The sequence below is a fragment of the Gopherus flavomarginatus genome, chromosome 23 (genome assembly GCF_025201925.1).
Source record: "Gopherus flavomarginatus isolate rGopFla2 chromosome 23, rGopFla2.mat.asm, whole genome shotgun sequence".
Taxonomy (NCBI): domain Eukaryota; kingdom Metazoa; phylum Chordata; order Testudines; family Testudinidae; genus Gopherus; species Gopherus flavomarginatus.
In genome coordinates this window covers 16,069,004-16,288,192 of record NC_066639.1, presented here as the reverse complement: position 1 = coordinate 16,288,192, position 219,189 = coordinate 16,069,004, and the positions used below count along the sequence as shown (strand labels likewise).

The 219,189-nt window shown below is 61.3% G+C and overlaps 17 protein-coding genes and 3 non-coding genes across 50 annotated transcripts in view; 6 read left to right on the top strand and 14 right to left on the bottom strand.

Annotated features, from left to right (window-relative positions):
• The first annotated feature begins 12,011 nt into the window (after nt 1–12,011).
• LOC127039574 (uncharacterized PE-PGRS family protein PE_PGRS54-like) lies at nt 12,012–13,713 on the top strand. Of its 12 annotated transcripts, none has more exons than XR_007771111.1 (4): nt 12,012–12,524; nt 12,587–12,649; nt 12,839–12,901; nt 13,028–13,713. XR_007771111.1 is itself a non-coding variant. In XM_050933329.1 (4 exons), exons 1-4 carry the CDS (start codon nt 12,041–12,043, stop codon nt 13,270–13,272), a joined length of 918 nt encoding a protein of 305 aa, XP_050789286.1. In that variant the 5' UTR covers nt 12,012–12,040; the 3' UTR covers nt 13,273–13,713. The 12 variants fall into 12 exon arrangements, 2 of the variants coding, with proteins under 2 accessions (XP_050789286.1, XP_050789285.1); XM_050933329.1 differs by having other exon boundaries at nt 12,965–13,713; XM_050933328.1 differs by having other exon boundaries at nt 12,839–12,964.
• Nucleotides 13,714–16,691: 2,978 nt separating this feature from the next.
• FXR2 (FMR1 autosomal homolog 2) lies at nt 16,692–23,001 on the top strand. Of its 2 annotated transcripts, none has more exons than XM_050933279.1 (15): nt 16,692–16,973; nt 17,072–17,143; nt 17,531–17,679; nt 18,014–18,107; nt 18,385–18,501; nt 18,755–18,943; nt 19,053–19,131; nt 19,565–19,674; nt 19,752–19,838; nt 20,343–20,556; nt 20,708–20,887; nt 21,255–21,455; nt 21,576–21,671; nt 21,985–22,091; nt 22,200–23,001. In XM_050933279.1, exons 1-15 carry the CDS (start codon nt 16,713–16,715, stop codon nt 22,278–22,280), a joined length of 2,037 nt encoding a protein of 678 aa, XP_050789236.1. In that variant the 5' UTR covers nt 16,692–16,712; the 3' UTR covers nt 22,281–23,001. The 2 variants fall into 2 exon arrangements, with proteins under 2 accessions (XP_050789236.1, XP_050789238.1); XM_050933281.1 differs by having other exon boundaries at nt 16,695–16,973; nt 18,773–18,943.
• Nucleotides 23,002–23,848: 847 nt separating this feature from the next.
• SOX15 (SRY-box transcription factor 15) lies at nt 23,849–161,667 on the top strand. Of its 9 annotated transcripts, none has more exons than XR_007771127.1 (3): nt 23,849–24,554; nt 39,083–39,202; nt 39,383–39,442. XR_007771127.1 is itself a non-coding variant. In XM_050933351.1 (2 exons), the coding sequence occupies exons 1-2, from the start codon at nt 23,921–23,923 to the stop codon at nt 26,052–26,054; spliced, it is 633 nt and encodes a 210-aa protein (XP_050789308.1). In that variant the 5' UTR covers nt 23,849–23,920; the 3' UTR covers nt 26,055–26,084. The 9 variants fall into 9 exon arrangements, 2 of the variants coding, with proteins under 2 accessions (XP_050789308.1, XP_050789310.1); XR_007771122.1 differs by lacking the exons at nt 39,083–39,202; nt 39,383–39,442 and adding exons at nt 37,858–37,917; nt 38,038–38,275 and having other exon boundaries at nt 23,849–24,734; XR_007771126.1 differs by lacking the exons at nt 39,083–39,202; nt 39,383–39,442 and adding an exon at nt 54,529–54,569 and having other exon boundaries at nt 23,849–24,614.
• Nucleotides 28,214–34,741, bottom strand: MPDU1 (mannose-P-dolichol utilization defect 1). Its single transcript, XM_050933346.1, has 7 exons — nt 34,287–34,741; nt 31,548–31,613; nt 30,514–30,646; nt 29,416–29,501; nt 29,200–29,318; nt 28,785–28,895; nt 28,214–28,557 (listed from the first exon to the last, which is right to left on the bottom strand). The coding sequence occupies exons 1-7, from the start codon at nt 34,372–34,374 to the stop codon at nt 28,429–28,431; spliced, it is 732 nt and encodes a 243-aa protein (XP_050789303.1). The 5' UTR covers nt 34,375–34,741; the 3' UTR covers nt 28,214–28,428.
• On the top strand, nt 36,044–36,913 carry LOC127039757 (putative nuclease HARBI1). The gene has a single exon (XM_050933614.1). It carries the CDS (start codon nt 36,044–36,046, stop codon nt 36,911–36,913), a length of 870 nt encoding a protein of 289 aa, XP_050789571.1.
• On the bottom strand, nt 39,537–89,445 carry CD68 (CD68 molecule). 2 transcript variants are annotated; one of them, XM_050933316.1, is made up of 7 exons: nt 89,418–89,445; nt 46,400–46,522; nt 43,727–44,298; nt 42,573–42,692; nt 42,055–42,127; nt 40,479–40,646; nt 39,537–40,273 (listed from the first exon to the last, which is right to left on the bottom strand). In XM_050933316.1, the coding sequence occupies exons 2-7, from the start codon at nt 46,449–46,451 to the stop codon at nt 40,134–40,136; spliced, it is 1,125 nt and encodes a 374-aa protein (XP_050789273.1). In that variant the 5' UTR covers nt 46,452–46,522; nt 89,418–89,445; the 3' UTR covers nt 39,537–40,133. The 2 variants fall into 2 exon arrangements, with proteins under 2 accessions (XP_050789273.1, XP_050789274.1); XM_050933317.1 differs by lacking the exon at nt 89,418–89,445 and adding an exon at nt 67,894–67,911.
• Nucleotides 47,566–58,140, bottom strand: EIF4A1 (eukaryotic translation initiation factor 4A1). Of its 3 annotated transcripts, none has more exons than XM_050933310.1 (11): nt 57,493–57,605; nt 56,177–56,225; nt 55,630–55,762; nt 55,187–55,326; nt 54,307–54,475; nt 53,921–54,030; nt 52,733–52,876; nt 52,224–52,361; nt 51,618–51,707; nt 51,090–51,220; nt 47,566–47,752 (listed from the first exon to the last, which is right to left on the bottom strand). In XM_050933310.1, the coding sequence occupies exons 1-11, from the start codon at nt 57,588–57,590 to the stop codon at nt 47,722–47,724; spliced, it is 1,233 nt and encodes a 410-aa protein (XP_050789267.1). In that variant the 5' UTR covers nt 57,591–57,605; the 3' UTR covers nt 47,566–47,721. The 3 variants fall into 3 exon arrangements, with proteins under 3 accessions (XP_050789267.1, XP_050789268.1, XP_050789266.1); XM_050933311.1 differs by lacking the exons at nt 47,566–47,752; nt 57,493–57,605 and adding exons at nt 50,404–50,721; nt 58,072–58,140 and having other exon boundaries at nt 51,141–51,220; XM_050933309.1 differs by lacking the exon at nt 47,566–47,752 and adding an exon at nt 50,404–50,721 and having other exon boundaries at nt 51,141–51,220.
• Nucleotides 51,960–52,097, bottom strand: LOC127039791 (small nucleolar RNA SNORA42/SNORA80 family). Its single transcript, XR_007771324.1, has one exon. It is a non-coding gene; the product is annotated as a small nucleolar RNA SNORA42/SNORA80 family (small nucleolar RNA).
• Nucleotides 54,099–54,225, bottom strand: LOC127039793 (small nucleolar RNA SNORD10). The gene has a single exon (XR_007771326.1). It is a non-coding gene; the product is annotated as a small nucleolar RNA SNORD10 (small nucleolar RNA).
• LOC127039792 (small nucleolar RNA SNORA48) lies at nt 54,630–54,771 on the bottom strand. Its single transcript, XR_007771325.1, has one exon. It is a non-coding gene; the product is annotated as a small nucleolar RNA SNORA48 (small nucleolar RNA).
• On the bottom strand, nt 64,789–76,252 carry SENP3 (SUMO specific peptidase 3). Its single transcript, XM_050933284.1, has 11 exons — nt 76,157–76,252; nt 69,682–70,547; nt 69,349–69,591; nt 68,645–68,756; nt 68,171–68,318; nt 67,759–67,806; nt 67,316–67,393; nt 66,592–66,729; nt 66,182–66,265; nt 65,954–66,004; nt 64,789–65,553 (listed from the first exon to the last, which is right to left on the bottom strand). The coding sequence occupies exons 2-11, from the start codon at nt 70,532–70,534 to the stop codon at nt 65,443–65,445; spliced, it is 1,866 nt and encodes a 621-aa protein (XP_050789241.1). The 5' UTR covers nt 70,535–70,547; nt 76,157–76,252; the 3' UTR covers nt 64,789–65,442.
• On the bottom strand, nt 82,990–86,638 carry LOC127039588 (thialysine N-epsilon-acetyltransferase-like). Its single transcript, XM_050933357.1, has 6 exons — nt 86,332–86,638; nt 85,391–85,442; nt 85,084–85,167; nt 84,344–84,445; nt 84,030–84,070; nt 82,990–83,441 (listed from the first exon to the last, which is right to left on the bottom strand). The coding sequence occupies exons 1-6, from the start codon at nt 86,392–86,394 to the stop codon at nt 83,262–83,264; spliced, it is 522 nt and encodes a 173-aa protein (XP_050789314.1). The 5' UTR covers nt 86,395–86,638; the 3' UTR covers nt 82,990–83,261.
• On the bottom strand, nt 88,201–90,748 carry LOC127039756 (thialysine N-epsilon-acetyltransferase-like). Its single transcript, XM_050933613.1, has 6 exons — nt 90,686–90,748; nt 90,290–90,341; nt 89,614–89,697; nt 88,991–89,092; nt 88,605–88,645; nt 88,201–88,377 (listed from the first exon to the last, which is right to left on the bottom strand). The coding sequence occupies exons 1-6, from the start codon at nt 90,746–90,748 to the stop codon at nt 88,201–88,203; spliced, it is 519 nt and encodes a 172-aa protein (XP_050789570.1).
• LOC127039755 (thialysine N-epsilon-acetyltransferase-like) lies at nt 94,456–97,787 on the bottom strand. Its single transcript, XM_050933612.1, has 6 exons — nt 97,719–97,787; nt 97,219–97,273; nt 96,870–96,953; nt 96,161–96,262; nt 95,151–95,191; nt 94,456–94,632 (listed from the first exon to the last, which is right to left on the bottom strand). Exons 1-6 carry the CDS (start codon nt 97,779–97,781, stop codon nt 94,456–94,458), a joined length of 522 nt encoding a protein of 173 aa, XP_050789569.1. The 5' UTR covers nt 97,782–97,787.
• CHRNB1 (cholinergic receptor nicotinic beta 1 subunit) lies at nt 101,440–111,003 on the bottom strand. Of its 3 annotated transcripts, none has more exons than XM_050933300.1 (11): nt 110,904–111,003; nt 109,693–109,832; nt 108,465–108,509; nt 107,854–107,963; nt 107,580–107,688; nt 106,392–106,539; nt 104,453–104,644; nt 103,495–103,718; nt 103,164–103,336; nt 102,506–102,653; nt 101,440–101,744 (listed from the first exon to the last, which is right to left on the bottom strand). In XM_050933300.1, the coding sequence occupies exons 1-11, from the start codon at nt 110,953–110,955 to the stop codon at nt 101,604–101,606; spliced, it is 1,482 nt and encodes a 493-aa protein (XP_050789257.1). In that variant the 5' UTR covers nt 110,956–111,003; the 3' UTR covers nt 101,440–101,603. The 3 variants fall into 3 exon arrangements, with proteins under 3 accessions (XP_050789257.1, XP_050789258.1, XP_050789260.1); XM_050933301.1 differs by having other exon boundaries at nt 106,392–106,512; XM_050933303.1 differs by having other exon boundaries at nt 110,908–110,959.
• FGF11 (fibroblast growth factor 11) lies at nt 117,726–140,079 on the bottom strand. Its single transcript, XM_050933349.1, has 6 exons — nt 139,807–140,079; nt 138,382–138,578; nt 121,113–121,223; nt 120,311–120,414; nt 118,022–118,220; nt 117,726–117,841 (listed from the first exon to the last, which is right to left on the bottom strand). Exons 2-6 carry the CDS (start codon nt 138,572–138,574, stop codon nt 117,726–117,728), a joined length of 723 nt encoding a protein of 240 aa, XP_050789306.1. The 5' UTR covers nt 138,575–138,578; nt 139,807–140,079.
• Nucleotides 157,112–172,585, bottom strand: NLGN2 (neuroligin 2). 2 transcript variants are annotated; one of them, XM_050933286.1, is made up of 6 exons: nt 172,246–172,585; nt 168,345–168,401; nt 162,355–162,504; nt 161,092–161,277; nt 158,940–159,729; nt 157,112–158,097 (listed from the first exon to the last, which is right to left on the bottom strand). In XM_050933286.1, exons 1-6 carry the CDS (start codon nt 172,364–172,366, stop codon nt 157,263–157,265), a joined length of 2,139 nt encoding a protein of 712 aa, XP_050789243.1. In that variant the 5' UTR covers nt 172,367–172,585; the 3' UTR covers nt 157,112–157,262. The 2 variants fall into 2 exon arrangements, with proteins under 2 accessions (XP_050789243.1, XP_050789244.1); XM_050933287.1 differs by lacking the exon at nt 168,345–168,401 and having other exon boundaries at nt 172,246–172,579.
• An 18,468-nt stretch (nt 172,586–191,053) lies between these two features.
• Nucleotides 191,054–193,517, top strand: TMEM256 (transmembrane protein 256). Of its 2 annotated transcripts, XM_050933369.1 has the most exons (4): nt 191,054–191,129; nt 191,664–191,701; nt 192,152–192,232; nt 192,719–192,950. In XM_050933369.1, exons 1-4 carry the CDS (start codon nt 191,054–191,056, stop codon nt 192,860–192,862), a joined length of 339 nt encoding a protein of 112 aa, XP_050789326.1. In that variant the 3' UTR covers nt 192,863–192,950. The 2 variants fall into 2 exon arrangements, with proteins under 2 accessions (XP_050789326.1, XP_050789325.1); XM_050933368.1 differs by lacking the exon at nt 191,664–191,701 and having other exon boundaries at nt 192,719–193,517.
• Nucleotides 193,518–195,072: 1,555 nt separating this feature from the next.
• Nucleotides 195,073–210,817, top strand: PLSCR3 (phospholipid scramblase 3). Of its 4 annotated transcripts, none has more exons than XM_050933331.1 (8): nt 195,073–195,137; nt 196,992–197,084; nt 204,001–204,239; nt 204,526–204,568; nt 207,055–207,275; nt 207,730–207,891; nt 208,335–208,496; nt 209,471–210,817. In XM_050933331.1, exons 2-8 carry the CDS (start codon nt 197,072–197,074, stop codon nt 209,531–209,533), a joined length of 903 nt encoding a protein of 300 aa, XP_050789288.1. In that variant the 5' UTR covers nt 195,073–195,137; nt 196,992–197,071; the 3' UTR covers nt 209,534–210,817. The 4 variants fall into 4 exon arrangements, with proteins under 4 accessions (XP_050789288.1, XP_050789289.1, XP_050789290.1 ...); XM_050933332.1 differs by having other exon boundaries at nt 195,081–195,137; nt 196,932–197,084; XM_050933333.1 differs by lacking the exon at nt 195,073–195,137 and adding an exon at nt 195,795–195,879.
• A 1,099-nt stretch (nt 210,818–211,916) lies between these two features.
• The window catches only part of TNK1 (tyrosine kinase non receptor 1), a 9,069-nt gene continuing 1,796 nt past the window's right edge, over nt 211,917–219,189 (bottom strand). The window contains exons 4-13 of the mRNA XM_050933278.1: nt 218,477–218,629; nt 217,995–218,263; nt 217,488–217,614; nt 216,985–217,131; nt 215,111–215,205; nt 214,341–214,541; nt 213,649–213,725; nt 213,022–213,374; nt 212,330–212,425; nt 211,917–212,150 (exon numbers count right to left, since the gene is read on the bottom strand). Coding sequence (XP_050789235.1) covers nt 212,028–212,150; nt 212,330–212,425; nt 213,022–213,374; nt 213,649–213,725; nt 214,341–214,541; nt 215,111–215,205; nt 216,985–217,131; nt 217,488–217,614; nt 217,995–218,263; nt 218,477–218,629 — 1,641 coding nt within the window. The 3' untranslated portion in view covers nt 211,917–212,027. The remainder of the gene's footprint in view (nt 212,151–212,329; nt 212,426–213,021; nt 213,375–213,648; nt 213,726–214,340; nt 214,542–215,110; nt 215,206–216,984; nt 217,132–217,487; nt 217,615–217,994; nt 218,264–218,476; nt 218,630–219,189) is intronic.

The following is a 219,189-nucleotide window of genomic DNA, read 5'->3' as shown; positions in this document are numbered from 1 at the left end:
AACCATAGAATATCAGGGTTGGAAGGGACCTCAGGAGGTATCTAGTCCAACCCCCTGCTCAAAACAGGACCAACCCCAACTAAATCATCCCAGCCAGGGCTTTGTCAAGCCTGACCTTAAAAACCTGTAAGGAAGGAGATTCCACCACCTCCCTAGGGAATCCATTCCACTGCTTCACCACCCTGCTAGTGAGATAGTGTTTCCTAATATCCAACCTAGACCTCCCCCCCTGCAACTTGAGACCATTGCTCCTTGTTCTGTCATCAGGTACCACTGAGAACAGTCTGGATCCATCCTCTTTGGACCCTCCTTCAGGTAGTTGAAAGCAGCTATCAAATCCCCCCTCACTCTTCTCTTCTGCAGACTAAACAATCCCAGTTCCCTCAGCCTCTCCTCGTAAGTCATGTGCTCCAGCCCCCCGAATCATTTTTGTTGCCCTCCGCTGTACTCTCTCCAATTTGTCCACATCCAGCTGGACCCAGTCTCCAGATGAGGCCTCACCAATGTCGAATAGAAGGGAACGATCACATCCCTCGATCTGCTGGCAATGCCCCTACTTATACAGCCCAGAATGCCATTAGCCTTCTTGGCGACAAGGGCACCCTGCTGACTCATATCCAGCTTCTCATCCACTGTAACCCCTAGGTCCTTTTCTTTGCTGTTGCGATTATGGATTCTCATGTTTTCTATATAAATGTCCAATCCTGGTAACTCTTGGCATCAGCAATATCGTGGCAGCGGCTTCCACCAGCTAAAGTTTTCCCCATTTCCTCCTGTGCCAGTCTCTTACCGTGAGACCGTCATGGTGACAGCTGGTCCAGAGTCCCAGTGCCGTCGTGTGTTCCCTTCATGCTCTCGGCTGTAATAACCTGTCCGGTCTCTTCCCAAAGCCATAGTGGTTCTCCCTGTCTGATCTCGTTCCACTGAAATTGCTGACGTGGCATAATGTGACTTAGGGTTATTAAACCAAGACTGGGGCCCCAAGATGCTAGGCGCTGTGTGTACACATACAAGACAATTTCTGCCCTGAAGAGCTCCCAGTCTCAATAGACTAGCTAGAGGGGTGATTATTTTCCCTGCTGCACACACGGGGAGCTGAGTCTCAGATTGGTATTCATGTTTTAATATATCAGGCTTTTCGTCGGTCAAAGCGCTTTACAGAGGAGGTGTCAGCATCATCCCTATTGTAAAGATGGGGAAACTGAGGCCCGGATAGGGTAAGCGCCTTGCCCAAGCTCACCCAGCCCATCAGCCCCACATCCAGGAACAGAACCCAGGTCTCCGGTGCTCTATCCGCCAGTCCAGTGTTTTAGCTACAAGCCCAACCTCGGTTCGTAGCCCCAGACTCCTCGGCTTGGACATGTGTTGACTCCTTTCTGACCCATCTTAACAGTAAATTTGCCCAAAAACTGACTACCAGGAAGTTCAACAGGGTTAGTGATGAAAGGTGGTCTCCAGCTGCAGCTCTTTTCGAACAGGTCATAGGGAACTGAATTATGAAACCTGTTAGGACAGTTGCTCTTTCCCGTATTCAGATTGTGAAGCAATGAATGCCTTAGAAAGCGTAACGCTGGGACAATATCGGGTGCAATTGACTCTACCCATCAATATTTCCTTTCCTGAGGTTAGCAGCTTGAAGCAAAATCTTTTGAAAAACATCTTGATTTTGGGCTCATAGTGACAGACCTAGCTTGTGTTAACTGCTGTACAAACGTCACAATGAATTTACAATCTGTTTTACATATTTTATTTTTATGGCCCTTCTACCCATAGTTCTTGACCACTTCACAGCTTTTGATATCGGGTAGGACTAGAATAAGATTAGTCCGCTAGATGAGTGTTAGTACCCGGTATTTTCTCCCTTTGAAGGCACTTGTACAATGTAACCATGTCGTCTCTTGATCTTTTTGGTAGGTTAAACAGCCTGAGGTCTTCACATTTCTCAGTATAAGGCATATTTTCCAGTCCTCTGATCATTTTTGTAACTCCTCTGTACCCTGTCCAGCTTTTTTCAACATTCTTTTTAGAAGAATGAGTGTCCATCGTATGAAAATCGGGGGGGGGCATCAAGAATTGAAGTGCCTGAAATTACCCATCATTTTGGCCCAAACCCCTTATCACTTCGATTGCAAATCTCAGTCCATTTTATGTCCGAACAGTTGCGAGGAAAAGACAGATTGTCCCTAGTCTGGCTAATGCTGCAGGTCATGTTTCATAATCGAGTAACTTGGAGAGGGGCTTGTCTTTCATTGAGGGCAGCAAAGCCAGGTTGGTTAATTTCATGGTTGATCCTAATCTGTTCCGTTAACAGATTCTCCTAGGTTAGCATTTTGCTGTTGTGTTGAAGCTTTAAATCGAGTTGAAGTTGAAATTTGCTTTAGCTTTAACAAATGTTTGTCATGTGTCTTTTGCAGCCCCAGACATTTGGATCTAAATTTTCCATTAAATTAGAACAAGATGTCAGTAATTTTAGCTCTTGGGGATGTGTTTCTTTCCTGTATTGGAAGAATGCAAGGATTGACCTGTTGTAGAAACCTGTACCTTCTCTCACGTCACCTACCTAGCTTTCTCTCAGGGCAAGTCATTCCGTCTCTGTGCCTCATTTGTCTGTTTGGGGATGCGCATCCTTTTCTCCCATCCTTTGTTTGCCTTGCCAATTTAGATGAGGTGGTCTTCAGGGCAAGACTGTTTCTTCCTGCACTGCATGTATGTACAGCTCCTAGCGCACCAAAGCCCTGGTCTTAGTTAGTGCTGCTGTAATATCATCCCTGGGAGTCTGCAGACTGTCTAAGATATCCAAACGGTTCTGTACCTCCATTTGACAGTTTTTAGGGGTCGACAAATGAAGAAAGGTTGGAAAACCATTGTGATACGCAGTCCGTTATTTGCTTCTAGGTGTGGATTGTGCAAAAAGAATAACTTTTAGGTGCTTCCTGCAACTGTCTTTAGCTTTCTTATACTTCCTTATGGTGTAAAAAAGGTAGATTTCGCATCAAACCCTCCACAAATTTCAAAGCACGGTCGACCTGTCTGTTTTTAATCTTTGGTCATATATTGTCCCTGGGAGTTAAGAATCAGTTGTGTTGGGGTTTTTTTCAGAGCAGACTTGCCAGCTTTATCTCATCTTCTAGCACTTCCTCATCAGCCATGAGTTGCCACAAGAATCTGCACATGCTCTCGATTTTTATTAACCAAGGTGCTTTTAAGGGGCACACTCTCCTCTCTGAAACTGGGGTTATGTTAAGCATCGACACATGGTCTCAGGAAGGAAATAACTTTTTCTTAGTGACATCTGGCAACGCTTTGAGCGGGTCCTTGGTTGTAGGAATTTGAGGATCGGTGCCGTCCTCAGGAAACAGCGAAGCAAAGACGCAAATTGGAGATCTGTGAATAGTACCAGACGTGCGGAAAAAGCGAGAGCAATGGGATGTTGCAGGACTGTAGTAACCTGATCTGGGCCAAAGGGGTGTGTGGTATTGTCTCCGCTTTGCCACAGGGCTAATTTTAGACCTGTCTTGCCCCATGGGAAAACGGTCGAAAGCCGACCGGTATCTGGCATCAGCGGGTCTGCAGATCAAAGGTGTAAAAAAGTCTTCATGGGCTAATTCTCTGCTTAGAAAGGGGGAAGGAAGCCTTTTTTTCCAGCTGACTTGCTGCTTCTGCCGTCCCTCCCTTTCACGCGTAGGGGATCTCTGATTCCCGGCTGACTTTCGAAGGATCTCTGGAGTCTTGCGAGTGAGAGTTGTTAAGATTTCCAAGGTTATTTCCCCATCCTGTACTTCACTGCCCAAGTCCCCTTTCGGTTTAAATAATAGCAGCCTGTCAGCGGTCACTTTTCCATCAAAATCCGGCCCCGACTGGTCCCTGTCCTCTGTAGAACATATTTGAAGACTCTTATCAGGTATTCACCCACCCGCCCCTCCAGTCTTCTTTTCTCAAGGCTTAAACATGCCCGGTTATTTTAACCTCAGCAAAGATCAAGGTTTCTAAACCCTTGATGGTTTATGGTGCTCTCCTCTGGACTCTCTCCACATCTTTCTTAAAGCTTGGGCACATAGAATTGGACACAGCACTGCAGCTGTGGCCCCTCCAGAGCGGGACAGCTATCTCCTGTGTCTTACGTGCGACACTCCGTTAAGACCCCCTCCCCAGAATGATGATCTTTTATTTGAACTGCTGTTGACTCATATTCCATCTGTGATCCCTTGGTCCACTTCCCCCTTCTCCACTGCACCAAATACTAACTGGATCACTTTTAGGGCCTCTTGCCATTTAGATTCGCAAAGCTACCACCGTGTCGTTGTCCCTGCTAGGTGCAGGTTTGCCCGCGGTGCGTCAACGTGCTCATGACGCTGTAATCAAGTCTTATGCTTCAGGTTTTCAGCATGTTGCCTCTGGGGTCAGGAAGGAATTGTTCTCCCCGAAGCATAATTGGCTAGACATATTCAGGGCTGGGTTTTTTGGCCTTCCTCTGCAGCATCAGAGATTGGCTACAACTGGAGACAGGACAGTGGATGGGGTGGGCCAGTGCTTAGAGGTGGTAAAGAAAGTCCTTTCTAGTGGCTTGACTGGTGTATTTTGCTCCTTTGCTCAGGGTCTCACGTTTAGGGTCAGGAAGGAACTTTCCCTCAGGTCAGATTGGCAGGGACTTTTTGTGAGGGGGGGTGGAGTTTGCCTTCTGGGGTCAACTGGGTATGGTTTGAGCATTGGCCTGCCAAACCCAGGGTTGTGAGTTCAATCCCTGAGGGGGCCATTTAGGGATCTGGGGCAAAAATCTGTCTGGGGATTGGTCCTGCTTTGAGCAGGGGGTTGGACTAGATGCCTCCTGAGGTCCCTTCCAACCCTGATCTTCTATGAGTCTATGATTCTAATCATTTTCCTGCCGTATCAGGGGCCGTGGGCACTGGTGGCATTTTGGCCTCTCCTGTTCTCTCACTGAGTTTAGTCTCCCGAGGACTGATATGCTTCGATTAAGCTAAAATTGGGCTCAAGGTTAGGAGTATGCAGGTGGGTTTCCGTGGCCTGCATTAGCTCATACAGCCTAACGCCCCTGCCTGGCCTTCAGCTCTGTTAAACTAGGACAATCCCTCTTTCTGTATGGTGACTGTAAGATCTCTGAGTGCAGAAGGCTCGTCAGTCCAACAGACTAAAGTAAAACAAGATCAGATAGCTGGAACCTGAAACTAGCCACATCCCAACTGGAAACAGGGCGCAGGTTTTTAGCCCATCAGGGTCATTACCCATTGGAGCAGCATCACAGGGGGGCTGGCGTACATGGGCCAGTCCCTGAGATCTCGCTGATCCAGTTTAGGAAGACTGCAAAGGTTGAGAAACACTAGACTTGCTGAGGTCCCTTCCAGCACTGCGTTTCTGTTTCTGTGGTGGATTTTGTCCATCTCTTGGAATTTTTAAATTGAAGTATAACTGGGTTCAAAAAAGAACTAGATCAGTTCGTGGAGGATGACTGTGAGCCAAGAAGGTCAGGGATGCAGCCCCACGCTCCCTAAACGTCCAACTTCCAGAAGCTGGGTTTGGACAACAAGGGATGGATCACTCGAAAATGCCCCCATTCTGTTCATTCCCTCTGAAGCGTCTGGCACTGTTCCCTGCCAGAAGACAGGATAATGGGCTAGATAGACCATTGGTCTGACCCCAGTATGGCCGTTCTTACGAGACGGAATAGCTTTCTAAAAGAGATGTTTTTAGTCCAACCACAAATGTGTTGGGATTGATGTAGGAATCGCTGGCTGAAATTCTCGGGCCTCTGTTGCACAGGAGGACAGACTGGAGAAAGATTAAGACCAGAAGGGATTGATCAAATGCTGACCGTGGCTAGACGGGTGGCGAGTGGAGGCTACCGGGCGTGAAGCACCAAGTTCTAGTTTGCCGTCCCGTCCTTTGGTCCATAATTTCCCCTGATGTCGCCTCACAGATTGTGAGCTGCACAACAGATCTTTGTGGCTACACGGGACCACTAGAGATAAAATACAGGAAGTCAGGCTATCTGGGGACTCCCGGACTGAGGCCAATAATTTGCGGTGCACTGAAGCATCTCTTCCCGAAAGACAGCCATCCGTTCTCGATACGAAGACCTCAGGAGGCGAAGAATCTACCCTCTGGGACTTTGTTCCGATGTTAATTGCCCTCACTGTTAAGAGTTTGTGCCCTTTTTTTAACTTGAATCTGTTTGGCCTTCGTTTCTGGCCGTTGGTGGTTGTTCTGCCTTTACAAAGCCCTTTAGCCTGGAGAAAATATCAGGTATTACGCACCGTGATCAAGTCACCTGTTTGATCTTGTCTTAAGTCTCACTTATTTTCCAGGTTTGGAATAATTTGTGTGGTTCTTTGCTGTCCAGCGTTCAACCTTTATTTTAAAAAGGTGGACACAAGAATTGGACGCAGTCTTGGTCTCTCCGAGTGACCCTGATCTTGCAGGGTTTGAAACTTGTCTGGTTAATAGCCAGTGGCATGAAACCGTTGCTTAGTTTATTTAATGGGCTCTCAAACCGGGGGTCCTGGTCACCTGGAGAAGGATGCAGGAGACTAAGCAGGACAATGTTCCCGTTCTCCATGGCTAGATGAGATGGGAAGCGCCTGAAACTTTCATGGATTATCCCAAAACTCTCTCCTGTTGCAACATAGGGTAGCTGCATGGGAAAGGCTGTTTATTTTAGACCCCAGCGGGTGCGTTGAAAAGCAGGGGGTGTGTGTGGGCTCCGAGTGGAAAGTGGAGATAAAATGTGCCACTTTGGAATGAGAGGAGAGCTGATTTGCTTCACGCTGAATGAATGATAAATGAGACCCCGTTTGCCAGTCAGTTGGCTAACTCGGGAATGAGACTGACTACGTATATAGCCTCAGTAGGCACAACTGCGTTTAAAGGGGACCAGCCTGCCTGCTTGAGACAAATATAGAACTGTTGCTCCTAGAGGATTTAATTACCATCTCTGGATTGGGGGCCAAATGTGTGGTGGGGGGGTGGGTAAGGGGGGTTGATCAGTTTCTCTGGTTAGATCAAAATTTGTAAAGCAAAACTCCCCCCAACTTAGCGTCGTCAGCAAATTTTATAAGCATCCTCTCCACGCGGTTATCCAAGACATTCATGACAATATTGGATGGTAACGGACTCAGCGCTAAATGCACCCCCCACCCCTGCCAAGTTCGGCAGCGAACCATTTGTAACTGCTCTTTGAGTGCGGTCGTTCAATCAGTTGTGCACCTTCCTTTAGACCACGCTTCCCTAGTTTGCTTTGGCTGCTGCCATGTGGGGCTGTGTCAAAAAGCCTTCCTAAAATCAAGGGATATGTCCTCTACAGCTCTCTCAGAACAGAGAGGCCCCCTGCCCCAAATTGTTTACAGCAGGGGTGGGCAAACTTTTTGTATGGTGGGCCATGGCTGCTCACAGAATTCGGGTTGGGGTGCGGGAGGGTGCTCCGGGCTGAGATCGAGGGATTCAGAGGGCAGGAGGGGGATCAGGGCTGGGGCAGAGGGTTGGGGTGCGGGCTGGGACTGAGGGGTTTGGAGAACGGGGAGAGAATCAGGGCTGGGGCAGGAGGTTGAGGCTCAGGGGTGCAGGCTCCAGGCAACACGTATCTCAAGCAGCTCCTATTAGCAGTGGCCATGTCCCCACTCCTGCTGCCCCATCTGCAGGCACCGCCCCTGCAGCTCCCATTGGCCACAGTTTCTGGCCAATGGAGCTGCGGGGGCAGCGTGCAGAGCAGAGGCCCCTGGGTGCTCCTGCACGTAGGAGCCGGAGGCGGGACCGTGCCGCAGCTTCTAGGAGCCTTGTGGAGCGGCTCCCGACCCTGCTCCCTGGCTGGAGCTCGAGGGCCGGCCTAAAATGGCTGGCAGGCCGAATCCGGCCAACGGGCTGTAGTTTGCCCACCCCTGGTTTACAGTGTGGGTGTTGAGACAACAGATGGATCCAGTCAAACGGGGGAGTACAAGGAAACAGGGAGACGATATTGAGTGTGAGGAGGGGTGCGGAGGAGGTTACGTTCGTTTTTTGGGGGGGATGCGTACAGAGAGCTCCATTGGAGAAAGCACAGAGGGGTGTGTTTGAAAGAGGTGGTTGGCTGATTGGAAGCGGGTGTCAGCATCTTGATAGCAGATGGCTTTCACGTGGGAAGATCCCATCTCTAATGCAGCTATCTCAGAGGTCCCTGGGGTAATATCGGCCTCTGTAATAACTCATCCAGGGAAATCATCGTTCTTGCTCGAGTCCCGCTTCCCTGATCTTCAGTGTTTGAACTCTGCCATCAGGGTTGTCTGATGCCCTGTTCAGAGTTAGTGCAGGAACTCCTGCGTTTGTTGGTGCTGCTCCGATTCACCGGTTGTTTTCCAGAACATAGGAGCATTGTTTCGACGGTTGGCATCTACTGCATGACTTCCAAAACTTCCATCTCGCAGATCATGCTTTACCGTTCCCAGCGGTGAATCCCCCTGGAAGACCAGCGAGTCAGAAAAGCACCTGGCGTGAAACGTGTCACGTTTGGGGCTCTGTATTAGAACAAAGCTATCTATGGGGTGGGGGAAACCGAGGCACAGACGGTTAAGTGGCTTTCCCAGAGTCAGAGCTGGGAATCTAACCCATACCGGAGTCTCAATCCAGAGCCTTAATCATAAACCCATTTGAGTGGGGTGGTGGGGGAGCGTTTAGTGGCCCAACTAGGATGAGGGCCCCATCCTACGTAACACAGAATATATTGTAATGCCTTTCTGGATATCGACGGTGGTGCCTTATCTGGAGATGACCTTGAAAAGGAGGTGGCAGAGTTAAAAGGGGTTCAGAGAAGGGCAGTAAAAATGATCGATAGCCCGGCTAACCTCTTGCGTGAAGAGGAATTAAGGCCGGAATGGCCCGTCAGCTCATTAGCCATCACCAGTCCCCGAATCCCGCTGTCACCCCTGTACTGAGCCGATGCCCTGGATTCGACTAAAGCGTAACAACCCTTGGGAGTCAAACTCTTGTCACAGGCAGAGAATAGGAGCTGACTGAGGTGACACCCGTGCCCAAGGCAGGGAATTAATTGATGTACCCACATTATCCTAGCAAAGAAGCTGCCCCCTGCAAGCTGAAGAGGAAGGTGAAAGCCCCCAAGGGTCCCTGTCAATCTAACCTGGGGGAAGATTCCTTCCCACCCCTGAAAATGGCAACCAGTCTGTTGTGGGATTGTTACCCGAGAAAAGGGGCGAGTTAAGAGAACCCACGTCTGCAGCATAATGCGTGGTAGAGCGGGAGTGAGGCCAAGAACATAGAGTCAGGGTTTTTAAGGCCAGGAGGGGTTTTATTCAGGAGCGCATCCCTGCTCCTGCCGCAGACGGGTCTCGAGGCTTTTCACGGCGTGCTAGCTCCGAACAGGCAGCTGTTGGCCGGGGTGGGCGGTGGTGTCGGGAGAGCGTCTCTCTCAGCACCTGTTCGTCCCGTCACCGGTTGGACTGGTGAGGCATTCTTGTCCCTGGCCTCAGACTCCAAATGCAGAACAAGATCGCCTGCCCTCCCACCCCCACTGCACCTCGCAGAGTCTCCTGGGAGATGCTGATGGCCGGGACTCTGATCACATAGCCCGTATCAGGAGTAGCTGGATGGGCTTCCTGGCCGAGGTCAGCAGGGGGTGAAGGGGATGCCCCCCGTTGGGCTGGGCACTTCACAGCTGCAGTGAAAGACAGTCCCTGCCCCGGAAGAACTAACAATCGAAATAGACAAAAGACTTTTCAGTGAGGAACTGAAGCCACGCACAGCGTCGGTGGCAGACCCCGGTTCCGAGCCCAATCCTGACAACACGTCCTGGGAATTCTAGCCAAAACTTTCAAGTGACTAGGAGATTTGGGGGGGGCGATTCTGTGGAAAGTCCAGCACATCCACCAAATCTTACCCAGCACTTCCTGAAAACCAGGGCACCCTGTGATGATGCGTCAAGCCGGGAGAGGAGGAAAACCACGTACGACAATCCAAAACCCTAATCGCTGTTTAGGGGAGGGAGGATGGTTATAAATGGAGCGCTGGATTGATACCATCTAGCTCTTAGATAGCACTTTTCCTTACTAGACTTCAAAGCTCTTTACAGGGGAGGTCAGGGTTGTCGTACCCGTTTTACATATGGGGAAACTGAGGCACAAGTGGTTTGCCCAAGTGGGTGAAAAGGGTAGCAGCATAGTTCCCCCACATTCCCCCTAGAGATCTGGGGGGCCCAGCAGCTGGGGCGTGTCTGCATGGATGAAGCAGCAGGTCTGCGATGCCTTCCCCCTCAACACCACACAGAGCTCCCTGCTGGGATGGGGTTGGCGGGGAGGAGGGGGGCAGTGCTGCAGGGTTTGGCATTGACACCCCATTGAAATGCATGGGACGGTTCCCCTTGCTGAGAGAGATTAGTTCAGGCTCTCTGCAGACTCAGGCAGCCTGGCTGAGTCAGTTATCCTTGGGGCAGTTCACCCTTCTCTGAGCTATAGTTTCAGGCAGATGTCGCTGTGTCCATTACACTCCGGACACATTTTCAGGTGTTTCTTCACAACCGTGAGAGCTAGAAACTTAATTTTGTTCAATAACAAAGCCCTAGATCCTGCTAAAATCACTTGACTCCAGGAACCAGGGCTCTAAACACACGGCTGTAATGCTGAGATCTTAATTCTGCGCATGGGTGGTGTGTGGCTGGCTACAGATACAGCAGATTCTGCTTATTAGCAACCCCTTGGGTGCCGGCAGAAAGTTGCAATTATCCACCGATCCCTGCTACTGCCCTGCCCACAGCCTCCCCATAATGAAGTCGTTAATATCCGGGTTTGCTGTCAAAGGGAATCTATTGCCCTGAGGATCTCATGCTTTCTTCCGTTCTCCCTCCGCAGGGTTTTGTGAAAGATGTGCACGAAGACTCGGTCACGATATCCTTCGAGAACAAGTAAGTCTCTGCCGGGGACCCCTGGCGGGAAGGTGCGGTCCTGGGCCTGGTCTCCGTTTGTCCTCGTTCCGAGCTTGGGCGTCTGGGGCAGCCTGGCCTGAGCTCCTGTAGGGGTGAGAACTGAGAGACGCCTCTGGCACACGTTGTCAGATCGAGGCCATTAACGTTCGCAGGTCCTAGTCCTACCACTCTGCGTCTCCTTTGAGCAATTGTCAGCCGTTTTCAGTGGCTGCTTCTCTGCCTCGAAAATGGTTAGGGTTAGGTCGAGTCGGTGGCAGACCCGGGGATAGAACCCAGGTGTCCTGGCCCCCCCAGTCTCTTTCTGTGACTACCCATTAGTCCCCCGTGCGCCTTCCAGAATTGGGGGATATTGTCCGGGGTTCCTGACTCCTGCACTAACCCACTAGGCCATTCTTTCCCAAACTAGGGGGGGGTGAAGAAATTCCAAGGGGGCCGTGTGGCTGTCGAGCCCTTGAGTTCCTGACCGGGAAGGCTAGCCCCTGGCCCCTCCCCTTCGGTCCCCCCTCCCCTGCAGCTACACTGCCGCGTGGGCGGCATGGCTTGCACTCGCCCACCTCCCAAGCTTTCCAGTAAGCCAATCCTGGCGCTCTGAGCGGCCTGGTAGGGGAGCAGGGAGAGGGAGGGTTGGATAAGGGGCAGGAGCTCCTGGGGGGCAGTTGGGGGACAGGGAGCTGCTGGATGGGGGCGGAGGTTCTGGGGGGCTGGTCAGGAGGCGAAGCGGTGGGGTTGGCTAGGCAGGGAGTCCCGGGGAGCCGGTCAGGGGGTGGGGCTGTAGATAGGGGTCAGGGCAGTCAGGAGACAGGGAGCAGGTGGGCTTGGATAGGGGGTGGGGTCCCGGGGGATCCTGGGAGGGGGAGGTCAGGGGACAAGGAGCAGGGAGGGTTGGATAGGGGGTGGGGTCAGGGGACAAGGAGCAGGGATGGGCGTGCGCGGGACGGGCGTGCCGCTTGTGGGGCAGGCTGGAGGTGCCCACTCATCCATTGGGATGGTTAGCGGGACGGGCGTGCGCAGGACGGGCGTGTGCAGGATGGGGCAGGCTGGAGGTGCCCACTCATCCATTGGGATGGTTAGCGGGAGGGGCATGCGCGGACGGGGCAGGCTGGAGGTGCCCACTCATCCATTGGGATGGGTAGCGGGACGGGCATGCGCGGGACGGGGCAGGCTGGAGGTGCCCACTCATCCATTGGGATGGTTAGCGGGACGGGCGTGCGCGGGACGGGGCAGGCTGGAGGTGCCCACTCATCCATTGGGATGGTTAGCGGGACGGGCGTGCGCGGGACGGGGCAGGCTGGAGGTGCCCACTCATCCATTGGGATGGTTAGCGGGACGGGCGTGCGTGGGACGGGGCAGGCTGGAGGTGCCCACTCATCCATTGGGATGGGTAGCGGGACGGGCGTGCGCGGGACGGGGCAGGCTGGAGGTGCCCACTCATCCATTGGGATGGGTAGCGGGACGGGCGTGCGCGGGACGGGGCAGGCTGGAGGTGTCCACTCATCCATTGGGATGGTTAGCGGGACGGGCGTGCGCGGGACGGGGCAGGCTGGAGGTGCCCACTCATCCATTGGGATGGGTAGCGGGACGGGCGTGCGCGGGACGGGGCAGGCTGGAGGTGCCCACTCATCTATTGGGATGGGTAGCGGGACGGGCGTGCGCGGACGGGGCAGGCTGGAGGTGCCCACTCATCCATTGGGACGGTTAGTGGGACGGGCGTGCGCGGGACGGGGCAGGCTGGAGGTGCCCACTCATCCATTGGGATGGTTAGCGGGACGGGCGTGTGCGGGACGGGGCAGGCTGGAGATGCCCACTCATCCATTGGGATGGTTAGCGGGACGGGCGTGCGCGGGACGGGGCAGGCTGGAGATGCCCACTCATCCATTGGGATGGTTAGCGGGACGGGCGTGCGCGGGACGTGGCAGGCTGGAGATGCCCACTCATCCATTGGGATGGTTAGCGGGACGGGCGTGCGCGGGACGGGGCAGGCTGGAGGTGCCCACTCATCCATTGGGATGGTTAGCGGGACGGGCGTGTGCGGGACGGGGCAGGCTGGAGGTGCCCACTCATCCATTGGGATGGTTAGCGGGACGGGCGTGTGTGGGACGGGGCAGGCTGGAGGTGCCCACTCATCCATTGGGATGGTTAGCGGGACGGGCGTGCGCGGGACGTGCGCGCCGCTTGTGGGACAGGCTGTTGCTTTTCTCGTGCAAGCGAATGGATTGCACCTTTCAGCCCTACGCCGTTCCGCGCTGGGAGGGCTGCTAGCGGGCGGCTGTAGGGCCGATGGGCACCTCACCCGAGCTGCTGGAGCCGCTGCAGGGGGGAAATGCCGGGATGCCACAGTCCCCGCTTCAGAGCCCTAAATAAAGCCCCTGCACTCAAGGATCTGCCACGGGGCCTTGAGGCCTAGCATCACTAGCAGGCTGCAGCCTTTCTAAATTTAGCTCCCGCTGTGTGTGGCATGCGACTGAAACGGACTCACTCGTAATAAGCCAGCCGCCCGCCCGCCCCCGGGAATGCCTCCAGATTGGCAGCTGTCACTCCACCGCATGGCGGGATTATGTGGGTCAATGGTAGGGCTGCGATCTCAGGGCCGCCTTGTGCGAAGCGCCGTCCCTACAGGTACCCAGCCGCTCCCCGGGGCGGCCCTGTTAAACGTTTCTCTTTCCGACCGGCCGGGTTCCTTCAGTTCGGCGTTTGTGTCTCCCGGCGGCAGCGACTAGCAGGAAGCAGCGTCATTAGGAGCGTGTTTGTTGGCAAACGTCTCTGTGCACGGTGGAAAAGGAAAGGCAGAAGGCCCGGTTTTTAAAATTTCAGAGCCCTTAAACGCAGCTTGGTAGGTAGTGCGAATACAGATGGCACAGCAGACAGGCCAACCCTGAGAAGCGGCCACCTCTAGGATGTGCCATCTGTTCCGCTGGTGCTGCGATGCGGCCACCTCTGGGGTGGACGTGGGTAGGGCAGGAAGCGAAGAATATTCTCCGCCCCAAACTGTGCAGGGGAGATGGGTGTTTAATCAGGAGTCCAGTTGCTCCGTTTCTATCTACTTTGCCTGGTGTGTGGCTCTTGACCCAGGGAACTGAAAATGTTTCTGAACCAGTAACAGGCTAAACGGGGTTTAAATCAGCTTACGCCACAAACAAACAGCTTTAAAAGCAGCTACCGGCCCCGGCTGTCTCTCTTAGCCGACGCAGAAGTAAAAGACACCGGTCCCTACACGGCGTCTGAGTGGATTTCCCTCTTTCAACAGCTGATCTCAGGCAATTGACCTTCCACCTTTTAAAGCTTCCAGGCGCTGCCTGTTGGCGTGAAGCTACCTGTCCCGGGTTGGGCAGGTGCAGGTTTTCCTTGAATTTCTGCGCTTGCCTGGCTGATTTCAGGCCATCGTGTTCACGCTGGGGCTCTATTTCGGATCGGCCAGTGAAAACGAGTAACGCTGGAGGACTGCCAGCTGGAGCGGCGTCCGGCGTGTCGGGAGACACGCTCTGCGGCCTGCCGCTCCGTGATCCGTAGTCAGGTTCTCCCGTTCAGACGGTGGTGTCATTAACCCTGCAAATCCCAGCCTCATTAACCTAGATGGGGAGATTACGGCATTGTCACCAGTTCCTAGAACCTGGCCACCGGGCTCCCTCTGCTTGGCTGGGGTTCTGTCTAAGCTGGGGAGGGGGCTGAGCCGCATAGATCCGAGCAGGCCACTGAGCGTCGAGCGCGCGCCGTTCCTCAAATGCCTCGGTTGGCTGCGGTGTCCTGATGGGGTTTCTAGCAGCGTTGCTGAGCAGGTGAAATTTCCCGGCCGAGACAGCTGTAGCTGCCCCGCCTCCCGACAGCTGTTCCCGGCTGACGGCCTCTGGTTTCCAACTCCCAAACACGCACACGCATCGCTCTGACCGGGGGCCCCAGACTGAGTCAGGCCAGGCCCCAGCGTTCAAGTACTGGGGGGAGGGCGAGCTCAGGGGTTTGAGCATTGGCCTGCCAAACCCAGGGTTGGGAGTTCAGTCCTTGAGGGGGCCATTTAGGGGTCTGGGGATTGCTGCTCCTTTGAGCAGGGGGTTGGCGTAGATACCTCCTGAGGTCCCTTCCAGCCCTGATCTTCTGTGATTCTATTGCTTGGCATTGCAGATGCAACCTCACGCTGGGAGTCCACCAAAAACATCCCACAAGCCGACTTTTGGTCCGGGGGCCGGTTTTGTTCAGCATCTTCATTAACGATCTGGAGGATGGGATTAATTGCTCCCTCAGCAAATTCGCGGCTGACACTAAGCTGGGGGGAGAGGTGGATACGCTAGAGGGTCGGGATAGGGTCCATGGTGACCTAGACAAATTGGAGGATTGGGCCAAAAGAAATCTGATGAGGTTCAACAAGGACAAGTGCGGAGTCCTGCACTTAGGACGGAAGGATCCCAGGCACCGCTACAGGCTGAGGACTGACTTACTAAGCGGCCGTTCTGCAGAAAAGGACCTGGGGGTTACAGTGGATGAGAAGTTGGATGAGTCAGCTGAGTGCCCTTGTTGCCAAGAAGGCTAACGACATATTGGGCTGTGTTAGGAGCGCTGCCAGCAGCTCGAGGGAAGTGATTATTCCCCTCTGTTCAGCACTGGTGAGGCCACACCTGGAGTATTGTGTCCATTTTTGGGCCCCCCACTACAGAAGGGATGTGGACAAATTGGAGAGAGTCCAGTAGAGGGTAGTGAAAATGATCAAGGGGGCTGGAGCACATGACTTATGAAGAGAGGCTGAGGGAACTGGGGTTATTTAGTCTGCAGAAGAGTGAGGGGGGATTTGATAGCTGCTTTCAGCTACCTGAAGTGGGGTTCCAAAGAGGATGGAGCTCGGCTGATCTCAATGGGGCCAGATGACAGAATAAGGAGTAGTGGTCTCAAGTTGCAGTGGGGCAGGTCTAGGTTGGATATTAGGAAACACTATTTCACTAGGAGGGTGGTGAAGCACTGGAATGGGTTCCCTAGGGAGGTGGTGGGATCTCCATCCTTAGAGGTTTTTAAGGCCCGGCTTAACAAAGCCCTGGCTGGGATGATTTAGTTGGGGTGGGTCCTGCTTTGAGCAGGGGGTTGGACTAGATCCCGCCTGAGGTCCCTTCCAACCCTGATCTTCTGTGAGCCGAAGTTCGGTGGACAGTCAAGTCTTCTCACCCTGCACCATGAACCAAGGGCTAGAGCGGCCATGTTTTGGGATGATGCTGAGATATTGGTGGTTGGACAGGGGCCCACGTAACGCAGTGTAGACGCCGGAGCCCCAGGTTGGGACAGTTCCTAAACCGGGGGGTTACAAATGCGTGTAGACAGCACCAGCCCTGGGAACCCAGATTCAGACTAGCGAGAAGCTGCAATGTCTTGTGCTGATGATACGTAGTGGCGTTCAACGCGTCTCCATCCGAAATATGTTGCCTGAGTCACAAAAAGCCCTGGGCTGCGTTGAGTACTGGAGTCCCGAGTCCGTGCCGGGAGCAGCTAATTGCAAACGTACATACATGAATCGTTAAAACAAACAGCGAGGCGGAGAGCCGAGGTGGCAGGGACGTTAAGCTGGGTTTAGCTGAAGGGAAAGTTTATCCCCACCCCGGGTTCGGTGCCCTCTTTCTGTTGCAAAATCCATCTCGTGGCCACGTGCCGGATGTCGTACTGTGGTAGTGTCTCGGTTTCGCAGCCTGTCTGAACACCGATCAGGAAGTGCTCACGATTGACGTAGGCAAGGATCCCAAAATTGCCGGGCGAGGGCAGAAGGGAGAGTTCTAGGGGGTCTTCTCACTTTCCAGAAGGGGGAACAATCCTTCCTTTGTGTGCGTAGATGGTAAACTCTCCAGGGCAGGGACTGTCTTCGGCCGCGTGGGTGCCCGGGGCCTGGGGCTGTCTCTTCAGCGTGATCAGGAACGTGCACCCATCTTGCCGTGTCTTATTCCCAGTCTCCCGGCGCCACCTACAGGCGAATCCGATCTCGGTCTTGTCTCCTAACAGCTGGCAGCCGGAGCGACAGATCCCCTTCGGCGACGTTCGGCTCCCCCCGCCCGCCGACTACAATAAAGAGATTACCGAAGGGGACGAAGTGGAGGTAGGGGGTGTGCTTTTTGGGGGGGGACGGCGGAGGGGTGCCACCGTGAGCCCGCTATCCTCACTGGCTCCCCGCTAACCATATCCCTGTCTCTTTAGGTTTATTCCCGAGCCAATGAGCACGAGCCGTGCGGCTGGTGGCTGGCGAGGGTCCGGATGATGAAAGGAGATGTAAGTTTCTGAGGATTTTTCTGCCACCCCCTAACCACTTGCATCTGTCCCAGAATCCTTTGTGCCAGCTCTTGGCGCTTCCTAGGCCCATTTTAAGCCGGCCCTCGAGCTCAAGTGTGGGGCTTGCCAGGGAGCAGGGTCGGGGGCCACTCCACGCGGCTCTCAGAAGCAGCGGCATGGCCGCCCTCCGGCTCCTACCTGTAAGTGCTTGGCCTCAGTCCTATCCAGTGGCAGTGAGGTCCACAGGCTAATTCCGACTGAAAACGACACGTTGCACCTGGTCGTCCCTTCTCTCCCCCACCCGGCTGTGTCTGAACGGCACAGCCCATTTCTCCTCCCCACCCCAAATCCTGGGCTCTCACCCGATCTCTCTGTCTCCCCCCTCAGTTTTACGTCATCGAATACGCAGCTTGCGACGCCACCTACAACGAAATCGTCACGCTGGAGCGGCTCCGGCCCGTCAACCCCAACAAAGTGGCCACCAAATCTAGCTTCTTCAAATACACCATCGCAGTGCCGGAGGACCTCAAGGAAGCGTGAGTGAGACGGGGATCCTGGAGCGGGGACCTCCGTGGCCTTGGACGGAAGAAAAGTCGCTAGCTTGGCTTTTCCTATGTGGCTTTTCCTATGCAGCCGGAGGGCAGCCCAGAGGCTCCTCTAACTTGGGGTGTGGCTGTGTGGGGAAACTGACCGATATCATCCTACCGTACTTACGCCTGTGAATAAGGAAAGTCCCAAACCACTGGCCAATCCAGTTCTGGACTCTGGAGATCTGGGTTCTACTCCCGGCTTTGCCACAGACCGGACAGATCATTTTGGGTAGGTTCTCGCTTCCCCAGTCTCTGCTCACCCCGTCCCCTCTCCGCTCAGGTGCTCCAACGAAAACGTGCATAAAGAATTCAAGAAGGCGGTGGGGGCAAACTGCATCTTCCTGAGCGTCGCCAGCAGCGAGCTCTTCATCCTGGTGAGTCGGAGGGGAGCCGGGCGGGGGGCGGCGCTCGTCGGAGATCGGAGTGGATTCAGGCTGCCCGGCTGGCTTGCCTTGCCCACGTCGTTGTTGAGGGTCAGGAGGGAACTGGCAGGGACCCTTGGGGTGGGGGGTTCTCCTCGACCCTGCTGCGGCCGTCTGGTCACTGCGGCTTCTGTAATCAGGGCTGGCTAGCCCCCCCCGAGTTCTGGCGGGAGGCGGGGGCTGGCCTGCCGATCTCTGACACGGCTCGTCTTCCTCCCCCTCTTCCCAGTCGACGAACGAATCCACGGTAAAGCGGGCGTCGCTCCTGGGCGACATGCATCTGCGTAGCATCCGCACCAAGCTCATGCTGATGTCGCGGAACGAGGAGGCCAACAAACACTTGGAGGTGAGGAACCCAGGCGTCCGGGCGACGGCCCGCACCCGAAGGGGGAGTGGGGGTAGGCGCCGCGGGGCAGTGCGCCTCTGGCCTTCTCGCCACCCGGGCACCATGGGGCGGGGAAAAGGGGGCTGTACACGGCCCGCCTAGGGCTTCCCCGATGATTGCCCGGCCGGTCGCCTGACCTGGGCTCCGTGGGGAGCGGGTTGGGGGGTCGGTGCTCCCCCCGGCCGCTCCGTTGACTCCCCGCTCTGCGTCCCAGCGCTCTTTCTCTCCCCAGACGAGTAAGCAGCTGGCCTCGGCGTTCCAGGAGGAGTTCACCGTCCGCGAAGACCTCATGGGGCTGGCCATCGGCACCCACGGCGCCAACATCCAGCAGGCCCGGAAGGTGCCAGGCGTCACCGCCATCGAGCTGGATGAGGAGACCTGCACCTTCCGCATCTACGGGGAGGTGAGGGCTGGGCAGGGCTCCAGGAGATGGTGGGGGGGCGGGGCTGGGAGCCAGGACTCCAGGGTTCTCTCCCCGGCTCCGTTACTTGACGGTTGTCTCCTCCCGGCAGACTCCCGAGGCGTGCAAGCAGGCCCGGACCTACCTGGAGTTCTCCGAAGACTCGGTGCAAGTCCCGAGAAACCTGGTCGGTAGGTGTCACCGCTGCGACCGGGCTCTGTAGCGACCCTCCGGGGGCCCGGCGTTCGTGGGGCCTCCCCCGGAGAACTGGGGTGACTTCCCTTGTGATGGGGACCCCGACACGTAACCGCGGCACTGCGCTGGAGCGGGATGTGGGCTACGAATGGGAGTGAACACGTGTGCCCCGAGAAGCTCAGGGTGCCAACCGGCGGAGGGCGCCGATGTCCAGTGGCGTCCGGGGGGGCCCCTTGCGTTCACCAGCACGACGTCCTGTAAGGCCTCGAACAAAAGCCGGTGTCGCACCGGCAGTCAGAGCACCTGTAAGGAGCCGGGGGAGGTGGTGGAAAAGCCCGGGGAGCTGGTGTGGGTCTGGTCAAAGCGGGGGACCCTGTCGCTTTGGGAGCTGGGGTTTCTGTGGGCTCACCTCTCCGCTCGCCCCGCCAGGCAAAGTGATCGGGAAGAACGGCAAAGTGATCCAGGAGATCGTGGACAAGTCGGGAGTGGTGCGGGTGCGGGTGGAAGGGGACAACGACAAGAAAAACCCCCGAGAGGAGGTAAGCCGGGGGGCAGCCGGCGGGGTGGGCGGCAGCCGGGGGGCGGCCGTGCCGTGACCGGATCTCCTGTCTCCTAGGGAATGGTCCCGTTCATCTTCGTCGGCACGCGGGAGAACATCAGCAACGCGCAGGCGCTCCTGGAATATCACCTCGCGTACCTCCAGGTAAATCCGGCTCTGCCGAGGACGGGCTCGGAACCGGCCGGCTGGCTCGCTCTGCCGGGGGGGGGGCGCACGCCTGCCAATCAGCTGGGGAGGGGGTCAATGTGGGTGTTGCGCGGGCGTGACCGTTAATCGGTTCCCCCACTTCCTGTGCTTTCCTGCACAGCCGGGTTGTCTGCCCCTCCCTTTTTCTGGGCTGTGTGCGCGCAACTGGCTTTTGTTTCCCCTTCCTGTTCTGAGGCTGCACTCCCCCCCCCCACCTGTCCTGAGGCTGCAATTGCTAATTGGTTCCCCCTGCTGCCTGCATGAGTGCAGCCATTAATTGGTTCCCTGCCCCGAAGTAACATGGGTGCTGCTGCTAATTGGTCCCCCCTTGCAGGGCATCACTAATTGGTTCCCCTGTTGCCCTGCATCCGTGCAGTTGCTAATTGGTCCCCCCCTTGCAGTGCAGTCACTAATTGGTTCCCCCTGCTTGGGTGCGACAGTTAATGGGTTCCCATTCTCCAGGAGGTGGAGCAGCTGCGCCTGGAGCGGCTGCAGATCGACGAGCAGCTGCGGCAGATCGGCATGGGCTTCCGCCCCCTCTCCAGCCGGGCCGACAAGGAGCGGGGCGGCTACGCCACGGACGACAGCACCTCCTCCTCCCTCCACGGCACGCGGACGTACGGGGGCAGCTACGGCGGGCGAGGCCGCGGGCGCCGGGGGCCCAACTCGGGCTACGGTAAAATCTCCCCTTCTTCATGGCGGGGGCGGGGTGACCGACGGGCCACACCCCAGAGGTGGCTGCATTTCCTGGTATATTGTGTGTCCTGCCCCTCCTACAGCTTTGGGGATCCCCCCAGCTCAGGCGCCCCCCTTCTCTGCCCTCCCAGGTACCAACTCAGACCTGTCCAATGCCTCGGAGACCGAGTCGGAGAAGAGGGACGACGGCGAGCGAGACCCGCGCCCCGAGGACAGCCGGAGGCGCCCGGGAGTGGGGCGAGGGCGAGGTCCTGCCCCGGCACCCCGAGGGGGCGGGAGCAGCAAGTACAACAGCTCCTCCATCAGTTCAGGTGACCAGGTGTTGCTGTTAAATAGCGGCTGTGCCCCACCCCAGAGGTGGCTGCATCTCAGCGCCGGGCAAGGGGTCCCTGTGTCACCAGCTGCCTCGCCCCAGAGGTGGCCGCATCTCAGCGCTGGGTCCCTGGGTAACCAGCCGCTGTGCCCCAGAAGTGGCCCCATCTCAGCGCCGGGCGAGGGGTGCCTGTGTAACCGGTTGCTGTGCCCTGCCCCAGAGGTGGCTGCATCTCAGTGGCATATAACCAGATGCCACATTCCAGCCTCTTAACTCAGAATGAAGGGGAGTCCGGTCGGGGGTGGGGCTGGGATCCCGGACGCCTGGGTTCTCCGTGCTGAAGTCTGTTTCTCCCCCCCGCCCAGTGCTCAAGGACCCGGACAGCAACCCCTACAGCCTGCTGGACAACACGGAGACGGACCAGACGGCCGACACCGACGGCAGCGAGTCGCAGCCTGTCAGCAATCGGCGGCGCCGCTCCCGCCGGCGCCGCACCGACGACGACGCCACCATGATGGACGGCGCTGCCGAGTCCGACACTATGTCCGTCAGCGAGAACGGCGTGGGTGAGCGGGGCGGGCTGGGAGCCCGGATGCCTGGGTTCTGTCCCCGGCTCCGGGAGGGGAATGGGGGCTGGGAGCCAGGACTCCTGGGTTCATCCTCATCTCTGCTCCCTGCTTTCCCAGAGGACGAATCGAAGCCTCAGAGACGCAACCGCAGCCGTCGCCGGCGTAACCGCGGTAACCGCATGGACGGCTCCATCAGCCGGGACCGGCAGCCAGGTACAAGGGGTCTGGCGGGTCCGGGCTCAGCTCTCGCTTCTGCTGCAGAATGATGGGGTGTGGCGGGGGCAGGAGCTGCCCTGGGACCCCTCCCTGCGCCGGGTGCTGGGATCAGGGTCACACGTTAGAGCAGCCCTGAGGCTGCTCTGGTTTAGCGCGGCGGCCAGCGTCACCCCGCTCCGGGCTCGCAGGGCTCCTGGGTCCCATCCCCACCCATTGGCGTTCTGTCCTTGCCGTGTGCGTGTCGGGGGGGGGGTGGCCGGGGGGGCTTCGGCAGCTGTCCCCAACCCAGCGCCCGCTCCCTCCTCTCCAGTGACCGTGGCCGATTACATCTCCCGGGCCGAGTCCCAGAGCCGCCAGCGGGCCCCGCAGAAGGAGCCCCGGGAAAAATCCACCGAAGACGACACACCGCGCCAAAAGGTAGGGGCGGAGCCGGCGGCGGGGGGCGGAGCCAGTGGGCGGAGCCTTGCCGGCTGGGGGCGGGGCTTCTCCCCCGCCCCTCTTGAGACCTCCTCCCTCCCCCTGCAGGCGGAGCCGTCCGGCAAGCTGGCCAAGCGCCCCTCGGAGAACGGCGAGGAGCCGGCCGCCATGGTGAACGGGCTGGCGTAAGCGCCGCGCCCGCCGCATCCCGCCTCGCCGACCCTCGCCCGCCCTGCTTGCGTCCTCGTTCAGCGCCCGCCCGCCGACCTCTCGTTAACGAACCGTTCCCTCAACGAGCTTGGCGGCAGCTTGCCAAAGACAGCCAAGCGCTCGCGGCTCCTAGGCGCCGACCAATCAAGAGACAGGCAACCGGATTCGTGCCGGGGCAGGGGGCACGGCTCCCCCCCCCTCCCCGGCATTAAAAAAAAAAAAAGTTAATTCTCTCTAATTGTGTCTGTTTTTGACGACTCCGTTCCAGCCAGGACAGGAAAACCGGAGCGAGGATTTTTTTGTGCCTTCTGAACGCGCCTCGCTCCCCTTCCTTTTTTTTTTTCGGTCCTTTTCCCTTCCGCCCAGTTCGGTCGTGCAACGATTTCGGCAAAGAGGGGGGGGCCGATGACGCGCTGTTTGTTCCTCCCCCCCCTTAAAAATCGGAAGGTACCACAGGCGGGAAGTGCGGGTTGGATTTTTGGTTCCAGGCAATACAACCACAGCAGGTATTTTTTTTCGTACACTGTGGCAGACCAAGGGGGGGCAGAGAGGGTAAAGCCGCGCGTGCCCCCCCTAGTGTCGCTTTGCCAGGAGGGGGGGATGCCGGGGGGGGGAAATCGAGCTGTGACGGTTGAGAGGTTATTTATTTTTCACTGTACAGTATTTAAAAGAGAATAAAGAACCAAACTCGTACGCAAAAGCTGCTGTGTCTTCCCCTCCCTGCCCCCCCGGGGAACGTGGCTGGGGGGGGCAGAAAATCACCCCCCCACAAACCCGCTCTCCTCACCCACCCACCCCCCGATCTTCAATAAAGCCACCGAAAAGAACCGTCGGCTCCGCGCCCTTCACTCGCCGTGGGGGGGGGGGGGGGGACACGCCAGGAAACCCTGGGGTCATGGGTTCATGCACGAATTAGCCCCCCCTTTAACACCCCCCCCATCAGCCTCCTTTGCTCGTTAGTGGGTTGGATTGGGCGGGCTTCTGTGGGGGAAGGGGGGCAGGTGGCTTTTCCACCCCGGGGGGCCAAGCTGGCTGGTTCCTTCACACAGTGCACCCCCGAAGCTGGGGGGCTGGTGCACCTCCCAGCTGTAGTGGGGGGGCAGGGGGCGGGCCTGTCTGCAGGTGGCAGGGGCCTACTGTGTTGTGGGGGGGGGACGGGGCTGGGACTGCAAGGCCATGAGCAGGTGTAATTCCCTGCACTGGCCACACGGGGGAGATGTCGCACTAGGCAGGGGCCTGTGGGAAGAGAATATTCATGGCGGACTCCTGGGGTCTCCCCCCGGCTCTGGGAGGGGAGTGGGGGCTGGTGGGTTACAGCAGGGGGGGCTGGGAGCCAGGACTCCTGGGTTCTCTCCCCGGCTCTGGGAGGGGAGTGGGGGGCTGGTGGGTCAGAGCATGGGGGGCTGGGAGCCAGGACTCCTGGGTTCTCTCCCCAGTGCTGGGAGGGGAGGGGGGGGCTGGGAGCCAGGACTCCTGGGTGCTGGAGCCAGGACACGTGTGGGGAGGAGCCCAGCGGTGGGGGGCGGGGCTAGGCTACCTGGCTGGCTCGGAGGCTCCACCCCCGGTGGGCGGGGCCCCAGCAGGGCTATATCTGGGTGCCCAGGTGCGGGTGGGCTCAGATGGGGCCCGGCATGGCCGAGGGGCAGGGCGCGGCGGGGGGCGACCCCCCGGACAAGGTGAAGCGCCCCATGAACGCCTTCATGGTGTGGTCCAGCGGGCAGCGCCGGCGCCTGGCCCAGGAGCACCCCAAGATGCACAACTCGGAGATCTCCAAGCGCCTGGGGGCCGCCTGGCGCCGGCTGCCCGAGGCCGAGAAACGCCCCTTCGTGGAGGAAGCCAAGCGGCTCCGGGCCCGGCACATGAGGGACTATCCCGACTACAAGTACCGGCCCAGGCGCAAGGGCCGGGCCCCCGCCAAGGAGCCGCCGGCCGGGAGCCCCCCGCAGCCGCCCGCGGCCCGGGCCTGGGGCTACGGCGAGCCCCTGGGCTACCAGCCGGCCCGTTACCCGCCGTGTCCGGCCGCCGCGGGATACGGGAATGCTGCTGCCACTGCAGGGTACAGGTGGGTCCTGCCCGCGCCTCCTGTTCCTGCCCCTGGGGTCCCTCCGGTGAACGGGGGACCCCCAACTGTGGCCCTGTACTGGGGAAATGGGGGTATATTAGCAAGGGGGGGGCTACATTCCCTCTTTCCCCCAGCCAGGCATAGCTGAAATTAGGGCCGCCTGAGGGGTCCATGTATAACCAACTCCAGAGGTGGCCGCATCCCAGCGCCGGGCAAGGGGTCCCCAGGTAACCGGCTGCCCCGCCCCAGAGGTGGGCGCATGTCAGCGCCGGGCGAGGGGTCCCTGGGTAACCGGCCGCCCTGCCCCAGAGGTGGGCGCATCTCAGCGCCGGGCGAGGGGTCCCTGGGTAACCAGCCGCCCCGCCCCAGAGGTGGGCGCATCTCAGCGCCGGGCGCTGGGGGGAACATACAGTAGGTTAGGACCAAGCAGGCACCAGACCCAGAATTTGCATGTGAACAAGGTGAGTCAATGCCAGCTGCTGAGGGCATGATGGGGCACTAGTCCCTGGGTATGTGAACCCAGGAGTCCTGGCTCCCAGCCCCCACTCCCCTCCCAGAGCCGGGGAGAGAACCCAGGAGTCCTGGCTCCCAGCCCCCCCTGCTCTGACCCACCAGCCCCCACTCCCCTCCCAGAGCCGGGGAGAGAACCCAGGAGTCCTGGCTCCCAGCCCCCCCTGCTCTGACCCACCAGCCCCCCCTCCCCTCCCAGAGCCGGGGCGAGAACCCAGGAGTCCTGGCTCCCAGCCCACCCTGCTTTAACCCACCAGCTCCCCCTCCCCTCCCCTCCCCGAGTCGGGGGGAGAACCCAGGAGTCCTGGCTCCGCCGTGTGCCAGGCTCTGCCCCCCTCCACCCCTGCCCCGGGCCCTAGGTCTTTGAGTCCCGGCCAGGGGCGGGGTGGGGCTGGGTGCCAGGCAGCATCCGCCCTGCACCTGGTATTTGCTGTGCCCTGAGCAAAGGGTCATGACCCGGCCAGGCCCCGTCCAATGACCCCGGGGAGCGTTGGGGGGCAGGAGCCAGTGCCCAGGGGAGGGGAAACTGAGGCACGAGTCATAGAACCCTGGAATCCTGACTCCCAGCATGCCCTGCTCTAACCACTCGGTCACCCACGAACAGAGAAGGGGAGGCAGGCAGGCGCCCAGGACTCCGGGGTTCCCAGGAGGGGAAGGTGGGTGCCAGGACGCCTGGGTTCCATCGCTGCCGGCGGGAGGTCAGGACAGGCTCCGGGGGAGCTGCTCACGCCCAGAACCGGATTAACAGGCCACCTGAGGAATGCGGCCCCGGCTCACCCAGCCCGGGATGGGGGGAGCTCTTCCTGCAGCTGCAGGGCGGGCCCCCGCCATACCGTCGCCCAGAGCCAGGAGAGAACCCAGGCGTCCTGGCTGGGGAGTGGGGGCTGGTGGTTAGAGCAGGGGGGGCTGGGAGCCAGGACTCCTGGGTTCTCTCCTCATTCTGCAGCTGTAATTATCCAGCTCGTTAACCCCCCTTCTCTTCCCCCCCCAGCGGCTTCTCCTACGGCCCCCCGGCCCTGACGCCCTACAAGCAAGACCCTGCCCCCCACCCGCCGGGGGTGCTGCCGGCCGATTTCCGCGACATGATGGCGGCCTACGGCCTGCAGGCCTGCGACATGGGCGAGGGCTTCCCCCTGCCGCCCTACGAGCCCCCCGGGCCGGTGCCGCTGACGCCCCTCTAGCCCGGGGGGGCCGGGACCGAGGGGGGTGGGGCCTTTTTATACAGAAAAAAGAAAAACCTCCAGGAGGAGCAAAGTTTGGGGGGGATGTTGTGGGGGGGCTCCCAGGGACTCCAGCCCCAGCGGGGGGGGCTGACGGGGCAGGGTGGTGGCTCCCCCCTTTGCCCCCCAACTCCCCCCTTCTCCCTCCCCCATGTTAAAGTCAGCCCCTCTATTAACCCTTTGCTGGCGGCTGTTCCCCCCCCCTCCCCCGCATCAGTTCACCCAGCATGGGAGTCGGAAAGGGGGGAGGGAGTTGGGGGCCTGGAGAAGTTGGGGGGCGGGGGGGACTGGGGGGGCTGTGTGTCTTAATGCTGTTTACCAACGTATTTTGTAAAGAGAATAAAGCTGGTTCCTAGAGGCGGCCCCCAGCCCAGAGGGTTACTGGGGGGGCAAGGGAGAGAGGAGATGCTGGGGGGGGGGGCAGGAAACAGATCGAACCTCCCCCCCTCCCAAAATCCTGCAGGGTTTGACAGCTGTTCCCCCCCCCCCCCCGCCGAGCAAGAAAGACTGAAAGGAGGAAATGAAAATGTCTCTCACTCCCCCCCCCCGCAACCCCTGCCCCCCAGCTCTGCCGGTGCCCCTCAGTCCCGACCCGCAGCCCCCTGCCCCCCAGCTCTGCTCCTCCTGCTCCCGCCCCACAGCCCCTGCCCCCCAGTTCTGCGGTGCCCCTCACTCCCGACCCACGGCCCCTGCCCCCCAGCTCTGCCGGTGCCCCTCACTCCCGACCCGCAGCCCCTGCCCCCCCAGCTCTGCCGGTGCCCCTCACTCCCGACCCGCAGCCCCTGCCCCCCAGCTCTGCCGGTGCCCCTCACTCCCGACCCGCAGCCCCTGCCCCCCAGCTCTGCCGGTGCCCCTCACTCCCGACCCGCAGCCCCCTGCCTCCCAGCTCTGCCGGTGCCCCTCACTCCCGACCCGCAGCCCCTGCCCCCCAGCTCTGCCGGTGCCCCTCACTCCCGACCCACAGCCCCTCAGGTCAGGAAAGGTCCCAGCTGCTCAGAGAGGAGCTGAAGAGTTAACCCAGCATGTGCCAGGGAATGTGTGGGGGGGAACAGGATGGGGGCCGTTGCCCTGGTAACCGTCTTCTGTCCTAGCTACAACACTGGTGCCTTTGCTGTCACCCCACCCAGTTGCCATGGTAACTAGGGAAGGGCCCGGCCCCCGCCTGTTCTGACACGAAGGGGTGAATCACCCAGGGAAACCTGCTGGCGGGGGAGACCCAGGGAAAAGCCCCCCCCCAACCAGGGCAAGAACCTGTCCCCCCAGCTCCCCCCGCTCCGACCCACCAGCCCCCACTGCCCTCCCAGAGCCGGGGAGAGAACCCAGGAGTCCTGGCTCCCAGCCCCCCCTGCTCTGCCCACCAGCCCCCACTCCTCTCCCAGAGCTGGACAGAGAACCCAGGAGTCCTGGCTCCCAGCCCCACCCACCTGCTCTAACCATGAGCCCCCACTCCCCTCCCAGAGCCGGGGAGAGAACCCAGGAGTCCTGGCTCCCAGCCCCCCCTGCTCTAACCACCAGCCCTCACTCCCCTCCCAGAGCCGGGGAGAGAACCCAGGAGTCCTGGCTCCCAGCCCCCCCTGCTCTGACCCACCAGCCCCCACTCCCCTCCCAGAGCCAGGAAGAGAACCCAGGAGTCCTGGCTCCCAGCCCCCCCTGCTCTGACCCACCAGCCCCCACTCCCCTCCCAGAGCCGGGGAGAGAACCCAGGAGTCCTGGCTCCCAGCCCCCCCTGCTCTGACCCACCAGCCCCCACTCCCCTCCCAGAGCCGGGGAGAGAACCCAGGAGTCCTGGCTCCCAGCCCCCGCTGCTCTGACCCACCAGCCCCCCCTCCCCTCCGAGCGCCGGGCAGGGTCCCCAGGCAGACACGGCTCCAGGCCGCTTCGGCTTTGCCCTGCCCTCGGTTGGGGATCCCGGTGCCTGGGGGCAGGGCAGGGAGGCAGGAGAACGGTGACTAATTGGCACAATCAACGCCACGCTCGTTAGCTGCCGGGGGGCAGGGGAGGAGGGGCTGGGGATTTCCATGCCTCCCACTCCATCCCAATTCCACCCTCCGTCCTTCCGGCCCTGCAGCAGGGAGTTCCAGAGATCCCGCCCACCCCCCTGGGACAGGCACAGCCGGGAGCTCCTGGCAAATCAGCATTTAATTACCTCACTGGATGGGGGGGTACAGGCTTCACCCCCCCAGCGGAGCCCAGCTGGGGAGGGGGGGCAGACCGAGGCTGAGTGGGTTCCCCTCCAGGGGGTGCCGGTGGAGCCAGACGGGGGCCGATACAGCTCAGACGGCAGCACGGGGGGGGGCTGGCCGCGGTCAGAGTCTGGGGGCGGGGGGGGTCCCCTCTATTCCCGCTTCTTCCTGGCCCCCGCCCCGGCCGGCACGTGCCAGTAATAGAGAAGCTGGGCCGCGATGACACCGTTGCAGACAGAGGAGACCACGTAGGTCACAGCCAGCAGGAGGTCGCCCGTCTCCTGGAGGGGGATAGACGGAGGGGGGTGAGGGCGCCCGGGGGGGCGGGCAATGGGGCAGAGGGTGTGACCCTCTAGGGGGTGCCGGCTCCCACTCAGCCCCAGGGGGGGACAGGCTGGCGTGGGGGGGCGGGGGCCTGTCCCCTCTCCCCAAGAGGATGACGGGACATGCCCCACGGGATTGTGGGAAGGAAAGCCCCCCCCCTACGCCCTGTGCCCCCCGGCGCTACCTGGACAGAGGTGAAGATCCGGGCCAGCGAGCCGGCCAGGAGCAGGAAGACGGTGACGGCCGACAGCTGCCCCGTGTGCCCGTTGCGGTAGTTGGTGGCCGCTTGGAGTAGCTGATGGGGGCGGGGGGAAGAGACGAGACCCCCCCAAATCAGCAGCTTGGACAGATTCTGCCCCCCCACCCCCGCCGTGGGCGCCCCCACCTAGCCAGGAGAAAAGCCACGCCTGCAGGGGGCGCTGTGCTGGCCCCTCGGCCACCCCCCTTTGGAATGAATCCTGCTGCGGGGGGGAGCCCCCCAAAAGACACACAGCCCCCACCCACTAGCCCCTGCCCCATTCCCTGCCCCCCCGAGCCAGCCAGTCCCTGCCCTGGGGCCAGGTGGGAGCCGGCGCCCCCCAGAGGGGGCAGCCCCTTACCCTGCTGATGACGATGGCGGGCATGTTGGTGGCTTGCAGGAGGGTGACCACGGGCTGGGGGGTCAGGGGGGAGAGCAGCAGGCAGAGCAGAGTGAAATACAGCACCAGGAAGGAGACACCTGGGGGGGAGGAGAGACGGGAGAAGGTTAACCCCCCCCCCGCAGGGATCCACCCGCCCCCCATGGCCCCAGTGGGGGGGGGCTGCGCCCCACTCACCCTGTGCCGTGCGTCCCCCGAAGTGCAGGGCCAGGAAGCCGATGGCGACGGTTTGCAGCATGAGGAAGAGCGCCTCGCCCCAAGCACTGCGGGTGGGGGGGAGAGAAAACACCGGGTCCGGTCACCCAAAAAACCCAGCCCCCCCTGAGCCAGCCAGCCCCCTGCGCGGCGCCCCAACGGAGTACCAGAGCCAGGGAGAGAACCCAGGAGTCCTGGCTCCCAGCCCCCCCTGCTCTAACCACCAGCCCCCACTCCCCTCCCAGAGCTGGGGAGAGAACCCAGGAGTCCTGACTCCCAGCCCCCCCTGCTCTAACCACTAGCCCCCACTCCCCTCCCAGAGCCGGGGAGAGAACCCAGGAGTCCTGGCTCCCAGCCCCCCCTGCTCTAACCACTAGCCCTCACTCCCCTCCAAGAGCCGGGGACAGAACCCAGGAGTCCTGGCTCCCAGCCCCCGCTGCTCTAACCCACCAGCCCCCACTCCCCTCCCAGAGCCAGGGAGAGAACCCAGGAGTCCTGGCTCCCAGCCCCCGCTGCTCTAACCCACCAGCCCCCACTCCCCTCCCAGAGCCGGGGAGAGAACCCAGGAGTCCTGGCTCCCAGCCCCCCCTGCTCTGACCCACCAGCCCCCACTCCCCTCCCAGAGCCGGAGACAGAACCCAGGAGTCCTGGCTCCCAGCCCCCCCTGCTCTGACCCACCAGCCCCTACTCCCCTCCCAGAGCCGGAGACAGAACCCAGGAGTCCTGGCTCCCAGCCCCCCCTGCTCTGACCCACCAGCCCCCACTCCCCTCCCAGAGCCGGAGACAGAACCCAGGAGTCCTGGCTCCCAGCCCCCCCTGCTCTAACCACTAGCCCTCACTCCCCTCCAAGAGCCGGGGACAGAACCCAGGAGTCCTGGCTCCCAGCCCCCCCTGCTCTAACCACCAGCCCCCACTCCCCTCCCAGAGCTGGGCAGAGAACCCAGGAGTCCTGGCTCCCAGCCCCCCCTGCTCTAACCACCAGCCCCCCACTCCCCTCCCAGAGCCAGGGAGAGAACCCAGGCGTCCGGGCTCCCACCCCAGGGCTCCCCCTGGAGGTGTGGGGGGGCGGCGCGGGCTCACCTGAAGGGGAAGCCATTGGCCAGGCTGTAGACCATGGTGCCCGTGATGGCCAGCAGCTCCAGCAGGATGGCCTGGAGACTGAGCCCCACGGCGCTCTTCGCCCCCAGAATCTTAAACACCTGGGGCAGCTTCACTGCGGGGAGACGGGGGGCACGTGAGGTGGGGGGCTGCCCCTCATCAGCACAGAACGGAGGGGCCATGTGGGAGCCGGCGCCCCCCAGAGGGGACAGGTCCCTGCCCCATTCCCACCCCCCTGAGCCAGCCAGTCCCTGCCCTGGGGCCGGGTGGGAGCCGGTGCCCCCTAGAGGGGACAGGCCCCTGCCCCATTCCCCGCCCCCCGAGCCAGCCAGTCCCCGCCCTGGGGCCGGGTGGGAGCCGGCGCCCCCTAGAGGGGACAGGCCCCTGCCCCATTCCCACCCCACTGAGCCAGCCAGTCCCAGCCCTGGGGCCGGGTGGGAGCCGGCGCCCCCTAGAGGGGACAGGCCCCTGCCCCATTCCCTGCCCCCCGGAGCCAGCCAGTCCCTGCCCTGGGGCCGGGTGGCAGCTGGCGCCCCCTAGAGGGGACAGGCCCCTGCCCCATTCCCTGCCCCCCTGAGCCAGCCAGTCCCTGCCCTGGGGCCGGGTGGGAGCCGACGCCCCCTAGAGGGGACAGGCCCCTGCCCCATTCCCCACCCCCCTGAGCCAGCCAGGCCCCGCCCTGGGGCCGGGTGGGAGCCGGCGCCCCCTAGAGGGGACAGGCCCCTGCCCCATTCCCTGCCCCCCTGAGCCAGCCAGTCCCTGCCCTGGGGCCGGGTGGGAGCTGGTGCCCCCTAGAGGGGACAGGCCCCTGCCCCATTCCCTGCCCCCCTGAGCCAGCCAGTCCCTGCCCTGGGGCCGGGTGGGAGCCGGCGCCCCCTAGAGGGGACAGGCCCCTGCCCCATTCCCCGCCCCCCTGAGCCAGCCAGTCCCTGCCCTGGGGCCGGGGGGAGCCGACGCCCCTAGAGGGGCCAGGCCCCTGCCCCATTCCCCGCTCAGCCAGGGAGCCGGATCCGTACCCATCAGCGACCCCGCGACGATGGCGAGTCCCAGCCCTTTGCTGATCAGGATCTTCAGGCAGGGAACTGGATGAAAACACAGAGGGAGAAGGGGAGGGTTCAACTCAGGCCCCAGCGACCCCTTCCCTGCCCCGGTGGAGTTTATGCCCCCCCAGCAAGCTCACATCCTCCCCACCTGGGTTCCCAGGGCTGGGATTTCACTGCTCCCCCCCACAACCAAGCCTACGGCCTCTTTGGGTGTCCTTAGCCGCCTGCCCCCTTTGCCCCTTCCCCGGCAGGCCCATGGCTGCTGTCTGCCCCCGGCCAGCGTCTGCTGCCCCCTGGATATCCCCGAGACCCAGACCGATGCTGACCCCATCCCTCGTTCTCCTAGCGCTGCCCCACATGGGCCAGGCTCCCCTGGGGTCCCATCTCGTGTGTTTCTCTGAGGATCACTGCCCCCCACTCCCTGGCCCTCTGCATTGTGGCTCCCCGGACCCCCCGAGTGACCCTGGTTCCCTGCGTGCTGGGCCCCCCACAGCTCCTTTCCACACACCCCTGCCCCCATGGCCTCAGCCCCCTGGGAGAGCTGGCCTCCCACCTCCTCAGTTCCCCGCCTTGGTCTCCACAGTAGCTACTGCCCTGCCCCAGTGAGCCCCCATCCTACCCCACCAACGCCCACCCAAGCCCCACTGATCCCCCACCCCACCGACACCCACCCAACCCCCATCGATCCCCCACCCCATCAACGCCCACCCAAGCCCCACTGATCCCCCACCCCACCGACACCCACCCAACCCCCATCGATCCCCCACCCCATCGACGCCCACCCAACCCCCATCGATCCCCCACCCCACCGACGCCCACCCAAGCCCCACTGATCCCCAACCCCACCGACGCCCACCCAACCCCCATCGATCCCCCACCCCACCGACACCCACCCAACCCCCATCGATCCCCCACCCCACCGACACCCACCCAACCCCCATCGATCCCCCACCCCACCGACGCCCACCCAACCGCTGCTGCTCCCCCACCCCACCGACGCCCACCCAACCCCCATTGATCCCCCACCCCACCGACGCCCACCCCACCAACGCTGCTCCCCCACCCCACTGACCGCCAACCAAGCCCCGCTGCTCCCCACAGCGCCCCATTCCCCTAACGTCCTAGGAGGGGATAACTGGCTCTGGGGATGAGGGGAAAACAGTGGACGTCTTATTCCTTGACTTTAGCAAATTTTTGATACGGTCTCCACAGTGTCCTGCCAGCAAATTACAGAAGTCTGGGCTGGATGGACTATAAGGTGGCTAGAAAGCTGGCTAGATCGTCGTGCTCACTGGCCAGTGATCAATGGCTCTATGTCTAGCTGGCAGCCGGTATCAAGCCGAGTGCCCAGGGGTCACTCCTGGGGCCGGTTTTGTTCAACATCTTCATTAACGAGCTGGAAGATGGGATTAATTGCTCCCTCAGCAAGTTTGTGGCTGACACTAAGCTGGGGGGAGAGGTGGATACGCTGGAGGGTCAGGATAGGGTCCAGGGTGACCTAGAGAAATTGGAGGATTGGGCCAAAAGAAATCTGATGAGGTTCAACAAGGACAAGTGCAGAGTCCTGCACTTAGGACGGAAGGATCCCAGGCACTGCTACAGACTGGGGGCCAACTGGCTAAGCGGCCGCTCTGCAGAAAAGGACCTGGGGGTTACAGTGGATGAGAAGCTGGATGATCAGCAGTGTGTCCTTGTCGCCAAAAAGGCTAACGGCATTCTGGGCTGTATAAGTAGGGGCATTGCCAGCAGATCGAGGGACGTGATCATTCCCCTCTATTCGACATTGGTGAGGCCTCATCTGGAGACTGGGTCCAGTTTTGGGCCCCACATTACAAGGATGTGGAAAAATTGGAGAGAGTCCAGCAGAGGGCAACAAAAATGATTAGGGGGCTGGAGCACATGATTTATGAGGAGAGGCTGAGGGAACTGGGATTGTTTAGTCTGCAGAAGAGAAGAGCGAGGGGGGATTTGATAGCTGCTTTCAGCTACCTGAAGGGGGATGCAAAGAGGATGGATCCAGACTGTTCTCAGTGGTACCTGATGACAGAACAAGGAGCAATGGTCTCAAGTTGCAGTGGGGGAGGTCTAGGTTGGATATTAGGAAACACTATTTCCCTAGGAGGGTGGTGAAGCACTGGGATGGGTTCCCTAGGGAGGTGGTGGGATCTCTACCCTCAGAGGTGTTTAAGGCCCGGCTGACACAGCCCTGGCTGGGATGATTGTGTTCGGGTGGGTCCTGCTCTGAGCAGGGGGTGGGACTCTGATTCTACCCCACTGACCCCCAACCAACCCCCACTGACTCCTGCCCCATACCCCTCCCACTGCTCTGTCCAGTTGCCCCAGCCAACTCTCACTGCCCCTCCCCGCCAAATGGGGGCGGAGGCAGGGATGTATCATCCCAGGGGAGTGGGCTAACAATGGGGCTCAGCCCTCCCCCAGGAATCTCATTTGTGGGGGCACTTCCGCCCCGCACCAACATGGCAGCCACACGCCTAACTTCCGCCCCACACAAACATGGCGACGGCACGCCACATGCGGCCACTTCCGCCCCGCAGCAAAATGGCAGCGGGCCGCCTTACTTCCGCCCCGCAGCAACATGGCTGGGACACACGGCACTTCCGCCCCACAGCCATGGAGCGCCGAGGGGCTGCTGCCTTGTGTTGCCATGGCGACCAGGGGCGTGTGGCTTAGGCGGCGGGGTCGCGCGCTCACCGTGCAGCAGGTTGAAGCGCAGGAACAGCTCGTCGTAGCAGCGCTCAGGCAGCAGGTGCGGGACCAGCAGCCCCTGCAGCGCCGCCATTTTGGGAAAGAGTGACACGCCCACACCGGCTTGGCCGGCGCTTCCGCCTCCATGTCGCCAGCGTCCCTACAGCGCAGGCGCGGTGGCGCCCGCGGCTCAAGTCACTGCGCACGCGCGTCCCGCCCGGGAACCTCCCTCAGTTCACACGCCTTGTGCGCATGCGCCGGCACTCCCGCCTTAGATTCCCGCCCCCGCAGCACACACAGCCCTGTTTCGCGCCCGCTCTGTGCAGCGCATGCGCAACGGAGGTGGGGAGACAAAGGGGAGGCGCGGGCAAAGCTAAGTCTGCGGCATGAGTCTGAGAGGGCGCGCATGCGCCCTGATCCGCAAGCGTCCCCATTTCCTCCATGCGCATGCGCCGTTCCCCATAACCCTCTCCTGTTTCTCCGCGCGCATGCGCCATGCCCCTCAACCCTCTGCTTTTCCTGCGCGCGCATGCGCCGTGCCCCTCAACCACCCCATTTCCTCCATGCACATGCGCCTTGCCCCTCAACGGCCTGCATTCTTCCGCGCGCATGCGCTGTTCCTCCACAAGAGCGCGCATTCCTCCCCGCGCACGCGCCCTTTCGCTCAACCCTCCGCGCCTTTTCCTCCCCGAGCATGCGCCCTGCTCAAGCGTCCCTATTTCCTCCACGCGCATGCGCCGTGCCCCTCAACCCTCTGCTTTTTTTTCCGCGCGCATGCGCCGTTCCCCTCAACCCTCTGCTTTTCCTGCGCGCGCATGCGCCGTGCCCCTCAACCACCCCATTTCCTCCATGCACATGCGCCTTGCCCCTCAACGGCCTGCATTCTTCCGCGCGCATGCGCGGTCCCCCCACAAGAGCGCGCATTCCTCCCCGCCCATGCGCCCTTTCGCCCAACCCTCCGCGCCTTTTCCTCCCCGCGCATGCGCCCTGCTCAAGCTTCCCCATTTCCTCCACGCGCATGCGCCGTGCCCCTCAACCCTCTGCTTTTCCTCCGCGCGCATGCGCGCCTTCCCATAACCGTCCCGATGTCCTCCATGTGCATGCGCCTTTCCCCTCAACCGCCTGCATCCTTCCGCGCGCATGCGCTGTCCCTGGCACAAGAGCGCGCATTCCTCCTCGCGCACGCGCCCTTTCGCTCAACCCTCCCCACCTTTTGCTCCCCGCGCATGCGCCCTCCCTTCCCACGCCTGGGCCCCCCCCTTCCCGCGCATGCGCCCTAGCGCGCCCCTCCCCCACCCCAGACTGCCTCCCTGCCTTGACCAAACTTTGGCCAACCCAAGATGGCCGCCCAGGCTCCGCCATCTTGCCCCCTGCCCGCCCTGAGCCGGGGGGCCGTGGCCCTCTGCCTGCTCTACTACCTGCGGCTGCAGCGGGGCCGCCGCCTGCGCGAGGCCGCCCGGCGCCACCGGGCCGCCCGCCGCCGCCGGGCCCGGGCCCGCTGGGGGCGCCGCTTCGCCCTGCTCTGGCTGGCGGGGACCCCGGCGTCCGGGCCCGGCCCCCGCCCCGCCGGCCCGCCGCCCCTGCCGCCGCCCGCCCGGGAGCGCCGGCTGTGGAGCAAGGCCCGCAGCTCGGCCTTCTGGGACACGGTGCGGGCCAAGGCCTTCGGGCCCGGCGAGTGGGCCGAGAACTTCCGCCTGGGCCCCGCCACCTTCGACTACCTCTGCGGGCGCCTGCGGGGAGCCATCCAGCGGCGGGACACCAACATGCGCCGGGCCATCCCCGCCGAGGTCCGCCTGGCCATGACCCTCTGGCGCCTGGGGGCCTGCACCGAGTACCGGGCCGTGGAGCAGCAGTTCGGCGTCTCCCGCTCCACCGTCTGCAAGATCCTCCGCGACGTCTGCGAGGCCGTGGTGGCCATCCTCACCCCGGCCTACGTGGCCGCCCCGGCCGGGCCCCGGGCCGCCGGCTTCCCCGCCCCGCCGCAGCTGGCCGGGGTGCTGGGGGCCCTGCACATCCCCATCCGGGCCCCCAACGAGAACGCCGCCGGGTACTTCAACCGCCGGGGCTGGCACTCGGTGGTGCTGCAGGCCGCCGTCGACGCCCGCGGCTGCTTCTGGGACGTCAACGTCGGCTGCCCGGGGAGGCAGACCGACGCCCAGGTGCTGCGGGCCTCCGAGCTCTACCAGCGCGCCCAGCGGGGGGAGCTCTTCCCCGGGGCGGCCCGGGAGGTGGCAGGCGTCCAGGTGCCCGTCTACCTGCTGGCCGGCCCGTCCTACCCGCTGCTGCCCTGGCTGATGAGGCCTTACCGGGCCGGGGAGCTCACGCCGGCCCAGAGGCGGTTTAACGAGTACGCCGCCGCCGCCCGCACCGTGGTGGGGGTGGCCTTCGGGCGCCTCAGGGGTCGCTGGCGCTGCCTGCAGAAACGCAACGACACCGACGTCTCTTTCCTGCCCACCCTGATCGCCGCCTGCTCCACCCTCCACAACGTCTGCGAGATGCACGGCGACGTCTTCCAGCCCCGCTGGATGGTGGAGGAGGAGGAGGAGGAGGAAGAGCCCTTCGAGGACGGAGAGGGAGAGGAGGGCGCCGCGGCTGAGATCCGTGAGGCGCTGGCTCTGACCCTGCGGGACTGAGGGAGAGAACTCAGGAGTCCTGGCTCACAGCCCCCCCTGCTCTAACCACCAGCCCCCACTCCCCTCCCAGAGCTGGGGAGAGAACCCAGGAGTCCTGGCTCACAGCCCCCCGCCGCTCTAACCACTAGCCCCCACTCCCCTCCCAGAGCCGGGGAGAGAACCCAGGAGTCCTGGCTCCCAGCCCTCCCTGCTCTAACCCACCAGCCCCCGCTCCTCTCCCAGAGCCGGGTAGAGAACCCAGGCATCCTGGCTCCTGGCCTTCCTGCTTAATCTGCTGAAGGTTCCTTCCCTCCCCAGCCACAACCTAGGGGTGGGGGTAGGGAGGCAGGTGAAATGAGTGTGCCAGGTGGGTGTGTGAGTAGGGTCTGGGTGTCAGAACTGGGGTGGCGGGGGGGACCTGGGACGTTGAAACCAGGTTGGGGAAGGGGCAGTTAAAGGGGGGGGAGGAGGAGGAGTATGGGGGGGTATTGGGAGGAACCGGATGCCTGGGTTCTCTGTAGCCGCAATAAACGAAAACTTCAACCCAAAGGAGCCCTGCTATAATTGTCCGCCAACACCTGACCCCTCTCTCTGCCCCACTCCCGCCCCATAGCTGCACAGTCAGCCCCATCCTGGCTCGTTCAGCTGCTCCGTCTGTCTGGCCGGCCTTCCGGACGGAAAGCAAGGAGGACATGCAGGCAAGGGCTGTATCTACGCATCCAGGGGTGGCTGCATCTCAGCACCAGGTGAGGGGTCCTCGTGTAACCAGCCGCCCCACCCCAGAAGTGGCTGCATCTCAGCGCCGGGCGAGGGGTCCCAGGGTAACTGGCCGCCCCGCCCCAGAGGTGGCTGCATCTCAGCGCCGGGCGAGGGGTCCCAGGGTAACTGGCCGCCCCGCCCCAGAGGTGGCTGCATCTCAGCGCCGGGCGAGGGGTCTCTGGGTAACTGGCCGCCCCGCCCCAGAGGTGGCTGCATCTCAGCACCGGGCGAGGGGTCTCTGGGTAACCGGCTGCCCTGCCCCAGAGGTGGCTGCATCTCAGCGCCGGGCGAGGGGTCTCTGGGTAACCGGCCGTCCCGCCCCAGAGGTGGCTGCATCTCAGCGCCAGGTGAGGGGTCCCTGGGTAACCAGCTGCCCTGCCCCAGAGGTGGCTGCATCTCAGCGCCGGGTGAGGGGTCCCTGGGTAACCAGCTGCCCTGCCCCAGAGGTGGCTGCATCTCAGCGCCGGGCAAGGGGTCTCTGGGTAACCGGCCGCCCCGCCCCAGAGGTGGCTGCATCTTTATAAATGCGGATGGAATAAAAGACTTGGGGGGCGGGGGTTGGGGTTGCTGCAGGACTCTTGAAATGGGGGCGTGGTTTAAAGGGCTGGGGGGTGGGCTCCATGGGGGTGGAGCTAAAGAGTGAACTCATGCAGGGGGCGTGGCTTAGTCATGGGAGTTAGAAGAAGGTGTGGCTCGTGAGGCAAGGGGCGTGGCTTGATTAGTGCCAAAGAAAGGGGCGTGGCCTGTGTGCTGCCCCTCTCCCCACCCCCCCCAATGATGTCAGCAGCCCCGTGACTCCCCCACTTCCCTTAGGAGCCGGGTGGGGCCGGTCCTGCATGTGGCTGAGTGAACAGGACCCTGCCGGGTCAGAGTGGGGCACATGGGGACTGGGCACCCCTGGGGGGCGGGATACAGCCAGGCTGCTGGGGTGCCCCCTGCGGCATCCCTGAGCACCACCCTTGGGCAAGCCCTGCCTGCGGGGAGAGCGCCCCCTGCTGAGCCCCCCTCCCAGGAGCACCCCAGTCCTGGTCCTAAGCTTATGTTTTAAATAGCCACCACCCCGCCCCAGAGGTGGGCGCATCTCAGCGCCGGGCGAGGGGTCCCTGGGTAACCGACCGCCCTGCCCCAGAGGTGGGCGCATCTCAGCGCCGGGCGAGGGGTCCCTGGGTAACCGACCGCCCTGCCCCAGAGGTGGCCACATCTCAGCGCCAGGCGAGGGGTCCCTGGGTAACCAGCCATCCCACCCCAGAGGTGGCCACATCTCAGCACCGGGCGAGGGGTCCCTGGGTAACTGGCCGCCCCGCCCCAGAGGTGGCTGCATCTCCGCGCCGGGCGAGATTTCCCTGGGTAACCGGCTGCCCCGCCCCAGAGGTGGCTGCATCTCAGCGCCAGGCGAGGGGTCCCTGGGTAACTGGCCACCCCGCCCCAGAGGTGGCTGCATCTCAGCACCGGGCGAGGGGTCCCTGGGTAACTGGCCGCCCTGCCCCAGAGGTGGCTGCATCTCCGCGCCGGGCGAGATTTCCCTGGGTAACCGGCTGCCCCGCCCCAGAGGTGGCTGCATCTCAGCGCCGGGCGAGATTTCCCTGGGTAACCGGCTGCCCTGCCCCAGAGGTGGCTGCATCTCAGCGCCGGGCAAGATTTCCCTGGGTAGCCGGCCGCCCCGCCCCAGAGGTGGCTGCATCTCAGCGCCGGGCGAGATTTCCCTGGGTAACCGGCCGCCCCGCCCCAGAGGTGGCTGCATCTCCTTAACTCCAGGAGACGTAATGCTCATTTATTATTGAACAGAATTGTTGGGGGGGGCTGGTTTTTGGGGCAGGGGGGCAGGTAACCCCATCGGGACGCTGCTGAGAGCTGGTGCATGGGCAGTAACTGAGACGTCCTCGTATTTACCAACAACTCCAATACTTTTTAATCAGTAAAATAAAATTTTTGGATCTCTGACCCTGTTCCCCACCCCCCGGAGCCAGCCAGTCCCCACCTGGGGCCAGTGGGAGCTGGTGCCCCCTAGAGGGGACAGGCCCCTGCCCCATTCCCCGCCCCCCTGAGCCAGCCAGTCCCTGCCCTGGGGCCGGGTGGGAGCTGGTGCCCCCTAGAGGGGACAGGCCCCTGCCCCATTCCCCGCCCCCCTGAGCCAGCCAGTCCCTGCCCTGGGGCCGGGTGGGAGCCGGCGCCCCCTAGAGGGGACAGGCCCCTGCCCCATTCCCCGCCCCCCTGAGCCAGCCAGTCCCTGCCCTGGGGCCGGGTGGGAGCCGGCGCCCCCTAGAGGGGACAGGCCCCTGCCCCATTCCCCGCCCCCCTGAGCCAGCCAGTCCCTGCCCTGGGGCTGGGTGGAGCCGGCGCCCCCTAGAGGGGACAGGCCCCTGCCCCATTCCCCGCCCCCCTGAGCCAGCCAGTCCCTGCCCTGGGGCCGGGTGGGAGCCGGCGCCCCCTAGAGGGGACAGGCCCCATCCCACCCCCCACCCCACCCCAGTGTCCCGGCCCCTCAGAGGGTCTGGTAGCCACCCCGGGCCTTGCGCCGGCCCAGCAGGTAGGCGATGACGATGATGAGGATCAGGACCAGCAGAACCACCCCGATGATGATGGGCACCAGCGAGCTGCGCCGCTCGTCTGGGCACAGCTCGGCTGCAAGAGAGGAGGGGCAGGGGGTGAGACGGGGGGCAGGTGGGGGGCAGGGGGAGATGAGAGGGCTATGGGGGGCAGGGCTCGGATGGGGGAAATGGGGTCAGGGGGAGCTAGGATTATGGGGCAGCAGAGGGGATTTGGGGTCGGAGGGGGAGCTGAGCGTGGGGCTTGCGGGGGGCAGGGGGGACCGAGGGGGGGCCGGTACCTTCTCCGAATTGGCCCCCGGGCAGGGCGAAGGCCTGGAGCCGCTCGTGCAGGGCGTCGAGGTGGAAGGCCGGGGCCAGGGCCAGGCTGCGGTTCTGGCACTGGTAGGAGTGGCCCAGCCGGGCTTCGAACTCCCGCAGGCTGGCATTGTGCACCCCGAAGTGCTGCCCTGGGGGGGACCAGGGGGGCAGAGATCAGAGCCAGCCCCCCGAATCGCCTGCCTCGCCAACCCCAACCCCCAACGTCACCCTGACCCCCCAAAGTCACCCTGAACCCCCAGTCAGCCCAAACCTTCCAATCCCCCAAAGTCACCCCGACCACCCGAACTCCCAACGTCACCCCGACCCCCCAAAGTCAGCCTGAACCCCATCACCCCAAACCTTCCAATCCCCCAAAGTCACCCCAACCACCCGAACCCCCGTCACCCCGACCCCCCAAAGTCACCCTGAACCCCCAGTCAGCCCAAACCTTCCAATCCCCCAAAGTCACCCCGACCACCCAAACCCTCAACGTCACCCTGACCCCCAAAGTCACCCTGAACCCCCAGTCAGCCCAAACCCTCCAATCCCCCAGTCACCCCGACCACCCTGACCCCCAAAGTCACCCTGAACCCCGTCACCCCAAACCCTCCAATCCCCCAAAGTCACCCCGACCACCCGAACCCCCAACGTCACCCTGACCCCCAAAGTCACCCTGAACCCCCAGTCACCCCAAACCTTCCAATCCCCCAAAGTCACCCCAACCATCCGAACCCCTAATGTCAGCCCAGCCCTCCCAAAGTCACCCTGAACCCCCAGTCACCCCAAACCTTCCAATCCCCCAGTCACCCCAACCACCCAAACCCCCAACGTCACCCCAGCCCTCCCAAAGTCACCCTGAACCCCCAGTCAGCCCAAACCCTCCAATCCCCCAGTCACCCCGACCACCCCAACCCCCAACATCACCCCAAACCCTCCAATCCCGCCAGTCCTCCAAAGTTGCTCCGACCACCCGAACCTCCAATGTCACCCTGACCCCCCCAAAGTCACCGCAAACCTCCAGTCACCCCGATCCCTCCAATCCCCCAAAGTCACCCCGACCACCCGAACCCCTAATGTCAACCCAGCCCTCCCAAAGTCACCCTGAACCCCCAGTCAGCCCATACCTTCCAATCCCCCAAAGTCAGCCCGACCACCCGAACCCCCAACGTCACCCCAAACCCTCCAATCCCACCAGTCCTCCAAAGTTGCTCTGACCACCCGAACCTCCAATGTGACCCTGAGCCCCCCAAAGTCACCGCAAACCCCCAGTCACCCCGAACCCTCCAATCCTCCAAAGTTGCCCCAACCACCTGAACCCCTAGTGTCACCCCAACTCCCCATCACTCTCGAGCCCCCAAAGTTACCCCAAACCTCCAGCACCCCAAAGTCACCCCCAATCCTCCCCAAAGTCACCTGAGACCCCAAAGTCACCCCAACACCCCGAAGTCATCCCACACCCCCAATGTCACTCTGGGCCCCCAAACACCCCAATGCCCCGAACTCTTTCCCCAACTCCCCCAAACCTTCCCCCCAATAGCCTCAAACCCCAGTTCTCACGTGGGACCCCAGGAAACTGGAGGCTCAGCTGGGCTTGGACCTCGTGCAGGTAGACGGTGTTTTGGGTTTTATTCTGGGGAGACACAAGGGACCGGAGACGTCGGCCCAGCATGGAGATGCAGCCACCTCTGGGGTGGAGCACAGCCGCTGTTTATACAACCCGCACCCCGCTCCCTGCCCCACAGCGCCGTCTAGCGCCGCCCTGGGGCCAGCCCTGCCTGCCAGGGGAGAGCGCCCCCTGCTGAGCCCCCTGCCCCGCTCCCTGCCCCACAGCGCCCCCTACCACCGTCCTGGGGCCAGCCCCCTGCCAGGGGAGAGCGCCCCCTGCTGAGCCCCCTGCCCCGCTCCCTGCCCCACAGCGCCCCCTAGGGCCTCCCTGGGGCCAGCCCTGCCTGCCAGGGGAGAGCGCCCCCTGCTGAGCCCCCTGCCCAGCTCCCTGCCCCACAGCGCCCCCTAGCGCTGCCCTGGGGCCAGCCCACTGCCAGGGGAGAGCGCCCCCTGCTGCCCCCTGCCGGTACCTTTACGAAGGTGAAATGCAGGAAGCCCTGGGCGAAGCTGAGCTCCATGGTGGCCGATTCGTCCGAGCAATTTCCTGACACCTTCGTCTGGTTCGGCTGGACGGAAAAAATTCCCCAGAGCTGGAAGAGAGAGAGGAGTCGGGTGAGCTGGTATCACCTTCACCCCCGAACCCCACGATCCTGGGGAGAGAACCCAGGAGTCCTGGCTCCAACCCCAACCCCGCTCTAACCACCAGCCCCCACTGCCCTCCCAGAGGTGGGGAGAGAACCCAGGAGTCCTGGCTCCCAGCCCCCCCTGCTCTGACCCACCAGCCCCCACTCCCCTCCCAGAGCCGGGGAGAGAACCCAGGAGTCCTGGCTCCCCCCCCCCCCGCTCTAACCACCAGCCCCTACTCCCCTCCCAGAGCCGGGGAGAGAACCCAGGAGTCCTGGCTCCCAGCCCCTCCTGCTCTAACCACCAGCCCTCACCCCGCTCCCAGAGCCAGGGAGAGAACCCAGGAGTCCTGGCTCCCAGCCCCCCTGCTCTGACCCACCAGCCCCCACTCCCCTCCCAGAGCCAGGGAGAGAACCCAGGAGTCCTGGCTCCCAGCCCCCGCTGCTCTAACCCACCAGCCCCCACTCCCCTCCCCTCCCAGAGCCGGGGAGAGAACCCAGGAGTCCTGGCTCCCAGCCCCCCCTGCTTTAACCCACCAGCCCCCACTCCCCTCCCAGAGCCGGGGAGAGAACCCAGGAGTCCTGGCTCCCAGCCCTCCTGCTCTAACCACCAGCCCCCACTCCCCTCCCAGAGCCGGGGAGAGAACCCAGGAGTCCTGGCTCCCAGCCCCCCCTGCTCTAACCACCAGCCCCCACTCCCCTCCCAGAGCCGGGGAGAGAACCCAGGAGTCCTGGCTCCCAGCCCCCCCTGCTCTAACCACCAGCCCCCACTCCCCTCCCAGAGCCAGGGAGAGAACCCAGGAGTCCTGGCTCCCAGGCCCCCCTGCTCTGACCCACCAGCCCCCACTGCGCTCCCAGAGCCAGGGAGAGAACCCAGGAGTCCTGGCTCCCAGCCCCACCTGCTCTGACCCACCAGCCCCCACTCCCCTCCCAGAGCCGGGGAGAGAACCCAGGAGTCCTGGCTCCCCCCCCTCTAACCACTAGCCTCCCTTACCCCATACCTGCGCTTTGGAGCGGTTCTCGTATCGGACCCAGATCTGGAGGCCCGACTGCACCCGGAGGCAGACGTCCGACCCGTTCCATACCGAATAGTTCCCGACCCCCACATCCGGGGGCACCGGCGGGGCCGCCGTGGTGAGGTGGGGGGTCGTGTGCACCGTGGTGTGGTTGGCCGGGCGGGTCGTGGTGTGGTTGGTCGGGTGAGTTGTCGTATGATTGGCTGGGTGGGTCGTGGTGTGGTTGGTTGGGTGGGTTGTCGTGTGATTGGCCGGGTGGGTCGTGGTGTGGGTGGTCGTGTGGGTTGTCGTGTGATTGGCCGGGTGGGTCGTGGTGTGGGTGGTCGTGTGGGTTGTCGTGTGATTGGCCGGGTGGGTCGTGGTGTGGTTGGTCGGGTGGGTCGTGGTGGGGGGCGTCGTGCGGTGGGTCGTGGTGGTGGTGGTTTTGGTGAAAGACGGCACGAGGGTGGCCGATTTCTTATGGCGGGGGCAGCTGTCACCGTCGCACGGGGCCTCGATCCCGGAGCCGGGCGTGGCTAGTTCCTGGGCCCCCTCGCCGGGCAGGGCGGAGATGCAGGCTAGAGGGGTGAGGATGACGGTGGAGAGGAACAATCAGATCCCCAAAGTAGACGCAGGGCACCAATACACTTCCCCTGACTAGCTGTGTCACTATAGCCATCATTAGGGTCCAGAGTAAACACACAAGTTGCTAACTTAGGAATTATAGAAAGCTAATTTCTCTCCTCCTACAGCCTCTGCCCTCTGCCCGCCACACCCATGTCGGTCCAGAATCAACACCCCCCCAAAAAATCCAGGTTCGATCCTCCATATTCCAAAGGATGTGGGCCCCGCAATGACATTGTACCCTCAAATCCTGCCCCCTAAGTGATCCTTTCTCAGCCGACACCAGCATCAGAGTTAACACCCCAATGAAGAAGAAACCCCCAACCCCAGCTCCCTGCAAAATCCTTCCTGCCTTGTTGTCCAGCCAGCCCAACCCAGTGCTCCTTTCCAATTGTGCCCTCAGTAGGTTTCAGAGTTAACGCTGCTGACAATTTTCTTCGGACCGACAAAAGGGACATTTCGGACACCTCTACAGATTGTGATGGTCTGAAAATGTCGAAATATCCTTTGCTGGCAGCCGTCTTCGGCCCGGGATATTAGTGCGACACGGCGGGTGAGATTATATCTCTTCGCGGATGACGGATTTATGGCTGTTTTGACATCCGCATTTTGAAACCAAGTAGCTTTTCTTGCTCATTTTTCACCCAACATTTCAGGATTTGGGAGGGGGGGAGGCGTGGAGGGGGCGAAATTAACGGGGAAACAAAAAAAAAGTCCCATTTTTTCCCACCCCAAACCAAGCAAATTCAGGCTTTCATGGCCAAGTTGGAGCACTATAAATCTTCAAATATTTCCACTGCCAGAATTGCGTAACGTTAACCTTTGGTTCAATGCAAAAATAAATACAAATTTCTCTGGGCTATGAGATTTTCGGAGATTTTCTGCCCCCCCCCCGCCCCCCGCCGCCCAAATCGTCTAAATTACAATTTTTTTTCTGTGCCAGATGTGGTGGGGGGGGAATATTTGGTTCCCCACCAAGATCTCAAGCAAAGCCCAAAGGCCCGGCCAATTTTCTGCCGACGGCTGAAAACAATAACATGGACATTCAATTTTTTTGGGGGGGGCTCGAGGGGGGGAGGGAGCTTAGCCCCCCCCCCCAATTTAGCCGCCTCCAGCAACCCGAACCCGTTCGGCTTTCGTGAGTGCCGACCCGGCAGGAAATGGCCCTGTTCTCACCCAAAGCTTTGGGGAAAATCGACGTCGTTTTAAAATGACCCCGGAGCAAAACAGACTCTTTTCCACAGGTAAACAAGGTTAAATGGAAGTTGGCGGGGGCCTGGAAGCCAGGACTCCTGGGTTCTCTCCCCGGCTCTGAAAGGGGAGTGGGGGCTGGGGGGTCGGAGCAGGGGGCCTGGGAGCCAGGACTCCTGGGTTCTCTCCCAGCTCTGGCAGGGGAGTGGGGGCTGGTGGTTAGAGCAAGGGGGGGCTGGGATCCAGGACTCCTGGGTTCTCTCCTCGGCTCTGGGAGGGGAGTGGAGGCTGGTGGGTTAGAGCAGCGGGGGCTGGGAGCCAGGACTCCTGGGTTCTCTCCTCGGCTCTGGGAGGGGAGTGGGGGCTGGTGGGTTAGAGCAGTGGGGGCTGGGAACCAGGACTCCTGGGTTCCCTGCCCGGCTCTGGGAGGGGAGTGGGGGCTGGTGGGTTAGAGCAGTGGGGGCTGGGAGCCAGGACTCCTGGGTTCCCTGCCCGGCTCTGGGAGGGGAGTGGGGGCTGGTGGTTAGAGCAGGGGCAGCTGGGAGCCAGGACTCCTGGGTTCTCTCCCTGGCTCTGGGAGGGGAGTGGGGGCTGGTGGGTTGGAGCAGGGGGGGCTGGGAGCCAGGACTCCTGGGTTCTCTCCCCGGCTCCGGGAGGGAAGTGGGGGCTGGTGGGTTAGAGCAGCGGGGGCTAGGAGCCAGGACTCCTGGGTTCCCTGCCCGGCACTGGGAGGGGAGTGGGGGCTGGTGGGTCAGAGCAGGGGGGCTGGGAGCCAGGACTCCTGGGTTCTCTCCTCAGCTCCGGGAGGGGAGTGGGGTGCGGTGAGTTAGTGGGATGCCACCTGTAGAGAAGAGCAGCACCTACCTGCCAGGCAGAGCAGCAGGGACAGAGGCCCCAGGGTGCCCAGGATCCCCATGCTGGATCGTCCGTCCGTCCACGAGTCCGTCCCTCGCTCCGAGTCTCCCTCCCAGCCCGTCCTGCGCTTCACTGATAAAATGAAGGAAATGAAACCAGTTCCCTTTCCAAGGTCGCTCACCCGACTCCAACAACACGCACAGATAATCAGTCCTCGAGGCCAAGATGCGCCTACTTCTGGGGCGGGGCGGCCTGTTACCCAGGGACCCCTCGCCCACCGCTGAGATGCAGCCACCTCTGGGGCAGGGCGGCCAGTTACCCAGGGTCCCCTCGCCTGGTGCTGAGATGCAGCCACCTCTGGGGCGGGGCGGCCGGTTACCCAGGGACCCCTCGCCCACCGCTGAGATGCGCCCACCTCTGGGGCGGGTTGGCCGGTTACCCAGGGACTCCTCGCCCGGCGCTGAGATGCAGCCACCTCTGGGGCGGGGTGACTGGTGACACAGGTCGTCCTGGGCCGTGGGGCTGGGTTTTATGGCTGGATGGGCCGTGGGCTGGGGCTGGGGGTGGCGGGATGCCGTGTATGATGGGCTTGTGGCTGTGACAGACTCCAGCTGCCTTGGTGCGCAGGCCGGGGGCAGATGATTCAGGTCTTTCAGTTCCCCATGAGGATCTGTGGACGACGCTGAGTCAGCCCCCAGGAAAGGCCTGTGACCTTCACGTGGTGGAACTGGGGGGGCTGGGAGCCAGGACTCCTGGGTTCTCTCCTCAGCTCGGGAAGGGGAGTGGGGGCTGGTGGGTCAGAGCAGGGGGGGCTGGGAGCCAGGACTCCTGGGTTTTCTCGTCAGCTCAGCGAAGGGAGTGGGGGCTGGTGGGTCAGAGCAGGGGGGCTGGGAGCCAGGACTCCTGGGTTCTCTCCCCGGCTCTGGGAAGGGAGTGGGGGCTGGTGGGTTAGAGCAGAGGGGACTGGGAGCCAGGACTCCTGGGTTCTCTCCTCAGCTCGGGGAGGGGAGTGGGGGCTGGTGGGTCAGAGCAGGGGGGCTGGGAGCCAGGACTCCTGGGTTCTCTCCCCGGCTCTGGGAAGGGAGTGGGGGCTGGTGGGTTAGAGCAGGGGGGGCTGGGAGCCAGGACTCCTGGGTTCTCTCCTCAGCTCGGGGAGGGGAGGGGAGTGGGGGCTGGTGGGTTAGAGCAGGGGGGGCTGGGAGCCAGGACTCCTGGGTTCTCTCCCCGGCTCTGGGAGGGGAGTGGGGGCTGGTGGGTCAGAGCAGGGGGGCTGGGAGCCAGGACTCCTGGGTTCTCTCCCTGGCTCTGGGAGGGCAGTGGGGGCTGGTGGGTCAGAGCAGGGGGGGCTGGGAGCCAGGACTCCTGGGTTCTCTCCCTGGCTCTGGGAGGGGAGTGGGGGCTGGTGGGTTAGAGCAGGGGGGCTGGGAGCCAGGACTCCTGGGTTCTCTCCCCGGCTCTGGGAGGGGAGTGGGGGCTGGTGGGTTAGAGCAGGGGGGCTGGGAGCCAGGACTCCTGGGTTCTCTCCTCAGCTCTGGGAGGGGAGTGGGGGCTGGTGGGTTAGAGCAGGGGGGGCTGGGAGCCAGGACTCCTGGGTTCTGTCCTCAGCTCGGGGAGGGGAGGGGAGTGGGGGCTGGTGGGTCAGAGCAGGGGGGCTGGGAGCCAGGACTCCTGGGTTCTCTCTCTGGCTCTGGGAGGGGAGTGGGGGCTGGTGGTTAGAGCAGGGGGGCTGGGAGCCAGGACTCCTGGGTTCTCTCCCTGGCTCTGGGAGGGCAGTGGGGGCTGGGGGGACACTTGCTGGCCTTTGCTTTCTTGTGGGAGAAACCAGGTGGTTTTAGGTACAAAGTGCAGGGCGGCAGGTACCCCCACCCCAGAACTGGCTGCAACCCCCCCCCCCGCCCCCAAACGACTTGCACCAGGGCCCAGCCCGCTCTGCTTCTGTCTCTCACCGGGGGTGCTGTGGAGGGAAGCAATTATGGGCTACCACCACCAGGGGGCAGCATCCCAGCCACGCTCGTGCTCCTCCTCAGCCCTGGGGAACTCTTCGCCACTACATCTCCTTGGTATCCTCCTGCCAGCTGATTAAACCTGACCCGAGACCTGCGGAACTCCCTGCTGCAAGGGGGGAGAGATTCATTAGGAAGCTCAGTTTAACAGGGACAGGTGGGGGGGCTACTAGCCACGCTGGGGAGCTGGGCTAGGCCCCAGCCATTCTGCTACACCCTCTGCTGTGGCAACAAGCGAGCAGGAGCCTGGACGCCTGGGTTCTATTGGCACTGTTCCCTTGGGGATTCGGGCTCGGACGCCTGGGTTCGCTGCTGGCGAGCTGGGGCTGGGCCCTGTGAACACTTGGGTCTCCGCGTGGGGGCTCTTACCCCTGACTGAGTAGCAGCATTGCGACAGCCTCGCACAACAGAAAGCCTGGCTGTTCACCCGAGGGACTCCCCGCCACAGGATTGCGCAGTTTAGCACCGAAGTTCTCAAAGGCTGGCACTGGTGACCCCCCCTTATAAATTAAAAACACCTTTTAGAAAGTGGGGTTCAGGATGGAGCCTGACAGCTCCCAACCCACCCCCTTGTAATAACCTCATTGCCCCCGAGGGGTCCCAACCCCCCCGTTTGAGAACCACGGGTCAAACTGAACACGGCAGCGGGGAACGGGCCCTACTATATGTGGGACCCTGTCCTTCCTCCCCTGCAGTTTGGGGGTACAGACAGCAACCATGTTTCCAGAGCCTCAGCACCCCCACAATCACCCCCTATTTTTTTTAAAAGCCCCAAGGGGCAGCTGCCCTTGTGAGTCGAAGAAGTGTGAACTCTTAGCCCCCCAGTGCAGCAGGGGGCACCTTGCCGGGAGAGGCTTCGCCATCCTTCCCTTCGTCAGGCCAGCAGCAGGGCAAATAGTTGGGATCCCACCGCTCCCACCAACACCCTCTGCTATTAGCCCCCCTTGCTTTTCCGGCCAGTAGATTGCAAGGCCCTCCCGCAAAAGGTGGTAGCAGCTCAATGTCTCAGTGGGGAAACTGAGGCAAGGAGGGGGGTGCACGAGAAAAAAACTGGCAGCCCAGGGCAGTAGGAACTACCCCCCATTGGCTCTTAAGGGGAACACTGTGGTAAGGGATTTCCCCCCCAGGAGGATCAGCTACGCAAGACTCTGGGATCCCACCGCTGCCACCAATGCCTCTGGGAGAGAGGATTAGCCATGCAAAGGGCTGCAGGAAACAGCAAGGACACCCCTCCTCCAGCCAACCGGGATTCAGGGGAGGGGCCGGCCAAACTGCCTTGAGCCCCCTGGGGGGGAGGGGACACCCCCCCTTTACAAACACAACCCAAAGCAGCTGCCATTTTGAAAGAAGATTTTTATTTGGTACGTTCGTTTCCTTTCAATAAATACTATACAAAAAAAAGTAAAAAAAGTGGCACACAATTTTGTTGGATGGGGGAAAAAAAATTGAGTGCAGGGGGGAGAAATTTCTAGCTTAATGTTTTGGGGGCAACTGATTTGGGGGGTCCCTCCCCCGACAGCTACCAACCCTGAGGTAGGTCCAACTTGCAAGCAGTTCGATTTAGCACCAGGATCAGGGTGGGGTAGCTTGGGGTGGGGGGGCTCGTTAAGAGATGGCCAGATTGTCGGGGGGCTGGGAAGAGCAGGACTCCTGGGTTCTACGCTGGAGCGGGGAGAGAACCTGGCGAATCCCAGGGAACATGTCTTAGCCGGTACAGGGGACAGGAGGAGCCAGGATGCCTGGGTCCCACCTGCCCCCCCCAATTAAAAGAGGGAAACCCTGGATTCTCTCCCCGTCTCCAGCCGATCACAGCCAGGACGCCTGGGTTCTGCGCTAGCTGTCGAGAACCCAGGCGTCCGGGCACCCCCTGTTCTAGGAACATGAAGGAAACGGGGGAGAGGGGGGGACCCCACAGGCCAGGACGCCCCGGGAGGCTTCGGCGCCTGGGTCCCCCGGCATGAGACAGCGAGAAGTGGACAGAGACAAGAGAAATGCCACGAAACACTAAAGTGGATTTTTTTTCACCTCCAAAAAGTGACATTTATTCAAAAGAACCAAAAAAAAAAAAAATTAAAGAAACCCAAAAAAAAAAAAAGAGGAAAATAATTAAAAAAAAAGTGTCCGGCGGCGGCACGTGCGAGCGGCTCGCGGGGGCAGCGCCCGGGGCGCCCACCGGGGGGCGCTCAGATGAGGTCGGCCACGTTCAAGGGCATCTCCTCGATGGAGGTGTTGTAGAAGGTCTCGATGTCGCGCAGGGTGCGCTTGTCCTCTTCCGTCACCATGTTGATGGCCACCCCCTTCCGGCCAAAGCGTCCCCCTCGGCCGATCCTGGGGGGGAGAAGGGGTGAGCGCAGGACGCCTGGGTTCTCTCCCTGGCTCTGGGAGGGCAGGGGGGGCTGGGAGCCAGGACGCCTGGGTTCTCTCCCCGGCTCTGGGAGGGCAGGGGGGGCTGGGAAGCCAGGACGCCTGGGTTCTCTCCCTGGCTCTGGGAGGGCAGGGGGGGCTGGGAGCCAGGACGCCTGGGTTCTCTCCCCGGCTCTGGGAGGGCAGGGGGGGCTGGGAGCCAGGACGCCTGGGTTCTCCCCCCGGCTCTGGGAGGGCAGAGGGGGCTGGGAGCCAGGATGCCTGGGTTCTCCCCAGCGCTGAGAGGGCAGGGGTGGCTGGTGGGTCAGAACAGGGGGGCTGGGAGCCAGGACGCCTGGGTTCTCCCCGGCGCTGGGAGGGCAGGGGGGGCTGCCCCCCGGTACCTGTGGATGTAGTTCTCGCGGTTGGTGGGCAGATCGTAGTTGATGACAAGCGACACCTGCTGCACGTCAATGCCACGGGCCTGGGGGGGGGGGAGAAGAACCAACCTTCAGGCCTCAGCCCCCATGTGTGGGGCAGCGCCCGTGCCCAGGCTGTGGGCTGCCGTTCCGTGGCCGAGGCCCAGGGGTGGGGCCGCCCGCCGCACGGAGCAGCCCCCCCTTGGTGTGCCAAGGAGCTACATTCCGCATACAGCACGGGGGGGCTGGGCGGAGAGGGAATCTCCTTGGGGGGAGCCCCCAGGACACCTGGGTTCACCCACACCCAAGATGGCCACTTGTCATGTGATGGCAGCCATTTTAAGAGGGGCCAGATCTTTCCAGCTGGCCCCCCAGGGCAGACCCAACCCCAGACCCCCATATCGGAGCCTCCCCCCAAATTAACACCCCGATCCACCCCCGCACAGCCCCCCCAAGTCTCACCAGCAAGTCAGTGGTGATGAGGACCCGGCTGGAGCCGGAGCGAAATTCCCGCATGATCACGTCCCGCTCCTTTTGGTCCATGTCTCCGTGCTGGGGGGGGCCAGAAGAGGGTTGTTAGGACTGTGGGTTAGCTACTAATGCATGATGCCATGGGGCGGGGGGTGTCTCACGCTGCATTCTCCCCCCGCCCCATATCTCTGGGGCAACCGCCTCCCAGAGACTCCTGCCCCTTCCGGCAGCCACCGAAGGGGGAAGGGACAGAACCCAGGAGTCCTGGCTCCCCAACTCCCGCCCCTGTGCTAAACCTGGCACACACAACTGGGGGACCCCCCCTTAAAAAACAGCTGTGCCCCCCATTTCAAGGACCGGGACCCACAGGCACTAGGGCGGCCATGGTTCAGGGGGGCCCAATTGCTCTTGCATGGAGCACACTATGGAGGGGCCATGGGGTGGACGCCCACCATAAATCCAGAGCCATGCAGCCCCTACTCCCCTCCCAGAGCCGGGGAGAGAACCCAGGAGTCCTGGCTCCCAGCCCCCACTGCTGTGACCCCCCAGCGCTGGGGAGAGAACCCAGGCGTCCTGGCTCCTCCCCGCCCCCCGTACCATGGCAGAGACGGTGAAGTCCCGAGCATGCATCTTCTCGGTGAGCCAGTCGACCTTTCGACGGGTGTTGATGAAGATCACGGCTTGGGTGATGGTCAGGGTCTCGTAGAGATCGCAGAGCGTGTCCAGCTTCCACTCCTGGGGGGCGGGGAGGACAGGACCCGTGGGGGTGAGGGCTAGGGCTGACAGCAGCCCCCCCCCCATGTGGGGGACCCCTGGAAAGTCAGCCCCCAACTCCAGCAGGGCCTCCAAAATCCAGCGCCGTGGGCAAAGCTCCCCTGCTCCCGAGACAGCACATGGAGCCCCCATTTCAGGGACCGGGACCCAGAGATATTGGGGCGGCCATGGTTCAGGGGGGCTGATTGCTCTTGCATGGGGTACACTACGGAGATGCCATGGAGAGACTCCTCCACAAATCCATGACCATGCGGCTGGGGTGGGAAGAGAACCCAGGAGTCCTGGCTCTCAACCCCCAACACTTCCCCCCCCCACAGATCTCCCCATCTCACCTCTCTCTCAACATTGATGTAGAACTGCCGGATGCCCTCCAGGGTCAGCTCCTCCTTCTTCACCAGGATGCGGATCGGGTCCCGCATGAACTTCTTGGTCACCTCCAGCACGTCCATGGGCATCGTGGCCGACAGGAGCACCACCTGGGGGGCGGAGGGGGGACAGTGAGAGGCACTGCTGCCAGCCTGCCCCACCCAGAGATCCCCTCTATTCTCACAGGTGCAGCATCTCCCCCTGGGTTCTAGACCCCTCTACTGGTGGTTCTAGCTCCCCATTAACTAGAGGGGTCTACAACCCAAGGGGCAGGTGCTACTCTACTGGTGGCTCCAGCTCCCCAGACTAGCCCGTACCCCCCTGGGTTCTAGACCCCTCCACCGGAGGTTCTAGCTCCCCATTAAGTAGCACCTGCCTCCTGGGTTCTAGACCCCTCTAGTCTACTGGTAGCTCCCGCTCCCCACTGACTACCTCCTGGGTTCCAGATCACTCAACTGGTGGCTCCAGCTCCCTGGGTTCTAGACCCCTCCACTGGAGGTTTAGCTCATTACTAGCGCCTGCCCCTTGGGTTCTTGACCCCTCCACTGGTGGCTCCAGCTAGCTCCCAATGACTAGCTCCTAGCCCTCTGGGCTCTAGATCCCTCCAATGGAGGTTATAGCTGCACATGAATTAGCTCCTGCCTGCTGGGTTCTAGACCCCTCTACTGGTAGCTACAGCACCCCACCAACTACCCCCAGATTCCAAATCCCTGCCCTACCCATCCCACAACTGACTTTCCCTTTGGGTTCTAGACCCCCCTTTACTGCCAGTTCTAATCCCTCATGGACCAGCCCGGCCTCTGGGTTCAGAGCCCCCGTCATTCCACTGCTCCTTGGGCTTAGCCCCGTCACAATTCCAGCTCCGTACGGTCTCATCCTACCCCCTCGGTTCTAGATCCCTGCAGCTGGATTCAACTCCCCATGGATAGCTGAGGTTCTAGTCCTACCACTTCATCTGGTCTTCCCGCTTCCGGAGACACCCTCCTCCTAATAACCTAGACCCCACACTTAACACCCTCCCCCTCTCCAGTTCTAGGCTCCCCATTCTCCACCCCTTGATTACGGAGGTCTCCTCCAGCGAGCCCAAAGCCCCCAGTTCTGGATCCAGCTCCTCCCAGACACCGGTTCTTGGTCTGCCCGGGTTCCAAGCGCACCTGGGTGTTCCCGCTCAGCTTCTGGAATATGTCGTAAATCTGATCCTTGAAGCCCCGGCTGAGCATCTCGTCGGCCTCGTCCAGCACAAACATCTTAATGAACTTGGGAGCTGCGGGGAGAGGCGGCTGTTAGCCTGATGGAGGGAGTAGCCGGCCGCCAGGGATCTAGTCAGACGCTGTTCTCAGTCGGATAGTTCTGATCAGACCCAGAAGCCCCTGTGCCAGGCCCGGACGGCAGAACGCCTAGCAGGGGGCACCAGGCAGCACTGGGATCAGCTGACACGCATGGGGAATCATCACCGAACAGATACAGGGTGTGGCCCACCCCCACCTGCCCAGGGGGCACCTGGAGAGGGGACCGCCCACCCCCCACCCACAAAACTTACACAGGTATCTCCTGTTCAGCATGTCGAAGACACGGCCCGGAGTCCCCACAATAATATGGGGGGCTTCCATCTGCAGCTTCTGCACCTCGGCCCGGACGTTGGTGCCCCCAATACAGGCGTGGCACGAGGCCCCCATGTAGTCCCCGAGGGCCATCACGACCTTCTGGATCTGCAGTGAGGAAGCGAGGGTGAGCGGCTGGAGAGCCAGGCTTCGCCCCAGAGGTGGCCGCATCTCAGCACCGGGTGAAGGGTCTCTGGGTAACCAGCCGCCCTGCCCCAGATTTGGCTGCGTCTCGGCGCTTGGCACCAAGGAGCCCTGACAGCCGTGTGCCCCCTGCATGAACCAGCGACAGCCACCGCCCAGGATACTGCGCTGGGATGAACGAGGGCTCGTTTCTCTCTCCCTGCTAGATTGAAGAGCCGCGCCACCAACCAGACGCCTCTTTGCCCAGGTAGCAAGGGAGGAAGCAGGTCTGATACCAGGTAACCACGTTCTTACACCACTGGGGAGGTTGGGAGCCAGGACACCTGGGTTCTCCCCGGCTCTGGGAGGGGAGTGGGGGCTGGTGGGTTGGAGCAGGGAGGGCTGGGAGCCAGGACTCCTGGGTTCTCTCCCCGGCTCTGGGAGGAGAGTGGAGGCTGGTGGGTTGGAGCAGGGGGGGACTGGGAGCCAGGACTCCTGGGTTCTCTCCCCAGCTCTGGGAGGAGAGTGGGGGCTGGTGGGTCGGAACAGGGGCAGGGGGGACTGGGAGCCAGGACTCCTGGCTCCTGTCTCCCTTGACATCTCAGCTAAGAAAGGAGCTGGGCAGGGATTGTTACCGGGCTGAGTCACCACTTTAAGCGAGGGGGGTGGGGCGCTGCTCTGCCGCAGCCAGCTCACCTGCTGGGCCAACTCACGGGTTGGGGCCAGCACCAAGGCCTGGGTCGCCTTGAGGTCCAGCTCGATCTGCTGGAGGATAGAGATGGCGAAGGTGGCCGTCTTCCCAGTGCCAGACTGAGCTTGTGCAATGACATCATAACCTGGGGGAAGACGAGACATCATCTGTCAGCCGCCCCGCCCCAGAGGTGGTCGCATCTCAGTTCCTGAGAAGCCCTGACAGCCGTGTGCCCCCAGCATGAACCAGCCACAACCACCGCCCAGGATCTTGTGCTGGGATGAACGAGGGCTCGTCGCTCTCCCCCCGTCGCTAAATTCAAGAGCCGCGACACCAACCGGACGCCTCTTTGTCCGTTCGCAGGGGAGGGGGAAGAGTCCGGCTGGGGTCACCGCCCCGGAACTCCACCCCGCCGGGATGTATCGCCCCTCCCCGGGGGCCGACTCACCCTTGATACAAGGAAGAATGGCTCGCTGCTGGATGGCGGAGGGCTTCTCAAACCCATAGGCGTAGATTCCCCGCAGCAGGGACTCCGACAGGTTCATGTCGTCAAAGCTGTCAACGATCTCATTCCAGTTGCTCTGAAAAGGGGGGACGCGGCGGGGAAAAAGGGTTAACACCCTCCATGTGTCCCCTTCTGCAGCCCTAAGCCCCTTGAGATGCCTGTCTGGACCCCCCCTGCCCCCCACCACACAAATCTCTTCTCAGCCTGCCCCCAACAGTAATCCTCTGGGTACCCCCACATCTCCAGTGACACCCCCACAGGCTGCTCTCCTCTCCCTGCAGGCCCCAGCCCCCTAATAAGCCCACCCACCCCCACCCTGCACCTCAAACCCCCACCACAGCCCACCCCCACTGCTCCCCACACATGCCCCATCCCCCCCATGAGCCCATTGAAACCCCCGCACCTCACAGCTGCTGCCCCGCCCCAAAAATCCCACACAACTCGGCCTCCTGTCCCTGACACCCCACCCCCAGCGCCAGCCCCTGCCCACCTCAATGATGCCATCGGGGTCCATTCCCTCGGGGCCATTGTCTCTAGATCTGGAAGGAGAAAGAAGCGGGGGGGGGGGGGGGTTAGACAAGGTTACCGAGAACCAGACAGCCCCCGCCACGGTCCCTGGCTGTCATTCGCCCGCTGGGCTGCTCCCCCCCAACCCCTCGTTAACCCCCCCCACGGCCGCCTGCCCACACACGTGTCCATTTAGAGATGCAATCAGGACCCCCTGGGCCCATCTCCCCCCCCCCAAAAACATTTCCTCTTCACCTGCTCTGCCTAAACAGCCAGGAGATCCCTCACCCCCCCCCCCGGGCCCTTCCCACCCCCAGGCCTGAGCCTTACGGGCTTCAGGGCCTCTTGCCTCAGCTACCGGGGGGGGGGGGGGGGGCCACAGTCCCACTCTTCTTACCTAGGCAGCTCCCCCCCCCGAGCCTGGGGTCCCCCCACACCTGCCACCCTGCCCCCCCATCTCCCTCCCTCCCCCCCCCCGAGCCTGGGGTCCCCCAACACCTGCCATCCTGCCCCCCATCCCCCTCATCCCCTCTCCCATCCCCCCCCGAGCCTGGGGTCCCCCACACCTGCCATCCTGCCCCCCATTTCCCCCCCATCACCCACCCTGCCCCTCCCCCCCAGGCCCCCCCACCCTGGGGTCCCCCTCAGCTCCCCCTCCCCCACCCTGGAGTCCCCCAACACCTGCCACCCTGCCCCCCCATCTCCCTCCCTCCCCCCCATCCCCCCCCCGAGCCTGGGGTCCCCCTCAGCTCCCCCTCCCCCACCCTGGAGTCCCCCAACACCTGCCACCCTGCCCCTCCCCCACTGTCGCCCCCACCCTGGGGTCCCCCAAGGGGAGCACCGCCCCTCCCCCACGTCAGGCGGGGGCCGGAAGTGCCCCCCCCGCGGCCTCGCTCCGACCTCCCCCTCCCCCTCCCCCCCCCCGCCGGGCCCGGCCCAGGCCGCTCCACGTGCTCAGGCCCCTCGCGTCCCTTCCCCCCACCCCACCCCGCGCGCCGGAAGTCCCGCCCCCTCGCCCTGCCCATTGGCGGGACGGCCGGCGTGACGTCACGGCCGCGGTGCCCGGATGCCGAGCGGCAGGACAATGGAGGAGGCCCGGCGGGGTCGGCTCTGCCCCCCCCCCCCGCGGGAAAGAGATGGATTCGCCCATTTGCTACCCCCCCCCACAGCCCCGCGGATGGCTCCGCCCAGGAGAAACCAACCTGCATCCCCCCCCCCGCGGCCGGTGGTTCTGTCTTGTGCCCCCTACAATCCCCCCTCGGGTATAATGGACTCTTCCACCCTCCCCCCCCCGCAGGCCCAGATGGTTCCGTCCGGAGCCAGGCCGCATCCAGCTCTCCCACCGACACAAAATGGCGTCGCGTCCCCCTCCCTCGGGCGGGGATGGTTCCGTCCATCTCCCTGATCGGTGGCTCAAACGGCGCACCCTCCCCCTTATCAGGAATGGTCTCGCCCACCTTTCTACTCCCGCCCCCCCCCCGCCAGGCCCGGATGGCTCCGCTCGCATCTTCTAGAGAGAAGATTTAAATGGACTCGACCATCCCCCCCTCGAAAAATAAAGGAATGGAATGGTCCATCCGGGATGACACCTCCCCCTCCGCAAGAATGGACTCACCCTCCCCCCCACAAGCGGATGGTACCGCCCATAGAGCGCGTGTCCGTACGTGCGCGTGTGGGGGGGGGGGTCGATTGGCGGCCTAAACGCCGCTTTGCTATAATGGTCTCGCCCAGATCCCCCCCGCCGCGGGATGGTTCGGCCCATGGAACCCCCGCGAGCAGGGGGTGGAACGCCGCGGTGGTCGCGCCCACCGCAGGGGGGGGCAGAGAGCTGGGAAATGGTACGGCCCGGGGCGGCCTAGCCGGGCCGCGCGCACTCACCGGCTCTCCAGACTCGCAGACATCCTGGGCAGGATCCTGCCCCCAGCCGCCTCGCCCTGTCTTATAACCCGCCGGAGGCCCCGCCCTCGCCCCGCTCCCATTGGCCGCCCGCCCACCGGCCCCGCGCCCATTGGCTCCTTGCCCCACAGGGCCCGCCTCCCGGCCCCGCTCCCATTGGCCGCCGGCGCCCGGCTCCCGGCCGGTGACGTCGAAGCCGATTGAAAAGAGGCGTGTGACGTCAGGACGCCCTCCCCCCGTGGGATTGGGCGGCGGCCCCGCCCGCGAGCGGGGTGAGTCAGGCGCCAACACGCCGGGCGGCGATTGGCCGGAGCGCACGCCCGTCACGGCTCGGCGAGCCAATGGGCCGGCGTGCCGGCAGGAAGGGGCGGGGTGCGAGCCGGAAGTGAGGCCGGCGGGGGTCGCACACGTGGGTGGCCACAGGCTGCGGCCTCCCTTTGTGCGCGTCTCGCTCCCGGCGCTGTGACCCCTCCCGGCACCCGTACCCCAGCCCCCCCCCCGGTCCCCTCCTACAGCCCCCCCCATCTCGTCCCCCCAGCCCCTGGGCCCCCCCCACATTCCCTCTTACCACCCCCCCGAGCCACAGCCCCCACCCCCCGGATGTCCAGCCGCCCCTCCCCAGCCACAGCCCCCCCGATCCCCTCCCCCCAGCCCCTGGGTCCCCCCCACATTCCCTCTTACCACCCCCCCGAGCCACAGCCCCCACCCCCCGGATCTCCAGCCGCCCCTCCCCAGCCACAGCCCCCCCGATCCCCTCCCCCCAGCCCCTGGGTCCCCCCCCACATTCCCTCTTACCACCCCCCCGAGCCACAGCCCCCACCCCCCGGATCTCCAGCCGCCCCTCCCCAGCCACAGCCCCCCCGATCCCCTCCCCCCAGCCCCTGGGTCCCCCCCCACATTCCCTCTTACCACCCCCCCGAGCCACAGCCCCCACCCCCCGGATCTCCAGCCGCCCCTCCCCAGCCACAGCCCCCCCGATCCCCTCCCCCCAGCCCCTGGGTCCCCCCCCACATTCCCTCTTACCACCCCCCCGAGCCACAGCCCCCACCCCCCGGATCTCCAGCCGCCCCTCCCCAGCCACAGCCCCCCCGATCCCCTCCCCCCAGCCCCTGGGTCCCCCCCCACATTCCCTCTTACCACCCCCCCGAGCCACAGCCCCCACCCCCCGGATCTCCAGCCGCCCCTCCCCAGCCACAGCCCCCCCGATCCCCCCACACATTCCCTCTTACCACCCCCCCCGAGCCACAGCCCCCACCCCCCGGATCTCCAGCCGCCCCTCCCCAGCCGCAGCCCCCCCGATCCCCTCCCCCCAGCCCCCGGGGCCCCCCCACAGCCCCTCCTACCAGCACCCCCCAGCCACAGGATCCCCCCAGCCACAGCCCTGCCCCCATGGGATCCCCTCCTACCAGCCCCACCCCAGCCAGGGCCCCCCTATCAGCTGGGGCCAGCTTTGCTGAGAGCCTCCCCCATCTGTTCCCCACCCCACCCCAGCTTGTGACTGACCAGAGCGTGCCCCCCATTCCCCACCCTGGGTTTCCAGAGGCACCTCTGCCCGCCTGTTTCCCTCCTCCAACAGCTTCCCCCACCCTGGTCAGACTAGTCACACCCCCCACATCCAACTTGGCCCTGGGCCCAGTTGCTGGATGGCTCTGATGTCCAGGGTTGAGGGGGGATGTGTGTGTCTCGGGCTGTGGCCCTGCCCCAAACCTATTCAGCTCAGGGCGGGGAGGGGAGGCTGATGAGAGCAGGGTGCCTGGCGGGGCCATAGGCGCATGCGGGGCTCTGGGATTGTGGGCCCTGAGCCAGGCACCCTGGGCATGCATTGAGCACACCCGTTCTCAGCTCTTCGCCCTGCAGTGGCATCCGGCTCCCAGCAGCCCCCTGGTGTGTCCTCCCCCAGGGAAAAGGGAAATCGAGTTGAGATCAGTGACCTGCCTGCTGGCGTTTCTCATCCTGCTCCCGTTACCGGCTCACCGAGCAGCGACTCTCAGTTAGTGGCCCCCAGCAGAGAGGACCCGACAGCCTCAGGCCGGGGGAGTCGCCCTGGCTCATGGCTTTATAAATTAGGCCTGTGTCTTTGAATCCCTGGAGTGAGCTGCCCTTCCCCGAGCATTAACGGAGAACCCCTGGGCTCAGCGGCATCGTTGTGGCAGGGTGGGAAGGAGGGACCAGCTCTGGGTAATGTGTGGCCCCGAGCTGATGGATGAGAAGAACGACACAAGCGAGGCCCGGCCACCAGCCCCCCATCCCGGAAGCCGTCAGTTCACCTGCTGTATCCCCACAGACATGGCTGCCCACCCCAGCTGGGTTAGAAACTGGGGCCCTGGCTTGCCAGTGGATTCGGCACCGGCCGATTACCGTGGGCCACCCTCAGCGCTCCAGCTCCGGCCGGGGTGAGTCTATGGATGGATTATAATCGGGAGCTGCGTTGGCAGCCACCCACTGGCCAAACGTGCTCAGAGGCCCCCGGCGTCTGCTGGACGCCAAGGCAGAAAAGTCTGGGAAAGTGGATCACCGCTTGGGTGAAATATTTCCAAAGCCGGCGCATTTGTGTTTAGACGTTTCTGGCCCGTTTGGGTGAAAACCGCTGCGTCATGGCCCTTTGGGCGAGGTGATGCTGTTTTCGGATTGCCTGTTCTGGGCCGTTGAAATGTTACATGAGACACGAAAACCGCCTGACGTCTCCAGCCGCCCTCCGGCTCAGTGCCCAGGGCGGTAGTGCTGGCATGGGTCTAGCTGACAGGTGACCCCGGCGGTGCTGCAAACGGGGCGAGGCTGGTAAACGAAGAGTGGGCTGAATCGCTGGATGCCTGGGTTCTTTCCCTAGCTTTGGGAGGGGAGCAGGGGCTAATGGTTAGAGCAGGGCGGGGACCCACAGATATTTCTGCAGCACGCCTGCCTAGGCAGTCAGTGCCCATTTTGTGTAACTGATTATTCCTTACGAAGTGGGGTGCTCTGCATCGGTCCTGGTTGAGGTTCATCCTCTTTCCTTCAGACCATTTCTCCGCCTCGTTCTGAATTTTAAGCCCATCCTCCAAAGCACTTGCAACCCCTCCCAGCTTGCGTGGTGGCTGCAAACGAGAAGTGTTCTCTCTACGCCATTATCTAACTCATTGGTGAAGATACTGAACCCAGCACTGATCCCTGCAGGACCCCGCTCGTTAGATCCTTCCAACATGACTGTGAACTGCTGATACCTCCTCTCTGGAAACGGTTTTCCAACCGCTTCTGCGCCCACGTCACAGCAGCTCCGGCGAGGCTGCATTTCCCTTCTTTATGCGGTCACGTGAGCAAGTATCAAAAAGTCTTACTAATGTCAAGATAGACCCCGTCTACCGCCTCCACCCTCGTCCACAAGGCTTGTTACCCTGTCAAAGAAAGTCATCAGGTTGCTTTGCTGCGATTGGTTCTTGACAAATCAGAATAATAAACTATCAGAGGTGGAAGGGACCTCAGGAGGTATCTAGTCCAACCCCCTGCTCAAAGCAGGACTAACCCCAACTAAATCATCCCAGCCAGGGCTTTGTCAAGCCTGACCTTAAAAACCTCTAACTCCATGCTGACCATTACTGATCACTTTATCATCTGCTAGGTGTTGGCAAATTAACTCTTTGCTCTGTTATCTTTCCGGGTACTGAAGTTACATTGGCTGGTCTTTAATTCCCTGTGTAGTCCCTAGATTGGTCCTCTGGAATCGCTCCCGTCTTCCAGGACTTTTTGAAGATCCAAAAGGCCAGCTATCTCCTCAGTCAGCTCCTTGAGTGGTCTCAGATGGACTTACATTAGCAACAAGAAGAGTGTCAGGGCAAGTGTGGGACCCTTACTGAATGGGGGAGGCAACCTAGTGACACACGATGTGGAAAAAGCTGAAGAACTCAATGCTCTTTTTGCCTCGGTCTTCCCAGACAAGGTGAGTTCCCCGACTGCTGCACTGGGCAGCACAGTATGGGGAGGAGGTGAGCAGCCCTCAGTGGTGAAAGACCAGGTTAAGGACTATTTAGAAAAGCTGGACTTGCACAAGTCCATGGGTCTGGATCAAACACATCCAAGGGTGCGGAGGGAGTTGGCAGATGTGATGACAGAGCCGTTGGTCGTTATCTTTGAAAACTCACGGCGATCGGGCGAGGTCCAGGATGATTGGAAAAAGGCAAATGTAGTGCCCATCTTTAAAGAAGGCGGATCCAGGGAACTACAACCTCACCTCAGTCCCTGGAAAAATCATGGAGCAGGTCCTCAAGGAATCCATTTTGAAGCACCTGGCGGAGAGGAAAGGGATCAGGAATAGTCAACATGGATTCACCAAGGGCAAGTCATGCCTGACCAATCCGACTGCCTCTATGACGGGAAAACTGGCTCTGTGGATGTGATATATCTTGATCTCTCGCACAATATTCTTGCCAGCAAGTTAAAGAAGTACGGGCTGGATGAATGGACTATAAAGGTGGATAGAAAGCTGGTTAGATCGTCGGGCTCAACGGCTAATGATCAACGGCTCCATGTCTAGCTGGCAGCCGGTATCAAGCCGAGTGCCCCAGGGGTCGGTCCTGGGGCCAGTTTTGTTCAATATCTTCATTAACGATCTGGATGATGGGATTAATTGCTCCTTCAGCAAGTTCGTGGCTGACACTAAGCTGCAGGCAGAGTTAGATACGCTGGAGGATCGGGACAGGGTCCAGAGTGACCTAGACAAATTGGAGGATTGGGCCAAAAGAAACCTGATGAGGTTCAACAAGGACAAGTGCAGAGTCCTGCCCTTAGGACAGAAGAATCCCAAGCACCGCCACAGGCTGGGGACCAACTGGCTAAGTGGCAGTTCTGCAGAAAAGGACCTGGGGGTTACAGTGGACGAGAAGCTGGATATGAATCAGCAGGGTGCCCTTGTTGCCAAGAAGGCTAACGACATATTGGGCTGTGTTAGGAGCGCTGCCAGCAGCTTGAGGGAAGTGATTATTCCCCTCTGTTCGGCACTGCTGAGGTCACACCTGCAGTATTGCATCCAGTTTTGGGCCCCCACTACAGAAGGGATGTGGACAAATTGGAGAGAGTCCAGCGGAGGGTAGCAAAAATGATCAGGAGGCTGGAGCACATGACCTATGAGGAGAGGCTGAGGGAACTGGCGTTATTTAGTCTGCAGAAGAGTGAGGGGGGATTTGATAGCTGCCTTCAATTACCTGAAGGGGGGTTCCAAAGAGGATGGGTCTGGACTGTTCTCGGTGGTGGCAGATGACAGAACAAGGAGTAATGGTCTCAAGTTGCAGGGGGGGAGGTCTAGGTTGGATATTAGGAAACACTATTTCACTAGGCGGGTGGTGAAGCACTGGAATGGGTTCCCTAGGGAGGTGGTGGGATCTCCATCCTTAGAGGTTTCTAAGGTCAGGTTTGACAAAGCCCTGGCTGGGATGATTGAGTTGGGGTGGGCCCTGCTTTGAGCAGGGGGTTGGACTAGATCCGTCCTGAGGTCCCTTCCAACCCGGATATTGTATGATTTCATCAGGCCCTTGATGACGTGAAGACACCTAACACCGTGAGTCATTTTTAAGTTGTTCTTTCCCTATTCTAGCCTCTGCTCCTACCCTGTGTTCGCCACGTGGGACGTCCAATCACCGTGGAACTTTTTGGTGAAAAGAAAACAAACAAAAAGTCATTTAGCCCTTCCGTCATTTCAACATTTTCGGTTACCATTTCTCTCTCCTTGTTGAGTAACGGGCCTACCCCCTCCTTGGTCTTCCTCTTGCTTCAAATGGATTTGCCGAATGTTTCCTCATTACCCTTTATGGCTCTAGCTCGTTTGATCTCGTTTTGGGCCTACTTTTGTCCTTAGATAGTTGTTTATATTCATCCTTCATCATTTCACCTAGTTTCTAATCTCGTGTTTCGAATCCTTGAAGATCTCCCAGTTAAGCCAGGGTGGTCACCTGCCATACTGCTACAACAGTTTGCTTTTGTGCCCATCATAACATCTCCAAAAAACTGCCAACTCTCTCGAACCTGAACTTGCTTCCCGCAGGATCTTACCTTCCGCCTTCTTGAGTTCGCTGAAGTTTGCCGCCTTGAAATCCATTGTCTTCAATATGCGGTCTTCCATCCTACCCTTCCTTAGAATCACCAACTCGATCTCTTCTTCCACCTTCAAATTCTCAGACTGCTCCTCCCCGTTGGTTAAAATCAGCCCCGAGTTGCTTTCTCCACCTTCGGAACGAAAAAACTGGCTCCAGGGCAGTCCAAGAATTGGTCCGATCAGCCGTCCCCTGCCACATTATTTTCCCGACAGACGGCGCGATCGTCGAAATCCCCCACGGCCACCGAGTCCCGGCCCTCGGCGGAGTTTGTTAGTTGTTTAGAACTCTGAAGAAGTTCGACGCGGCCTTGGATTGGATTCGTTTTCCTTCGTGGTTTCAGGGGGTAGGGGTCCGTGCTGTGCTCAGCAACATGGGCACCCCAGTCTCGCAGGGGGTGGGTGTCTGCGTGGCACCTGACGCAATGGGGGACCCCGATCTCGTTCTGGGAGGCGGCGTGTCTGTGCAGCACCTGGCCCAAAATGGTGTCCCATTCCCCACCCTGGTGCCCTGCCCCTCCCCCCAGCGGACATTCTTCCTCCAACAGCCAACACGGGGAGAAAATTCACTCCGCTTCAAGGGGGTGACCCGGGGGGGAAAGGACACCCCTTCCCCGCACGACCCACATTTCAAACCCAGAGGATTCTCCAAAGAAAGGAAGTTTATTGCCCAGAACAATTCGCTGCCGCATTATATATATATATATAAAAAAAAAAAATGCTTGTTTCTCATTTCACAGCCCAGTGTATAAACTTGTCATCCCCCCCCGCCCCCCAACATACAACTTCACTAACACAAATAACCCCCGGGGAGAAGAAAAGGTGGGGGTAGAGATTCCAAACTCATCTCCCCGCCGCCCCCCTTCCCCGGGAAGAAATGGCTCCTCCCTCCTCCCCCCCGTAGTGACACCCCTCTGCCCCAAAGCCGATGTGTCCCCAAAATTCAGGGGTAGGGGGTGTATTTACCATGAGCCGCCCACCCCCACCCGCCCCAAAATGTAACAAGGGAAACTGGGTTTAAATATGAAAAAAATAATATAGAACCAGGGGGAAAGGGGGAGGCCCCCCCAAAGTAAAAAAAGTCCCCCAAAAGTCTGGTTGGCAGGGGGAGCTGGGATTAGCTGCTTCCCTCACCCTGGCTTGAACAGTTCCAATGCAACAGAGTTAATGCCCCTTCCCGCGGCCCGTCCTTCCGGGGTTCGGGGTGCGCCCCCCCACCCCCAAGAGCTGGGGGGGAGGAGGCGGTGTCCGCGTGGGCCCCAGCCGGAAGGGAAGAGGTGGGCGTGTGGGTGGGCGACTCACACGCTGAGTTTGCAGTGGCAAAGCTCCTTGTACATCTGGCGTCGTAGCTTCGGCATGTCCTGCTGGGTGAAGGTGAACGCCCGGCCCAGGGCCAGGAACTTGCAGTACTAGTGGGGGAGGCGGGCGGGAGAAGCAGAGTTACCCAGGGGCAGAGAGAAAAGCTTCCACCTCTAGGGGGCATCAGCTCCCACCCAGCCCCAGGGCGGGGACTGGCTGGCTCAGGGGGGCGGGGAATGGGGCAGGGGCCTGTCCCCTCTAGGGGGCGCCAGCTCCCATCTGGCCCCAGTCTTCGTGAGGGGAGATTGTCAGGTCTCAGCCCAGTTCCTGGCCCATCACCAGCGGGGTTGCAGTGAGGGGAAGATACTAACGGCATCCCTGCAGCCTCCGCTATGGGTGGGGATGGCAGGTTTGGGGGGGCTGTCACTGCGCACAGGGGGAGATCAGGGATATAGGCGGAGGGGGGGCAGTGCTCCCCCCGGCTCCTTCCCAGCCCCAGCTGCCGCTCACCTGCAGGACGAAGGCCCCACAGTCGCTGTCGTTGTTCTGCCTGGCCACGTTCTGGGGAGAGGGGAGAGGAGGGTCAGCCAGGTCCAGCAAACACCCCCCCCCTCCGTCCCCTCCAGCATGAGAACAGAGCTCTGCCATTGGCTCAGGAACCCTGCCCCCCCTGCTCTAGCCCACCAGCCCCCACACCCCTCCCAGAGCCGGGGAGAGAACCCAGGAGTCCTGACTCACCATCTTAAAGGAGCCCCTCCAGCCATCTCTGAAGTCCGGCCGATCCTTCTTGTCTGCTTCAGCCTGGAGGTACCTACAGATGTGCTGGGGGAGGGGGGGCAGAAGGAGCATAAAGGGGGTGACTCAAGGGGGGGAAGGGGCTCCATGACAGGACTGGTAGGAGTTCAGGGTGTGATGGGAGCCAGCACCCCCTAGAGGGGACAGGCCCCTGCCCCATTCCCCGTCCCCCGGAGCCAGCCAGTCCCTGCCCTGGGGCCGGGTGGGAGCCGGCGCCCCCTAGAGGGCACAAGCCCCTGCCCCATTCCCTGCCCCCCTGAGCCAGCCAGTCCCTGGCCTGGGGCCGGGTGGGAGCCGGCGCCCCCTAGAGGGCACAAGCCCCTGCCCCACTCCCCGTCCCCTTGCCCGGTTACCTTGGGGCAGCGGCGGTTGAGTGTTCGCTGCGAGTCGAAGTACGTGATGCTCTTCTGCTTCACGTCCACAGAGACGAGGGACCAGTGCACCTCCAGGTGGATGGGGATGAGCAGCAGGTCCTTGTTGAAGATGTCCACCTGCAGGGGGCGCCACACGCACTGAGCCAGCCGGCCACCTCCTCCCTGCCCCACAGCGCCCCCTAGCGCCAGCCCCACCTGCCGGGCCTTGCTGCCTCTGCCCAGCTCCCTGCCCCACACTGCCCCCTAGTGCTGCCCTGGGGCCATCCCTGCCTGCCAGGGGGAGCGCCCCCTGCTGAGCCCCTGCCCCGCTTCCTGCCCCACAGCTCCCCCAGCGCCACTCTGGGGCCAGCCCTGCCTGCCAGGGGAGAGCGCCCCCTGCTGAGCCCCCTGCCCTGCTCCCCAGCGCCCCCTAGTGCCGCCCTGGGGCCAGCCCTGCCTGCCAGGGGAAAGTGCCCCCTGCTGAGCTCCCCGCTCAGCTCCCTGCCCCACAGCACCCCCTAGCGCCACTCTGGGGCCAGCACCGCCTGCTAGGGGAGAGCGCCCCCTGCTGAGGCCCCAACCCCGCTCCCTGCCCCACAGCGCCCCCTAGTGCCGTCCTGGGGCCAGCCCAATGCCAGGGGAGAGCGCACCCTGCTGCCCCCTGCCCCACCGCGCCCCCTAGTGCCGCCGTGTGGCCAGCCCTGCACCTCCCCGACACACTCACATTTTTGGTCCAGCGTTTCACCCCCTCGTACCCCTTGGTTCGTAGCTTATCATAGAAAAAACTGTTGAAGAAATGGACCTGGGGGATGAAGGAGCCTCCGTTTAGATACCAACAGCCTCGGGCCGGGTCCTTCCACCAGGCCGGGTTGCTCCAGCCCCATGGCTCTACCCACCAGCCCCCACTCCACTTCCAGAGCCAAGGAGAGAACCCAGGAGTCCTGGCTCCCGGCCCCCCCTGCTCTAACCACCAGGTCGCAGTCCCCTCCCAGAGCCGGGGGTTCTCTGACTCATCTCGAGTCTCTGCTGAAGTGGTGGGGCAGGACTGATTTATACCAGTGGAAGTTACCGAGTAGGGCTGGGGGTCTGGAGGGAGGGATCCGTCCTAGTAGCGGTTCCCTAGAATGACACCTCGCCATCACGAAAGTAAAGGTAACGGGCTCTCACCTTGTCTGGCACCGTATCCATGACGAGGTCCCCATACATGTTCATGACCTGCACACGCAACAGTGAGAGAGGACAGAGGGTTAGGGGCACCACACCCCCCTCTGGACCTCTCACCCGGCGCTGAGATGCAGCCACCTCTGGGGTGGGGCGGCCGGTTACCCGGGGACCCCTCGCCCTGCACTGAGATGCAGCCACCTCTGGGGCGGGGCGGCTGGTTACCCGGGGACCCCTCGCCCTGCACTGAGATGCAGCCACCTCTGGGGCGGGGCGACTCATTACCCGGGGACCCCTCGCCCCGCACTGAGATGCAGCCACCTCTGGGGTGGGGCGGCCGGTTATCTAGGGACCCCTCGCCCGGCACTGAGATAGTACTGGCCCCCAAGCCCCCCAGTGGCCTTGCTGAGCGCCCCACCTGGTCATTGAGCCAGTTGGGGCCGTAAAGCGTCTGCAGGTCGTCCATGGTCAGCACGTGGCGCTTGTAATTCACCCGGAAGCCCCTCACCATGGCGTTGCCTGGCATGCGCTGGTAGGACTGGATCAGCTGCTGCACTGTGCCTTTCCTGCACGGAGGGGCGGGGAGTGAGGCAGGCCCAGGAATGGAACCCAGGAGTCCTGGCTCCCAGCACCCCCGCTCTAACCCACCAGCCCCTATTCTCCTCCCAGAGCCAGGGAAAGAACCCAGGAGTCCTGGCTCCCAGCCTCCTCTGTTCTAACCCACCAGCCCCCACTCCCTTCCCAGAGCCGGGGAGAGAACCCAGGAGTCCCACCTCCCAGCGCCCCCCTGCTCTAACCCACCAGCCCCCACTCCCCTCCCTGAGCCGGGGAGAGAACCCAGGAGTCCTTGCCCCCAGCCCTCCCCCACCCTGCTCTAACCCCTCCCAGGTACCTCTGTGGTGTGGAAAACTCTTGCTGGAAAATGTCTTCTAGCTTCTCCACCACCTCGTCCGTGCTGACGGGGATCAGGCTGCCGTAGGCCTGAAGGAACTCATCCAGAATACCTGGGGGGCGGGGTGGGGAAGAAGAGCGAGAGCAGCTGGATAGAACAGCTGAAGTGACAGTGTGAGGGGCTGAGATGCAGCTAACTCTGGGGTGGGGCGGCTGGTTATACATAGATGCTTTGCTCAGAGACTGTGATTCGTCTTAGCTTGCATACGAAAAGCAATGGGGTTTCCATCGCTGATCCTCATCAACACCCCTCCCGCAGGGCAGGCTGTCTGCCTGAGTTGGCAGGCAGCCTGAAACCCCGGGTGCGTCGTGTCCCCTGGATGAGCCAAGTGGGATGTTAACTCTGAGACCTAGCGATGACGCCTGGTTATCTCTGGGTCTTAGCTAAGCAGGGAAGCACTGAGGGTAGTGAAAGGGGAGGAAGCCAGAAAGCGGCACTGCCCAGCCGCACGTGGGGGGGCATGGCTGCGTCCTGTCCTAATCCCTCCCTTTCACACTCCCCCAAGGCTGCTGAACGAAGCCTGACACCTTGTGGCGGGAGGTCAAAGCTACACCTGTTTTGGCATGGCGGCTTCCTACACTAGCCCCTCCCCTACCTTCTCCCTTCCCCTTTATGGGGGGGACACCCACACCCTAGCGCCATACTTTGCACGCAAGTGACGTGTTCCTCCCGCAGGGGACTGTGTTGCGCCGCCTTCTCCCCGGGGGGTGCCTCTCGCTGGGGAGCGCCGGGCCCGTCCTTGGCCCGGAAGAACTCCTCGACCGCGTGGGCCGCGCCGATGCTGCACACGTTGCTGATGACGATGCTGGGGTCCGAGGAGGTGGTGGCCAGGCCGCCGAGGTCGCCGTCCAGGGAGGCGAAGCCGTTGGGCAAGGGGCCCGTGGGGCCTGGGCGGGAGAGGAGACACGGGGGTCATTACGCTGGCGGAGGGGGGGGACGGAGGAAGGGGTTCCCTATGGGCCCCCCCTCCTGCTTACCTGGGTCCCCGTCCAGCGTTGCCGCCTCTCTCCTGCTCCCGGGGGAGGACCGCTCTGCCAGGAGCCGGGCGCCGTCCTCCCCTCCCACCTCCATGGCGCCGTCCGCCCGCTGCAGCTGGGCGTACTGCGGGTACGAGGAGGAGCCGGGCGCCTCGCCCGTCAGCGCCCCCAGCAGGCTGAGCCGGGGGGGCGAGGGGGCAAAGGCGCCGCCCAGGTGGTAGTCCAATTGGGGTGAGGGGCGGGGCCGGAAGCGCAAGGGGCAGGGCCCCGGCTTGGCCCCGCCCTGGCAGTCCTCCTCCTCCTCCAGGGGGCAGCCTTTCAGGTCGTCGTCGGGCTGGGAGCCGGGCGAGAGGGAGGAGCGAGACTGCTTGGCGCTGCCCCGCCGGCGCCCCCGGCAGGCCAGCTTGCCCCACAGCTTCCAGGGGAAGGCCAAGGAGGAGCATTTGGAGTACAGCAGCATGCGGAGAGCCCGCCGGGCCCGCTGGCGCCGCCGCAGCTGGCAGCGCCGCCTGGTGGCCCCCGAGAGCGGCGGCCGCCCCTCGACCCCGCCGGCGAAAGGCCAGTCTGGGCCGCCGCTCCTGGCCACCTTCTCCCCGGCGGTTTTGCTCCGGGCCCAGCCCGAGACGCGAGGCAAGTCCCAGTCGCCGGCGGGGCCTTCCTCCTCGCTCGCGAAGCCCGGGGGTTGCTCTTTGGTGTAGGCCAGCCGGCGCCTGCCTTCGAAGCAGCCGCCATGCTTGGGGGCCGGGGGGGTGAGTTCCTCCCAGTCCTGGGACGCCAGGCGCAGCCTCTCCCGCTTGTGGGCCTCACGGAGGCCAGGGCCCCACAGCTTCCTGGCCTGGATGGTTTCCTTCATGGCTCCGACGTGCCTGCAGGGAGCGGGGGACACAGGTCAGGGCGGCTCCAGATGCCAGGGAGACCCTCGACTCACTGCACCACCCCCTTCCCGTGCCTCAGTTTCCCCCACTCTGCTGGGAACCGAGGGAGGATGGGTGACAATACAGCCCAGAATGGGAGAAAATAACTGTCAGCGTAACAGGGGACTCTTGATCTCAGCTGGGACCTGGCACAATGGGGGAACTCCGGTCAGGATCTGCCCAGACCGTGTGACTGGGGGGGGTACCTCGATGCCAGGGGGACCCCAATCCCAGTCAGACGGGGCCTGTGTCGCACTCAGCATAAGCGTCCGCCCAGTTTGAATTCCTAGGTGCTACCATCATGGACCCCCTTGAATCAGTTTAAGGCCGGTTTGGTCAAATTTGTTTTGCTCCTGGACGGGGAATCCATCAATCCTGGACCAATTTGGGAGCCTCCCCGTTTCTTCCGTCACCGTTTGTAGCTGTGTCACTCCTAGGATATGAGAGAGACGAGCTGGAGGAGGTCACACACCTATCGGTGACAGAGAGGAGCTCTTGGGAACCCAACGAGCGTCCGGGTGTACGCTCAAAATCCCGTCTCTTATTGGACCAATTTCCGCTGGCGAAAAATTCTCTCACCCCCCACTTGTCTCTATATTAAAATCACAATGTGTGGGTCTCTCTGAATCCTGCATCCCATTGTGGTGCCCACAACTTAAGGATGAGGGTGGTGAGGCACGGGAATGGGTTCCCTAGGGAGGTGGCGGAACCTCCATTCTTAGATGTTTTTAAGGACACAGCCCTGGCTGGGATGATATAGTTGGGGTGGGTCCTGCTTTGAGCAGGGGATTGGACTAGATCCCTCCTGAGGTCCCTTCCAACCCTGATATTCTATCTACCTGGGGGGACAAATACTGCATAACGGGCTCTTCCATCTGGCAGAGAAAAGTCTAACATGATCCAATGGCTGGAAGATGACGCGAGAGACATTCAGAGGGGGAAAGAGGCCTTCTGCTTGGAAAAGAGACGACAACAGGGGGGATGTGATTGAGGTCTCCACAAGCATGACTGATGTGGAGAAAGTAAATAAGGGAGTGTTGTTTACTCCTTCTCCTAACACAAGGACTAGGGGGTCACCAAATGCAACCAATAGGCAGCAGGTTTCAAACAAACCAAAGGACATATTTCCTCACCTGACACACTGTTAACCTGTGGAACTCCTCGCCAGGGGATGTTGTGAAGGCCAAGACTATAACAGGGTTCAAAAAAGAACTAGAGGAAGTTCACGGAGGAGAGGTCCATCAATGGCTATTAGCCAGAAGGGTGTCCCTAGCCTCGGTTTGCCAGAAGCTTGGAATGGGCGAAAGGGGGTGGATCACTTGACGATTCCCTGTTCTGTACGTGGGGCACGTGGCATTGGCCCCCGTTGGAAGACAGGATAGTGGGCCAGATGGACCTTTTGTCTGACCTAGTATGGCCGTTCTTATAAGAATAATTAAACGATGGCCCAACTGACCAAGGGTCAGTGACAGACAATCCACCACGACAACGTTTAAATCAAGATCGGAGGCTGGGAATTCAGAGGAGGGGGTCTGAAGACAGAGCTTCAGCAGTTTAAGAACAGGATTATCTGAAGGGGCTGCCCGATACGGCGGGGAATCTAGTCTCCATGGTGTAAGAGGGTCCCTTCTGGTTCTGTTGTGTGTCCGTGCAGTGCCGGAATCGACAGACCAGATCCGACCAGCCTCAGACACTTCAAACAAAAGCATAAATACCCTACAGATGGGGGATGAACGATCCTCTACAAAAGTCTCGTCTCGATCGCTGATAATTAGATTGGCTTAAATCCTGAAGCATGAAGTAGGTTTAACTGCCCTTGCAAAACTCGTTCGCATTCACTATCCTAACTTCCACAGAGATGGCCAATCCCTCTTTGAATCTGGTTACACTGTTGGCCTGAAGCAGAGAGTTCCACCGGTTAACCAGGGTTAGACAAGATGTGCAAATGAAAAGGTGGTGAATGCAAACCTGATCAAAGGAAATTCATTTCAGGGATTGTCCCCTTGCTCTTGTCTCAAGACAGACACAACAAAAGTTCCCAATATGTCTTCGTTATCCCAATATGTTTAGGCGTAGCAGAAGGTGATTTTCTTTTTTTATAATTCTGATGGATAATATCGATGTTTATTTTTCAGCCTTTCCCATGAGTTTTAGCCATTTACATTTTCACAGTTGTGCAAAACGATGGGTTACGTTTTAAAAAAAAAAATTTTTTTTTTAATCCATTTCAAATTTTCACAGCTGGGCAATAATTTGATGACAGTAAGTGTCGAGGTCCAAAAAAAGAAGGACTTACAACCATTTAAAACACGGATTGTCAACAGCACACGTCAAACCCGATTTAAAGATATTGGCTTTGTCGAATTCTAGCTGTCAAGCAGGATTTTCTTCCTTCGCCTAGCTGTAAATTTCAGCAATCCCCGATGAAAATATTTTCTCATCAGTTTGCATATGTACAGCGAAATCGACTTTTACTTAATCGTGCCGAGTCTAATTGTTTTATGGACTTTTAGCATCTCCCCTCTTATTGAACTCCTTTCGAAGAAGATTCTTTTTAGAAGATCACTTGATTACAGACCCGGGGAGAAACTTCCGGGGACTAAATTCTTTCACGTAGCAGAGAAAGGCAGATCAAGATTTTAAAGGCTGGGAGTTGAAGCCAGGCAAATTCTGATACCAAATTCACAGGCTATTTGCATGGTCATGGGATGTTAAAAATCATCAGTTGAATGATTTCAGCTCGTTAAATCTGAAGTGTCACGGTGTTGGAACTGTGGGGGTCCTGACCCAAAAAGGAGTCGGGGGGGGGGGAAAAGGGGGTTTGCAAGGTTATTGTAGGGGGGACGAGTCTTCATTTAGTCACTCTGATTTAAGGTTTCGCGTGCCAGTAATACATTTTAACGTTTTTAGAAGGTCTCTTTCTTTAAGTCTATAATCTATAACTAAACTATTGTTGTATGTAACGTAAATAAGGTTTTTAAAAGTTTAAGAAGTTTCATTTAAAATTAAATTTAAATGCAGAGCCTCCCGGACCGGTGGCCAGGACCCGGGCAGCATGAGTGCCACTGAAAATCAGCTCGCGTGCTGCCTTCGGCATGCGCGCCATAGGTTGCCTACCCCTGCTATAGAGTATAGGGTAAAAACCCACAAGAGACCAGATTTCACAGGGGGAGACCAGACTTCACGGTCCGTGACGCTTTTTTCGTGGCCATGAATTTGGTGGGGCCTTTACTATGGAGCCAATCCATAACAGTGAGGGGGGAGTCGCCATTGGAACAAAACTCCCCCACGGTGGATTTTCCATCGATTGAACTCTTCCAAGCCAGACCAGATGCCTTCCCGGAAGACGGTCCATACTCCAACACAAGCTAGCAGGTAACATTTAATGGGGATATACTGGGTTAGACTCTTAAGTTCCTTTGGGCCTTAAATCTAACAAGCTGAAAGCTATGCTGGTATAAAAACTTTTCTACGAACATAACTGTGTCACACTATGCTACGACCTACTATTACCAGTATAGCTTGTTTCACTCCAAGAGGGTGTTTTTAATATACGGTATCCTCCCGTTTCTCCAAAACCCTTTCATCCGAACCTCTGCATAACCCAAAGAAGGGGTTTGGAGAACGCGGAGGTTCAGATCATGAAGCAGAGACCCCTGGGCAGGACTGAAGACGACATCGCTGGCCACTGATTCAATTTCCCTGCCCTCTCGCTTACCCAAATAAATTTCGGGTCCCCAGGCATTTTGGATAATCGGGAGCATATAAAGTGGGGCTTTGCCAGAAAAGACGCGTCCAAAGCAGCAGCGCTTTGCCTAGTGTAGACACGACCTGCTGCTGAAATAGGAGGGTCCCTGTTCAGGAAGCTTTCCCCAGGTAGGCACAGCAAAGATGTGACCTGCCTGTCATGGAGGAAAGAGGCAATGGGGTGGGGGGAGGCACACAGAGCCATGGGCATGGGGGGAGATTAGGGGCCCTGGCATGGGAAAAGGCGGAACGGAGAGAGAATGGGGTGCCCTGGTATGGGGGTAAGAAGGGAATCGGGGTGCACACAGAACCACTGGCTTGCGGGAGGAAAACTGGAGACGCACAGAGCCTCTGGCATGGGGGAGATTGAGGGACCCCAGTATGGGGGCGGGGAGAGTGAGGGCACACAGAGCCCCTGGTGTGTGTGTGTGTGTGGGAAATGAGGGATCCTGCCACGGGGGAAGGGAGCAATGGGGGGGACGGGAAAGGCCACGCAGCTCAGGGCACGTCTACGCTGCAAGATTCAGCACCTCCTCCACGCTGGGCTGGGAGGCAGCAGCTTGGTTTTGAACTCAGGGGTCAAGCCTGGGCTTTCAGGGGCAGGGGGAGGTCAGCGAACCCGAGTTAAGCCCACACCGCAGCGTTGGCCGCACCCCTGGGTGCCGGCTGGATTCAGACACAGCCTAGGGAGGAAGTCGGGGGCCTGAGTCCAAACCCGTCAGGGTGTCGTGAGCGAAAGCCCCCGATGGCGGCGACGGGCTCCCTGGTGATCCGGGGAAGGGGTGCACCCGGGGGTGGGGGGGCCCACACCTCCTCCTCCCCTTGTCACAGCACCGGGGGAGCCTGTCCGTCCTGTGTGCTATGAAGAGAAGGGGGAGGCTGCTCTGGGGGCCACCCCGGCCAATCCCACTGAAGCCCCCCAGGGCCTGGGTATGTGTGAAGGGGGAAGGGAGGTGCCAGAGGGGAAAGTGTCTCAGACTCCAGGCAAATCTGCCGGGGCGGGGGGAAAGGGGGGCCTCGGCCCTGAGATCCCATCACCCCCCCCATCAGGAGAAGATCAAAGGGGAAGGGGGGAGACAAAGCCTCTAACCCCCCCCAGGAGCAGGGGGGGCCTTGGGGCAGGGAAATCCGAGGGGAGCGGACCCAGGTGGGAGCAGGGTCCGGGGGCCGTGGGGGGAAGAGCGGACCCGGGGAGGGACAGGCGGGGGGAGGGGCGGCGGACCGCAGTGAGAACAGGACCGGGAGGTATGGGGGAGGGGTGGCGGACCGCGGTGGGAACAGGACGGGGGGCGCTATGGGGGAGGGGCGGCGGACCGCGGTGGGAACAGGACGGGGGGCGCTATGGGGGAGGGGCGGCGGACCGCGGTGGGAACAGGACCGGGGGGGGGCTATGGGGGAGGGGCTGCGGACCGCAGTGAGAACAGGACCGGGGGGGGGGGGGGGGGGGGGGAGGGTATGGGGGAGGGGCGGCGGACCGCAGTGAGAACAGGACCGGGGAGTGTGGGGGAGGGGCGGCGGACCGCAGTGAGAACAGGGCCAGGAGCGGACCCGGGTGGGAACAGGACTGGGTGGGGGGGGGCGCTATGGGGGAGGGGCTGCGGACCGCGGTGGGAACAGGACCGGGGGGGGCTATGGGGGAGGGGCTGCGGACCGCAGTGAGAACAGGACCGGGGGGGGGGGCTATGGGGGAGGGGCGGCGGACCGCAGTGAGAACAGGGCCAGGAGCGGACCCGGGTGGGAACAGGGCCGGGGGGGGGTGGGGGCTGGGGGGGACGGACGGACCCGGGGGGGCGGGGCCGAGGCCGGTCACTCACCCCCCTCCCCGCAGAGCGGGGCCTCGCTCCGGCTCCCTGCGCCGCCGCCGCCTCCCCGGACCCAGGAGCCGCCGTCGCCGCCCAATGGCGTCATCAACCCGCGCGCCCGAAAAAAAAAGGGGAGGGGGCCGCGCGCGCCGCGTCACCGCCCGCCCCGCCCCCCGACGCACGGCACGTCCCTCGCGTCACCGCGCTGCCTCCCCGCCCCCTCCCGCTCTTGGGCGGGGCCACGCCTCGCTCCTGGAGCTCTTACGTCACGGCGACGGCGTGCGTCAGGCAGAGGGAGGGGGCGGGGCCTGATCCTCCCCGTGGGAGGGAGGGGCTGGGAGAGGGAGCCTGTGAGGCCGCGGGGCATTGTGGGACAGGCGGCCACCCCAGGGCATTGTGGGACACAGGCGGTTGCTCCATATGCCCCAGGTCATTGTGGGACACAGGTGGTTGCCCCAGTGCATCATGGGAGACAGGCATCGCCCCATGTGCCCCAGGGCATTGTGGGACAGGCGGCCACCCCAGGGCATTGTGGGACACAGGCGGTTGCCCCAGTGCATCATGGGACACAGGCATCGCCCCATGTGCCCCAGGGCATTGTGGGACAGGCGGCCACCCCAGGGCATTGTGGGACACAGGCGGTTGCCCCAGTGCATCATGGGACACAGGCATTGCCCTATGTGCCCCAGGGCATTGTGGGACACAGGTGGTTGCCCCAGTGCATCATGGGACACAGGCATCGCCCCATGTGCCCCAGGGCATTGTGGGACAGGCGGCCACCCCAGGGCATTGTGGGACACAGGCGGTTGCTCCATATGCCCCAGGGCATTGTGGGACACAGGCGGTTGCCCCAGTGCATCATGGGACACAGGCATCGCCCCATGTGCCCCAAGGCATTGTGGGACAGGTGGCCACCCCAGGGCATTGTGGGACACAGATGATCACCCCAGGGCATTGTGGGACAGGAGGCCACCCCATGTGCCCCAGGGCATTGTGGGATACAAGTGGTTGCGCCATATGCTCCAGCGCATTGTGGGACACAGGCGGTTGCCCCAGTGCATCATGGGACACAGGCAGTTGCCCCATATGCCCCAGGGCATTGTGGGACAGGAGGCCGCCCCATGGGCCCTGGGGCATTGTGGGACAGGAGGCCGCCTGACACGATGGGTTGGGGCACAAAGCCACCTCCTGTCACGGGGGGCTGGCAGAGCCCTGAACATTTTTCTGGCAAGGCAGCCCCCCACCCCAGTGCCTCGACGCGTCCTCTAACAGCGTAACAGCAGCACATGCTGTCACGTGCGGCAGCTGAGAGGGGTGACCCGATGACTCCCTTCTGGGACCTCCCCACACCCCGTACAAAACCCAATGGCCAAGCTGCAGCCAGGCTTGGAGACGAGGGCTGCCCTGCCTCCGCTTCCCCACCTACTGCTGCGAGGACTCGGCCTTCCACGGCGGTGGACGGGATTTGTTGGAGAAAGAGGCAACGCAGCTGCTGGAAAGGGAAATCACGCCTCACTGATCTATTAGAATTCTTTCAGGGGGTCAACGAACACGTGGATAGTGCATCTAGCAAACTTGGACTTTCCGAAAGCTTTTGACAAGGTCCCTCACTAAAGGCTCTTAAGCAAAGCAAGCAGTCATGGTATAAGAGGGAAGGTCGTCTCCTGGATCAAAAACTGGATAAAAGATAGGGAACAACGGGTAGGAATAACCAGTTAGTTTTCAGAATGGAGAGCGGTAAACCGCAGGGTCCCTCAAGGATCGATACTGGGACTGTGCTGGCTGGAGTATGGAATGGCTTCTGTACGAGGAGAGATTAAAAAGACAGGACTGTTTAGCTTGGAAAAGAGGACTGCTGGGAAGGAGATGATAGAGGTCTATCAAATCATACGTGGTGTGGAGAAGGTATATTTATTTCCCCTTTCACATAACCCGAGGACCGGGGGGACACCTGCTCAGGTTAGTAAGCAGCAGCTTCAAAACCAAACCAAAGGATGTTGTGAAGGCCAAAAGGATAACAGGGTTAGAAAAAGAATTAGATATGTTCCTGGAGGATAGGTCCATCATGTTAGCCAAGATGGTCGGAGGGACAACCCCATGCTCCGGGTGGCCCCGAACCTCTGGGATTGGACAACGGCAACTTTCCAATGGCCCAGCCTCTGTTCGGTTCCTTCCCTTGGAAGCACCTGGCACCGGCCCCCGTTGGAAGAGAGGACACTGGGCTGAGCAGACTGACCCACTATGGCCATTGTGATCTACCAGTCAAACCATTTTAGAGCCGTCAACCCCTTCCATGGTAGAATCCTTTACAGAGGTTAACGAAGGGATCTTCAACCCAGCCTCTTCCCTATAGCTGGACATCCATCTCCACCTTGCTAACAGGACTCTGATCTGCCCACAATCCAGTCCCCTCCCATCATGGGTTTGTTGGGTTTTTTTGAGGGGGAGGGATTCAGCTTTTTGTCCAAATCTGTTTCTTGTCCCCATTCAGGGTGTGAATTTCCCATAGACCTTCCACACCAGTTCCCAACCCGTTCCAAAGTGAACCCCCCAAAACAATCTATTGAAATCAGACATCGGAGCTAGTTTCTCCTCACTATTGCACAGAAAGACGGAAATCACACCCCTGGTTGCGGGGCCGAGTGGCCACGTCTTTTGACCACGAAGATGAGAGAGCCGTAACGACAGCTGCTGCCACCAGCAAAATCAATGCCAGCATCATCTCAGGCGGATCTTCACCACCTGCAAGAGGATAAAGAGGGATAGAACCAGACACAGTGGAGTCTTGGATCCATAGACCCTCATTATGGCCCAAGGCTCAGAAGGAGCAATTAAGCCCCTTTAAGGTGTGAGAGAGCAATAGAACGTGGGGGAGATGACTGCCCAAGGCAGTCTGCTGCTTGGAGATTGCCTTGGCGATTGCTGCAGCCTGTAATCAGAGGAAGCCAGGAGAAGGAATTTAATACCTAGCTCTTTTCATCTGTAGATCTCCAGGTGCTTTAGAGAAGGTCAGTATCATCTCCATTTTGCAGATGGGGAAATGGAGGCACGTAAAGGGACTTGGAAGATCTGGGTGACCTTTCACGTGTCCCCGTTCAGTGCTCTATTCACTAGCCCACACTGCCTTTTGGACACTCCAGGCCTGAAAGCCAGAGCACCAGTTGCTCTTTCTGTGTTCAGGGAAGCAGAACTTTGTAGATGGTTATAAACAAGGGTACAGCTGACTCATGTCACCTCTGTCTCCTCATAGAGGCAGCCCTGCGAGGCCCAGAATATCTGCTAGCCACTGCAGCCAGTAGGAGATTCTCAGCCGAATGCCCAAAGGAGCCACTGTGACCTCAGACATGATAACTTAAGCTGCCAAAATTCACCCACCAGGCACTCCAGCCAGATCTAGGAGAGCTAGTTGAAACCTCAGAAGTGTGTTTGAGAAATCCCAATATTTATATAGGACTGGAAAGGTCTCTTGGGTCATCCAGTCCAGGCGATGGCAGCATGGTCATCAATTTATCAAGTTCCATCTGAAGTCTCGTTAGGTTCCCCCTGCTCTCCTTGTTACTTCTATTAGGAGTTATTCTAGTACACCCACTCGGATTGTTGGAAACCTTCCAACTTAAGTTTATTCATGGATTTATTAGAGGACTCGGCCAGAAGAAACCTGATGAGGTTCAACAAGGACAAGTACAGAGTCCTGCACTTAGGACGGAAGAATCCCAGGCACCACTACAGACTAGGGACCGAATAGCCAGGAAGCAGTTCTGCAGAAAAGGACCTAGGGGTTACAGTGGACGAGAAACTGGATATGAGTCAGCAGGATGCCCTTGTTGCCAAAAAGGCTAACGGCATTTGGGGCTGTATAAGTAGGGGCATTGCCAGCAGATCGAGGGATGTGATCATTCCCCTCTATTCGACATTGGTGAGGCCTCATCTGGAGCACTGTGTCCAGTTTTGGGCCCCACACTACAAGGATGTGGAAAAATTGGAGGGAGTTCAGCGGAGGGCAACAAAAATGATCAGGGGGCTGGAGCACATGGCTTATGAGGAGAGGCTGAGGGAACTGGGATTGTTTAGTCTGCAGAAGAGAAGAGTGAGGGGGGATTTGATAGCTGCCTTCAGCTACCTGAAAGGAGGTTCCAAAGAGGATGGATCTAGACTGTTCTCAGTGGTACCTGATGACAGAACAAGGAGTAATGGTCTCAAGTTGCAGTGAGGGAGGTTTAGGTTGGATATTAGGAAAAACTTTTTCACTCAAAGGGTGGTGAAGCAGTGGAATGGGTTCCCTAGGGAGGTGGTGGAATCTCCTTCCTTAGAGGTTTTTAAGGTCAGGCTTGACAAAGCCCTGGCTGGGATGATTGTGTTGGGAATTGGTCCTGCTTTGAGCAGGGGATTGGACTAGATACCTCCTGAGGTCCCTTCCAACCCTGATATTCTATGATTCTGTGATGTTTTTGTTCCATTTTGGAACAAAAATGGAGAAGTTTTAAAGTTCCCCCGCAACACACAATGTCCAACATTTTTGTACTGGATCCTTGATTTTATAACACCACCCAGCGCCAGACACAAAAAATGTTCTGTTCTACTAAGGTAGAAATGGAACGTTTTGACCTTAATTGGACCCTCCTTGTGGGCTTATGTTGGAAGATGCCGTGGAAAACACATTGTATCTTAACAGGACTTGGAGAGATGTTCTGTTGGATGACTAAAGTGAGAGCTTTCGTCACAACTGGTCACACTTTCCGATGGCCACTTTGAGGACCCCAAGTGCTGGGAGAATTCACCCTGATTCGGTCCTTAGCATTGGCCAAGATGGCCACTATCCTTGAGGTCATGACACCTGTTAACTAACCCACGCAGAGGTTGTAACTCCTTGCCTGAAAGAACCAGGCGTTATAAAGCTATGGTGGACAGGGAACAAGAGAGGGTCCTTGGGAAATGTGGAGAGGCGTGCATGCGCCCCAGGATGTGTGGGAAGACAGAGGTCCACTGCTTGGGATCATAGATTAGGGTTGGAAGAGACCTCAGGACGCCATCTAGACCCACCCCCTGCTCAAAGCAGGACCAATCCCCAACTAAATCATCCCAGCCAGGGCTTTGTCAAGCCAGGCCTTAAACACCTCTAAGGATGGAGACTCCACCACCTCCCTAGGGAACCCATTCCAGGATCACAACCCCTGCGGAGCCGCCCTGCACTTGCCCAGCTCGATGGCTGGAGGTTTCACCGTCCAGGAGTACGGGGAAGAGATTCCATGGCCTACAATGGTCTGAGATGATTTACAGAGTTTTGCAGGCACAGTGGAAACTTTCTGCATGTGAAGTTTGTAGCTGAAACGAACCGCTCCGAGGAGCTAGCAGCTTCTCCCTGGAAGCTCAAAAAAATAATAATCAGAAGGCAAGTACCCCCGCCTCCAGTCTGTCAGCACTTCAGGATTTGGGGCCCTTGACTCACACTCTTCATACAGAAGGGCTGCTTCTGGAATGCGGTGAGGCCTGGAAAGATTGTCTGCTTGGAATGCCACCACTGGGTCCCCATCTGCGTAGGAAGGGGGGGGAAATATATATACAGCAGTTGTGCCAGCATCTAGCACCTTGCTGCTGTGCTCCTCTATAGGCTCTGCTCTTCTCTGTGGGTCCTTCTCTGTGTGCTCTTCACCACTCTATAGGCTCTTCACCTCTCTATAGGCTCTTCTCCATAGATCCTTCTCTTCTCTATGGTCCTTCTGTATGGGCTTTTCTCTATAGGTTCTTCTTCTCTACAGGTTCTTCTCTATAGGCCCTTCACCTCTCTATAGGTTCTTCTCTATGTGCTCTTCACCACTCCATAGGCTCTTTTTATCTATAGGCTCTTTTCTCTATAGGTTCTTCTCTACAGGCTCTTCACCTCTCTATGGGCTCTTCTCTCTATAGCTTCTTCTCTTTTCTATGGGTTCTTCTCTTCTCTATAGGCTCTTCTCCTCTCTATGGGTTCTTCTACAGTGCCCCTCCCCCCTTAGACATATACATTCTAAGGTCACAATCTGTGGTCATGTAGGGGCCATGGGACTTCCCTGGCCTGGGGCCATGGGTTCCCGCCTGGTTGATCCCAGGAGTAGCTGAGCTCCTTCCCGCAGGCCATTAAGCAACCAGGCCCCATAGTGGACACCTGATTGTCCTCTCCTGGAGAAAGAGGGACGTGCCTTGCAGGGGCTTGTTTTGCTAGGGTTTTATTTAATAATTACACTGGTAGATTTCTAGATTCCAAGGCCAGGACAGATTGTGATCTCCCCGGACAGACCTCTTGGAAGGAGGGTCAAATGGTTAGAAGGGGGAGGGGGGCTGGGAGCCAGGACTCCTGGGTTCTCTACCCAGCTCTGGGAGGGGAGCAGGGGCTGGTGGGTTAGAGCAGGGGGGGCTGGGAGCCAGGACTCCTGGGTTCTATCCCCGGCTTCCCCAGGAGCTCCTTTTCTCAGGAGCCACTAAGCACGGTCCTCATTCTGCAGATTTGAAGTCGGCCCCCGGGCCCTGGGCACAGAACATAAGGACTGTCTCATGACCAAGACCAGGGCGCTGCCCAGACCCACCCTGCCCCGACCGAGGTAGCCAAGCCCACAGAGCGATGATTTGGACACTGTGTGTCATACTCCCTCTACTGCAACTTCCCCATGGGCGATTCCCCTACTGTCCAATGGATATTTCAGCACAGGGGAGTTGCGCTCACTCGCTCCCTAATCCTGCCCTGGGAAACTGCCATGTCACCCCATAACCTGCAGCTTCCCATCTCCCCCCTGCCCATTGCTAGCTGAGTCTGCCCCCACCCCCAATTCCCACCTGCCATTCCTGGAGGAGAGTGATTTGGACACAGACAAATATTTGTTCCCCATGGTTTTATTCTAGAGGTCGGGGCTTGCTGGGAGACAGGATCCCAGTGGATCTAGAGACCCCCCCACAGCTGGGGGGCTTGGCCCTCCCACCATCCTCATTCCCACAGCCTTGCCTGACCCCGAAACCGCCCCCCAAGAAATCGATCAGCAGAAAGGCATTTTACAGGAGCATCTATGAAGGTTTGCAGCAGAGGAGTGGGATCCCGGACTCCTGGGTTCTCTCCCCGGCTCTGGGAGGGGAGTGGGGGCTGGGGGCCACGTCACTGTCCCAGCTGCCCCCGCGCTAGCTGCTTCAGGGCATCTCCTTCGAGGTGGAAGAAGTGCCAGCCCTCAGCAGCTGTGAGGTCCACCGCACCGTGGCCCTGGTAGAAGTCGATGGCCGCTCGATTCCAGTCCAGCACCACAAACTTCATCTGGGAGCATCTGTTCTCCACGCCGATCTGAGAAGGATCAATAGTGGGGGCTGGAAGCCAGGACTCCTGGGTTCTCTCCCCGGCTCTGGGAGGGGAGTGGGGGCTGGTGGGTTAGAGCAGGGGGGCTGGGAGCCAGGACTCCTGGGTTCTCTCCCCGGCTCTGGGAGGGGAGTGGGGGCTGGTGGGTTAGAGCAGGGGGGGCTGGGAGCCAGGACTCCTGGGTTCTCTCCTCGGCTCTGGGAGGGGAGTGGGGGCTGGTGGTCAGAGCAGGGGGGTTGGGAGTCAGGACTCCTGGGTTCTCTCCTCGGCTCTGGGAGGGGAGTGGGGGCTGGTGGTCAGAGCAGGTGGGGGTTGGGAGTCAGGACTCCTGGGTTCTCTCCTCGGCTCTGGGAGGGGAGTGGGGGCTGGTGGGTTAGAGCAGGGGTGCTGGGAGCCAGGACTCCTGGGTTCTCTCCTTGGCTCTGGGAGGGGAGTGGGGCCTAGTGGTTATTGCCATTGCCTCAGTTTCCCCCATGGTATAAGTGGGAACAATGATACTCCTAGGGGGCTGCCTTGCAATCTGAGAGCAAGGAAAGGAAGGGGCCAGAAAGGGGAAAGGGACCAACATCCTGTTACCTCTGCAATTTTACTCATAAGCTTCTTGCCAATGCCTTTACCTGTGTGGGGAGAGAAATGAGTAAGTTAACAGCAGGGTCTAGTGGTTAGAGCAGGGGGGGCTGGGAGCCAGGACTCCTGGGTTCTCTCCTCGGCTCTGGGAGGAGAGTAGGGGCTGGTGGTTAGAGCAGGGGGGGCTGGGAGCCAGGACTCCTGGGTTCTGCTCCACTTTTCCGCATCCTAGCACTTCCCCTGGGGTGACTGCCTTCCAGGCATCTCAGGGGCTGTCTCTGGTGGGGACCTCAAAATTATCCCATTCTCCCCCCGTTCTCTACCTCTGAACTCAGGCATGACGTACAGGTCTTCCATGTAGATGTTCCTGCCTTTCCAGGTACTGTAGGTGAAGAAATAGAGGCCGTACCCCACGACGGTGTGTCCTGGAGTGGGGAACAAAATCCAACAGCTGCCCCCACCTCAGCCCCCCCCCAAATTCCTGGTACTCTCCCAGCCCCCCTGAACTCTCCCTCTAGCCTCCGAGAAATCCCTTCTCCACCCGGCCCCCAATTCCCCATGTCCGAGCCCCCCAAATTCCCTTCCCTGCTCTCAGCCCCCCATTCTCCATCCCCAAAGCTCCTCAGGCACCCCCAAGTCTATCCCCTGCTGTGGGGGCTGGTGGGTCAGAGCAGGGGGGGCTGGGAGCTAGGACGCTTGGGTTCTCTTCCCGGCTCTGGGAGGGGAGTGGGGGCTGGTGGTTAGAGCAGGGGGGGCTGGGAACCAGGACTCCTGGGTTGTCTCTCTGGCTCTGAGAGGGGAGTGGGGGTTGGTGGGTCAGAGCAGTGGGGGCTGGGAGCCAGGACTCCTGGGTTCTCTCCCTGGCTGTAAATGTATCATGGAAAAGTGAGATTGCGGGGGGCTGGGTTCCCCCAATCTGCCCCGGGGCTGAGCTGGGGTAGGGCTGTGCTGGCTTCGGCCTCTTGGGGTCACCCAAATTATGACTGTGATGGGATTCTGGACCCCACGGGTGTCTGGGGGGGTACCCCCTGGGGCGTTGCTGGCAGGGGAGGGTGGGCATTACCGTCTCGACTCCGGTGCTCGGGTGGGACCTCCGCCACCAGACATCTGTAGAAAGGGTTGTTGGCGAAACCGTCTTCCCGGAGCACTGGGGAAAGATATTGGGGGGCAGGGGGAAACATGAGGGGAACGGGAGGAGAGAGAACCCCATTGTCACTCGCAGGCAGGACCCCCCACCTCCCTGAACTCCCCCTCCCAAATTGGGGCACCATCAAAGCCCACTCGCTCTCCCCTCCTCCTGCCCCGGAAGAGGGGGTGCACGCCCAGGTCCCCAGGGGAGAGAGAGGTATCGGGCAGGGGGAAGGGCTCACCTTGGTCGCTGATTTCTACCTGCTCCGGGAGCTTCTCAAACTCTGCCAGCTCCTGGGGGGCAGAAAGGGAACCCCCTGGATCAGCCCCCCCCAAATCTCCCCCCAAGTCCCCTCTCCGTCCCTGCCCCATAATTCCTCTCCCAGCCCCCAAAACCCTCCTTCCAGCCTCCAAGAAATCTCTTCACCCGGTGCTCTCGTTTCTCCCCAGCCCCAATTCCCCTCCTCCTAGACCTCCCATTTCTACCCAGCCCCCCAAATTCCCTTCCCTCTGCCCAGTCCCCCATTCTGCACATGCAAAGCCCCCCCACACGCCCCCCTTTTATCCCCAGCTCCAGGAGGGGAGTGGGGGCTGGTGGGTTAGAGCAGGGAGGGCTGGGAGCCAGGACTCCTGGGTTCTCTCCCCGGCTCTGGGAGGGGAGTGGGGGCTGGTGGGTTAGAGCAGGGAGGGCTGGGAGCCAGGACTCCTGGGTTCTCTCCCCGACTCTGGGAGGGGAGTAGGGGCTGGTGGGTTAGAGCAGGGGGGGCTGGGAGCCAGGACTCCTGGGTTCTCTCCCCGGCTCTGGGAGGGGAGTGGGGGCTGGTGGGTTAGAGCAGGGAGGGCTGGGAGCCAGGACTCCTGGGTTCTCTCCCCGACTCTGGGAGGGGAGTGGAGGCTGGGGGGTTAGAGCAGTGGGGCTGGGAGCCAGGACTCCTGGGTTCTCTCCCTGGCTCTGGGGGCTGGGAGCCAGGACGCCTGGGTTCTCTCCCCGGCTCTGGGAGGGGAGTGGGGGCTGGTGGTTAGAGCAGGGGGGCTGGGAGCCAGGACTCCTGGGTTCTCTCCCCGACTCTGGGAGGGGAGTGGAGGCTGGGGGGTTAGAGCAGTGGGGCTGGGAGCCAGGACTCCTGGGTTCTCTCCCCGGCTCTGGGGGCTGGGAGCCAGGACGCCTGGGTTCTCTCCTTACCTTTATCATCCGCACGACCTCCGCGCAGTCTTCAGCCCTGCAGGGCCGGAGCACACACTCCATTCCCCGTCCTGCGCCGATCGCCTGGGTTCAAAGTCAGGGCGGGAGGGAGCAGCACCCCGCCTCTCCCTACGGCTCAGCGGGGGGGGGGAGCCGCCGACTGCAGAGAATTTATTGTATTTCCCAGCATGCACTTGGCTCTGCCCCACACCCTATGCCCCGTCCTACTTTCCATGGGGCACAATCCCCCCGTGAACGAGGCCCTACCGCCCGCTTTCAACACGGAAATAGCTAATGGAACCCAGGAGTCCTGGATCCCAGCCCCCCCATCTCTAACCCACCGGCCCCCACTCTCCTCCCAGAGCCGGGGAGAGAACCCAGGAGTCCTGGCTCCCAGCCCCCTCTTGCTCTAACCACCAGCCCCCACTCCCCTCCCAGAGCCGGGGAGAGAACCCGGGAGTCCTGGCTCCCAGCCCCCCTGCTCTGACCCACCAGCCCCCACTCCCCTCCCAGAGCCGGGGAGAGAACCCAGGAGTCCTGGCTCCCAGCCCCCCCTGCTCTAACCCGCCAGCCCCCACTCCCCTCCCAGAGCCGGGGAGAGAACCCAGGAGTCCTGGCTCCCAGCCCCCCCTGCTCTAACCCGCCAGCCCCCACTCCCCTCCCAGAGCCGGGGAGAGAACCCAGGAGTCCTGGCTCCCAGCCCCCCTGCTCTGACCCACCAGCCCCCACTCCCCTCCCAGAGCCGGGGAGAGAACCCGGGAGTCCTGGCTCCCAGCCCCCCCTGCTCTGACCCACCAGCCCCCACTCCCCTCCCAGAGCCGGGGAGAGAACCCAGGAGTCCTGGCTCCCAGCCCCCCCTGCTCTGACCCACCAGCCCCCACTCTCCTCCCAGAGCCGGGGAGAGAACGCAGGAGTCCTGGCTCCCAGCCCCCCCTGCTCTGACCCACCAGCCCCCACTCCCCTCCCAGAGCCGGGGAGAGAACCCAGGAGTCCTGGCTCCCAGCCCCCCCTGCTCTGACCCACCAGCCCCCACTCCCCTCCCAGAGCCGGGGAGAGAACCCAGGAGTCCTGGCTCCCAGCCCCCCTGCTCTGACCCACCAGCCCCCACTCCCTTCCCAGAGCCGGGGAGAGAACCCAGGAGTCCTGGCTCCCAGCCCCCCTGCTCTGACCCACCAGCCCCCACTCCCTTCCCAGAGCCGGGGAGAGAACCCAGGAGTCCTGGCTCCCAGACCCCTCTGCTCTAACCACTAGCCCCCACTCCCAGCCAGGATAGAACCCAGGAGTCCTGGCTCCCAGCCCCCCCTGCTCTAACCCACGAGCCCCCACTCCCCCACCTCCTAAAGTGGCCCTGGAGGGGTGGAAAGATACAACCCCCCCCACCCCGAGGCACAGAGTCATGCACAAGGTAGTTGACACTGTTGTTTATTGACATGGATCCCGAGCGGCACGGGGTCCCTGCCCCAAGGAGCCCCCCAGTGGCAAGTCATGCCCTGTGGCACCCTCTAGGAGGCGCTGTCTCTCGCCAGCACGTCGAGCTGCATCCGGATCTGGGCCAAATTCCAGGTGGTGGCAGGATTGAACCCACAGGATGCCTGGGTTCTCTCCCTGGCTCTGGGAGGGGAGTGGGGGCAGGGATCCAGGACTCCTGGGTTCTCTCCCTGGCTCTGGGAGGGGAGTGGGAGCAGGGAGCCAGGACTCCTGGGTTCTCTCCCTGGCTCTGGGAGGGGAGTGGGGGCTGGTGGTTAGAGCGGGAGGGTGGGGGCTGGGGGCCAGGACTCCTGGGTTCTCCCCCCCGGCTCTGGGAGGGGAGTGGGGGCTGGGGGCCAGGACTCCTGGGTTAACTCCCCAGCTGCCTCCTGGCAGCAGCTCTTATTGTGTCGCCCGCTGTGCCATCTCCTGCACGGCCTGCCCCTCGATGTGCCAGATGACCCAGTTGTCGCTCGCCGTCACATCCACAGCCCCCAATTTCTTGTACAGCGCCGTGGCCGGATGGTTCCAGTTGGCCGACATGAATCTGAACTGTTTGCCGCCGTGGTCAAGCATGAGCTGCGGGAGGGACAGAGGGGCAGAGCTGTTTTACTGACTCACTCATCAGTGTGGGACCAGCAGCGTCCTATCTGCTCCAGTGCCAGAAAGCAAGGCTTGGCACCAGAGGAGTTACCTAGGGGGTCTGGCCCCATAGACTCTGACAGAGCAATAGGCCCATTGACCCCAGATCTGGCCCACACAGACCAGGAAGGGAGAGAGAGACTGATTTTCGGAGGTAATCTCACCTTGGCCACTTGGCTCAGTAAACTGGTGCCAATTCCTTTGCCTGCGGAGAAGAACATAAATCAATACAGAACTACCAACTTTACTCTCACCCAGCGCTGAGATGCAGCCACCTCTGGGGCAGGGGGGCTGCTTACACAAGGACCTCTCGCCCGGCGCTGACATGCGGCCACCTCTGGGGTGGGGCGGCTGGTTACCCAGGGACCCCTCGCCCGGCACACATGATATGTGAGTTCAAACCCTGACCCTGTGGGTCTTGCATAAAATCACGTGCCTTAATATTGTTTCTATGAAAGGCAGGACAGTCTAGCGATAGTGTCATGTCTGGGGAGAGCACCCCCTTCTGAGCCCTCCCTGCCCCACAGAGCCCCCTAGCGTGGCCCTCTACCTCTAAACTCCGGCATGACGTACAGATCCTCCCCAAAAATGATCCGCCCTGCCCAGGTGCAGTATCTGAAGTAATGGAACTGGTACCCGACGATGGTGTGCCCTGGAGAAACCAGCGTCAAAGGCAGAGAGAAGGGCACATCAGTCAGTGAAGATTCAGCCCCATATATGGCTTGTTACACGGTCACCTCTGGGGCGGGGCGGCCGGTTACCCAGGGACCCCTCGCCCGGCGCTGAGATGCGCCCACCTTTGGGGCAGGGTGGCCGGTTACCCAGGGACCCCTCACCCGGCGCTGAGATGCAGCCACCTCTGGGTTTGTGTGACTGGTAATCCAGGGACCCCTCGCCTGGTGCTGAGATGCAGCCACCTCTGGGGTGGGGCGGCCGGTTACACAGGGACCCCTCACCTGGCGCTGAGATGCAGCCACCTCTGGGGTGGGGCGGCCGGTTACACAGGGACCCCTCAGCCACCTCTGGGGTGTGGAGTCCAACACCGCACTCTGTGCAGAACAACGCCCCCTGCTGAGCCCCTCCCCCGTCTCCCTGCGGGTACGTCAGTCTCCCATCCAGACATTGCCCAGCCCCCTTCCTGCTTAGCTCCCCCCCAAAATTCCCATGTGTCACCGTCTTTGCTCCTCTGGTCAGGGGGAACTTCGGCTACCAGGCAGCCAAACTTGGGGTCCGTCCCGAAGCCGTCTTCCCTCAGCGCTGCAGGCAGAGAGAATAAACAGAACAGGCGGGGCTGGGAGCCAGGACTCCTGGGTTCTCTCCCTGGCTCTGGGAGGGGAGTGGGGGCTGGTGGGTCAGAGCAAGGGGGGCTGGTAGCCAGGACTCCTGGGTTCTCTCCCCGGCTCTGGGAGGGGAGTGGGGGCTGGTGGGTCAGAGCAAGGGGGGCTGGGAGCCAGGACTCCTGGGTTCTCTCCCCGGCTCTGGGAGGGCAGTGGGGGCTGGTGGGTTAGAGCAGGAGGGCTGGGGGCCAGAACTCCTGGGTTCTCTCTCTGGCTTTGGGAGGGGATTGGGGGCTGGTGAGTCAGAGCAGGGGGGGCTGGGAGCCAGGACTCCTGGGTTCTCTCCCCAGCTCTGGGAGGGGAGTGAGGGCTGGTGGTTAGAGCAGGGGGAGGCTGGGAGCCAGGACTCCTGGGTTCTCTCCCCGGAGCTGGGAGGGGAGTGGGCGGGGGGTGGGTTAGAGCAGGGGGAGGGTGGAATTTGGACAAGGAGTGGGGTGAAGAAACTCAGAGCTGCCCCCCAGCACTGAAATCCAACCCTGAATATTGCTCATGGTAGAGCCCCAGTAACTTACCTTCGGGGGTAGTTTTGACCTGATCCAAAGCCTTGTGAAATGTCGCCGCTTCCTGTTAAGAGATGACAGACCCCTGTATAACCAGCCGCCCTGCCCCAGAAGTGGCTGCATCTCAGCCCCGGGCGAGGGGTCCCTGTATAACCAGCCCCCCCCAGTAGTTGCTGCATCTCATCGTCCCTTGTTAACATGCCCACAGCTTTGCTACCCTGGGAATAGGGAACTTTGCAGCTGAATCCAGGACTCCTGGTTTCTACCCTGGCTTAGGGAGGAGGCATTAGCGATCAGAGGAGGGGGAGGCTGGGAGCCAGGACTCCTGGGTTCTATCACCACCATTGCTACCACCCCTGGGCAGTTCCATTCCCTCGGGGTGCGATTACGCTTCCCTCCGCTGCTCACCCGAATCAGCCGCATGACATCCTTGAGGTCCCTCAGAGCCCAGGGTCGGACGACGTAGCTCATGGCTGCAGGCCTCTCTTCTTCTCTCTCTCCCTTCTCGCCTTTGGACTCCTGCCCTTTGGGTCAGATATCCAGGAGGAGGAGGAGGAGGAGGAGGAGTCCTGGCCCCTCCGAGAGCCCTCGGTGGCTGTGGTTCCCTATGGAGCCAGGAGGGGGTGCCAAGTAGGAGGTAACCCCACAGCTAACGCCAACCAGACAGGATCCCACCGCTGGCACCAATCAGACTCGAAGGCACATTAGCCACGGCCCCTCTCCTTCTAAGCCAGCAAGGCAGGGTAGCCATGTAAAAGGGACCAGTGTCCCCAGCTCCAGGCACTCCTGGCCTGGAGACCAGAGTGCATCCGTGGGGACAGGGTGTGACAAGAGCAGGGAACTGAGCCCTCAGGGCAAAGATGGGGGTGCCCAGGAGAAGCTGGGTGCTGTACCAGTGAGGGAGGATGGATCCAGTAAGAGAGAGAGGGAGAGGTGTATTGGGAGGGATGGATAGAGGGGTTTGTGTATGGATGGACAGATGGATAGATAGGCGAGTGGCGTGTATGGGGATGGATAGGTAGGTAGGAGGAGGGATGGATGGATGGATGGATACGTGGATGGATGGAGGGATGGACAGACAGAGGTATGTGGATTTGGATGGACAGATAGGTAGAAGTGGATAGATGGATGGATGGGTAGATGGGTGGATGGAAAGATGGATAGAGATGCCTGGGGTTCGATGGACAGATTGAAGGCTGTACGGACGGATGAACGTGTGGGTGGATGAATGGATGGATGTACGGATGGATGGGTGGATAGCTGTGTATGGGGACGGATGGATGGATGGATGGATGGATGGATAGATGGTGTGTATGGGGATGGATGGGTGGATAGCTGTGTATGGGGACGGATGGATGGATGGATGGATGGATGGATGGATAGATGGTGTGTATGGGGATGGATGGGTGGATAGCTGTGTATGGGGACGGATGGATGGATGGATGGATGGATAGATGGTGTGTATGGGGATGGATGGGTGGATGGATGGATGGATAGCTGTGAATGGGGAGGGATGGCTAGAGGGGTGTGTGTATGGATGGATGGGTAGAAAGTAGAAGTGATGGATGGATGGGTAAATAGACGTGGATGGATGGATGGATGGGAAGATAGAGATGGATGGATGGATGGGAAGATAGAGATGGACGGATGGGTTGATGGATGTATGGACGGATAGATAGAGATGGATGGATGGGAAGATAGAGATGGATGGATGGATGGATGGGAAGATAGAGATGGACGGATGGGTTGATGGATGTATGGACGGATAGATAGAGATGGATGGATGGATGGATGGGAAGATAGAGATGGACGGATGGGTTGATGGATGTATGGACGGATAGATAGAGATGGATGGGAAGATGGATGGATGGATGGGAAGATAGAGATGGATGGATGGATGGGAAGATAGAGATGGATGGATGGGTTGATGGGAAGATGGATGGATGGATGGATGGGAAGATAGAGATGGATGGATATGGATGGATATGCGCAGATGGGTTGAGGGGGTGCTCGCTGGTGCCCTGGGCTAGCTCTGCCTGGTTTCAGACTCAGCCCTGCAGCAGGTGGGCTAATGCCAGGCTGCCCGCTGGGCACATGCGTGGGCTGGCTCGGGGCCACGGCATGTGGGGGAGTCAGGGTCCTGCACCCCCCACTTCTGCGATTCACTGAGACTCTCAGCCAGCCGGTAACACAGAAAGTTTATTAGCCAACAGGAACACAGTCCAGAACCGAGCTTGTAGGTACAGAGAACAGGACCCCTCAGTCAGGTCCATATTGGGGGGCAGGGAGCTTACACCCCAGCCCTGGGGCTCCCTCCATTTCCCCAGCCAGCTCCAAACTGAAACTCTCCAGCCCCTCCTCTGCCTTTCTCTCTGTCCCGGGCCAGGAGGTCACCTGGTCTCTTTGTTCTCCAACCCCTTCAGTTGGCACCTTGCAGGGGAGTGGCCCAGGCCATCAGTGGCCAGGAGACAGGGCATTGGCCATTCTCTGTGCAGACACCTTCACACTGGCCCTCTTGGGCTCTGCACCCCTTATCCCACCACCTAGACACTTGAGAACTGCATAGGGGAAACTGAGGCACCCACACAGTATTCAGAGAGAACATTAAGAACATTCCCACTTCATCACAGGGGGGGTTCTGCTCCGGGTGGTGGTGGTGGGGGAAACGATACAGATTCCAGCTCCCTCCCATCCCTGGTCGGACTCAATCCTCTGGCAAGGGGCCCCACACATGGGCAGAGAGGGACGGGCCCCCGGGCAGGGCAGGTGGCCCCTCAGGACACCTAATCACTAAGCTGGGGGTCAGGGTCCATCTCCGCTTGGCTGAGGAGCTGCCTCTCAGGGGGCATCGTGGGAGGGGATTTGTCAGGTCAGAGATTTTTCATCCCCCCCACCCACCAGTCGCTGATCACATGCTGGGGGAAAGGGACCCATGTGGGGCAAAGATCTCACTTGACGTGGGGTGCGGCAGACTGGAAAGGAAGGTAAAAATCAACCAACATGAAAACTAGGTGGTTTAATGGTTAAGGGCTGGGAATAGAGGGGCCAGGACTCCTGGGTTCTCTCCCCGGCTCTGGGAGGGGAGTGGGGGCTGGTGGGTTAGAGCAGAGGGGCTGGGAGCCAGGACTCCTGGGTTCTCTCCCTGGCTCTGGGAGGGCAGTGAGAGGGGAGCCAGAGCTGAAGAGAGAACCCAGGAGTTCTGGCTCCCAGTCCCATACGGCTCTAACCACTAGACTCCATTCCCCTCCCAGAGCTCAGGCCCTCATCACCCCAACACCTCGCCTGGGCTGTGTGGATTGGCCAATGGTGCTCTGGATTTGGCCAGAGACAACCCAGTAACTGCTGGCTTTCCCAGGGCAGGGATTCTCTTCTTCCCCCTGCCCCATGCCCGGCTTCCCCCTCAGTCGCTCCTGCTCTAACCCACCAGCCCCCACTCCCCTCCCAGAGCCGGGGAGAGAACCCAGGAGTCCTGGCTCCCAGGCCCCCCTGCTCTAACCACCAGTCCCCACTCCCCTCCCAGAGCCGGGGAGAGAACCCAGGAGTCCTGGCTCCCAGGCCCCCCTGCTCTAACCACCAGTCCCCACTCCCCTCCCAGAGCCGGGGAGAGAACCCAGGAGTCCTGGCTCCCAGGCCCCCCTGCTCTAACCACCAGTCCCCACTCCCCTCCCAGAGCCACGGAGAGAACCCAGGAGTCCTGGCTCCCAGCCTCCCTTGTTCTAACCCCTTGTTCTCTCCTCCCAGAGCCGAGGTGAGAACCCAGGAGTCCTGGCTCCCAGCCCCCCCTGCTCTAACCACCAGTCCCCACTCCCCTCCCAGAGCCACGGAGAGAACCCAGGAGTCCTGGCTCCCAGCCCCCCTGCTCTAACCCTCCAGCTCCCACTCCCCTCCCAGAACTGGGGCGGGAACCCAGGAGTCCTGACTACAATTCCCCATATCCATTAAACCATCTGTTTTTAGGGGCCCCCAGCAAGAATCACCCTGATTTTATCAGCCAGGCCCACATCCACCACCCAGTCATTTTTGGGGGGAGTTGAGGCATTGGGAAAACCAGCTCCCCGAGTCACAATTCCCTTCTCCCAGCCCACTGAGACACCCCCCCCAGATGATCTCTCCCCTCTGGGGAACCCCCTGGCCCCCCCAACCCATCTGGGCTTTGTCCTGTCCCCCTCCTGAGGCCCCTAAATTGTGCTCTGGGCTGCCAGTCTCCGCAGGGCGTCCTCTTCTAAGTGGAAGAGGCTCCAGCCCTCCTTGGCCGTCAGGTCCTCGCCTCCCCGGCGGGCCAGGAAGTCCTTTTCCTTCGCCTTCCAGTTGGCCACGTGCATGCGGAGCTGGCCACAGCCCTTGCTCACTGCTGCCTGCAGGAAGCAGCAAAGACAGAGGGGTTAGCCTCACTGCTGGGGGGGATCTCCGCTATCAGGGGGCAGTGTGGGGAATAGGACACATGGAGGAGCAGAGAAAGGGGTTAGACTCGCTGCGGCAGGGGGAATCTCCACTACCTGAGGGCAATGCAGGGCATAGGACACATGGAGTAACAGAGAGAGGGGTTAGAGCCACTGCTGTGGGGGGAATCTCTGCTACCAGGCAGCAGTGCAGGGCATAGGATACATGGCAAGGGGTGTGCGATGGCGGGGGTCAGAGAGCTGGGTGTCTCTCACACACACTGGCTAGTCACCCCAATCCTGGCCCATAACTGAAGTGATGAAGTGCCCAGGCCTCAGCCGATCCGGGTTAGGACTGGTCAGAGAGGTGGGGGGTGGTGGTGGTGACCCCAGCAAAGAAGGGTTGGCTCCCTAGGTCAGAGTTAAGAGGTTCAGGGTGGGGTGAGGGTGTTAGAGATAAGCATTTGCCCCCTCCCCCAGTGACAAAACCTCACCTGGGCAGCCTTCTCTATCAGCCGCTTCCCGATCCGCTGGCCTGTGGGAGCAACAGAAGTGAGGCCGGACGCCTGGGTTCTCTCCCCAGCTCTGGGAGGGGAGTGGGGGCTGGTGGTTAGAGCAGGAGGGGGCTGGGAGCCAGGACTCCTGGGTTCTCTCCCCAGCTCTGGGAAGGGAGTGGGGACTGGTGGGTTAGAGCAGGGTGTGCTGGGAGCCAGGACTCCTGGGTTCTCTTCCTGGCTCTGGGAGGGGAGTAGGGGCTGGTGGGTTAGAGCAGGGGGGCTGGGAGCCAGGACTGCTGGGTTCTCTCCCCGGCTCTGTGAGGGGAGTGAGGTCTGGTGGTTGGAGCAGGGGGGCTGGGAGCCAGGACTCCTGGGTTCTCTCCCTGGCTCTGGGAGGGGAGTGGGGGCTGGTGGTTAGAGCAGGGGGGCTGGGAGCCGGGACTCCTGGGTTCTCTCCCCGGCTCTGGGAGGGGAGTGGGGGCTGGTGGGTCAGAGCAGGGGGGACTGGGAGCCAGGACTCCTGGGTTCTCTCCCCGGCTCTGGGAGGGGAGTGGGGGCTGGTGGGTCAGAGCAGGGGGGACTGGGAGCCAGGACTCCTGGGTTCTCTCCCCAGCTCTGGGAGGGGAGTGGGGGCTGGTGGTTAGAGCAGGAGGGGGCTGGGAGCCAGGACTCCTGCGTTCTCTCCCTGGCTCTGGGAGGGGAGTGGGGGCTGGTGGGTCAGAGCAGGGGGGCTGGAAGCCAGGACTCCTGGGTTCTCTCCCTGGCTCTGGGAGGGGAGTGGGGGCTGGTGGGTCAGAGCAGGGGGGCTGGGAGCCAGGACTCCTGGGTTCTCTCCCCGGCTCTGGGAGGGGAGTGGGGGCTGGTGGGTTAGAGCAGGGGGGCTGGAAGCCAGGACTCCTGGGTTCTCTCCCTGGCTCTGGGAGGGGAGTGGGGGCTGGTGGGTTAGAGAAGGGGGGGCTGGGAGCCCGGACGCCTGGGTTCTCCCCCTGGGCTCGGCCCAGCCGTACCTCTGAACTGAGGCTGGACATACAGATTGTCTATGTAGAGGTTCCTGCCCTTCCAGGCGCTGTAGGTGTAGCTGAACAGGACGTAACCCATGGCACTGCCACCTGCCGGGGGAATGACAGAGCCTTGGGCTGGGGCAGGATCTGCCATCCTCACCCCAGGACCCACCCGCCTCCAGCCACAGCAGCCGGTAGCTGTACAGGGCCCATGACACACAGAGTATCGTCGGCATCCTAGCCAGTGTGGGGTCGAAACGCACACAGCAGCAAGGGGCAGTGTCACACAAGCACGTACGGACCAGCAGGGGGCAGCGTCGCACGAGCGTGCACAGACCAGCACGGTGCGGTGGTGCACAAGTGCGCACACCAATAGTGAGCAGCCTTACACTTGTGATTACACACCAGCAGGGGGCAGCACTGCATGTGCACACGCCAGTAGGGGGCAGGGTCGCCTGAGCGTGCGCACCAGCAGGGGGCGGCATCTCGCACACACACACCAGTAGGGGGCGGCCGCACACACCAGCAGGGGGCCTCGCACACGTGCACACACCAGCAGGGGGCGTCGTCACACAAGCACACACACCAGCAGGGGGCCTCGCACACATGCACACACCAGCAGGGGGCCTCGCACACGTGCACACACCAGCAGGGGGCAGCCTCGCACATGCGCACATCCCAACAGGGGCGGCGTCGCACCAGCGCACACACCTACCCTCCTTGTTCGTTTGCCCAGGGGGCAGCTCCGCCAGGTAGCACTCGTATTGGGGTCGCGCCCCGAACCCGTCTTCTCTCAGCGCTGGGCAGGGGAAGGAGAGACACTCGTCAGGGCCCAGAGTGCCCCCCCAGGGGTGTGGGAAAGGGGGGGCACCAGAGTGGTGCACTGGGGAGGGGGCACTGCTGAATGGGAGGGAACCAGAGCCATGGGGCAAGGGGTGTGCAGAGCCATAGACCCCCACCACCGCCCCTCACAGCTCAGACCCCCTATCCCTCCCCCTCTGCCCAGGACCCCTCCCCCTCTGCCCCCCATCCCTCCCTCCACCCCCTCCCCCGAAGGCTCTTACCTTCCAGAGTGACTTTCACATCAGTGGGGGGCATCTTGTAATCAATGGCAATGTTCTGCAAGAGACAGCCCCCACCTGAGTGCCCCAGAGCTGCTGCTGCCCCCTGGTCCCAGACCCCTGCCCCTGAGGGCCAGTCCCCTGTGACCCCCATCCTGAGTCTCTCCCTGCCCCAACCTCGGGAAGCCTGGGGTTCGCTCCCCGGCTTTGGGGAGGGAGTGGGGCCTAGTGGGTAGAGCAGGGAAGGGTGGGAGCCAGGACTCCTGGGTTCTCTCCCCGGCTCTGGGAGGGGAGTGGGGGCTGGTGGTTAGAGCAGGGGGGCTGGGAGCCAGGACTCCTGGGTTCTCTCCCTGGCGCTGGGAGCGGAGTGGGGGCTGATGGGTTAGAGCAGGAGGGGCTGGGAGCCAGGACTCCTGGGTTCTCTCCCCAGCTCCGGGAGGGGAGTGGGGGCTGGTGGGTCAGAGCAGGGGGGGAGCTGGGATCCAGGACCCCTCCCCCCTTACGTTGATAAACTGCATGAGGACTTTGCAGTCCTTCACCGTGCACGCTCGGATGATGCAGTTCATGGTGCCGGCTCCTTCCTCTGCCTCTTTTCCTTCCCGACCCTTGGACTCCTGCTGCCCCTTTAAGAGCAGCTGCCGGGGCGAGGTGGGGGCGGGGCTACACAGCAAGAGGGAGGAGTTGTGTCCCACCCCTGAATCAGTTGGCTCCAGAGCCAGGAGGGGGCGCCTGGCAGGAAGGCGCCATCCCACGGCTGCCACCAAAGAGAGGGGATCCCACTGCTGACACCAAGCAACCTCTGATTGCAAAGGAGCTTGGGGCCAGAGGGACGGTGACTCCATCTCCCCGCATAGAGAGTAACAGGGGACCTGGCGGGGCGGGGGGGACAGGTCTGCAGCCACAACTGGGTTTGGGATGGAGGAAATAGGGCTGGGTTTGAGGGTGGGACTGGCCTACACCGGGGGTTATGGGGAGCGAGGAAAATGGAGCCAGGGCTCCTGGGTCATGGGCTGAGGTCTGAGAGGGGAGTAGGGTGGGATTCAGGACTCCTGGGTTCACTCCCCAGCTGTGGGAGGGGAGGGGAGGGGGGTTTAGTAGTTCAGAGGGGAGCTGAAATTCAAAACACACAAGGGCCCAAGCTGGGGATGGAACCCAGGAGTCCTGGCTCCCAGACCCCATGCTCTAACCCACCAGCCCCCACTGCCCTCCCAGAGCTGGGAAGAGAACCCAGGAGTCCAGGCTCCCAGCCCCCCTGCTCTAACCCACCAGCCCCCACTTCCCTCCCAGAGCCGGGAAGAGAACCCAGGTGTCCGGGCTCCCAGCCCCCCTGCTCTAACCACCGGACCCCACTCCCCTCCCAGAGCCGGGGAGGGAACCAGAGCCGTAATTAACTATTTTTTGCGCCCCAGGCAAGAATATAAAATTGTGCCCTCCACCTAATTTCATAGTCGTTACTTTGTGAAAAAAGGGAGGACACGTCAGTAACAGGAACAATGACCATAGAAAGTTTATTTATTGGAATCACAAGACCCGTTTGAACCGGGAAGTCTTTGGGGGGGAAAAAAAAATTGTTTGAATGACCAACAATCAGAGCGTTTGGTTCTGCTCCCAGTTCAGTCCTGAGCTTTTGTGTTCGGACTAAGGACGCCTGTTCTCTAAGAAATCACCAGGAAATTCTGCCTGGCCCCCCATGCCAGCCCTGGGCTCTCACCTTCCCCCCGATGTCCCCCCCTGCCACCCCAGCCCTGGGCTCCCCCCCACCGGTGCTGACTCCACCCGCTCCCCCTCTGGCCTCCAGCTGGGTCGGGGTAAGTGGCAGGGCTCCTGGCCGCGCCTCGGCCCAGGCTCCCTCCAGCCGGGGCTCCCGCCTCCAGGACCATCGGGGACCCGGGAGGGCAGATCCGGGGGACCGCCCTGGCAGGGGGCTGAGGAGCTGGGGCGGGGCAGCCCCAGAGGGAGCGGAGCCCCGGAGAGCAGGATGTGGGCCCCACATGGCAGCGTCCCACCCTCTATGGCCCAGCTGCTTCTGGCCCCCCCGGCTGTGGCGCTGGGGGGCGTCCGCCCTGCGGCACCTGCAGGCGGGCCCCAGCCCAATGTCCCCCACTCAGAGCCTGCCCGGGCCAGCCACAAGGTGTGGGCGCTGCTCCCCCGTGGCACGAACCGCAGTGGCCCCAGGGTGCCCCCCCTGTGCACGACGCGCTGCTGCTGCCACGGGGCCGCCCGAGGGGGGCAAGTGGGGAAATTTGCCCCAGGCCCCCACAAGAGTTTTTCGGGGCCCCTGGAGCAGGGTCCTTGACTCGCTCTGGGGGCCCCAGAAAACTCTCGCAGGGCCCAGGCCCCCGGAGCGTCTTCCACTATGAGTTTTTGGCAGCAATTTGGTGGCGGGGGGGGGGTCCTTCCACTCCAGGACCTGTCGCCGAAGTGCTCCGAAGACCCGCAGTGGGGGAGGTCCTTGTGCCCCGGGACCCCCCATGGCCAAAGACCCCAGGCCCCCTGAATCCTCTGGGCAACTGGCTCGGGGCCCTGCAAGCGCACCAGGGCGAAGCCCAACCCGGGGAGCGGCCCCGATCACTTCAGCCCGTGCCCAGGGAAGGGGGCGCCTGAGCCGGTGGGTGGCAGGGGCTGGGCAGGAGCAGGAAATGCCCGAGGCAGCCCAGTCCGCGCCCCGAGCTCCCCGCCTCCCTGCGATCCGGCCCCCGAGCCGGGCCGGGAGCTGCTGCGCCGGGGTAGCGCTCGGGGCTGCTCAGTGCCGCCGTGGCGCTCCACAATCTGCACCAGACCGGCCTCTGGCTCCTATCAAAACCCTCCTGGCAGCCGGGCCGGGCTCGTCCCCTGCCAGCCCCGCGGTTCGGGCCAGTTCTGAGCCGCCAAGGACTAAACCCACCGGGCTACGCTGGAGGACGAAGCCACAGGGCACAAACTGGAGTTACTGGGTAGCGGCTCCCCTAGGGCTATGTCTACACTACAGCATAAAATAGAAATTACTAAAACCGGTTTTATAAAACCGATATTATAAAATCGATTTTATGCGTCCACACTAGGGCACATTAATTCGGTGGTGTGCATCCATGGTCCTAGGCTACCATCGATTTCCGGAGCGGTGCACTCTGGGTAGCTACCTTAAAGGAATGAGACCAATAACTTCAATTTCCGTCCACACTAACCCTAAATCGATATAGTAATATCGATTTTAGGGTTACTCCTCTCGTTGGGGAGGAGTACAGAAATCGATTTTAAGAGCCCTTAAAATCGATTTAAAGTGCCTTGTAGTGTGGATGGGTACAGCGTTAAGGATTTTACGCTGTTTAAATCGATTTAACTGTGTAGTGTGGAGTGTCTCGATTTTATAGGGCCGGTGCCGATGTTCGTGGCTTTTTCTCGTATAGGCTCCTGTTACCCCCCACCCCCTGTCCTGCTTGGTCACCATAGGCTCGCCCCGTTCCCGCCCTGGGCTGGTTCAGGCCGGAGGAGTCAGGTGGGGGCGGCCCTGGAATCGCTGCAGCCCAAGTCCCGGGGCACGCAGAAAGGGGTTGCCGGGGGCGGGGGGGCTGCAGGTATCCTGTTCTCCAGGCAGCCGCCCTCAGGGAGGCAACAAGCCCGACCCGGTTGGGGAGGGAGACAAGAAAAATCAGTCTTGTTCTGTGCCCCTCCGCTGTGCACGCCTGAGGCAAGTGGCTACCTCGGCACTGGAAAGGACCCAGGAGTCCTGGCTCCCAGCCCCCCCTGCTCTGACCCACCAGCCCCCACTCCCCTCCCAGAGCCAGGGAGAGAACCCAGGAGTCCTGGCTCCCAGCCCCCCCTGCTCTAACCCACCAGCCCCCACTCCCCTCCCAGAGCCGGGGAGAGAACCCAGGAGTCCTGGCTCCCAGCCCCCCCCTGCTCTCACCCACCAACCCCTGGTCCCCTTCCAGGGCCGGGGAGAGAACCCAGGAGTCCTGGCTCCTCGCACCACCAGCCCCCACTCCCCTTCCAGAGTCAGGGAGAGAACCCAGGAGTGCGGGGTCCCAGCCCCCCCTGCTCTAACTCACCAGCCCCCACTCCCCTCCGAGAGCTGGGGAGAGAACCCAGGAGTCCTGGCTCCCAGCCCCCCTGCTCTAACCCACCAGCCCCCACTCCCCTCCCAGAGCCGGGGAGAGAACCCAGGAGTCCGGGTTCTCAACTCCTCCTGCTCTAACCCATCAGACACCGGATTCAATGACACCGAAGGACCCGTTTTCACTGTGAACCAACCTGGGGGATTTATTCAGCCTCAGAAAACAAGCACCACCTCACAGCGCCCTCTGGAGGTCACGGACAGAACTGACTCCCACCAGCTCCCGGGGCGTCAATCCGAAGTCACTCCGCTGCCCCCCGGCGGGTTGTGAACACGATTGGGAGTGACTCCGGATTTACGGGAAGGGGTGCTCGGGGGGCAGGTTGTAGCTGGCGTCGAGGAAGATGGTGAGGGTCCCGACGCTGGTGAAGGTGATGAACGTCCAGAGGAAAAGACGGTCGACGACCATTGCCACATACTGCCAGTCCTCCTTGAGCTGGGGGGAGATGGGGGTCCCGGGGGAGTGACATGGGGGGGCTAATCCTTGCAGCCCCCTAACGCTCTGCCTAGTAGGTGCACCTAGTGACCCCCAACCTAGCCCCACTGACCCCCCATAAACCTCCCCACCACCCCCTAAGTCTGCCCATTGGCGGCCTATAACCCTGGCCTATCATAGCCCCTAACCCTGCCCCACTGACCACCATAAACCTTCCCACCACCACCACTAAGTCTTCCCTCTTGGCTGCCCCATAACCCTGCCCCATTGTGGCCCCAAACCTGCCCCACTGACCCCTATAAACCTTCCCACCACCACTAAGTCTGCCCCCTTGGCTGCCCCATAACCCTGCCCCATCATGGCCCCCAACCTTGCCCCACAGATCCCCTAAGACCCCCCTAAACTTGACCCACTGGCCTCTAACCCCGCCCCACCAGTCCCCTAGTCCTGCCTCACGCCCCCTTCACTTTGATGCCTTGGCCCCTAAACTTGCCCCACGGATCCCCTTAAACCTGCCCCATTGGCCCAAACCTGCTCCACCAACCCCTCAGCAATCTTCCCCACCCTTCAAGCCTGCCCCACTGACCCCCCCTTAACCCTGACCCATAGGGGCCACCATCCCTCCCAAACCAGCCCACTGTGCTCGGTGCTGGACAGACAGACAAGCTCCGATCCCAGGGACGGGGGGGGGGCAGGGGCGTGTTGGCTGGGGCCGGAGCCAGAGTCCATGGGTGATGGGCAGCCGGCCAGTCCCCACTCACCGTGTCGTAGTCCTCCTGGTCCTGCAGCTGCCGGGCGATGTAGGTGACGGCATCCATGGCGGACTTGAGGTCGGGCGGCAGGACGAGGCATTCGCTTGGCCCGTTGATGAACCGCCTCAGGTCCTGCGAGAAGGGGTCCTGGGAGAACCTGAAGAGATCACCGGGAAGAGGGCAGGAAGACCTCCACAGGGGCCCATGAGATGCGCCCACCTCTGGGACGGGGTGTCCGGTTACCCAGAGACCCCTCGCCCGGCGCTGAGATGCATCCACCTCTGGGGCGGGGTGGCTGGTTACCCAGAGACCCCTTGCAGCGCTCAGATGCGCCCACCTCTGGGGCAGGGCATGAGGGCTGCTTAACACCTGCATAGTCTTTTAGGCCAGGAAGAAAAGGGGAACCTCGCATCTGGCTGAAACTCCACGGGGGAATTCAGAGAGACGGAAGAAAATGCTGAAAACCTCTGCCCCCCAGTGCCCCCAACGCCGCCCTGGGGCCAGCCCTGCCTGCCAGGGGAGAGCACCCCCTGCTGAGCTCCTCGCCCAGCTCCCTGCCCCACAGCGCCCCCTAGTGCCGCCCTGGGGCCAGCCCCGCCTGCCAGGGGAGAGCGCCCCCTGCTGAGCCCCCACCCCGCTCCCTGCCCCACAGCGCCCCCCATCTGACCTGTTAGGCTTGGGGAAGAGGAAGTCACAGGTGGGCTTGCGGATGAAATACTCATCTGTGCCTCGGTTGCTCTTGACCCCCAGTTCCCGTCTGGGGGCCGGGGGCGGTTTCAGGATGGCCTCCGGTTTCGGCCGCTGCAGCCCCAGGTACCGTGGGAGCCGGTGAATGAAAATCTGCCCAGGAGAGAGAATCCAGGACCCCTCCATGAGCCCCCGCCCTGGGGCCGGCGCCCCCTAGAGGGGACAGGCCCCTGCCCCATTCCCTGCCCCCCTGAGCCAGCCAGTCCCTGCCCTGGGGCCGGGTGGGAGCCGGGGTGGAGGGGGCATGTTACCTGCCGGACCCAGAAGGGCATGTCATGCGTCTTGGGCGAGCGGTGGTGCAGGTTGAGGACCACCACGCTGAGGATGACGGAGAAGGTCACCAGGATCATGGTGAACATGAGATACTTGACGATGATGGGCACCGCCAGCGATGTCTCCGGCACCTTCTCCGCCATCAGTAGCAGGAAGACGGTGAGGGTGAGCAGGGCGAAGATAGACAGGGTCATCTTCTCCCCTGCACAGAGACCATGGAGGGGCATCAGCCGGGCCCGGGGACAACTGGGAGACCCGTGCCCATCTAGCCTGGCCTCTGGTCTCTTTCCATGAGAGGGGTTGTGGGGCCCATCTAACATGGCCTCTGGTCTCTCTCCTGGCACAGGGGATTCTGGTGCCCATCTAGCCTGGCCTCTGGTCTCTCCCCACAGAGAGGGGTTGTGGGGCCCACCTAACATGGCCTCTGGTCTCTCTCCTGGCACAGGGGATTCTGGTGCCCATCTAGCCTGGCCTCTGGTCTCTCCCCATTGAGAGGGGTTGTGGGGCCCATCTAACATGGTCTCTGGTCTCTCTCCTGGCACAGGGGATTCTGGTGCCCATCTAGCCTGGCCTCTGGTCTCTCCCCACGGAGAGGGGTTGTGGGGCCTATCTAACATGGCCTCTGGTCTCTCTCCTGGCACAGGGGATTCTGGTGCCCATCTAGCCTGGCCTCTGGTCTCTCCCCAGACACAGGGGATTCTGGTGCCCATCTAACATGGCCTCTGGTCTGCCAAGGTGCCCATCTAGGATGGACTCAGGTCTGCTCAGGGAGACCGGAGTCCTGGCACTGGATTCCTCACCCCCCCTGGAAAGTAGGCAGTTCCTGGGAGGAGAGGAAAACCTGGCACCGGATTCCTGCCCCCTGGAATGGGTCCAGCCCTTCCCTTGCCCCCCACTGCCCCAGGGGCAACCCATGCCCGTCTGCCCGGCACCCACCGGCGTCGGGGGGCAGGTAGAAGACGAAGATGGCCAGGATGGTGATGAGGATGCAGGGGATGATGACGTTGATGATGTAGAAGAGCGGTTTGCGTCGGATGATGAGATAGAAGGTCAGGTCCTCGTGTTGTGAATCCCCGGGTAGCGTGTTGCGCCGTGCCGGCTTGTGCCGGATCTCCCACTGCCCGTTGTCTGGAGGGCAAAGGAGAGGGTCAGGGGCAAAGAGGTGCCAATCCGGAGTCACCCCACTAGGAGTGGCAGGGGAGTGCGGTCCAGAGACCATTGGTGGCAGAAGTGGGATCACTACCGTGAATGTGCAGGGATTGGCTGTGTGATGCTGTGCAGGTTGTGTCTGTGTGTCAAGTAACTGTGTGTGTGTGTGTGTGCGGGTGTGCATAGCTGGCACTGTGTGTGTCATGTTGCATGTGTGTCACTCTGTGTGTGAGGTGGCTTTGTGCATGTGTCACTGTGTTTGTGGTGCGGCTGGGTGTCATTCTGCCTGTGTGGATTGTGGCTTTGCCTGTGTATCGCTCTGGGTGTGTTTTGTTGCGTGCATCATGGCTGTGTGTGTGCGTTGCTCTGGGTGTGTTGTGGTCCTGTGTGTGACACTGTGTGGGTGTGTGGAGCTGTATGTTGTGGTTGTGTGGTTGTTTCTGTGTGCATGTAGTGGTTGTCAGTGTATGTGTGTTGCTCTGTGTGTTGTGGTGGCATGTGAGATATGGCTGTGTGTGTGTACCTCTCTCTCTCTGTAGCTCTGTGTGTGTTGTGGTTGTGCATGCCTGGCTGTGTGTGTGTGTGACAGAGAGATGGCCATGTGTGTAGCTCTGTGCGTGTTTGAGATGATGGTGTGTTGTGTGCATGGCTTTGCATGTGTAGGTGTGTGTGTAACTCTATATGTGTGTGTCTTGTGGTTGTGTATGCATGGCTGTGTGTGTGTGTAGCTCTGTGTGTTGTGTGCATGTGTAGCTGTGAGTGTGTTTGTGTAGGTGTGTGTTTTGATTGTGCACTTGTAGCTTGTGTGTGTAGCTGTGTGTGTGTGTGTCTGTATAGCTCTGTGTGTTGTGATTGTGCATGTGTTGACTCTGTGATGTGTGTGAATGTGTAGCTCTGTGTGCATGTAGCTGTGTGCGTCTCTCTGTGTGTAGCTGTGTGTGTGTTGCTCTGTGTATGTGTGTTTCTCTGTGTGTAGCTGTGTGTGTCTCTGTGTGTAACTGTGTGCGTGTGTAGCTGTGTGTATGAGTGTAGCTCTGTGTGTGTCTCTATGTGTAGCTGTGTGTGTGTGTAGCTGTGAGTGCATGTAGCTGTGTGTCTTTGTGTGTAGCTGTGTGTTTATGTCTGTGTGTAGCTATGTGCGTGTGTAGCTCTGTGTGCGTCTGTGTGTAGCTGTGTGTGTGTACGTCTCTCTCTCTGTGTAGCTCTGTGTGTGTCAGTGTGTAGCTATGCATGAGTAGCTGTGTGTATCTGTCTGTCTGTGTGTGTGTAGATCTATATGTGCATAGCTGTGTGTGTATCTGTGTGTAGTTGTGTGTGAGTCTGCGTAGCTGTGTGTGTGTGTCTGTGTGTGTGTGTGTGTAGCTCTGTGTGTGTGTAGCTGTGTGTGTCTGTGTGTAGCTCTGTGTGTGTAGCTGTGAGTGCGGCTGTGTGTGTCTGTGTGTAGCTCTGTGTCTGTATGTGTGTGTGTAGCTCTGTGTGTGTAGCTGTGGGTGCGGCTGTGTGTGTGTGTAGCTGTGTGTGTATGTGTGTGTGTGTGTGTAGCTCTGTGTGTGTAGCTGTGAGTGCGGCTGTGTGTGTCTGTGTGTAGCTCTGTGTCTGTATGTGTGTGTGTGTGTCTGTGTGTAGCTGTGGGTGCGGCTGTGTGTGTCTTTGTGTAGCTATGTGTGTGTGTGTTTGTGTGTGTGTGTGTGTGTGTGTAGCTGTGGGTGCAGCGTGCCCGGCTCACCGATGAAGGTGTTGTCAAAGACGACGATCTCGCGCACCTCGCGCCCATCCTCGCCCAGCGGGTGCAGGAGGCCGAGCTCGGCGGCGCTGTAGGCGTACGACTGGAACACCATGCTGCAGTTCTGCCAGTCGAAGGGGAAGTAGGTCACCTGGGCAGGGGAGAGATGGCGTGGAGGCAGCGCCCCCTGCTGGACCCTCGGCACCTCGCCCCTGCTGGGCCCCCCTGCATGGCGCCCCCTGCTGGACCCTCAGCACTGCGCCCCCTGCTGGGCCCCCTGCATGGCGCCCCCTGCTGGACCCTCGGCACCGCGCCCCTGCTGGGCCCCCTGCATGGCGCCCCCTGCTGGACCCTCGGCACCGCGCCCCTGCTGGGCCCCCTGCATGGCGCCCCCTGCTGGACCCTCAGCACCGCACCTCCGCTAGGCTCCCCTGCATGGTGCCCTCTGCTGGGCCCCTCGGCACCGCGCCCCCTGCTGCGCTCCCTCTGCCCTCTCTGCACAGCGACCCCTGCTGGGACTCTGCAGCACCGCGCCCCTGCTGGAGCCCTCTGCCCCCTGCAGCATGGTGCCCCCTGCTGGACCTTCAGCACCGTGGCCCTACTGGGCCCCCCTGCATGGCGCCCCCTGCTGGACCCTCGGCACCGCACCCCTGCTAGGCCCCCTCCTCATGGCGCCCCCTACAGGACCCTTGGCACAGTGCCCCCTGCGGGCCCCCCCCCGCATGGCGCCCCCTGCTGGGCCCCTCGGCACCGCGCCCCCTGCTGCGCCCCCTCTGCCCCCTCTGCACGGCTCCCCCTGCTGGGGTCCTCTGAACAGCGCCCCCTGCTGGGCCCCTGCAGCACCTTGCGCCTGCTGGAGCCCTCTCCCCCCTGCAGCATGGCGCCCCCTGCTGGACCCCTCTGCCCCCTGTTGGGCCCCTCTCCCCCCTGCAGCACTGCCCCCCCTGCTGAGCCCCTCTGAACAGCACCCCCTGCTGGAGCCCTCGGTACGGCGCCCCCCTGCTGGGCCCCTGCAGCACCGCGCCCCCTGCTGGGCCCCTCTGCTCCCTGCAGCACCACACCCCCTGCTGGGCCCCTGCAGCACTGCCCCCCCACTGAGCCTCTCTGAACAGCGCCCCCTGCTGGGCTCCTCTTCCCCTGCAGCACCACGCCCCCGGCTGGGACCCCTCTGCAGCCCCGCGCCCAGCTCACCTGGATGCTGCAGCTGCTGCGGTAGAGAGCTGGGGGAAGCCAGCGAACGGTCCCAACGTGCGAGACCAAAACATTCACAGCCAAGGCGATGTCGAAATTCCCATCGTTACTGAAAGAAAGAAAGAAAGAAAGAAAGAAAGAAAGAAAGAAAGAAAGAAAGAAAGAGGGGGCGCCACTTGGGCAAAGGACTCCCCCTGTCCTAGTCGCACACCGTGCTCAGCTTGTGCTAGGGCCTCGGGCTGCCCCCCCAGCCCCGGCCCCCCGCCCGCCTCACTTGTTCATGAGGTAGATATCTGGGAGCCAGACTTTGTCAGACGAGGTCCGGATGGACGTGATGTCGTCGAAGTCGGACACGTTCCAGCTCAGGCGATAGTCCGTCCACTCCTGAGTGCGGCCGACGGGGAGGGGTGGACGGAGAGGGGAAAGAGACGGGGTGAGTGGGAAAGAAAGAAAGAAAGAAAGAAAGAAATAACTCCTCCCCCTGTGTTTGTCCTCCCAGCCACACCCCATCCTGTGAGGCCAGGCAGGGCTGTTTGCCCCATGGCACAAATGGGGAAACTGAGGCACGCAGTGATCTGCCTGCCGTCTGTGGCTGAGCTGGGAATGGACCAGCCCCCCGCCTGGCTCCTGTTATAAATAAGGAAGCAGAGCTGGGGCACCTTTCCTCATTGTCCCCCCTTTTATAACCCACAGAGCCCCCCCCCCCACAACACACAACTAGAAATCTACCCCTGCACTTCCCCCAGTAGCCATCAGGTGGAGCCAGCTACCTGCCCAGGTGTGAAGAGGCAGACTAGGGAACGCAGCCCCCCCCATCTGGGATGGGATATGTGGGGGGTAGTAGGCATGGAAATAGTTTGGGGTGGGTGGGGGGAAGGTACCCACCAGGTCCATATACACCTTCGTGGTCAGCTCCTCGTCTTTTTCGTTCTAGGGGAGTGGGAGTGAGAAAAGGTTAAAAAGTCATTCGGGGGATACCCCCTTCGCCTCCAGAATCCTACCCCCTCCCCAGTATTGGTACCTCCCCCCCCGTGTAACCCCCTTGAGAATGCCCCTCCTGGTGGGGGTATCTTGGGAGGACTAGGGCCCTTTTGGGGGGGACCGGCCAGTGGGGGTGGGTTTTTGGTGGGGGGACAGATGGGGCTGAGATGGACTACTGCTTGGTGTGCCAACCCCATGAACTTATCCAGTGTCCCCTCCCCCTCCAGCCCAATTTCCTCCCCCCGTTCCACGTACACTGCTATTTATAATGTGCCTGGGATGGGCTCCGTGACAGCTGCTGTCTCTGTCCGCGGGCCAAGGGGGCAGGCGAGAGGTCCTTAACCCTCTCCCTGCCAGAGTCGGAGATCCTGCTGCCTTCCCCTACCCCTCACGGGCGCTAGCTGCCTCAAGAAAGAAATCTAGAGCGAGAGGCCCAGGTGTCACAGCCGAAGCAACTGCGTTCTAGGTCGCTCTAGTGTGGCTTTGGGCCCTGGCCTGAAAGAAACTACCGGAAAGCTAATCTAGAACACAGTCGGTGCAGCACAGGAGCAGACGTGCATTAGGTTGCTCTAGAACATGGGCTAGAATAGCTCTGGAACGTCACTGGGGAGACCATCTAGGACACAGGGTCTTGTTCTAGGCTGCTCTAGATAGCACTGGGGGGCGGTGATTGGTCTAGGCTGCTGCCAAGGAGGTCACCTCAGAACACAGCACCCACTGGCTAGTATTGATCAGGAGTTGCTGTGTTCTAGGCCACTCTAGAACCCAGCCTGAAATAGCCTCGGTAACCAGTCTGGAACGTCATCAGGGAGGAAGCCTAGAGGACGGTCTTCTCTGGGCAGTGCGCATGGCCATGCCATACAGCTGAGCTAGAAAAGGTCCCCCCCCAAAAGCCAATCTAGATTGCAGTCCCTTTGGGCCATCAAGGACCAGGAGCTACAGGCACTAGACTGGTCTAGAACATGGTCTAGAACAATATGAGTGGCTCATCCACCATCCCATGTGTAAACTAATCTAGAACATGGTCTCTTTTTTGCCAGCAAAGGACCAGGAACTGTGGTCCAGGACAACCTAGAACCTGGTCTAGAACATTCCAGGGGGGTGTGACGGATCTAGAACTCTGGTTCCTCACCAAGCTGATGAGCTGCGAGAGCGACATGCCCACCCGGACGAACACCTTGTCTGTGAGGGTGCGGGCGGGGCGAACGTTGGGGTTGTAGTTCTCAAACAGCTTCTCCAGGAGACGCTCCTCGGTCTCCAAGCCGCCCGCCACTGCCGGGAGAGAGAAAATGTGTGTGTGTGTGTGTGTGTGTGTGTTTGTGTGTGTGTGTTTCCCCATCACACTCCCCTGCAGCCTGGTACTGCTCCATGGGACATAGCTAACTACTGAGCCGACTATCTATCCATCCATTCCCCCCTCCCCACACGTTCCCTCTATCCATCCCCACCCAGACACACCTTTATCTCTCCACCCATCCCTCCATCCCCCCACACCCGTCAATCTATCTGTCCCCACAGCCCCTCTGCCTATCCATCCCCACCCAGACACACCTCTGTCTCTATCCCTCTCTCCTCATCCATCCATCCCTCCCCACACGTTCCCGCTATTCATCCCCCCCCCCCGCCCGGGCACCTCTATGTCTCTATCCATCTTTCCATCCTTCCATCCATCTGGCTGGCTGTTCCCCCCCAGCCTTCAGTCTGTCTGTCCCCACACCCCTCTATCTATCCATCCCCATACAACCCCTAGGATCTATCTATCCATTCACTCCCACCCATACATCTATCTCCACACAACCTCTGTCTATCCATCCATGCCCCCCATTCATCCCCATCTCCCCATTCACCCATCCATCCATCCCCCCCACCCATTCATCCTCATCCACCCCTCCTCCCACCCATTCATCCCCCAACCCTCTCATTCATCCCCATCCACTCTCATCCATTCATCCCCAACCCTCCCATTCATCCCCATCTGTCCTTCTTCCCTATCTACCACATTCATCCCCATCCACCCCATTCATCCCAATCCATCCCACACACCCATTCTTTCCCCCACCCATTCATCCCCATCCATCCATCTCCCAACACTTCCATTCATCCCTATCCCCCCCATCCTTTCATCCCCCAACCCACCCATTCATCTCAATCCACCCCCACATCCCCTTTATCTATCCCTCTACCGCCCCCACATCTACATCAGATCTCTGTCCCCATATCTCGCCCCAGTGCCCATGGCTCTACCTGCTCTACCAGGGGCCCCATCTGTCCCTGCCTGGAGGGCCCCCTCTCTGGCCCCACACTCCACTCTCTAGCTGGGGCCTGGCTCGGGGCGGTGCTTACCCACTGTGGGGAGAAGCCAGAGGATCACCAGCACTGAGGGCGCCCGTGCCATGGCTGTGTCCGTGTGTCCGTCTGTCTCCTTGAGGCCCAGCTGCCACCCAGCCTGCCCGCCCCCCACCCGCCGCCCCATTGGTCCCACCAGCTGTCACTGGAGTGTGTGTGGGGGGGGTGGAGAGTTCCAGGTCAGGGGAGGGGGCCACGTTCCACAGCTGCCGTGGGAAATCTGGAGGCGCCACCTGTTCTGGACTGGGGGGCGGGGGCGGAGAAGCAGGGATCTTTAACCCTTTGGGACCCAGAGCCTGCTAGGGGAGGTGAAGGGTTCCGAGCAGGATTCAAACCCATGCGCCTCTGTAGAGGCCAGATAGATAGATAGATAGAGGGGGTGGATGGGGATAGATAGATGGATAGAGGGAGTGGACAGGGACAGATAGATAGATAGAGGGGGTGGATGGGGATAGATAGCTAGCTAGCTAGAGGGGGTGGATGGGGATAGATAGATTAGGTCAGATAGATAGATAGAGGGGGTGGATGGGGATAGATAGATAGAGGGGTAGATGGGGATAGATAGATAGATAGAGGGGTGGATGGGGATAGATAGATAGATAGAGGGGGTGGATGGGGATAGATAGATGGATAGAGGGAGTGGACAGGGACAGATAGATAGATAGAGGGGGTGGATGGGGATAGATAGCTAGCTAGCTAGAGGGGGTGGATGGGGATAGATAGATTAGGTCAGATAGATAGATAGAGGGGGTGGATGGGGATAGATAGATAGAGGGGTAGATGGGGATAGATAGATAGAGGAGGTGGACAGGGACAGATAGATAGATAGAGGGGGTGCATGGGGATAGATAGATATAGGGGGTAGAGGGGGATAGATAGATAGATAGAGGGAGTGCATGAGGATAGATAGATATAGGGGATGGATGGGGATAGATAGATAGAGGGGGTGCATGGGGATAGATGGAGAGTGGGGGGTGGGAGACAGGCAGAGGGGTGGATGGGGGGCTTTCAGGGGCTGATGCCATCTGGAGACAGGGAAAACCCGGAACCGGATTCCCCTGTGCCCTGGAATGGGCCCCGGGGCAGGTTATAGAATTTAACAGTGTCATCGTATATCTGGGGGGAAGTTTCCTCGGGAGGTATCTAGTCCAACCCCCTGCTCAAAGCAGGAGCAGTCCTGATTTTTACCCCAGTTCCCCAAATGGCCCCCTCAGGGACTGAACTCACAACCCTGGGTTTAGCAGGCCAATGCTCCAACCACTGTGGGGCTGAGGAAAACCCGGGGCTGGATCGTGTCCCCCCTCGCCGGCGAGATGGAAGGCCTGGAACTGGATCCCGGTGTGGCCTGGAATGGAGTTAAATGGTAGCCACTTCTCCGGGAGGCAGGTAAATCCTGGAGCTGAATCACAGCGCCCTCCTGGATCGGAGCTAGGGGGTAGCTGCTCCCTGCCCCTGGGAATGGGGTAAATCCCAGATCCAGAGCCCTGGAATGGAGCCAGAACTGCCCCTTATTCCCCTCCTGAAGACGGGGAAATCCCGGAGCCAGATCCCGGCTTGGAGTCCCACACGGCCCCTCCCCCTGGGACAGGGGTAAATCCTGGAGCCGGATCCCAGCTCAGAGTCCCACACAGCCCCTCCCCCTGGGACAGGGATAAATCCCAGAGCCAGTTCCCAGCTCAGAGTCCCACATAGCCCCTCCCTCTGGGACAGGGGTAAATCCTGGAGCCGGATCCCGGCTCGGAGTCCCACACGGCCCCTCCCCCTGGGACAGGGGTAAATCCTGGAGCCGGATCCCAGCTCAGAGTCCCACACAGCCCCTCCCCCTGGGACAGGGATAAATCCCAGAGCCAGATCCCAGCTCAGAGTCCCACATAGCCCCTCCCCCTGGGACAGGGGTAAATCCTGGAGCCGGATCCCGGCTCGGAGTCCCACACAGCCCCTACCTCTGGGACAGGGGTAAATCCCAGAGCCAGATCCCAGCTCAGAGTCCCACATAGCCCCTCCCCCTGGGACAGAGGTAAATCCTGGAGCCGGATCCCGGCTTGGAGTCCCACACAGCCCTTGCCCCCCGGACATGGGTAAATCCCAGAGCCAGATTCCAGCTTGGAGTCCCACACAGCCCCTCCCCGAGGACAGGGATAAATAGCGGAGCCAGATCCCAGCTCAGAGTCCCACATAGCCCCTCCCCCTGGGACGGGGTAAATCCTGGAGCCGGATCCCAGCTCAGAGTCCCACACAGCCCTTGCCGCCCGGACATGGGTAAATCCCGGAGCCAGATACCAGCTTGGAGTCCCACCCAGCCCCTCCCCGAGGACAGGGGTAAATAGCGGAGCCAGATCCCGGCTTGGAGTCCCACACAGCCCCTCCCCGAGGACAGGGGTAAATCCTGGAGCCGGATCCCGGCTTGGAGTCCCACACAGCCCCTCCCCCAGGGACAGGGGTAAATCCTGGAGCCGGATCCCGGCTTGGAGTCCCACACAGCCCCTCCCCCAGGGACAGGGGTAAATCCTGGAGCTGGATCCCGGCTTGGAGTCCCACACAGCCCCTCCCCCAGGGACAGGGGTAAATCCTGGAGCCGGATCCCGGCTTGGAGTCCCACACAGCCCCTCCCCCAGGGACAGGGGTATATCCCGGAGCCTGATCCCTGCTCGGAGTCCCACAGAGCCACATGGAGTCAGGTAGAATCATAGAAATGTGGTTTATTCCCTTGGTTGTGCAGGTCGGGGGGGCTGGCCCCATTGCACTGAGGGGGTTATTGCAGAGGGAGGGGCTGGCACCCATGCAGGGACCCCAGGGTGCAGGCCAAGGCCCTTATTGCTGTCTGTGCAGGGACAGTGTGGGGGAGGGGCAGGAAGAAGGAGGAGCTATAAAGGGGCGTGGCCGAAGAGGGGAGGGGCTGTAGGGGAGGGGCCAGGGGAAGTAGGGGGAGGGGCAAGCAGGAGCCAGAGAGGGAGTAGGGGGTAAGAAAGGAGGGGGTGGGGCAGTAAGCCAGACGGGGGGGAAGGGCCAGTGGGGGTGGGGAAGGGAATGAGGGGAGGCCTAGGGAGTATGGCCAGAGGAAAAGGGGGGGCCCAGGAGGGTCCCATGTTCCCCTCGCCCACCCGCTACACATGGTTGGGGGCAGGCTGGGGCCACGGGGTGGGGGGGTCAGAGCTGTACAGAGATATACACAGTGTCGGCTAGTTGTACAAAATACACACGTGAGAGAGAGAGGTACCCCCCGATCTCCGGAGCCCCCCAAGCCAGATTCTCTCCCGCCGTCATGCATGTGACCTGAGTCCTTCACCCCATGTGGCATGATCCGGGCGGGGCCAGCCCCAACCGCCAGGGGAGAGCGCCCCCTGCCGAGCCCCCTGCCCTGCTCCCTGCCCCACAGCGCCCCTTAGCACCACCCTGGGGCCAGCCCTGCCTGCCGGGGGAGAGCGCCCCCTGCTGAACCCCCCAGCCTCCTCCCTGCCCCACAGCGCCAGCCCCCACCTCCCACCCTGCCCCACAGCGCCCCCTAGCGCCAGCCCCTGCCCCACTCCCTACCCCACAGCGCCCCCTAGCGCCGCCCTGGGGCCAGCCCACTGCCAGGGGAGAGCGCCCCCTGCTGAGCCCCCTGCCCTGCTCCCTGCCCCCTAGTGCCTTCCTGGGGCCAGTCTCTGCCTGCCAGGGGAGAGCGCCCCCCTCCCCGACACCAGTGAAAAGAAGGTGGTAGAGGTCACTCTGTGTGTGTGTGTGTGTGTGTGTGTGTGTGAGAGAGAGTCTGTGTGTGTCTCTGTGTCAGTCTCTATGGGTGTGAGTCTGTGTGTGTGTGTGTGTGTGTGTGTGTGTGAGAGAGAGAGAGTCTGTGTGTGTCTGTGTGTCAGTCTCTGGGTGTGTGTGTGTGTCTCTGTGTGTGTGTGTGTGAGAGAGAGTCTGTGTCGGTCTCTGTGTGTGTGTGTGTGTGTGTGAGAGAGAGAGAGTCTCTGTGTGTCTCTGTGTCAGTCTCTATGGGTGTGAGTCTGTGTGTGTGTGTGAGAGAGAGAGTCTCTGTGTGTCTCTGTGTCAGTCTCTATGGGTGTGAGTCTGTCTGTGTGTGTGTGTGTGTGTGTGTCTGTATTTGCTGCCCCCTGCTGGCTGCTCCACTCCTCCTTCCCTCTCGCAGACTAGACGGACTCACAACCGCTCCTGTATGTCATGCCCCCCCATCGCCACTTTGTGGGCTCCCTGTAGACCCCCACTCCCCACGGACCTTCCACCCAGGCATCACGAGGGGCAATTCTCCCGGGAGGGGGGCAGAGGGGCTCCCTCCAATATTCCTGAGTTCTTCCAATCACCTGTTATTGCCTGTCATGGGGAGAGGGGAGGGGATGGGAGACCCCCCCTTCGCAGCTAGTTATGGCTCTTTCTTTGCCCCCTCCCGTCTGGGGGGCGCTGTTGGTATTTACCCTGGATATGGCTGGTGGCCAGACTGGCTAGCGGGGTGTAGCCAGATGATGCTCCTCCCGTCATGACTGGGAAAATATTGAACCAGGGAGAGAACCCAGGAGTCCTGGCTCCCAGCCCCCCTGCTCTGACCCACCAGCCCCCACTCCCCTCCCAGAGCCGGGGAGAGAACCCAGGAGTCCTGACTTTAGGAAGGGAATGGGGTGCACTGGGTTATAGCAGGAGTGGGGGATGGGTGGGCTGGGAGCCAGGACTCCTGGGTTCTCTCCCTGGCTCTGGGAGGGGACTGGGGGCTGGTGGGTTACAGCAGGGGGGGCTGGGAGCCAGGACTCCTGGGTTCTCTCCCCAGCTCTGGGAGGGCAGTGGAGGCTGGTGGGTTGGAGTGGGGGAGGTGGGCTGGGAGCCAGGACTCCTGGGTTCTCTCCCCGGCTCTGGGAGGCGGGCGACACATGGCAGAGGATCCGAGTCCGATAATTAAAAACCTAGGCCAATGCCTGGCCTAAGGGGAACAGAAAGTGGCTTTGACTCCCCCCATCCCCACATATTCCCCCCCCCGTCCGCCACTAAGCAATAAAATACAACAGGTGTCCATCAAGCATCGACCCTCCCCCCCCCGCAGCATGTCCCCCCCACCCCGCGCGATTGTTCTGGAGTCTGGATCCAGATTCCTCGTGACTGGCTCTGTCTCCTGTTGCTGCAGGGCTACGTCCTACAGTATTTGGCATGTTGGAGGGGAAGGGGCCGGCGGGAAAAGGGGGCGGAGTTCCCGGTCGCCCCTCACTTCCCCGCTCCCCCCGATTGGCTTCTCATTTCCATTGAAACGGCGAAGAAATCCGGAACGGCTGGCTCTCTTCCCCCCCCCTCCATGACAATGTCACCCCCTGGTGGTCAAAGAAGGTACAACGCCCCGGTGCGTGCCGCAGAAGGTGACGTCTAGGACACTCCCTCCTGCTGCGACAGCGTTGACACCTAGTGGGGCGAAAAGGTATCAACTATACGGTGGCAGAACCATCTCCCCCCCCCAGTGTGACAATGTCACCACTTGCTGGTGGGAAAGAGGAACACGCCGTCTTTCTATTGCAAGGGAAAGTGGCATATGTAATAGTCTCTCCCAACGTGACCGTGTCGCCGCTCGGTGGTCTCACACCAGGGGGCGACGGCCCAATGTCTCCGTCCTCCGCTGGAAGAGGGCAGGCTACCCAATTAATTTTTTTATTGCAAATGGAAGGTCTCGCCCAGAACGTCCTTTCCCGATGGGACCCAGCGGTCGAAAAGCGTATCGTCCGTTGGGTAATGGAAGGGGATGTTTCGAACAGTCTTTCCCAATGTCGCCCTCCGCTGGTGGGAAAAGGCATCGCACCCGTATTGCGACAATCAGATGCTTTCCCAGTGTCGCCCTCCGCTGGTGGGAAAAGGCATCACACCCGTATTGCGGCAATCAGACGCTTTCCCAGTGTCGCCCTCCACTGGTGGGAAAAGGCATCGCACCCTTATTGCTGCAATCAGACGTTTTCCCAATGTCACCCTCCGCTGGTGGGAAAAGGCATCACACCCGTATTGCGGCAATCAGATGTTTTCCCAATGTCGCCCTCCGCTGGTGGGAAAAGGCATCACACCCTTATTGCGGCAATCAGACGTTTTCCCAATGTCGCCCTCCGCTGGTGGGAAAAGGCATCACACCCGTATTGCTGCAATCAGACGCTTTCCCAGTGTCGCCCTCCACTGGTGGGAAAAGGCATCACACCCGTATTGCTGCAATCAGACGCTTTCCCAGTGTCGCCCTCCACTGGTGGGAAAAGGCATCACACCCGTATAGCGGCAATCAGACGTTTTCCCAATGTCGCCCTCCGCTGGTGGGAAAAGGCATCGCACCCATATTGCGGCAATCAGACGTTTTCCCAATGTCGCCCTCCTCTGGTGGGAAAAGGCATCACACCCGTATTGCGGCAATCAGACGTTTTCCCAGTGTCGCCCTCCTCTGGTGGGAAAAGGCATCACACCCTTATTGCTGCAATCAGACGTTTTCCCAGTGTCGCCCTCCGCTGATGGGAAAAGGCATCGCACCCTTATTGCTGCAAAGGAAGCTGGCATAGATCAGAACCTTTCCCAATGTCAGTTCCTTGTTGGCCCAACAAGGAATCATGCTCTCAGCTGGCATGGAAGACCGTATATATATATATATATATATATATATATATATATATACACACCCCAAATTATTTCTCCAGCAGGGCAACGTCGCCCTCCCAGTGGTGGCAAAGGGTATTACACCCTCGATGGCATTTTTTTTTCTGAGGTCCAGAGGTTGAATGTAGGTAGGCAGGTGTCCTGAGCAGAAGGGGCAGAGCGGGAACGTTTGAGGGAGGGGCGCTGCTGGAGCAGTGCCGACGCCCCTCCCCACCCTTGGGGTTACGTCGCCTTGTGGGGCTTGGCTGTCTCTTTGCTGGGGGCCCCGGCCTCGTCTGATTTCTGGGGCGCCGAGGGGTCCACCACGTTATGGAGCGACGGCTCGCGGTACATGGCCACTGTGGGGAGGGAGAGAGACATATACTGAGAAGGAGGAAGTGAGGGATAGAGCGGGATTAGCTGCTCCAGCCGCCCTACCACACAGAAAGACACCGGGGGTGGTGGTGGGGTGTCTCTATTTAAAATCCCCCATTGCTTCCCCTAGCCCCCACCCCATTGTTCCTGCTTCCCCCACTCACCTTCCAATAGCTTGGGCAGGAAATGGGCGGCGGCTTTGGTCTTCTTGACTCGGTTTCCCTTCATGGGCTGCCCTTCTTTGTTGATGCCCAGGTACCAGGAGCGGCCGGATTCGCGCTGGCGGTACAGGGTGGAGGAGTACGTGACGTAGTAGTTCTCAAAGACACACTCCTTGAACCGGCACTCGGCGGTGAAGTGAGCCTGGGAGAGGGAGGGAGGGAGAGAAATGGGGTGAGCGAGAAAGAAAGAAAGAGAGAGAGAACGATGTCTGTGGTGGGGGGGTGTAATGACCAACTGGGGGTCTTGTCTTTCAGCAGGGAGGTGATGGGTCTCAGAGCTGCACCTTGGCTCGGACGCCTGGGTTTCACCAGGGCCCCTGCTGACAGCCAGGGGAGAGCACCCCCTGCTGAGCCCCCTGCCCCACAGCACCCCTTAGCGCCACCCTGGGGCCAGCCCTGCCTGCCAGGGGAGAGCGCCCCCTGCTGAGCCCCCTGCCCCTCTCCCTGCCCCACAGCGCCACCCTGGGGCCAACCCTGCCTGCCGGGGGAGAGCGCCCCCTGCTGCCCTCGAAAGGAAGCTCTGAGCTACTCTGACCCCAGTTAACTTTGGGAAGACCCCGGCTAGTGGCATCATGGCCTGGGGCCAGGGTCCAAGTGTCCTGACTGCGTTGGGGTGTCTGGCCTGCAGCGAGGGGCGGGGTGTGTGGCTGCTGTGTGTGTGGGGGGGCTGGCTCGCGGGCAGTGAGATGAATATTCCACAGACCTGGGGGGTGGCCCATCAGGGAAACCATTAAGGGCGACCGGGTTTGAGGGGTGGTGAATTATTCAGTCCTTGTGTGTGAGAGACGCAGGAGAAAGGGGGGGTGATTTCAGAGAAAGAAAGACAGAAAGAAAGAGGTGTATGGGGAAAGGAGAAAGAATGGATGGATGGATGGATGGATGGGAAGGGATCTATGGGGCTGGATTGATAATTAGGTAGATGGGGTGGGCTGACTAGAAGGGTTAGGTGGGGATGGATGTTATTTTCCCTGTCAGTGTCACGTTCACCATTATTTTCACTATCAGCACCACATTCACCATGATTTTCACTACCAGGGCCACGTTGACTATTATTTCCACTATCATCACCACGTTCACAGTTATTTTCTCTGTCAGCACAACGATCACGATTATTTGCACAATCAACACCATGTTCACTGTTATTTTCACTATCAGTGCCACATTCACAGTTATTTTCACTGTCAGCACCAGGTTCGCTGTAATTTTCACTATCAGTGCCATGTTCACCATTATTTTCACTATAAGCACAACGCTCAGTTATTTTCCATGTCGGCACCACATTCACCATTATTTTCACTACCAGCACCACTTTCACTGTCATTTTCACTATCAGCACCATGTTCACCATTACTTCCCTGTCAGTGTCATGGCGCCACGTTCACCATTGCTTTCCCGCTATCCCCTGCCCACACAGAAAGGTCAGTGCTCCCCAGCTTTCGCTGACCTCCACAGCGCACCATGGCTGGGGAGAGGCGGGGGGCCTAGCAGGAGAAATGCCTTCACTTGTGCGACAGAGAGTGACAGGGAAAGCGAGTCAGAAAGACACGGCCAGACAGGCGTGCACGGGCCTAGACAGACAGACAGAGGTGCACGAGGGACAGGCAGACAGAACTGCGTACGGGGATGGCTGATGGTGCAAGCCATCTCTCTCCCCGGTTGCGGGCAGGGATTTTCTTGGTCGCTCCCAGGGGTTCCCTAAAAATCAGGCCAGCTGCTAAATTTAATTCAGCATCGGAGGAGGGGGAGGGAGGGATACGCCAAGGGCCCTGGTACCATGGGGCCTGAAGAAGGAGATTGTGTGGGGCAGAGTTAGGAGGGGGCACTCCTATCCCAGAGCACCCCACATGGGGAAAAATGGGGGGCTGTTTTGTGGGAGCAGGGATACCTGACAAATACGGAGGGACCCCTCTCCACTGCCCCAGCTACTGGCAGAGAGCTGATACTGCCCCCCTATTAGCCACGATCAACCCACCTCTCCAGGGCTCACCCAGTGATCCCACTTCTGACACCAATGGATGCTCTGATCTGCCTCCCTAGGGATGCACTGTCATGACCCACCACTAGACCCACCCTGCAGGCAGCGCCCCCTGCTGGAAGAGAGAGGATCGTGCGTCCTGTTGGCTACTCCACCGCTCTGGGACCCAGGGTGCATATACAACCCTGCGATCCCACTACTGACCCCAATGGTCAGTTTAGTCAGGAGGGAGGGCAGGTGGGGGGAATGACACTCACGGAGGTATAGAGGTAGCCCTCTGCATTCATGGCCATATACTGCCCCGACTTGGTACCCTGGATGGCGACCACGCGCAGTCCCACGGGGATCAGGTTAAAGAGAGCTGTGGGAGATGAGACAGACAGACAGCGAGGCATCAGCACTGGCACCAGCAGGGCTGGGACTGGGACACCGGGCCTGTCCCCTATAGGGGGCGCCGGCTCCCACCCGGCCCCAGGGCGGGGACTGGCTGGCTCAGGGGGACGGGGAATGGGGCAGGGGCCTGTCCCCTCTAGGGGGCGCCGGCTCCGACCTGCCCCAGGGCGGGGACTGGCTGGCTCAGGGGGACGGGGAATGGGGCAGGGGCCTGTGCCCTCTGGGGGGGTGCCAGCTATGATCCCCACTGTCTGATTTTGCAGAAGCTCTGCCGGGAGCCTGGACTCCTGGGTTCTTCCCCAAGCAGAACCCCTCCCCCATTCTGCTTTAGAGCTGGATTTATTTTTCCTCCCCGTCATCCCTTCTCGGGGGCGGGTGAGCTCTGCTGCCGAGACGTTAATCCCCTTCTCTGCAATCCCAGATGAATATCCAGGACTCTCCCTGACCCGAGACAGCTGGGAGCGGGAGGGGGATGGGTGGGATTAGGTCAAGGCAGGATTAACCCATCTCCTCTATGCACATAATGTGCTGCCCCCTAGAGGGCACAGGCCCCTGCCCCATTCCCTGCCCCCTGAGCCAGCCAGTCCCTGCCCTGGGGCCGGAGGGGAGATTCCCCAACTGGCCCAACCTTGCGTAACCCCTCGGCCTTGCCCGGGCGTCACTCACTGAAGCTGTTGGTGTCTTCTTTTGTCCCGTCGATGCTCCCGTCTGGATGCATCCGGAGGTAGAAACCGTGTCTGCAGAGGAGCTTGGTCACGATGCCTTTAAGCTGCGGTTCTGTGGTCGGAGGGATATGGCGATGGGGCGGGGGGAGCGAAGAGAGGCCAGAAAGTAGATTATTCACCGGCCAAGAGGAAGCCCTCCCTAAAGACCTTCCTTACAGCTAAGCAAAAGCACCAGGAACGTTTAACTCTGGACATACTGAATTTTGTATGAAAATCCCTCAAGCAATTAAACAAATCTTCAAGAGATTTGCAGAAAGAAACGGAGACAATATTCAAACAAAGGCTTTGCTAAGAGTCAGAAAGTGTCTGTAGTTTCTCATCGACGGATACGATCTTTCGTCTGAAAAGACGAGGCCAAACGAAAAACCCTGTGAACGTTGCCCAAATATCAGTGACTATACAATTGCACATGAAAACCAAAGACAATCCCCAGAGAAAAACACTTAGCTGGAAAGTAGCAGCAATTTAAACTCAATAATTACGGACACTCATAAGAAAAATAAAGGACATTCAAGAAAACCCGTTGTTAAGGCCGAGGACGTATCAGTAACTTGAATTCAATGAATATAAACTTTTATATGAAAAACGAAGGAAATTTCAGACCAAAAACTTTGCTAAGACTGAGGACATATCAGTAACTTGAAATCAATAAATATACACATTTACATGGAAAACTACGGCAATTCCGAACCAAAAACTTTGTGAATGTTGACAAAATATCGGTCGTTATAAATCGATACATAAAGACAAGGAATTTCACGTAATAACTGAGGAAAAACCCAGCCAAAACCTTTGTGAAGACTGGGAGAGTATCAGCAAATTTCATAAGAAAAAATGTTAAATAAATAAACGTCCCGACAAAAAAAAACACGGGATATTCTTAGTTTGACATCTGCTAAAGGTGAGAAACCAAAGATATTCTAGATGAAAAAATTTGTTCGAGAAAGGATCCGTAGCTGTCTGCCTGCAAATATCAACTTTTATTTGAAAAACTTAGCAAATTCTCCAATCAAAAACACTTGGTTAAGCCGGACTTGGAGCTCATTAAATATTGGAAGTGGTAAAAGATAATTGAATGAGAGATTATTTTAGTTCAGATAGATAGATAGAGGGGTGGATGGGGATGGATAGATAGATAGATAGATAGATGGGTGGAAGGGGATAGATAGAGGGGTGGATGGGGATAGATAGATAGATAGATAGAGGGGGTGGATGGGGATGGATAGATAGATAGATAAATAGACAGATAGATAGATGGGTGGAGGGGGATAGATAGATAGATAGAGGGGGTGGATGGGGATAGATAGATAGGGGGGTGGTTGGGGATAGATAGATAGTGATTGGCCCAGGTCACACTGGCTCAGGAATGATTCAAGAGAAACTCTGATGAATCATTCTCCGAGAGATGCTCTTTACCTGCAGGGTGCTGGTTTCACCGAGAGCCGCGCCGTGCGTGTGCTCGACAGTGGAAACGAAACGAGCGCCTAGATACGGGGCGAGGGGGGCTGATACCCCAGCAGTGGAATATGAGAATTCACACACCGTAGGAATTTTGGCTGTCAGATGCTGCATATGGGGGGAGGCAGTTCTCTGAATGCACATCAGGTGGGGAAACCGAGGCACAGGGACCTGACCTGACTTGCTCAGGGTCACACAGAGGGTTTGGGGCAGAGCCAGGGAGAGAACCCAGGAGTCCTGGCTCCCAGCCCCCCCTGCTCTAACCCACCAGCCCCCACTCCCGTCCCAAAGCTGGGGAGAGAACCCAGGAGTCCTGGCTCCCAGCCCCCTGCTCTAACCCACCAGCCCCCACTCCCCTCCCAGAGCCGGAGAGAGAACCCAGGAGTCCTGGCTCCCAGCCCCCTGCTCCAACCCACCAGCCCCCACTCCCGTCCCAAAGCTGGGGAGAGAACCCAGGAGTACTGGCTCCCAGCCCCCCTGCTAAACCACCAGCCCCCACTCCCCTCCCAAAGCCTGGGAAAGAACCCAGGAGTCCTGACTGGCAGCTTGCCCTGGTCTCACCACTAGACCCCGCTCCCCCGCCAGTCCCTGGCAGAGGCCGCATGCGGTGGAAGACGGATTGTTTGTGTTGCTGTGAAGGGTGCCGGAGTGAAATTAGCTCTGACAGGGCCCCCCAGGGGACCCGGCCAGGCAGCGGTGCCAGAGCGTGGCTGGCAGATAAATAAAAGATGCACCATAATTTCCTGCCTCTTCCAGCCCAGAATCCCGCAGGGCTCCACTGACAGTCACCTCACAATGGCCAGAGCTGGGGAGAGAACCCAGGAGTCCTGGCTCCCAGCCCCCACTCCCCTCCCAGAGCCGGGGAGAGAACCCAGGAATCCTGGCTCCCAGCCCCCCCTGCTCTGACCTACCAGCCCCCACTCCCCTCCCAAAGCCAGGGAGAGAACCCAGGAGTCCTGGCTCCCAGCCCCCCTGCTCTAACCACCAGCCCCCACTCCCCTCCCAGAGCCGGGGAGAGAACCCAGGAGTCCTGGCTCCCAGCCCCCACTCCCCTCCCAGAGCCGGGGAGAGAACCCAGGAATCCTGGCTCCCAGCCCCCCCTGCTCTGACCTACCAGCCCCCACTCCCCTCCCAAAGCCAGGGAGAGAACCCAGGAGTCCTGGCTCCCAGCCCCCCCTGCTCTAACCCACCAGCCCCCACTCCCCTCCCAGAGCCAGGGAGAGAACCCAGGAGTCCTGGCTCCCAGCCCCCCTGCTCTAACCACCAGCCCCCACTCCCCTCCCAGAGCTGGGGAGAGAACGCAGGAGTCCTGGCTCCCAGCCCCCCTGCTCTAACCACCAGCCCCCACTCCCCTCCCAGAGCTGGGGAGAGAACGCAGGAGTCCTGGCTCCCAGCCCCCTGCTCTAACCCACCAGCCCCCACTCCCCTCCCAGAGCCGGAGAGAGAACCCAGGAGTCCTGGCTCCCAGCCCCCTGCTCCAACCCACCAGCCCCCACTCCCGTCCCAAAGCTGGGGAGAGAACCCAGGAGTCCTGGCTCCCAGCCCCCCTGCTAAACCACCAGCCCCCACTCCCCTCCCAAAGCCTGGGAAAGAACCCAGGAGTCCTGACTGGCAGCTTGCCCTGGTCTCACCACTAGACCCCGCTCCCCCGCCAGTCCCTGGCAGAGGCCGCATGCGGTGGAAGACGGATTGTTTGTGTTGCTGTGAAGGGTGCCGGAGTGAAATTAGCTCTGACAGGGCCCCCCAGGGGACCCGGCCAGGCAGCGGTGCCAGAGCGTGGCTGGCAGATAAATAAAAGATGCACCATAATTTCCTGCCTCTTCCAGCCCAGAATCCCGCAGGGCTCCACTGACAGTCACCTCACAATGGCCAGAGCTGGGGAGAGAACCCAGGAGTCCTGGCTCCCAGCCCCCACTCCCCTCCCAGAGCCGGGGAGAGAACCCAGGAGTCCTGGCTCCCAGCCCCCCTGCTCTGACCTACCAGCCCCCACTCCCCTCCCAAAGCCAGGGAGAGAACCCAGGAGTCCTGGCTCCCAGCCCCCCTGCTCTAACCACCAGCCCCCACTCCCCTCCCAGAGCCGGGGAGAGAACCCAGGAGTCCTGGCTCCCAGCCCCCACTCCCTTCCCAGAGCCGGGGAGAGAACCCAGGAATCCTGGCTCCCAGCCCCCCCTGCTCTGACCTACCAGCCCCCACTCCCCTCCCAAAGCCAGGGAGAGAACCCAGGAGTCCTGGCTCCCAGCCCCCCCTGCTCTAACCCACCAGCCCCCACTCCCCTCCCAGAGCCAGGGAGAGAACCCAGGAGTCCTGGCTCCCAGCCCCCCTGCTCTAACCACCAGCCCCCACTCCCCTCCCAGAGCTGGGGAGAGAACGCAGGAGTCCTGGCTCCCAGCCCCCCTGCTCTAACCACCAGCCCCCACTCCCCTCCCAGAGCTGGGGAGAGAACGCAGGAGTCCTGGCTCCCAGCCCCCCTGCTCTAACCACCAGCCCCCACTCCCCTCCCAGAGCCGGGGAGAGAACCCAGGAGTCCTGGCTCCCAGCCCCCCTGCTCTAACCCACCAGCCCCCACTCCCCTCCCAGAGCCAGGGGAGAACCCAGGAGTCCTGGCTCCCAGCCCCCCTGCTCTAACCCACCAGCCCCCACTCCCCTCCCAGAGCCAGGGAGAGAACCCAGGAGTCCTGGCTCCCAGCCCCCACTCCCCTCCCAGAGCCGGGGAGAGAACCCAGGAGTCCTAGCTCGCACCTCCTCTGCTGGGTCACAGTTGTGTTGTGTGTATGGCGCAGAGCGTCTGCGTGTAATTGTTCTGTTTGGGGTTGAGGGGTGCAGTGGGTGGCTTTGTGTGGTTTTGTGAACGCACATGGGTGTGTGTGTAACCATGAGGTGTTTGGATGGCTGTCTGGGGGTGCATACGGCGCCGCGGGGCTAAGGGCCATTGCGACGCTGTCCCTGTGTGAGTGTGGGTGTGTACGGCAGTGGAGCGGGTGTCTTTGGCATGTAGGAGGAACATGCAGCCTGCGTGTGTGTCCGTGCGCACAGCCTGCATGTGTGTGTGTCCGTGTGCACAGCTTGTGCGTGTGTGTCCGTGCGCACAGCCTGTGCATGTGTGCATAAAGCCTGGGTATGTGTGTGTATCTGTGCAGACAGCCTGCATGTGTGTGTGTATCTGTGGATAAAGCCTGTGTGCGTGTATCTGTGCAGACAGCCTGCGTGTATATCCGTGCAGACAGCCTGTGTGCGTGTGCATCTGTGCAGACAGCCTGTGTGTGTGTGTATCCGTGCATAAAGCCTGTGTGTGTGTGTGTATCTGTGCAGACAGCCTACAAGTGTGTAACCGTGCAAACAGCCTGCATGTGCGTGTATATCCACGCGCACAGCCTGCGTGTGTGTGTAATTGTGCATACAGTCTGCCTGTGTGTTCGTGCGCACAGCCTGTGTGTGCGTCTGTGGGCTGCGTGGGGCGCTCCTCCGCCCCGGTGTTGCTATCCCTGGCGTGGCACCAGGTGTTGGGTTGTTTAGTTCACACATCCCACCCCCCCCGGCCTCAGCTTCGCTCCCCCCCTCACCGTCCCGGCTTGTTCCCAGCTGACCCCCCGGTGCCCCTGCCAGGTTGATTTATGGGAACACATTACACGGTGGATGCACCAATAATGATTTGCCTCCCGGCAGCGAACAAAGGGTCGCTGACGCTGCGTGTGTGTGTGTGGGTCCCTGGGTGAGGGATCCGCTCGTAAAGGGTGCAGGGAGCCCAGCTCAACGGGGGAGCTCCCGAGAAGACACCCCCTGTGTAAGGCAGGGACATGGGGGGTGGAAATCACCAGGAGGAGACCTGGCAGGATTGATTTGGGTCTCACCGGCACAGACCCTCCCCCCGGGGCAGGTTATGCCAGGACGATGGTGGAAACTGGCCCATTAAATCCCCTGCCCCCATCTGGGCTCCAACCAAAGCCTTCTGCCCCACCGGGGGCCACAGGAGACCCTCCCACCGGGAAACAGGGACACAGAGGGTTGGGCCTGGCTTGTCTCATCCGCAGGGAGAGAACCCAGGAGTCCCGGCTCCCAGCCTCCCCCACCCCCCCGCTCTAACCCACCAGCCCCCACTCCCCTCCCAGAGCTGCGGAGAGAACCCAGGAGTCCTGGCTCCCAGCCCCCACTGCTCTAATCCACCAGCCCCCCCTCCCCTCCCAGAGCCAGGGAGAGAACCCAGGAGTCCTGGCTCCCAGCCTCCCCCACCCCCCACTCTAACCCACCAAACCCCACTCCCCTCCCAGAGCCAGGGAGAGAACCCAGGAGTCCTGGCTCCCAGGCCCCCCTGCTCTGACCCACCAGCCCCTACTCCCCTCCCAGAGCCGGGGAAAGAACCCAGGAGTCCTGGTCCACAGCCCTCCCGGGGCTGCTGGAGTGAGTCAAACGCAAAGGGACGTCTTAATGGGCTGGGTTTGTATAATTCGTTATCCGGCACCTGGCCTAAATGAAAGCTCTCGGGTCCCTCCTGCAAGGCAGCCGGTTGTGTGTGCGCACAGCCTTGTATGCGGGTGTTCTCTGCACATGCCTGTCCACACGGGCTCTGTGTGCACGGAGCTGTACGTACGCTGCGGGGTGGCTGCTGTGGGCCTGTGCGCTGGGATGCATTGAGAGGGCGAGTGGGGGGGTTCGCTTAGGGCATGCGTTTGTATCCTCCCCCCTTCCTTTTTTCCTTCACCCTCCCGCGACCCCCGGTTGCACCCGGCCACGATGTAATTCTGCTAAGTGCTCGCATCACCTCAGCCACCCCAGTGCCTGGCCCTGCTCCAGACCCCAGCAGGGGGTGCTGTGGGCTGCGGGTCGGGAGTGAGGGGCACCAGTAGAGCTGCGGGGGGCAGGGCCGGGCTGGCAGGGGCTGTGGGTCAGGAGTGAGGGGCACCAACAGGGAATTTCCCTGGCTAATGATCCATCTTCTCGTTTCATAGCAGCAGGTTCCAAAGTGCTCCTCCCCCCCCCCGGTCAAACTTCGCTCTCCCATCCAGCTGCGCTCCCACAATGCCCTGTGCCTCCTGATGCATGCAAATATATTTAAATGACTTTAATTTATTTTAATGTGCACACGCTGCCTGGCCGTGCAAAGGATTATTGGCTGAGGCGGGTGGGGTGGGGGGTGAGAAAAATCACTGGGGCTTATTCAGCTCCATGAATGGGATTCAGCCAGGGATAAAAATTACAGGAGGGGCTGCGGGTCGGGAGTGAGGGGCACCGGCAGAGCTAGGGGGGAGGGGCAGCTCCCGGACTCCTGGGTCACTGCAGAGCACGTGGGGCTTGGCCGGTGGCCACAAGCACCTCGGTTGCCAGCAGCAAGGACGCGGGAGGAGAACGAGGTGCAGGCCCAGGGCCAAAGTGGCACCGGGCCCAGCGGGGATCTCAGCGTAATCGCAGCGAGCGGTGGGGAGGGGGGAGACAAGCCGCGGATGCAGCAGGAGGCGCTAGAGGGGGGATGGGGTAGGAGCAGGCCCTGGAATTCAAGCTGGGCCTCGCGGACCCAATATGGACCCTTGCCTCTGCCCCTCCCGCTCTCGGGGGCGCCGGCTCCCTCCGGCCCCAGGGCAGGGACTGGCTGGCTTGGGGGGGGCAGGGAATGAAAGAAGGGGGCAATGGAGGGAAAGACCGAAGGGCAGGAGAAGACCTGCCCGCCACCCGGACTCCTGGGTCCAATCCCTTGGGTTCGTGACCCCTCCCCCTCTGGCATGATGGGGCTTGGGCTGGTTCCCCAATATCGCCGCAGCTCCCACCCCCTCATCAACCCCCCTGCTGGGAAAATCCCCAGGACTGGGCTATCCAAGGGGAAACGATGCGTTGTGTGGAGCAGGGGGTGCTAAAAGCCAATACAGACCGGTCCATATAAACGCCGCCATGTTTGAAATCCAAATTGTGGCTGGAAGTGATTGATTTCTCCACAGGAAACGATTCATCAGTGGAGCCGTCGACCAACAGGGGATTAGGGAGAGAACCCAGGCGTCCTAGCTCCTAGCCGCCCTGCTCTAACTCACCAGCCCCCACTCCCCTCCCAGAGCCGGGGAGAGAACCCAGGAGTCCTGGCTCCCAGCCCCCCGTGCTCTAACCCACCAGCCCGTACTCCCGTCCCAGAGCCGGGCAGTCCTGATCTCCATTGATCCAGATCTTGCAGTAGCACGGAGAGGCATAGCCCAATACAGGGCGGTCCATAGATTTCCTCCAGGAATGGGGCCCGCTCTAGCCCCATATAGACCAGTCCGTATAAAACATCAGGGTGACTGGAAACCAAAGACACCACACAGCAGGTATGTCACTGAGGGAACTGTGCAACATCAATACGTTTTATCCAGTGGGGGGCAATGACATCCTATACGGACCAGTCCATATTAACCATACTGGGGTTTTAAACCCAAGAATCAGGGATGTTTGTTTATCTGAAGGGGGGTGACACTTTTTGTGCTCATTGGGGGTGGGGCATTATTACCCAATGGACCAGTCCATATAAACATCACCAGAGCTGCAAATGAAACACTCTCTGGCATTTCTTACTCTGAAAACCACGATCCCGGGGCAACACACCTTTTGGCCAGCAGAGGGCATTCTAGTTTAGATACCGCCCGGTCCATATACTGAAAACATTCCACCTACCTACTCTGTCCCTCCCCCAACTGCACTCACTACCCCAGCTTCTCCACTTCTAACCTGGGCAAAACACCCCCCTGGCCCCCCTAGAGTGATGACCCATAAATAATATTGGTTTACGGAGCCCTCTGCTGTCAGCACCAGGCATTTCAAGGAAAGATGGTCAATACATGCAGTATATTGCATGATCGGCTCTGTCACAGTGCCCCCTGCTGGTAACACTAGGCAATGCAAGGAAATACGGTCAATATAAGCAGTATATTGCATGAATGATCTGTCTCAGTGCCCCCTGCTGTTAGAACCAGGCATTGCAAGGAAAGATGGTCAATATATGAAGTATATTGCATGATCGGCTCTGTCGCAGCACCCCTGTTGTTAGCACCAGGCATTGCAAGGAAAGCAGGTCAATATATGCCATATATTGCACGTTCAGCCTGTCACAGTGCCCCCTGCTGTTAGAACCAGGCATTGCAAGGAAAGACAGTCAATATATGAAGTATATTGCGTGATCGGCTCTGTCACAGTGCCCCTGATGTTAGCACCAAGCATTGCAAAGACAGACGGTCAATATATGAAGTATATTGCATGATCGGCTCTGTCACAGCGCACCCCGCTGTTAGCACCAGGCATTGCAGCCCGGGCATTAACAGGAAATAGCCCAAGCTCTGTACCATGCCCCCTACTACTGGCACCAGGCCACTACAGGGCTATATGGCCCCCCAGACACACACACCCCCTCGCCGCTCGGAAATCACTCACCAGGCGTTTTTTCCAGCCGGCCTTTCCGCCCGCCGCAGAGCCGGACCTTGGAGATTAAAATGAGCAACTGCTTCTGGCAGAGGGACTTAGTGCTGCGGGGGCAGACCTTCCTCTGGGGGGCCACGGGGCGGCTGGTGACGGGTTCCCGGATCTCCCGCTTCTGCCGAATCAAGGAGCTGGCCAGCGCCGCCATGGTCCTCAGCCGGCCGGTGCCCCGCTCGGGGGGTTTCACGCTGCGCTCATCCCACCAAAGAGCCGAGCCATGGGGGGGATTATACCCACCCCGCCTAGATTAATCCGGCTGGGGACAAATTTAGCCCTGGGTGGTGGGGTTGCTGGTTTCTCTCTGTCCTTTCCAATAGATCGGCCAGAAGCTTAATAAAGCTGAGAGTCTCCCCCGGCCTACCTGCCTCAACCAGGGATAGTCAATATTTTTTGGTCACGGTGCCAACGTCTTGGGACGGTCAAGGTCCGGACTCTGGCGAGGACGTCGGCATCGGCAAAAATCAATTCCCTTCCAAAGTGACCAGCGGGCCGGATTCGGGGCCCCCTATCCCTGTGGTCCAAACCTCCTGCCCCCTCCTTCCCTCTCCCCACACCGCAGCCTCCGGGATATTTCCAGGGAGCGCGGCGAACTCGGTCTCCGAAAATCACACGCCCGGGTCGGCACCAGAAATTAATGAGCTGGTGGCAAGGAAGCCGGGGCGAGATCCCTGGATCTCCAACTTCTTTGATTCCTCCGGGCACCGGAGAAAGTGGGGTGGGTGGGTGGCCCCCTCAGGCAGACAGACACACACACAGCGCTACACAATCCCGGTTGTCCTTCAGCCGGCGAGGTTAATTTGTGGATGGCACAGGCTGCTCTGTGTGTGTGTGTGTGTGTGTGTGTGAAGCAGCAGCGAAGCGGAGGGGAGGGATGGAGGGATGGGAGAAGGGCGGGGATGGAGAGAGAGAGGGATGGAGAAACACACACACACACACACACACACACAGACACACGGGAATCTGTGGGGGCCCCCCCCACACCCTTGGGGAACCGACAGCTGGCAGGAATTCCCCACGCCTGCTCCCAAAAAATGGCTCAGTATTAGGGGCCCTCTCCCCATGTCTAGTTTAAAATTGGGGAGCCCCCTGTTTCCCCCCTCAAAGCTAGCTCAGTTCCAGTCTAGAAGCAGGGGGCTGCCCGGGCTTCCAGACTGGCTCAGACCAGGGGACCCCCTGCACCCCCCCAGAGATAGGGTGTCTGTAGCGGGGTGATGGGGGATTTGGGGTCCCCCAAACAGCCATGGCTCCCCAGTTCAGCAGGCAACGAGAGAATTATTGGGGTTTTCCCCACTCTGGGAAGCAGAAAGGGGGAGCTCCAGGTTTTGGGGTGTCTGCGCTCACCCCACAAAAAATGCCCAACAATTTAGCAGAGTAATTTGGAGGGGTTGGGGGAATCCCTGAACTTCCCCTGCAAAAGTAGGATTGGAAGCTACTTGAAAATGGTTACCCCCACACCCTTCCCACCTGCCCGGATTTGGGGGTGTTTGTCCCGCCCTGAAGAAGGCAGGACTGAGGGGGGCTGAGGCGCTAACCCAGCCCTGGGCTCCCCCCAAACCCCTCACTCCTGACCCACAGCCCCCTGCAAGCCCAGCCCCCCAGCTCTGCCGGTGCCCCTCACTCCTGACCCGCAGTCCCTGCCAGCCCAGCCCAGCCCTGCCGACCCCAAGGTCTGCCAGGGCCCCTCACTCCCGACCTGCAGCCCCCCGCCAGCCCAGTTGCCCCCCTAGCTCTGGGAGGGCCCAACACAGAGAATACTTCAAAGGTGACCCCCCCCACTCACACAACACTTGGGGAGGGGGCAGGGGGGCTGGAGCAGGGAGCCCCCCACAGCCCCCCCCCGAAGGCTTGACTCCAATCACTGGGTGGTGCAGTGAGATGGGGAGGGGGATTATTGAGGCCCACCCACCCCTCCCCTGACCTCCACGCACCCCTGCCCATCCCCCCAACCCCTCTCATTAAATCTCCCCGCTCCAGTGACCAGCCGGGGGGAGGGGGGACGCGGCTGGTGACACAGACCAGTCCCCCCCCCGCCGAGTCCCAGCGGCGAAGGGTGACATTTGCTGGGTTCACTCAGCTGCTGCCCGGCTGGAAAAAAGCCCCCCAGGTGCAGTGTGTGGGGGGGTGACTCGCGCTAGTGACAGGAGCTGGCCCCAGAGGCGGGGAGAGAACCCAGGAGTCCTGGCTCCCAGCCCCCACTGCTCTAACCCACCAGCCCCCACTCCCCTCCCAGAGCCGGGGAGAGAACCCAGGAGTCTTGGCTCCCAGCCCCCCTGCTCTGACCCACCAGCCCCCACTCCCCTCCCAGAGCCGGGGAGAGAACCCAGGAGTCCTGGCTCCCAGCCCACCTGCTCTAACCCACCAGCTCCCACTCCCCTCCCAGAGCTGGGAAGAGAACCCAGGAGTCCTGGCTCCCAGCCCCCCTGCTCTAACCCACCAGCCCCCACTCCCCGCCTAGAGCTGGGGAGAGAACCCAGGAGTCCTGGCTCCCAGCCCCCCTGCTCTAACCCACCAGCCCTCACTCCCCTCCCAGAGCTGGGGAGAGAACCCAGGAGTCCTGGCTCCCAGCCCCCCCTGTTCTAACCACCAGCCCCCACTCCCCTCCCAGAGCCGGGGAGAGAACCCAGGAGTCTTGGCTCCCAGCCCCCACTGCTCTAACCCACCAGCCCCCACTCCCCTCCCAGAGCTGGGGAGAGAACCCAGGAGTCCTGGCTCCCAGCCCCCCTGCTCTAACCCACCAGCCCTCACTCCCCTCCCAGAGCTGGGGAGGGAACCCAGGAGTCCTGGCTCCCAGCCCCCCGGCAGGATCTAGTCTCTGGTTGAGCAGGGCATCACCGAGGAGGGGGAGGAGGAAAGGAGCCGTGTGTGTGTGTGTGTGTGGGGGTGCACATGAGAAGGGGGGAGCAGAAGGCCCTGAGGGGAGAGAGGAGGAGATGGGGGAGGGAACAGCCAAGGGGCGGGGGGGGCCGCACCGCTCCGCTGCTTTGCTAGGACGGGCGCTCAAGGTTGCATTCTGCAGTGGTATTTTTAGTCACCTGGCAGAACTGGCACCGCAGCGCAAGGGGGGGGGGCTGTAGACTGGGGGGGGGAGCGCAGCCCCAGCTCGGTGTGGGGGGGTGGCATTCGGGCTGTCGCACCCTGAGAAAAAGGGGAATGAGAATGTGCAGCTAGGCCCCTGAGGGAAACTGAGTCACGGAGCAGCCAAAGAACCCAGGAGTCCTGGCTCCCAGCCCCCCTGCTCTGACCCACCCGTCCTCAAGCTTGGCTATGTACTTAGCCTGGAGATCACACTCAGCGCTGAGAGGCAGCCACCTCTGGGGCGGGGCGGCCAGTTACCCAGGGACCCCTCGCCCAGCGCTGAGATGCAGCCACCTCTGGGGCAGGGCAGCCGGTTACCCAGGGACCCCTCGCCCGGCGCTGAGATGCAGCCACCTCTGGGGCAGGGCAGCCGGTTACCCAGGGACCCCTCGCCCGGCGCTGAGATGCAGCCACCTCTGGGGCGGGGCGGCTGGTTACCCAGAGACCCCTCACCCGGTGCTGAGATGCGGCCACCTCTGGGGCGGGGCAGCCAGTTACCCAGGGACCCCTCACCCGGCGCTGAGATGCAGCCACCTCTGGGGTGGAGTTTAACAGCGATATTCGCCAAGCATTCAGGACAGGAACCGAGGCGGAATCGTGCCTGGCCTTGCCCCCACTGAGATTCTGCCCGGAGGTCGGGGTCCAGAGCCCGACTTTCGGGAGAAAATCCAGACGGGCTTTAGAGATTATGGGTGAGAAGCAAGATTGAGGATTATGAGTCATCGAGACTCACCACTGCGGGCCGAGGGGGGGCGCCCCCTGCTGAGTCCCCCACCCCACAGCACAGCAGCTCCCTGCCAGCCCTGTTGGTTGGGGGATGGGAAGGGGGGGGACTTGAAACTGACTTTTCTGGCTCTGTCTTGAAACTGGAGCCAATTTGTATCCCAATCTGCATATGCAAATTTGGCCACTTTGCCAAGCTGGAACGAAGCGATGCCAGAAACTATAAGCAGATCAGGATTGTAATCCTAGCCCCCACCAGCCATTGGCTGTGGGTTCTGGGGCTCATGGAATAGTGGGGGGCTCGGGGTGGGGGATTCTGCTGGTGCCCCTCACTCCCGGCCCTGTCCCCCCCAGCTCTGCTGGTGCCCCCTACTCCCAACCTGCAGCCCCTGCTAGCCCAGTCCTGCCCCCCAGCTCTGCCGGTGCCCCTCATTCCCGACCCGCAGCCCCTGCTAGCCCAGCCCTGCCCCCCAGCTCTGCCGGTGCCCCTCAGTCCTGACCCGCAGCCCCTGCTAGCCCAGCCCTGCCCCCCAGCTCTGCCGGTGCCCCTCAGTCCCGACCCGCAGCCCCTGCTAGCCCAGCCTTGTAACACACCGGCTCACCCAGCACCTTCAGATTTACATTTTATTATCTACATCTCCAGTCAGAAGAAATGAAACGTCTCTTTCCGGCACAGGCCTGGGGTACTCCCATGTACAGATGCAGCTGGCACCCCGGCTCACGTCCCCCACCCATCGGCCCATTCCTTCCATTAGGGAAACCCCCCCCCCCGCTTCCCCCCAAACGACAGAGGGATGAAAAACTACCCCGAAAAATCACTCGCTTTCCCACAAGCCCCCTTTTACCAAATCGCTCTGGGCCCCCTCGTTTAACGGGGGGCACTTGGCCGGGGTCACAGCCTCCAGCAGCAGCTCCACTGGTGCCCAATTCCCCACCCACAGGGCCCCGCCGTTCCCCCCTCCCCGAACATATCAGCACCCTACACTGCTAAACCCCAGAGAACCCCAAACTTTTATTGGAGGCGCAGCCCAGCTGTTCACCCCCACAGTACTGACTTTGGGGGCCCAGTGCAAAGGTTCAATAGCCCCTCATTTGTCACATTTAAATGGCACAGGAAAAAAAATCAGTAGCCCAAGATTAAGTCTTAGTAGCCCCGAGCTGTCTGGGAAACTTGGATTTTCATTACAGGAGCAGGCAGGCAACCTCCAAACCCCCTCAAGAGAGTAGGGATATAGAGAACCCAGGAGTCCTGGCTCCCAGCTCCCCCTGCTCTAACCCACCAGCTCCCACTCTCCTCCCAGAGCTGGGGAGAGAACCCAGGAGTCCTGGCTTCCAGCTGCCCCTGCTCTAACCCACCAGCTCCCACTCTCCTCACAGAGCTGGGGAGAGAACCCAGGAGTCCTGGCTCCCAGCCGCCCCTGCTCTAACCACCAGCCCCCACTCCACTCCCAGAGCCAGGGAGAGAACCCAGGAGTCCTGGCTCCCAGCCCCCCTGCTCTAACCACCAGGCCCCACTCCCCTCCCAGAGCCAGGGAGAGAACCCAGGAGTCCTGGCTCCCAGCCCCCCTGCTCTAACCACCAGGCCCCATTCCCCTTCTAGAACAGAAGGAGACAGATTGATCCCCCCCAACCTACTCCTCAGCAGCTGACCCCGTGTCCGGCCCCCTGCCCAACTTGGCCGCCATCTTGACCCTCTCCACCGCTTGCCGCAGGTGCCCAGCCGGGTCCCCCCTGACGGCGGCCACCGCGCGGGCCAGGCCCGGCTCCGAGCCCCCCGCCAGCCTGTCGCAGCCGGGCAGGAAGTAGTGCGGACAGGCCCCGGCCCCCAGGCCGGCGGCCATGTCATCCAGCAGGCCCAGCAGGCAATGGGCGGCATTCTCCTCCCGGCCCAGGTAGCGGGTGGGCAGGCGCTCGCAGGCCCAGAGCACCAGGGTCCAGAGGTGATACGGCCCCACCCGCCCGCCCCAGGCCCCGCTGAGGGCAGCCCGGGCGGCCTGGTAGGCCTGGAGCAGCGGGGGCGGCACCGCCTTCTTGAGATGAAGCTCGCTCCGGGCGAAGGACAGACGCCAAGCCGGGCCCGAGGCCTCCCGCCAAGCCGGGCCCGAGGCCTCCGCCAGGTCCGAGGCCTCCCGCCAAGCCGGGCCCGAGGCCTCCGCCAGGTCCGAGGCCTCCCGCCAAGCCGGGCCCGAGGCCTCCCGCCAAGCCGGGCCCGAAGCCTCCCGCCAAGCCGGGCCCGAGGCCTCCGCCCGGTCCGAGGCCTCCCGCCAAGCCGGGCCCGAGGCCTCCCGCCAAGCCGGGCCCGAGGCCTCCCGCCAAGCCGGGCCCGAAGCCTCCCGCCAAGCCGGGCCCGAGGCCTCCGCTGGGTCCGAAGCCTCCCGCCAAGCCGGGCCCGAGGCCTCCGCCGGGTCCAAAGCCTCCCGCCAAGCCGGGCCCGAAGCCTCTTCTGGGTCCAAAGCCTCCCGCCAAGCCGGGCCCGAGGCCTCCGCCGGGTCCGAGGCCTCCCGCCAAGCCGGGCCCGAGGCCTCCGCCGGGTCCGAGGCCTCCCGCCAAGCCGGGCCCGAGGCCTCCGCCGGGTCCGAAGCCTCCCGCCAAGCCGGGCCCGAGGCCTCCGCCGGGTCCGAAGCCTCCCGCCAAGCCGGGCCCGAGGCCTCCGCCGGGTCCGAGGGCCCCCGCCAAGCCGGGCCCGAGGCCTCCGCCGGGTCCGAGGCCTCCCGCCAAGCCGGGCCCGAGGCCTCCGCCGGGTCCGAGGCCTCCCGCCAAGCCGGGCCCGAGGCCTCCGCCGGGTCCGAGGCCTCCGCCGGGTCCGAGGCCTCCCGCCAAGCCGGGCCCGAGGCCTCCGCCGGGTCCGAGGCCTCCCGCCAAGCCGGGCCCGAGGCCTCCACCAGGTCCGAAGTCTCCTGCCAAGCCGGGCCCGAAGCCTCCCGCCAAGCCGGGCCCGAGGCCTCCGCCAGGTCCGAAGCCTCCCGCCAAGCCGGGCCCGAGGCCTCCGCCGGGTCCAAGGCCTCCCGCCAAGCCGGGCCCGAGGCCTCTGCCGGGTCCGAAGCCTCCGCCGGGTCCGAAGCCTCCCGCCAAGCCGGGCCTGAGGCCTCCGCCGGGTCCGAGGCCTCCCACCAAGCCGGGCCGGAGCCGGGCAGGAGGTAGAAGCCCCCGGCCACGTCCTCCTCCCTCAGCTTGCCATCCCAGAAATGGCTGCGGACCAGCCACTCGTGGGCCGCCGCCGGCCACCCCTGGAAGGCCACCACGGGCACCACGTCGTACAGCGCCCGCACCGCGCCGTGGCTGAGGAGCAGGGTCACGAGACCGTCCTGGCCGGCCACCCGCTCCACCGCCGGCCCCCCTGGGCGCGGGACGGCCCGGGCCCAGTCGGCCACGGTCCCCAAAGCCTGGGAGAACCAGGCTGAGACCAGGCCCGGGGCCAGGTAGGCCTCTCCGCCGTGGTGATGGCAGCAGTCGGCCCAGCGGTGGCAGGCCTCGGGCCCGAAGGGGGCTAGCGCCAGCCAGGCGTGGCCCGGCGGGCACCGGCGTAGGTCCAGGGTGACGGGGCAGCCGCGGGCTTGGAGGACGGGCACCAGGAGCGTGTAGTCAACGTCGTAGTCGGCCCCCGGGGCCAAGCGGTCCAGGACGCCTGGGTCCACGTCCACCGAGCCCTGGCGAGCCCCGCCGGAGAGGAGGAGATATTCGTTGGCCAACGGGAGCCTCCCGTCCAGCTGCTGCACCAGACCTGGCAGGAGAAAGGACGAGGGGCTAGAAAAAAAGGAACCCAGGCGTCCGGGTTGACTAATCCGCTTCTAACCACCATAGCCTCAGAGTTCGGGAGAGAACCCAGGAGTCCTGGCTCCCAGCCCCCCTGCTCTAACCCACCAGCCCCACTCCTCTCCCAGAGCCGGGGAGAGAACCCAGGAGTCCTGACTCCCAACCCCCCCTGCTCTGACCCACCAGCCCCCACTGCCCTCCCAGAACTGGGGATAGAACCCAGGAGTCCTGGCTCCCAGCCCACCTTGCTCTGACCCACCAGCCCCCACTTCCCTCCCAGAGCCGGGAGAGAACCCAGGAGTCCTGGCTCCCAGCCCCCCCTGCTCTGACCCACCAGCCCCCACTTCCCTCCCAGAGCTGGAGAGAGAACCCAGGAGTCCTGGCTCCCAGCCCCCCCTGCTCTGACCCACCAGCCCCCACTTCCCTCCCAGAGCCGGGGAGAACCCAGGCGTCCGGGCTCCCAGCTCCCCGGCTCTCACCCACCAGCCCCCACTCCCTTCCCAGAGCCGGGGAGAACCCAGGCGTCCGGGCTCCCAGCCCCCCGGCTCTCACCCACCAGCCCCCACTCCCCTCCCAGAGCCGAGGAGAGAACCCAGGAGTCCTGGCTCCCAGCCCCCCCTGCTCTGATCCACCAGCCCCCACTCCCCTCCCAGAGCCGGGGAGAACCCAGGCGTCCGGGCTCCCAGCCCCCCGGCTCTCACCCACCAGCCCCCACTCCCCTCCCAGAGCCGAGGAGAGAACCCAGGCGTCCGGGCTCCGAGCACATCCTCACTCACCCAGCAGAGAGAAGACAAAGTCCTTGAGAACCACCAGCTCCTGGGTGGCCCGGATGCCTGGGTCCCGCGCCATCCGCTTGCTCAGCTCCTGCACCAGCTGGTTGAGTTCGGCGATCCGGGCCCCCGAGTGGAAATCCAGGTCCGTGAGGGGCTGGGCCGGGCGGGGGGCAGCGCCCCCCTCTGGGGAGGTCATGACCCTGCACGGGGGGGGACGACACAAGGGGAAGGGAGTAAAAGGAGGGGGTGCTAGGCAGGGAGGGGTCCCAATTTTCTGTCCCATTGCACACCTAGACTGCACCCCTCCCCAAACTGCCCCTCCCCACCCCATAACCTGCCCCTCCAACCTAGTCCCCCACCCTCCATCATCACCCAGGCCCCCCAAAGCTGCACCCCCATAACCTGCCCCTTCCCCTGTATCCTGCCCTCAGTCCACCCTGCCCCATAACCTGCCCCCCACCCAACCCTATATCCTCACCCCACTCCAGCTGTAATCTGCCCTCTCTTCTACCCCCATAACCTGCCTCCCCTCCCCATAAGCCGACTGTCTCCCCTTCACAACCTGCCCCCTATGGTCATTAGCAGGGTCATTCCCGCCCTGCAACTCCCCTCCCCACAGCCCCCTGCTGTCCCATCCAGCCCCTCTCCATAAGCAGGGCCCCACCCCCTAGACTTCCCCTCCTCCCCAGGGCTGTGGGGAGGCTGTGGGTCGGGAGTGGGGGGCACCGGCAGAGCTGGGGGGGCTGTGGGTTGGAGTGGGGGGCACCAGCAGAGCTAGAGGTGCTGCGGTTCGGGAGTGAGGGGCACTAGCAGAGCTGGGAGGCCCCAGGGCTGGGGGGCTGAGGTTTGGGAGTGAGGGGCACCGGCAGAGCTGGGGGGCTGCAGTTCAGGAGTGGGGGGCACCGGCACAGCTGGGGGCGGCTGCGGGTCAGGAGTGGGGGGCATTGGCAGAGCTGGGGGGCCCCAGGGCTGGGGGGCTGCAGTTCGCACCAGCAGAGCTAGGGGGGCTGCAGTTCGGGAGTGAGGGGCACTGGCAGAGCTGGGGGGCCCCAGGGCTGGGGGGGCTGCAGGTCGGGAATGAGGGGCATTGGCAGAGCTGGGGGGCCCCAGGGCTGGGGGGCTGCGGGTCGGGAGTGGGGGGCACCGGCAGAGCTGGGGCAGCTGCGGGTTGGGAGTGGGGTGCACTGGCAGAGCTGGGGGGCCCCAGAGCTGGGGGGCTGTGGGTCGGGAGCGGGGGGCACCGGCAGAGCTGGGGGGCCCCAGAGCTGGGGGGCTGCGGGTCGGGAGCGGGGGGCACTGGCAGAGCTGGGGGGCCCCAGGGCTGGGGGTCGGGAGCGGGGGGCACCAGCAGAGCTGGGGGGCCCCAGGGCTGGGGGTCGGGAGCGGGGGGCACCAGCAGAGCTGGGGTTTAGCAGGTGCAGTGTTTACCTCCCTGCTGTGTGCTTGGCCTGTGCCGGACGCCTGGGTCCCACCTGAGGGTGGGGGGGTGTCTGGGGGGTCACACACGGGTCCAGCCCCTGGGGGAGGGGCCCGGGGCACCCAGCTTTCCCCCCCAGGTGAGAGCGACACTTCCGCCTTCTGCCTCCTTCCTTGGCCGGGCCGGCTCCCAGGTGCGCCAAGCCCCGCCCCCAGCCAGGTGAGGCCACGCCCCCAGCCAGGTGTGCGGAACAGAGGCCCCCTCCCTGCAGCCCGGGCGGGGCGGGGAAAATCACACCTGGCAGAGGACGTTCACCTGGGAGCAGGCAGCCCCTCCCTAGCAGGGCGAGCCGCACTGCACCATGGGAATTGTAGTCCTGTCAATGCCCCTACTGCACCCTGGGAATTGTAGTCCTGCCAATGCCCCTTCTGCACCCTGGGAATTGTAGTCCTGCCAATGCCTCCCACTGCACCTTGGGAATTGTAGTCTGGCCAATGCCCCCTGGGAATTGTAGTCCTGCCAATGCCCCTTCTGCACCCTGGGAATTGTAGTCCTGCCAATGCCTCCCACTGCACCTTGGGAATTGTAGTCTGGCCAATGCCCCCAGGGAATTGTAGTCCTGCCAATGCCCTTTCTGCACCCTGAGAATTGTAGTCCTGCCAATGCCTCCCACTGCACCCTGGGAATTGTAGTCCCGCCAATGCCTCCCACTGCACCCTGGGAATTGTAGTCTTGCCAATGCCCCCCTGGGAATTGTAGTCCTGTCATTAGTGCCCCCCCCAGTGCACCCTGGGAACTATAGTCCTGTCAATTCCCTCCACTGCACCCTAGGAATTGTAGTCTGGCCAATGCCCCCTGGGAATTGTAGTCCTGCCAATGCCTCCCACTGCACCTTGGGAATTGTAGTCTGGCCAATGCCCCCTGGGAATTGTAGTCCTGTCATTTGTGGGGGGGCCCCAGTGCACCCTGGGAACTGTAGTCCTGCCAATGCCCCCACTGCACCCTGGGAATTGTAGTCTGGCCAAAGGCCCCCAATGCCCCTGGGAATTGTAGTCCTTGCAATGCCTCCCGCTGCACCCTGGGAATTGTAGTCTTGCCAATGCCCCCCCGGGAATTGTAGTCCTGTCATTAGTGCCCCTCCCCAGTGCACCCTGGGAACTGTAGTCCTGCCATTATTCCCCCAATGCACCCTGAGCATTGTAGTCCAGCGAATGCCCCAGTGCCTCCTGGGAATTGTAGTCCTGCCCATCTCCCTTGCCCAGTGCACTCTGGGAAGTGTAGGGCTCCATCCCAACCCCCAGCAGTCCATCGGCCTCCTTCTGTATCACTGCAGGGCCCATTTGGGACGAGACCATTTTGCAGGGCCACATGGACATTAAAATGAAACACCAAAACTGGAGGCGATTCTGAGCTATATGCAACCTGGGAGCTGTAGTTTCTTCAGGATAAAAACCACCCCACAAAGCATGCTGGGGGCTGTAGTCCTGTGCTATCTTTTCCCCTGAAGACACTGCCAGTTGATGTCACCCCCCCCCATACTAGTACCCTCCCCGCGTGGTGTGATTTGTGAGCACCCAATTCAACCCACTGTCATGAGATTTGCAGCCAGGACTCCTGGGTTCTCTCCCAGGCTCTGGGAGGGGAGTAGGGGCTGGTGGTTAGAGCAGGGTGGGCTGGAAGGCAGGACTCCTGGGTTCTCTCCCTGGCTCTAAGTGGGGGTTGGTGGTTAGAGCAGGGGGGCTGGGAGCCAGGACTCCTGGGTTCTCTCCCCAGCTCTGGGAGGGGAGTGGAGACTGGTGGGTCAGAGCAGGGAGTACTGGGAGCCAGGACTCCTGGGTTCCCTCCCTGGCTCTGGGAGGGGAGTGGGGGCTGGTGGTTAGAGTAGGGGGGGCTAGGAGCCAGGACTCCTGGGTTCTCTCCCTGGCTCCGGGAGGGGAGTGGGGTCTAGTGGTAGGAATGGGGGGCTGGGGTCAGGCACACCCCTATACCAAGCAGCTTTACACTTTATTTTCCAAGCTGAGGGGTGGGAAGGGCCCCACTTTAGCCCACTTGGTTCCAGTTCCACGGCGGCTCCTTGATGGGCCGGTAGACCCAATCCTGCATGGAGGGCTCCTGCAGTTTGTAGTACTGGGCGCGGCCACCGGGCGGCGCCTGCTTCCCCGCCGCCCCGTCCGCGGTGTCGGTGGCCCCGTCCCGACTCTGCCCGGCGCCCCCTGCTGGCCTCTCCGTGTCCTCCTTCCAGCGCAGCTCCCGGCGCCCGGGCGATGGGTCGTGACTGGCGGGCGGCGTCTCCGGGTGGACGGGGTAGATGTAGACCTTGGTGGGCCGCTGGTGCTGGGAGTTGGCGCCCGACGAGGCGAGCTCCTCCCGGCTGGCGTGGCTGAACCGGACCCCGGGCACCGGGCAAGCGTCGGTGCCGCGGGAGACGGTGGCCGGGCGTGGCTTGGGGCAGCTGGCGTCTCGGGGCAGGGCGGAGGGGGCCGATGAGGCCCGGGGGCAGGTGCAGTTATGGTAGGGCCCCGGGGCATTGTGGCGGGGCTGAAGGGAGTCCCGAGGGGCCTCGTGGTCGTGCCGGGGTGGGTCCCGGTGCAGGTTGACATCCATGGTGAGCCGCACGGGCTTCCATGGGCACGGCGGGCAGCGCCGAGGCAGCGGGAGCCCCCAGGGAGTGGGGCGCCGGTCACGGGGAGAGATCGGCCTCAGGTCGTGCGTCGGGCAGCGAGGCTTCTGGACGGAGGAATCGGGCGGCTGGGGTGGGGGTGCTGCGAGGGCGAGAAAGAAAGGAAGAATTAATGAGAAATAAAAAATGTGAGAAAAAGAAAAAGAAAGAAAGAAAAACGATTAATGAGAAAGAAAGAAAGAATGGATTAATGAAATTAATTAATGAAAGAAATAAATAAGGAAAGGATTAATGAGAAAGAGAGAAAGAAAGCAAGAAAAATGAGAGAGTGAGAAAAAGAAAGAAGGAAGGAAAGGATTAACGAGAGAAAGAAATGAGTGAGAAAAAGAAAGAAAGAAACGAGTGAGTGAGAAAGACAAAGAAAGACAGAAAAAAATGAGTGAGTAAAAGAAAGAAAGAAAGAAAGGATGAATGAGGAAGAAAGGAAGGAAGGAAGGGATGACTGGGAAGGGAGGGATGGGGAAGGAAGGAAGGAAGGGAGGAAGGGATGACTGGGGAAGGAAGGAAGGGAGAAGGGAGGGATGGAGAAGGGAGGAAGGAGGGGATGGAGAAGGAAGGGAGGAATGGAGAAGGGAGGAAGGGAGGAATGGGGGAGGAAGGAAGGAAGGAAGGAAGGGAGGAAGGGATGACTGGGGAAGGAAGGAAGGAAGGAATGGAGAAGGGAGGAAGGGAGGGATGGAGAAGGGAAGGGATGACGGGAAGGAAGGAAGGGAGAAGGGAGGAATGGAGGGATGGAGAAGGGAGGAAGGGAGGGATGGGGGAGGAAGGAAGGAAGGAAGGGAGGAAGGGATGACTGGGGAAGGAGGGAAGGGAGGAATGGAGAAGGGAGGAAGGGAGGGATGGAGAAGGAAGGGAGGGATGGGGGAGGAAGGCAGGACTGGGGAAGAAAGGGAGGAAGGAGGGAAGGAAGGCAGGACTGGGGAAGGAAGGAAGGAAGGGATAAATGACGGGGGAAGGAGGGAAGGGAGGAATGGAGGAGGGAGGGAAGGAAGGAAGGGAGGGAGGAGGGAAGGGATGACTGGGGAAGGAAGGAAGGCAGGACTGGGGAAGGAGGGAAGGGAGGAAGGAATGGAGAGGAGGGAAGGGAGGAATGACTGGGGAAGGAGGGAAGGGAGGAATGGAGAAGGAAGGAAGGAAGGAAGGAAGGGAGGAATGGAGAAGGGAGGAAGGGAGGAAGGAGGGAAGGAAGGAAGGGAGGAATGGAGAAGGGAGGAAGGGAGGGATGGAGAAGGGAAGGGATGACGGGAAGGAAGGAAGGGAGAAGGGAGGAATGGAGGGATGGAGAAGGGAGGAAGGGAGGAATGGGGGAGGAAGGAAGGAAGGGAGGGATGACTGGGGAAGGAAGGAAGGAAGGAAGGGAGGAATGGAGAAGGGAGGAAGGGAGGGATGGAGAAGGGAAGGGATGACGGGAAGGAAGGAAGGGAGAAGGGAGGAATGGAGGGATGGAGAAGGGAGGAAGGGAGGGATGGGGGAGGAAGGAAGGGAGGAAGGAAGGAAGGGAGGAAGGGATGACTGGAGAAGGAGGGAAGGGAGGAATGGAGGAGGGAGGGAAGGAAGGAAGGGAGGGAGGAGGGAAGGGATGACTGGGGAAGGAAGGAAGGCAGGACTGGGGAAGGAGGGAAGGGAGGAAGGAAGGAAGGGAGGAATGGAGAAGGGAGGAATGGAGGAATGGGGGAGGAAGGGAGGAATGGAGAAGGGAAGAATGGAGAAGGGAAGAAGGGAGGAATGGGGGAGGGAGGAAGGAAGGAAGGGAGGAATGGAGAAGGGAGGAATGGAGGAATGGGGGAGGAAGGGAGGAAGGAAGGAAGGAATGGAGAAGGGAGGAATGGAGAAGGGAAGAAGGGAGGAAGGGAGGAAGGAAGGGAGGAATGGAGAAGGGAGGAATGGGGGAGGAAGGGAGGAAGGAAGGGAGGAATGGAGAAGGGAGGAAGGGAGGAATGGGGGAGGAAGGCAGGACTGGCGAAGGAGGGAAGGGAGGAATGGAGAAGGGAGGAAGGAAGGAATGAAGGAAGGAAGGGAGAAGGGAGGAATGGAGGAATGACTGGGGAAGGGAGGAATGGAGGAATGGGGGAGGAAGGCAGGACTGGCGAAGGAGGGAAGGGAGGAAGGAAGGAAGGGAGGAATGGAGAAGGGAGGAATGGAGGAATGGGGGAGGAAGGCAGGACTGGCGAAGGAGGGAAGGGAGGAAGGAAGGAAGGGAGGAATGGAGAAGGGAGGAATGGAGGAATGGGGGAGGAAGGGAGGAAGGAAGGGAGGAATGGAGAAGGGAGGAAGGGAGGAATGGAGAAGGAAGGGAGGAAGGAGGAATGGAGAAGGGAGGAATGGAGAAGGGAGGAAGGGAGGAATGGAGAAGGGAGGAATGGAGGAATGGGGGAGGAAGGGAGGAATGGAGAAGGGAGGAATGGAGAAGGGAAGAAGGGAGGAATGGAGAATGGAGGAATGGAGGAATGGGGGAGGAAGGAAGGGAGGAATGGAGAAGGGAGGAATGGAGAAGGGAAGAAGGGAGGAATGGAGAATGGAGGAATGGAGGAATGGGGGAGGAAGGCAGGACTGGGGAAGGAGGGAAGGGAGGAATGGAGAATGGAGGAATGGAGGAATGGGGGAGGAAGGCAGGACTGGGGAAGGAGGGAAGGGAGGAAGGAAGGAAGGGAGGAATGGAGAAGGGAGGAAGGGGGGAATGGGGGAGGAAGGCAGGACTGGGGAAGGAGGGAAGGGAGGAAGGAAGGAAGGGAGGAATGACTGGAGAAGGGAGGAAGGGGGGAATGGGGGAGGAAGGCAGGACTGGGGAAGGAGGGAAGGGGGGAAGGAAGGAAGGGAGGAATGGAGAAGGGAGGAATGGAGGAATGGAGAAGGGAGGAATGGGGGAGGAAGGAGGGAAGGAAGGAAGGAAGGGAGGAATGGAGAAGAAAGGGAGGAAGGAAGGAAGGAAGGGAGGAATGGAGAAGGGAGGAAGGGAGGAATGGGGGAGGAAGGCAGGACTGGGGAAGGAGGGAAGGGGGGAAGGAAGGAAGGGAGGAATGGAGAATGGAGGAATGGAGGAATGGGGGAGGAAGGGAGGGAGGAATGGAGAAGGGAGGAATGGGGGAGGAAGGCAGGACTGGGGAAGGAGGGAAGGGAGGAAGGAAGGAAGGGAGGAATGGAGAAGGGAGGAATGGAGGAATGGAGAAGGGAGGAATGGGGGAGGAAGGAGGGAAGGAAGGAAGGAAGGGAGGAATGGAGAAGAAAGGGAGGAAGGAAGGAAGGAAGGGAGGAATGGAGAAGGGAGGAAGGGAGGAATGGGGGAGGAAGGCAGGACTGGGGAAGGAGAGAAGGGAGGAATGGAGAAGGGAGGAAGGGAGGAATGGAGAAGGGAGGAAGGGGGGAATGGGGGAGGAAGGGAGGACTGGGGAAGGAGGGAAGGGAGGAAGGAAGGAAGGGAGGAATGGAGAAGGGAGGAATGGAGGAATGGGGGAGGAAGGGAGGAAGGAAGGGAGGAATGGAGAAGGGAAGAAGGGGGGAATGGGGGAGGAAGGCAGGACTGGGGAAGGAGGGAAGGGAGGAAGGAAGGAAGGGAGGAATGGAGAAGGGAGGAATGGAGGAATGGGGGAGGAAGGGAGGAAGGAAGGGAGGAATGGAGAAGGGAAGAAGGGGGGAATGGGGGAGGAAGGCAGGACTGGGGAAGGAGGGAAGGGAGGAAGGAAGGAAGGGAGGAATGGAGAAGGGAGGAATGGAGGAATGGGGGAGGAAGGGAGGAAGGAAGGGAGGAATGGAGAAGGGAAGAAGGGGGGAATGGGGGAGGAAGGCAGGACTGGGGAAGGAGGGAAGGGAGGAATGGAGGAATGGGGGAGGAAGGGAGGAATGGAGAAGGGAGGAATGGAGAAGGGAGGAATGGAGGAATGGGGGAGGAAGGGAGGAATGGAGAAGGGAAGAAGGGAGGAATGGGGAGGAAGGGAGGAATGGAGAAGGGAGGAAGGGGGGAATGGGGGAGGAAGGCAGGACTGGGGAAGGAGGGAAGGGAGGAATGGAGGAATGGGGGAGGAAGGGAGGAATGGAGAAGGGAAGAAGGGAGGAATGGGGGAGGAAGGGAGGAATGGAGAAGGGAGGAAGGGGGGAATGGGGGAGGAAGGCAGGACTGGGGAAGGAGGGAAGGGAGGAATGGAGGAATGGGGGAGGAAGGGAGGAATGGAGAAGGGAGGAATGGAGAAGGGAAGAAGGGGGGAATGGGGGAGGAAGGCAGGACTGGGGAAGGAGGGAAGGGGGGACTGCAGAAGCCGCAAGCCAGGGATGACCCGGACCCCCCCTCCCAGCCGTTCCCCGTGGGGCGCAGGAGGTGGGCAGGGCCCCCCCGTCTGTTCCCCTCTTGCTCCTCCCCGGCTCCCCCCCCAGCCCTTCCCGCAGGGAGGGGCCCCCGCTCCCAGACCCGCCCCCCGACTTACCCTCGGGCGCCAAGCGGCCTGCGAGCCCCGCGAGCAGCGTCCAGAGCTGGCAGCAGATCTGGGGAGCGGAGCGGGGCCGGGCTGAGCGGGGGGAACGCAGCCACTTCTGGGGGGCAGCAGCCCAACCACCTCCTCCGCCCGCTCCCTGCCCCACAGCGCCCCCTGGCGCCAGCCCCTGCCCCACTGCCTGCCCCACAGCGCCACCTGGCGCCAGCCCCTGCTCCCCTGCCTGCCCCACAGCGCCCCCTGGTGCCAGCCTCTGCCCCACTGCCTGCCCCACAGCTCCCCTGCCTGCCTCGGAATAGCGTCTCATGCTGAGCCCCCCCCGCCCTGCTCCCTGCCCCACAGCGCCCCCTGGCGCCAGCCCCTGCCCCACTGCCTGCCCCACAGCGCCACCTGGCGCCAGCCCCTGCTCCCCTGCCTGCCCCACAGCGCCCCCTGGTGCCAGCCTCTGCCCCACTGCCTGCCCCACAGCTCCCCTGCCTGCCTCGGAATAGCGTCTCATGCTGAGCCCCCCCCGCCCTGCTCCCTGCCCCACAGCGCCCCCTAGCCCCAGCCCCCGTAGCGCCAGCCCCTGCCCCACTGCCTGCCCCACAGCGCCCCTGGGGCCAGCCCCTGCCCCACTGCCTGCCCCACAGCGTCCCCTGGCTCCAACCCCTGCCCCACTCCCTGCCCCACAGCGCCCCCTGGCCTCAGTCCGTGCCACACAGCGCCCCCTAACTTCGCCCTGGGGCCAGCCCTGCCTGCCAGGGGAGAGCGCCCCCTGCTGCCCCCATCCTGCCCCCCAGCACCACCCACCACCGTCACGATCTTCAGGGCGACCTGCACCCCCAGGACGAGCGCCACCAGGAGGATGACAGTGTCCTGAACGTCCAGGCAGCAGGGGCCGGTTAGGGGGCACCCGTGGCAGGGGGTCTCCCCCATTGGAGAGGGGGTGGGGCCCTGCGAGCCGGGCCCTGCATCCCTGCCCCCCACCCTGCAGGCACAGCTGAGTGGGGAAAGAGGGGAGGCGGGGAGCCCCGGCCTGGAGCTTTGTGATGCACTTCCAGGGGCATCCTGCAGGGGGCGACAGACACCATTGTGACATGGGGGAGGGCGGGGCCTTGCTGCCCCCTAGTGGGGTCTGTGTGTGTGAGTGTCCACCCGGCCCCAGGGCGGGGAGTGGCTGGCTCAGGGGGGCTGGGGTCTCACCCTACAGGAGATGGGGGGCAAGGGAAGCACGTGTGTGGCACAATGCAGGAGGCACCTAGTCCCCCCCCCGCCCCCAGCCTCCCCTGCTCTGACCCACCAGCCCCCACTCCCCTCCCAGAGCCGGGGAGAGAACCCAGGAGTCCTGGCTCCCAGCCCCCCCTGCTCTAACCCACCAGCCCCCACTCTCCTCCCAGAGCTGGGGAGAGAACCCAGGAGTCCTGGCTCCCAGCCCCCCTGCTCTGACCCACCAGCCCCCACTCCCCTCCCACAGCCAGGGAGAGAACCCAGGAGTCCTGGCTCCCAGCCCCCCTGCTCTAACCCACCAGCCCCCACTCTCCTCCCAGAGCCGGGGAGAGAACCCAGGAGTCCTGGCTCCCAGCCCCCCCCGCTCTGACCCACCAGCCCCCACTCCCCTCCCAGAGCCAGGGAGAGAACCCAGGAGTCCTGGCTCCCAGCCCCCCTGCTCGGACCCACCAGCCCCCACTCCCCTCCCAGAGCTGGGGAGAGAACCCAGGAGTCCTGGCTCCCAGCCCCCCTGCTCTAACCACCAGCCCCCACTCCCCTCCCAGAGCTGGGGAGAGAACCCAGGAGTCCTGGCTCCCAGCCCCCCGTGCTCTAACCACCAGCCCCCACTCCCCTCCCAGAGCTGGGGAGAGAACCCAGGAGTCCTGGCTCCCAGCCTCCCCTGCTCTGACCCACCAGCCCCCACTCCCCTCCCAGAGCTGGGGAGAGAACCCAGGAGTCCTGGCTCCCAGCCCCCCCCCGCCCCCGCCACGTTCTGTTTCTCCTCAATGCAGGGTGATCTCCTGGACAACTGCGTTGCCATGGTTACGCCTGCCCCCCCCCCCGCAATTCCCCCCCTCCCAGCGCTGCAGCCGGGATTCGCGCAGGCGGCTATTTATAGCACCCAGCGACAGGGAGCGAATCCTAATGAGCGGTGCCCCTCACTCCCGACCTGCAGCCCCCCCAGCCCTGCCGGTGCCCCTCACTCCCGACCTGCAGCCCCCAGCCCTGCCGGTGCCCCTCACTCCCGACCTGCAGCCCCCCCAGCCCTGCCGGTGCCCCTCACTCCCGACCTGCAGCCCCCCCAGCCCTGCCGGTGCCCCTCACTCCCGACCCGCAGCCCCCCGCAGTGTGGGGTGGGATCTATCAGCCATGGGTCAGCAGACACGATGCGTTAGGCAAATTTTGGCAACGAATTAAATGCAGCGGCTTCTGGGCTGGAGCATCTTCTAAATGAGCCCCCCCCATCCTGCTCCCTGCCCCACAGCGCCCCCTAGCGCCGTCCTGGGGCCAGCCCTGCCTGCCAGGGGAGAGCACCCTCTGCTGAGCCCCCCACCCTGCTCCCTGCCCCACAGCGCCCCCTAGCGCCGCCCTGGGGCCAGCCCTGCCTGCCAGGGGAGAGCGCCCCCTGCTGAGCCCCCCACCCTGCTCCCTGCCCCACAGCGCCCCCTAGCGCCGTCCTGGGGCCAGCCCTGCCTGGCAGGGGAGAGCGCCCCCTGCTGAGCCCCTGATCCACACCGCCCCCTAGTGCCACCCTGGGGCCAGCCCTGCCTGCCAGGGGAGAGCGCCCCCTGCTGCCCCCTGCTGAGCCCCGACCCACAGCGCCCCCTAGTGCCGCCCTGGGGCCAGCACTGCCTACCAGGGGAGAGCGCCCCCTGCTGAGCCTCCCACCCCGTTCCCTGCCCCACAGCGCCCCCTAGCGCCCCCCTGGGGCCAGCACTGCCTACCAGGGTAGAGCGCCCCTTGCTGAACCCCCCGCCCCCTTCCCTGCCCCACAGCGCCCTCTAGCGCTGCCCTGCAGTCAGAGCGCCCCCTGCTGAGCCCCCTGCCCCACAGCACCCCTCCCCCCAGTTAGTGTCTTTCCCTCCTGGTGCTGCATCATCAGCGCCGGGATCTTGCACCGTTTGCAGAAATATCTAGGTCAGCGCCGAGCTCTGCTGCTCCTCGCAGTGCTGGGGGGGAAGCCTGGGGGTGGGGGTGAAGTGTCCTAGATTCCTCTGCTCCCCCCCCAATGCACAGCGCCCCCTGCTGGGAGAGGCTTGGACTGGAGGAGCCAGGAATTGCCCCTGCAAGGGAGAAGACTGGGAGCCAGGACTCCTGGGTTCTCTCCCCAGCTCTGGGAGGGGAGTGGGGGCTGGGGGGTCAGAGCAGGGGGGGCTGGGAGCCAGGACTCCTGGGTTCTCTCCCCGGCTCTGGGAGGGGAGTGGGGGCTGGGGGGTCAGAGCAGGGGGGGCTGGGCCCAGAATCTCTGACCCCCACTCAACCTGGGAGGTGTCTTGCTTTAGATGGATGAGTCCCCACCTCCCCCTCTTCCTGAAAAGTGGGGGGCAGAGACTCCACCCCTTTTACCTCAAAACTCTGCCTCCTGCGGCATGATGCACGCCCTAGAGGGGACAGGCCCCTGCCCCATTCCCGCCCCCCCAAGCCAGCCAGTCCCTGCCCTGGGTCCGGGTGGGAGCTGGTGCCCCCTAGAGGGGACAGGCCCCTGCCCCCCTGAGCCAGCCAGTCCCCAGTGTTGTGGGTCGGGAGTGAGGGCCCTGGCGGTGATCCCCAATCACTTTCATATCTCAGCGTGGGGGTGACTATAGAGGTGTGTGTGGGGAAGGAGGAGACGGGGTCGAGGAAAGCTGTCGGGCTGGGGTCAGCGCAAGCCGAGTCGGTTAAACTTTTTTGGTTTTATATTTACAATAAGTTTCGTTTCTTGCAAGGTTTTAAAAATGTGTACAGCTCCCTGCGCCCCACGGCTCCGCCTCCGCGCCCCACGGCTCCGCCCCCCCAAGGTCCACGCTGGGGGAGGGGAGACACGAACCAAAAAAAAAAAAATAGTCCCTTTGTCGTGTCTCTTGTCTCCTTCGATCCTGGTTTGGGAAGGGGGGGGTCCAAAGTTTCGGGGTCTCTGGCATGGGGTCCCCCCAAAATAGCTCCTCCCTGGTCTCAGGAATAAAAATAGAGGCTCTCTGATATGTGGGGGGTGGGCTGGCGAGGGGCAGAGGGGGTGACTGCTCCCCTCGCTGCCTGGGGGAGTTGACGTTCCTGGCGGCCATCTTGGTTGTAGGCCAAGGAGGACGTCCATCTTGACAGTAGGCCGGGGAAGGGTTTGCCGTGGTAGCCATCTTGATGGTAGGCCGGGCCAAGGGCTGAGACCATGGCCAGCATGACGGAAGGCCAGGGAAAGAGCCCCCATGGCGGCCATGTTGAACATGAGAATGACAGGAGCCTGCCAGCGGCCATCTTTGATGGTAGACCGAGGATGGCCCACGGGGCCCACGGGTGGCCAGAAACGCGCCACGGGCAGCCAGGTTGGATTTTCAATCAGGGAGGCCCCTTCCTCTCCCCACCGGCAGCCATCGTGGAGTTAGGAAAAGGAAGTCCCTCCTAGGCGGCCATCTTGGAATTCAGAACACCGGCTGGCATCCGCCATCTTGGATTTGAGAAACACGGGCCTCGTCTCTGATCGCGGCGTACAAGCGGCCCACCTTGGATTTTACCATCCAAGAAGCCATTTTGGATTTCACGGCCCGGGGCAACCATCTTGGATTTCAGCGTCCAGGTGGCCATCTTGGAAGGCCCCGCGCGAGCGGCCGTCTTGGATTTTGGCACACTGGCAACCAACGTGCATTTCGCCGCCGTGGGAGCCACCTTGGATTTCAGCCCACGGGATTATTCACCACACTGGTGGCCCTCTGGCGTTGCACCCCCTTGGTCGCCATCTTGGATTTCACCGCACAGGCGGCCATCTTGGATTTCCAAACCGAACGATTGCCATGTCCGGACAACGACAGGACAGCTGGGCGTGGAAAGGGGTGGGGGGCAGTGAGTGTCGTTTGGCACCAACATAAGGCCCCTGCTGAAAACAACCCCGCCCCCCCCGACCACCCCAAAGTTTGGCACAAGTTTCACAAACTGGATTGAACAAACCCAATCCCCGTCGGAGACGTCTTAAACCCCCCCGCCCCCCAAGCCAAAGGGAAGCAAAGACAGAGATTTCCAGCATGGCTTTTGTTTGCAAGGAGACCGGCCGCCCCGGTGGCCAATCCGGCCTCGCACACGTTCATTGTCTCCCTCCCCGCATTGGCACGGCGGATAAAAAAAAACACACGGTGGCCCGAGAGCGAGACAGAGGCTGGGGAGGCGATAAAGACTGTGCTTCGTAAACTGAGGTGTTCGCTCCATCTCGGTCTTCCCCGTCTGCTCTCGGGCCATCTCCGGTCGGCGCCGCGGGCCTCTGCCGGGGAGGAGAGGGACGGGAAGGGGCCTTCGGAGGTGGATGTTGGGGGGCGAGGGGCTTAACCGGGTCCGCACCTCGATCTTGCAGCCTGGCATGGGACGTGGAGAGAGGGGGAGACCCGGAAATGTGAAAGAAAGATGTATGGGGGTGTGATAGATAGATATGGTAATGGACAGATATTCATGGGGAGGGCTGGCTGCCTGGATAGATAGATAAAGGAATGGGTGGATGGATAGACAGAGGGGGTGTATGGGGATGGATAGATAGATAGATAGATAGATAGATAGATAGATAGATAGATAGAAGAGAAGAACATAAGAACGGCCAGACTGGGTCAGACCAAGGATCCATCTAGCTCAGCATCTTGTCTTCCCACAGCGGCCAAGGCCAGGTGCCCCAGAGGGAATGAACAGAGCAGGGAATCATCAAGTGATCCATCCCCTGTCGCCCATTCCCAGCTTCTGGCAAACAGAGGCTGAGGACACCCTCCCTGCCCAGCCTGGCTAATAGCCATTGATGGACCCGTCCTCCAGGAACTTATCTAGTTCTTTTTTGAACCCTGTTATGGTCTTGGCCTTCACAACATCCTCAAGGCAGAGGTTGACTGTGCGCTGTGTGAAGAAATACGTCCTTTTGTTTGTTTTCAACCTGCTGCCTATTCATTTCATTTGGTGACCCCCTAGTTCTTGTGTTATGAGAAGGAGTAAACACTTCCTTATCCACTTCCTCTACACCCGTCATGATTTTATAGACCTCTCGCATATCCCTCCTCAGCCGTCTCTTTTCCGAGCTGAAAAGTCTCAGTCTTACTAATCTCTCCTCGTACAGAAGCCGTTCCAGACCCCGAATCATTTTTCTTGCCCTTTTTTGAACCTTTTCCAGTGCCAATCAATCTTTTTTGAGATGGGGCCACCACATCTGCACGCGGTGCTCAAGGTGTGGGCGTCCCATGGATTTATATGGAGGCAACAGGATATTTTCTGTCTTATTATCCATTCCTTTCTTAATGATTCCCAACGTTCTGTTCGCTTTTTTGACTGCGGCTGCACATTGAGTGGATAATTTCAGAGAACTATCCACAATGACTCCAATATCTCTTTCTTGGGTGGTACCAGCTAATTTAGACCCCATCATTTTACATGTGTGATTGGGATTATGTTTTCCAATGTGCGTTACTTTGCATTGATGAACATGAAATTTCATCTGCCATTGTGCTGCCCAGTCACCAGTTTTGTGAGATCCTTTTGTAGCTCTTCGCAGTCAGCCTGGGTCTTAACTATCTTTAGTCATTTTGTGTCATCTGCAAATTTTGCCACCTCGCTGGTTACCCCTTTCTCCAGATCCTTTATGAATATGTTGAACAGGACTGGTCCCAGTACAGACCCTTAGGGGACACCACTATTTACCTCTCTCCATTCTGAAAACTGGCCATTTATTCCTACCCTTTGTTCCCCATCTTTTAACCAGTTACCAAGCCATGAGAGGACCTTCCTTCTTATCCCGTGGCAGCTTACTTTGCATAAGAGCCTTTGGTGAGAGACCTTGTCAAAAGGCTTTCTGAAAATCTAAGTCCACTATATCCACTGGATCCCCTTGGTCCACATGCTTGTTGACCGCCTCAAAAAATTCTAGTAGATTGGTGAGGTATGATTTTCCTTTACAAAACCCCTGCTGACTCTTCCTCAACAAATTATGTTCATCTACATGTCTGACAATATGGTCCTTTATTATAGTTTCAACCAGTTTGCCCAATACTGAAGTCAGGCTTACCGATGCCCATTTTAAAAATTGGCGTCACATTAGCTATCCTCCAGTCAGCTGGTACGGAAGCTGATTTAAATGATAGGTTACAGACCACAATTAGTAGTTCTGCAATTTCACATCTGAGTTCCTTCAGAACTCTTGGGTGAATCCCATCTGGTCCTGGTGACTTATTGCTGTTTAATTTATCAATTTCTTCCAAAACCTGCCCTAATGACACCTCAATCTGGGACAGTTCCTCAGATCTGTCACCTAAAGAGACTGGCTCAGGTTTGGGAATCTCCCTCACGTCCTCAGCCATGAAAACCGATGCAAAGAATTCATTTAGTTTCTCTGCAATGGCCTTAATGTCCTTGAGTGCTCCTTTAGCACCTCCATCGTCCAGTGGCCCCACTGGTTGTTTAGCAGGCTTCATGCTTCTGATGTACTTCTAAAAAAAATTGCTATTACTTTTTGCGATTTTGGCTGGTGTTCCTCAAACTCTTTTTTGGCCGTCCTTGTATTTTTACACTTCATTAGCCAGTGTTCACGCTCCTTTCTCTTTTCCTCACTGAGATTTAACTTCCATTTTTTAAAGGATGCCTTTTCGCCTCTCGCGGCTTCTCGTACTTGGTTGTTTAGCCACGGTGGCTCTTTTTTGGTTCTCTTACTATGTTTTTTAATTTGGGGGATACATTTAAGTTGAGCCTCTGTTATGGTGATAGATAGATAGATAGATAGATAGATAGATAGATAGATAGATAGATAGATAGATAGATAGATAGATAGATAGAGGGGGTGGATGGGGATGGATATATATGTCTGGGTAAGGAGGGAGGTAGATAGATATGTATCAGAAAAGGCAGATGGATGGATAGCCAGATAGATACGGTAATGGACAGATACGTATGGCGAGGGAGGTCTGGCTGTCTGGCTAGATAGATAGTTATGTACGGGAAAAGGCAGACAGACAGACAGATAGATATGTATTGGGTGTGCAGACAGCCAGATAGATATGTATGGAGACAGATGGACAGACAGGTAATTATGTCTGGGGATGGACGGACAGACAGGTAGATATGTATGTTGATCAAGGGACAGACAGGTAGAGATGTAGGGGGATGTATGGACAGACAGGTAGATGTTACGGGGATGGACAGACAGGTAGGGATGTATTGGGATGGATGGACAGACAGGTACATGTTACGGGGATGGATAGACACAGCTAGACAGATATGTGCGCACAATGCCAATAGATGGCTAGAAAGAGCCGACGGGGGGGTAGCTCATGGCTCCGACACAGGTTGACCTTCCCTGGATATGTGGGGGTCTTATACCCACCTCTCCCCCTGCCGACCGCCCCCTGGCATCCACCCTCCCTTGGAGACGCCCTCTGTGGGGGTTGCTGGCGATTCACAGCCCCCTTCGCCCCCCAACGCCCCAGACAATACAGATATCCCCCAGGTTGTCTGGCACTTTGTCTTTCGCTCGTTCCCTCATTTCTGGGGCAGGGGAAGAGGTGGGGATTTGGCACCGACAACGAGCAGGAAGAAGAGATGGGGGAAAACAGCCAGTGGAGGAACAGAGAGAGGCCTGGGAGGAAGAACAGAAGGAAAAAGCATGAAGCGGAGGAGAGGAGACTCTTGGCAGGCTGGAAAGAGAGAAGGAAAAAGTGGCTGGCGGAGATAGAGATGGGGGGGACAGGGTTAAGAGAATGGACCAATTCCATCCCATCTGCTTTCCACCCATCTCATTCTTTTTCTCACCACCTCTTTTCTTTTCGTTTGTCATCGTTTTTCTGTATCAGGATCAGAACATGCAACGCGCCTGGTTGGTTTGTTTTCGAAACAATTTTCCCATTCCACCCCATCCGCGCAAAAAAAAAAGTCTCTTGGTAAAAAAAAATTACACCCCCCTCCCCACATTCCCAACCCTCCCCAACCCCCCAAAAAATTGAATCCCAAGTCATCGTTACATTCAAAGTTTGGCTTGGAAAAAATCAAGTAGAATGACACCCCCCGGAAAAAAAAACCAAAAAAACAATTTCCAGGTGTAACTTTCCTCCATTTCTGGCCTCTGTGGAGCAGGTGGTTTCCTCTCCAGGAGTGGTGGTTGTGGGGGGCGTTGGCTTCTCGGTCGCGAGTGAAGAACTGTTGGCTTCTCTCAAACATCCTAGACTCCCGTTTCGTACGAGGAAAGACGCTGGTTTCTCCGCCTTACACCCAAAAAGACTGAAGAACGGGTGTGCTCCATCACTCTGGGTAGAGCTTTGAGCATCTCCATCATCCAGCCAAAACAAACCATGGGCACCCGGCTGCTCTCCAACGCCTCCCGGGGCAGATACTATGTCAGGAAAACCATTGAGCATCTCCATCCTCTAGCCGAGATGAGCGAAAAAGGGTCGGTTTCTCTCCACCACTGTACAGTTCCCATCCTACCTTGGGAAGGGCGTTCCCACCACACATCCATGAGGAGTGAGGGACGGGCGGTTTCTCTCCAACACCTTTCAGCGCTGATACAACGCTGGGAAGGGTGTTGGGTGCGTCTCCACCGTCCGCCCAAGATGAGTGAAAGATGGTCCGTTTCCTCTCCAACACCTTCCCTTGCCGATACTGTGTTGAAAAGGACACTGGGGGTCTCCGCCATCCATCCAAGGGGAACCAAGGATGGACAGCGCTTCTCCAACACCTTCTCGTGCTGTTACCAGATGAGGAAGGGTATTAGCACCCCCCCCCATCATCCATTCAAGATGAATTAATAACAGTCGGTTTCTCCTCCGGTGCCGATACGGTGTCTGGGCATCTCTATCTTCCATCTAAGAGGAGCAAAGCTCTTTCCAACACTCCTCGATGCTCCTACCACGTTCAGAAGGGCGTTGGGCCTCTCCACTGCCCACCCCAGACGAGCAAATACGGTCTCTCCAGTGCCAAGACCGTCCCCACCATTGGTCTGAAAGGAACCGGTCAATTCTCATCCTGGGCAGGAGACCTCCTCATTCGAGCTCAGCCCACAACCCCCCTCCCCAAATTATTGTATAAAAGAACCCACCCACCCCAAAATCCCGGCTGCGTGGCACACAAAAGATGCCGCGTCTCCCTTTCCTTCCCCCCACCCCTCCCGCCCCCGTGGTCAGGGGTGGGCGGCTGGGCAGAGAGGAAGGGCCCTGCCCCTTCACCACAAATTTCCCCGTGGCTGGGGTGGGGGAGGCAGCTATACTCGGGTGGTGGAGTGAGGGTGGGGCAGGGTGTTGTTGTGCCCGGTGGGGAAGGTGTTGAAAGGGTGCAGGGCCGGCATGCCCGTAATGGTACTTGGGATCATGGTAATGGTGTTGGGCGTCATCAGGGGCACGTCGTCCGGCGCCCGGCGCAGTGCGAGGGTGTAGTCTGGAGGGCAGGCTGGGCGCAGGATTTCGTGGGGTCTCAGCGCCTCCAGGTCGTGAGCGTCGTGCTCCGAGTGTTTGATCTGCAGAGACATGAGCTCCTCCTCCTGGCCCCCGTGCACCAGGTCGTTGGCCGCGTTGCGTTGGGGGCTGAGGCGCCGGCCCCCCAGGACGCCTGCCCGCAGCTCGTGCCGCTTGTCCCGCTTGTAGTACAGGGCGGCGAAGGCCAGGATATTGAGGAAGAGCAAGGAGGCCCCCACAGCCACGGTGACGCTCAGCTCGGTGGAGTAGTCCCGCGAGTCCCCCGGAAAAGGGGCGTAGCGGCGGCGGTCGTCCGCCTCGTCCTCGTCCGGCGGCAGGGTGGGGAAGGGCCGGCGGGTGGTGCTGGGCCCCGCCCGGGAGCCGGGAGGCCAGCGGGTGCCGTAGGGCGGGACGCGGGTGGTGGTGGAGGTGTAGACGGGGTCGTGGAGGTGGTGAAGGTGGGGCACCAGCTCCAGCCAGAAAGCCACCTTGTTGGCCCGGTAGTTGTCCCGCACACGGGGCTTGAGGCCGATGTGCAGGTACTGCTTGTCCTTGGTGTTGAACTTGGTCCACACCACCTCCTCGAAGCGGTTGGGCTTGGTGTGGATGAATTTGGTGTCCTGGGGCACCGGCTGGTTGGGGTCCCTGCAGGGAGGGGAGACGGAGTTATGGTGTGGGGGGGAGGAATCCGGCCCGGAGGCAACTGCGGGACGGGGGGTGTTTCTAGAGGGCACCGGGTCTTCAAGATGGATACGGGTGCAACACATTCCTCACGGCTATCCACCCCATATGTCCTCATCCATCCATCCATCCATCCACCCACCACCCATCCATCTATCCTTCCCCATCCATCCCTCACCCCCCCATCCCCCCCATCCACCCATCCCTCCCCCCGTCCATCCATCCATCCATCCATCCACTCATCCATCCTGCCCCACTCATCCCTCCCCCATCCCCCCATCCATCCCCCTATCTATCCTTCCCCATCCATCCATTCATCCTTCCCCATCCATCCCGCACCCACCCATCCCTCCCCCCATTCACCCATCCGTCCCCCCATCCATCCATCCCTCCCCTCGTCCCCGCATCCATCCATCCTCCCATCCACCCACCCTCCCCCCATCCATCCATCACTCCCCATTCATCCACTCCACCCATCCCTCTCCCCACCCCATCCGTCCACCCATCCCCCACCCATCCATCTGTCTGTCCCTCCATCCATCCCTCTTCCATCCATCCATCTCCCCCCCCAATCACCCCCATCCATCCATCCCTCCATTCCCCGCTCACCCCTGCCTCCCTCCCATCTATCCCCATTGCAACCTACCATTCACTTACATCCCCCCCGTCTCCGAACGTCCCATCCTCCCACCCTGCGTCTCCCCCATGCCCCCTCCCGGTGACCCTATCCCAAGCCTGCCAGCCTCATGGCCCCTCCTACTCTTCCCCCCCCGTTTGCCCCCCCATCTCCGCCCAGGCCCGCTCACCCCGTCTTGGCAAAGTTGGTCCAGTAGGTCATGACCACGGCGCTCAGCATGACGTCGTTCTTGGAGAAGTTGCAGGGGAAGAGGTCGGTGGCACCGATCATGGGCACCCCGAAGACGTAGGGGATTTCGTCCCCGTGGGCGGCGTCGGCCCACTCGGGCCGGGTGTCGGTTTGGCAGTGGTGATAGAAGGTGTAGAAGTAGACGGGCGACTGGTACTCGGCGTGGAGCTTGGCCGTGGCCACGGCCGGCGCCACCCACTGGTGGTCGGTGAAGAGCGCCAGCAGGGTCTTCCGCCGCATCTCCCCGTTGTCCCGGTCGGCCCAGTCCGTGTACATGAATTTGATGGTCTCCCGCAGGATGTCTTTCCCCTCCGGGTAGCCGTAGAGGTTGTCCACGAAGTTGGAGATGGTGAAGTCGAAGTAACTGGCCGAAATCCCGTCTTCGTTCTCCATCGAGTCCTCCACGAATTTCAGCCCCTCGCCCTGGTTCACCCCGATGAGGATGTCGTAGTTGAGAAACTCCCCTTGCTGCATGAGGATCTCCGGGTCGTCCGGCACCACGTCCCCGTCCACCACCGGCCCGAAGGCGATGTGGTAGCGGGCCGGCTGGATGTCCTGATCGACCAGCTCCCGGTACGGCTTTCGGCGCAGGCAATCCACCGTCTCGCTGGTGTCCAGGTGGTCACAGCCCACCTTGGAGGCCAGCATGCGGGTGTATTTCAGGGGCTGGTAGTTGACGGACCAACTGGAGATGGCCGTGCCGCTCTGAGCGATGGCCTTTTGAAAGAGACCTGCCGGGGGACAGAGAGAGGGTCAGAGAAAGCAAGAGGGGGAGACACGCAAGCTGTGGGGATCGCAGGGTGCATGGACAGAGGCCTGTGCATGGGGATAGATAGATAGATAGATAGATAGATAGATAGATAGATAGATAGATAGAGGGGGTGGATGGGGATAGATAGATAGATAGATAGATAGATAGATAGATAGATAGATAGATAGATAGATAGAGGGGGTGGATGGGGATAGATAGATAGATAGATGGATAGATGGAGTGGATGGGGATAGATTGATAGAGGCGGTGGATGGGGATAGATAGATAGATAGATGGAGTGGATGGGGATAGATAGATAGATAGATAGAGGGGTGAATGGGGATAGATAGATAGATAGATAGATAGATAGATAGATAGATAGATAGATAGATAGATAGAGGGGTGAATGGGGATAGATAGATAGATAGATAGATAGATAGATAGATAGATAGAGGGGGTGGATGGGGATAGATAGATAGATAGATAGAGGGGTGGATGGGGATGGATAGATTGATAGATAGATAGCTAGAGGGGTGTCTGGGGCTGGATAGATAGATAGATAGATAGATGGAGTGGATGGGGATAGATAGATAGATAGATAGATAGATAGATAGATAGATAGATAGATAGATAGAGGGGGTGGATGGGGATAGATAGATAGATAGAGGGAGTGGATGGGATAGATAGATAGACAGAGGGGGCAGATGGGGATAGATAGATAGAGAGGGTGGATTGGGGATGGATAGATAGAGGGGGTATGTGGGGATAGATAGATAGATAGATAGAGGGGTGGATGGGGATAGATGGATAGATAGATGGGGCGGATGGGGATAGATAGATAGAGGGGTGGATGGGGATAGATAGATAAATAGATAGAGGGGATGTCTGGGGATAGATAGATAGAGGAGGTGGATGGGGATAGATAGATGGATGGGGATAGATAGATAGATAGAGGGGTGGATGGGGATAGATAGATAGAGGGGTGGATGGGGATAGATAGATAGATAGATAGATAGAGGGGTGGATGGGGATAGATAGATAGATAGAGGGGTGGATGGGGATAGATAGATAGATAGATAGAGGGTGGATGGGGATAGATAGATAGATAGATAGAGGGGTGGATGGGGATAGATAGATAGATAGATAGAGGGTGGATGGGGATAGATAGATAGATAGATAGATAGATAGGGGACTAGCTGGCTCAGAGGGCTGAGGAATGAGACACGGGGCCTGTCCCCTCTAAGGGGCACCGGCACCCACATCCAGCCCCAGGGCAGGGACTGGCTGGCTGAGGGGGGCAGGGAATGGGGCTCGGGGTGGCGGGGGGGGCAGCAGCTGGTACCTTCCGAGTGGTGGGACAGGATGAGGAGGTTGACGCAGGAGGCTCCGGCGCCGGACCCGAAGATGGTGATGCGTTCAGGGTCCCCCCCAAAGTGCCCGATGTTCTCGTTGAGCCACCGCAGGGCCTGGATCTGGTCCAGAAGCCCGTAGTTCCCCCTGGCCGACTGGTCCCCGGTGCTCAGGAATCCTGGGGGGGGGGGTTGGACATGGAGACCGTGGTGAGGAGCTGCTCCCCTGGGTAACCAGCCGCCCCGCCCCAGAGGTGGCCACATCTCAGCGCCGGGCAAGGGGCCCCTGGGTAACCGGCTGCCCCACCCCAGAGGTGGCTGCATCTCAGTGCAGGGCGAGGGGTCCCCGGGTAACCAGCCGCCCCGCCCCAGAGGTGGGCGCATCTCAGTGCTGGGCGAGGGGTCCCTGGGTAACCAGCCGCCCCGCCCCAGAGGTGGCTGCATCTCAGTGCAGGGCGAGGGGTCCCCGGGTAACCAGCCGCCCCGCCCCAGAGGTGGGCGCATCTCAGTGCTGGACGAGGGGTCCCTGGGTAACCAGCCGCCCCGCCCCAGAGGTGGCTGCATCTCAGTACCGGGCGAGGGGTCCCTGGGTAACCGGCCGCCCCGCCCCAGAGGTGGCCACATCTCAGCGCCGGGCAAGGGGCCCCTGGGTAACCGGCTGCCCCACCCCAGAGGTGGGCGCATCTCAGTGCTGGGCGAGGGGTCCCTGGGTAACCGGCTGCCCCACCCCAGAGGTGGCTGCATCTCAGCGCTGGGTGAGAGGTCCCTGGGTAACCAGCTGCCCCACCCCAGAGGTGGCTGCATCTCAGCGCCGGGTGAGGGGTCCCTGGGTAACCTGCTGCCCTGCCCCAGAGGTGGCTGCATCTCAGCGCCGGGCGAGGGATCCCTGGGTAGCCAGCTGCCCCGCCCCAGAGGAAAGGGACATTCCCCTCCAATTAATGTCACCCCAAAACAGAATAAAAAAGTGGATAAAAAATGAATTCTCTTGCTCCCCCCAGCCCCGAGGCCCCTTGTTAGTGCCAACGAGGTCTCGCCAGTCATTCTTATCAGCTCTGGGTTTCTCCTCCCCCCTTCACTTTAATTAAATATTAATTCCAGCCGCCAATTTCACATGCTTGGATCAGAGATTGGCCGGGGGGGACGACCAAGGCCATGGCCCCTCCACTGGGGGGGGGCACTTTGAGGCTTCCTCTGTGGCACATTGGGGTGGGGGGCTAGGATCCCGTGGGGAGAGGGGCGGCTGAGGGGGCCCTTACCCAGCACCCCCAGACGGTAGTTCATGGTGACGACAATGACGTTGCCGTAGGCGGCCAGGACGCTGGCGTCAAACATGTTCCCTGTCCCCTCCATGTAGGAGCCACCATGCAGGAACAGCATCACCGGCTTCTTCCCGCTGTCCCGGATATCTGGGGGGGGGGAGGGTTGGGGGGCAGAGAGAAATGGTGGGGGGCAGAGATCAGGGAGTAGAGAGAGATTCGGGGGACAGATCGGGGGAACAGAGGGATGGGGGAAGCAGAGAAAGAGATTGGCGGGTCAGAGAGAGATCGGGGGTCAGAGAGAGAGATTGGGGGGACAGAGGGATGGGGGAAGTAGAGAGAGAGATTGAGGGGGTCAGAGAGAGATTGGGGGGTCAGGAGAGAGATTGGGGGGACAGAGAGATGGGAGAAGTAGAGAGAGAGATTGAGGGAGTCAGAGAGACATCGGGAAGCAGAGAGAGAGAGATGGGGGACAGAGATCAGGGAGACAGAGAGAGATTAGGGGTCAGAGATCAGGGGAGCAGAGAGAGATTGGGGGAGCAGAGATCGGGGGGTCAGAGAGAGAGATCGGGGAGGAGCAGAGAGAAATTGGGGAGCAGAGAGAGAGAGATCAGGGGAGCAGACAGCGGGGGTCAGAGAGAGAGATGGGGGAACAGAGGGATAGGGGAAGCAGAGAGAGAGATCGGGGGTCAGAGAGAAATTGTGGGGTTAGGAGAGAGATTGGGGGGACAGAGAGATGGGGGAAGTAGAGAGTGAGATTGAGGGGGTCAGAGAGACATTGGGAAGCAGAGAGAGATAGGGGGACAGAGATCGGGGAGACAGAGAGATTAGGGGTCAGAGATTGGGGGAGCAGAGAGAGATTGGGGGAGCAGAGATCAGGGGGTCAGAGAGAGAGATCGGGGGGTCAGAGAACGGGGGTCAGAGAGATCGGGGAGGAGCAGAGAGAAATTGGGGAGCAGAGAGAGAGAGATCAGGGGAGCAGACGGCGGGGGTCAGAGAGAGATGGGGGAACAGAGGGATGGGGGAAGCAGAGAGAGAGATCGGGGGTCAGAGATTGGGGGAGCAGACAGAGAGTGAGGGAGCAGAGAGAGGGAGATCAGGGGTCACAGAGAGAGTGGGGGAGCAGAGAGAGGGAGATCAGGGGTCACAGAGAAATGGGGGGTCAGAGAGAAATGGGGGGGCAGAAAGAGGCAGCGTCACTAGAGGCCACTCCTGCCCCCTGCCCGTGAGTCTGCCCAACCCCCCCATGCCTGTCTCCAGGGGGCCACCGGTGACCCCCCCATTCCCCAGGCTGGGATTGAGGGGAGTCTGGAAGGGTCTCTGGACCTGGAGGGGAAGGGGATTTGTTATGGGGCCTGGGTGGGGGGTAAAATAGTCCTGCCCCCCTTAAAAAACCCTAATAGGACCCCATTACCCCCTGGCCCCCTTGGTCACCCCCACTGCAGCCCCCCAGTGACCCCCTGCCCCCCAGCCTATCTCAGACCCCCCCCACACCTGTACCCCCCCAGTTCTCCCACTGCAGCCCATAGAGACCCCTCCTCACCCCATCTCAGACCCCCGACCCCTTCCCCAGGATCTCCCTCATTCCCTAACACCCCCCCATGCTCTCTGACCCCCTTCCCTTCCCCTGCAGCCCCATGGAGGGGTGTCTCTACCCCCCAACCGGCTCGCCCATCTCAGATGCCCCCCTTCCAGCACCTCCTGCCCTGGGACCCCCTCCCACCCCTTCCGAACCCCTCCCCCCACAGACATGGAGCTGGGGGGGGGTCCTGAATGGGGCGGTGCTGTGGGAACAAGTCCCTCCATCTCCCCAGCAGGGGGCAGCACTTTGCCCCATGGGAGTAGGTCAGGGGGTCACAGGTCTGAGTGGTCAATGAGGTCAGAGGTTCTTGGGGGGGTCAGAGGTCAGTGGGTGTCTGAGGTTCCCAGGGGTTCAAAGGTCAGAGAGGTCAATGGGGAGTCCACAGATTCCTAGGGGGTCAGAGGTCAATGGGTCAGAGAAGTCCGATGGGTCAAAGGTTACTGGGGGTCAAGGATCCCTGGGGTCAGAGGTCAGAAAGGTTAATGGAGTTCAAAGGTCACAAATCACTGAGGATGGAGGGGTAACTGGGGTGAGAGGTCAAAGACTATGGAGGTTCAGGGATCATAGAGGTCAATGGGGGGTCAGAGGTCAGAGCAGTCAATGTGGCAAAGGTCAATGGGGGGTCAAAGGTCCCTGGAAGGTCAGAAAGGTGAAGGAGAGGTCAGAGGCCACAAATGCTGGGGGGTCATGGGTCAGAGAGGTCAGTGGGGGTCAGAGGAGTCAAATATGTCACGGATTCCTGGGTGGGGGTCAGAGGTCAATGGGGTCAGGGGTATCATTGCATTGGAGACTCCCTGATGGGGTCAGAGGTCAGGGTTTCCTGAAGGTCAGATGGCCATGGGGTCAGGGGTCCCTGCTGGTGTCAGGAAAGGTCAGAGGTCAGCCAAGCGGCCATAGGTTCCAGAGAGGCCACAAGTGGGGGGTGAAAGGTCAAAGGTCAGGGGATCCTGGCAGCCAGGACTCCCCCAGGTCAGAGGCCACCACCCCAATTCTACCTTGTTGCCGTGGAAACATTAACATTTCTCCCCCCCCACCCAAAAAAATGGGTTTTCTTTTCTAGGTCACATCCTGTCTCCATGGCAACTGGGGGCCTAATTAATTCTGTGCCAACAGAGAGCGTTAATTAGACGCAAGGAGGCCTTAATTAGTGTCTGATGGGCCGCCCCTCCCCCCACCCTGTTTAAGATGGAGGAGGGGACGACGGGACCCCCTCGCACACTCACAGAGCCCGTTGCACGTGCACACCAGCCATCGCACACACACCAGCCATCTTGCACCTGCACAGCGCCCCCTCGCCACGCAGAGAGATGCTTGCACACTCAGGCCCTTTGCACACTCAGAGCCGCTCACACACTCACTGAGTCCCTCGCACACACACAGCTCTGCTCTAAGACTCTTGCACGCTCATCGGTCCCCTTGCAGATACACAGAGAGCCCCACGCACACTTATCAAAGACTTTGCATACACACTGAGCCCCTCATGGCCTTGCCAAATCCCTTGCACACTCATGAGTTGTGCTGCACAGGTGTGGATTATATTGGACAGTCACTGATCCCTTTGCACGCATCTCCAACTCTCAGTACACACCCTGAACCCCTGCCTTGCATACACGCACAAACACCCTGACATGCACACCTCCCGTGTTGCACACTCACTGACCCGACTCACAACTTGTGGGTGAATTTGCACACATAGGAGCCCTCAACTCGCCCACCATTTTGCTCATAGACTCCCTCTTGCACCTTCATGTGCTGACACACTCACACTCCACCCTTCATGTGCCCTGAGGTTCCCTTGCACACTCATCAACCACATTCTGGTGTCCTCACACGCCTTTCACATGCCCATGGACCCCTGTGCACACCCCCAGCTCCCCTCTCTCACACGCACTGCCATCTTCACACCATTCTTTGAAGTGCAGCAGAGCCTTGCACGACTGCCCATCTCCTTGCACACTCACCCTCTAAGCACAACCCCTGCCTCACCCACAGTTATAACTACCCACACAGCAAGCCATATTCACACCCAATACATACCCCCACTGGTAGCAAACAGCAACCAAGGAACAGTCTGTCACACACACACACACACACACACACACAAAGCAACTCTCAACACACCTACCAGTGCATATGCTTCGCACGCTCACACTTGTAGGCACAATACACATGCACAAAAGACACACCTCTGCAATTGTCAACACAATTCAGTCACACCACTAAATGCACTTCACTTATATAAAACACACACGTATCTATACCCACAGAGACACACCTACCCACCTTCACACGTACAGACACAACAATCCACATACAATACACACCGACCGGCAACTCTACACACACCTGCTCCTTCATACAACTAAACACACTAGCACTTAGACACAACACACACCTTCAATTTCCAACACAACCGCCTATATTGTCACTTACCCACATAAACAGACACAACTGTGCACTCAAGCACACAGATCTGCAAGTCTCAACACACCTATTCATTCGCACACCTAAACGCACTTTATGTATAGACACAATGCACATGTGTACACACACACACACCTGCAAGCTAGCCACACAACAGCCCAGATATACATCTACTCACATTCCTACTCATAGACACAGCAGTACTTCCAAAATACACATGTGACGGCAACTATTGACACAACAACTCATCCACACACCAAAACACATTTCACTTATAGATACAACACACTCCCATGGACATACAAATGCACACACACACACCCCCGTGCGCACACACCTAAAGCTATGAACACAACAGTTCAGTTTTGCAACTACCACAGTCACACTTATAGAGACAACAATGCTGCGCACACACACACACACACAGAGCCTGGCTTAACACGCAAACACACAGAGCATGGCTTAACACACACAGACACACACATGCCAGTTTAACACAGACACAGCCCAGCTTCACGCACACACGTGCATGTACACACACACACACACAGACAGAGCCCAGCTTGACACACACAGTCCAGCTTCACTCACACACAGAGCATGGCTTAACACACACACACACACACACATGCCAGTTTAACACAGACACAGCCCAGCTTCACACATGCGCGCACACACACACAGACAGAGTGCAGCTTGACACACATAGCCTAGTGTCAAACACACACACACATACCCCACATACAGAGTCCAGCTTCACACACACACACACAGACACACACACCAGCTAATCCAGCCACCAATGGAGGCATTCAAACCACACCCCCATTTGCACACCCACCCTGCACGCACATATCTTCACACCTCCTGAGACACTTACCGATGCCCCATTTATGTCCACACACGCTGGCTGTGCAAAGACATTCACCCACCTGGACACACCCACCACCCCCTTCCACCTAACACACACACACACACACCTACCTTTGCACACCCCTTTGCACACCCCTTTGCACATATGCCATCCGAGCTGTCTCGACGTAACAGCCACGCATCTCTGGGGACAGCCAGCCACACAGACACACACTCCTCGCCTTGCACTCTCACCTTTGCCTTGCACACTCACCTTGCACACTCACCTGTGCTCACACTTGCCTTTCCACCCCCACACACCAACCCCATCCCCTGACCCCCCCAAACCTTTCCCCCAAATTCCCCCCTGACCTCCCTAAACCTTCCCCCCAAGTAACCCCTGACCCTGGCTAAGCCCCCCTCCCCGCAAACATACACACCCCCTGGTGGCAGGGGATGGAAATGACAGAGCAATCAAGGTGGGGGTTGTGGGCGGAGGTGGCCATGGGGAGTGGGGGGCTTCATGCCACCACAGACTCCCCCAATCTCCCCTGGTCTGTATCCCATATCCCCCATTTGCCCCCTAATCTCGGGTGTCTAGGAGCAGGCCAGACGCCAGGGTAGATGGGCCCATCAATAAAAGCCTCCCCCCAGGAAAACCCACTTTCAGAAAAGTTTTTTTTTTGGAGGGGCAGGAGGGGAGAAAACAAGAGAGGGTCATTTTCGGGGGTACACGTACAGATCGCCCCCCACAATCTTCACAATCATCCCCCACTCAGCTTTACGACCCCCACCCCATATTCTTCCACGGGGCTGTGTTTTTCGTTTGTTTTTGTTTTTTTTTCCAAAAAAGCGGTCGAAAGCTCAAGAAACGAGGTAAAAAGAAAATGTAGCAACTGCGGTTTGTTTTCCGGCAGGGTTCGCCTGACACCGACTTATTTTCTTTTTAAGGCGAAAGAAGGGTGAAAAAGAGACGACCCCCGATTAAAAAAAACCCCATAACCACCGAAAAAAAAGCTATCATTAAGGTTGGTTGTTTGGGAAGAAAAAGAAAGACGGAAAGAAAGAAAGGAATTAAAAAAGGGGAGATAAAAAAACCAGCAAGAAATGTGAAACATGCACCCAAAAATACCTTCGTCTCCGGAGGGACGGTTTCCGGTGGCTTCGTCGCGTTTTTTTGTGAGTGGACCTAAGACCAAGAAAAAAGAAAAAATTGGGAAAGGGGGAAAAAAGAAAAAAAAAGACAGAAAGAGAAAAGATCAAAAAGAAAAAGAGATTTTTTTTGGTTTGTATTTGCTTTTTAGAAAAAAGGAAAAAAAAAACCAACCAAAAACCAAAAACATTTGATTAAGAAAATAGAGAGAGATCGATAGATTTACGCAAAATACACTGGTTTTCCCCCGAAAAAATGGATCTAGAGAAAGACTGAAATCAGCTGTTGAGTCAAAGGTGGTTAGAAGGGCACTGGGGTGGGGGGGGGGCTGCACTTGGGGGGTGCAGTAAAAGGCAGATGAATGTGTCCCCATGACTTGAAACCCCTTCCTTGTGAGAAGGGCTCTGGGGCATGGATTGGGAAACAGGGGGACACGGCTAGATAGATAGAGGGGTGGATGGGGATAGATAGATAGATAGATAGATAGATAGATAGATAGATAGATAGATAGAGGGGGTGGATGGGGATAGATAGATAGAGGGGGTGAGTGGGGATAGATAGATAGATAGATAGAGGGGGTGGGTGGGGATAGATATCTAGATAGATAGATAGATAGATAGAGGGGGTGGGTGGGGATAGATAGATAGAGGGTGTGGGGGGGATAGATAGATAGATAGAGGGGGTGGGTGGGGATAGATAGATAGAGGGGGTGGGTGGGGATAGATAGATAGATAGAGGGGGTGGGTGGGGATAGATAGATAGATAGATAGATAGAGGGGTGGATGGGGATAGATATCTAGATAGATAGATAGAGGGGGTGGATGGGGATAGATAAATAGATAGATAGATAGATAGAGGGGGTGGATGGGCATAGATAGATAGAGGGGGTGGATGAGGATAGATAGATAGATAGAGGGGGTGTCTGGGGATGGATCAATAGATAGATAGAGGGGGTGGGTGGGGATAGATAGATAGATAGAGGGAGTGTGTGGGGATAGATAGATAGATAGATAGATAGATAGATAGATAGATAGAGGGGGTGGATGGGGACAGATAGATAGAGGGGGTGGATGGGGATAGATAGATAGAGGGGGTGGATGGGGATAGATAGATAGAGGGGGTGGATGGAGATAGATAGGTAGATAGATAGAGGGGGTGGATGGGGATAGATAGATAGATAGATAGAGGGGGTGGATGGGGATAGATAGATGGATAGATAGAGGGGGTGGATGGGAATGGATAGATAGATAGGTAGAGGGGGCGGATGAGGACGGACAGAGAGAGGCAGGCAGGCAGGTAAAGGGGCCGCCCGGGGATCGATGGATGGTGACTCTACGAAGGTCCGTAGCAGCAGGTAGCTTTCAGCTCGTTATTACTGGGATTAGGGGGCAGCAGGAAGAGGGGCTGGATCTGGGGCTAAAGGGGCCGGCGGGTCTGACTGCGGGCTCGGGAGGGGCTGGGATACCCGGGTGGATGGGCCCATGTCTCTGATGGGGGCAGGATACCAGTCTGTTACGTGGGCCCCCCAGATACACCTGCCAACCCCGGCCCCCCCCTTCCCGGAGTCAAACCAGCCTGCGGGGAGAATGCAGAGTTAGCACAAATTCTTACAGTAACCCCGAGGGACTCTGACTGAGATCGGGGGCCCCAAAACGCTGGGTGCAGCGCAGACCCCCCCAGACTGACATCAGGGGCCCCATACTGCACAGAGACAGCTCGAGGCAGTGCTCACCCCCTAAACAGAGAAAGGAAGGGTAAAGCTCGCCAGTTGCATGATGGGGAAACTGAGGTACAGATGAAAAATTATTGGCAGTGATGGAACCCAGGAGTCCTGGCTCCCAGCCCCTCCCCCCTGCTCTAACCACCAGCCTCCACTCCCCTTCCAGAGCCAGGGAGAGAACCCAGGAGTCCGGGCTCCCAGCGCCCCCTGCTCTAGTCCCTCCTCCCCGAGACAGAACCCAGGAGTCCTGGCTGACAAACCCCCAACCTTGTGTGCCACCAACAACCCCTGATCCCAGCATACACTGAGATGCCAGAAATGACACACACACACACCCCCAGCTCACACACATACATTGTTTATCCAGGGACCCCTCGCCCGGTGCTGAGATGCAGCCACCTCTGGGGTGGGGCGGCCGGTGACCCAGGGACCCCTCGGCTGGCGCTGAGATGCGGCCACCTCTGGGGCAGGGCGGCCGGTGACCCAGGGACCCCTCGCCCGGCGCTGAGATGTGGCCACCTCTGGGGCGGGGCAGCCAGTTACCCAGGGACCCCTCGCCCGGCGCTGAGATGCGGCCACCTCTGGGGCAGGGCGGCCGGTGACCCAGGGACCCCTCGCCCGGTGCTGAGATGCGGCCACCTCTGGGGCGGGGCAGCCAGTGACCCAGGGACCCCTCGCCCAGCGCTGAGATGCGGCCACCTCTGGGGTGGGGCAGCCAGTTACCCAGGGACCCCTCACCCGGTGCTGAGATGCGGCCACCTCTGGGGCAGGGCGGCTGGTGACATGGGGACCCCTTGCCTGGGGGTGATGGGGTCTGGGTGCGGGACAGGGGAGATATGGGTCTTTGTGAGAGGCTGGGGAAGCTGTGGGGGGAGGGTTAGAGGGATGGGGGACAGTGGGGAATGTGGGGCTCTGGGGGTCTAAGGGTGTCATGGAGGGCTGGGGGGGATGGGAAGGGGGAGCTGGAAGTAGTGGGGTGTGTGGGGAAGTGGGGGGGGCAGTTGTGGGGCGGCCTCTGCCCTTTTCTCCCTCAGTTTCCCCTCCTTTACCCCCTATTTTTCCACCCTCCTCATTTCTCCCCATTTCCATGGCAACTGCCCAGCATGCTTGTGGGGGGCAGGGGTGCAGACACCAGGAACCCCCCTTCCCATCATGCCCTGCATCTCCTTGAGAGGTCCCCCCTACAGGAACCTCTGCCTTGCCCCCCAGCCCAGGCAGGCCCCCAACATCCAGTTATTGGGGATCTCTAGATGGTGATTTTGGGGGTCTCATTTACAAACTAGGGGGGTCAAAGCTTTAGGGGGTGGGGTGGGTATTGGGGGGGCAGTGGAAGGGGGGAACAGGTCAGAAAAGTGGGGGCAAAGGTCACCCTCTTCACCCAGGGCAGCCCCCCCTTTTCTCCTGGCACTGAGCCCCCAACTGTACCCCATGGCACCCCATATTTCATGGCACTGACCCCCCAATACACCCCAGGGGCCCCCTTTTCTATTCAGCCCCCCAATATACCCCATGGACCCCCTTTTCTGTGCCACCGACTCCTCGATATACCCAATGGCCCCCCTTCTCTGTGCCATCCCCTGATATACCCCACGGCCCCCTCTTCACTGTGCCACCAACCCCCCGATATACCCCAATGGCCCCCCTTCTCTGTGCCAGCCCCCAATACACCCCACGGCCCCCCTTCTCTGTGCCACCAGCCCCCCAATACTCTCCGGGGCTCCCCCTTCTCTGTGCAACCCCATAATACACCCCAGGGCCCCCCCTTCTCTGTGCCACCCCCGATACACCCCACCACCCCCCTTCTCTGTGCCATCAGCCCCCCAATATACCCCAGGGCTGCCCCTTATCTGTGCCACTGACCCCCCAATACACCCCAGGGATCCCCCTTCTCTGTGCCACCCCCAATATACCCCATGGCCCCCCTTCTCTGTGCCACTGACCCCCCGATATACCCCACGGCCCCCCTTCTCTGTGCCACCCCCCGATACACCCTACGGCCCCCCTTCTCTGTGCCACCAGCTCCCCGATACATCCCAGGGCTCCGCCTTTTCTGTGCCACCAGCCCCCCGATAAACCCCAGGGCTCCCCCTTGTCTGTGCAACCCCGACATACACCCCAGACCCCCCCTTCTCCTCCGTGCCCCCCGCCCCGGCCCCTTACCGTCCTCCATGGGCACGTAGAGGTTGAGGTACAGGCAGTCCTCGCTCTGGTTCTGCACGTAGCCGGCCACCACCTCCAGGTTGTCGGTGAACCAGACGGGCAGCATGATGCCGGGCAGCATCCCGTGCAGGTTCTGGGGGCAGACGGGGGCGAAGGCCGTGGCGTTGCGCACCTGGGCCCAGGAGGCGGGGGCCTCGGGGGGCTGGAAGCGGCGCTCGCCCACCGGCGGGGTGGCGTAGGGCACCCCGAGGTATTGCACCACCGGCCCCAGGATCTCGTTGTTCAGCTCTTTCCGCACCCCCCGCAGCTTGCCGTAGTGGGTGCTGGCCACCGGGTGCTTCTCCTCCTCGGGGGCGCGGGGGGGCGCCCCGGCCGCCAGCCACGCCGCCCACAGCAGGACGCAGGCCCCCGCCCGCCAGCCGGGGCCGGGCGGGGCAGGCATGGCGCGGGGGGGTGGGGGGGCGTGCGGGGAGGGGGCGGGGGCGTGGGCTCAGCGGGGGGGGGCTAGCGGCGCCGGGGGGCTCTGTTGCGCTCCATGGCGGCTGGGGAGGGGTCCGGCGGGCGGGCGGCGCATGGGGGCCTCACCTGGAGAAGGAGAGAAAGGAAGAGAGAGGGATGGAGGGAGGTGGGGGGGGGAAGGATGGAGGGAGGGGTAGGGAGATGGAGGGATGGAGGGAGGTGGGGGGGAAGGATGGAGGGAGGGGTAGGGAGATGGAGGGATGGAGGGAGGTGAGGGGGAAGGATGGAGGGAGGAATGGAGGGAGGGGTAGGAAGATGGAGGGATGGAGGGAGGTGAGGGGGAGGGATGGAGGGAGGGGCAGGGAGATGTAGGGATGGAGGGTGGGGTGGGGAGATGGAGGGATGGAGGGAGGTGAGGGGGAAGGATGGAGGGAGGGGTAGGGAGATGGAGGGATGGAAGGAGGTGGGGGGGGGAAGGATGGAGGGAGGGGTAGGGAGATGGAGGGATGGAGGGAGGTGAGGGGGAAGGATGGAGGGAGGAATGGAGGGAGGGGTAGGGAGATGGAGGGAGGTGAGGGGGAAGGATGGAGGGAGGAATGGAGGGAGGGGTAGGAAGATGGAGGGATGGAGGGAGGTGAGGGGGAGGGAGGGAGGGATGGAGGGAGGGGTAGGGAGATGGAGGGATGGAGGGAGGTGAGGGGGAGGGAGGGAGGGAGGGATGGAGGGAGGGGCAGGGAGATGGAGGGATGGAGGAAGGGATGGAGGGAGGTGAGGGGTAGGGAGATGGAGGGATGGAGGGAGGTGAGGGGGAGGGAGGGAGGGAGGGACGGAGGGATGGAGGGAGGGGTGGGGAGATGGAGGGATGGAGGGAGGTGAGGGGGAGAGATGGAGGGAGGGATGGAGGGAGGGGTGGGGAGATGGAGGGATGGAGGGAGGTGAGGGGAGGGATGGAGGGAGGGATGTAGGGAGGGGTGGGGAGACGGAGGGATGGAGGGAGGTGAGGGGGAGGGAGGGACGGAGGGATGGAGGGAGGGGTGGGGAGATGGAGGGATGGATGGAGGGAGGTGAGGGGGAGGGAGGGAGGCAGGGAAGGAGGGATGGAGGGAGGGGTGGGGAGATGGAGGGAGGGAGGTGAGGGGGAGGGATGGACAGAAGGAAAAGAGAAAGGACAGAGGCCGTCAGGCGGCCAGTCAGAGCCACCCCCAAACCTCCCCCCCAAACTGCCCCCACCCCCCTTAAAGTCCCCCCACCCTCTTCTCTCTGCAAATACCATCCAGAACTGAGGTGGGAAATGGCCCACTTACGGGGGGGGCAGATCTGGGGCACCCCCAGCTCTGACTCCGCCCCCCACCATCAGGGAAATACCCCCCCTTTGGGGAATGCCCCAGCCCGGAACTCCCCCCACAGAGCTGCCCCCAGATCCCTCTGCGACCCCTCCGACCCCCCGATATCCACCCATCCCTGGTGCTCAGGAAATGAAGGGGAAGAAATGGGGGGGTCAGGGTTACACCCCCTCAGCCATGGGGCAGTGAGGGGCTGGAGGGGACCCTGTCCCACCCCCCACTGTATCGCAGCCCCCGGGACCCCTCTGGCCCCGACGCTCGGCCCCATCCCGCCCTCCACATCCAACCCCCCAGGACCCCCAGGCCCTGATGCTTGGCCTCGTCCAGCCCCCACATCTAGCCCCTCGGGGCCTCCCGCACCGACGCTCGGCCCCCTCCCACCCCCCACATCTAGCCCCCTGGGTCTTCCCGCGCCGCTTGGCCCTGTCCTGCCCCCCACATCCAACCCGCCGGGTCCTCCTGCCCCAACGCTCGGCCTCATCCTGCCGTGTCTCCAGCCCTGCTGACAGGAATCTCCCTGGTTAAATCGGGGCTTTAATTAAATAACTGAGAAGTTTTATGTTTCTGCTTCAGAATCCGGCAATTAGAGCCGCGAACCGGTAATTAGCCCAAGACTCGTCGGAGAGACCAGGGCGGGCAAGAGCGACGTCCTGGTCATGTGCGCCGGCCCCCGGGAGACCAGCCAGAGAGAGATAGGAGGGGGTGGATGGGGGTAGATAGATAGATAGATAGAGGGGGTGGATGGGGATGGATAGATAGATAGCGAGAGGAGGTGGATGGGGATAGATAGAGAGAGGGGTGGATGGGGATAGATAGATAGATAGATAGATAGATAGATAGAGGGGTGGATGGGGATAGATAGATAGATAGATGGGTTGGATGGGGATAGATAGATAGAGGGGGTGGATGGGGATGGATAGATAGATAGCGAGAGGAGGTGGATGGGGATAGATAGATAGATAGAGGGGTGGATGGGGATAGATAGATAGATAGATAGATAGAGGGGTGGATGGGGATAGATAGATAGATAGAGGGGGTGGATGGGGATAGATAGATAGAGGGGGTGGATGGGGGTAGATAGATAGATAGATAGATAGAGGGGGTGGATGGGGATGGATAGATAGATAGCGAGAGGAGGTGGATGGGGATAGATAGAGAGAGGGGTGGATGGGGATAGATAGATAGATAGATAGATAGATAGAGGGGTGGATGGGGATAGATAGATAGATAGATGGGTTGGATGGGGATAGATAGATAGAGGGGGTGGATGGGGATGGATAGATAGATAGATAGATAGATAGATAGAGGGGTGGATGGGGATAGATAGATAGATAGAGGGGGTGGATGGGGATAGATAGATAGATAGATAGGGTGGATGGGGGTAGATAGATAGATAGATAGATAGATAGAGGGGGTGGATGGGGATGGATAGATAGATAGCGAGAGGAGGTGGATGGGGATAGATAGAGAGAGGGGTGGATGGGGATAGATAGATAGATAGATAGAGCGGTGGATGGAGATAGATAGATAGATAGATAGAGGGGGTGGATGGGGACAGATAGATAGATAGAGCGGTGGATGGAGATAGATAGATAGATAGAGGGGATGTCTGGGGATAGATAGATAGAGGGGGTGGATGGGGATGGATAGATAGATAGAGGTGATGTCTGGAGATAGATAGATAGATAGAAGGGGTGGATGGGGATAGATAGATAGATAGATAGATAGAGGGGGTGGATGGGGATGGATAGATAGATAGATAGATAGATAGAGGGGGTGGATGGGGATAGATAGATAGATAGATAGAGGGGTGGATGGGGATAGATAGATAGATAGAGGGGGTGGATGGGGATAGATAGATAGATAGATAGAGGGGTGGATGGGGATAGATAGATAGAGGGGTGGATGGGGATAGATAGATAGATAGATAGAGGGGGTGGATGGGGATAGATAGATAGATAGATAGATAGATAGATAGATAGATAGATAGAGGGGATGTCTAGGGATAGATAGATAGATAGATAGATAGATAGATAGATAGATAGATAGAGGGGGTGGATGGGGATAGATAGATAGAGGGGTGGATGGGGATGGATAGGTAGGTAGGTAGAGGGGGTGCATGGGGGTAGCTGGGTAGGTAGGTAGGTGGGGGGTGCATGGGGGTAGGTAGGTAGGTAGGTAGAGGGGGTCCATGGGGTTGGGTATGTGGGTAGGTAGGTAGAGGGGGTGCATGGGGGTAGGTAGGTAAGTGGGGGGTGCATGGGGGTGGGTAGGTAGAGGAAGTCCATGGGGTTGGGTAGGTAGGTAGAGGGGGTGCATGGGGGTATGTAGGTAGGTGGGGGGTGCATGGGGGTAGGTAGGTAGAGGGGGTGCATGGGGGTAGGGAGGTAGGTGGGGGGGTGCATGGGGGTAGGTAGGTAGAGGGGGTGCATGGGGTTGGGTAGGTAGAGGAAGTCCATGGGGTTGGGTAGGTAGGTAGAGGGGGTGCATGGGGGTAGGTAGGTAAGTGGGGGGTGCATGGGGCTGGGTAGGTAGAGGAAGTCCATGGGGTTGGGTAGGTAGGTAGAGGGGGTGCATGGGGGTAGGTAGGTAGGTGGGAGGTGCATGGGGGTAAGTAGGTAGGTAGAGGGGGTGCATGGGGGTACATAGGTAGGTGGGGGGTGCATGGGAGTAGGTAGGTAGAGGGGGTGCATGGGGGTACATTGGTAGGTGGGGGGTGCATGGGGTAGGTAGGTAGGTAGCTAGAAGGGATGCATGGGGGTAGGTAGGTAAGTAGGTAGAGGGGGTGCATGGGGAGGGGTAGGTAGGTAGGTAAGTAGGTAGAGGGGGTGCATGGGGATGGGTAGGTAGGTAGAGGGGGTGCATGGGGATAGGTAGGTAGGTAAAGGGGGTGCATGGGGATAGCTGGGTAGGTAGGTAGGTAGAGGGGGTGCATGGGGGTATGTAGGTAGGTAGGGGGTGCATGGGGGTAGGTAGGTAGAGGGGGTGCATGGGGTTGGGTAGGTAGGTAGTTGGGTAGATAGGTAGGTAGAGGGGGTGCATGGGGGTAGGTGGGTAGGTAGGTAGGTAGAGGGGGTGCATGGGGTTGGGTAGGTAAGTAGTTGTGTAGGTAGGTAGGTAGAGGGGATGCATGGGGATGGGTAGGTAGGTAGGTAGGTAGAGGGGGTGCATGGGGGTAGGTGGGTAGGTGGGGGGTGCATGGGGGTAGGTAGGTGGGGGTGCATAGGGGTAGGTAGGTAGATAGAGGGGGTGCATGGGGGTAGGTAGGTAGGTGGGGGGGTGCATGGGGGTAGGTAGGTAGGTGGGGGGTGCATGGGCGTAGGTAGGTAGGCAGAGGGGGTGCATGGGGGTAGGTAGGTAGGTGGGGGGGTGCATGGGGGTAAGTAGGTAGGTAGAGGGGGTGCATGGGGGTAGGTAGGTAGGTGGGGGTGCATGGGGGTAAGTAGGTAGGTTGAGGGGGTGCATGGGGGTAAGTAGGTAGGTAGAGGGTATGCATGGGGGTACGTAGGTAGGTGGGGGGTGCATGTGGGTACGTAGGTAGATAGAGGGGGTGCATGGGGGTACGTAGGTAGGTGGGGGGAGCATGGGGGTAAGTAGGTAGGTAGAGGGGGTGCATGGGGGTAGGTAGGTAGATGGGGGGTGCTTGGGGGTAAGTAGGTAGGTAGAGGGGGTGCATGGGGGTATGTAGGTAGGTGGGGGGTGCATGGGGGTAGGTAGGTAGATAGAGGGGGTACATGGGGGTATGTAGGTAGGTGGGGGGAGCATGGGGGTAGGTAGGTAGATAGAGGGGGTGCATGGGGGTACGTAGGTAGGTGGGGGGTGCATGGGGGTAAGTAGGTAGATAGAGGGGGTGCATGGGGGTACGTAGGTAGGTGGGGGGTGCATGGGGGTATGTAGGTAGGTAGAGGGGGTGCATGGGGGTAGATAGGTAGGTAGAGGGGGTACATGGGGGTACGTAGGTAGGTGGGGGGTGCTTGGGGGTAAGTAGGTAGGTAGAGGTGGTGCATGGGGGTATGTAGGTAGGCGGGGGTGCATGGGGGTACGTAGGTAGGTAGAGGGGGTGCATGGGGATACGTAGGTAGGTGGGGGGTGCTTGGGGGTAAGTAGGTAGGTATAGGGAGTGCATGGGGGTATGTAGGTAGAGGGGGTGCATGGGGGTAGGTAGATAGAGGGGGTGCATGCGGGTAGGTAGGTAGGTGGGGGTGCATGGGGGTACGTAGGTAGGTGGGGGTGCATGGGGGTAGGTAGGTAGGTAGAGTGGGTGCATGGGGGTACGTAGGTAGGTGGGGGGTGCATGGGGGTAGGTAGGTAGATAGAGTGGGTGCATGGGGGTAAGTAAGTAGGTGGGGGGGTTCATGGGGGTACGTAGGTAGGTACAGGGGGTGCATGGGGGTAGGTAGGTAGGTGGGGGGTGCATGGGGGTAGATAGGTAAGTAGAGGGGGTGCATGGGGTACGTAGGTAGGTGGGGGGTGCATGGGGGCAGGTAGGTAGGTAGACGGGGTGCATGGGGGTACGTAGGTAGGTGGGGGGGTTCATGGGGGTAAGTAGGTAGATAGAGGGGGTGCATAGGGGTAGGTAGGTAGGTGGGGGGTGCATGGGGGTAGGTAGGTAAGTAGAGGGGGTGCATGGGGGTACGTAGGTAGGTGGGGGGGTGCATGGGGGCAGGTAGGTAGGTGGGGGGGTGCATGGGGGTACGTAGGTAAGTAGAGGGGGTGCATGGGGGTACGTAGGTAGGTGGGGGGTGCATGGGGTATGTAGGTAGGTGGGGGGGTGCATAGGGGTAGGTAGGTAGGTAGAGGGGGTGCATGGGGGTACGTAGGTAGGTGGGGGGGGTGCATGGGGGCAGGTAGGTAGGTGGGGGGGGTGCATGGGGGTACGTAGGTAAGTAGAGGGGGTGCATGGGGGTACGTAGGTAGGTGGGGGGTGCATGGGGTATGTAGGTAGGTGGGGGGGTGCATGGGGGTACATAGGTAAGTAGAGGGGGTGCATGGGGGTAGGTAGGTAGATAGAGGGGGTGCATGGGGGTACGTAGGTAGGTGGGGGGTGCATGGGGGTACGTAGGTAAGTAGAGGGGGTGCATGGGGGTACGTAGGTAGGTGGGGGGTGCATGGGGTATGTAGGTAGGTGGGGGGGTGCATGGGGGTACATAGGTAAGTAGAGGGGGTGCATGGGGGTAGGTAGGTAGATAGAGGGGGTGCATGGGGGTACGTAGGTAGGTGGGGGGTGCATGGTGGTATGTAGGTAAGTAGAGGGGGTACATGGGGGTACGTAGGTAGGTGGGGGGTGCATGGGGGTACATAGGTAGGTAGAGGGGGTGCATGGGGGTACGTAGGTAGGTGGGGGGTGCATGGGGGTACGTAGGTAGGTGGGGGGGTGCATGGTGGTATGTAGGTAAGTAGAGGGGGTGCATGGGGGTACATAGGTAGGTGGGGGGTGCATGGGGGTACATAGGTAGGTGGGGGGTGCATGGGGGTACGTAGGTAGGTGGGGGGGTGCATGGTGGTATGTAGGTAAGTAGAGGGGGTGCATGGGGGTACGTAGGTAGGTGGGGGGTGCATGGGGGTACATAGGTAGGTGGGGGGTGCATGGGGGTACGTAGGTAGGTGGGGGGGTGCATGGTGGTATGTAGGTAAGTAGAGGGGGTGCATGGGGGTACGTAGGTAGGTAGAGGGGGTGCATGGGGGTACGTAGGTAGGTGGGGGGTGCATGGTGGTATGTAGGTAAGTAGAGGGGGTACATGGGGGTACGTAGGTAGGTCGGGGGTGCATGGGGGTACATAGGTAGGTAGAGGGGGTGCATGGGGGTACGTAGGTAAGTAGAGGGGGTGCATGGGGGTACGTAGGTAGGTGGGGGGTGCATGGGGGTACATAGGTAGGTAGAGGGGGTGCATGGGGGTACGTAGGTAGGTGGGGGGTGCATGGGGGTACGTAGGTAGGTAGGGGGTGCATGGGGGTACATAGGTAGGTGGGGGGTGCATGGGGGTACGTAGGTAGGTGGGGGGTGCATGGCGGTCGGTAGCTGGGGGGCAGGGGCTGGGTTCACTGACAGGTTTGGCTGCAAGGCCCCAGCCCCCCACTCCCAACCCGAAGCCCCCCTGCCCCGCAGCCCGGGCTCACTGCGGTGGCCGGGGAGTGGGGGGCTGCGAGCGATGGATTCCAGCCTCTCTACTCATCCCTCTCCTCTTCCTCAGAGCCAAGGCCCCGTTGCCGTGGCAATATGGACCCGTCGCCATGCGTCTCCCTGGTAACTGGAGTTCCCGAGCAGGGATAGTCTGCTTCACTCCCCCCCCGCCCCCCCGCCACAGAGCTGCAGAGAGGACCCAGGAGTCCGGGCTCCCAGCCCGCCCCCCTTTCTCTAACCACCAGCCTCCACTCCCCTCCCAGAACTGGGGAGAGAACCCAGGAGTCCTGGCTCCCAGGCCCCCCTGCTCTAACCCACCAGCCCCCACTCCCCTCCCAGAGCCGGGGAGAGAACCCAGGAGTCCGGGCTCCCAGCCCCCCTGCTCTAACCCACCAGCCCCCACTCCCCTCCCAGAGCTGGGGAGAGAACCCAGGAGTTCGGGCTCCCAGCCCCCCTGCTCTAACCCACCAGCCCCCACTCCCCTCCCAGAGCCGGGGAGAGAACCCAGGAGTCCGGGCTCCCAGCCCCCCTGCTCTAACCCACCAGCCCCCACTCCCCTCCCAGAGCTGGGGAGAGAACCCAGGAGTTCGGGCTCCCAGCCCCCCTGCTCTAACCACCAGCCCCCACTCCCCTCTCCGCCCGGTCAATCCCACCAGAATCCAACCTTGGTCTAGGCCTTCTGGGCCCACATTTCTCCCCCCTTCCTGGGGCTGGGAATTTCTGTGCAGGGGGGACAGACAGGGACATTCGGATCTGGGGGTCGGGGCTCTCCACATCCCCAATCCCCCCACTCCCAGAGCATCCCCACAGGGGTGTTCTCCCATCACCCGCAGTGCTCTGCCCCCCTGGGACGGGGGAAGGGGTCAGTGCAGGGACGTCACCCCCGGGGGGGGCAGAGAATCAGGGATGGGGGGGGAGCATGAGAGCCAGCCCCAGCCTGGGTGGGGTGGGGTAGGGAGGGAGGAACAGGAAAACTCGGTGTGAAAAGAAGGGCAGGGGAATTTGATAGATAGATAGATAGATAGATAGATAGATAGATAGATAGATAGATAGATAGATAGAGGGGTGGATGGGGATAGATAGATAGATAGATAGATAGATAGATAGATAGATAGATAGATAGATAGAGGGGTGGATGGGGATAGATAGATAGAGAGGGTGGATGGGGATAGACAGATAGATAGAGGGGGTGGATGGGGATAGATAGATAGATAGATAGATAGAGGGGGTGGATGGGGATAGATAGATAGATAGATAGAAGGGGTGGATGGGGATGGATAGATAGATACAGGGGGTATGTGGGGATAGATAGATAGATAGATAGATAGATAGAGGGGTGGATGGGGATAGATAGATAGAGAGGGTGGATGGGGATAGACAGATAGATAGAGGGGGTGGATGGGGATAGATAGATAGATAGATAGATAGAAGGGGTGGATGGGGATGGATAGATAGATACAGGGGGTATGTGGGGATAGATAGATAGATAGATAGATAGATAGATAGATAGAGGGGTGGATGGGGATGGATAGATAGATACAGGGGGTATGTGGGGATAGATAGATAGATAGATAGATAGATAGAGGGGCGGATGGGGATAGATAGATAGAGGGGTGGATGGGGATAGATAGACAGATAGATAGATAGATAGAGGGGGTGGATGGGGATGGATAGATAGATAGAGGGGGTGGATGGGATAGATAGATAGATAGAAGGGGTGGATGGGGATGGATAGATAGATACAGGGGGTATGTGGGGATAGATAGATAGATAGATAGATAGATAGATAGAGGGGTGGATGGGGATGGATAGATAGATACAGGGGGTATGTGGGGATAGATAGATAGATAGAGGGACGGATGGGGATAGATAGATAGATAGATAGATAGACGGGGTATGTGGGGATGGACAGATAGAGGGGATGTCTGAGGATAGATAGATAGATAGAGGGGTGGATGGGGATGGATAGATAGATAGATAGATAGATAGAGGGGTGGATGGGGATGGATAGATAGATACAGGGGGTATGTGGGGATAGATAGATAGATAGAGGGACGGATGGGGATAGATAGATAGATAGATAGATAGATAGATAGATAGACGGGGTATGTGGGGATGGACAGATAGAGGGGATGTCTGAGGATAGATAGATAGATAGAGGGGTGGATGGGGATGGATAGATAGATAGATAGAGGAGTGGATGGGGATAGAGAGATAGATAGATAGATAGATAGATAGATAGATAGATAGATAGAAGGGTGGATGGGGACAGATAGATAGATGGAGGGGTGGATGGGGATAGATAGATAGAGGGGGCATGTGGGGATAGATAGATAGAGGGGGTGGATGGGGATAGACAGATAGATAGATAGAGGGGTGGATGGGGATAGATAGATAGAGGGGGCATGTGGGGATAGATAGAGGGGGTATGTGGGGATGGACAGATAGAGGGGGTGGATGGGGATAGATAGATAGATAGATAGAAGGGTGGATGGGGACAGATAGATAGATAGAGGGGTGGATGGGGATAGATAGATAGAGGGGGTGGATGGGGATCGATAGACAGAGGGGGTATGTGGGGATAGATAGATGGTGTGTGTGGGGATAGATAGATAGAAGGGGTGGATGGGGATAGATAGATAGAGGGGGTGGATGGGGATAGATAGATAGATAGATAGAGGGGTGGATGGGGATAGATAGATAGATAGATAGATAGAGGGGGTATGTGGGGATAGATAGATAGATAGAGGGGTGGATGGGGATAGATATCTAGATAGATAGATAGATAGATGGAGGGGGTGGGTGGGGATAGATAGATAGAGGGTGTGGGGGGGATAGATAGATAGATAGATAGAGGGGTGGATGGGGATAGATAGATAGAGGGACGGATGGGGATAGATAGATAGATAGAGGGGGTGGATGGGGATAGATAGATAGAGGGGGTGGATTGGGATGGATAGATAGATAGAGGGGGTATGTGGGGATAGATAGATAGAGGGGTGGATGGGGATAGATAGATAGATAGAGGGGCGGATGGGGATAGATAGATAGAGGGGGTGGATGGGGATAGATAGATAGATAGAGGGGCGGATGGGGATAGATAGATAGAGGGGGTGGATTGGGATGGATAGATAGATAGAGGGGTGGATAGGGATAGATAGATAGAGGGGGTGGATGGGGATAGATAGATAGATAGAGGGGGTATGTGGGGATAGATAGATAGAGGGGTGGATGGGGATAGATAGATAGATAGAGGGGGTATGTGGGGATGGATAGATAGATAGATAGATATGGGGTGGATGGGGATAGATAGATAGATAGATAGATAGAGGGGGTGTCTGGGGATGGATAGATAGAGGGTGTGTAGGGGGATAAATAGAGGGGTGGATGGCGATAGATAGACGGGGTGGATTGGGATGGATAGATAGATAGATAGAGGGGGTATGTGGGGATAGATAGATAGATAGAGGGGGCGGATGGGGATGGAGAGATAGATAGAGGGGGTATGTGGGGATGGATAGATAGATAGATAGATATGGGGTGGATGGGGATAGATAGATAGAGGGGGTGGATTGGGATAGATAGATAGATAGATAGATAGATAGATAGATAGAGGGGGTATGTGGGGATAGATAGATAGATAGAGGGGGCGGATGGGGATGGATAGATAGATAGATAGACGGGGTGGATTGGGATGGATAGATAGATAGATAGAGGGGGTGGATGGGAATGGATAGATAGATAGATAGATAGAGGGGTGGATGGGGATAGATAGATAGATAGATAGATAGATAGAGGGGGTATGTGGGGATAGATAGATAAAGGGGGTGGATTGGGATGGATAGATAGATAGAGGGGTGGATTGGGATGGATAGATAGATAGATAGAGGGGGTGTCTGGAGATAGATAGATAGATAGAGGGGGTGGATGGGGATAGATAGATAGATAGAGAGGGTATGTGGGGATAGATAGATAGACGGGGTGGATTGGGATGGATAGACAGATAGAGGGGGTATGTGGGGATAGATAGATAGACGGGGTGGATTGGGATAGATAGATAGATAGAGGGGGTATGTGGGGATAGATAGAGGGGGTGGATGGGGATAGATAGATAGATAGATAGAGGGGGTGGATGAGGATAGATAGATAGAGGGGGTATGTGGGGATAGATAGATAGATAGAGGGGGTATGTGGGGATAGATAGATAGATAGAGGGGGTGGATGGGGATAGATAGATAGATAGATAGAGGGGGTGGATGAGGATAGATAGATAGAGGGGGTATGTGGGGATAGATAGATAGAGGGGGTGGATTGGGATGGATAGATAGATAGAGGGGGTATGTGGGGATAGATAGATAAAGGGGGTGGATTGGGATGGATAGATAGATAGAGGGGGTATGTGGGGATAGATAGATAGATAGAGGAGGTGGATGGGGATAGATAGATAGAGGGTGTGGGTGGGGATAGATAGATAAAGGGGGTGGAGGGGGATGGATAGATAGATAGAGGGGGTGGGTGGGGATAGATAGATAAAGGGGGTGGACTGGGATGGATAGATAGATAGGCTGGACAGGGTGTGTGTGGGAGAGATGGGTGGATGCTTTATAGGGCTGGCTGGGGGGGTATGGGGCTGGACAGGGGGCTCGGGGCTCTGGCAGGGGAGGGGTCCCCCTGTGGGTCAGAGGTGAGAGGCGACGCAGTGGCCGTGGGACGGGAGAACTGGGGCGTTGGGGTGGAGGGTGATGTTCGGGGGTGGTTGTGGGGGGACAGAGGAGGTGGGGGAGGGGAGGAGGTGCTGGTAGGGCTGGGATGGGAGAGGCGAGGGAGTTTTGAGGGGGAGGGGGGCTTAGCGGGGATGGTGGGGGCAGGTGTGGGGTGGGGGAAGGGTTGGTGGCCCTAGGGGGTAAATCTGTACGCGGGGGGAGAGGGAGCAGGGAGAGACAGAGGCAGAAATGAGTGAAGAGAGGATGGAGGGAGGGAGAAATGGAGGAATAGGAGGCTGGGAAGAGAGGATGGATGCAGAGAGAAATGGAGAAGACCCAGGGAAGGGAAGGGGGATGGAGGGGGGGCAGGGGATGGGGAAGCCCTGGGGGACGGATGCTGGGGGGATGGGGGTGACCCAGGGGAGAGAAGGGGAGATGGGGGGTGGATGGAGGGGCAGGGCTGGGGGAAGGGGGGTGGATGTTGGGGGGCGGGGGGGGGACGAAGGATGGAGAAGACCCAGGGTAGAGAAGGGGAGATGGGGAGGTGGATGGAGGGGCAGGGGGGGGGGGGGCGAAGGATGGAGAAGACCCAGGGGAGATGGGGGGCGGATGGAGAGGCGGTGAGGGGGGACCAATGGGGGATGGATGATGGGGGGGGATGGATGATGGGGGGGGACGAACGATGGAAAATACCCGGGGGAGAGAAGGGGAGATGGGGAGGTGGATGGAGGGGCAGGGAGGGGGGACAAAGGGGGGGTTGATGATGAGGGGCAGGGAGGGGGGGACGAAGGATGGAGAAGACCCAGGGGAGATGGGGGGTGGATGGAGGGGCAGTAAGGGGGGACCAATGGGGGACAGATGATGGGGGGGGACGAAGGATGGAAAAGACCCGGGGGAGAGAAGGGGAGATGGGGGGAGGATGGAGGGGAAGGGGGGGTAGATATTGGGGGGCAGGGAGGGGGACGAAGGATGAAAATGACCCAGGGGAGAAAAGGGGAGATGCGGGGGAGGATGGAGGGGAAGGGGGGACAAGGGGGGGATGTTGGGGGCGGGGGGACGAAGGATGGAAAAGATCCGGGGGAGGGGGGGCCGCATCCCCCCTCTCTTCCCCCCCCACCCCCGCGCCCCCTCTTACCTCTGCCAGCTGCTCCAGGCCGGGGGCCCCCCCTCCCCGGCGGGCCCGGCCCCCCCTGGCCGAGCACCGGGGCTACCGCCGAGCGAGACTCCGCATCAGGCAGCGGCCATGGGGTGGGTGGGGGCGGGGGAGGAGGAGGAGGTGGCCTGGCTGCGGGGGGGGGGGGGGGGCTGCGTATGTCAGGAGAGTCGAGACCCCCCCAGCGAGGAGGGGGGCGCCTGTGCGTGCGGGGGGGGGGCGGATGCAGCAGGAGAGATGCAGCCTCTGTGAGGGGGGGGGGGGGGCGGGAGGATCGCGGTGAAAGGAATCCAGAGGGAGGGGACGGAAATCAGAGCCCCCCCCTCCTCTCTCTGGGAGGGGCCCCTCCTCCCCGGCAGGGTGGGGGCTGCGTGGGGGGGGCTGGAGAGGGGACCTGTCGTTCAATGGTGGCAGGAGAGGAAGGGAGGGAGGGGGGATCAGCTGGAGTCGCTCTGGGCTAGGATGGGGGGGTGGTGTGGGGGGGGGGCTGGGTCTGCTCCCCCCACCCCCCGCTCAGCCCAGATGCATCACAACGCGCGTCACGGGGTCTTAAAGGCAACTCGACTTTTGTGGGGCCGCAGCCCCCCTACCCGCCCCAGCGCGGAGGGGGAGATGGGGGGGTGGAGAGAGAGGGGATGAGAGATAGAAAGAAGTGAATGGAGGGGGTGGGGGCTGGGAGCCAGGACTCCTGGGTTCTCTCCCCGGCTCTGGGAGTGGAGCAGGGGATGGTGGTTAGAGCAGGGGGGGCTGGGAGCCAGGACTCCTGGGTTCTCTCCCCGGCTCTGGGAGTGGAGCAGGGGATGGTGGTTAGAGCAGGGGGGGCTGGGAGCCAGGACTCCTGGGTTCTCTCCCCGGCTCTGGGAGGGGAGTGGGGGCTGGTGGTTAGAGCAGGGGGACTGGGAGCCAGGACTCCTGGGTTCTCTCCCCGGCTCTGGGAGGGGAGTGGGGGCTGGGAGCCAGGACTCCTGGGTTCTCTCCCCGGCTCTGGGAGGGGAGTGGGGGCTGGTGGTTAGAGCAGGGGGGGACTGGGAGCCAGGACTCCTGGGTTCTCTCCCTGGCTCTGGGAGGGGAGTGGAGGCTGGTGGTTAGAGCAGGGGGGCTGGGAGCCAGGACTCCTGGGTTCTCTCCCTGGCTCTGGGAGGGGAGTGGGGGCTGGTGGGTCAGAGCAGGGGGACTGGGAGCCAGGACTCCTGGGTTCTCTCCCCGGCTCTGGGAGGGGAGTGGGGGCTGGGAGCCAGGACTCCTGGGTTCTCTCCCTGGCTCTGGGAGGGGTGTGGGGGCTGGTGGGTTAGAACAGGGGGGCTGGGAGCCAGGACTCCTGGGTTCTCTCCCCGGCTCTGACACAAGCTGGTTGACTCTGTGACTCTGCCGGGTCCAGGTCACGATGCGTTTGGCTCAAGATCCCTGTGTGGAGCCAGCAGCTCCCCAGTTGTTGCAGAGCTGGGGGCAGGGCAGGGCTAGGAGGGGCTGCGCGTCGGGAGTGAGGGGCACTGGTAGAGCTGGGGGGCAGGACTTGGCTAGCAGGGGCTGCGTGTTGGGAGTGAGGGCCATCGGCAGAGCTGGGGGGCAGGGCTGGGCTAGCAGGGGCTGCAGGTCGGGAGTGAGGGGCATCGGCAGAGCTGGGGGCGCAGGGCTGGGCTAGGAGGGGCTGCAGGTCGGGAGTGAGGGGCGCTGGCAGGGGCTGCGAGTCGGGAGTGAGGGGCACCGGCAGAGCTGGCGGGGGGACGTCGTCCGGCTGCTCCACTTCTCTCTGAAATTGCAGCAGCTCTGCCACGGCCCCATCGCCCTCAGCCCGACCCCGAGGCAGCACTTCCTCCCCGGTGACCTGGGGAACTCCTCGCCGCAGGACGCTGTGCAGGCCAAAAGTGTAACTGGGGTCAAACACCAATTAGAGAAGGTCCTGGTGGCCAGGTCTATCACAGGCTGGCAGCCTAGATGGGCAGGGATGCGGCCCCCATCAGAAACCAGATTGGGGGGTTCTTCCCAGCACTCAGGGGGGGCTGCTTGGCTGGGATGGGACACCCCCAAACCAAACACAAGGATGACAATGGTGGGGCTCCCTAGGGGATGCTGTCCCCCCCCAGTCACTGGGGACCACAAAGCCTCATATAACTGGCCGCCCCGCCCCAGAGGTGGCCGCATCTCAGCGCCAGGCGAGGGGTCCCTGGGTAACCGGCCGCCCCGCCCCAGAGGTGGCTGCATCTCAGCACCAGAGGTTGTGGTTGGGCGGGATGCGGAGCCCTGGTAGGCCCCATGGATACGGAGCAGTCACAGGGCCCCACGTGGTCTCCGTTCTCAACCCCCCCAAAACCGCTGCTAAATTTACAGGGCGGGAGGTGGCAGGTTCATCAGAAGTTTCACAGCCCCAAGTCCTGTGATGGGGAATTTTACACCTTTCGTACGTAAGCGACCCAGATACCAGCCCCGGAGGGGACGGGACCAGTCACCTGCAGGAACAAAGCAACCTTCCCCCCAAGTCATGGGGCCGGGCTGGCAGGGGCTGCGGGTCGGGAGTGAGGGGCTCCGGCAGGGCTGGGGGGTGCTGCAGGTCGGGAGTGGAAGGCTACCCGGGGGGGGCAAGTGGGGCAATTTGCCCCGGGCCCCACAGGGGCCCCCATGAGAGTTTTTCAGGAGTGGGGTCCTTCACTCGCTCTGGAGGCCCCGGAAAACTCTCGCAGGGCCCGGGCCCCCGCAGCTTCCTCCATTCCGGGTCGTCGTTGGCAATAAGGCGGCGGGGGGGTCTTTCCACTCCGGCGTGGAAGAACCCCCCCCCGCTGTCGAATTACCGCCGAAGCGGGGTGCACCTCGCCGCTGAAGACTGCAGGCCCCCTGAATCCTCTGGGCGACCCTGTGGGAGTGAGGGGCACCGGCAGGGCTGGACTGGCAGGGGGCTGCGGGTCAGGAGTGAGGGGCACCAGCAGGGCTGGGCTAACAGGAGGCTGCAAGTCGGGAGTGAGGGGCACCGGCAGGGCTGGGGGGGGGGACAGGGCTGGGCTAACAGGGGGCTGCAGGTCGGGAGTGAGGGGCACCAGCAGGGCTGGGGGGGGGCAGAGCTGAGCTCACAGGGGGCTGCAGGTCGGGAGTGAGGGGCACCAGCAGAGCTGGGGGGGGCAGAGCTGAGCTCACAGGGGGCTGCAGGTCAGGAGTGAGGGGCACCAGCAGGGCTGTGGGGGGGCAGAGCTGAGCTCACAGGGGGCTGCAGATCGGGAGTGAGGGGCACCAGCAGGGCTGGGGGGGGGCAGGGCTGGGCTAACAGGGGGCTGCAGGTCGGGAGTGAGGGGCACCAGCAGGGCTCGGGGGGGCAGAGCTGAGCTCACAGGGGGCTGCACGTCGGGAGTGAGGGGCACCAGCAGAGCTGGGGGGGGGCAGAGCTGAGCTCACAGGGGGCTGCAGGTCGGGAGTGAGAGGCACCAGCAGGGCTCGGGGGGGCAGAGCTGAGCTCACAGGGGGCTGCAGGTCGGGAGTGAGGGGCACCAGCAGAGCTGGGGGGGGCAGAGCTGAGCTCACAGGGGGCTGCAGGTCGGGAGTGAGGGGCACCAGCAGGGCTGGGGGGGGCAGAGCTGAGCTCACAGGGGGCTGCAGGTCGGGAGTGAGGGGCACCAGCAGAGCTGCGGGGGGGCAGAGCTGAGCTCACAGGGGGCTGCAGGCCGGGAGTGAGGGGCACCAGCAGCGCTGGGGGGGGCAGGGCTGGGCTAGCAGGGGGCTGCAGGTCGGGAGTGAGGGGCACCAGCAGAGCTGCGGGGGGACAGAACTGAGCTCACAGGGGGCTGCAGGTCAGGAGTGAGGGGCACCAGCAGCGCTGGGGGGGGCAGGGCTGGGCTAGCAGGGGGCTGCAGGTCGGGAGTGAGGGGCACCAGCAGGGCTGGGGGGGGGCAGAGCTGAGCTCACAGGGGGCTGCAGGTCGGGAGTGAGGGGCACCAGCAGAGCTGCGGGGGGGCAGAGCTGAGCTCACAGGGGGCTGCAGGTCAGGAGTGAGGGGCACCAGCAGGGCTGGGGGGGGGCAGAGCTGAGCTCACAGGGGGCTGCAGGTCAGGAGTGAGGGGCAGCAGCAGGGCTGTGGGGGGGCAGAGCTGAGCTCACAGGGGGCTGCAGGTCAGGAGTGAGGGGCACCAGCAGAGCTGGGGGGGGGCAGAGCTGAGCTCACAGGGGGCTGCAGGTCAGGAGTGAGGGGCACCAGCAGGGCTGGGGGGGGCAGAGCTGAGCTCACAGGGGGCTGCAGGTCGGGAGTGAGGGGCACCAGCAGAGCTGCGGGGGGGCAGAGCTGAGCTCACAGGGGGCTGCAGGTCGGGAGTGAGGAGCACCAGCAGCGCTGGGGGGTGGGGGGCAGAGCTGAGCTCACAGGGGGCTGCGGGTCGGGAGTGAGGGGCACCAGCAGAGCTGGGGGGGGGCAGAGCTGAGATCACAGGGGGCTGCAGGTCAGGAGTGAGGGGCACCAGCAGAGCTGCGGGGGGGCAGAGCTGAGCTCACAGGGGGCTGCAGGTCGGGAGTGAGGGGCACCAGCAGCGCTGGGGGGGGGGCAGGGCTGGGCTAGCAGGGGGCTGCAGGTCGGGAGTGAGGGGCACCAGCAGCGCTGGGGGGGGGCAGGGCTGGGCTAGCAGGGGGCTGCAGGTCGGGAGTGAGGGGCACCGCTTGGCGGCGGGGCTAAAGATTCTCGCTGGTCTCTGCCGCCCCCTGGTGGCGTCCGGGGTCGGTACCGTATATATCGTAGCCTGGCGCCGGACTCTAGCGGCGGCACTGAGCAACGCTGCGCTTTACCGTATTGTCCCGACATGGGGAGCAGCACAATCCTTCCACTCCCCTGGGCCCGGGCGGGACCCGGCTCTGCGCTGCCATTGGCTGAACCATGGGAGAGACAGGCCCTTTGTCCAATCGGCGCCGATCGGGGAGGGAATCCCCGCGTCCTTCCCTTTCCGCGTCTCTGCGGCCGGGCCCCGCGCGCCCTGATTGGCCGGGAGGCGGGGGATGGGCGGGGCCGGCCGGGCCGAGGGGCGTTGTGATTGGCGGAGGGGGGCAGTGACGCGGCGGGGCCATGGCGGGGAGCTGGGGCCGCGTGGGGGCGCTGAGCGGGGCCGGGGCGGTGGGGGCCGCCGCCTACGGGGCGCACGGTGCGGGGGGGGCGGGGCCGTGGGGCTGGGGCTGGGGCTGGGGCTGGGGTCGGAGGGGTCAGGGGGCAGGAGGGGGCTGGGATCGGAGGGGGTCAGGAGGCAGGAGGGGACTGAGGTTGGAGGGGAGGGGCCGGGGGGCAGGAGGGAGCTGGGGTCGGAGGGGGTCAGGAGGCAGTAGGGGACTGAGGTTGGAGGGGAGGGGCCGGGGGGCAGGAGGGGGCTGGGGCAGGAGGGGGTCAGGGGGCAGGAGGGGGCTGAGGTTGGAGGGGAGGGGCCGGGGGGCAGGAGGGAGCTGGGGTCGGAGGGGGCCGGGGGGCAGGAGGGGACTGAGGTTGGAGGGGCCGGGGGGCAGGAGGGAGCTGGGGTCGGAGGGGGCCGGGGGGCAGGAGGGGGCTGGGATCGGAGGGGCGGGGTTGAGAGGGAAGGGGAGGGGGCAGGAGGGGGAGGGTGTGGAATCGAGGTGGAGGAGGGGGGCAGGAGGGGGTCTCTCCCCGCCCCCCCCCCCGGTCTAACCCTGCTGTCTCTGTGCCCCAGGCTTTCGGCGCAGTGACCGGGACGACTACCAGAAGGAGGTGGGGGGGGGCATCATGGAGACCTGCAGGGTGTCAATGAGGGGAGGGGGGTCCGGTGGGTTAGAGCAGGGGGGGCTGGGAGCCAGGACTCCTGGGTTCTCTCCCCGGCTCTGGGAGGGGAGTGGGGGCTGGTGGGTTAGAGCAGGGCGGGAGGGAGCCAGGACTCCTGGGTTCTCTCTCTGGCTCTGGGAGGGGAGTGGGGGCTGGTGGGTTAGAGCAGGGGGGGCTGGGAGCCAGGACTCCTGGGTTCTCTCCCCGGCTCTGGGAGGGGAGTGGGGGCTGGTGGGTCAGAGCAGAGGGGGCTGGCAGCCAGGACTCCTGGGTTCTCTCCCCGGCTCTGCAAGGGGAGTGAGGGCTGGTGGTTAGAGCTGGGGGTGGGTGGGTTGGGAGCCCAGACTCCTGGGTCCTCTCCCGGTTTCGGGTCCCTCACCTTTTGCTCTCTCCCCACAGCTCTACGAGACGGCCAACAGGTACCACTTCCTCCACAGCCTGGCGCTGCTGGCCGTCCCCCGCTGCCGCCGGCCCCTGCTGGTGCGTAGCTTGGGGGTGCCCCTGTTTTGGGGGGAGGGGTGGCACTGCGGTGACCTGAACTCCCAGGGGACCATTGTTTCCCCTCCCGGTGGCCCTCTGGATTGGTGGGGGTGGGCCCTGCACCCACCACTGCTCCCCATGGGCCTGCACCCTGCTTTCTCCACCCCAGGGCCCCCCTCCTCCCACCCCTACACCCCATCTCACAGGGCCCCCTCTGAGCCCCCCCTCAATCTACCCCCGTCTTCCTGTGCCCCATTTACCCCGTAAGATCTTCCCCTCTCCCACCCGGGGTGGCCTGAGCAGGCTGGGAACCCGAAGCCCTTGAACCAAGGGAGCAGCTTCCCCATCCGGCTGCTATAGTAGAGCTTTTATCTTCTTGTGCTGAGACCAGCTGGGGATGACCAGGGGGGGGCGGGGGTTAGACATCCCCCAATGGGACCCACTCATCTGACGCTGCCCCCCTCTTTCCTCTCTTGCCCCCCCCAGGCCGGCGCGCTGCTCAGCTCCGGGATGGGACTCTTCTGTGGCCCCCTCTATTACCACGCCTGGAGTGGAGACCCGACTTTCAACAAAGCGGCCCCCTATGGGGGCTCCCTCCTGATCCTCGGCTGGCTGGCGATGGCTCTGTGACCCCCCCAGCCCCTCGGGGGCCCCTACCCCCCTCCCTTTGGGGAAGGGGTCCTCCCATTCCCCCCACAGCATTATGGCTCATCGGTGTCCCCCTCCCGCCTCCTCCCCATCGCTGGCCACGCCCACCCAGCTGAATTGTCACTCAAGCCCCGCCTCCTTTGCGTGGGCGTGGCTGTCTCCAGCACTCATTGGCTGGGTGACGTGACCAATAGGCGAAGGGGGGGGTGTCTGTGCCAAGCGCTGACCAATTGGAGAGCTGGGCTTTAGGCTTGCCCATCACTCATTGGCTGGGCACAAAGCGGGCTTGGATCTGCAACCAATGGCAAAGCAGGAAGCCCTCCTCCCCCATTGGCTGAGCTGGTGGCCAATCAGAAGGCTGTCTCCAGGGGGCTGCTGTCATTGGCCAATGGAGTTCTCGACTAGGGACCAACTTTCTAGCCAGTGGGAGCAGAGCTCTTCATTCATTGGCTGATGCTGAGGGGTGGGCGGGTACTAGGCTATGCCTTGGCCTATCACAGGCTGTCTGGGTTCTGATAGGCTGCGTGGAGCAGGCGAGTGGGATTTTCACTTCATGGGAAATATCGATTGATTTGATGATTTTTTTGGTCAATTTCTTTTTAACTAAGAAATCAATAAATGCTAATTTCTACTCTGAGGCCTGTATGTCGGGATTTCCTTTCCCCTCTCTTAGGTGAATTATGGCAGGGTGGGGGGGAGGGGACACAAAGGGAAAATTTAACAGGCTGGGAGGGGAAACTGAGGCACAAGATGGCAACATGACTTAAGATCACACAACAGCTCAGTGGCAGAGCCGGGGAGAGAACCCAGGAGTCCTGGCTCCCAGGCCCCCTGCTGTAACCACTAGCCCCCAATTCCCTCCCAGCGCTGGGGAGAGAACCCAAGAGTCCTATCTCCCTTCCCAGCCCACAGCTTCCTCCATTAGTTATGGGACAGGGACCCCCAGTTTGGGACAGGCCCTGCCCAAAACATCACAGAGTTTGGATCAAAAATCTGGAATGTTCCCAAATTTACCTGGCCCATGGGGAATGGGGGTGTGTGTGTGACTGGAGGGTCCCCCCCGGACTCCACCCTGCGCTTGTTAACATTTTAATCGCCAACAAGCCTAAAACCGGCCCAGCGAATCCCAACGTGGCCACAGAGGGGCGGCTGGTTACCCAGGGACCCCTCACCTGTAGCAGAGATGCGACCACCTCTGGGGTGGCGCAGCCGGTTACCCAGGGACCCCTCGCCTGGTGCGGAGATGCGCCCACCTCTGGGGCGGGGTGGCCGGTTACACGGGGACCCCTCGCCCGGCAGCGAGATGCAGCCACCTCTGGGGTGGGGTGGCCGGTTACACGGGGACCCCTCGTCCGGCAGCGAGATGCAGCCACCTCTGGAGCGGGGTGGCCGGTTACACGGGGACCCCTTGCCCAGGCCTGGGATTGACGGGCCTGGGCCGTGCCCAGCTGCGCCGGGCCCTGGCCTATAAATAACGGCTGGATTCACAGGTGCTCGTGTTGCATGCCCGGCCCCCCAACCCCGGGGCCCTGCTGGGGACGGGGTGACTGACCCACAGGGAGCTGGGACAGGGACAGGGGAGGCCCGACGGGGAGTGGGGGGGACAGGAGAGGCAACTGTGTGGTGGGGTACAAAAAACTACCCCCAGCCGACACTCACATGTACACACAAGGATGAGCCCACAGGTGCCGGCTCCAACCCACAATGACACAACACCGCAGAGACGCACAGTCACAACCCTGCAGCCCCCAGGCTTTCCCAGCTCACACGTCGCAGTGAGATACGCCTGCCCTCCAGTGCCACACACACACGTGGTGCTGCCCCCCAGTGACACACACACACACACTGCTGCCCCCCAGTGACACACACACACACACACTGCTGCCCCCCCAGTGCCACACCCACACCCACCCACACACACTGCTGCCCCCCCAGTGCCACACACACACACTACTGCCCCCCAGTGATACACACACACACACGGTGCTGCCCCCCCAGTTGCAGACAGACGCACACGGTGCTGACACCCCCCCTCGTGCCAGGGGGGATCTGGAGGGGGGCGGGGAGTTGGGGGGATACTGGGGGGCGCTAGGGGATACCGGGGAGAGGGGCAGGGAATGAGGGAGGGAATACCGGGGGCGGGGCCATGGGTCGAGGGGGGGGGCTGCCCTGCGGGGGGTGGGGCCGGATATTCCTGTCTCGCCTCCCCCTTCCTCGCCCGGCTCGGCCCGGCCCGGGTCTTTCCGCTGCGCCCCAGGTACGGGACTGGGCCGGGGGAGGGGAGGCTGGACTCAGACAAAGCCAGACATTGAGGGGGTGGGATCTGGTGCCCATAAGGTTTACGGATGGTCGGGGGGGGGGCTGGGAGCCCGGACTCCTGGGTTCTCTCCCCGGCTCTGGGAGGGGAGTGGGGGCTGGTGGGTCAGAGCAGGGGGGACTGGGAGCCAGGACTCCTGGGTTCTCTCCCCAGCTCTGGGAAGGGAGTGGGGGCTGGTGGGTCAGAGCAGGGAGGGGCTGGGAGCCAGGACTCCTGGGTTCTCTCCCCGGCTCTGGGAGGGGAGTGGGGGCTGGTGGTTAGAGCAGGGGGGGCTGGGAGCCAGGACTCCTGGGTTCTCTCCCCAGCTCTGGGAGCGGAGTGGGGGCTGGTGGGTTAGAGCAGGGGGGGCTGGGAGCCAGGACTCCTGGGTTCTCTCCTCGGCTCTGGGAGGGGAGTGGGGGCTGGTGGGTTAAAGCACGGGGGGGGGCTGGGAGTTGGGGGGGACCCTCGAATGGGGGCAGATGTCTCTGAGCCAGGGCGACCCCCCAAGGAAGGGCCGGGAGTCCCAGCGCTGGGGAGGGCATCTGGAAATGGAATGGGGGGCAGGATAGCCCCCCCCCGCGTGGGGGAGGAGTCGGGGGGGCGGTGGGGGGGGAGGGATGTTCCCAGAATCACCGCTCGCCCGGCTCCGCCGGGCGCCTCACCCAGCAGCGCTCCGGCGTCGCTAATGAAAGTCGTTTATGTAAGTCCCCGGACGCCTGGGTTCTCCCCCCGGCTCGGGGTGGGGGCTGGTGGGTTAGAGCGGGGGGGGGGTGGGCTGGGAGCCAGGACTCCTGGGTTCTCTCCCCGGCTCTGGGAGGGGAGTGGGGGCTGGTGGTTAGAGCAGGGGGGGCTGGGAGCCAGGACTCCTGGGTTCTCTCCCTGGCTCTGGGAGGGGAGTGGGGGCTGGTGGGATAGAGCAGGGGGGGCTGGGAGCCAGGACTCCTGGGTTCTCTCCCCGGCTCTGGGAGGGGAGTGGGGGCTAGTGGTTAGAGCAGGGGGGGCTGGGAGCCAGGACTCCTGGGTTCTCCCCCCGGCTCGGGGTGGGGGCTGGTGGTTAGAGCAGGGGGGCTGGGAGCCAGGACTCCTGGGTTCTCTCCCCGGCTCTGGGAGGGGAGTGGGGGCTAGTGGTTAGAGCAGGGGGGGCTGGGAGCCAGGACTCCTGGGTTCTCCCCCCGGCTCGGGGTGGGGGCTGGTGGTTAGAGCAGGGGGGCTGGGAGCCAGGACTCCTGGGTTCTCTCCCCGGCTCTGGGAGCAGGAGGGGAGGGGAGTGGGGGCTGGTGGTTGGGGGGGGCTGTCCCTGGGATCACGTGGCATTGGGTGGTGGGGGGAGTGTGTGTTGTGGGCCTAGTTGTGTCTCGGGGTGTGAGTGTCGGTGGCGCTGTCTGTCTGGCCCCAGCTCTGTTTGGGTCGGGCCCACAGGAGTGGATGGTCCCAGACCCCTGGGGGGGGCAGGGAATCTCGGGGGGGGGGAGATCAAGCTATCTGGAGGGAGCTGAGAGTATCTGGGGGCTCTGGGCATTAATTTGTGGGGGGATTGGAGTAGGGGGGTCTGTGGGGGTTGTGGGGGAGTGGAGGGGGGTCTGTGTGTAGCTAGTGGGGTGGAGGGGTTCTGGGGAGGGGTGAGGGAATCAGTCTCAGGGTTAAATCAGTCCCTGCCTGCGTGACAAGGTGTCGGGGTCCCCCTGCCCAAGGGGGGTAACCCACAGTTCCCCCCAAACTCTCCCCCAACCCCCCCAACTCTGGTTTCATCAGCCCCCCAGAGCATCCCCACCCTGCCTGACCCCCCTGGTGACCCCCTCTCCTCTGTGACAGGAGCCAGGAGGAACGGGGGCGCTGAGCGAGGGAGCGAGCCGGAGAGAGACCCGGGGGGGCCGCAGCTGAGACCCCCCAGCATGGCAGCACCAGGTAGGGGACAGCGGGAGTCAACCTGCCGGCCTTCCTCTGGGGGCAGATACGCCCCCCCATCCTTCCTTCTCCCCTGCCCCCCCATGTGTCCACCCCCATAGACACCCCTCTGTCTGTCCATCCCTCCCTCCAGCCCCATAGACACCCCTCTGTCCATCCATCCCACCCACCCCAATGTCCATCTGTCCCTCCAGCCCCATAGACACCCCTCTGTCCATCCCTCCATCCACCCCTCTGTCTGTCCATCCATCCACCCCCTCTACCTCCATCCGTCCCCCCAGCCCTCCCTCCATCTGTCCTCCCCCATAGACACACCTCTGTCCGTCCATCCCACCCCCCCGTGTCCATCCCTCCCCCCAGCCCCATAGACACCCCTCTGTCTGTCCATCCATCCACCCCTCTGTCTGTCCATCCCACCCCAAAGTGTCCATCTCTCCATCCAGCCCCATAGACATCCCTCTGACCATGCATCCATCCATCCCTCTGTCCATCCATCCCACCCAGCCCAATGTCCATCTGTCCCTCCAGCCCCATAGACACCCCTCTGTCCATCCCTCCATCCACCCCTCTGTCTGTCCATCCATCCACCCCCTCTACCTCCATCCGTCCCCCCAGCCCTCCCTCCATCTGTCCTCCCCCATAGACACCCCTCTGTCTGTCCATCCCACCCCCCTGTGTCCATCCCTCCCTCCAGCCCCATAGACACCCCTCTGTCCATCCCTCCATCCACCCCTCTGTCTGTCCATCCATCCACCCCCTCTACTTCCATCCGTCCCCCCAGCCCTCCCTCCATCTGTCCTCCCCCGTAGACACACCCCTGTCTGTCCATCCCACCCCCCTGTGTCCATCCCTCCCTCCAGCCCCATAGACACCCCTCTGTCTGTCTGTCCATCCATTCCTCCATCCCACCCACCCCAATGTCCATCCCTCCCTCCAGCCCCATAGACACCCCTCTGTCTGTCCATCCATCCATCCCTCTGTCTGTCCATCCCACCCCCCTGTGTCCATCCCTCCCTCCAGCCCCATAGACACCCCTCTGTCCATCTCTCCATCCACCCCTCTGTCTGTCCATCCATCCACCCCCTCTACCTCCATCCGTCCCCCCAGCCCTCCCTCCATCTGTCCTCCCCCATAGACACCCCTCTGTCTGTCCATCCCACCCCCCCTGTGTCCATCCCTCCCTCCAGCCCCATAGACACCCCTCTATCAATCCATCTATTCACCCCCTGCCTGTACCTCCATCCCTCCATCCCCACCCACCCCTCTGTCTGTCCCTCCATCCCTCCATTTTTCCCCTTAGACACCCCTACATCCATCCCTCCATCTACCCCTCTGTCCATCCCTCCGTCCATCCCACCTTAATCCAGCCATCGACTACACCTCCAGCTCCCGACCCCCCGTTTTTCCATCCTCACCCTGCCACCCATCCATTTCTCCAGCCACCCCCCATACAATAATCTATCCCCACACGCCCCCTCTATCCATCCATCTACCCCCATCCACCCCCTCTATCTAGCCATAATCCTCCCCCCCACCCGGGCTGGTTCAGCACATCAGAATGTGGAGAATGCAGAGGAAGAAAAGACAAAACCCATTTTGAGATCCCACCCCAGGACAGGAAACCATGGCAGCCCCACCCATGGATCAACCCAGAGCCAGCCTGGGCATGGGGCCAGGTGTCAGTCCAGCCCTGCCCCCCCCGGCTCTGTTGGTGCCCCTCACTCCCGACTTGCAGCCCCTGCTAGCCCAGTCCTGCACCCCTAGCTCTGCCGGTGCCCCTCACTCCCGACCTGCAGCCCCCTCCTAGCCCAGCCCTGCCCCCCCAGCTCTGCCGGTGCCCCTCACTCCCGACCTGCAGCTTCCTGCCCGCCCCCAGCTCTGCCGGTGCCCCTCACTCCCGACCCGCAGCCCCTGCCCCCAGCCCTGCCCCCCCAGCTCTGCCGGTGCCCCTCACTCCCCATGCACCCTAAGTGCTGGGATGAGTCACGGGGGGGGGACGGGGGGGGCGTTCTGACACCAGGAATGCAGCCGAACCAGACGAGGGTGGAGGCACCAGGCCGCCCCTGAGTCACTCCCCAACCCCAGCTTCTGTCCGATGGGCTGAGTCCCGACGCGCTCATTACAGGCTAGGCTGGAGACCAGCCCCCCCCCCCCCCCCTTTTCCGCCTCCGTCCCTCCCCTCCAGCGTCACATTCCTGCTTTCCCGGCTCCCTCCCTTCCCCTCGGCTTCACTCCCTCCTCCTTGGCCTCCAATCCTGGATCGCTCCCTTCTTCGCCCACCCCCAGAGCCTGCGCCCGGCATCGGGCGGCTTTCGCCCGCCCCCGGGGGCCACTTTTCAGAGTCACGTCTTTGTGTCTTTGCCACTCAGCCTTTTCTTTTCTTTCTTTCTCACCCCTTTCTTTCTTTCTTTCTTTCTTTCTTTCTTTCTTTCTTTCTTTCTTTCTTCAGAAAGCGCTTTGGATGAAAGCACTAGATAAAAAATCAAACCCTTAATAATAATTAACTTTTTTTGTGTTCTACACGTAAAAGCCCACGGCTCATATTTCAATAGTAGTAGTCGTACCTCTCCAACGCGATGGATGTACCCTCTGTCCCCACCCCCCCGGGGCAGCCCCCAAGCTGTGGCTGGGAAGGGGGGGGTCTCTCCTTCTCTGCCCCACCTCAGAAGCCCCCCGAGCTGGGGCTGGGAAAGGGGGCGTCTCTCGCCGCAGCCCTGGAGCTGGGGGAAGTCGACTCTTTCTCTGGCTGCCGCAGCCCTGCACGTCCCCAATCCCCCCCCCCTTCTCCCTCCACTGCCCCCTCCCTCCTGTTCCCCCACAAGGCCACCACCTCCCCTTACAGGTGCATCGTCCACCGACGAGGCGGGTGGCCGCCCAGGCGCGCACCTCGGCGGGAACTATCCACGGACCCTCGGATCTAGCCCCTCCCTGACAGGCGTTTGTCCAACCTGCTCTGAAAAATCCCCAACACCAGAGCTCCCACCGCCTCCCGCCGTGGCGCCTCCTGCTGGCCAGCCCGGGAATTAGCTCGATCCCAGCACTCGGAGCGCCTCCCGCTGGCCGCTGTCCCTCCTGCCTCTGGCCCAGTGTCCCATCCAGACCCCAGTGCCCCTACCTCCGGGTTCTTCCCCCAGCAGTACCCCCACGCTCTGGGGCTCCCCACTCGGGAGAGCCCCCCACCCTCTAAGCCCACCTTGCCTCAGTGGCTACTTCCCCAATCAGCCAGGAGTGGGGTAACTGCCCCCCTACACACACACTCAAAATCCCATGCCCCGGGGGGTAGGGAGGGTCCTCGAGCCGGCATGACCTGGAGATGTCCCAGCCACCCTCACTGTCCTTCAACGTCAGGGCCAGATCTTCCTTCTCCCTGTGGGTTTTCTTCCGCTGCCTCCAGCCGCTCCCACAGGCCAGCCTCCCCCGGACCCTCCACCTTTAGGGTCCAGGCCCATTTTGTAGCCTGCTCCACGACCACCTGGACCCCCGCTGGGTCCTCTCTGTCTCCATTGCTGCCTCCATCACCTTCTGTTGGTGGCCCTGGGTCTCTCATGGTCACTCTTCTCACCAGGGATGACCTGGACCCTCCACCTCAGGCCTGGGCACACCCACTGTCCGTGTCGCCCACGGGCCCAACGTGTCCACAGCCACCGGGGTTCCCCCACCCGGTGGGCTGTCTTAGGGACGTGCCCCTGTCCCTGCTCCAGGTGAGGCGCCCGACCCCCATCCCAGTAGGGACAATCCCTTTCTAAACGTCCACCCCGCCCGCAGGTGTAGCAAGCCCCGTGCCCCGCCACTGGCCTCTGGGCACTCGGCTTCTCACGCCCTTCTCCACGGCTCCCTCCGAAACTCTGTCCCTCTGCCGGCCGCCCCAACTGTTCCTGCAGGGCCCAGTGCACCCCACAATCCCTGTGCTGGGTCTCCCCAATCTCCTGCACAAGTCTCTCATGTCTCTCTCGCTGTCGGGTGGCCCTTTTCCTCAGGGCACCGGACCCTGGAGCCCAGCCCGGGACGGTGCGGGAACCCTCTGCAAAGAACACCTCTGCGTAACCAGGAACTATCGTTCCTCTCTCTAGTTCCCTCCGGGCAATTCTTCCCAGTCCTCCTCCTTGTATCGGGGGTGACCGTCTTTGCCCGCATTCTCCACCATATGCAGCCGATCGAGCACTCACTGGCGTGGCACCTCCTGCTGGTCATCCGGGAATTATCTCAATCCCAGCACTCGGAGCACCTCCTGCTGGCTGGTGTCTGGCCTGCCACAGGCCCCCGTGTCCCTCTCAGATTTACTAGGGGTTGGTCGTGCTTTGAGCAGGGGGTTGGACTAGATCCCTCCTGAGGTCCCTTCCAACCCTGATCTTCTATGAGTCTATGACCCCAGTGCCCCATACCTTGGGGTTCTGCCCCAGCAGAGACTGACCCAGCTCCGCCCTTAGCCCTTATAGCAAGGCCGGGTGTGGTCTGATTGGGCGTGGCCCCGGGTGTGTCTGCTTCCCCCAATCAGCCTCCCTTTCCCCCCAAAGAGCGGGGTAACTGCCTGCTACCCCAACCTAAACCACCTTGGCTGCAATTTAAGCCCATTGCTTCTTGTCTTGTCTTCAGACGTTAAAGAGAACAATGTCCCTCCCTCCTCCTCATAAACCTTTTAAGTACGTGAAAACCATGATGGTGTCCCCGTCTCGGTCTCTTCTCCAGACTAAACACGCCCGAGTTTTTCCAACCTTCCCTCGTCGCTCACGGCTTGTCGCTCTTCTCTGGCCTTTCTCCAGTTTGCCCACAACTTTCCTGAAAGGCGGCGCCCAGAGCTGGACGCAAGACTCCAGCGCGGAAGAATTACTTCTCGTGTCGGGCTTGCGACACTCCTGCTAATACAGCCCAGGATGACGGTCACTTTTTTTTTTTTTGCAATAGGGTTATTCTGTTAACACATATTTCGCTTGTGATCCATTCTGACCCCCAGATCCCTTTTCGCAGTGCTCCTCCCTGGGCTGTCATTTCCCAGTTTGTACGTGTGCAACTGATTGTTCCTTCCTAAAGGGAAGACTTTGCATTTGTCCTTATTGAATTTCATCCAATTAACTTCAGACCAGGTCTCGGGATCATTTTGAATCTTAATCCCATCCTCCAAAGCACTCGCAACCCTTCTGTAACGGTGTTGGGACTCACCACCACAGCGCCTCCCGCTGGTCGCTCCGGGAATTAGCTCCGCGCCCCAGCCACCGTCGTCAACCACACCCCAAAGTCTAACCCCTCGTGTCAGTTGTCTGGTGCATCTGTTGGCTGTTCTTGCAAGGGGGAAGGGGGGACCCAGGTCTGCCCTCCACATTGGGTCCCGACCCAGGGACCCTTTGGTGGCAGCCTTCCTGCCCTCCTCCTCTCCCCTTGTGCGTCTCTCTGGGCCGCTTCCCCTGCGGTCCCAGCTAGGCCTGCAGCCTGGCAGGTAGCGGGCTGGAGTTTCCTTCTGCTCCCCCAAGCCTGCGCTATGCCAGGTGCTGGTCTCCTCACCCCAGGAGAGGGACCTTCCCCTCTGAAGGTCTGGGAGAGACTGCCCGCCTTCCCGCTTAGGCAGCGTTTATATAGGGCCTAGCCTATCCCTGATTGGATGGTTCTCAGTAAGCTCTTTTTTTTAATTGGCCACCGGCCTGTGCAGCCTCCCTGGCCCACTCTAGCCCCCTCTCGCATGGGGGTGGGGCAGCCGCCCCCAGCACACACCCTCCCAGCCTGGGGTCGTCCGCACGCTTCGTCAGTGTGCCGTCTGCGCCACTAACTCGCTCATGGATGAAGACATTGAACCGAACCGGACCCAGAACCGATCCCGGCGGGACCCCACGCGTGAGGTCCTTCCAGCGCGAGCGTGAACCGCTGAGAACTCCTCTCTGGGAACGGGTTTTCCAGCCAGTTCTGCACCCCCAGCTCCATCTAGTGTTGCATGTCCCTAAATTTAATTATGAGAAGATCACGAGAGACCATAGCAAAAAGTCAAGATAGACCATGTCCACCGCTGCCCCCCTTGCCACGGGGCTTGTTACCCTGTCAGCTGAGCGATTTTTAGGTCCCGACTGGAAGACGGGAGGGTTGCGGGGCGAGGGGTGCACTGGCCCTTTAAGAGGGCTGCCTGCCCTAAGGAGTTCTGGGATTTGTAGTTCCCAAGGAGCAGGGGGAGGGGGTGGTGCTGGTGATGGGGGGGGAAAACCACTGGGCAGCAAAGCATGCTGGGAGATCTTTATCCTGCTCCACTTTCCCAGCATGCCTTGCTGCCCTGCTGTGTCATCTCCACCCCTTAATCCCTAGGAACTACAAATCCCAGAATGCATCGAGGCTGAATTGAATTCACCCCTCCCCCGAGGTGAGGGGTCCCAGTGTAATTAGCCGCCCTGCCCCAGAGGTGGCCGCATCTCACACAGGAACCCCTCACCCAGCGCTAACCAGCCGCCCCGCGCCAGAGGTGGCTGCATCTCAGCACCAGGTGAGGGGTCCTCATGTAACGAGCCACCCCGCCCCAGAGGTGGCTGCATCTCAGCGCTGGGTGAGGGGTCCCTGGATAACCAGCTGCCTCGCCCCAGAGGTGGCTGCATCTCAGCGCTGGGCGAGGGGTCCCTGGGTAACGAGCCACCCTGCCCCAGAGGTGGGCGCATCTCAGTGCCAGGCAAGGGGTCCCTGTGTAACCGGCAGCCCCGCCCCAGAGGTGGGCACATCTCAGCGCCGAGCGAGGGGTCCCTGGATAATGAGCCACCCTGCCCCAGAGGTGGGCACATCTCAGCGCCGGGCGAGGGGTCCCTGGGTAACCGGCCGCCCCGCCCCAGAGGTGGGCGCAACTCAGTGTGTGGTGAGGGGTCCCTGGGTAACCAGCAACATCCGAGGGGGGGAGTTTGATGGGCAGGTGAATTGATTTTTAACCCTGTCTCCCCCCTTCTTTCGTTTACAGGTTATCCCCAGGCTACCTACCCCACCGCCCCGTACCCCACTCCCCACCCCGCCCCACCAGTCCCCACCCCAGGATTCAACATCTACCCCCCCTCCAGTCCGGGTGCGGGGCAGCTAGTCCAGCCCCAGTCCCCGCCCCAGGCATACGGGGACCCTGCCGCTCAACAGCCCCACTCGTCCATCACGCCCTATCTGCCCGTGTCCACTGGCATCCCCCCGGGGCTGGAGTATCTAATGCAGGTGAGTGGGGGTCTAAATGGTAACCACAACCCACCCCAGAGGTGGCCGCATCTCAGCGCCGGGCGAGGGGTCCCTGGATAACCGGCTGCCCCACCCCAGAGGTGTCTGCATTTTAGTGGCAGTGAACCTGAATGATTAAACCTGAGTGGAGAAATAAACACATGGAGGGGGTCTGGTGGGTCAGAGCAGGGGGGCTGGGAGCCAGGACTCCTGGGTTCTCTGCCCGGGGCTGGGAGCCAGGGGTGGGTGAGTGTTTCTGAGTCTCTCCTACCCCGGCTCTTTTCAGATCGACCAGGTTCTGATCCAGCAGAAAGCGGAGCTCGTCGAAGGTGAGTGAGGGCTGCGCAGCACCCACCCCGTCCTCCCCCTGCTACACAACCTCCCCGCCCCATTACTCACACACACACCCCACCTCACCCTGACCCACATCTTCCCAGGTCCGCACAACACAACATCCTCTTAGCCGTACACAATACACACACCATGCCAGCTGTACACAACACAACAGCTACACACACAGAGCCATACACAATACACCAACTACACACACCCCGTCCCCCCCTGTCTCTCTCTCTCACACACACACACACAGTGCCAGCCATCCACAATACACCAACTACACACACACACCATCCTCTCAAACACACTGTGCCAGACATACACAACACCCCAACTACACACACCATCCTCTCAGCCGTACACAACACCCCAGCTACACAAACACACACACATCATAGTCGCAGCCATACACGACACACCAGCTACACCCACCCAGCACCCTCTCAGCCATAGCCAACACACACACCACCCTACTCAACAGCCACACCGCAACTGCTGGATCCCCTCTACCACACACCCATACCCCTACAAAGATTCCCCCCAGCCATACACAACACACCTGGGTGTGCACACACACCTGCTCCTAGACCTAACCCCACAGAGCGCTGGGGGTACTGAAGATGGAGGGGTGGTTGGGGAGGGGGGTGTAGGTGTCAGTCGGAGGCAGCCATGACGGTTGTGTCGAGTCACTGAGGTAGCCAGGGCTATTGGTGTTGGCGACAGCAACCGAGGGAACCGTGACGGCTGTTGTCAGCGCTGGTTGTTGCCGGAATCAGTTGCTGAGTCAACTAGGACAGCGACTGAGGCAGCCGTGATGGTTGGTGACCCTGACGAGGGCGGCCATGATGGTTGACGATAGCGACGACGGCAGCCATGACAGTTGGTGAGGAGGGCAGCCGTGATGGCGACGAGGGGGGCCATGATGGTCAGTGATGAGAGTAGCCATGACAGTTGTGATGGCGATGAGGGCGGCCATAACGGTTGCTGACTAGGGCGGCCATAACGGTTGTGATGGCAACGAAGGCAGCCATGATGGTTGCTGACTAGGGCGGCCATGACGGTTGTGATGGCAATGAAGGCAGCCATGATGGTTGTGATGGCAACGAGGGAGGCCATGACGGTGGCTGCCTAGAGCGGCCATGATGGTTGTGATGGCGATGAAGGTGTCCATGATGGTCTGCGCTGAGGGTGGCTGTGATGGTTGTGATGGCGATGAGGCCGCCATGATGGTTGGCAACAAGGGAGGCCATGATGGTGGCTGACTAGAGTGGCCATGATGGTTGCGATGGCGATGAAGGCGGCCATGATGGTCTGCGCCGAGGGTGGCCGTGATGGTTGTGATGGCGACAAGGGCAGCCATGACGGTTGGCCATGAGGGAGGCCATGATGGTGGCTGACTAGGGCGTCCATGATGGTTGTGATGGCAATGAGGGCGACCATGAAGGTTGTGATGGCAATGAGGGCGGCCATGATGGTTGGCAACGAGGGAGACCATGACGGTGGCTGACTAGGGCGGCCATGATGGTTGTGATGGCAATGAGGACAGCCATGACGGTTGGCAACGAGGGAGGCCATGATGGTGGCTGACTAGGGCGTCCATGATGGTTGTGATGGCAATGAGGGCGACCATGAAGGTTGTGATGGCAATGAGGGCCGACATGATGGTTGGCGACAAGGGAGGCCATGACAGTGGCTGACTAGGGCGGCCATGATGGTTGCGATGGTGATGAAGGCAGCCATGATGGTCTGCGCCAAGGGTGGCCGTGATGGTTGTGATGGCAATGAGGGCAGCCATGACGGTTGGCGATGAAGGCGGCCATGATGGTGGCTGACTAGGGCGGCCATGATGGTTGTGATGGCGATGAAGGCGGCCATGATGGTCTGCGCTGAGGGTGGCCGTGATGGTTGTGATGGCGATGAGGGCAGCCATGATGGTTGGCGATGAAGGAGGCCATGATGGTGGCTGACTAGGGCGTCCATGATGGTTGTGATGGCAATGAGGGCTACCATGAAGGTTGTGATGGCGATGAGGGCCGACATGAGGGTTGGCGACAAGGGAGGCCATGACGGTGGCTGACTAGGGTGGCCATGATGGTTGTGATGGCGATGAAGGCGGCCATGATGGTCTGCGCTGAGGGTGGCCGTGATGGTTGTGATGGCAATGAGGGCCGACATGATGGTTGGCGACAAGGGAGACCATGACAGTGGCTGACTAGGGCGGCCATGATGGTTGCAATGGCGATGAGGACGGCCATGACGGTTGTGATGGCAATGAGGGCCGACATGATGGTTGGCGACAAGGGAGGCCATGACGGTGGCTGACTAGGGTGGCCATGATGGTTGCGATGGTGATGAAGGCGGCCATGATGGTCTGCGCCAAGGGTGGCCGTGATGGTTGTGATGGCGACGAGGGCAGCCATGACGGTTGGCGAGGGCAGTGTCACTGTGCTAACCCTCTCCCCTCTTCCCCTCCCAGCCTTCATCGGCTTCGAGACGGCCAACAAGTACGAGCTGCGGGACGGGCTGGGCCGGCGGCTCTTCGAGGCCGAGGAGCAGAGCGACTGCTGCACCCGCAACTGCTGCGGGTCCCTGCGGCGCCTCCGGCTGAGCGTGGCCGAGCCGGGGGGCCGCCCCGTGCTGCGCCTCCTGCGCCCCCTCAAGTGCGCCACCTGCTGGTGCCCCTGCTGCCTGCAGGAGGTGAGGGAGGGGGCCCCCTCAACGCCCCGAACCTACTGCCCCCCTCCGTGCCCCACCACCCTGGCGTCCTGCTGCCCCAGTCCCTCCCCAATCTTCCCGTATCTCTCCCCCCAAACCCCCTGGGCCCAGGCACGGCCCTGACCCACCCCCTACAACCGCAGGTACCCCACTCCCCTCCTGGGGGGCCCCCCGCTGCCCTGACCCCTCTTGTCCCCTAGGCTCCCCCAAACCGCTCAGGCGACCCACACCCTCCCCCACAGCGCCACCCTGGCCCCCGCCCCGGGGCCACGCCCCATGACCCCCCACAAATCTGAGCACCCCACTGCTTCCCCCCAGTGTCCAGGACTCCCATGCCCGGGGTTGGCTTTGGCGGGAGGGGGGCGAGGGTGTCCCTCCCCCTCAATTCTAACTCCTGCCCGGTGTGTATCTCTGCCCCCCGCCCCCACAACCCCAGCTGGAGGTGCAGTGCCCCCCGGGCACCACCATCGGGCACGTGGTGCAGACCTGGCACCCCTTCACCCCCAAGTTCTCCGTCCAGAACGCCGAGAAGCAGACGGTGCTGCGGGTGCTCGGGCCCTGCTGCGTCTTTCGCTGCGGGGGGGACGTCAACTTCGAGGTAGCTGGGGGGCCCGGCGGGGCGGGGGTTGGTGTCCCTTTGGAAGGGGGCGCCTGGGGAGGCAGGACGAGGGGCATCTGGGCCTGGAGGGGGGCATCTGGGGGCAGGATGGGGGGCATCTGGGCCTGGAGGGGGGCATATCTGGGGTGGCAGGATGGGGCATCTGGGCCTGGAGGGTGCATATTTGGGGGGCAAGGTGGGGCATCTGGCTTGGAGGGGGCATATCTAGGGGACAGGAGGGGGCATCTGGATCTGGGGGGTGTCTGGGCTGGGGGTTGGCGTCTCAGTGGAGGGGTGTCGGGGGGCTGGATGGGGGGAATTTGCATCGTGATGTGGGAGGGGAGTGGGCGGGACTTCCTGCACAAAGGGCATTGATTGGGAGGGTAATGGTCTCTCCTGGGCCCCATGGGGCAGCATCTGACTCACATTTGGCCCCCCCGCAGGTGAAGACGAGCGACGAGTCGCGGGGCGTGGGCCAGATCAGTAAGCAGTGGGGGGGGCTGCTGAAGGAGGTCTTCACCGACACCGACGTCTTCGGCATCCAGTTCCCCGTGGATCTGGACGTCAAGATGAAGGCCGTGCTGCTGGGGGCCTGCTTCCTCATCGTGAGTGTCCTCCTCCTCCCCCCACATCCCACTGCTAGCACCAGCAAGCGCCACCCCCCCATCCCACCGCTGGCACCAATCAACCCAACCTCGCCATCCCACCGCTGGCACCAATCAACCCAACCTCACCATCCCACCACTGGCACCAATCAACCCAACCTCACCATCCCACCGCTGGCACCAATCAACCCAACCTCCCCATCCCAGCATTCCCATCAACAAATCACTTTCTTCTGTTTTGCCACCAACTGACCTCTGCCCTCATCTGATGTGTGACACCAACCAACCCGCCCACCCTCTCCCCCCATCCACTGACCAATACAGACAGTTTCTTCCCTTTCCACCCCCGCCCCAAACCGCCAGAGGGTCATAGATTTTAAGGCCAGAAGGGACCACCAGGTCATCTTGTCTGATCTCCTGCATCTCACAGGCCAACAACCCCATCCAGCACCTGCACACGAACCAACAACCAAAATAGGCCAACGGATTACAGCCCACGGGAGACTCACCCTCTCCCCAGCCTATTGGTCCCGTCAGTGAGTGCCCGCCCCACAGCCCCCCGCCAGCCACTGGCCACCCTAACTTCTCCTTCCCACCACTCGCATCAACAATCACTTTGTGCCTCTTTACCATCCTCATCCCACTGGTGCCACCAATGGATGGCCATCCCACTGCTGCCACCAAGCACCTCACCCAACCTCTCCTCCATTTCCACCCCAACCCACATGCCCTCTCTCATCCCATTCTGCCACCAGCCAATTTCTTCTTCACGCCACCAGCCTGCCCTACCTCCCCCACCAACCCACCTGCCCTCTTCCGCCGTTGCACCACCCAACCTCCTCTTCTCATAGCCGGCGCCTCCAGGGTGCAGGGGCCATGACCCGTTTTCTTTCCGTGGTGATCCCACCCCAAGATTGGAGATCTGCCGATTTGGAAAGCTCTAGACTCTGTGTCCATTTCTCTCCCCTCCCCAGGATTACATGTTCTTCGAGAAATCAGGCACGGCCAGCCAGAGGAGCACGGTGCTGAGCAGCTAGAGGCGTCTGGACCCCCTCACCTCCCACACGCTGCCACTTACGGGGATCCCCATCCCACTTCTGACACCAACAGGGCCCCCCTCATCCCATCGCTGGCACCAACGAGGGGTCTTTATGAATAGGACAGCGTGTTTATGGCCGTCAGGGCTGGCGTGGGTGTCAGAGCACTGAGACTGTTTGCAGAGGTGGCAAGGAGGCCTGCGGGTGTGGATGCGTCCCGTGCCATGGGGCTCGGTGGACAGTGTTGTGTGCACAGCACGATGGGGGCTCTTTTGGTTGTATCTGAAGAACATCAAGCCCTGGGTCTTCTCCCACCAAGGCATCTTTAGGACCTTCACCCAGACAGGAAACTCTGGCCTCCATTGGCCGCCAGATTCCTGGGGTCTTCATATTTCCTGCCCCCCACCATGCCAGGAGCCCCTCCCTGTTGGCTGGGGCGGCGGGGTCCCTTCAACACCGAGTCGGTGGTGGCAACATCCCGAAGCCAAATCTGCCTGATGATATTTCTCATTTCTGTATTTTGTGTATTTATCGCTTATAACAAAGTGTCTTGCGCTGAACCTTAAAAGGGGGCTTTGTGGGGGGAGCAAGATGGTGCTTTTTAATAGGTTCCCCCCCACCCCACCCCGGTTCCCCTGAATTCCTGATGCTGATGGAGGGACATCAAACCACGGTGGAGGAATGGTAGGCATGGCTTGACCCATGGAGGAGCTGTGGCCAGCGTGAAGTCATGCCAACCCGCGGTGGAGTCATTCGGGCCATGATGGATGGAAGCCAACCCAAGCTGGAGGGCCATTGGCCACGATGGATGGAAGCCAACCCAAGCTGGAGGGCCATTGGCCACGATGGATGGAAGCCAACCCAAGCTGGAGGGCCATTGGCCACGATGGATGGAAGCCAACCCAAGCTGGAGGGCCATTGGCCACAATGGATGGAAGCCAACCCAAGCTGGAGGGCCATTGGCCACGATGGATTGAAGCCAACTCAAGCTGGAGGACCGTTGGCTAAGATAGTCATGCCAACTGTGGAGGCACGATGACCAAGATGGAGTCAAGCCAACCCCAGATGGAGACATATTGGCCAACGCGCGACAAGGCAATCTTGGGGCACTCTACTGTGTCTTTCTTTCGTGGGGGGAGCGGAGGGGGGGGAGACTGGAGGGAAAATGAGAGGAAGGGGAAACTCCCCGCCCCCAGGCAGGAGAGGAGGGGATTGGACCTCATGTCGTGATGGATGGTTTTGCTGGGTGTTCCTCCACGGGGAACCGAAAACAATAAAAGGCTAAGACGCCAGCTGTCCACGGGTCCTCTGTCCCGGCTCATCTGCGAGCCCCTTCCTCTCTGCCCCACAAATCCTTCCCCCCACTCATCAGTCTCCTCTGAAATCCAGTTCCCTCTGCCCCCCCAACTCCCCCTCCTCCCGTGCCCACCACTCCTGTACCCCCACCTCCTTTCCCAACACCCCCTCTCCTGTCCCACCCATGTTGTCCTGCCCCACTGCAGGGAGAGTGAAGGTCACATGGCCCATTCCAGGTGGGGTGAAGAGGCCACGGGGAGTCTCCTTTGGGGGGGGCAGGGAGGAGGGCCCCAACCACGCTACCTGGGACGCTGGTCTCTGTCACCTTTATTGCTTTGCATGATATATACAATACCCGTAACGACTGTACAGTAGGTAGACACAGGGCCCGGATCGCAGCCACAATCCACCCCCCTACATACACCTTCATGTGCAAATCGCACACCGCCGTGCACGCACACAGCTTTGCACACACCCAATCCATGCACAAGCCTTGTGAAATATCCCAAACCCCAGGAAGGAGGCGGATGCACCGTCACAGATGATGGACACACAAGCGTCTGCACACACACACCCCACACCCACAGTCATGCCTCTCTCCCCCTCCCCCGAAATGTGCACACAAGGGGGCAAGCTCCACACCCAGACACAAGGGGCACAACCATACACGTGGGAACACACAAAAACAGATGAGGCACACGGTCACACCCATCTTCATACACAACACACACCCTCAGAACCTTCCCTCAACACGCACACAACCCTGGCAGGCTACAGACACACAATCAAGGCACAGCCAGCCGAAGGATGCCTGGGTTCTCTCCCCAGCTCTGGGAGGGGAGTGGGGTCTGGTGGTTAGAGCAGGGGGGGCCGGGAGCCAAGACTCCTGGGTTCTCTCCCCAACTCTGGGAGGGGAGTGGGGCCTGGTGGGTTAGAGCAGGGGGGGCTGGGAGCCAGGACTCCTGGGTTCTCTCCCCGGCCCTGGGAGGGGAGTGGGGGCTGGTGGGTTACAGCAGGGGGGGCTGGGAGCCAGGACTCCTGGGTTCTCTCCCCGGCCCTGGGAGGGGAGTAGGAGCTGGTGGGTTAGAGCAGGTGGGGCTGGGAGCCAGGACTCCTGGGTTCTCTCCCCGGCTCTGGGAGGCTGAAGGGTCGAGGCCAGGCAGAGGCGGGAAGCTGGGGGGGCAGGACGTCACCCTCTTCAGGCCCGGAGGCCACGGCTCAAGACGTAGCGCGAGGCCATGGCCAGGTTCCAGCGATGCTTCTCTAGGATGCGCCGGCACTCGCCCCGGGAGTGCGGGCTGATGTGGAACAGCTGGTCAACCTGTCGGGGAAACGGGAATGTCAGGGGCCTGTCCCCTCTAGGGGGCGCTGGCTCCCACCTGGCCCCAGGGCGGGGCTGGCTGGCTCAGGGGGGCGGGGAATGGGGCAGGGGCCTGTCCCGTCTAGGGGGCGCTGGCTCCCACCCGGCCCCACGGCAGGGAGGCGGGTTCTGACTCCCACCTTCAGCGTCTCGATGGCTTTCTGGGTGTCCCAGCCGTGCAGCCTCAGGGCCTCGTGACACTCCTCCACTGTCACCCCGTGGACCTTCTCCTCCACCTGCGGCGGGACGAGCAGACGAGAGGCTGAGACCCTGCACGAGAGGGACCTCCAGCTCCCCAGCCTCCGTCCCACAGCCCCCCCACAATGCCTGGGAGAGGGATGGTGTGTCAGGACTCCTGGGTTCTCTCCCCGGCTCTGGGAGGGGAGTGGGGGCTGGTGGGTCAGAGCAGGGGGGCTGGGAGCCCGGACTCCTGGGTTCGCTCCCCGGCTCTGGGAGGGGAGTGAGGGCTGGTGGGTCAGAGCAGGGGGGGCTGGAAGCCAGGACTCCTGGGTTCTATCCCAGATCTGGGAGGGGAGTGGGGGCTGGTGGGTCAGAGCAGGGGGGGCTGGGAGCCAGGACTCCTGGGTTCTCTCCCCGGCTCTGTGAGGGGAGTGGGGGCTGGTGGGTCAGAGCAGGGGGGGGCTGGGAGCCAGGACTCCTGGGTTCTCTCCCAGCTCTGGGAGGGGAGTGGGGGCTGGTGGGTCACAGCAGTGGGGGCTGGGAGCCAGGATTCCTGGGTTCTCTCCCCGGCTCTGGGAGGGGAGTGGGGGCTGCTGGTTAGAGCAAGGGGGCTGGGAGCCAAGACGCCTGGATTCTTTCCTCAATCCCTCACCTCTTTGATTTTCCGCTCCACATCGCTGTTGCCTTTCTGCCCCTGACATGGGGGCCCCATGACACCCACGGCAGCCCTGTGGGCCCCCCCAGGGGCCCTGGTCCCCCCTGCCTCCCTCCTGTCCCTGGCCCCAGGTTGCTGGAGTGGAGCATCTATCCTTCGGGGTTGGCAGGGCCGAGGGGCAGGCCGTGACTTCGGGGGCGTCTCCAGGGGTCGGAGCCCGATTTCCCTCGGTGGGCGGGCCGGTGGGTTGCTGAGGTGATGAGGCAGGAAGGCAGGATCGTCACCCGGATGCCTGGGTGTCGTCCGAAGGACGCTGAAATCCATCACTGAGTCCAGACTCTTAGAGAGACCTAGGAAGTGGGAAAGGGAAACTGAGGCACAGCTGGACTCTTGGGTTCTCTTCCTGCCTCTGGGAGGGGAGTGGGGGCTGGTGGGTTAGCATGGGGGGGGCTGGGAGCCAGGACTCCTGGGTTCTCTCCCCGGCTCTAGGGGGGGCTGGTGGGTTAGAGCGGGGGAGGGACTGGGACCCAGGACTCCTGGGTTCTCTCCCCATTCCCTTCCAGCCCACGTGACAATGGCAGGGCTGTGCCCACCTGGCTCCCCCCAGGCTGGCCGGATACTCACGCGTCAGCCGGAGAAGCTGCAGGCCCCCCGGTTTGATCCCGCCAGGTTCTTTAGCGTCCCGGGGCTTCTCTTTCGGCCTGGGAGGGGGGCGGGGGGGGGGAGAGGGGGAGGGTTAGTTACTTGGTCCCTTGGGGGCTAATTCCTGGATCCCGTCTGGAGGGGGGGCACTTTGGGGTCCCTGCCCCAGGTCACAACCCACCCCACACTTAGGGGTTGGGGGAGATGGAAGAGCTGGGAGGGGGGCAAAGGAGAGGCCCCTCTGCCTGATAGAGCCCCGCCCACTTTAGAACAAGCCACGCCCCTTCCCCACCTGCATGGCCACACACCCTCTCAACAGCCACGCCCCCTCCCGCCGAGAGCCACACCCCCTCCTGCCATAACCACGCCCCTTCCCATCTGACATGCCCCCTCAGCCCACAACAGCATCCCCACCCCACAGCCACGCCCCTCCCCAATAGACACGCCCCCTACCACACAGCCACGCCCCCTTCCTTCCATAATCACACCCCTTCCCATCCAACAAGCCCCCCCCAGACCACAGCCCTCCCCAAGAGACACGCCCCCTTCCTATCAGCCACACCCCTCCCCAAGCCACGCCCCTTCCCCTCAGCAACCTGCCACGCCTCCTTAAGCCACGCCCCTACCACACAGCCACGCCCCTTCCCAGAGCCACGCCCCCTCCCCCCACTCACTCCTCGATGCAGTCAGGGGCTCCCCAGCTGCGGCCGGGGTGGGGGTCGCCGTGTCCCACGTGCTGGAAGCTGTTGGGGATGGGGAGGCTGATCCGGCGCAGCCCAGCAGTGGGCGGTTCCTCCAGGCTCACCGCCGAGGCCGGGAAGATCCCGACCCGCAGAGTCCGCCTGTTCTGGCCCCGCCAGGCCGAGGACTCAGGGCTGCAGGGGGCAGGAAGTGGTGTGAACCCAGGAGTCCGGGCTCCCAGCCCCCCTGCTCTGACCCACCAGCCCCCACTCCTCTCCCAGAACCAGGAGAGAACCCAGGAGTCCTGGCTCCCGGCCCCCCCTGCTCTGACCACCAGCCCCCACTCCCCTCCCAGAGCCAGGGAGAGAACTCAGGAGTCCTGGCTCCCAGCCCCCCTGCTCTAATCCACCAGCCCCCCTCCCCTCCCCGAGCCGGGTAGAGAACCCAGGAGTCCTGGTTCCCAGCCCCCCCCTGCTCTAACCACCAGTCCTCACTCCCCTCTCAGAGCCAGGGAACGAACCCAGGAGTCCTGGTTCCCAGCCCCCACTGCTCTCACCCAGCAGATCCCACTCCCCTCCCAGAGCCGGGGAGAGAACCCAGGAGTCCTGGCTACCAGCCCCTCCGCTCTAACCACCAGTCCCCACTCCCCTCTCAGAGCCAGGGAGAGAACCCAGGAGTCCTGGCTCCCAGCCCCCCTGCTCTAACCCACCAGCCCCCACTCCCCTCCCAGAGCCGGGGAGAGAACCCAGGTGTCCGGGCTCACCTGCCCTCAATCACCGTGATGAGATCGTTAGTTTCTAGTCTCAGCCACCCTGGTTCATTCAAGTCCTGAGTGGCTCTCACCTCCCGGGGACGGAGCTGAGGGCAGGAGGGAAAGGGTTAATCCCACTCATAGATCTTGGGGGTGGGGGGGCAGAGGTGTCTCCCCAGCTCCCCCAGCCCAGGCCTTTCCCAGCAGGGGGCACCGCAAGGTGCAGGGGAGGAGCGCTGGCTGTGGGGCAGGGGGATCCCAGCAGGGGACGTCATGGGGAGCGAGGCAGAGGGGCTGGCTGTGTGGGGTGACACCAGCAGGGGGCACCGTGGGGACAACAGTGGCGGGGGTTGGCTGTGGGGTGGGAGATCCCAGCAGGGGGCACCATGGGGCACAGGGCAGGGGGGCTGGCTGGCTGTGGGGCAGCGGGATCTCAGCAGGGGGTGCCGTGGGGAGCAGGGCAGGGGGACTGGCTCGTTGTGGGGCAGGGGGATCTCAGCAGGAGGCGCTGTGGGGGACAGAGCAGGGGGACTGGCTCGTTGTGGGGCAGGGAGATCTCAGCAGGGGCCGCCGTGGGGAGCGGGGCAGGGGGACTGGCTCGTTGTGGGGCAGGGGGACCTCAGCAGGGGCCGCTGTGGGGAGCGGGGCAGGGGGACTGGCTGGCTGTGGGGCAGGGGGATCCCAGCAGGGGCCGCCGTGGGGAGCGGGGCAGGGGGACTGGCTCGTTGTGGGGCAGGGGGATCTCAGCAGGGGCCGCTGTGGGGAGCGGGGCAGGGGGGCTGGCTGGCTGTGGGGCAGCGGGATCCCAGCAGGGGCCGCCGTGGGGAGCGGGGCAGAGGGGCTGGCTGGCTGTGGGGCAGGGGGATCCCAGCAGGGGCCGCCGTGGGGAGCGGGGCAGGGGGGCTGGCTGGCTGTGGGGCAGCGGGATCCCAGCAGGGGGCACCGTGGGGAGCGGGGCAGGGGGGCTGGCTGGCTGTGGGGCAGCGGGATCCCAGCAGGGGGCACCGTGGGGAGCGGGGCAGGGGGGCTGGCTGGCTGTGGGGCAGGAGGATCCCAGCAGGGGGCACCGTGGGGAGCGGGGCAGGGGGGCTGGCTGGCTGTGGGGCAGGGGGATCTCAGCAGGGGGCGCCGTGGGGAGCGGGGCAGGGGGGCTGGCTGGCTGTGGGGCAGCGGGATCCCAGCAGGGGGCACAGTGGGGAGCGGGGCAGGGGGGCTGGCTGGCTGTGGGGCAGGGGGATCCCAGCAGGGGCCGCCGTGGGGAGCGGGGCAGGGGGGCTGGCTGGCTGTGGGGCAGGGGGATCCCAGCAGGGGGCGCCGTGGGGAGCGGGGCAGGGGGGCTGGCTGGCTGTGGGGCAGGGGGATCCCAGCAGGGGGCGCCGTGGGGAGCGGGGCAGGGGGGCTGGCTGGCTGTGGGGCAGGGGGATCCCAGCAGGGGGCGCCGTGGGGAGCGGGGCAGGGGGGCTGGCTGGCTGTGGGGCAGGGGGATCCCAGCAGGGGCTGCCGTGGGGAGCGGGGCAGGGAGGCTGCCTGGCTGTGGGGCAGGGGGATCCCAGCAGGGGGCGCCGTGGGGAGCGGGGCAGGGGGGCTGGCTGGCTGTGGGGCAGGGGGATCCCAGCAGGGGCCGCCGTGGGGAGCGGGGCAGGGGGGCTGGCTGGCTGTGGGGCAGCGGGATCCCAGCAGGGGGCACCGTGGGGAGCGGGGCAGGGGGGCTGGCTGGCTGTGGGGCAGGGGGATCCCAGCAGGGGGCGCCGTGGGGAGTGGGGCAGGGGGGCTGGCTGGCTGTGGGGCAGGGGTATCTCAGCAGGGGGCGCCGTGGGGAGCGGGGCAGGGGGGCTGGCTGGCTGTGGGGCAGGGGGATCCCAGCAGGCCCCCCCGGGGTCACTCACCTCGTGCAGCAGGCCGATGATGTCCCGGAAGTGGGGTCTCTCCTCGGGGTTGTGGGCCCAGCAGCGCCGCTGCAGGCCGTAGAGGCCGCGGGGACAGTCCTCGGGGCACTCCAGCCGCGCCCCCTCCCGCTCCAACTTCAGCATGATCTGGGGGGGGGGCAAACCAGAACGTGAACCTCCAGCAACACGGCGCCCCCTTCTGGAGGGGTAAAGTATCGCAGCCCCCCGGGGCTGCACTACCAACCGCAACCACTAGATGGAGCTCAAAGTCCTTCCCATAGCACAGGGGGCTGGGGGTGCTGGGAGCCAGGACTCCTGGGTTCTCTCCCTGGCTCTGGGAGGGGAGTGGGGGCTGGTGGGTCAGAGCAGGGGGGGCTGGGAGCCAGGACTCCTGGGTTCTCTCCCCGGCTCTGGGAGGGGAGCGGGGGCTGGTAGATTAGAGCAGGGGGGGCTGGGAGCCAGGACTCCTGGGTTCTCCTCCAACCCCAGCTGCCCTGGCTCACCTGGCGCCCCGAGCGCCCCATCCAGGGTTCCTCGCAGTAGGAGAACATCTCCCAGAGGGTGACCCCGAACATCCACACGTCGGACGCGTGGGAGAAGATGCCGGAGCGCAGGCTCTCGGGGGCGCACCTGGGAGGCAGGAGAGGACACGTCAGAGAGAGAGAGAGAGAGAGGAAGCGCCCCTTAGTGCCAGCCCCACAGGGGAGAGCGCCCCCTGCCCCACAGCGCCCCCTAGCGTCGCCCTGGGGCGAGCCCCTCCTGCCAGGGGAGAGCGCCCCCTGCTGAACTCCTGCCCCGCTCCCTGCCCCACAGCGCCCCCTAGTGCCACCCTGGGGCCAGCCCCTCCTGCCAGGGGAGAGCGCCCCCTGCTGAGCCCCCCACCCTGCTCCCAGCCCCACAGCGCCCCCTAGTGCCGCCCTGGTGCCAGCCCACTGCCAGGGGAGAGCGCCCCCTGCTGAGCCCCACAGCGCCCCCTAGCGCCGCCCTGGGGGCGGGTGGAGGTGTCTCACCAGGCGAAGGGGATTTTGCGGTGCGCGGACATGATGTATCGGTCCCCCTTGCTCGAGAGCGCCCGCATGAGGCCAAAGTCGCCGATCTTGGCGTGCTCCTCCGAGGCCAGCAGGACGTTGCGGGCGGCCAGGTCCCGGTGGATGAAGAGCTTCGACTCCAGGTACGCCATGCCCTGGGCCACCTGCACGGCGTAGAGCCAGAGCCGGTGCAGGGGGTAGGGCGGGCGCAGCTGGTCGTACAGGGAGCCCAGCGGGGCCAGCTCCGTCACCTGCCCAGAGAGTCCTGGTGACGAGCGGGGGAGAGAACCCAGGAGTCCTGGCTCCCAGCCACCCCCGCTCTGACCCACCAGCACCCACTCCCCTCCCAGAGCCGGGGAGAGAACCCAGGAGTCCTGGCTCCCAGCCCCCGCTGTTCTGACCCACTAGCCCCCACTCCCCTCCCAGAGCTGGGGAGAGAACCCAGGTGTCCGGGCCGCGCTCACCATCTTGAGGGGCTGGCTGAGCACGACCCCGTGGAGCCGCAGGAGGTGAGGGTGCTCCAGGCCGCTCATGGCGTTCACCTCGTTGAGGAAATCGACCAGCGCGAGGGGGTCGGTGCTGACGTCGGAGCGGAGGGATTTCACCGCCACGGAGAGCTGGAGGGGGCAGGGGGGGTCAGATCCTGGGGGGCGGTGTCGGGGGGGAGCCAGAGGGATGGAGGGGGGAGGAGAAAGGGAAAAAGCAGCCAGAAGAGAAGGGAGAGGGGGTAACAGATGGGTTCAGCCCCACACCCCCTCCCTTTTCTCCCTCTGGCCCCACAATGTCCCCCGACCCCTCCGTTTTCCCTCCCTCCAACCCCCCATCCCTCCATCCTGCCTTCCCCCTTCCATCCATCCATCCCTCTCCATGCTCCTTCCAGCTGGGCCCCCCCCTCTGCCTTGCCCCCAACCAGGGGTCACTTCGGGCCCCGGGAGCCCAGACGGGAGCCGCTCCGGGCCCCTGGCTAACAGGGCGAGACCCCAACCTTGCTGGGGGAGGACAAGACGTGGCCATACATTGCCCCAGGGACCTTCCCACCCCAAGTGGCTGGTCGACGGGGGTGGGGGGGCTTTGAAATCCTGGGGTACAGATGATCACGTGATCGCCGGCGCAGATCTCGCGATTTTCCAATCTCTGCTCCAGGTCTCTCCCCCCTGCCGCAGCCCAAATGGTGTGA

Bases quoted from the DNA above. Each gene is read 5' to 3' on its own strand.
- MPDU1 (XM_050933346.1), bottom strand. From the start codon at position 34,374: ATGGCGGCGCTGCAGGGGCTGCTGGTCCCGCACCTGCTGCCTGAGCGC. The intron at 29,502-30,513 runs GTGAGCCCGCGC...CCCCACCCGCAG, and splicing joins GCCAATGGCTTCCCCTTCAG to TGCTTGGGGCGAGGCGCTCT. The intron at 29,319-29,415 runs GTGAGTGGGGCG...CCTCCCCCCCAG, and splicing joins CGGGGGACGCACGGCACAGG to GTGTCTCCTTCCTGGTGCTG.
- LOC127039755 (XM_050933612.1), bottom strand. From the start codon at position 97,781: ATGAACTGCATCATCCGAGCGTGCACGGTGAAGGACTGCAAAGTCCTC. The intron at 97,274-97,718 runs GTAAGGGGGGAG...TGTCTCTTGCAG, and splicing joins TCCTCATGCAGTTTATCAAC to AACATTGCCATTGATTACAA. The intron at 96,954-97,218 runs GTAAGAGCCTTC...TCCCCTGCCCAG, and splicing joins TGTGAAAGTCACTCTGGAAG to CGCTGAGAGAAGACGGGTTC.
- LOC127039757 (XM_050933614.1), top strand. From the start codon at position 36,044: ATGCGCCGGGCCATCCCCGCCGAGGTCCGCCTGGCCATGACCCTCTGG.
- EIF4A1 (XM_050933309.1), bottom strand. From the start codon at position 57,590: ATGGACGGAACCATCCCCGCCCGAGGGAGGGGGACGCGACGCCATTTT. The intron at 54,031-54,306 runs GTAAGTTTTGTG...CTCTCCCCGCAG, and splicing joins GCTGAACAGGAGATACCTGT to CTCCCAAGTTCATTAAGATG. The intron at 51,708-52,223 runs GTACGGGGGGCG...GGCCCCCCCCAG, and splicing joins ACTTCACCGTCTCTGCCATG to CACGGAGACATGGACCAAAA.
- NLGN2 (XM_050933286.1), bottom strand. From the start codon at position 172,366: ATGCTGCCCGGCATCATGCTGCCCGTCTGGTTCACCGACAACCTGGAG. The intron at 161,278-162,354 runs GTAAGGGCCCCC...CCCCCCCCCCAG, and splicing joins CTACCGTCTGGGGGTGCTGG to GATTCCTGAGCACCGGGGAC. The intron at 159,730-161,091 runs GTACCAGCTGCT...GTCCCCCGGCAG, and splicing joins CCTGTCCCACCACTCGGAAG to GTCTCTTTCAAAAGGCCATC.
- SENP3 (XM_050933284.1), bottom strand. From the start codon at position 70,534: ATGAAGGAAACCATCCAGGCCAGGAAGCTGTGGGGCCCTGGCCTCCGT. The intron at 66,266-66,591 runs GTAACCGGGCAA...CCCCTCCCCCAG, and splicing joins TCAACCGCCGCTGCCCCAAG to CACATCTGTAGGTACCTCCA. The intron at 65,554-65,953 runs GTGAGCGGCAGC...CTCCCCCACTAG, and splicing joins GTGGGGCCTTCGTCCTGCAG to TACTGCAAGTTCCTGGCCCT.
- LOC127039756 (XM_050933613.1), bottom strand. From the start codon at position 90,748: ATGAGCTACGTCGTCCGACCCTGGGCTCTGAGGGACCTCAAGGATGTC. The intron at 89,093-89,613 runs GTGACACATGGG...TGGTTTCTCCAG, and splicing joins TGACCAGAGGAGCAAAGACG to GGCACACCATCGTCGGGTAC. The intron at 88,646-88,990 runs GTAGAGGGCCAC...TCTTCTCCGCAG, and splicing joins CGTCATGCCGGAGTTTAGAG to GCAAAGGAATTGGCACCAGT.
- LOC127039574 (XM_050933329.1), top strand. From the start codon at position 12,041: ATGGGTAGCGGGACGGGCATGCGCGGGACGGGGCAGGCTGGAGGTGCC. The intron at 12,650-12,838 runs GTGCCCACTCAT...GGCAGGCTGGAG, and splicing joins CGGGACGGGGCAGGCTGGAG to ATGCCCACTCATCCATTGGG. The intron at 12,902-12,964 runs GTGCCCACTCAT...GGCAGGCTGGAG, and splicing joins CGGGACGGGGCAGGCTGGAG to GTGCCCACTCATCCATTGGG.
- SOX15 (XM_050933351.1), top strand. From the start codon at position 23,921: ATGGGGCCCGGCATGGCCGAGGGGCAGGGCGCGGCGGGGGGCGACCCC. The intron at 24,364-25,864 runs GTGGGTCCTGCC...TTCCCCCCCCAG, and splicing joins GCTGCCACTGCAGGGTACAG to CGGCTTCTCCTACGGCCCCC.
- CHRNB1 (XM_050933300.1), bottom strand. From the start codon at position 110,955: ATGGCACGGGCGCCCTCAGTGCTGGTGATCCTCTGGCTTCTCCCCACA. The intron at 109,833-110,903 runs GTAAGCACCGCC...CTCTCCCGGCAG, and splicing joins CTGGCTTCTCCCCACAGTGG to TGGCGGGCGGCTTGGAGACC. The intron at 108,510-109,692 runs GTGAGGAACCAG...CCACTCCCCTAG, and splicing joins TCTCGCAGCTCATCAGCTTG to AACGAAAAAGACGAGGAGCT.
- TMEM256 (XM_050933368.1), top strand. From the start codon at position 191,054: ATGGCGGGGAGCTGGGGCCGCGTGGGGGCGCTGAGCGGGGCCGGGGCG. The intron at 191,130-192,151 runs GTGCGGGGGGGG...CTCTCCCCACAG, and splicing joins CGCCGCCTACGGGGCGCACG to CTCTACGAGACGGCCAACAG. The intron at 192,233-192,718 runs GTGCGTAGCTTG...TGCCCCCCCCAG, and splicing joins GCTGCCGCCGGCCCCTGCTG to GCCGGCGCGCTGCTCAGCTC.
- CD68 (XM_050933316.1), bottom strand. From the start codon at position 46,451: ATGGGGATCCTGGGCACCCTGGGGCCTCTGTCCCTGCTGCTCTGCCTG. The intron at 44,299-46,399 runs GTAGGTGCTGCT...TCACCCCTCTAG, and splicing joins CCTGCTGCTCTGCCTGGCAG to CCTGCATCTCCGCCCTGCCC. The intron at 40,647-42,054 runs GTGAGAACTGGG...GGTCCCCCCCAG, and splicing joins CCAGTTTCCTGGGGTCCCAC to GGCAGCACTTCGGGGTGCAC.
- PLSCR3 (XM_050933331.1), top strand. The intron at 204,240-204,525 runs GTGAGTGGGGGT...GGCTCTTTTCAG, and splicing joins GGCTGGAGTATCTAATGCAG to ATCGACCAGGTTCTGATCCA. The intron at 204,569-207,054 runs GTGAGTGAGGGC...TTCCCCTCCCAG, and splicing joins GAAAGCGGAGCTCGTCGAAG to CCTTCATCGGCTTCGAGACG.
- FGF11 (XM_050933349.1), bottom strand. From the start codon at position 138,574: ATGACCTCCCCAGAGGGGGGCGCTGCCCCCCGCCCGGCCCAGCCCCTC. The intron at 121,224-138,381 runs GTGAGTGAGGAT...CTCCGACCACAG, and splicing joins CTTTGTCTTCTCTCTGCTGG to AACCGCAGCTTAAAGGCATC. The intron at 120,415-121,112 runs GTGAGTGACGCC...CATCTCCCACAG, and splicing joins AGAAGACACCAACAGCTTCA to CTCTCTTTAACCTGATCCCC.
- FXR2 (XM_050933279.1), top strand. From the start codon at position 16,713: ATGGTAAACTCTCCAGGGCAGGGACTGTCTTCGGCCGCGTGGGTGCCC. The intron at 20,557-20,707 runs GTAAAATCTCCC...CTGCCCTCCCAG, and splicing joins GGGGCCCAACTCGGGCTACG to GTACCAACTCAGACCTGTCC. The intron at 22,092-22,199 runs GTAGGGGCGGAG...CTCCCCCTGCAG, and splicing joins ACGACACACCGCGCCAAAAG to GCGGAGCCGTCCGGCAAGCT.
- LOC127039588 (XM_050933357.1), bottom strand. From the start codon at position 86,394: ATGGAGTGTGTGCTCCGGCCCTGCAGGGCTGAAGACTGCGCGGAGGTC. The intron at 85,168-85,390 runs GTGAGCCCTTCC...ATCTTTCCCCAG, and splicing joins GGTAGAAATCAGCGACCAAG to TGCTCCGGGAAGACGGTTTC. The intron at 84,446-85,083 runs GTAATGCCCACC...TCCCCACTCCAG, and splicing joins CGAGCACCGGAGTCGAGACG to GACACACCGTCGTGGGGTAC.